The 269,981-nt window shown below is 59.5% G+C and overlaps 13 protein-coding genes and 1 long non-coding RNA gene across 60 annotated transcripts in view; 6 read left to right on the forward strand and 8 right to left on the reverse strand.

The window, feature by feature from the left end:
- Positions 1–6,790: 6,790 nt before the first annotated feature.
- Positions 6,791–63,651, forward strand: SYT7 (synaptotagmin 7). 5 transcript variants are annotated; one of them, XM_036295780.1, is made up of 13 exons: positions 6,791–7,137; positions 30,664–30,767; positions 34,371–34,450; positions 37,278–37,409; positions 38,279–38,503; positions 42,134–42,502; positions 46,148–46,270; positions 50,716–50,851; positions 55,289–55,559; positions 58,421–58,590; positions 58,715–58,829; positions 59,315–59,514; positions 60,416–63,651. In XM_036295780.1, exons 1-13 carry the CDS (start codon positions 7,107–7,109, stop codon positions 60,518–60,520), a joined length of 2,061 nt encoding a protein of 686 aa, XP_036151673.1. In that variant the 5' UTR covers positions 6,791–7,106; the 3' UTR covers positions 60,521–63,651. The 5 variants fall into 5 exon arrangements, with proteins under 5 accessions (XP_036151673.1, XP_036151674.1, XP_036151675.1 ...); XM_036295781.1 differs by lacking the exon at positions 37,278–37,409; XM_036295782.1 differs by lacking the exon at positions 38,279–38,503 and having other exon boundaries at positions 6,793–7,137.
- A 3,415-nt stretch (positions 63,652–67,066) lies between these two features.
- Positions 67,067–69,571, reverse strand: LRRC10B (leucine rich repeat containing 10B). Its single transcript, XM_036295921.1, has one exon. The coding sequence runs from the start codon at positions 69,306–69,308 to the stop codon at positions 68,460–68,462; it is 849 nt and encodes a 282-aa protein (XP_036151814.1). The 5' UTR covers positions 69,309–69,571; the 3' UTR covers positions 67,067–68,459.
- Positions 69,572–69,680: 109 nt separating this feature from the next.
- Positions 69,681–78,195, forward strand: LOC118649117. 3 transcript variants are annotated; one of them, XR_004965554.1, is made up of 3 exons: positions 69,681–70,404; positions 76,813–77,066; positions 77,846–78,195. It is a non-coding gene; the product is annotated as an uncharacterized LOC118649117 (long non-coding RNA). The 3 variants fall into 3 exon arrangements; XR_004965556.1 differs by having other exon boundaries at positions 77,849–78,195; XR_004965555.1 differs by lacking the exon at positions 69,681–70,404 and adding an exon at positions 73,942–75,152.
- Positions 78,196–84,191: 5,996 nt separating this feature from the next.
- Positions 84,192–90,062, reverse strand: PPP1R32 (protein phosphatase 1 regulatory subunit 32). Its single transcript, XM_036295916.1, has 12 exons — positions 89,954–90,062; positions 89,456–89,573; positions 89,061–89,214; positions 88,024–88,149; positions 87,357–87,420; positions 86,847–86,959; positions 86,402–86,461; positions 86,210–86,296; positions 85,815–85,928; positions 85,640–85,734; positions 84,718–84,882; positions 84,192–84,261 (listed from the first exon to the last, which is right to left on the reverse strand). Exons 1-12 carry the CDS (start codon positions 90,060–90,062, stop codon positions 84,192–84,194), a joined length of 1,275 nt encoding a protein of 424 aa, XP_036151809.1.
- A 14,727-nt stretch (positions 90,063–104,789) lies between these two features.
- Positions 104,790–114,961, reverse strand: SDHAF2 (succinate dehydrogenase complex assembly factor 2). 3 transcript variants are annotated; one of them, XR_004965527.1, is made up of 5 exons: positions 114,840–114,961; positions 111,925–112,148; positions 111,714–111,823; positions 105,115–105,334; positions 104,790–105,063 (listed from the first exon to the last, which is right to left on the reverse strand). XR_004965527.1 is itself a non-coding variant. In XM_036295624.1 (4 exons), exons 1-4 carry the CDS (start codon positions 114,873–114,875, stop codon positions 105,198–105,200), a joined length of 507 nt encoding a protein of 168 aa, XP_036151517.1. In that variant the 5' UTR covers positions 114,876–114,961; the 3' UTR covers positions 104,790–105,197. The 3 variants fall into 3 exon arrangements, 2 of the variants coding, with proteins under 2 accessions (XP_036151517.1, XP_036151516.1); XM_036295624.1 differs by having other exon boundaries at positions 104,790–105,334; XM_036295623.1 differs by lacking the exons at positions 104,790–105,063; positions 105,115–105,334 and adding an exon at positions 109,160–110,583.
- A 30-nt stretch (positions 114,962–114,991) lies between these two features.
- CPSF7 (cleavage and polyadenylation specific factor 7) lies at positions 114,992–141,529 on the forward strand. Of its 5 annotated transcripts, XR_004965526.1 has the most exons (11): positions 114,992–115,081; positions 115,696–115,804; positions 123,374–123,592; positions 124,407–124,510; positions 124,904–125,076; positions 129,017–129,431; positions 129,913–130,031; positions 134,030–134,198; positions 134,839–135,006; positions 137,808–138,077; positions 139,505–141,529. XR_004965526.1 is itself a non-coding variant. In XM_036295619.1 (10 exons), exons 2-9 carry the CDS (start codon positions 115,751–115,753, stop codon positions 134,999–135,001), a joined length of 1,416 nt encoding a protein of 471 aa, XP_036151512.1. In that variant the 5' UTR covers positions 114,992–115,081; positions 115,696–115,750; the 3' UTR covers positions 135,002–135,006; positions 139,505–141,529. The 5 variants fall into 5 exon arrangements, 4 of the variants coding, with proteins under 4 accessions (XP_036151512.1, XP_036151514.1, XP_036151515.1 ...); XM_036295619.1 differs by lacking the exon at positions 137,808–138,077; XM_036295621.1 differs by lacking the exon at positions 137,808–138,077 and having other exon boundaries at positions 124,904–125,049.
- A 3,476-nt stretch (positions 141,530–145,005) lies between these two features.
- TMEM216 (transmembrane protein 216) lies at positions 145,006–149,393 on the reverse strand. Of its 3 annotated transcripts, none has more exons than XM_036295900.1 (5): positions 149,272–149,393; positions 148,679–148,780; positions 147,690–147,782; positions 145,825–146,026; positions 145,006–145,546 (listed from the first exon to the last, which is right to left on the reverse strand). In XM_036295900.1, the coding sequence occupies exons 3-5, from the start codon at positions 147,733–147,735 to the stop codon at positions 145,531–145,533; spliced, it is 264 nt and encodes an 87-aa protein (XP_036151793.1). In that variant the 5' UTR covers positions 147,736–147,782; positions 148,679–148,780; positions 149,272–149,393; the 3' UTR covers positions 145,006–145,530. The 3 variants fall into 3 exon arrangements, with proteins under 3 accessions (XP_036151793.1, XP_036151792.1, XP_036151794.1); XM_036295899.1 differs by having other exon boundaries at positions 149,285–149,381; XM_036295901.1 differs by having other exon boundaries at positions 149,268–149,341.
- A 1,220-nt stretch (positions 149,394–150,613) lies between these two features.
- Positions 150,614–170,034, forward strand: LOC118649042 (cytochrome b ascorbate-dependent protein 3). 14 transcript variants are annotated; one of them, XM_036295761.1, is made up of 8 exons: positions 161,731–161,874; positions 164,560–164,643; positions 165,127–165,185; positions 165,651–165,846; positions 166,821–167,029; positions 167,513–167,667; positions 168,096–168,252; positions 168,823–168,993. In XM_036295761.1, the coding sequence occupies exons 4-8, from the start codon at positions 165,663–165,665 to the stop codon at positions 168,844–168,846; spliced, it is 729 nt and encodes a 242-aa protein (XP_036151654.1). In that variant the 5' UTR covers positions 161,731–161,874; positions 164,560–164,643; positions 165,127–165,185; positions 165,651–165,662; the 3' UTR covers positions 168,847–168,993. The 14 variants fall into 14 exon arrangements, with proteins under 14 accessions (XP_036151657.1, XP_036151660.1, XP_036151654.1 ...); XM_036295764.1 differs by lacking the exons at positions 161,731–161,874; positions 165,127–165,185 and adding an exon at positions 150,614–150,631; XM_036295758.1 differs by lacking the exon at positions 165,127–165,185 and having other exon boundaries at positions 165,527–165,846.
- On the reverse strand, positions 155,628–161,641 carry TMEM138 (transmembrane protein 138). 3 transcript variants are annotated; one of them, XM_036295770.1, is made up of 6 exons: positions 160,834–161,641; positions 159,786–159,987; positions 158,665–158,906; positions 157,464–157,635; positions 156,398–156,473; positions 155,628–156,161 (listed from the first exon to the last, which is right to left on the reverse strand). In XM_036295770.1, exons 3-6 carry the CDS (start codon positions 158,790–158,792, stop codon positions 156,049–156,051), a joined length of 489 nt encoding a protein of 162 aa, XP_036151663.1. In that variant the 5' UTR covers positions 158,793–158,906; positions 159,786–159,987; positions 160,834–161,641; the 3' UTR covers positions 155,628–156,048. The 3 variants fall into 3 exon arrangements, with proteins under 3 accessions (XP_036151663.1, XP_036151662.1, XP_036151661.1); XM_036295769.1 differs by having other exon boundaries at positions 155,628–156,473; positions 161,019–161,641; XM_036295768.1 differs by having other exon boundaries at positions 155,628–156,473.
- Positions 170,035–171,046: 1,012 nt separating the features above from the next.
- Positions 171,047–182,128, reverse strand: TKFC (triokinase and FMN cyclase). Of its 6 annotated transcripts, XM_036295748.1 has the most exons (19): positions 181,821–181,959; positions 181,622–181,657; positions 180,558–180,676; positions 178,678–178,867; positions 177,669–177,779; positions 177,395–177,576; positions 176,200–176,278; positions 175,862–175,954; positions 175,266–175,300; positions 175,105–175,189; positions 174,919–175,008; positions 173,806–173,922; positions 173,345–173,482; positions 173,073–173,210; positions 172,445–172,551; positions 172,247–172,350; positions 172,089–172,122; positions 171,900–171,989; positions 171,047–171,549 (listed from the first exon to the last, which is right to left on the reverse strand). In XM_036295748.1, the coding sequence occupies exons 3-19, from the start codon at positions 180,558–180,560 to the stop codon at positions 171,385–171,387; spliced, it is 1,761 nt and encodes a 586-aa protein (XP_036151641.1). In that variant the 5' UTR covers positions 180,561–180,676; positions 181,622–181,657; positions 181,821–181,959; the 3' UTR covers positions 171,047–171,384. The 6 variants fall into 6 exon arrangements, with proteins under 6 accessions (XP_036151641.1, XP_036151640.1, XP_036151643.1 ...); XM_036295747.1 differs by lacking the exons at positions 181,622–181,657; positions 181,821–181,959 and adding an exon at positions 182,049–182,128; XM_036295750.1 differs by lacking the exons at positions 181,622–181,657; positions 181,821–181,959 and adding an exon at positions 181,970–182,014.
- Positions 182,129–182,217: 89 nt separating this feature from the next.
- Positions 182,218–209,971, forward strand: DDB1 (damage specific DNA binding protein 1). 2 transcript variants are annotated; one of them, XM_036295743.1, is made up of 27 exons: positions 182,218–182,429; positions 183,586–183,734; positions 184,756–184,872; positions 185,231–185,452; positions 187,911–188,025; positions 191,322–191,419; positions 192,372–192,530; positions 193,132–193,215; positions 193,734–193,850; positions 194,404–194,506; positions 198,139–198,214; positions 198,301–198,409; positions 199,532–199,710; positions 199,791–199,954; positions 200,030–200,137; positions 200,265–200,472; positions 201,450–201,545; positions 201,639–201,750; positions 202,595–202,718; positions 203,011–203,175; positions 203,821–203,915; positions 206,568–206,738; positions 207,056–207,165; positions 207,375–207,544; positions 207,693–207,795; positions 208,630–208,753; positions 209,254–209,971. In XM_036295743.1, exons 1-27 carry the CDS (start codon positions 182,369–182,371, stop codon positions 209,335–209,337), a joined length of 3,423 nt encoding a protein of 1,140 aa, XP_036151636.1. In that variant the 5' UTR covers positions 182,218–182,368; the 3' UTR covers positions 209,338–209,971. The 2 variants fall into 2 exon arrangements, with proteins under 2 accessions (XP_036151636.1, XP_036151638.1); XM_036295745.1 differs by having other exon boundaries at positions 183,586–183,686.
- Positions 209,972–213,333: 3,362 nt separating this feature from the next.
- On the forward strand, positions 213,334–242,058 carry VWCE (von Willebrand factor C and EGF domains). 11 transcript variants are annotated; one of them, XM_036295850.1, is made up of 20 exons: positions 213,376–213,768; positions 215,889–215,983; positions 216,088–216,177; positions 216,512–216,640; positions 218,628–218,744; positions 221,071–221,187; positions 222,010–222,138; positions 222,854–223,302; positions 223,373–223,466; positions 225,900–225,982; positions 229,382–229,466; positions 230,855–230,940; positions 232,513–232,630; positions 233,699–233,784; positions 235,234–235,330; positions 236,324–236,406; positions 237,384–237,474; positions 237,547–237,629; positions 237,929–238,019; positions 241,222–242,058. In XM_036295850.1, the coding sequence occupies exons 1-20, from the start codon at positions 213,659–213,661 to the stop codon at positions 241,743–241,745; spliced, it is 2,757 nt and encodes a 918-aa protein (XP_036151743.1). In that variant the 5' UTR covers positions 213,376–213,658; the 3' UTR covers positions 241,746–242,058. The 11 variants fall into 11 exon arrangements, 8 of the variants coding, with proteins under 8 accessions (XP_036151746.1, XP_036151747.1, XP_036151743.1 ...); XM_036295848.1 differs by having other exon boundaries at positions 233,699–233,764; positions 236,324–236,492; XM_036295852.1 differs by having other exon boundaries at positions 233,699–233,764; positions 235,238–235,330.
- Positions 242,059–246,247: 4,189 nt separating this feature from the next.
- Positions 246,248–254,355, reverse strand: LOC118649080 (pepsin A). Its single transcript, XM_036295865.1, has 9 exons — positions 254,303–254,355; positions 253,013–253,169; positions 251,105–251,222; positions 250,504–250,622; positions 249,567–249,766; positions 248,688–248,804; positions 247,461–247,605; positions 247,257–247,355; positions 246,248–246,412 (listed from the first exon to the last, which is right to left on the reverse strand). The coding sequence occupies exons 1-9, from the start codon at positions 254,353–254,355 to the stop codon at positions 246,263–246,265; spliced, it is 1,158 nt and encodes a 385-aa protein (XP_036151758.1). The 3' UTR covers positions 246,248–246,262.
- An 11,778-nt stretch (positions 254,356–266,133) lies between these two features.
- Positions 266,134–269,981, reverse strand: part of LOC118649058 (pepsin A-5-like) — an 8,126-nt gene continuing 4,278 nt past the window's right edge. The window contains exons 6-9 of one of the 2 annotated variants that reach the window (XM_036295811.1): positions 268,933–269,049; positions 267,810–267,954; positions 267,624–267,722; positions 266,134–266,687 (exon numbers count right to left, since the gene is read on the reverse strand). In XM_036295811.1, coding sequence (XP_036151704.1) covers positions 266,538–266,687; positions 267,624–267,722; positions 267,810–267,954; positions 268,933–269,049 — 511 coding nt within the window. In that variant the 3' untranslated portion in view covers positions 266,134–266,537. Of the gene's footprint in view, positions 266,688–267,600; positions 267,723–267,809; positions 267,955–268,932; positions 269,050–269,981 lie in introns of both variants that reach the window. The other variant, XM_036295812.1, reaches the window with a different exon arrangement.

Consider the following 269,981-nt stretch of genomic DNA (forward strand, 5'->3'; position numbering starts at 1 on the left):
CGGGGAACACGGCTGAACTTCTTCTGCGGCGGCTGCCACTATTAGCGAGATAATGCGTGTTGTGCGCTTGGCACTTGGGCCTGGCCAGCCCTCAGAGCTCCATAAAGGGTGGCTGCTGCCATTACGGTTATTACAGGGGCCGGTTGGATGCTGGCGCCGGGTCTGGCTGGGCCAAGAGTCCAACAGCCCCAGAGCCCTGAGCGAGGGGGGCTGGTGACCTAAACTCCCCCTGCCCCCCAAGTGCCAGGGCCCCTCCTGTGGTTCTCTGAGCGCAGAGCCAGGCGCGTGGAACTGGCAGTCACAGCTCTCTCAGTGCCGATAGCCCTCCACCTGCTGAGAAAGGGACCCCCCTGCGGTCTTCTACCCCAGCCAGGGAGCAGGGATGGGGCCTCGGTCCCAGCGTTGGGGCTCCTTTCAGGGTGGGTCCTCCCCATAGCCGGAGGCACCAGTACCTGCTTCTGCGTGGCGGGCGCGGAGGTGGACCAATCCTCTTTCCACACCGAATTCACCAGCTCCCGTGGGCACGGTCTCCCAGACGCCCCCTCTGTGCACCCGCATTCCCGCCCCGGCCCGACCCCACTGGAGACTGTGCTCTGGGTGGGTAGGTCCAAGTTGGCAAGAAGGAGGCTCTGGGGACCCGTCATGGGGCTGTGGGGCCCTGAGCCCAATGCCTTACCCCATCCCTGACCCCCGACCCCCCTGGACTGTGCAGCTGCGCCCCACCCCCCCAGGCCTTCTGCCAGCCCTTGGGGAGTGGCACCGGCCGTGATGGGGCTGGCAGAGTGGGTGAAGGTTGTGAGTTTAGGGGTGCTTCAACCACCGAGGCCTGCACCCGGGTCTGCTCTAAGCCTCTGTGTCCTCTCAGCCTCAGGCGAAGGGTCTCATTTGCTGGGCGCTGGATCGTGAATGGATCGTGGGCCACACACCCGTCTGTGCAGCCCCAGTTGGGCAGGAAGAAGAGGGGTGTCCCGCCAGAGTCAGGGGACACTTACTCAGACCCCATCCTGCCCAGACCAGGTGGGGGCGCCCTGGCGGGACTGGGCCTGACTGCAGCAGCCTCCACCAGCGGGCTCAGACCTGGGGTCCCGCCGCTGCAGGCGGAGCCTTCTAGCGCTAGGAGGCCCCACTAACTAGGCCACGGCTGGAGGCGGGCAGTGGCCGCTGGAGCTGGCTGTGTGGGGTCCGGGAAATGTGGCCGCAGGAGCCAGGGCTTTGAACAATGCACAGAAGGTTTCTGCGATATCAAAAGAGCTCCTCGTCGCTAATCCAGCAGGGAGAGGGGCTGCTGATGGAAGGGCTCGGCTTGGTTCCCATCAGCAGAGGATCAAAAAGCATTTGGTCAAAGAACCTTTAAATACCTTGAAAGGCAGGTGATGCCGGTTCAATGGGCTCCGAGGGGGACTGAGCTGGTCTGAGCTGCCAGCAAGCTGGTCCAACCACTGGGGGTGCTGGGGGAAGGGCCCTGGAGGCTGGAGGGAGGAATGTGGGGATAGACCACAAGCCCCCCTCCCTCCCACCCCCTTCCCCTGCCTCAGGGCAGGGGGGAAGCATCAAGGTGTGAAGGGTGAGGAGGGCAGAGAACTGGGCAGGACTAGGACAGGGGATTTTATCTGGAGCCTGTAAGACTCCCCGCCCAATTATGGCCAGAATGCTGTGTCTATATTTGGATATACATTTCTCTAGGGAGGAGAGGTCCACGGGGTTCATTAGATTCCCAAAGGGGTCCAAGGCCAAATCAAGATTAAACACCGAGCCCTCGCTGGTTTGGCTCAGTGGATAGAGCATCGCCTGCGGACTAAAGGGTCCCAGGTTCGATTCCAGTCAAAGCAACATGCCTGGGTTTCGGGCTCGATCCTTAGTGGGGGGTGTGCAGGAGGCAGCCGATCAATGATTCTCTCTCATCATTGATGTTTCTATCTCTCTCTCCCTCTCCCTTCCTGTCTGAAATCAATACAAATATTTTTTAAAAAGAAAAAACATTAAACACCGACATTCTTACGGTGCAGACTGGTCGTCTGAGGGACTGAGCCATTTGTCCCAGGTCACCCAGCTCGTAATTGACAAACCCAGGTGCTTCCACAGTGCACCCAGGGGTGTCTCAACAGAGGCCCGAGGCCAAGGTTCTGACTGAGGCAGGCGCTGGCCAGGAGAAGGGGGACCGGATTTTTATCTTTTGGGGTGCAAAGGGTGTGAGGGGCTGAGCCAAAGCACATAGGGGTGTCAGGGTGGCCATGCAGAGAGCCTCGGAGCCGGAATCTGGCTGGGGAGTTGTTACAGGGAGAAAGCTGGGGTGACTGGGGTTGGGGAAGGCGTTTTGGGAAGAGAATGCTTCTGGCCCTGCAACCCGACCTGAGGACGAGGAATAGGGACCCAGGGCTATGGAAGGTGAGCTTGGGCAGGTGCTCAGAGCCTGGGGTCCCCCCCTCCCCCACAAGGAGTCAGAAAAGACCCTCAGCCTTTGCCTAGCCTTCTCCCCAGTGTATTCTCACAGGCCTATGTGGTGCATTATTTAGCCCTATTTTATTTTTTTTAAAAAAATATATATATTTTTTTATTTCAGAAGGGAAGGGAGAAGGAGAGAGAGAGATAGAAACATCAGTGATGAGAGAGAATCATGGACCAGCTGCCTCCTGCACGCCCCACACTGGGAATCGAGCCTGCAACCCGGGCATGTGCCCTGACCAGAAATTGAACCGTGACCTCCTGGTTCATAGGTCAACGTTCAATCACTGAGCCATGCCAGCCGGGCTTTAGCCCTATTTTAGATGAGACAACAGAGGTCCAGAGACACCAAGGAACCAGTCAAGGCCAAACGGCCAGCTAGTGGCAGAGCAGGACCAGCGTTCAAGTCCAGCATTCCTTCCCGGATGCTGCGGGCCGGACCTGCGGCTTTAGCATCGGCCTCCACAGCAGGGCGGCGGAAGTGTGGCCTGTGCGGATGCTGGGTGGGCCTCGAGGTTCAGCGGCCACTGGATCTGCAGAGGAGGTGTCATTGGCGAGCAAGCATTGATCCGGTCGCCATTGTGACGAGGCGGGCACAGAGATGGTGGCAGCGGCTGCTAGGAGTTTGCGGTCACGTCCTCTCTGGGGAGGCGACGTCGGTGAATTAGATGCTTTTACCTTCTCCAGACTCTTGCCCTCTGCAGGGGAGGAAAGGGAAGACTGGGGGTGGGAAAGGTGGCAGAGCAGGTCCTCGCTCCCGGCCTGGCACATCCGCGGCCTCGGCTGGTCTCTGAGCCCGTCCCTCCCGGGTCAGGCAAATGCCCGGCCTGCGGCTCTTGCCACACGGATGGTGGCAAGGAGAGAGGTGTGCTTGCTCTGTCCCGTGAGCTGCACAAACAGCAGCACTTGTGTGAATAATTCAGCCGCGGCCGCGGGGGTGGGCCAGGGAGCCGTGGGACGGAGCCGGGCGGACAGCAGCATGGAGACCATGACAGGGAGAGGCCAGACGGGAGCCAGGAGCCCTGCCTCCCAGCCGTGGCCTAGCAACAGAGCAGGTGGCCTCAAGGGCCCTGGGAGGAGCGTGCGGGCCTGGCAGCTGCTCCTGGGGGACAGAGCGTCTCTCCTGAAGCCGACCCAGGACACCCGGGCCCTGATGGCAGCGCCAGATTGGAAACAGGCCTGAGGGGCCACAGGGCGCAGTGGCTGCCAGCACGGCCCAACCGGTCAGGGGACCTAGGGCATGAGGCCAGAGCATCACAGAGTGAGAGGGGGACAGGAGAGGGGAGGCCGAGCACCAAAGGCCCTGGCCCTCGCCTGCCAGGGACTGGGCCTGCGGGCAGGGCAGGGGTGAGTCACACCCTCTGGTCTCCCTTCTCGGGGGACCTGCTCACTCCGGCTCCAGCTTCGTCTCCTGCCTGTGCCCAGTCCTCCACGAGTGCTCAGAGGGCAGGCGCCCACGGCACCCGTTGGTGCTCCAGCAGGAGAGAGTCGCCTTCCAATGCAGCAGGACGGTTCAGAGGTTAGACATCTGGAAGAACTTCCTGGGCAGGCAAAACAGGGAAGCGGGGAGCATGTGGCGTCTCGCTTAAGGTGAAACAGCAACGATGGCATTCAACATCCGGCAATACGTTCTGTGCTCTGTGTCGCATTCCAGGTGCTTTAACTGTCACCTCGCTTCATCTTGGTCACAGTGGAAGGAAATGGTGCTGATATTATCCCCATTGTATGGATGAGAAAACAGAGGCCCAGAGGGGTCAAGTCACCCTCCCGGGGTCACACAGCTGTGAATGCCGGAACTGCACAAACCTGCATTCTTTCCTCTTTCCAATGACTGCCACCTCCAGACCAGCGGTTCTCAACCTGTGGGTCGCGGCCCCTTTGGGGGTCGAACGACCCTTTCACAGGGGTCGCTTAAGACCATCGGAAAACACATATATAATTACATATTGTTTACAGTAGCAAAATTACAGTATGAAGTAGCAACGAAAATAATTTTATAGTTGGGGGGTCACCACATCATGAGGAACTGTATGAAAGGGTCGTGGCATTAGGAAGGTTGAGAGCCGCTGCTCTAGACAAAGTGACCGAGGCCCCGAGAGAGGGTGTCTTCAAACTTTTCGGGTGTCCGTGAGACAGGCAGGCCGTGCCCCAGGGCCTCCGTTTCCACAGCACAGCCTCATGGGGTGTGTCTGGTATGTCTGATGGACACTCCAGCTCTGACGTTCCGGAACCACGGTTGTCTGGTGGCTGCTGGGGGTGAACGAGGTGGGGGGTTTACGTTTGTAAGGAACAGGCTGTAAGCTCTCCTATGGGAGCAGCCACGGGTCTCCTCCTGAGTCTCACCACCTCAACCGCGCTGTTGGCAAAGGCTGGGGGTCAGGACCGAGGGTTCTACTCCTGGCGCTCTTGCCCCTCCCTGGGCAGTCAGCTGGGGGGGGGGGGCTTTAGCTCTCTGGCTCAGTTCCTTCCCCTCTGCCACCTGCGGGGTGCCCTGGGTCACCTCTCAGAAGCCCACTCCCTCGCCACCTCTGAGAAACTCCGTGATGCTTACAGAGATCTGTTGAGCGGCAGCGGTGAATTCAGCTCCCCCCTCTCTGGACTCTCGGTTTGATGGGTGGGCAGGTTCCTGAACAGGGGACCTTTCTGTGTGGTGCCCATTGGTGGGGAGATGGTGGGGGGGAAGGGACGGGCGGCAGGGGAGTAAGTGGCACTATTTGCTCTTTGCCAGGACAATGAGCGGCAGCTGGGGGAGAGCCCGGCAACCAGCCTGAGCCCCGAGGCCCAGGCTGTTGGCTTGGCTTTCTGAGGTTTGCCAGAAAGGGGTTCGTGGACCGCTCCTGGATTCCTGGCTGCCTGTGGGTTTAGGAAATGAAATGGCCCTGAACCAGGGGGCGGGGGCTGAGATTTATGGCCACTGAGGAATTGTGGGCTAGAACCTACAAATGCCGGTCTTCCTTCCATGTTTAATTAGAACATTCCATCCAAGGAAACCTGTCTCTGCGGGAGCAATCTTCACAGAGGGGTGCTTGGGGGATTTCCTCGTCTGTTCCTCAGCCGGAAGAGCTGTGGGTGGAGGGGCGTGTGCGTGTGCGTGTGCGTGTGCGTGTGCGTGTGTGTGTGTGTGTGTGTGTGTGTTGGGGGAGACTTGAGACAAAGGTTTGTCCCTGCCTGCTGGGCCCTGGGAAGATGGAGGTGAGCTGGGTGTGGGCCGTGCAGTATAAAATCGGTTAAGTGGATTCTCAGGGTGGGAGTAGGACACCTTGGCTCCGGGAAGCCTGGCTGTCTGTGAACTGCATTCTCAGTGGAGGGGGAGCAGGCTGCTGCGGGGCCCAGGATTGCGCCTTCCTGCCGATCCCCTTCAATTGGGGGGGGGGGGGGGGCGCTGCTGTGCTGTGTGACACTTGCGTGTGTTTCTCCCGTGTGGAGGTGTGTTGTGTGGGGGGTGGTGTGGTGGTGAACAGGCGTGTGGGTGTGTGCAGGAGGTCTCCATACCTGAAAGCACCAATGGTTTGGCTCCAGGCCCTTCAAACGCTTGGGAGAAGGGCCCCCCTCTTCTCTGCCACAGAATCCAACACCAATTCTGCGGAGAAAGAGGAACTAGGGTTCCCCTGATTTGGACTGAGCTGAGCTGACAGAGGGGCAGAGCGGGCCAAGAGAGCCCCAGGGTTGGAAGGTCAAAAAGGGATTACTTTCCTACCCACGAAAGCAAGGTCAAGAAAAGGGGGTGGGGGAGTGGGGCGCCGTGCAGGAGAGGGAGGAGCACAGGCTGCAGGGTCTATTTCTAATTTTGCGGGACTGGGGTAAGCGGGGATGGTCATTGAGCTCAGTCCCCCACCAAGGGTGGCGATTCTAGACTTTTCCCTTCCATCTGTGTGCAAGCTTGGGGGACTAAGAGGAGCGGATCCAGGCTCAGCCCGGCAAAAAAAGAACTCCACTCCTGGTTTTCGCACACACCAGCCTGTCTTCCCGGGACCTGCTCCGTGTGGAGTCCCGAGCTGACGCCCTGGAGCCGCCACCAAGTGGAAAACCTGGACGGGATTTCAACGCTTCTTGGAGCGGAATCAAAGGGCACCTCGGAGCAGGCGGCCGGCACCGCGGCCCTGCGTTGCTTCGAAGCCGCTGCCCCCGGGACCGGGTCGCGCAGCGCGGCGGGACCCCAGGCTCCAGGCGCGCAGCCGGAGGGCGCGGCGTCCTCGCCGCGGGGCCGTGGGCGGGCGGGGCGCGGGGCGCGGCGGTGCCCTCGGGGCGGCGGCGCGGGCTGCAGTGCGGCGGGCGGCCGGCAGCGGGCAGCAGCGGGCACGGGCACGGGCGGCAGCGGGCGGGCGGCGCCGGCGGTGCCCCGGGCGCGCACTCACACACACACACACACACACACACCCGCACGCACACGCCTCGTACACACTCACACACGCTCCGGCACGCACACGCAGCGCGGGCCGGAGGGAGGAGGCTCGGCGGCGGCGGCGGCGGCGTGCTCGGCGGCGGCGGGAGGCTGGCGGGCGGCCCCCGCTCCCCGGCTCCGCGGCCCCGTGCAGCCCGCGCGGCCCCCGCCCTCGGACCCGCCCCCGGGGGTCGCCGGGCCCCATGCCCTGCAGCGGCGGCGGAGCAGCGCGCGGCCACGGGCGGCTGTGAGAAGCCCGGGGGCAGCCGGCGACGAGGGGACCATGTACCGGGACCCGGAGGCGGCCAGCCCAGGTAAGCGCGGCCCCGCGGGCGGGGTGCCCCGCACCGGCGGGCAGGACGGCGGCAGCGCGGGGCGCCGTCTCGGAGCCCAGCCCGGGCCGCCGGAGCCGCGCTGACTCCCCCAGGGTCATCCCAGCCGCGGGCCCGGGCGTGAGCGACCGTGGCTCGGACCCCGGACCCCCACCCCCTGGGGTCCGAGCCCTGCCCGGCGGGCTGCCCGGCGCCGGCTTCGCAGTGTCCCCACAAGGACCTCCCCCCGCGCCCCGCAGCCCAAGGACAGCGTGCGTGGCGGAGCGAGGCGCCGGCACCGGGAGCGGGCAGTGCCGCTGGCATCCCCGGGTCCCCAGCACCAGCGCCCCGAAGGGGAGGTGCCCGCGCCAGGGGACCCCAGGACCAGGATCCCGGGAAGCTTTTGACCAAGGCTGCGGGCGCTGGGGAGCGGTGCCATCGGCGGTGCCAACTGTGAATTGAGAGGGTGCCAGGGGGCGAGCGGGAATCTGGTGCAGCCGCAGGGGAGGGGGCTGGGGAGCCGCAGGAGCGAGGGGCGGGAGGCTGGAGCACCTGGAGAGAACGCGAGCAGAGATGGATGAGTGGGGGTGCCAGGGGGTGCTCTCCTGGGGCGGGGGACGCCGAGAACCCCAAACTCACTCCGGTCCTGTGGGGGAGGGCGGGGGAGGGGCCGCTCCTTTGCGATTCTCCGGAGCTGGAGCCTGGGGAGTGGCCTGGAGCCCACGTCTGCTCGGCATCCTGGCATCCTGGCATCCTGGCATCCTGGCAGCTAAGCCAGGAACCCTCCTTCCTTCCTTAGGCAATTGCCCTGCCGTTTCCTCCTTGGCTCCCGATGCCTCCTCGGGCAGTGCCCACCTGTAGGCAGGTCCCCTCCAGCTCCTGCCCAGGCTGGTCTCAGCTCCCTCCTGGGGTGCCCCACCCCAGGCCCGGCACTCCCAGCCTGAGGACTCGCTCTCAGAAAAGTCTCTGGGGTTACTGATGCCGGTGTCCCCGGGGGTGGGGGCCCTGGGGGCGGGAGCAGGTCTCAGACCCCTTCTGTGGAGGCTCAGGGCACCAGTGGGCCCCTGCTCTGCCTGCTCTTGCCCCGGCCCCACTTTGCAGGTTCCCTCGGGGCAGCCTCCTCCGTCTGCCCTTGCCTCCTGATGAGCCGGCTCTCGGCCCCATCGGCCCCATCGGGTCATTGCAGCTGCCTCCACGGGGAGACCTGGTGCCAGGCATCGCCTTCCCTCAGCGCTCAGGCTCCCTCCCCGGAACCTCATGCCCATCGGCGAATGCCCTCTAGGGGGTGGCTGAAGGCACCTTGCCTTTGAAGATGCCTCCCTTCATCTGGACCCAGGTTACCTGCCCTGGCACCTTCCTCCAGGAGGCTGCCAGCTGCCAGCACCTGGACCAAGGGCAGTGCATTCTGCTGCTGGGCTCACCCGCTCGGAAGCAACCAGCTCAGTGCAGAGACCAGCTCTGGGTGTGAGGATGGAAGGGGAGCGGCAGGAAGGACACCCCCGCCCCTGCCCAGCCCGGCTGGCAGCCCCTCTTCTGTTAGGTTAGTGGCCCGGGGCTGTTCCCTCGTCCTCTCTCCAACCCTCCTCTTCTGTCCCAGGCCTGGCACCATGACAACACCGCTCCCCATGCACCCCTGCCCTCTCCACGGATGCCAGCTTTCTGTGTTTGGCATCTTCTGGGTGAAGGGCCTGGAGCCCAGTGCTGGAGCCCCTAGACCACTCCCTCTCCCCCCAGGCAGTGGGCCTCCCTGTCTTGCCCACTCCCACTGCCACTGCGGGCCCACCGGTGCCATGGCAGGGGCAGCTCCGGAAGTGGCCGGGCCTGAGGTCTACTTCTCTCTGGTGTGGGCACTGGGCTGGGTGGGGTCAGTCTTAGGCTAGAGATGGCAGCCTCTGCTTTTGCTCCTGGTCCCCTGGGGGACTCTGAGGGACAGAGACCTCACTCTGACCTCTGTCCCAGCATCCCTGCCGACCGCCCATAACCTCACAGTTCCAGGCTAGACTCCCCCTCCCCCCTCCAGCTCACCCCAGGCCGCCCCAGACTCTGCTCCCCCAGCCGGGCCTATGTGTCCCCTATTTCCGGCCCCCCCACCTTTCCTTTGGATGGCACCAGGTGGGAGTGAGATATGCAAATTAATTCCTGTGGGATTCAGGCCAACCTCTCTGGGCCCCCAGGGCCCAGTACCTTTTATATCCTGAGCCCTTCTTCCCTCTCCCAGGAACACCTGTGGCCCAGTCCTTGAAAATGCATTAATCTCCTGTCCTGTCCTGCTCCCCTATGTCCCAAGCTGTCTCCAGAGGGTCCCTGTGGTACCGCCTTCCTCAGCCCACTCACTCAGCATGTCCCCGTAGGGCTCAGCCTACCACGAAGACCCTTACTTAGGGGACAGGGCAGGCGCAGCTCCCTTCCCACTCGGGGCCCTGGTCCCCCGGCAGTTCTCGCCCAGATCTCTCAAGGCTGGAGCAAGGGACTGTGGGGGAAAGCTGGAGCCCAGTGAAGAATGAAGGCTCCCATCAGCGTCTGTCCAAACTCTGCCCGACCTTGCCCGCTCTGCCTGCAGACTCACCTCTGCCGCCCCCTAGCCATGCAGCCCTCTCCCCGCTCCCTGTTCTCAGCTTTCTCCTGTGCGTCCCAGGCCGCCTGGCCTCCCTGTGTCCCTCCGATGCCTGTCCCCAGGCCGGGCAGGGCCTCCGCACGCCTGCAGGGGTCAGCGTTGCAGTGGGCAGGCAGGACGGCAGCAGGGAGGGAGGGAGGGAGAGGTGACCTTGCAGTGAGTGAGTGATCAGGGCCAGCGAGGGGAAGTCTGAGCGCCTGCAGCTGAGACCCGGTCCTGAGGGTGGCCTGCCCTGCCCGCCCGCTGCCAGCTTATCCCCGGGGGTAGCAGTGCCTGAGGTTCCATCTGCTCCACCTGTTAATGCTCTGCTCCCTACAGCAAGTCTGCCGGGCAGGCCCTTCCTGAGAAGTATGGGGGTCACACGGCATGGGCAGGGGGGGCCTTGGCACGGTGGGTCTCCTCTCTAGAAGCAGAAGGGTCCACGGGATTGCCCAGGCCCCTAGGCACGAGTTAGGGCAGTGGCTGCTGGGTGCTGTGTGGGGCAGGAATTGGGGGTATGGCTGGAAGAACAGATCAGGGTGTGCTGTGAGGGCCGTCAGGGTGAGGGGCCAGGGCTGGGATGTTGGATGGCCCAAGGAGGCCTGGCTCTGTCTAACCATTTCACTGGCAGACCCTCCCCCTACCTTCATCTACCCATCCATCCCCCCCAGCCCTCCCCTGCCCCACCGGCACAGGCCCAGACCTCCCTGGCCTGTATCTGGGCTTGGGTCAGAGTCTAGGACTGAAGTTCAAATGGCCTGCCAACAGGCCATGACCTAGAGGGGCCCCTGAGGCTGAGCAGGTCCGGAGCGCAGGGCAGGGCGGGAGGGGTGGCTTCTGTGGGACTCGGGTTAGGGTGGCCCGCGCGCCCGAGCGATCGCGTTTCCTGTGGAGACAGGACCCCTTGGTTCATGCTGTTCACAGCGTTGTGGGGACAGCTTGGCCGAGGGGCGGGGCGCTCAAGGCCTGTGGGGTGGTGGGAGGAAGACAGCCTCCACGCCCCCCGAGTTGGGGGAGAGGGCTAGAACAGGCTGGATTGGGGTGGGAGCTCACAGGCCAGCAGGTGACAGGTGAGGCAGCTGGAAGCATGGGGACAGGGAGGTGTCAGGTGAGCAAAGACAGGCCCTGAGCAGCTGGGACCTGGCTGACCCCAAACTCAGGCCCAAAGGTCCTGGGAGGCCAGCGTGCCCGTGAGGGCTGCCCCTCACCCTCCCGCCTGTGGCTGCAGGAGGTCTTTAGGGAAAGGCAGGGGAGTGGGTGGTTACCGCCTTTCTCCCCACGTCCTGCCCACCCCCGTTCTCTCAGGGGCTTTGAATCCTCATTGAATCTGATGGACCGTTTTCAATAACTGCTCCCCCCGGGGATGAGGCGGGAACAGCAGGGAGAAGGGTGGTGAGGGAGCCTGGTGGAGGTGGGCGGCCGGGGCTGGAGCAGGGCTGCACAGCCTTCTCAGGGCACCGAGGCCGCCCGGGGGGCACAGGGCGCGCTGCTGGGAGCCAGCCCCCTGCTCCATGGGCAGCGCCCCGCAGGTGGCACATGCAACTGGTGAGGTCAGCTCTCTGTTGGGGCAGTCGCTGGTCTGGCCAGGTGCCAGAGCCAGCCTGTGCCAGGCCCAGCCCGGGTGCCCGCCTGCCTTGCCAGGGAACCCCAGTCAATGGTGCCAGGCGGACTGTGCCAGTTCCATGGACATGGAAGTCGCTGACTTTCCAGGCAGCAGGGGCAGCCTGGCTGGGCCCTGTCCAACTTGTGTCTGGAGGGCAGGGCTTAGGTCTCACCCAACAGGATCCCCAGGGGTCAGAACAGAGCTGGCAGGCAGTGCGGGACCTGTGGAAGGGGCTGGATGGCGCCCAGCACTGGCTCCTGGAATTCTGGACCCAGTTGGTTGGAATGTGGGCTGGCATGTCGGGCCTTCTCCGGGGGGCTCTGCAGCTTCCACCTGGCAGGGCACGTGGGAAGGTGTCACCGGTGGGGCTGGGCTGGGAGCCCACTTGCATGGTGACTGTGTGGGGCCGCCAAGCAGTGGGAGGGAGGGCGGGGCCCGAAGGGAGAAGCAGCCTGCTCCGTGGGCACCTGCGTGCGGGCGGCAGCTGGACGGGCCACCGTAATAGCTGCGCTCATCTCCGTGCCTTGCCCGCTGTCAACAGCAGCTAATGAGTGTATTTGTCGCGAAGCTCGGGGAGGTGCACAGGGAGCTGTGACGGAAGGCATTGGGGGAGGGTGGCTCCCTGGCCCTGGGTCCCTGTCCCCAGCCAGGCGGGGCCTGTGCCGTCCAGGGGCCCTGCCTGTCCCCTGCCACGCCCTCCCACCTGCCGGCTTGGCTGCCTCTGAGGCCTCCATCTGCTGGGAGCAGGGCCTCGCCTGGCTGTGTGGCCTGCAGGCGTGTGGGTGTTGGAGCTTTGGTGTGACGGATACAGGTATTTTCATGACAGCGTGTGGGTCAGTCAGCATGTGTGTGTGTGTGTGTGTGTGTGTAAGACTGCACCCCCATCTTGGTGGCCCTGCTCCTTCAGTGCCCTTCGTGGAGTGCAGGAAGCTGGGGGCTCTCAGACTGGCTGGGGAGAAAAGGGGGTGACCCACTCTGCCCCGCAGAGGAGACGGGAGCGAGAGGTCTGAGCCGCAGCCCCAGCAGCTCCCATATATGCCACTTGCATCAGAAGAAGGGGAGAACTTGGGGCCCACAGAGCCCAGCCAGCCCTCTGGTTCTGGAGCCCCAGGATGAAAGAGGGGGGTGTCAAGGCGCCGGTCCTAGCAGGTGGGGGTCCCCCAACGCTGGAGGGTGCCGTGCGCGCCCTGCCCCCAGACAGTGTAGGGTGGCATGGGGTGTGGGAGGCCACGAGGGGTGCCTGCGTGAGGCCCTGCACGAGGGGAGCGGAAGAGAGCTGTGTGGCTAATATGTCCAATTAAATTACTTCAAACCCTGCCGCGGCAGCTGCTCCCGGCGGGGCCCTGGGTACAAATTGGATCCGGCTCATTACCACGGGGTAGAGTCAGCGGGACCAGAGAGTGGCCAGCTCCGCAGCATGCAGCACGCAGCACGCCCTCCCACTCCGCCCGTCCGGCCCGCTGTGGCTCCCCTCAGGCTCCCTGGGTCCACCGGGTCCTGATATTGGGGCTCCCTGCACACCTCTTTACTATCCTGGCCCCCAGAGCAGCTCAAGGGCTGCCCTGAGCCCTCACTTCCTTTCTCCAGGAAGGGGGACTTCAGGCTCGATAAGGGGTGCAGCTTAAGGAAACGCCCTCAGGACACTCAGCACCCCCGGTGCCCTCCCCTGGTAACAGTGCAGTAAAAGCAGCGCGTTTGCTCACTGAGCACTCGGCATGTGCTGGGCACTTGCGTACGTGCCAGGGCTGACGTGCTTAAGCTAGGTGTCTGCGGCCAGCAGCTGTCTGTCCGAATCCTGGCAGAGACACTGCTGCTGTGACCCTGAAGCAAGTGACTCTGCCACGCTGGCCTCAGTTTGCTCCTCTGCTAAATGGGTGTGATGATGCTTCTTACCTCCCAGGGGTTGGAGGATGGGAAACGTCTTCAGCAGAGAGCCCGGCACGTCGTAGACGCTCAGCCAACGGCAGCTGTTACCAGCATTATCCCGGATCAAGTGATTGATGTGTGGGCTGAGGGTTCCGGAAGCTCTGAGGAGGATGAGGCTGGCTTCGGCCCTGGTGGAGGAGGAGGAGGGGAGGGCTTCACCCAAGTAGTGTTAGTCAGTTGTCATCAGAACAGCTGGAGGCGGAACTTGCCCTTAAAAGCCTGTTTGAGGCCTGGCCGGTGGTGTTCAGTGGTTGGAGTGTCAGGCCGCATACCACGGGGTCTCAGCTTCGGTTCCAGGTCCTGGGCATGTGCCTGGGTTATGGGTTCAATGCCCAGCCCTGGTTGGGGCTCGTGCAGGAGGCAACCGATTGATGTGTCTCTCTCGCATCGATGTTTCTCTCCCTCCTCCCCCACTCCCTGCCTACCTTCCACTCTCTTGGAAGATCGTGGAAGAAATACCCTGAGGTGAGGATTAACAACAACAACAACAAAATCAGTTTGAGCCCTTGCCCGTATGGCTCAATTGGTTGGTTGCTGGTTCAATTCCCAGTCGGGCACATGCCCAGGTTGCAGGCTCGATCCCTGGGTGGCGTGTGCAGAAGGCAGCTGATTGATGTTTTGCTCTCATATTGATGTTTCTCTCTCTTTCTTCCTCTCTCTTCCTCTCTCTCTAAAATCAATTTAAAAATCTTAAAAAAAAAAAAAAAGTCAGTGTGAGATTCCAAACCCAAGTGTGACCAGACCCAAGTGTGAGCTTTGGGCCCAGGGCCTTGGGTCTTGAAGGAAGAGGAAGAGCTTGCCCTGTGAGCAAGCAGGGCTGAGGCATTGGGTGTGGAGGGGACCGCACGTGCAGAGGCCAGAGGTGGGACAGGTCTCGGCCAGCGGAGGCAGCAGCAAGCGAGTGAGTGAGTGAGCGTGGCTGGAAGGGAGGTCCGTGGGGTCGGGTGTAGGAGTGCAGGCTTGGGAAAGGTGGGTGGGTCAGGTTCTGAGGGGCCTGGCATTCTGAAACAGAAAAATTGGATTTTTGAAGGAGAGCCATGGAGAACCACGGGCGGCCTTAATGCCCGTCAGTGCAGAGGGCCTCTCCCCTGCGCAGGGCTGAGCCGGGCACCCACACCAGGTCTGCAGCAGCCACTGGCCTGGGCCCCTGCTCTTCCAAAGCTTGTGGTGGGTCAGGGGCAGTCAGGGGCCGGCCTGGGACCGATGGGCCTGGATGGACCCCCGGGGACCTCCTTCGGGAGCTGGGGGCCGGAGAAAGCCTTTCCGAGAGGGATGCAGAGCCGAATGGGCAGGCCCGGGGCCCGGGTCACGCTCCCGAGGTTGGATCTGCACCCCACCCCTCAGCCTGGGCGTCAGGACCGGGCCCTGGAGGAGCCACATAACTCCTACTCCAGCTGCCAGACCCCATGAGAGCCAACCTGTTTCCATGGCAACGAGGCGGCCACCCTCCTCTCTGTGCCCAGGTGCCCATTCCCCTCAGGGCCTGGGTCTGTCTTCTCACTCCCTTAGGGTCGCCCCTGGTAAACACTCACTCACACCAAGGCGCTGGCCGCACTCTCCGTGCTGGGATTGGGGTCCCTGTGCAGGAGTGTGTGTGTCCCGCAGCAGGGAGCAGGGAGGCGGGGATGGCCTCCAGGACGACCCTCCTTAGCTGGGGCTTTGCTCCCCTTGAGGGGAGAGGGTCAGGGAGCACCAGGGGGCCTGATGCCAGGGTGAACTAGAGGCCCCTTCCCAAGAAGGAGGAGTGGTTCGGGGGGTGCACAGGTCATGGGAAGTGGCAGGGAGAACCTCCTGGCAGTGCCTGCGGGGTCCCCAGACCACAGTGCTCCTCCCTGCAGCTCATCCTCACCGCCGTCCTGTGAGGGGGTGTCGCTGGCACTGTGTACAGAGGGGGACACTGAGGCAGAGAGGCGGGGTGTCTTACCAGGCCACTGAATAGCACACAGTGAGATTGTTTCCAGTAACCACTGGCCTGCGCGGCCTGGCGCCTCCCTTATCCCACTAGGACCCAAGCCAGCCCGTCTCTCGGCTCATCGCGGGGAGGGAGTGCTGGAAGGGGTAGTGGCTGCAAGCTGGACGCCGAGGGTGTTCCCAGCGCCTGCTTCAGTGCTCAGGGTGTCCCCTGAAGCCTGTGTCCCCAGGCCTCGGAGCGGGGGGCGCCTCCTTCCCACCCTGTCTCCACTCCCGCTCTCAGGCCCCGTGGAAGGATGCTCTGGCTCAGGGGAGGCACCCCTCACCCCTGCTTGGCACCTGCCAGCCCCGGAGGAGCCTGATGAATTGGCTGTGTGCCCCCCCAACCCCATTCCTCCTCTCCAGCCCCCGCCTCGCTGGGGAGGTGCGAAGGGAGCGATTTCACAGCCTGTCAGCTGAGGCCTAAAAATACCCAGAACTCCAAGATGCTTGGGCAGGGGGAGGAGAGAGCAGGGACCAGGGATGGGGTGGTGGGGGTGCAATGATAAGTTGGCCAGAGGAGCCCTGATGGCACCACAGCCTTCTTGGGAGGGATGGGCCGAGGTCCCCAGGTCCCCCGTCTGGCCCCAGAGCTGGCAGCGATAAAAGGGGGACCATCTCTAGGGTCCTGAGAACTCAGCTCTGGCATTCAGCCCTAAGGGAGGTTCAGTCTCAGACAGGTACCATGGCCTCCAGGGGCCCCCGAGCCTCCGGTCAGTGCCTCTCCCTCTCCACCCCTGGCCTGGCTGGCATCTTCGGGCCGTGGGAGCTGGGCGTGTGCCTGCTTCCTTCCTGGAGAAGGTGCCACTGCTGTGAGGGGCGAGGTGTGAGGAAGGCAGCGTGGATGGGGGAGCCGGCAGGTGCGCGATGTGACGTGTGAGTCACCAGGCGCTAGAGGGGGGCAGAAGAGAAGGGGTGTGGTAACCCACGTCACTGCCAGGTGGCTGTGTGCTGAGGCGTGGCCCGGCCCCCACGAGTCAGCCCGGGCCCAGAATGGGGGCCGTGCGTGCGGACCTGCCGGGCTGCCCTGTGCTTGGCGCCGGGGTGCCTGTGGGAATGTCTGAGCGAGCATGGCTATTCCAGGCAGCGACTGCCTGACAGCACGGGAGCAGGTGTGGAAGCAACAGATGCCACATCATGCAGACACATGACGGAGTGTGTGCTGCTCATGTGGAAGCCTGAAGGCAGGTGTGCCTGTGCAGAGGGGCACCAGGCGGGGCTGAGAGTCACTGGGGAGACAGGGGGAGTGACAGCCAGAGCGGGGGCTCTGGATCCGAAGGAGCGGGGCTCGGGCCTCAGCTCGGCCTCCTATTGGTTAGCCGTGTGACCCTGGGCAGGTCCGTTACCTTCCACTGACGCGTTTCCTGCCTGTGCACCTGCCTCCGAGGGCGGCTGGGAGGCTCGTATGTAAACTGCCTAGAACCGGGCCGGCATCAGCGTTAGCGCCACGTGCGTACTCGCTCCTAGTGTCTGGTCCTCCCCTTTGATGACATAGGTGCCAGCACCAAGTTCAGAGAGGGCAAGAGGCCTGCCCAAAGTCACACAGCAAGTGAGTGGCAGAGCCAGGACTAGACCCCCGACTCCAGCACCGTAAGACAGAGCTTGTTCAAGTCTGGGACCTCAGGATACTGCCCCCCTTCAGGCCACCGGAAGCCCCCACAACACAGGATTGTAACCCAATTGGCGTCCGGGGCCTAGATTCTGCCCAGGGCTGGGCTGGGACTTGGGAATTCAGGGGCCTGAGCATCATTCGATAATGCCAGGATGGAGGCATCCCTGGGGCAGTGGCCAGCCACCTGGCAGAACCGTGGCACTGTTAGCCTGTGGGTTTGGCCACGTATCCAACCCTCCTGAGTCTCGGTTGGCCCCTCTAATGGAATAAGAGTGGTCCATGCTTCATAGGGTTGTTGTGGGGGGTAAATTAGACCCCGCCTGTAGCATGTAAGTGGCTGGAGCACTGTACGTAGTAAATGCTCAGTAATGTCAGCTAACCGCCGTGGAGCCCTCCCGCTGTGCTCCCTCCGTGGCGACTTCCCCGCTTCCCCTCCGGCCCCTGCTGCCCTCGCCCCCTTCCGCCCGCCGCCCCAGGCCTAAACGGATCCGGGACTGACTGGCTGGCAACCAGGACCTGCCTTTGTCTCCCGTTACTGGTTCTGCCCAGGAGGGAACAGGACCCACCTTTGGGACTTAGCCCCTGAGCCCTCTGTATCTGCCTCATCACGTACTTGCTCCACGACCTTGGACAAGCACCTTTTCATCTCTGGGCCTTGATCCTCCCTCTGTGCAGTGGGAAGGCAGGACCACCCAGTCCTGGAGCCGCGTGGCCCAGGAGGGTCCCTGGCTCAGCCCCCGAGAGGGGGTGGCAGGTTGGCAGAAGGAAGTGGGCCGGCTGCCCTGGGTGAGTGGAGCATGCGGGCCCAAGCTGGCTGGTGGCCTGCCATATGCCTGCCGGTACCTGTGGGTGCGTAGGAGGCAGGCAGGCCCAACTGGCTGGGCCCTGACATTGGGGGAGGCTCAAGGACAATGACAGAGAGAGAGCCTTTCCTGGGGCCCTGGGAGCTGCCACTCCAGCCGTCCTCCCCGGCTCTCCTCCCCGGCTCTCCTCCCCGGCTCTCCAGGGCTTTCCTCCAGCAGTTCCTCCTTCCTCCCTGCCCTTCCTCTCTCCTTCCCCTTCCTGGAGTCCCCCCCGCCCCCCCCCCCCACCTCTCCCACTTCCCGCATCTTGACCATTTTCCAGGTGCTTCCTTCCTTCCTCTCCCTCTCCCAAGAGGGGAGAGCCCCCGCTTGGTCTCTCTGCTTCCTGAGGTCTCTCCTTTCTACAACATGACACGTTCCCCATTTCTCTGCATCTTCCTGGCTTCCCGGCTCCTGAGCCTAGGCCTCCCCTTGCCCTGCATGGCATGTCTAAGCTCCTTCCAGCTTCGTGTCCCCTGCCTCTCCCCCTTCAGAGTCCCTCCCTCCCTAGCAGCCCCTTCCCTTCTTCCAGTTCCTTGGCCCTCGCTCCCTATGCCGCCACCAGGCCCCCTCACCCACCCTCCAGAGTTTCCTGGCCTCCTTCAGTTTCGGTGGCTGTTGCTGCTACCCTGTACCTCAAGAACCGCCCCCACCCCTGTGAGTTGAGAAAAGGGGTCAGCCCAGGGCCCAGGGACTGGCAGCCTTGCCTCCTAATTAGCAGGAAGTAATTGCCTGGGAAAAAAAATTCATTTAGAATGAGAAATCGAGACTTCAAGTCAGAGCTGAGCCAACTGACAGCCCTAGGGAGCAGGAGGAGGGAGGTGGCCCAGGTCATGGCCTTAGGAAGCCCCTCAGGACATGAAGGCCCATTGGACCCCCGCCCGCTCCCTGGACCCCAGCCTCGGGGAGGAGGGCGGATAGCACTGGGCTGGGAGTCCCATCGGCTTCACTACTTACGGGACAAGCCACTCATTTCCTTGAGCCTTAGTTTTCTGTCCTATAAACTCAAGCGAGGCCCTCAAGCATCGTGAGGGGGGATTTGGACAGAGGCTATAAAAGCCCTTGGCAGGCCGTAAAGAGCTGCGGGACCGAGGCGTCCCTGTCTTCCCCCGCGTGGCTGTCCATCTCTGGGAGGTGAGGATGGTGAAGAGGTGGCCTTGGGAACCCCTAAGGGGCAGCGTGTCTTCCCAAACAGGTGGACCCAGCTGAGCAGCAAGATTCAAGGCAGACAGGTGTGGTGCCCGGGCCAGGCTCAACACGCACCAGCTGGGCCCCCCTGCGTGGTCCCCTCGCCTGTCTGAACCCTACTTCCATCATCTGTAGGATGCCGGTCATGGTGCTTCCTACCAGGGGGTGTAAGGCCGAATGCGGTCATGTGGGCTGAGCTCTTACCGCGGTGCTCGGCCTGGAGTGAGCGTGCGACACGCGGCAGGGGCTATAGCGTCCACTGTAATTAACGGCTATTGGCCCTGCTCCCTCCTGGCCCCACAGAAGCTGTGATTTCGAGTGTTGTCTTCAGGTGGCTATTGGTTTTGCCTTTTTTTTTTTTTTTTTTTTTTTTTTGAAGGAGAGGAATTTTCACACCCAGTGAGGCTAGTACGAGGCAGTCCTATATAAACACCAAGCAGATTTGCTTCTCAAAGAGCCCCCTCCTGTGGGGTCTGGAGGCAGGACTGGGTTGCAGCTGTGGCCTTCTCTCACCCCTGCTTTTTCCTAGGGAGGGGCTGTGGGCAAGTTTCTTATTTGGGTGGATGTGCGGGCCGGCGCCTCTGTCCTCGGGGAAGGAACATGACAGGCCTTTGTGTTCATCTTGGTAGGACTGGCCCTACAGTGGGAGGAAAGGTCGTATTTAAAGAGGTGTATCCCACGCACCTGGGAGGAGGGAGCAGAAAGTTTCTCCTGGTCCAGTTGTCTTCGCTGTGAACTGGGCAGCATCGCACCCCAAGGCCACCAGACACAGTCAGACAGCCAAGAGCACCGGTGCTGGCCAGCGCCGCAAGCTCCAAGCGGGAAGGGTGAGGGGGCGGTGGGGGCGGGACAGTCTGCCACTCCTTCCCCATTCGCCCAGCACCACCAACGAGGACCTCCTGTGCGCCTGCTCTGAGCGCAGTACCCGCGCCAGCCTCCAGGGGGCGGTGCCGCGGGCTCCCGTGAGGGAATGGGAAGTGGCATTGACAGTGGTGGGGAGGCTCTTTGTGTCTCAAGTTGGGCTGCTGACTGGGGACCTCACTGGGGAGAAGGGAGCTCCTAAGGTCCGTTGGTTGCTCGGCGGGGCTGCAGCTTAAGGCTGGACTGGGAGGAATTGACAGTGGAAGGTGGGGCCGCTGTGCTGCAGCCCCAAAAAGGGTTCCTGCGGGTTAGATCCTACTGGCCAGGGGCAATGCGAACGGTGGCCTGGAGGAGGGCTCAGTCCCAGGACCCTGTCCTGTTTCAGCACCAAGGACAGAGGCAGCGGGCTGGTGGCTGTGTCAGGACCACGGACAGATCTCAGGGCGCGTGCTCAGTGGCCCTGTCCTGATACTGGATTGATATCCCTGAATATGGTAGAATGGCGCCTTGTTAGGATCTAGGGAATCTCAGCTACCCTCTATTCTAACAAGGCGATTTAGGACCAGAGACGTGAGTTCGTTCTAAGGTCACACCGCCATCGTGACACAGTGAGTGGCCGGGCTGCACGCAGATCCCCAGCAGTCTCTTTCCACCACTCCCACAACTGAACGCCCACTCGTTCCGCCCCTCCTTCCTACACATCTCTAGGATCTGCCCCTAAGAGCGCTCACGCGGACACAGATGAAGTGTATCTCCACCCCTGGGTCATCAAAGCCCCAGGTCAAGAGGCTGGACCTCAGGGTGGACGATCCCTAGCCCCCGTGGCTTTCATGGCCGTGAGCCTCAGGCAGGAGGGTGTCGGGGAGCCCGTGACTTGGGGAGGTAAAATCGAGGCATCTGCATGAGGAGCTCTTAAGTGCTCCGAGAGCCTTGAATAAAATACTGCGTACCGTTCCCACCCCAGCTTCTTTGCAGCCGTGTATTATTCATAACAATACGATGCTGATTTAGGCCGAGGCACAACAATGTATTATTCATAGGAGTAGCGAGTGGTCAAGGCCTGTACTTAATCATCACATGCCCCTGGTCCTGCCCCGCGGCACGCTCCTGGCGGAGACGCCCTCCAGCGGAGCCCTTCCTCTCCCGGGCTCCCTGCTCAGAGCTGGCACCTGGCCTGTTCGTCCTGACTTCCGGACTCAGTAGGTCCCTCTCCCCTCTTTTTTTTTTAAAAAAATATTTTTATTTGATTTCAGAGAGGAAGGGAGAGGGAGAGAGAGATAGAAACATCGATGAGAGAGAATCATGGATCGGCTGCCCCCTACTGGAGACTGAGCCCACAACCCAGGCATGTGCCCTTGACCGGAATCGAACTTGGGACCCTTCCGTCCGCAGGCTAATGCTCTATCCACTGAGCCAAACCGGCTAGGGCTCCCTGTACCGCTCTTTTGAGGCTAGAGATTGAAGCCTTCCCTAAGCCTCGAACTGTGGGAGGTGGGAGTGGCTGTGATGTGGGAAGGGGTCACCAGGTAGAAGATACCCCCATCGCCTCCCTTAAATACGACAGTGGAGGTGAGACCCTCTGTAAACTCCGGGCACTTTGCAAACTGTTCTGCACGGAACAGATGTGAGGCATTGTTACCAAGGCCATGCTCTCTGCTGGGAGGGGGAGCAGAGGTAGAGAGGGGCAGGGGAGGCCCTTGCAGCTCGCCAGACCTCGCTCCCTGCTGAGGAGTCAGAGGGCTCGTGGATCCCGACATGTCCCCGTCCAGTTTCTTGCTGGAAAAGCTCCTGGCCCATCCGGATAATCCTTCATTCGCTGTTTACTCATTTAGCATCTCCTCTGAATTCTAAACCGTCTGCATCCAGCCGGCCTCGGCAGCCCCTGCCAGCCTTCTCTCCCTGGCTCGCTCACGCATTATCTGTTTTTATTACAGTCAAGGTTGAAGAGGCTTGCTCCTTCTGAGCCCCTATTTCCAGCTACTTTTAACTTTCCCAAACAATTCCCCGAGGGCCTCCTCGGTTTCCAGCCTCCTTCCCACCCTGGAGGGGCCGGAGGGGTTGTGGGTGGCGCCCGGCTTCTGAAGGACACTCAGAGAGCCTGTGGGGAGGGCATGGGAGTGGGGCCAAGGCCCAGCTTTCGGGGGAAATGGGTGCCTGGCTCGTTCCCTTCTTTTCCATTTTCCCTTCTGCCCGCCCATCTCATTTTCTTTTTTCCTGTAGCAAGACATGAGCTGCCCCCATTCCCAAGGTGGGTGGCCTTGAGCGGGGAGTTTCAGTGTGGAGAGAAGGCAGGGTACTCATCATGACAGGAGGCCTGGCGTTTTGCCTGGCTGTCTGGGTTCAGAGTTTAGCTCGTTGGTTTTCTGTTGCTATCTCTCAGCTAGGCCTTTTCTGGCTTTTTTTGTGTTGGTCGGTAGGAAGGAGGGAGGTGGGCTAGGCATCAAACATACCCTCCCCTTCTCATGCCCAGCTAGTCCTGGGCTGCAGGCTCTGCACCTGTAAATCACCTCCCACCTTTTTCCACTCCCAGCTGCTCACATGCACGGGAAGGGATGCTTCATATGGAGACCTGGGACTCCAGCTTTCACTGCTTTCCACCCGGACGCCATCCTGCAGCCACCAAAGGATGGGGGGAGGTGGGGTGCTGAAGCATAATACGTCCTGGTGCAGAATCAGGTGGGAGCAGGTGGGTCAGGAGGGGAACCCACTGGCAGATGTAGCCCCAATCACCTCCAACATCACTCTGCTTTCTCTCCGAGATAGTAGTTGCACCCCAGTCAGCACAGCAGAGACAGGGCCCTGGGCACCCCACCCTTCTCTCTGCTCACATTCTGGCCAGCCTCGGCCACTCAACCGCCAGACTGTCCTGAGACCTGTAGGCTGACTGAGGCCAAGGTCTGGTCTGGGGTAGGGAGGAAGGAGCCGGGAAAGGTGTGTGTGAGAGAGGGGGGGGACCTCTGAAATGCTTGGGGTAACTTGGGCATGGCTCTCTGGTCACATTTTTGGCTGCTCTTGATTCTGTGTTCACTTGATGTCTTTCTTCTCTTCCTGCTCCTTCGAATGACTTGTCTGGAGGCTCAGCTCCCCGTGGGTGGGACAGAGAGAGAGCTGCAGGGTTTGGGGTCTTACAGGCTCCGAGTCCAATCCTGGCCGTACCTCTCTTCGGCTGTGTGCTCTTGGGCAAATAGCCCTTCTGAGCCTCGGTTTGCTTCTTTGTCAAATGAGCATAAGTGTTTCCCTTCGGAGGGGTGCTGGGGGCTGTGAACGTGACTCAGTGTTGCGTGTACATTAGTCACTGTGAGTACAGCCTCTGGGAAGGAGAGCAAGGGCCTGGGATATGGGGATGCAGGAGAGGGGAGCCGTCTAGGTTGGGAGGGGGTGGCGGTGCGACAGCTTTGGCAAGGCTGGAGAGAGGGAGTGTGCGTGTCACCATCCGAGAGTACAAGAGCAAATTAACTCTGGGGGCAAGCGCCTATGTGCACAGGTTTCCAGCACATCCAGCAGCTTCCCTATATTGTGTCCTAGTCCTTGGGCTAGGGGAGACCCCAAGCAATGAGGAGACAGGACTTTGCCCTATTGGCCCTGCTTGGGGAACAAGACGATTCTCAAGAAGGGGGAGGGTGGACAGAGGGGCAGTTCATTCAAGTTTGGAGAGGAAAGGGACGGCTGTGAGTGCATGTCATCAGGGAGGGCTTCCTGGAAGAGGCGGGCTTCCCTGCGGCCTCGAATAATTTCAGGCTTTTGTTCAGCCCTTGTCTATCCAGCGTCTCCTGGTCTCCTGCGTACCAGACCTATGGCTACAGAGATGAGTGATCTGCGGTCTCAGCCCTCCCGGTGCTCCCAGTGGGGGAAAGACATAGAACTTGCTAATTATTAACTCAAAGAAGAATTGCCGTAGGTACAGGGGAAGCAGAAGGAAATGTGGGAGGGAACGGAAGCCATCTCTGTCTGGGGACCCTGAGGGTAGAGAAGAGAGGGAGGGGCATTCCAGCCTGAGAACAGTTTATGCAAAGCCTCAGGTGTGAGAGACCTTGGCCTTCCAGAAGGCAGGGGAAAGTGGGCTGTGGCTAGGTTGTGCCCTGCAGCGGTTTACAGAATCTCATCCCATCCTTCAGCTCAGAGGAGCCGCTGGGAAGGGACAGGCTCGGGCTGCCTTAATTCCCCGTGCTCACCTTCCTCTGTGGACTGGGAGGATCGTGGTACAAGGTCGTGGCGATCACACAAAACGGTGCGGCTACACTTCCTGGCACAAAAGGCATGCGCTCAATTAATGTGAACTGTTATGTGATCCTGACAGGACCCCAGCAGGGGAGGTCTGGGGTTATTATCATCATTTACAGGGAAAGCACTTGGGCCGAGCGTGGGCCCTTCCAGGGCCACTGGCCAGGGCCGGGGGTGGGACTTGAACCCAGGTTGTCTGCCTTCACAGCTGGTTTCCCTCCCACTGCTCTGCCTCAGAAGGACAGACAGAATCTGCATGGACAGATGCTGGCCATAGGGAGAAGATTCCAGGCTGAGGAAGTGCATGAATGCCAAGACCCCGTGGATGGCAGAGTGGCTCTGTCCTTGGTGCTGGGCGGACAGAGGGGAAGACTGTGGGTGAGGACCTCATCGCCCTCAGAGGTGGGCCGCCTCCTGGGGCGCCCAGGCCGGACCCCGCGAGCTCCTCGGGGAGTGGCCTGGTTAGCACAGGCTCTGGTTAGCTCTGCTCATGGCTGTGACCATGTGTGACCATGCATGGGGGTGTGTGAAGGTGAGCATGGGTGTTTGTGCAAGGAGTGAGTCTCCGTGGCTCGTGTGTGTATGTGTGTGTGAGCATGGGTATATGCAAGGAGTCTCCGTGGCTCATGTGTGTGTGCATGCATGCATGCATGCCCATGCATGTGTATGTGTGTATGAGCATGGATGTCTGTGCAAGGAGTCTCCGTGGTGCATGTATGTGTGTGTGTGGTGTGGTGTGTGTGTGTGTGTGCGTGAGAGAGAGAGCCACAGTGTCTGTCTGTGGCCTGTGTATGTGTGCCTGCTCCTCTGGCTCCCTTCCCACTCCCCCCGGGTAGCTGGTGAGCTTGCCCTCAGAAGTCCATTCCCTCGCCACAGCTCCCCGGGGCATCCCAGCAGCCAGCGGCCCTGTTTGATTCTGTTCATCCATAAATCATGGCTTGCTGAGGAGATGAAAAAAATTGGGAGCGGGGGCAGATCCCTGGCAAGGGATGGGGTCAGGTCTTCAGTGCACACCTGAAGCCCAGCCTGGCTTCCAGCGGTCACCCCACCCCCACTCCTCGCTGCCTCAGCCCTCCCCACTCCTTGCCCTACGCATTCAACTGATGCTGCTCTTGTTCAAGCCCTGGGCCCGTCCGTCATGAGTCAGGGGCTGGGCGGGGGCGGGGTGCATGGAATTGAGTAAGACGTGACCCCCCTGGCCTCTGCTGTCCTTTGGGGAAAACTAGATGTGTATCTAGCTCAGTATTTCACTCTCCGCTCATTGAGTGCCAACGCCGTGCCCAGATGTCTCCTGCGCGGAGATGTGGCGATGCTATGATAATAGCCAGCACTTACTGCCCACTTATTCTGCATCGGGCACTGTGCTAAGCACACTCTCTGTGCTCATTCCTTTAAACCCCACAATCGTCCTGTGAGGCCTGTACTATTACGAGCCCCCACTTGCAGATGGGGAGACCAGTGCACACACAGATCAGGTCACATGGCTTGGAAGAATAAGAGCGAGAATCTGAGCCCAGACAGCCTGGCTCCAGAGCCCTGGCACTTAATCACTGCACCCTAACAGCAGGCAGGCCCGTGTGCGGGGAGCCCCGAGGCAGAAGTTCATTCCCACTGAGGAGGTGACGGAGGGTCCTGCAGGAGGCGCTTCTCCTCTGGCCTAGAAAAATCAGGGATTGCCAGGCAAATGCCCTCGCCGGTTTGGCTCAATGGATAGAGCGTTGGCCTGTGGACTGAAGGGTCCCAGGTTCGATTCCAGTCAAGGGCACAGGCCCGGGTTGCGGGCTCATCCCCAGTGGGGGGCGTGCAGGAGGCAGCCGATCTATGATTCTCTCTCATCACTGATGTTTCTATCTCTCTCTCCCTCTCTCTCTTCCTCTCTGAAATCAATATATTTTTTTTAAAAAAAGAATTGTCAGGCAAAGATGGGCACGAGGGGAGAACGGAAGGGGTGTGTGTGTGTGTGTGTGTGTGTGTGTGTGTGTAAGAGAGGTTCTCAAACCCTGTCCCTGCAGCCCCTCCCGTCTCTGCTCTCCCGTCTTGTTCGGGTGACATGAGGTAACATACACAGGCATTGAACCTTCAACCAATGTTTACTTAGTGTCAGCCTGTCACCGAGGATCCTGGGACAGCAGAGCAGGACCCCTGCCTTCTCGGGCCTTGTAGTCTGGTACACAGCAGGTGCTTAACACATGGTAGCCTCTATTATCATCATTATTCCTAGTGGCCTGGGGCTCCTCCCCACCCGTCCTGGCAGCAAGCATTCATTGAGCAACGCCTCCGGGCTCAGCTCTGTCCTTGGTGCTGGGCGGACAGAGGGGAAGACTGTGGGTGAGGACCTCATCGCCCTCAGAGGTGGGCCGCCTCCTGGGACGCCCAGGCCGGACCCCGCGAGCTCCTCGGGGAGTGGCCTGGTTAGCACAGGCTCTGCCCACCGGACCTGGCAGGGCCTCCAGGTCTCCGTTAGACTGTCATGGATCCTGAGCTCTGACCGGCGGACACACCCACCACAGGCCTGGGCACAGGGGCAGCAGTGTGCCCGAGCTCGCCCCTCCCTCCCAGGACACCCCTGGGATGGGACCCAGGAGGCCTGGTCCTCTTCGCTCCTGCCTCCCCTGCCTCCCGGGTCTCCTGATGCCCTCGGTCTGCCCTTGTCTGTCCCCCCCGCCCCCCGGGACCCAGGACACATCCTCTGCCCAGGGATAGGTCGTGGGACTCAGCGCTGTCAGAAGGCTGGTGAGGGTGAGGGTGGCAATATTTTCTTTCCTCAAATGTGAATATGCTGACGCTAAGGGGACTTGAAACCATGCATGTCATCGGAGGGAGGTTTCGAAGGGCATGGGCGGCTTTGCCTGGGGACGACTGGAGGGGACATGCGAGCTGTCAGCAAGGATTTGGAGGCTGCGTGTGACAGAGGGAGCCGGCTTGCTCCCAGCAGTTTGGAGGGCAAGCCCAGGACCACGAGGGAAGGTTCTGGGGAGGCGGGTTCGGCTCAGCACAAGGCTCGGCCGCCCTCCCCAACGCCCGTCTCTGGAGGCCCGTCTCCTGCGAAGCTGCTTCCTGTCGCCGCCCCGCCTGGGGGGTGACCCCTCACTTCCGAGGTTCCTCCAGCCCCAGACGCTGCGACTCCAGGCCCTGGGGATGGTTCACTCTGGCTGGCAGGTGAGGACGTGCTTGTCCTCCCGATGGCAGCGCCATGCATTGGCCGAGGACGTCGTGTCACTTACTCACAGCATCGGTGCAATTTGCAATGGCAAGCGTTTCACCCCGGCCTCGCGGGCTGTGCAAGGGATGCTGGGAGCCTGGTGGGGAGAGGTCACTGCCTGGAAGACGATGGCATCTGCCATGCTGCGGGGGGGTCCCAGGGTCCCTGATCCCTGGGATGGGGCTCAACATTCCTCAGCAACATGCCCCTTTTGTCTGTTGTCTGCAACACCCCACGATGGGAAACAGAAGGAAATGGGCTGCATGGGTTGAAGAGGACTGTGGGGCCACAGCCTCATCTGCTCAGCTCCCCTCCCTGGCCCTTGAGGGATCCTGGGAGCCCCCGGTGTTCCTAAAAGCGCACAGAGCAGAGGCTAGGCTCCGAGCCAGGCTGCCGGGTTCAAACCCCGGCTCCCCCACCTGCTCTCTGAGTGACCTTGGACAAGGGGCTTGACCTCTGTGTGTCTCAGTTCCCCGATCTGTAAAACAGGGATAACCATAACGCCGACTGCCGTTGCCGTGAGCACTGAGTTGTTGCCTCACGTGGAACATCTAGGACACCTGCTCATCATCAGAGCGAGAAGGGTGCGCTCTTGCACAGATGAAAGCACTGACCTCCTTTGCTCTTGCTGTTCCCTCTGCCCAGAGTATGCTACCCTCACCTCAGCCCCACCCCCCAGACCACACCAAAGACCCTCTCCTCCGGGAAGCCTTCCCTGATAGCTCCCTCATCCGGCAGTCCATTCATCTGTGTGCTCCCAGAGCCCCCTGCTGATACCTGAGACAAAGCTAACACCAACAACCCTAGTGAGCAAACCGATCTATTGCGTGCTAACAGCCATCCCAGAGAGCGGATGGCATTTTTATCTTCTCTTCGGAATAAAGGAGAAAACGGAGACACAGCGGTTAAGGCACTTGTCCAAGGCCACACGGCTGCTAAGAAATAGAGGCTTGTCAACTCTAATTGGAAAATAAATTTAAAAGGATATGTATTTTTTTAATGAAATAATTATTTTTTAAATGAGGCAGGGGCTGTACTCACACGTGGGTCCTTTCCCGGGTGTGTTGGAGTCTGGAGCTCCAGGCTGGTGGCCTGCCGCTCACCGGTTCTGGGGCTCCTGACGCGCTAGGAAGTCATCGCCGGATCCTTGCCTGTGCCCTGTGCCCATGGTAGATGCTCAGTAGCGAGTAGTTGAAAGCTCAACCCGAAATGGAATTTATGTCATTGAGGAGGGAGTTTGACAAAGGAAGGTGTGGTGCCACCTGCTCTCCCCCTCCCCCAGGCCCTCCCCGTGGAGGGAGCTGGGCAAAGTGCAGGCCCTCTTCCCAGAAGGCACCTTGCCCATCGCCTCACCACAGCCCTGCCTCTCGGGGCCCAGGTGACGTGCCTGCGGAATTGTGGCCGTCACTCCCCCCCCCCCCCCCCCGCCACCCCGTCCTCCGTCGGAGACCTGAGGTTGAAGATGGAGGCCGTCCATTTGTCCATTTGGCCTGAGAACTTTGGCGAAGGTGCCCTCCTGCCCACGGAGGGAAGGGCACTGGTTCCTTGGAGTCTGGGTGGCCTGGGCCAGAGCTCCCGGGAGCTGTGGGCCCTGAGGGTGACAGTCGACTGGCTGCAGGGGCTTTTGAGGGCCGAGGCTCTGGACTTGGGACAAGAGGAAGTTTCGTTGGCCTGGCAGGTAGATAGATGGGGGACAGGTGAGGGCAGCCTTTCCCCACAGCTGGGAGGCTCCGGAAATGGGGAAGGGAGAGAGGAGGCTCAGGCAGGATTCCAGAGAGAGCAGGTAGCGAACCAAGTGCCCAGGGCCCTGCAGTGGTGATGGGGGGAGCCCCGAGGGCCCTGAGAGCTGGGGGTGACCTCTGGGCCCTCTCTCTGAGGCCCCACAGTAAAGCAAGAGGATGAGCCCAGTACCTAAAACCACAGGAACCAGGACCAGACAGACAGCTGTCACCCACTCTCAGTGACCAGCCCCTGGCACCGGAAGCCCCACGCAGGCTCCTCTGTAAACAACCCGCGTCTCCTTGACTTTCGGACGCATCCAGCGCTCGCAGCTTCACAGAGCACGTGTGATGGTGCCGTTCTCACCCGACTCCCTCACATGACCGTTTCCGGTCAGATTTCGCCTTCCTGGTGTCTGGTTTGGGCTCGTGTGTACAACCACCTGTGCGACGGCAGGGAGAAGGTTTATCTGCATTGCAGGGGAGCACACGGAGCGGGTCTGTGACTCGCCCTCAGCCACACGGCGAGCAGGAGACGCCATTTGCACAGAAACCTGGCGCTTTCCTCGCCGGGCAGGCCCACGAAGACTCCCACCCTGAGGTCCAGGACTGTGGAGAGCGGCTACAGCGTTTGGACAGGTTCAAGCCTGGGCCTAATGAGAGGGCACGATCCCCTCTCGTGGCAAAGCCACGTGCAGGTCCCAGCACAATTACAGCCAAAGGCTATGGCTGTGAGCTTGGCCTCATGGCCCGAACCTGTGGTCCCACGTGGCTGAGTGCTGTGGGCTGCGGGAGGGGCAGCAAGTAAACAAAGCTCGATCAGGTGCCTGTGATTGAGTGGATTCGAAACCCGCGAGAACGCTGCAAGCATCTTGACCCGCCCTTAGTGTGCCTCGTGGAATCTGCTATCAAATGAAGACTCGGTTTGCAGGCCGTGGCGCTGTCTCTCTAGTCAGAGGACAGCGTCTCACCCAGCCCCAGCTTTATTCTCTTGTCTGTCAGCGTCCCACCTAGCCCCAGCTTTATTCTCTCGTCTGTCTTTCCTAATCCTTCACGCGCCCCCACCCCTACCCCCCAGGTTCACCCGTGGCCGTGCTGGCGTGGCACACAGGACCTCTGAGCTCTTGGAATGGAAGCCACGGCGAGCGCTCGGGATCGGGAGATTGTCCATCACGGGCCCAGCGACTCGGGGAGGGAAGGGGAGGGCGGGTGTGCAGACTCCTTAGCAAAGCTGGGCTAAGGGGGCCAGGGCTGGTCAGAGGGTTCCAGAGATCTCGTTCTGGACTCTACATGTGGCTGTTGAGCCTCGGCCAGACACTTAAGAGTCTGTCCGTGCCCACAGGGCAGATGCCTCAGAGGGATTGTAGGAGCTGATGGCCCTTTGGGCGGATTTGGCTGGAGTGGAGCTCAGAGCTCAGAGCCTGGAGGGGGGCCTGGAGAAGCAGTGGCTGTCTTAGTGGGGTGTGGAGGCTGGGGGAACTGGGGGGGCTAGGGGCACGCTGGCTTCTCCCTTGGAGGGTGTCAAGTTTGGGGGATGGTACGGAGCCTGTGGGCTCACACAGGCCCGGGCAGGGAGAGAGCAGCAGAGGTGTCAGCCGGCACAGTTGCCTCGTTTTACAGATGAGGGAGAGGGGGAGCCCTCCAGGGTGGCCTCTCGGGCAGAGCTGTGGGCTCAGAGCTTGGGGCTCAGAGCTCCCAGGCTGGGGGTCAGCGGGAAGGACGGGCAGCGTGGTTGTTCTGAGGGCTCTGGGCTGAGGAGGGTGGCTGGCCCTGGCCAATGAGGGTCTGACCTGTGCACGTCCTCCCTCCCCAGGGGCGCCCACCCGCGACGTCCTGCTGGTCTCGGCCATCATCACCGTCAGCCTTAGCGTGACTATCCTTCTCTGCGGCCTCTGCCACTGGTGTCAGCGCAAACTGGTGAGGCTCCTGCACCCCGTCCCCCGCCCTTCGCCCCCCCACCCAACTGCAGGCTCGTGAAGGCTCTCCAAGGCCCACCTGTCCGCCGAGGCAGGCGCACCTGAGGCATTCACACCGCACGTGCGCACTGCGCTGGCCTGGGTGTGGGCCGCGTGGGTCCCTGTGGACACTCAGAGCCACACCCCTGAGGACATTCGTGGAGAGACGGGGGTCTCGCGGGCAATCTCACGCGCGCAACTCCGCGCACACGCGCCCGCCTCCCGCAGAAAGAGCCGCAGGCACACGCGCTCGGAGCAGGGGAGCCCCCTCCCCTCCGCCCGCCGCCCTCCCCCCTCCTCCGGGGCGGGGCCGGGCGTCCTGGCCAATGAGATGCGGCGCCAGCCTCGCCGCACCCCCGCGCCCGCACATTCATCCAGGCTCCCCGGGTTTGGACAAGCACAAGCGGCCCCTTTTCCTCGGTAGCGAGGCTGGGCAATCGGCGAGCGGATGGAGCATCAATAAGTAACGAGCCGGTCAGCGGGACATTCATCACCGAGGGCGCCCGGGGCGGGAGCGGCCCGCGGCCGGGAGGGCGGCTGCCCCAGGAGACCCTCAGCCCGCCCCTGTCCGGCCGCCCTCCCAGAAGTCGGTGGGGCTTGGAGGAGCTGCGGGGGGCGCCCCCGAGGGTGGGCCTGGAGGCGGCCCAGGTGTGGGACTTGCCCAGGGTTGGGTGCAGAAGGGTCCCCGCTCAGCCGCAGAGGCGGGAGGCTGTGGCCGTGGGCACGCGCCTATGAAAGAGAAGGCGCAGACGCCCCCAGGGGCCCCGCACGCTTCCTGCAGGAAACGCGTGCTCAGGAACTGGGACGTGCCTCTCCTTCCTGCCCACCCCCACCCCCGTGCGCGCGCGTGTCCGCGGGACAGCTGTTCCCCGCAGGTGGAGCCAGGCTGGCTGCCCCGCATTGTTCCTGGATCTCCTGTGGCTGCCGCATCTCAGAATTCCAGGGGCGGTGGAGGGTGGCCCCCGTGCCTCTTTGCGCGAGCTCCTCGAGGCTGTGGGCGAGGCTGAGCACTCACTGCAGCCTGCATGTCTTGTTGGGCTGTCTGTCCGTCCGTATTGGACGGCAGGTGAAGGTGTGTGAGCAGGTGCTGCTGGTGCCCTTGAGAGTGTGTGTGTGTGTGTGTGTGTGTGTGTGTGTGTGTGTGTGTAGTGAGAGCCTCACCCTGTCCCCACTCATCTGGGGGCAGGAGTTCAAGGACAACAGCTTTTGTAGCAGGTGGGCAGCTGAGAGATGCAGAGCCCATCCACCCCCACCCCCCATCCCCCACCCCCTGTCCAGCCTGAGGAACTTCCCCAGAGTCCAGTCCACACTGTCCTTTCTGACTTCTTTCTCCGAGCTGCCCAAGCCCTCAGCCTGCTACCACCCCTCCCCTGCCCTCCACCCCCGCCCCCCGGGGCTGCAGAGCCAGGGAGCCCCTTGCCCGGGCTGTCTCCAGCCCCATGCTTGCCCGCCTGTCCCCTCTGCAGCAGCGACATGGTGCCCTCACAGCCCAGATCCCATTTCCAAACATTAACAACTTCCTTAACCTCCAGCTGGCTTTTCCCAGCTCTGCTGCCGAGTCCTCCCTGCCCAGCAGGCTGGTGGCATGGGGTCTCTCCCTGCCTCATGCACCTCCCTGTCCCCCAAACCAAGTTCTGCCCCAATGCCTGTTCCCCTAGCTTCCCGGCTCCACTGCAGTGGCAGCTGCAGCCTGAGGGGCGGCTCTCTGAGCTGTGGAAGGAGGAGCGGCCCTGGGGACACCAGGGGCCAGCCCACCCGAGCCGTTCCCCGTGCCTGGCCTGGGGAAGGACCGCAACCGCCTCAGAAGAGGGTGCTTATGGGCAAGTTCCCTGCCAAGACTAGGAAGAGAGGAGGGGGAGAGGGCGGGGGTCCTCAACCAGGGCCTGGCATGGCCTGAAGTGCTGGAGAATAGTGGGGGCGGGGCTCCCGCCTGAGGGTCACCCCAAGAAGGGCCCTGGGCCACCATGGACCAGCTGGAACTAGGAGTTTCTTGGGGTCAGAGCTGGAGCTGAGAACCGGCAGCTTTTGTGGACCCAGAGGGCCCGGCAGCTCCGCTGGTAACTCTTCAGGTTCTGGCTCCAAGGCAACGGCCAGGATGGGGGGACCCCAGAGGGCGCTTCCAGTTGATGGTTTAGGGAACTGCTGGGTACCAGGTTCCACACCGAGTACGAGAGGCCGTACAGCCATCACTGGGGTGAACTGCCCAGGGCGGGAGCTGAAGTCGGGAGGAAAGTCACAGCTGTGCTGAGGGGCGGCAGCCCGGCTCTTCCCGTGACGTCATACCCACTCGGGAAGGAAGGGGAGGAGGCCCGAGAGGCACGGGACCTGATCAGGCTAACACAGGAGCATGAGGCCCTGGGACCAGGATCCCGGCCCCCCGGAGACTTAGGGGTGCTGAGGGGGGATGAGGCCCCCCCACTCCACACACCCCCTGAGGGGAGCTCCGCTGCCACTGTCCCTACGCAGGTGGCCCTGTGCCCAGGAAGGGGCTGCAGTTGGCAGGAGCGCCAGGGAGCACAGCTGTCACTTCTGTGTTGCTTTGGGGCAAGTGGAATAATTGACTATTGTGGCTGTGGTGTCGGTGCACACGACTGCACGTGGAGAAACGTGTGTGTGTGTGTGTGTGTGTCCACTGGGCAGGGGCAGGCAAGTGTCCGGTGGGAGAATGGTCTGTGAGGGCAGCTCCAGCCCTTCCATGGCCCCATCCCCCCGCCACCCACACCAGCCCCGGCCTGGCCTAGACCTGTGGCCCCGGGCGCACTGAGGACGCATGGTGGCAGCCAGGAATGCTAATGGTGCCAGGCTCCGCATGAACTAAATTTAGAAACCCAAACCAAGAAGGTGAATGGCGCTCACCTTCCGGGCAGCAGGCCCAGTTGCCGCTGCAGCCACGGCCCTCCTTCCAGCCAGGGATGGGGGGTGCCCCCCCATTCCATCCTGCCCCTCCCCGACTCAGGCTCGAGTGAGAGTCAGTGGGCTGCCTTCTTACGAGGGAGCATGTTCAGGCCCTGCCCCGCCTCCCATCCCCAGGCGCGAGGACCCCAGGGAGCCCCTAGATAGTGAGGGCCACAGCCTGGGCAGGACTGGGCACGGGCCTTCTCCCCACCCCCACGGCTCACGTCACTGGCTGCTGCCAACCTTGCCCTGCAGGATGCCGCCCCCACCATCTGGGGGCAGTGACGTGGCCGGTGTGACGTAGCCAGGGGGATGTGGCCCGAGAGCCATCTGTCTGTGGCAGAGGGAGCTGCGCTTCTGGGAGCCTGGCCAGAGCAACAGGACGGGAGAGGCCCCGGCCTTGGGCTCAGGGATGGGGTGCAGGTCAAGGGGGTGGGGCAGGTCTTGGGACCCATTGAGGCCCAGGAAGTGCCAGCCAAAGAGCAGGTACTGGTGAAGCTGGCACCCCACAGTTGTGACACCCTTGACCTCTGACCTTGTTGCCAAGGCTGGGCTCCAGTCTACCCCGCCACCCCAGGGGAGTACCCCGCTACCCCAGGGGGAGCCCGTTCTGTGGAGGCAGGGAGGGTGCAGCCCTGGGTCCCGGGAGTGACGGGTGCTGTCTCCGTAGGGCAAGCGCTACAAGAACTCCTTGGAGACGGTGGGCACGCCCGACTCGGGACGTGGGCGCAGTGAGAAGAAGGCCATCAAGTAGGTCCAGCCTTGGGGTTGGGGTGGGGGGTGCAGGCAGCCCAGGTGGGAGGAGCCCCTGACCCTCCCTACGTCTGCATCTGCCACACACATCCGTCCCCCTCAACCCTGTGCCGTGCTCCCCCCGCACACTCCCTGTGCCTCGGGGTGGCTCCAGGCCCCACCTTCTCTGCCGGTGCCCCCCAGACCCTCACCGTGTTCCAGGCCCCCAGCCCCATTTCTGGCTGCCCTCCTGGCACTGTGTCCTTCCTCAGCCTGGTTACTGGTTCCTCCATCCACCTTCACGTCGCACACACCACGCCCAACCCCGCCCAGCCCCCCACTCTTTTCTCGAACCCTGTCAGTGTTCTCAGGGTCACCTGGAGGGGTGCAGCCCAGCGCTGGGCTGCTCAGGGGACGCTGGTAACGGGGAAGCTCCCCTGCCCCATCCCCCCATTCCCAGCGAATGTCTTGCTGCCTCTGACCCCCCATTTTGCTCTAAGAGGCCTTTCAAGTAAGCAGGTCAGCCTTCCACTGTGGACCACCTGGGCCAGCCCACTGCGGAGGGCCCCTGGGGGACACCAGGAGATGCCCCTCTGCCCCACCTGGCCGGGGGCTCTGTGCCCTCTGGCCGATGGCCTGGTCCCTTCCTCGAGCCGAGGCTGTGGGGCCAAGGGCGCCGCCATCTCAGCCTGCCAGCTAAGGGGCAAGCTGCCCCCGGCCTGCCCTGCCCCCTCCCCTCCCCTTCAGCCCCTTCCCACTGTCTCATCCCCCCCCTTCCCTCCTCTGTCTTCCTCCTTTTCTCTCCTCCTCCCCTTCTTCCTCCCCCTGCTCCTCAGGGCTCCCCCTCTGCCCCTCCTGCCCCTCCTCTCTTTCATCTCTAGCTCTGACCCTGTGGGGCCTTCATAGAAGCTGAGGGGGCGTCTGTGGGGCGGGTTAGTGGAGAGTGGGCCCGGCCAGGTTGGGGGTGGGGAGGCGCGGGAAGCCTTTGAAGCTGGTTCGGTTGCACACTCTCCAGTCTTCAAAGCCGGAGCCCGCAGGTCTCAAGGGCGGTGCAGAGCTCGGCTCAGGGCTTCCTGAAGGCAGGGGGACAGTGTGGGGGGCGGGGGGGAGCACCGGGCCAGCCCCCCAGCTCAGCGCCTATGCCGCCTGCAGGCCGGCCCCTGAGTGTGCAGCCGTGTTCTGGGGGTGGGGGGGTAGGGGCGGGGAGGGCCTGTCTCTGCCAGGTGACCAATAACCTCCTGGACAGGGGGGTGCGGCAGGGCCCGAAGTCCTGGAACAGGCCGGAGGCAGAGGGGATTCCACACAAGGGGATGGGTGGGCAGCAGGTGGGCAGCTGGCCCTGCAGGCTCGGCCAGCACCTCTCAGGGCTCTGACAAAGCGAGGGCGACAGTGGGCTGTTCCCCTCCTGCAGCCCATGCCCCAGCCCCGCCTACTGCATTGTCAGACCCTCTGCCCAGGGGAAGGAAGCCACCCTTCCTTTCTAGGTGCCCTGGGTTCCTAGGCCTCCCCTCTGGCCAGGGCCCAGAGCCAGGGGAGTGGCAGGAAGCGGGACCCAGGGCTGCACAATCTGCCGTGGCCTGGGGCCTCCTTTAAGGGGGGGCGGGGGCTGGTCAGAAGTCCTGGGGCATCGTCCTTTAGCAGCGCTCCCCACACTGTTCCTCAGAGCACTCCTAACAGCTTGCCACAAATCAAGGGTTCCGTGACCGACCAAGTTTGGGGAACACTGTACACTATTATTGGCACCTTAAAGGCGCTGGGTTTTGGCTTCGACCCTGGTCGCAGGGTCCCGGTGAGACCTTTCCAAGGTGCTCTACAGACAGAGGCTGTCCACCAGGGAGGCCCAAGGGGGCGTGTGGTGGCCGCTCAGCTTCTCTCTGTCTGCTCTTTGTTGAGAACTGAGGTCAAGGTCAACTTGTCCTTGGCTCCTGGGGTTTCCGGGCCAAGCCTTCCGGTAGCTGAGGCTTCTGCCGCCGGCCTCCCACGGAAGGGCCCCCATTCTCTGTGCTTCCATAGGAGGCATCCCAGAGGGGGGGCGGGGGGGCGCCGACATAGGGAGACCCCGCAGCCACCTTGGAAAGGGGCCCGGCCACAGGGAGAGGCTGCCCATTGCCCCTTCACACAGGCCCAGTACAGAGGACCTGAAGGCCCCCGTCCCCTCAGCAAGGCCCGAGGCCTGGAGATGCTCCCCTGGGAAGGCTGAACCCCAGCGTTTGCCGTGGAGGGAGAGAGCAGAGGAGGCTGGGGGACCCCGGGCCAACGGGAGGGGGAGCTGAGCCGGCCCAGGAGTGCTCAGTGGAGGCAGGTGGAGAGGGGAGGATGTGGGGTTCCAGGACTGGGGCCTCCACACATCATGGGATAGCTGGCGGCTGAGCAGCCACAGCAGCAGTGACGGACAGGCGGGGAAACTGAGGCCAGAGAAGGTTGGCAGCAGGGTCTGATCTGCATTTCAGCTCTTTCCAGCCAGAAACCAGCACCCCCTCCGCCTCCCACTCCCCCTGCATCCCGCCCGGCCTTCTCCCCAGGCCCTCTCCCCTCTCCCCTGCTCTCTCACCATCTTTCTCTCTCCCACCAGCTCCCCAGGGTGCCAGGCTCCAGTCGCCCTCCTGCAGCGCCTCCTCTGCACCGCTCCTCCCGCCCGCCCGCGTGTGTGTGCCCCTGTGAGCGTGTGCGCGTGCACGTGTGCAGGGGCGCCGGCTGGGAGCCCGCCTGCCTCTCTTCCTCCCGCAGGAGCCGGCCCGGGCCCACCTGCCTCTGTGTGCCCAGACGGGCCCTCCGCCCCCAGGACTGGCGGTTCTTGTTTCTTCTTGTATCTCCCTGTTTTCTCCCCTCTCTCTCTGCCCCCCAGCGACCTAGACAGAGACTTTTGGAATAACAATGAGAGCACAGTGCAGCAGAAATGGAGCTCCTACCCTCCCAAGGAGTTTATTCTAAACATTTCACCCTACGCCCCTTATGGCGACCCACGACTGTCCCTCAAGTGAGTGACTTTACCTGGTTTGATCATATGTACCTGAGTCTCGAGTCTGCGCACGCCCTCCTCCCTCCGGTCCCTGCCCTTCACTCTCCTCCCCCACCCCCCTCCCCTGCAGCCCATGGGCAGGCTGGCCATGGAGACGAGCAACCCCTCCTGCCCCCCTCGCCTGCCCGCCCCTCACCTGTCCCCACCCCCAGGGCCGCCAGGCAGGAGAGCCCCCTCTGCAGCCAGCAGCCACGCGGCCCCCACGCTGGTCCCCGCGGCCCCGCCCCTCGCAGTCAGGATGGGGTTGCCCGTGTGGGTCCCTCCCCCCTGGTGTGGCTCTGCTTCCCTCCCCGCTGTGTGCTGCTGCCCTGGCTGCTGGTGGTGGTGGTCGGTGGTGGTCGTGGAGGTGGTGGCGGTGATGGTGGTGGTGGTGATGAACTCTGACTAACACGGCTTTCTCTCTCTCCCTGCCTGGGGGCCTCCTGGCCTGGACAGCCCGCTCTTCCTCCGTCGTTAACCCTCCGTTGTCCTGTGGGATAGAGTTGGAGGTGGCTGCCCTCCCCCACCCCCACCGCCCCTGCCCCAGGCGGTGGGGAGGGGCCCCCTCCACTGTCGTGGTGCGTTGCTCTCCAGCCCCCGCCCGCCGGCCCCTCTCTCCTCTCTGCAGGCTCCGCTGTTAACACACTCGCAGTGCTGATGTCTCTCTCTCTCTCTCTCTCTCTCTGTCTGTCTCTTGTCCGTCTGTCTCTCTCCTCTTCTCTCACTGTCTCTTTTTTCCTTTTATCTGTGATTGTTTTTCCTCCTCTTCTACCTCCCCACCCCCACGTGTGTCCTGCCCTCTCTCCCCCACCGCCACCCCTGGCGCCCCCTGGCCTGGCTGCCTCCAGTGGCACCCTCCTGTCCGGCGCCAAAGTGGCCGCCGCAGCGGGGCTGGCGGTGGAGCGGGAAGGCCGGCTGGGGGAGACGCCGGCGCTGGTGCCACCACCCGGAGAGGACGCCTTGAGCAGCGGCGGCACTGCCCCCAGCGAGCCGGGCAGCGGTGGCAAGGCGGGGAGAGGCCGCTGGCGGACGGTGCAGAGCCACCTGGCCGCAGGGAAGCTCAACCTGTCCAAGTGAGTGATGGCCCCGTGGCCGCCAGAGCCCAGTGCTCAGGCCGCCCCCGCCAGGGTGGACAGCGGGACCCCTAGCATGCCCGCTGCTGCCCCCAGAGGGGCCGTCCTCGGCCCCTGGCTCATCCCATCCCTTCACGAGCCACCCCCATCGTCCTTGCCATCAGCACAGCTAACAGCCATCCGTGTCGCCTCTCAGCCTCTGGCTGCTGCCCCCGTCAGTCTCTCCCTTTGCCCGTGACCAGGCCATTTCATTTTCTGCCCCCAGAGCAGCTCCATTTCAGTCCTCGGGTCACCCCAGCCTCTTTGATTGGCGGCCCCGTAGCAGCAGCCAGGTCACCCCTCCATGGGCGGCAGGCCCGTAGCTGTTCAGCCATCGGACCATCCCATCCTTGGGGAGCTGGCCGGCTCTCAGCCTGTGTTTATGCCACTCATCTGCCACTCACCGGGCCTTCCCTCTTACGGCCAGCAGATGGCTCTAGACCCAGAGGTTGAGCCCTGCCCATTCTGACCACCTGGTGACTCCATTGGCTTGTCTCAGTCTTGCTCACATCATCACACCGCCTGTTCGCAGGCCCCACAAGGCCATCCTCATCTCAGCCATCCCCACTGGCTGTCCCCGGCTTGGTCAGCGGGTTGGCAGCTGGCGGGATGCTGTGTTCTTGGAGGTTGGGTTGTCGAGCCCCAGCTGGCTCCTCTTTTCTGACGAGGGTGGTCCGACCTCATCAGACGGTCAGTCCCGGTCCTGGGCGATGGCTGTAGGGCTGGCCCTACTCTCAGCAGGTAGCACGCTCCCCGCTCCCCCACTAGGGGGCAGCCTTGTTCTCATCTTGGCTTTTAGACCCTCCTGTGGCCCCAGGCTCTCAGTCCCTGGAACCATCCTCACCCGCTGGGACATAGGTTCCAATCAGCTCCTTGAACTGCCTGGCTCCCGGCCGGCCGATGGGGCAGCCTCGCTCTCAGGAGGCCGGCAGCCCTGAGCCCTGCTCAGCTCCTGGGCCCTCCTGGTTCTCCCCCCAAAGCCTGTGATTCCTGCCGTTGGTGCACGGAGGCCCCCGGTGCTGAGAGCTCGTCTGCTTTCTGGCCTGAGGGGACGCTGGCCGAGGCCCCCTGACAGTCCGAGGGAGAGTCCGGAAGGAAGCCCCACCCTGCCCCCTCTGAAAGCAGGCCCAACGCGGCCCTCCCCAGGCTGCTCCGGCCACTGACCCCAGGCTGGCTGAGGCCTCCAGGCCACCTGCCGGCTCCGGGCTCCGGGCCCCGGGAACCGCTTTTCGTTTCCCGTGACTGAGGTTGTAGACGAGACTAGTTTGGGATATGATAGGAAACCAAAGTGAGGTCAGCAAGGAGGAGGCGGCGGCCACCCAGGGGCCGTCCCCCTGGCCCCCACCTCTGCCTGCCCCCGGGGAGCTGCGGGCCTACGTGGCCGCCAGGCCTGGGCCTGCCCCTGGAGGTGGCCCCAACTCCAGGCCGGAGCCTGGCAAGGCGGCTGCCCTCCCTAGGACCCCAGCGTTTTGCTTTTTGCTCTCTCTCTTTTTCTCTCCTCTCTCTCTCTTTCTCTCTCTTTCTCTCTCTTCCTCTCTCTTTCTCTTTCTTTCTCTCTCTTCCTCTCTCTCTCTCTCTCTCTCTCTCTCTCTCTCTCTCTCTCTTTCTCTCTCTCTCTCTCTCAGCCCACAGGGGCAGGCTAACTGTTGTCCTTTGGTTCCCAGGGAGGCTCAGGGCATGAGCAGAGCTGAGGTCTGACTGCAGTGGTGAAAGCGGCTCCAAGGGCCCCCGTCCCCCCGACCCCACCCCACCCCACCCCAGCAGCTCAGGGTGCATGGCTGCCTGTAAAGGGCCAGCTGAGGAGTAGTTGGCTTTACAGTCTCTCCCACAACCACTCAGCCCTGCCGTCGTGGCCCAAAGCAGCCAAAGGCCGATGTGCAGCAAACCTTGGAGATGAGCGCTCCCTGCTAGACATTCTCGCAATAGAGCGAATGTCGCAGTAAAGCGAGTCCCACGCCTTGTGCGGCAGCTCCCGGTGGGTACAGAAGCCACATTTGCACTCTGCCGCGTCTAAGTGTGCAATAGCATTACGTCTGCAAGGAGTGTCCAGGCCTTAATTGAGAAATACTTTGTTGCTTAACAAATGGCGCTGATAGACTGGCTCAATCCAGAGTTGTCACAAACCTGCCGTTTGTAAAAAAAAAAAAAAAACACAGTGTCTGCAAAGTACGCAAAGCAAAGCGCAGTAAAACCGAGAGGCTGTAAATTAATGACAGCGGCCGTTTCCAGTAAAACTTTGTTTACAGAAACCAGGGCCATGAGCCCATCTCTTGCCAACCGCTCTCCTAGCCCAGGGGTTGGGAGTCGGAGGGAAGGGGCAGAGGGGGAGGTTGAGGCCTCGGGCTCCGGCCCTGCCTGTCGGATGCGCTGGAATCTCCAGCAGGGGCACAGCAGCAGGGCGCCCGGGAGGCCAGGGCTCTCTCACGCCTTCTCCCTCCGTCTCCTGAGACCTGGGCAGCTACCGCTGGCCCGGGAGCGTGGCCTGGACCGCGCATCCCTGAGTCTGGCCTCAGCAGGTCCTCACGGCAACCCTGTGACAGAGGCAGCTCGGACTACTTCTCGCTCCCATTTTACAGATGGAGAAACTGCGAGGTGGACTCACCTTTCCAAAGTCCCAAAGTTCCGAAATGGCAGAGAGGGGGTTTGGACCCGGGTCTCTGACCTCACCCTGCCTCTGATCGGCCGTGTCCTGCCTCCGGTCTGTCCTTGTCCCCGCCACCCCCAGTCCCAGTGTTTTTCTGAGGTGCTGGTGGGCCCGTGCGGTGCCCTCTTTCAGATGCACACAGGACAGGGCAGCCATGCTGTTTTCCATCAGAAACATGCCAAGTGGCCAGACAGGTGGTTCCTGGGGCTCCCACCTCCTCTGCTCCTTTGCTGGGTCCCCTCCTCTGATGAGGAATCATTGCCCAGGAGACCAAGAGGGAACACTTGCCCTCAGAAACGGGAACCCAGGAAGGAGGGCGAAGATGGGCCACAGCCTGAACCCTGAGGTAGCCCTGGCCACGGCGCAGAGGTCTGGGGGCCCGTGGACACCCCTGCCTCCATGGACAAAGCACAGACTGGCCCTCCCCGGCCCTGCACCACCAGGCCAGCTCTGCACTGGCCTGGATTCCGCGTGTCTCCACGGCCAGGAGTGCTTAGGGCACAGGGCAGCATCTCCTGGGGTCCCCAGCGAGACGGCAGGAGTGGGCAGCAGGAGGTCCAGCCACCCCCTCCCGTCCCAACATGACAGGCAGCCACGGGGCCTTGGGGACCCGCCTTCACCACGCAGCAGCCTCTGACGCTTCCGTGGCCACGCAGACCAGCCAAGAGGTCTGCTCAGACAGGAGGTACCTGGGAACTAAGCTGAGCCAAGGCCAGGGGGCGGGCGGGGCGGGGCCCACGGGGCCCTCAGGGTGGGCTGGGTCGTGGCGGCCTCCTGGGGGAGGTGGTGGCGACAGCAGCGGCGAGGACTGCGATGGAGGCCTGGCGAGGTCCGGCAGCGCGCGCCCTGCACCCGGGCCTCCTGGCCCTGGCTCTGGGCTTCTTTCTTCTCCACGGTGATCCCTTCACCTGCTTCTCCTTTCTCTCCTCTCCTCCACCCACCCCAAGTTTCGAGGACTCCACCCTGTCCACGACCACTACCCTTGAGTCTATCCCCAGCTCCACGGGAGAGCCGAAATGCCAGCGACCCCGCACCCTGATGCGGCAGCAGAGCCTGCAGCAGCCGCTGAGCCAGCACCAACGGGGCCGGCAGCCCAGCCAGCCCACCACCAGCCAGAGCCTGGGCCAGCTGCAGGCCCACGCGGCCTCGGTGCCCGGCCCCACCCCCCGGGCCTCTGGCCGGGGCCAGGCGCGGCAGGGCGCCTCGGCCGGCTCCAAGTACCGGGCGGCCGCTGGCCGCAGCCGCTCCAACCCGGGCAGCTGGGACCACGTGGTGGGGCAGATTCGAACCCGAGGCTTGGACATGAAATCCTTTCTGTAAGTCCCCCCCCTGAGCCGGCGGCCCCCACTTCCCCACCCCAGCCTCTTCCCCCCACATCTCCAGGGCAGGTGCCAAGCAGGCTCGGACACCCCTCCAGTCTCCTGTAGCTCCTGCGCACGCCCGCAGCCCCCCATGGAAGGGTGCATAGCTGAGCCGCCCCTCTGAGGACCCTGGTGTCTCAGGGCTCAGAAGGTCCCCCCTAAAACTCAGTGGAGACACTAGAGAAGCTGCTGAGGTCCCCAGATCGGTCTCCTCCTCCAGGCTAGTCCTGGGGGCCGCTCGTGGCCTTCCTGCCAGACTCCCCCTCTCCTCCTCTGACCTCTTTCCTCCCTGCTCCCCAGCCTGGCCTCCTTCCACCCCTCGCCCAGGCCCTACCTCTTCCCCTACAGGTACTTCTCTGCCCTGTAACTCGACTCTGCTCCCCTTCCTTCCCGCACCTCCTCCCTCCCCTCGCTTCCCCTGTCCCTGCCTGGTCCTGTCCTCTGCCTCTGCGACCTTCCCGGCCACCTGCCCTCCAGCTCCCGCCCGCCCGGCTCCCACAGTAACCCCTCCCCTGAGGACAACGTGAGATGCTCCTCCCGAAGCTTTAGAGAATGTTGTTTCTGAAAGCAAAGCCTTGTCTCGCGTCACAGATCTGAGAAGTAACAACACACCATTTAACCTCAGCCGTCCCCCAGCCCCTGCCCCCTGCCCCACCCCACTGGTTGGGCCCCCGACCCAGGGCACCCTCTCCCCCATCCCTCTGGGCACCCGTCTCCCTCGGAGCCCAGGGCAGGTCTGGGCGTCCGTCCCTGCCATCGCCACCTCCGGGGCCTAACATCACCTTCCTTACAGGCTCTGGGGTATTCCCTCACCCGGTCTCTCCCGGGAGCACTTTTCCCCAGCAGGCGGCAGGCACACCGAGCCTGGGAGAAGAGGGGGAGGAGCAAGGGGCAGGCCCAGCTCCCCGGCACGTGGTGGGACCCCTGGGGCAGCCCCTCCAGCTGGACCCCGGCCCGGCCCGCATTTCCAGGGCAGACGGAGTGCTGCCTCTGGCAGAGACACCCACCAGGAGCAGCTGCGCCAGCCAGCTTCCCACTCTCCTGCCAGGGGCCCGGGCCCCACCTGGCGGAACATGCTACCTGGGACTCTACTTGGCAACGCCGGGCAGGGCATCTAATGGGGCTCCCCCCGACCCGGGGCCCTGGGACCCCGCTGGACTCCCGCATGAGAAGATGCCCAGCAGAACCTGCTGGTCTCCAGGTTACAGTTTGCATGGAGACAGGTGCTGGGGCGCCGGCGAGGATGCGGAGCGTCCAGGGAATCGGTTCTGCCGACGGGGAAGCACCGAGAGCCAGCCGGGCCTGCCGCTCTCCTCCTGACCGCGCGGTTCCACGCGCAGCCCCCGCCGAGGGCCGGCCAGCTGTGTGAGGGCCGTCATAGTGGTTCAGGCTTTGTGGACACATGGAGTCTTGATCACAGTTTTTAAAAAATACATCTTTATTGATTTCAGAGAGAAAGGGAGAGGGAGAGGGAGAGAGAAACATCAATGATGAGAGAGAATCACAGATCAGCCGCCTCCTGCAGGCCCTCGACCAGGGATCAAGCCCGCAACCCGGGCCTGTGCCCTGACCAGGAATCAAACCTTGACCTCCTGGTTCATAGGTAGACGCTCAACCACTGAACCACACCGGCCGGGCTTGATCGCGTTTTTAAATGTACAAACTGTTCGTGGCTTGTGGGCTCTAAAAACATAGGGCACCACTGTAGTTTCTCGACCCCTGACCCCTGCCTGATGGTTCAGTTTCCCGAGGCCTCTCATTCACCCAAACGCTGGTGGCCGGGGTAGAGGGTCAGGGTGAGGGCTAGCCAGGGCCACCCCCAAGACCCACCCCGCTCTCGGGGAGGGAGGCGTCCCTCCTGCTCCATGGATGTGGCCGCCCACCACCACCAGCTCCCCCCCCCCAACTTCCCCTTCCTGGCCCCCATGCTCGCCCTGGCAGCCTGGCCTGCAACCTGGAGAGAATGACAAATTGGGAATCTATGCAGAGAAGCCGTTTGGTGTTCAAGAGGAGCCGAAGGAGTATCTGAAAAATGCATTAACCAGGGAACAATGTGTTGTTTTCACTGGTTCGCCTTCCCCCCCAGCTCAGCCGGCTCTCAAACAGCCAAATGGAATTTTACCAACTCCAAGATAGTGCCGGTGGGCAGGGGCCGGAGGGAGTGAGGACTAGTCCTGTCCCCAAAGGCAGAGGCCAGTGTGAGTGTCAGCCGGGAATGACCGTACGCAGGACAAAGAGAAGGCCGTGGGACCACCTACCTCCCTCCCTCCCTAGGCTCCCACGTCCAAGACCTCTGCGCCCGCCCGCCCGCCCGGCCTCAGAGGCCTAGCGCACCCGCCACAGTTCCCTTGTTGGCAGACTCGCTGGGACGGAGCCATAGCCAGCTGCCTGTCACCCCCCTGCCCTACGGGGCCCAGCATTGGCCTCCCCCCGGAACATGGAACGCGCCGCCAGCTTACCGTCTTCCCCTGGACCTCCTGGAGATGTTTCTGTGCCCGCCCCATCTGCGCACCCCTCTCCTGCTGGAGGAGAGACCGGACGCTGGAGGAGCTCCACGCGGCACCCAGGAAACGCTGTGAACGCCGACGCTGCTGAGGTCCCTGAGAAATGCGGGCGGCCCTGCGGGTGCCCAGTGGTGCTCTGGGAATGCTCCCCACTCGGCACGGACCCCTTGGCCCCCGGCCCCACGCGGCCGCCCACAGCCACTCCAGGAGGTCCCCGCTGCCTCCTCGTCTGTTCTCGCTGCTCTGCCTGGACCATGCGGCCTCCTCCACACCGTGGTCTCCTCGCTGCTCGCACAGGCTCCCTGCCTGGACTTCTCCCGACTTGCCAGCTTCCTGCGCTGCCCAGACTCCGTCTTTGCTTTGTGGTGCCATCTGGACTGCTTCTCCACGGAACGGCTGGGCAGTCACCTCCGGGGACACAGAGGGCTCACGTGGCACATACACCGTTTGCCGGAGGGACTTCCATTTCCCTCTGATGGGCTGCGTGTCCAGGCCTCCGGGCAGGACGCCTCCGGGCATCACGCACGCCTGGCCGGCCAGGATCGGGAGATGTCTTCGTGCAGGGCTTCCATAGGCTCAGGGTGCGGGCCCACTGGGCTTGCACACTTTCTAAGAACCTCCCCGCTGGGAGCCACAGCTGCCTGCACAGGCCGGAGCAGGTGGCCGCAGAGCCCCTCCTCTCCTCCCAGGGCCCGATGTCAGAGCCAGAGCCCCTGGCCTCGGTTCAGCGGGCGGTGAATTAGCCTTGGACATGCTCCGCTCCCCTCAGCCTCCCCCAGGGTCCCCTCAAGAAGCCCCAGGCACATGCCCTTCCCCGTTCTTCTCCAGAGAATCTTGCTCTGGCCCCTGGTGAGCTGGGTCTCAGGCCACGGACACCTCCCCTCCATCCCGCCCCCTCCTCCCCCGCTCCACCCCCCTCTGCTCTGCAACTGTTGACAGTGCTGAAGTTTGGTTTCTCTCCTGCAGGGCCAGATTCTTACGCTTTTTTCTTCTCTCTTTTTGTCTCTGTCCCTGTCTCTCTCTCCTTCCCCTCCCTGCCCTGCCCCGCCCGCGGGGCCTCCTCCGTCCCCGGCTGGTGGGCTGCCCACCCGGGCAGGGAAGGCCGGATGGTGGTGCTATCCTTGGTCTTAGGGCTTTCGGAACAGGATGACTTTGCCAATATCCCTGACCTGCAAAACCCAGGAACCCAGCAGAACCAGAACGCTCAGGGGGACAAGAGGTACGAGCTCGGGCGGCGGCAGAGGAGGAGGCGGAGGCAGAGGGCTGCCTGCCTCGGCCACCCGGCCGCTGGACCCGCTGGACCTGGCGGCGGCGCCTTCAGCGGATGCTGGAGCCGGAGGCCTGCCTCCCCAGCCGGCGCCCTCACACGTGGCCACCCCGGGGGTGTCCCTGGGTCTGAGGCCAGTGCGGCCAGCCGTCCTGGGACCATTCTGGATCAAGCCTGCTCCCTGGGCATGCCCGCCCTCGCCCGGAGCAAGCCAGCCTTTCTGCCCATCCTCCCGCTTGCTCCCCGCTGCCCCTCATCTTTCATCTCCCCTGGCCCAGAAATCCCGTTTCCCCGGGGGTTGGTGGGCGGGGGGGATGTTAGGGAAGGGGCGCCGCCCGTTCTCCCTCATCCCCGCCACCTCAACCTCCCTTTTTCCTGGAGTGATGGTCCCCCCAACCCCCTGCTGCAGAGGTGTGGCCGGCTACTCTGCTGATGGGAGTCCCTGGTGGGGAGAGGCAGGGGCAGGGGAGAGGTCTGGTGACCAGAAAGGCAGCCCTTGAGCCTGAGATACCAAGAGGAGGGAATGGGAGGGGGGGGGCGAGAGCAGCTGCTGGCCCCCGGGACCCTGTGGGGACAGGGACAGGCCCTGTGGCCACAACACAGGCTGAGCCGAGAGCTGGCCATGTAACCGTCACCAGCTCCCAGGGAAGCACCTCGGTGGGGTGCTCTGGGCGGGAAGCGGGGTGTACAGAGAGGTCCAGGGCTCGGGCAGCATCACAGGGCAGGGCAGTCCTGCACCTGGTGGCTGCCTCCTGTCACCTGGCCTTGAGCTGGGCAGGCCACACACCTGTGTTCCTGGGAGAGGCGCATCCCTTCGGTCAGGCCCGCTGGTCAGGCTAAAGCCCTCACTCTGTCCAGCCCGGGGCATGTCTCCGCCCCTGGGCCCGTGTCCTTGTCCGTCAGATGAAGGACTGGACAGGGTGGCCCCTTCCAGCTCGGACATGCTGAGCTTAACGAGGGAGCCGGCCCTCGGCTGGGGCAGTGGGCAGACCCCGTCAGCGGGCAGGGACCCCCTGCTTGCTCCCTGAGGCCCTCTGGTACGGAAGGGACTGTCCCACGCTGCTCGGGGATGAGGGGAGGGCAGGCCGAGTTAGAGAGCTGGTTCGCTGCTCCTCCGGTGGCTTCTGGGGACCAGCCCTGTGTGCTGGTGGCCAGGCCACACCCAGGGCCATGGCTTATGTCTCCATGTCTGGCTCTGGTCTCACAGCTGTTCTACCGTAGCCTGTCCCTCTCGTGTCTTCCGGTCTGAGCCCACAGTGCATGTCTGTGGTGGGCAAAGCGACGTCCCCACAGAGGGGAGGGGAGAGCGGGGTCCGTTTTTTCACTCGGGGATGCAGGTGGTGTCACACCCGGAGCCCAAGGCCTGGGGACGGGAGCATCAGGTCCTGCCGCCTCCAACTCGCCCGGCGCCAGGGGTCCCGGCTTCCCAGGCTGGGCCGGGGGGAGGGCCATGCTGAGGGCGAGAGGCTACGGGAGAGGGGCTGGGCCCCCCAGAAGCCTGCTGAGCGCCTGGCCCGGCAAGGTGTGCTGCGTGAGGGAGCGATGCAGGCTGGAAACGAGATTTCGCATCCCCCGTGTCAATTCCCAGCTCCATTTCCACCCCTGGCCTATTTTTACCCCTTGCCCCTCAGGTCTCAGTCCATCTCTTCACACCCTGTCCCTTCTGATCATGACATCAGCCCTCCCCTGCCTTCCTGGGAAAGGTGGGGGTGGAGGTGGGGGCCAGGCCCTCGCCGAGACCCAGCCCGACTTTCCCGGTGGACCCATGCCAGTCCCGCCCAGCCACCCCACCCACCGCATCCGGGACACTCATGGCTCATGGCCTGGGGGGCGGGGGCGGGCAGGGCGCCCCGAATCCAGCACTTCCTTCCCAGCACTCCCCACCCAGCTTGGCATTGCTTCACCCGCGGGGCACCAGGCCCCTTAGGGCTCCGCCCTCTGGCCCCTGCTCCTTGGGCCTCCCAACGGAAGGCTTCGGTCAACTGTCCCTTCCTCTTCAGCTCCCGCCTCCAGGCCCAGCCCCCCCTTTCCCACCCAGTCTCGGGGTGAGGGGTGGGAGCCCCTTGGCTGCTGTTGGGGAGGACATTTGGGGAGGATGTTCAGCCCAGGGTCTGTGAGCACCAGTTCCGGGCAGAAAGGGGGAACAGCAAGAGAGATGGGGGTGCACCTAGCAAAGAACTCGAAGACGGGAGGGTTGGTCCCCGCCCCTGCTTCCAGGATTCTTGGGGCCTGGGAAGCCCCCATCCAGGCTCTCCCGGCCCCTGGGCCTCCAGGCCATGGCCCCCAAGAACCGCCGAACGCTCTTGGGCCCGGGAGGGCGGGGGGAGGCCCGGGCTCCCACGCCCTGCATTCCGTCTTCACCCATCGGCCCCGCACCCACCCCGCCTCATCCGCTCATCCATCCCTTCACCACCGCTTCTCGGGATCCAGATGGTTTCCACCATGGCCCCACCCCCGCCCGCGTGGGGCCCGGGCCAGGGCCTGACCACCCCATCGCTGTCCTTGCCCAAAGCCACCATGTCTCTCCTGTCACGGTGTGTCCCCCCGCCTCCTCTCTGCCTCTCCTCTCGGCCGCCTCGCTCCTCCTCGTCCCCCGTGCACCCTGCAGCCTTCACGCGTCTCCAACTAACCTTTCTTGGCCTCTCTCTCCTGCCTCCTTCCTCCCATCTGCTCCTCACAGGGATGCCCCGGGGCCGCGAGGGGCCCCTCCGCCTCCCCCGCCTCTCTGCGCACTTTCTCTGTCCCGTCACCTCCGACAGCTTCAGTGGCGCTGACCATCTCTTCCCAGGCGGCCCCAGTAACCGACTCTCATACCTCCAGCGTCAGCCTCCGCGCCCCTCCTCTCCTATTTCTAACCTGACTTTACCTCTCCAGCTGTTTCAGCCTCCTCTTCCTCCCGTGCCTGCCTGCGTGAGCACGTGTCCACCGTGTGTCCATGTGTGCATCCACGCATGTGTGTGTGTGCGCGCGCTGCTGTGGCCGCGCCTCTGGGAGGGGCGCCCTCGTGTCCCGGGTCGGGTGGGGTGTTGGGCGTGGTCCAGGGGAGGCCACGCCTCCACGGCAGGTGCCTTGTGCATCCGACTCCTCCCTGCCCCCTCCGCTGCCATGCGGCCCAGCTCCCCAGCACACCGCGGCAGCTGGGTCTCCCCACGTGTGTTTCCTCTCTGGGTCCCGGTATGCGCCTCCCTGTGTGTCATCGCGCTGCTCTGGTCGGCCTGCCTGTCGCCTGTGCCATTCCCTCCCTGGTCCCCTGGGCGTCTTCTGGGCTTACGTGTGTGTGTGTGTGTGTGTGTGTGTGTGTGTACACGTACGTGCACACCCTGCTCCCGGGCCCTGGTGCCCCTCCAGGACCTGCATACTCCGTGCATGCCTCTGTGCCTGTCGTGGCCAACTGTGTGCTGGTGGCTGGGCCACACCCAGGGCCGTGGCTTATGTCTCCACGTCTGGCTCTGGTCTCACAACTGTTCTACCGTAGCCTATCCCGAGCCCCACGCTGCCGTCTCCCCATCTCCATGCTGCTGCCCCCCTCCTCCTCGTGGGAGGCTCCAGCTGGTCCCTGGGGGCCTGTAGCCCCCCCCCCCCAGTCCAGAGCCCCCACTGGCCTCCCCCCCAGCTGCCGGCAGGAGAGCCTGGCTCTCTGGAAACAGCATGGAGGCAGGGTGCAGACAGGGCCTCTCGTGGGACGCTCAGATCCGGGGCTTCTTGGTGGTACCCCAACTTTCTCTGACGCTGGGGGAGCCTTCCCGAAGGTGCACTTGCCCTGTCCACTAGGCGGCTCTTTACATCTCAGTGGGTTTCAGTCCCACGGGTTTCCAGCTCTCAGCCATACTGGCCACTTCTCACACGCTCAGCGGCCACACAGGGACAGCGGGGACACGGAACACGGGTCGGCATAGACAGTTCCGCTGGGCAGAGCTGCGAGGACAGGGGGCCTGACCTCACCCGGTCGGTCTGGCGTCCGAAGGGCTCCTGTGTTCTCGCTGAGCCTGGGCCAACACAGGTGGGGCGTCCGGGGGAGAGGCACCCTGGGTGCTTGCAGAGGGTAATGATGCAGAGAGCGACGAACAGAGCGTTCACCACCCGAGCCCCCGCCCCCGCCCCCGCCCCCAGGCTCCCGCCCAGGCTGGGGCAGCAGGGAGGCGGCCCTGGGGAGGGAGGCAGGCTCAGAGGCCGCAGGCAGGCAGGATGGAGGTTGGGGGATTTCTGGGGAACAGGTACAGTCCAGGCAGCTCACACTGGGGCGGGCGGGGCGGGAGCAGGCCTCCCGTGGACAAGAACACACTTTCTGCTGGCCTGCAGGCGGCGCTGCCGGGGGCTGGGAGCGGGCCTGCGGCCCATGGTGCCCAGCCCCGCCCGCCCCCGCCAGGCTCGCTCACTCGGACCCCCCCGGCCCCCAGGTTGCCTGCAGGAGGGAAGGCGGTGAACACAACCCCAGTGCCCAGCCAGACGCCGCACGATGAGTCTGACCGCCGGACCGAGCCGCGCTCCTCCGTCTCGGACCTCGTCAACTCCCTCACCAGCGAGATGCTCATGGTGAGAGGGCGCGGACGGGCAGGGGAGGGGCGCGTGCGGAGGTGGGTGGCCGCGTGGGAGCTGTCCACGCAGGCAGGGGACCCAGCGTGGTCACCAGCTCTTTCATCACAGCGGCCTCTCGTGCCTCAGTTTCCCCATCTGTCAAGTGAGAATATGAAGGCCCCTCGTCCCCCCGTCTCTCTCTGGACTGAACAGGGGCCTAAGGAAAGCTACTCGTGTGGGAGGTTTTCAGGGCCCTGGAGGGAAGGCGAGTGGACAGAGGACGTGGGCAGAAGGTGCCCTTCCCCTGAGCGGCAGCCCAGTGAGCAGAGCGCCCTTCCCTCCCAGTGGAGCAGGTCTCAGATCCCCCTCCCCGGGATCTCCCAGCCCCACCGCTGCGGGGCCCACTGAGGTCCAGAGAGCCAGAGCCCAGGCACAGCCCTGGTCCTGATCCCTAGGAGGGGACAGCTGTGCTGGTTCTCCTGTCTGCACCCGCCCACCGGGGTCGCAGCCTGTGCTTCTGGGGTGCTGCTTTTTTTCACCAAGGCAGAGGCTGTGGCTTCACCTGGCACCCCCTGGTGGCAGCATCCGTGGGACACAGCTATTTGCCCCTCTGCTTTCCAAAGGCAGGAGTCAGTGGGAGCTGTGGCAGCTCAGATGCGCCAGGAAGGCTGGGGGAGGGGGGAGACCCAGGGCCAGTGGGGTTCCTACTGGACATGACCTGGGACACGTCACTTCCCCTCCTTGGACAAGGTCCCCCTCCACCTCCCCCATAGCGAGAAGGAAGGGGCTGGGTGGGCTCCCAGGCCCTGGCCAGTGCTGACATCGGGCAACTCAGAGTTCCCTGCCCACGGCCTTGGCACCAAAGCCCCCGCCCTCCCTGAGGGCCCCAGAGCCCCCAGAACCCTTTGCCATTTGGGGTTCTGGCCGGTTCTAACCATCCATCCCCACTGTAGCCCAGCCCAGGGATCTTGTTAAAATGCAGATTCCCCAGCCACCCTGGCCTGTGTGGCTCAGTGGATAGAGCATTGGCCTGCTCACTGAAAGGGTCGTGGGTTCAATTCCGGTCAAGGGCACATACCTGGGGTGCCGGTTCGATTCCCAGCCCCAATCGGGGCGCATGCAGGAGGCAACCAATTGATGTGTCTCCTCACATCAATGTTTCTCTCCCCCCCCCCGCCACCTCCCTCCCTGCCTTCCACTCTCTCTAAAAATGAATGGAAAAAAATACCTCTGGGTGAAGATTAACAACAAAAACGCAGGGTCCCAGTCGGCAGGCCTGCGGTGAGCCTACGCATCCACATTTCTCTGGGGTGCAGACTAGAGTGTCCGATCTCCCTGCTCTAGACCTGGTCTCCCTCGGGCCTCCTCACCTCCCCCTTTGCCCCGCCCTCCAGGCCCTTGTGAGCCTGGCTCTCCACTGCCCTGCTGCCCTCCCGACTCACGCGGATGGACAGGCCTTCCTCTGGACAGGCCTGCTCCCTGCACAGGCTCTTAATCGGCTCCAGCTTCCCGGTAGCCCGGTTCCCAGAAGGGACGGCCTTTCCCAGCCAGCCCACCGGCAATGCTGCTCCCAGGGAGGGCGCACGGCCCGGCAGAGGAAGGCAGTGCAGCCCTCTGCCCTCTCGCGGGCCCCGCGGACCCTCTGGGTGGCCGGCAGGCCTACTTGCCCAGCCCCAGGCCACAGGCAGGTTATTAGCGTCAGCCGTGCAGATGAAGGTGCGCAGGGCAGAAGTAAGCTGCTGTCTGAGCCCCCGGCCCAAGCTGTCTGAAACTGGGGGTCAGGAGAAGGCCTGGGCACCCACGGTTTGGCCAGCGGAAGAGTCGGAGAGGAGGCTGGGCCACACCCCCACCTGAGTCTCTCTGCCCCGGCACTGCCCACGTGCTGCTTTTAACAATTTATGGACTGATTGATTTGCGAGAGGAAGAGAGAGAGAGAGACATCGATTTGTGGTTCCACTCATGTATCCATTCATTGGTTGATTCTTTTAAGAAATATTTTCTTTTTATTGATTTCAGAGAGGAAGGGAGAGGGAGAGAAAGATGGAAACATCGATCATTGATTGGCTGCCTCCTGCACACCCCACACTGGGGATCGAGCCCGAAACCTGGATGCGTGCCCTGACCGGGAATCGAACCGTGACCTCCTGGTTCATAGGTTGATGCTCAGCCACTGAGCCACGGCGGCTGCGTGGTCGATTCTTATCTGTACCCTGACCAGGGATTGAACCCACAGTCTTGGGGTATCAGGACGATGCTCTAACCAGCTGAGCTACTCCGCCAGAGTCCAGATGCTTTCTGATGCTTCTGCTGGAGCAGGGGCTCCGGCAGCACCTCCCTGGGGGCGTGGTGGGGGTGGCCTGCTTGGTTGCCATGGAAACGGCTCCTGGAGCTGTCCCAGCTGGTTAATTAGGGCTCCAGGCTCTGGTTCTGAAAGGCTGGGAGCAAGCACACAGCACTGCCAGCATCCATGGTGACGCCCACTGGCCCCTCCCCCCAGGCCACCTTGTTTGGGAGCCAAGAGCCAAGTGACCAGAGGGGCCTCAGGTGGGCGGGGTCATCTGGACTCCAGTCACCTTGACTCCACCCCAACTTTTGGAGGAAGGGGAGGGGGCAAGAGGTCTTTGTAGGCCCCAGAGCAGCAGGGCCAGGGGCCAGACTGCAGAGCAGGACCATGGAGGGGACCTGAACCATTTAACCCTCCCAGGAACCCCGCGAGCTAGGTCTCACGGTCCCATTCTGCAGATGCCGAAACTGAGGTTCAAAGGGAGTGGGCTGGTGTGAGGAGAGGGGGGGAGAACCAGGGGAGGACCGCACCTGGGTAGGGAGCCGCACTCGCGGGGGCCTGGGCTGGGGCTGGCAGGGTCGCCTGGAGAGCCCTCCCGCTGGGAGGAAGAGCAGGGAGGCAGCTCCGCCCCGTCCAGCTCCAGGCGGGACCAGGGTGTGGTCGGCACCGACCCGGGTTTGAGCTTCCACTCACCACTCGGCGGCTCGAGGCCAGGTAGTGACCTGCCTGGGCCCCAGACCAAACTGGAACGCTGCCGCGCCGCCCCCTCCGGATGCTGCGGAGAGAATGAGGCCAGGCACCCGGCGCAGGGCCCGGCCAGGCGCGCGGCAGCTGCTATTTCCTGGGACTGGGATGCATCTCACCTGGGCCGGCCAGTCCTCTCTGGCTTGGGGGGAAGGCTCCGCCTTGCCCTAGGACAGGGACCTGCTTTGGTGGAAAGGGTGGGCCTCAGAGGCAGAGCGGGTTCGTGCTGCTGTGCGATCTTGGGCGTGTGACTTAACCTCTCTGAGCCGGTCTCCTCAGCTCGAGTGGTGATCACGGCCTGGCCCGCGTTGTCGGGAATCGGTAAGAAGGTGACGTAAGAGTCTCCTGTCATGGTAGGTGCACCCTCCCCGTATTCTTACCACCGATATTACTGAGGGTCTCAGAGCTTGGGGCCACCCTCCAGGAGGGAAGAGGGGCCGCAGAGAAGGCTCCGTGGGGCAAGTGGGGAGAGAAAACGGGGCTCGGCAGTTTCATCTGGGCTGCCCCTGGCTCATCCCTCACCCGAGGAGCTGTTTGTGCGGGAGGCCTGGGCTTGGGGAGCGGTCTGGGCTGGGACCCAGGAGGCCGGAGTGGGCAGTATTCTCAGACCTCCCCAGATATTCCCAATGAGCAGCCACAGCTGAGAAGACTTGGCTGGGAGGCCCTCCCCCCAGTCCCTTCCTATTTCGGTGTCGGCCTGGGAATGGGACCCCGCGCCGCCCTCCGTGCACCTGTCCGTCTGTCCGTTGCTGGGTCGGCCCAAGTGCCCCCCCCCGAGGGGTGGGGACTGAATCGGCGTAGTCTTCCCTCCCAGTGGCCCTCGCCTGGTGTGCGTACTGGCATCTGAGGCTCCTTTTAAACAACTCTGCTGCCCACCCCGGCCCCTGGGCCCCCCAACCCCGTCACATCAGGCTCCCCAAACTCACCTCTCCTTTTGTAAACCACACCATCCTCAGAACCCCAGTCACTGTCCAAGGAAAGGTCACAGGGGTGCACAGTCCCCTCCTCTGCTGGTGGTGGTTTCACAAAACACAAGAGCCCGCAGGGCTGTGGGGTGGGAAGCTGGCCGAGGGAGCTCAGGGCCCCAGGGGAGGCCGGGGCAGCCTGGGGTGGAGCAGGGAGGGCAGCGGACATCCAGGTGAGGCTGGGAAGTGGGGCGCGCACTGCCCTGGGGTTCAGGAGACGGGAGCCGAGCGGCTGCGCCCTCTCTCGCTCCCCCTGTGAGCCCGCGCAAGGCTCCCGCCCTGTCTGACTCTTCACCTGGGTGTGGAGGTGGGCGCCTCCCAAGCCCCATGGTGACCAGAGGGACAGAGCAGCTCCCAGCTCTGGCCCGGTTTGGGGCGCGAGAGGCCTCCTAACGGGGCTGGGCTGCAGTGGGGGCTCCGGGAAGCAGAACCCTCCCAACCCCGCCGGCCTCTCCCCGCCAGCTCTCCCCAGGCTCTGAGGAGGACGAGGCCCACGAGGGCTGCAGCCGAGAGAACCTGGGCCGCATCCAGTTCAGCGTCGGCTACAACTTCCAGGAGTCCACGCTCACCGTGAAGATCATGAAGGCCCAGGAGCTGCCGGCCAAGGACTTCAGCGGCACCAGCGACCCCTTCGTCAAGATCTACCTGCTGCCGGACAAGAAGCACAAGCTGGAGACCAAGGTGAAGAGGAAGAACCTGAACCCCCACTGGAACGAGACCTTCCTCTTTGAAGGTGAGGCTGGAGCCGCCCCCCCCCCCCCAGTCGCCCCACACCTGTACACACGTGGCCACGGGCACACATGCGCATGTTCGGATACGCACCCAGGAGCATGCTTGCACGCGCTTGCACATGTACCCGCAGCACGTGTCTTGCCCAGCTAACCGGCTGCATGTGCGTCTCGCTGGGATTAGGCTGTAGCGCCGAGTGGGGCCGGCCTCATGGCCAGAGGCTGAGGAGGAAAGCTGGGTCTTCCGCTCAAACACAGAACGCGCCGAGGAGGGCAGGCAGGAAGGGAAGCGCCCACAGGGTGCAGGGCTGGAGCGGCTGGCGCGGGCATAGTCTGGTGGTGAAGAGCACAGGTGATGGCCCCGGCTTCCTGGGTTTGAATCCCAGCTCTGCCACTTACTAGCTGTGTGACCTGGGCAAGTCCCTGAGCCTCTCTGTGCCTTGGTTTGCAATCAGGAAATCAGCAGATTGTAGAAGCATTTGGGGCGAATGCCCTTCCTGTCTCCTGCCGGCCCCTCTTTTGCTCTTATCCCGAGGATTCACAGTAACCAGGAAGCCGGTGTGGGATCAGGGCGTGATTCCTGCCCCAGGCCCTTTGGGTGCCCGGCTGACTGAGAGAAGCCATAGCCCTCTCCCCACAGCCCTGCTCAACCAGTGAGAACAAACCCGGGTTCCCTGGCTCTCAGAACCTCCCAAGTGCACCCCAGGGACTCTGCCACCTGGCGCCCCAGCCATCTGGCACCCCACTCTTCTGCGAGGTGGCAGCCAGCTCACCCCTAAGCAAGTCATTGATGGGGAGCGCACGGGTGCCCCTGTGTTTCAGCGTGGGGGTCAGTGTAGAGATGGTACAGCCAGCAAGAGGCTCAGCCATCTGGAGGTGTATGGAGCCAGTTAGTGGGGCGACGTTTATGGGCAGAGCCCCAATCCGCCGGTCCCTGCTGCAAATATTTATCGAGCATTAACTCTGAGCCAACATTTTCCTGTGTCGGGGCGAGAGGGGGGTGCAGAGCTGAACTGTGGCCCTCGAGGCACCCTGGTCTAATGGAGGACATAGGCATGTAATAACTAAGCTGTGCGCTGCTGACAGGAGCTGCAGGAACCCGGTATGAGCACCCCTTGGTGGTGGTGAAGGGCATTTCCCAGAAGAAAGGCCACTCGAGAGGGGTTGTGATGGGTGAATAGGAGTTTGCACACAGCGGCCTGCCTCCTGTGGTGTTGACGGGAGCTAACGCAGGTGCAAGGGCCTCTTGGAGCCTCCAACATTGCCAGATCCCTCGTCATGCGTTTCACCTGAGGAAATGCCCAGGTCACCTAGGCAAGGCCCCGAGGTGCCCGAGAGGAGCAGACAGGTACAGGCCCCTCAGCAGGAGGGGCCCTGGAGGCACGGAGAAGCCGGGGGTTCAGAACAGAGGGTTTCGTCCTCTGCTGCACCTGCTCCCTCTCGTCAGGGGCTTCTCTGTGCGTCTGGAGTCCGGGGCTGAAGGTGCCGGGGCCCTCCAGAGCCCTTCCTTCTCCATCGGTCCGGCGAAGCTGTTGTGTCCTCACTCCTTCCAGTTCATACCCTGGATCCAGATCCGATCCCCTCAGGCCTCCAGGCTGGTCTGCGCCCCCTGCACCTCGCAGGCCGGCCCCTCCTCCAGCGAAGCCTCCCAGTGACTCCAGCTTCAGGCCTGCCCCTGGCTCCCCAGCACCTTCTCCATCCATCCAGCTCCTCCCCCGCCCCCCTCGGGCCTCAGCTCCCACTGCACCCGGCACACTCCTGCTCCGCCGGGCCATTCCACCGGCACTTACGCACTTGTTCAGCGATTGATTCGCTTAACAAATATGTATCGAGTGCCCGCTACGTGCCAGAAACAGTCAGATGCTGGGCCCGGGGGCTGAGGACAGAGAGGCCTTCCTAGTGAGAGAGCCAGACTTGAGGACACAGACAGATCTCTATCGTGGCGAAAGGAAAGTGCTGGAGTGTAAACCGGGGACCCGACCCCATCGGGGATGTCAGGAAAGAAAGCAGGGGGCGTGGAGGGCCGCCAGGCAGGAGGGGGGATGGAGGCGGGCGGCATTGAGCGGAGAGTGGGCACGAGCCTGGAGGGAGAGGACAGCAGGCCAGGTGGCAGGAGGGTTTGGAGCCAGGGCAGGCGCGGCTTTCATTCTAAGTGCCCTGGGAGCCTCTGAGAGGCTTGAGGCAGAGTGTTATGATGCGGTTTCTATTTTTGAAAGCTCACTCTGGCCTCCCTGGAGAGCGGACTGCAGGGGCAAGCAGGCAGGGCAGGGCGGTGTGGAGGCTCTTGAGACTGTCCAGGCAAGAGGTGCCCGGGCTCAGATGAGAAGGAGGTACAGGGACTTGAATGGTCGCAGTGCTGCTCCGCATTAGCCGTGGGACAGGGGGCCAGTGATGGAAGCCATCTGAGCCTCAGTCTCCTCATCTGTAAGAAGGACAAGAGAGCATGGTTGGTGTGGCTCAGTGGTTGAGCCTCAACCCATGAACCAGGAGGTCACAGTTTGATTCCTGGTCAGGGCACGTGCCCAGGTTGTGGGCTTGATCCCCAGTGTGGGGCGTGCAAGAAGCAGCCGATCCATGATTCTCCCCCATCATTGATGTTTCTATCTCTCCCTCCCTCTCCCTTCCTCTCTGAAATCAATGAAAATATATTTTTAAAAAAAAGGCCGAGAGCATCTGCCTTGGAGAATTGTCACTGGGAACCGATGAGTAATGACAGTTCTCACTGTGGCTTCGGGAGGGTCGGATGCAGGTGTGGGGGGGCGGGGGCGCAGGTGGTCTGGGGCCAGAAGAGGCAGGACCCCTGCACAGGAGCCGCCCTGCCCACGCCCTCGGCCAGGCCCGGCCTCACTGCGCTGTCTGTCCCCAGGTTTCCCCTACGAGAAGGTGGTGCAGAGGGTCCTCTACCTCCAGGTCTTGGACTACGACCGCTTCAGCCGCAACGACCCCATTGGGGAGGTGTCCATCCCCCTCAACAAGGTGGACCTGACCCAGATGCAGACCTTCTGGAAGGATCTGAAGCCATGCAGCGATGGGAGTGTAAGGCCCGGCCCGGGGGGCGGGGGGGGGGGGGGCTAGTGGGTCAGGCGTGCTGTGGGAGGGGTGCCGATGGGCGGCCTTCCTGGGGCTGGCTCCCCGCCCGCTCACCCGCCCTGTCCCCCAGGGGAGCCGAGGGGAGCTGCTCCTGTCACTCTGCTACAACCCCTCTGCCAACTCCATCATCGTGAACATCATCAAAGCCCGGAACCTCAAAGCCATGGACATCGGGGGCACGTCAGGTGCGGGCCTCCTGTGGCGGGGGGCGGGGAGGGGGGAGGAGGGAGGGCCCGGGCAGCTCGGGGACACAGGGTCATGCTGGGTGTGGACGGCAGGGTCCACGCTGTTTCCATCACCCCCTCCCCCTCCCCCACCTCCAGTCCCCACTCCTCTGCCCTAGAGCCCTGGGCGCAGCAGCCTCCAGGGCAGGGGCCTCTCAGACTGTCCTTCCCAGGAGCATGAGGAAGGGACACTGCGGGGCCTGGCTCGGGCCCCAGCTCCGACTCTGCTCTCTGTGGCCTCAGGCGAGACCCAGCCTCTCCGGGCTCGGTTTCTGCCTCCCTGTGCGAGGGAGGGCGACGCGGAGGCCGAGTTCCCCCTTCCAGCTCCTCCGTCCCCTCTCGCTGGGGGCTTTCCTGACCCTCTGCCCCCGCTGCCGCCCCTGGGGGGAGACGGGCATCCTGGGAAGCCGCCTGCTGCCGGCTGACCCTGCCCCCCTGGTGCTCAGACCCCTACGTGAAGGTGTGGCTGATGTACAAGGACAAGCGGGTGGAAAAGAAGAAGACAGTGACGATGAAGAGGAACCTGAACCCCATCTTCAACGAGTCCTTCGCCTTCGATGTCCCCACGGAGAAGCTGAGGGAGACCACCATCGTCATCACGGTCATGGACAAGGACAGGCTCAGCCGCAACGACGTCATCGGCAAGGTAGGGGCGAGGTGGGCGGGGGTCTGTCCTCACAAGACGCAGGAGGGGAGGTGGGCGAGCACAGGGCTGGGCCCTAGGAGAGAGGGGGCCACATCGGGTCCGTCCCTGCCCCCTCCAGGCCTCTGAGGATGAGGGGGTTGGACGGGCTTCTCATGAGGCTCGGTCGCCAGGACAGCCAGCTGGAAAGGCAGGGGAGGAAGGCTTGCCCGGGACCCCAAAATGACCTTCAGGGAAAGGACCTCAGAGCAGCGTCCCCCAGGGTCCCATCTGCGGAGGGTGAGCCGCGTGGGGCACGTCCACCTCCCCTGCGTTAGCCGTGGGCAAGCCCCTGCCTCTCTGAGCTTCACTGCTCTCCCTTGCGAAAAACGGAGCGACTGCTCCGGACCTGCAGCACCCCCGGGGTGGTGTGAGGGTGCCTGAGGTCTGCCCACGTTCTCCTGGTGAAACGCGGCGGCTGCTCCTCACAGATGAGCCGGAAGGTCCCTGCCTGGCCTGGAGGTTTGCCAGGAGGTGCCTCTGTGGCATAACCCTTCCATTTTCCTACTTTGAAACAGCTGTACCTGTTCCGTTATGGTTTAGTGTTAGCCTGTGAGCCTGGGAGGCAGGCGGCCTGGGGCCAGGTCCCGGCCCTAACTCTGAACAGTCATGGCCTTTCCGAGCCGCGTTTCCTCCTCTTACAACGAGTATGAGGTCCCACTGTGCCCCAGGCCGGGCACCCAGGCTCCCAAAGGAAGTGGGCTGGCGGGGCAGGGAGGAGGGGCAGGGAAGAGGGGCCTGGTGCGGTAGCTGGTCCCCGCCCGAGGAGGCCCCTTGGTCCCCATGATCCTAGGCGGCAGGGACACCCCTCGTGGAGCAAGGACGGCGCCTGGGAGTGCGCCACTGACGCGTCCTCTCCCCGCAGATCTACCTGTCCTGGAAGAGCGGGCCCGGGGAGGTCAAGCACTGGAAGGACATGATCGCGCGGCCCCGGCAGCCTGTGGCCCAGTGGCACCAGCTGAAGGCCTGAGGCGGCCAGAGGAGGCCCAGGGGCCGGGGGACCGGGCCCCCATCATGCCCGCACCACTTTATGCACAACGCGCCCGGCCTGGCCCCCTGCCGCGGGTGAGGGGAGGACCCTGCCGGCTCGGCCAGGGAGGGGTCCCAGAGATCATTTGGGCCCCGTTTCTAGGAAGAACCAGCCCCCTCCTCCGCCAGGCCAGCTCTGGGGGAGGGGCTGTGGGAGCCATTTTCCTGCTTTGCCCCTTTACCTTCCTGACTTGCTGATACTAAAGAAGTGGGGGAGGTCACGAGAGCCAGATGGGCAGACGGGCAGATCCCTCCAGAGGCCCGCCAGGTGGGCACCGTCCCCCGTTTTCTTTGAGGCGGTGCCTGGAGTGGAGAGAGGCCCACGAGAGGGGAGGCCGAGGTGCTGGGCCCCGGCCTGGCCCGGGCAGTTTCAGGTGCCGGCTGGGCCCTGAATGCCAAGGACGGTACAGAGCCCTCGGGGGTGCTGGAGCCGCAGCCGTGTGTACTTGTGTTGTGTCCACCATGTGTGTGTATGTGTGTGCCCGCGCGTGCATGTGTGTGGGTGGGGGGCTCGCTCCCTGTCCCCCTGGGGCCAGCGGTGTGAAGACTGTGCAGAGAGGGCAGGGTTTCATGGAGTGAGGCGGGGCCGGAGGCCGGAGGGGACAGTGCACTGAGCCAGGGCAGGAGAGGAGAAGCGGGGAGGGGTGCGGAGGGGTGGGAAAGAGGGGCAGACGCAGCTGGGCTGAGAACTGGGCTGCCTCCAGCTGTACCCCCTTCCCCCCAACCCCAGGGCCTCCCTCTGCTCAGAGTTCTCCAGTAGCTCCTTCCCCGGTGACATCATTCATCCCTTGAGCATTGTTTCACACCTTTTAGGCGCCTACTGTATGCACCTCATCCCACCAGGACCCACCTGCGCCCTTCCTTCCAGAGACACCCTTGTTCATCCCAGATCGCACAGCCCAGCCCCGCTGGCAATATTCTACCCGAGTCCCACTTTCTTCCCCTTCATCTCGCTCTGTCCGTGCAGACCTGCCCCCCCCCCCCCCACACACACACACACTCACTCACTCATATATACACACACTCCTCCCCTCCATCCTCCTGCTTGCTCACCTTCCCTGTCACCTCTCTGCTCCTGCATCACCCATTCTTCTCCAGGAGTGTCTCCTCCCCTCACCCCTGCACCCCGTCCTCCGGGCAGCTCCTGCTCCCCTTCTCAGTTCAGGGCAGGGAAGCAGGGAAAGTTCCAGGGCCCGAGAGAGGAGGGACAGGTGAGGGGTGACTGGAGGAGGTGGGGAGGGAAGTGGGGAGTTCAGAGGTTTCTCCGCCTCCGCTGCTGCAGATTCCACCCCTTGGAGACAGCAGATTCCGGGTTCACCCCTGCTTAAGCCTGTGCATCCCCCTGCCCCCCCGCCCCCCCAACGGGACCTGGTATTGATACAGGACTGCTGGCCACAGCTTCCCAGCCCGGGGTCCGCGAGCCGGGACCTGGCATTCCCGGCACTCACCGCCAGGTGGCGCCAGGACACCGCAGCCGGTGACCGCGTTCTCGGACCAAGGCCTACCCCAGACGGGGGCGGCACCCCGGGAAAGGAGAGCCCCGGACAGGGTCCCCGTATAGGAGCGTGGCATCAGCATGGGCATTGGAAACCACCCTCCTGGCGTAGCCCGCCCCCGAGCGGGGCCGTCTGCTCCCTGCCGCGGCGGGCCGCATTCTCGCCCGGATCACATTTTGACATTGACGCACCCCTGCCCCTTGGACGGAGGGATGTCACCCGCAGTCGGTGACTCGTGCTGTGGAGTGGAAAGTGCTCGTGTCCACAACTGGTCGCCCGCATCCCTTGTAAACCCAAATGTCTCTCTAGTGTAGCTTTGCTTAAACTGGGGGTCCGCCCCGTCCTCGCCGAGCGGGCTGGGGACCAGCCCCCAGCGGGGACGGGAGGGCGGGGACTCCGGAGGCTGTGGGGGAGCGGAGAGAGGGTGCTGTCTCGACAGGTAGAGGGGTCCTGGGCCCCTGCACCCCGCGGGAGGCGAGCGGGTGAGCGAGCCGGGTCCCAGGCCCGAGGGGAGGGGGGGCGGGGGAGGAGTTGCACTAATTTGCAGAGTGGACGAGGCAAACGCAGCCTTCCCCCCCCCCCCAGGCCCACCCACTGGGTTCTCAGCCAATCACATGCAGAAAGCATCTCCGCGCGGTGTCGGTTCCCAGTCTGACTCGCCCAGGCACCCGCCTGGGGTTCCCCAATCCCCTGACGCGCAGCCGGGGCGCAGGAGAGGGGCGCGCGCGAGGAGGGCCAAGGACCTGGTGGGCTGTCGCGGGAAGGGGCGGGTGGTCTGGGGAATGGGGGAACTTGAGGACGGGGGTGGGCACCGGAGCCCTGCCGCCAACCCAGGACCTTGTTGGGCAAATCGCGCCCCCCTCCCGGGGCCTCAGTTTCCCCACCTGTCAAATGATGGTAACAATACTTCACCTACCTCACAGGGGAGGTTGTGAGGCCGCCGCCAGGGGGGGGGGGTCCCGGCGGGGGACTGGGAGGGGCCACCCGTGAGCAGAGAGTTACTGCAGCCGAAGCCGGCCCGCCTGCCCTCCCCCCAGCCTGTCTCCTCCGCTGCGTCCCAGGCCCCTTTCCGAGCGTCGTCCGTCTTCGTGGGCCCCTAGACTTAGTCGTTCTCTCGTCCAGGTTCCCTTCCTTGTGACCGTCTCCCCAGGGCGCCGCTGTACAAACCCCGCCGCCCAGGTCCTCGCGCCTGCCCACCGGTGCCAGACACCAGGAAAACAGCCACAAAAACGCCCAGGGGGCCCCGGACCCCCAACCCGGCTGGGGCCCAGGGGTGGGGGCTGGTAGCCGTTGTTTGTGTTGTGTTGGAGTCCTTGAGCGCAAGTGTTTTATAAAAAAATAAATAACCACAAAACAAAAACCCACTGTCACAAAAAAAAAAATGCAGTGAAGAGAGATGGAGAAAAACCGAAGGAAAACAAACAAAAAAAAAAGGAAAAAAGAACCATACAACAACTCTCCACCACACTCACCCTCTAAGCCAGCAAGACTTCCTCTTTGCAAAATCATATTTTTGTGGGAATGGGCCCTGCTTTTGTGGCGCGGCCCGTTCCGATTAATAAAGGATCGTGGAAAAGTAGGGCCTTGGCTGTTTCCTCGTGGGTCCCAGCCCTCCCTGCCTCCCAGGGGAAGAGGCAGTGGGGTGAGGGGTGGGGAGCCTGGGCCTTGGAGTCTCCCCTCATCTTGTCACCTTGGCGATGAGGCCCTTCCGCCAGGTCCTGGGATCTAGCACATCAGCCCTCCCTTCCTGAAGCCCCGCTTGTTAGGAGTGGAGTCACCGTGAGGTCTGAGGGGCCCCCTGTAGCTCCCCTAGTCCAACACCCCCTCCCCTGCCTCCCAGGGGGCCCTCACCACCCTCCAAGGCGGTCAGACAAACCGAAGAAGCCCCGACCTCCCCCATTGCCGCCCGCACTCCCACTCGCTGGGCCATGTGTCCAGGTCAGCGGCTCCTTCCCGCCATGTGTCCAGGTCAGCGGCTCCTTCCCGCCATGTGTCCAGGTTAGCGGCTCCTTCCCGCCATGTGTCCAGGTTAGCGGCTCCTTCCCGCCATGTGTCCAGGTTAGCGGCTCCTTCCCGCCATGTGTCCAGGTCAGCGGCTCCTTCCCGCCCGGGGAGCTCCTGCCCAGTGGCTGGGCCTGTGGCTTCTCGCCGCCCTTTCTGGTTTAATCCTTTCGGGTTAGAAAAGTCTCTCCAACCCAAAGAGCCCGTGGCCAGCCCAGCCCGAGGGAACGAGGGAACGGCCAGGGCCCTGAGCACTGTGGTGAGCCCTTTCCTTCCTGCCCTCGGGACCACAGAGGAGCGATGACCATCCGGCCGCCCCTCCCCAGGCCGCCAGGGACACAGCGCCTGTTGCTCTCAGGGCCCCTCAGGAGGACGGTGCTACCCCTGTTACGGGCACGAGGGAGTGAGGGCCCTCGGTTGTCATGTGTCCACCCCCAGAGGGAGGGGGGCCATCGCACCCCCTGCCCCCCGACCCCCGGCCAGCAGCTGCGTCCTGCCCACTGAGGTCCCCACGGGAAGCTGCGCGCCCTCTCCCTCCCCACCATGTCTGGCAGCCTGTGTAAACGCCAGTTAAAAGGTGGTGGTTTCTTTCTTCTTCTGATCTCTGCCCTGGAGATCGGAGGGGGCCCAAGGGTCAGGTAAGTAGCTCAGAGGCCCCTTCCCCGGATCTCTGTACGGGGAGATGGCCCCGGGAACCAGCCTACAGCAGGGACAGCTCGCCAGCCGAGGGACAGCCTCCCGCCATGGGCTCCGGGCCTCCTGCTGGACTTCCTGCCTCGTTCTGCCTCCACGTCGTCAGACCCCTTGTCATCCACACAGACGGGCCCTTCCCTCCCCGTGCCGGTCCACTGCCCCCTGGGGCTCTCTCCTGAGTCCCTCCTGGGCACGGCACGCCATCCTGGGCCGCCTCCGCTCTCCCAGCTCCCCACGGAGACACCCCGAAGGGCGATGCTTGACCACGCTGTGCCCCGGCCCTCGGCTCCTCTACCGTCTGCCTCCCTGGAAGGTGCCCCACGCCCTGTGTTCGTGTCCTGTGTGTACGTGTCTGTTGTGTCTCGTTTAGCTTGTGAGCCCCCTGGGCAGGGACCCCTGTCTGAATCCGTGTTCCGTGTGCACCCCTGGGTGCGCTAATAAACGTCCATCCAGGACCACATGCCACGTGTCTTGTGGAAGCGTTGGGACATGCTGAGCAGGCGCCTGGGAGGCCTGGGAGGCCAGGAGGTGGCTTCTGGGCAGGCCCGGTCCCAAGCACCCTGTTCTGCTTGCCCAAGCCCCTGGCGGGGGGCAGGAAGAGGGGGTTGCGTGACAAAGCCAGGAAAGGGTCCCCCCTCCCCCCTCTCTGCTGCTTTGGGGGGGGGGGCGCGGAGTCCAGGAGGGGAGACTGACAACTACCACTCATCCCACACCCAGACCTGACTGCCAGCCAAGGCCAGAGGGGACCTCCCGGCAGGACTGAGCTCTGGGTTAGGAGGCCCAGCTCCCATTTATGGGCAAGTCCCTCCCCCCTGGGCCGGCCTCTTGCATGGCCACAGCTCTGCTCTCGTCCCCACTGCCTGCCCTCCTGCTCTCAGGCCGACTCCCTTGGCCTCTGCCCTCATGCCTGGCACAACCACAACTCCTCCAAGGCCCTCCTGACCCCCCCCTCCACCTCACCCGCCCCCTCCGGGGCCCAAACACTGCTGACTGCCCCGCACAACTCCCGGAACTGCAGACACAGTGGTGTTACAAGTGGCCCCTCCAAAATCCGCCCCCTCCTCCCGCTCCCCGGAGGGAGGCACAGGCAGCTAGGTGTGGGGGAGGGGCCCCTAGGACTCCTAGCACAGTGCTCTCTTCATCACCGAGGGGAGCTAGCTGTCCTGCCCCGCTGTCCTGGCAACAGCCCCTCCCCACCCGGGTCCCCCTGGAGCAGTGGAGCAGCAAAGCCAGGGGCCCGCCCAGGGTGGCCCAGGGGACTCATCCCGGGCCTTTGCCCGACCTGGAGCTCTCGAGTGAGTGCAGCAGGGAAAGAGTTACAGGGAAACAGACCAGAGAGGAGAGGAAGAGGGAGAGGGAGAGGAAGAGGGAGAGGAAGAGGAAGGACACCGGGGCTCACAGTGCCAACAGTTACTCGTGGTGACGGTGGCTGCCCCTGTACCATGCTCCCCGACATCCAAGATTTACATAAAGGGAAGGTAGACGGACAGATTGCATGGTTCCTGAGCTGCAGTCGGATCTAAATAGCCCACCTCCTGTGTGCAAATGGAGAAACTGAGGCCCAGGTCGGGGCGCCATGACTTTCTCAAGGTCACTCAGTCAACAGAACTAGGACTGGAACCCAGCCTTCTAATGCCAGGACCAGGGCCATTCCCCCCGTGCCGTGACACGGGTCACGGGGTCAGAGGACATTCTTGCCGGCTGCCACCCCTACCCCACCTGTGGGACCTGAGGCCTCATGTCCTTCCTCTAAGTTCCCAGGCCCCGAGAAGGCCCACTGGCCTTGAAGGAGCCACACAGGGTGAGCGTGGGGACCTGAAGAGCTCTAGGAGGGACCACGTCTGCAGCAGCCCCGGACCCCTCTTCCTCCTCAAGCAGGAGGCAGCCCCCAAGCTCCTCCCACCCCCCACTTTCTGTTTGTCACCCTCACTGGCAAGCTGACTGCTCCAGACCCTCCCCAGCCTCCTCCCAACCTAGGCCCAGCCCAGTGGCCAGCAGAGCTGCTGGGCCAGGCCTGACCTTTGGGCCTGGTATGACATCAGCCCGGTCACCATGGTGATGGTGGCCTAGCAGCATCTCATGGGAGATGGGCCTCTAGGCTTGAAGCTTTACCACTTTCTTCCTTTCTTTAAAGTTTTAATTTTTTTTTCTGAACAGGGAGGGGAGAAAGTAAAACCATAACCGAATAAAAAGAAACCAAGAGGGAGAGACAGAGGAAGAGGGAGCTGGAAGGAGGTTAGAACAGAGTCTCAGAGGGGGCAGGAGCGGGGGGGCGGGGCGGGGGGGGGCGGTCAGTGCCGGTGAAGCAATGGGGAAAGGCCAGCCCAGCCTGAGGAAGAAACATCTCAGGTGTCCGGGAACCTGAGCGTTAACCTGGAGGAGACGGAGGAAGGCAGCATAGCTGGGGGCAGGGGGCAGAGTCAGACCCAGCGAGGCCGATGGGAGAGCCCTGAGCAGCCAAAGCCTTGGGCTCGTTCCCCGGACAGCAGACGGCAGCTGGCCGGGCGTCTCGCTGGAGCGGAGGCACAGGACAGGGCGGTGCCAGGGGGGAGCCAGGGCCCCGCAGCAGGGGACCCGGTGCCCCCAGGGCTTATTAAAAAAAACAGGCGCGGGGAGATGCACATTCTTTCTCCAAGAAATGTAATTTGCTTGCAGCCGGTTTTTTTCTTCTTCCTAAAGAAACCATGACCACGTGGGGCCCCAGGCCCTGACCGTGTCCCTGAGTGTCCCTGGCCCCGCCCGCCCCGCCCATGCCCATTATTGCTCGGATGGGAAGGATCTGGCCCCGGGAATGGCAGCGTGCGGGCCCCTCCTCACCCACTTGAGGCTGTCCCTGGTGACGGAGGAGAGGCACACAGTGCTCGTCCCATGCCCCGCGCCGTGCCAGCCACCCTGCCTGTGCCCATTTAAGGGAATGGAGAGTGCAGGCAGTGGGAAAGGCGCTAGGCCGCCTCCCCAGCCCCGCACCGCTCTCCTCAGTGCAGGAGGCCTCCAGGCAGAGTGGCTGCTTGTCAACCTTGACAGCTGGGAGGCTCAGGCGGGGGAGGGAGCAGCCAGATTCCAGGCACAAGCTGGGAGGAGAGAACTGGGTACAAGGCAGAGGTGCAGGCCCTGCCTCCTGAGCCCCGCTTCCCCATACAAACTGGGGGGGGAGGGGGGGCCTGGGGAGGGAGGTATGTCCAATGCGCCCCGGTGGAGGGGCGAGGGCAGCTGCGGTGTGTGGGCCCCAATCCCAGTTTCCCGCTTCTGTCCTGGGCACCGGCCCCTGCAGGCCTCTGCCCCGGCCAGGCCCACCTCACCGCAGTGTCCCCTCCAGAGGCGGGGGCTCCTGCACCAGAAAGGCGGCCTAGGAGGGCCAAACTCCAGGAGGGGGGAGGGCGGTGGCCCCTGGGCACCCGGCCCAGCCACGTGCTGGTTCCACCGACAGCAGTGGCCCCTTTCCAGGAGGAAGCTGGCCTCTCTACTGTGCTGTCAGTGCCGCTCTCAGGGGCCGGACACAGGCACAGGGGGCTGGCTGGAGCCCGTGCCTCCGGGTCTGAGGACCGCCCAGGACTGTCTGAAGGTGGCCCCCAGGCCTGCCGGTTCCCCGCCACTCCCCCAAAGCGGCCCCTGCTCTGCCCACCGCTCCCACGGAGCTTCCCAGAGCCCCTCCTCCCAGAGCGGCTGAAGTCCATCACCCAGAGTACAGGCTCAGGTGCCCAGTCCTGGAGCCGCGTCCAGGGCCCGGGAGCCCCCGCCCCCCATGAGCAGGTCTTCTTCCTCGTCATCCTCGAAGGCCCGCGCCGGGCGCCGGGGCGGCCGCCGGGGGACGGGCTCGTCGCGCTCGGCCATGCGCTCCACGGCGCCCTCGCCCACGAGGAAGACGGTGTCGGCGACGCGTGGCGGCCCGGTGACCGGGTTGTGGTCGTAGGAGAAGACGCGCAGGGAGCGCAGCGGGCGCAGGTCCGGGAAGCCGCCCAGGCGGTTGCGGTCCAGGTCGAGGATGTGCAGGCGGCCCATGCGCAGCAGCGGGGGCGGGAACTCCTCGAAGCGGTTGCCGTAGAGCCAGAGGCCACGCAGGCCCGTCATGCGCGGCAGGTCGGCGGGCAGCGCGCGCAGCCGGTTGTCGCCCATCTGCAGCGACTGGAGCGCCCCCAGGCGCAGCAGCGGCCGCGGGAAGCGCCGCAGGTAGTTGCCCTCGATCCAGAGGCAGCGCAGGCTCTGCAGCTGGGCGAAGTCGCCGGGCAGCGCCAGCAGCCGGTTGCCGCCCAGGTAGAGGCGCGCGAGGCGCGGCAGGCGGCACAGGCCGTCGGGCAGGCGCTCCAGCTTGTTGAAGTCGAGCGCCAGGATGCGCAGCTCGCGCAGCTCCTCGATCTCCTCCGGCAGCTCGCGCAGCCCCGTGCCGCTCACGTACAGCTTCTCCAGGCGGCTCAGCGTGCACACGGCGCTGGGCAGCCGCCGCAGCCGCCGCCCGCTCAGCTCCAGCTGCTGCTCGCCGTGGCGCAGCTGCTCCTCCGCGTCCGACGGCAGCTCGTCCAGGGTGGACTCGGCGATGCCCATGGTCACGGGCCCCGACCGGGGCCACTGCCGCCGCCGCCGCCGCCGCCGCCCGGCATCGCTCCGCCCTGGTCGCCCCCTGGTCTCCCCGACGGGGCCGAGGCCGCCTCGGCTCCGGGGGCCCCCCGCCCCGGCCTGCCCCTGCGCCGGGAGGGGGGCCGTGCGCGGCCGAAAGGAGGCACCCGCTTGGAGCCCAGCCGCGGGGCGCTGCGCTCGGAGGCTCGCCCTCTGGCCTCCCCGGCTCCCGACGCCGGCGGACTGGCTCGGGTTAGCTCTGACTCGCAGCTAAGCGACCCGTCGCCCTGGCAACCCCCGACGCGGCTGCCAATGAGGCAGAGGGAGGGCGGGGCGGGGCGGGGCCAAGAGCTACGGGTGCCGGGGTCCGGGCGCCGGCCAGCGCGGGCCGCGGGAACCCCAGGTCGGCGCCTCCCGAGCCCGGCTTTACGCGGGCGCAGACCCGCCCGCCGACGCTCTCCCGTCGCCGCGAGCCGTTCGGTTGGCGGTCATTTGCGCCCAGATCGGCAAGTCCGGGAAGAAGGGACCGAAGGCCAGGAAACGCCGGCGCGCACACCCGGACCCTGGGCACGTGGCTCTGGAGAAGGGACTGAGGACTGCGGTCGCCGCCGGCCCCTTCGGTGCCGCCGCACGCGACTAGCTTCCCCGCGAGGGTCGCTTCAGGACAGTGACGCGGGACAGAGCGACCGTCTGGCCCTTCTCAGGGTGGGTCACACCGGAGGACTTTCGGGGACTCGGAGCCTGGCTCCGCCCGGTCCGCGCCCGGGACAGCCGCCTCGCCCCGCAGGCTCCTCCGCGGTGCGCTCGCACGCTGTCTCCTGCCACGTCCCCCTGCGGTGCTCAGCGTGTGCGTGGACGGAGGATGGGCCCCCAGCGCCTCTGAGCGCCACCCGCCAGGACCACTTTCACTCCGGGACCTGCCTGGTGCGCATGCTCCCACCACAGCCTGGCCGCCTTCCCCAGCCTCTCCCGCCCCTTCGGAGCCCTCCTGCCAGAGCTCCGGGCAGGAAGGCGCGCTCCCCTGGGTTGGGAACCTGCGTGTGCCCAGCACTCCTGGCACGGAACCCTGGCGACGTGCTGTGGGGTAGGTACCCTCTTTACCCCAATCTTAAAGATGACGGAAGAGGCTCTGAGAGGCTTGATGAGCTGAGTGACTTGCCCAAGGTCACCCCACCGGCTGGGGAGTGGCTGGGGGTTGAGACTAGGTGGTGTGTGGCTCTGCGGCCTGTACTCCTGGCCGTGGACCAATAAGTGGAACACTAACTGCGCCTCCCACAGCGGAGCCTCCCACCTGGTGCCAAAGGCCTCGTTCATCCCACACGAGTGATGAGGAAAGTGCCCCCAGGGATCAGGCATGGGCCTCCCCTGTCCTCAGTGTGACCTTGAGACTGGCTGAAGGCGCACACCTCCGAGCAGCACCCTGCCCTTTGACCCGCCCCCACTCCATCCCCACTGCAGGCCCAGACAGAGGGGCTCCAGGGCAGAGGGCAGAGGGCAGTGGCACGGGTGGTCAGGACAAGAGCCACGCTCCCTGCCACATGAGCTCCGCAGGCAGGCAGGGAGTGTGTGTCCCCTGCTGGCGCGGGGCCTGGCTCATTGTAGGTATTCAGTAACATGTTTTGCATACAGTGACATGCATGGATCACATACGTGTACAGGTTTTTCTTAAATATATTTTTATTGATTTCAGAGAGGAAGGGAGAGGGAGACAGAAACATCCGTGATGAGAGAGAATCATTAATCGGCTGCCTCCTGCACGCCCCCTACCATGGGGATTGAGCCCACAACCTAGGCACATGCCCTTGATCGGGATCGAACCTGGGAGACTTCAGGCCGCAGGCTCTACCCACTGAGCCAAACCGGCCAGCGATACAGCTTGAGCTTTGACACATGTGAACACCCGTGTAGTATGGCCGCCACTCAGAGTCCCCTGGTGCCTCTTACTGTCAACTCCCACCTCCCAGGGGCAGCCATGATCCTGACCTCTATCATCACGGGTCAGTGAGGCCTGTTCTTGGGTTTCATGTAAATGAAATTATTCAGTGTGTACTCCTTCTGCTCCTGACTTCTTTTGCTCAGATACCCCACGTAGGTGTGGGATAAATAGCAGTGGGAACAGGCTAGGGGTGTCAGGGTGACAGGGGACACAGAGGCAGATATTGCCGGGGCCAGGAACCAGCCAGGGACCCCTGTCTAGGGATGGAAACAGATGAGATGCTGACAGGACCTCGGAAGGAGGGAGGGGCGCCAGGCAGAGGATAAGCGCAGCCCAGACACCAGAGCTGGGGTATGGGAGGGTCTGAGCCTTAGCCAGAGGGGCTTCTCACTCCTTCCAGACCTCGCCCCATTCAACACTCGCCCTTCTGCTTTGGGAGAACTTCCCAGAAGAAGCAAGCAGAGGAAAACCCAGCCAGGCTGATGGATAGGGCTGAGCGCCTCCCCCACCCCCACCCCACCCCCTGCTGCCCCTCAAACAGATTCCCCCTGAGGGAACATCCGCTGTGGAGGAGGAAGCCCAGCCAGCCCCCCTCGCCACATGCTCGGAGCTGGCACTCCGCGGGCTCTGCCTGCGCGGGCAGGAGCCACATGCCCTGCCCCTCCAGCACCCGCCTGGCCGAGCGTCCTGGCTTCCAGGGCACGGGACCGGCCCTCTCCTTTCTCCCAGTCTTTGTCTTGCTTGTTCGATGCTGTACCTTCGCCTCCCACCAGGCCCTCCTCGGCGGGTACAGGTAAAATGTGCTGGCACTCCGGCCCACGCAGGCTGGCAGCGGGCAATCTCGCTGATGAATCACGCTGGCACTGCGGGCGCCCAGTTCTTGTTGAGGCGTCACTAATGGATTAGCTCCATCCCCAGCACGGGGCCTCTCAGCCTTTTCCCACTCCCCAGGACGCAAGAAACTGAGGCCCGGGGAGGGGGCAGGGGAGGGGGGGGCCCCCACAGCTATAGGAGTGGGCCCAGACTCTGCCAGCCTCTGCCCATTCCCCCGCGGCACCTTCCCGGAGCCCAGGTCCCTCGGGTCCCCAGAAACCGCCTGGCCGTCCGGATCAGAAGCCGTAACGCCCTGCCCACCTCCAAGCCTGTATTTTGTTCAAGAAATTTGACGCGCAGACAGGAACGAAGCTCTCGGTGACACACACCCTGCGCCTGTGTCCGGCGTTGACGACCGCACACATTTTGTCACACTCACTTTAAATCCACTTTCTTTTCTATGGGCAGGAAGGACACAGCACATGTAATATAGAAGCCCCCTTTGCCTTCCCTCCCGTGTCCCCACACGCCCCCACCCTCACCCGCGGACCCTGGCAAGGCTTCCTCTGGCTCCTACTCCCCTCTGTGGGGCCAGGACCGCTGTGGCTGCCGAGACCTGAGTGAGGTCATGGAATGTTAGCACCCGGGGCCTTAGCAGGCAGGGATGTGAGCCTGTTAGAGCCGGCCATGAAAGGTCAGGGAGGGAGGGGGCTCAGCTCCCAGGAGACCACAGGTTCTGCTGGATGTCTGCAGGAAGCTGGGGGCTTCATCCCCGGAAAACACAGGTGGCAGGAACCTCCCCCTCCCCATGATGTCACAGTTCCCACGGGTTCATGGTCTCCTGGGGACCTCGTCCCAGTCCTTCATTTGGCAAAAAAAAGGAACATGGCAATGCCCTTCATGCCATGCCCCCTCCTCCCTGCACCCCTGGACGCTAGGTGTCGCCTGCCTGCAGGTATTCATTCACCAAACAGCATGGCCCTGCGCGTGTGGCCACACAAGGGCGGTGACTGTGAACGTGGACATATTAATAGACCCGAAACCCTGCCTCTGCGGGACTCCCATTCCCGCGAGTGGAGATAATCAGCAAGAGGCATGTCCCGCTGTGTCAGGCATCGATCAGGCTGTGGGGGAAGGAGCGCAGGAGACAGAGACAGCCCTCAGGACAGGCTGGCATTTGAGCAAAGCTGGAGCGGGGAGAGGGAAAGGCCATGTAGACAGATGTCCGGGGCACGAGTTCCAGGACGGGGTGGCAGCGCCAAGACCCCGGGCAGGAGTGTGCCGGGAGCCCTGGAGCCGCAAGGAGCCCAGGCAGCAGGGAGATGGCAGGGAGAGGAAGTCTTGGGGGTGAGGGACTGCCGAGGCCTGCGGCCTTTGTGAAGGCTTTGGCTTTGACCTCTGGTGGGAGATCACTGGGGACTTTGAGCAGAGGAATGGCCTGATCTGACATACATCTTAACAGGACCCCTGTGGCTGCTGCTGAAGGAAGGGGTGTGTGTATGTGCATGCGTGTGTGTGCATGTGTGTGTGTGTTTTGGGGGTGTGGGGAAAGGCGTTTGTCCAACTCATACCCCTCCACACGGTAATCTGGGTCCTTTTCCGCACACTAAGGAGGTTCCATGTATGTGTGGGATAAAGGAACTTCGTTTCCTGACCACATTGGCCAAGCAGGTGCTTAAGTTCCCCTGCTCCACAGGTGAGAAAACCAATTCAATGAATTCAAGTAGCTCGCCCTAGCCGGTGGTGCTCAGTGGGTAGAGCGTTGGCCTGAAGACGGAAGGGTCCCAGGTTCGATTCCAGTCAAGGTCAGAGGCCTGGATTGCAGGCTCAACCCCCAGTAGGGGGCATGCAAGAGGCAGCTGATCAATGATTCTCATCATTGATCTCTCTCTTTCCTCTCTGAAATCAATAAAAAAATTATTTTTGAAAAAGAAGGTAAATAGCTTGATCAATGTCACACAGCTGGTAAGGGCAAGGCCAGGATCCAAACCCAATCCATCTTCTTGCAAAGCCCGGACTTCCAAGGCGTATTGCCTCGCTCAGCCGGGAGAAATTAAAGAAGGCACCCTGGATGCCCCAGTGCTCGCCCTCGTCATGCAAAGATTTCCAGAACTGCCCTGCTTGGACATTCTGACCCCAAGCCCAGGACGCAGCGTGTCTGCCCAACTGGGAGCATCCGAGAACCCACAGAGCCAGCCTCCGAACCCCAAAGCAGACGCAGGAAGGCAGAGCAGAGGGCCCAAGGCCAGCGTCTGCCTAGGGCTGTGATCTGGGCTCAGGGTCTGCCCATTAGCAAGTTGCAGGCACTGCCTGGGCCACCATTGGTCCAGAGCCCTTCGTACACAGCCAAGCTCACGAGGGTGGCTCAGCCACTGCCACCCTGCGCCCCAGGTCCCCGAGAAACTGGAGGCTACCAACACCCTGGGGATCACATTCCCCGAAACCAGAGCTCCTGAGAGCGGCCTGGCGGGTCTGCTGAAAGCTGAGAGTCCTCCCCAGCCCTCCAGGGACACAGAGCTGGAGCAGCAGAAGCCAGGAGTGACGCTGACTTGGGTCCGGACACGCCTCCCTGCGGGACATGCCTCCAGGCGGGACATGCCTCCATGCGACACGCCTCCATGCGGGACATGCCTCCATGCGGGACACGCCCCCATGCGGGGACAGAAACGTGACCATCCTAATGAGTTCTGAGAGGCCTCCATGTTCCAAAATGAGTTCTGACACGATGGCTCCTTCCTCTTGGAAGAAACCACAGTGGGCATAGCTGGCCGCTGCCCTTACACCTTCCTGGGCCTGTGGCCAAGTTCAAGCTGGATCTTCTGCTCCAAGACCACAGACCCAGGTCCTGCCATGACCGCCAAGGACTTGCCTGTCCTGGTCCCCCTCCCCGTGGCAGGGGAAGCCAGTGTCACTGTCTCTGTCTTCCTGGGCACTAGCAGGCTGGCGCGGTTGGACCCGGGACTGAGCACGGGCCGACAGATGTGGGCAGAAGTAGCTCATGCGGCGTTCATGCACAATCTCCCGCCTTTACTCTGTGGGGTCAAAGGTGAGCAGGCGCTGGATCCCTGAGTCACCACGTGGAGGTGAGCGATCTGACCCACATTAGACTGTGAAGCAAATGAGAAATAAATGCTAACATATTCAGCCATTTTTTAGAACTTAAATTCTTTATTGTGTTTTTTTGGGGAGGGTTGAATTTTACTTTTTAAAAAATATATTTTATTGATTTTTTACAGAGAGGAAGGGAGAGGGATAGTGAGAAACATAGACGAGAGAGAAACACCGATCAGCTGCCTCCTGCACACCCCCTACTGGGGATGTGCCCACAGCCAAGGTACATGCCCTTGACCGGAATCGAACCTGGGACCCTTGAGTCTGCAGGCTGATGCTCTATCCACTGAGCCAAACCAGTCAGGGTGTAAATTCTTTATTGTTTAAAGTATTACATGAGTCTCTTTTTCCCCCCATTGACCTCCCCCGGCCGCTCCCACCCCCAGCACATGCCCTCACCCCCTCCTGTCTGTGTCCATTGGTTATGCTCAGATGCATGCACACAAGTCCTTTGGTTGATCTCCCCCCCCCCCCACCTTCCCTCTGAGGTTGCACAGTCTGATCGATGCTTCTGTGTCTCTGGTTCTGTTTTTGTTCATCAGTTTATGTTGTTCGTTATATTCCACAAATGAGTGACATCATGTGATATTTATCTTTCTCTGACTGGCTTATTTCACTCAGCATAATGCTCTCCAGTTCCATCCAGGCTGTTGCAAATGGTAAGAACTCCTTCTTTTTTACCGCAGCGTGTATTCCATTGTGTAGATGTACCTCCGTTTTCTAATCCATTCATCTGCTGATGGGCACTTAGGCTGTTTCCAGATCTTAGCTATGGTGAATGTGCTGCTATGAACATCGGGGTGCATATATCCTTTCTAATTGGTGTTTCTGATTTCTTGGGATATAGTCCTAGAAGTGGGATCCCTGGGTCAAATGGGAGTTCCATTTTTAGTTTTTTGAGGAAACTCCGTATTGTTCTCCACGGTGGCTGCACTAATCTGCACTCCCACCAGCAGTGCACGAGGGTTCCTTTTTCTCCACATCCTCGCCAGCACTTGTTTGTTGGTTTGTTGATGAACATATTCAGCCATTTAGACTTAAGGATTGTTTGTCACAGAATCATCCCAGACTGACCAAGACATTTCCTCTCAATTTCTCAAATGCACCAGCTTCGTTCCACCCCAGGACCTTTGCACATGCTGGTCCCTCTCCTTCCTGCTGTGCTTGGCTCACATGGCTTATCCCTTACCGTTTCAGTTGAAACCTCCCTCTCTCAGAGAATCCTTCCGGATCTCTTCCAGCGCGCCAAACTCCCATGTTATACATTCTTGAATTCCCACATTTCTCCTTCAAAGTGCTTATTCCAATTACCTATATTAATAAAAGCGTGATATGCTAATTAGACTGGACATCCTTCCGGATGACCTTCTGGATGAAGCTGCAGGGGGGGAGGTGCCGAGGCAGAGGCAGCCGCCACAGCGGCGGGGGCCAAGCCCCTTGGACGAATTTCGTAATCAACTAACTAACTAAGTTCATATTATTTGAAGTCATTTTCCTCTGTACTAAGATACAAGCTCCGTGAGGGGAGGGACGGTGTTCAGTGATGCTCCATGAACCCGGCCCGGTGCCTGCCGCCTGGCACCCCCTTAGCCAGCATGTGCTGGAGGAGTGAGCACAGCCTCTGTCCCGCAGGTTCTCCGGGCGTCTGGTCCACCTGAGCTGCTCCCGCACCCTCCCCGGACCTCCGTTCTCACATCGAAAGAGTGAATCCGAAGCGGGACTAGGATGAGGTGAGCAGGGCCCTTGCCCCGGGCACAGAATTTAAGGGGCGGCAAAAAAACAACACGGCATCTCAGCAATCAAGATAAAGAATCGTTTCATGTCATAAAGATGGGTCAGCACCGGTGCTGTGAGGGGCCGTATTGGAGTCCGCGGCAAAAGGAGAGGTCAGTAGTACTAATTCTGTCTGCATTTCAAGTGTTTATGCTTTGGCCCGGCCGGCGTGGCTCAGGGGTTGAGCGTCGACCTAGGAACCAGGAGGTCAGGGTTCGATTCCAGGTCAGGGCACAGGCCCGGGTTGTGGGCTCCATCCCCAGGGTGGGGGGGGGCGGGGGGGGGGCCGTGCAGGAGGCAGCCGACCAATGATTCTCTCTCATCATGGATGCTTCTTTCTCTCTCTCTCGGGGCCTGGGTGTCGCCACTGTGAGATGTGAACGGATGCTCCACGCTCCACAGTGCCCTGGTCCCCGCGGGCCTCCCCTCTTCCTGTGCCCCGCTCTCCGAGGGAAGCTCGGAACAAAGTGAGATCCGTGGCTTTGAGTGGCACACGCGGCTTTGAAGCCCGAGCTGAGACTATAGCTTTGCAAGAGCCGAGTTTTGAGAGAGGCGCCCTTTGTGTAGGTCCAAAAGCCTGGCTTTGAACTTGGAGAGCAGGGAGCTGACGCCGCACGGCCGGGTGGGGGGAAGCAGGCGTCACAGAAGCCACAATCCCAGGCGAAAGGCGATGAAGGCTCCTGGGCAGGTGGGAGGGAAGGGGCCGAGCCGCCTCCCTGAAGGTGGATGCCGCTGCAAAGGAGGCCCCGGCCCTGCCTGCTTGGGCTGAGCCTGAGGGGGCATGAGAAAGTCCCAGGTAGATCTGGGGGACCCCAGGGCGAGGAGACCTGCACTCACGCGCGCGCACACACGCACACACACACACACACGCATACTCACCCCTTTTCTTCAGCAGAAGAAAGCGAAGCCCCTGCTCATCACGGGCTGCATGATGCTGGCTCTCCAGGAAGCTTCCAGGCCTCACTTCTCACACCGCACCCGACCCCACCCCGCCCCGGGTTCCGTGATGTGATGGAAAGGCCCGCGCTGGGAGCAGAGGCCTGAGTGCGCACGAAGCGGGGGGCTTGGGGCGTTCGCTCCGTCTCTGCTCAGCTGGACCTGGTTCTCACCAAGTTCCTTCCAGCGTGAAGTTTTACGGCTCCAAGACCCTCCTGGCGGCGCCCTGTCTGTAGCAGCATCTGGAAAAGCAAGAAGACTCGGCGGCGGCAGCCCTGGAAGACCCCAGCAGACCCTCCTCCAAGCCTAACAGAGAACGGGGGGGGGGGGGGGGGGATGCGGGTTCCTGGCCGTCCTTGCGTATTTGGCTGTTCGGGGACCATCTCTGTGGGAAGGGGTGGCCCTCCAGATGGCCAGAGAGGAAAGCGGGGATCAGATTTCGAGTTTCGGGCCCTCCATCTGTGCGTGCAGCCTACCCACCCTCCTGCCGCCTTCCCACCGGGGCCTCCACCACCCCGGCCTCCAGTTCCCACGGACAAATGCCTTTTCCCAGCTGGCCAGCTGTCAAGCCCATGAGCCGGTGGCTCTGCATGTCACCATGTGACCCCGGCCAGATGGTGCCTGTCAGCTTCCGCTGCCACGGTGCCATGACGAGGGCAGCCTCACGCGTGTCCGTGTGCGTCAGAAATGGGGTCCAATCACGTGGCGCCCAGCGTCTGTCCCGATCCTGCTGTCCCGTCAGCCCTCGGGGCTCCACACCCCCACAGCCTGCCGTCAGCGCAGCACCCACCTGTGTCCCCAAACTTCCCCCAGAGGGAGGCCCTCTGTGTTCTCACTGAAAAGACGAGGCCCACGGAAAACTCCCAGCCCCGCAGGCTGTGGGGGCTTAATAAAGGCTAATCATCGTCTTTGTGCCGCAGACTGATTTCCAGAATATCCTGAGGCGGGGGGAGGGGGGGCGGGGGCAGGCAGCCTTGGCAGCAGCTACAATTGGCACAATTGGCACCAGCTGGAAGGAGTGACTCGCCTGGTTTGCAGGTGAAGGGAGGGGCAGGCAGCATCCAGGAGGCCCAGCAGAGGTGCCCTCAGGGGGGGCAGCCTAGGCCTCTGGGGTCACCCCCATGCTCTCCCAGACAGGAGGGGGCCTGCTCCCCAAGAAGGTGCTGAGGGTCCTGTCCAGGGCCAAGCAGGAGGCGGCAAAGGCCAGACCCTGCAATGCACTGGCAGGGTAGCCTTTCTCAAGTCCCCACCCCACCCAGGCCTGCTTCCTCCGCTCCAGCGTCAAGGCAGCTCCTGTTTGCGAGCTCAGCACCTTATACGTCGGCTCGTGTGGCCCAGCAGGTGGGCACTGCTGTTTGGTCAGTTCAGACGCCCAGCGGCCTCCATAGCTGGTGACCAGACGCCCAGGCGGCCTCCACAGCTGCGGCGGAAGCAGCTGCAGGGTGAAGAGCTGGGATTCGAACCCAGGACGTCTGACTCCAGAGCCCGGGCCCGGCCAGCTCCAGCCCACAGCCTGGGCTCCGAGGGAGGAAACGGACCAGAGGCTCACGTCTCTGCGGGGCAGGGGGACAGGTGCCCCCAAGGGAAGCCGCACTGTCAGCGCCCAGGCTCACCCGGCAGCACAGGGTGGGCGGGACGTGGCGAAGGCCTGTCCCTTCAACTGTCCCAGTGACCTGAGCACCACAGGGGGAGGCGCTCACCCGCCTGCTGGCGACACCGAGGAGGGCTCAGCACTGACCCAGGCCCAGCTCCGGCCCGCGGGGCTCAGGGGTGAGAGGTGAGGCCCTCGGGCCGCTATGGGGAAGCTTGGCTGGGGCTGGTCAGCTGCTGGGCACCGTGTGAGGGGAGGTCCCCTCCAGCCCTCCAGCAGGCCCCGCCCGCGACCCTCACCGGCTGTGACTTGGGGAGTCACTGCACCTCTCCATGCCCATGCTCCTCTGGGAGATGGGACAGCCAGGCCCTGCACCCAGCGGAGGCGCCAGAACCACCAAGGCTTAGCATTGGCCCCTCCTAGATCCCCTTCCTGCCACCCCACGCCCTGGCCACCTTATCCTCACACGGCTTCTGGGCTGGGGCCCGGGACCCAAGCAGAGAGACCAGGACCCAGGCAGGGGATCCGGACCCAAGCAGGGGGGCCAGGACCCAAACAGGGGACCCAGGACCCAAGCAGGGGGCCCAGGACCCAAACAGAGAGACGAGGACCAAAGCAGGGGGCCCAGGACCCAAGCAGAGAGACCAGGACCAAAGCAGGAGGCCCAGGACCCAAACAGGGACCCAGGACCAAAGCAGGGGCCCAGGACCCAAGCAGGGGCCCAGGACCCAAGCAGGGACCCAGGACCAAAGCAGGGGGCCAGGACCAAAGCAGGGGCCCAGGACCCAAACAAGGGACCCAGGACCCAAACAAGGGACTCAGGACCCAAACAGGAGGCCCAGGACCAAAGCAGAGAGACCAGGACCAAAGCAGGAGGCCCAGGACCCAAGCAGAGAGACCAGGACCAAAGCAGGAGGCCCAGGACCCAAACAGGGGGCCCAGGACTCAAACAGGGACCCAGGACCCAAGCAGGGGGCCCAGGACCCAAGCAGGGGGCCCAGGACCCAAACAGGGACCCAGGACCCAAACAAGGGACTCAGGACCCAAACAGGAGGCCCAGGACCAAAGCAGGGGGCCCAGGATGAGCTGCCTGGAGAGAGGCTGCAGGGGAGGAGGCAGGGCTCATGGATCACAGGGGCTGCTCAGCCCCCGCCCTTGGTGGGGTCCACACCTCCAGCCCAGGAAACCCGAAGCAGCCCCAGCTCCCATGGCCTGGAAACTGGGTGCAGGACCATGGGGGTGGGGGGCAGAGAGAGAGTGTATCAGGCTCCAGTGTCCTCGACACCCTATCTCCTCCTGGGCCAGAGAGGAGGGTGAGCAGGGAACACGAGCTGTAAGGAGACACCGATGGGGGAATGAGAAATGGATGCAGCAGATGTCTGTCCCGCTGATTTTGTGTGTCTATGTCGGTGTCTGTGTCTATGCGTGTTGATGTGCATGTGTCTGTGTCTGTTGATGTGTATGTGTCTGTCTATGCGTGTTGATGTGTATGTGTCTGTGTCTACGTGTGTGTATGTGTATGTGTCTATGTGTGTTGATGTGTATGTGTCTGTGTCTATGTATGTGTGTGTGTGTCTATGCATGTTGATGTGTATGTGTCTGTCTATGCGTGTTGATGTGTATGTGTCTGTGTCTATGCGTGTTGATGTGTATGTGTCTGTGTCTATGTGTGTTGATGTGCATGTGTCTTTCTATGCATGTTGATGTGTATGTGTCTGTGTCTATGTGTGTTGATGTGCCTGTGTGTGTCTGTGTCTGTGTGTTGATGTGTCTGTGTCTATGCGTGTTGATGTGTCTGTGTCTATGTGTGTTGATGTGCTTGTGTGTGCCTGTGTCTATGTGTGTTGATGTGTCTGTGTCTATGCGTGTTGATGTGTCTATGTATGCCTGTGTCTGTGTGTTGATATATCTGTGTCTATGCGTGTTGATGTGCTTGTGTGTGTCTGTGTCTATGCATGTTGATGTGCCTGTGTGTGTCTGTGCCTATGCGTGTTGATGTGCCTGTGTGTGTATGTGTCTGCATGCAGAAGCACCTCAGGTGCTCATGTGATGACCCGTGGTCATGTACATGCTTGTTTTGTGTTTCCATGTTTCTGTGTGTTGTTGTTAGTGAGTCTAGGCCAGTGGTCGGCAAACTCATTAGTCAACAGAGCCAAATATCAACAGGACGACGATTGAAATTTCTTTTGAGAACCAAATTTTTTAAACTTAAACTATATGGGTAGGTACATTGTTATTAACATAATTAGGGGACTCCTAAGCCGGCCTTTGCTAAAAACGTCCTCCATCTGATGGAGGTACGTTCACTGAGGTCGACCCCTTCCAACTCTCCCATCCACACCCGTCTTGTATACTTGTTTCGTCTGTCTCCTTTCCGAAAACCGACTTCTGCGCATGGCCACGAAGTTTCAATCGCACCGTATGTGCGCACCCGCACATGGTATTTTGTGGAAGAGCCACACTCAAGGGGCCAAAGAGCCACATGTAGCTTGCGAGCCACGGTTTGCCTACCACTGGTCTAGGCACACTTCTCTGCTGGGATTTTTGTATCCGTCTGTGTTTGCATGTGCATCTCCAGGGGTCTGTGTGTGTTTTGGGGTGAGTGTGACTGTGGGTGGTGGGTTGGCTGACCTCCCCTCTCCCCCCTCACGGTGGCCAGGCCTGGGTTGGGATCAGCCCAGGTGGCAAATCTTTTTTTTTTTTAATATATTTTATTGATTTTTCACAGAGAGGAAGGGAGAGGGATAGAGAGTTAGAAACATCGATGAGAGAGAAACATGGATCAGCTGCCTCCTGGACACTCCCCACTGGGGATGTGCCCCCAACCAAGGTACATGCCCTTGACTGGAATCGAACCTGGGACCCTTGAGTCCGCAGGCCAATGTTTCATCCACTGAGCCAAACCAGTCAGGGCAGGTGGCAAATCTCTAGTTTGGTGACTCACCCCCAATGTTGGGGGCCATGGACCAGCCACTGTGCGTGGGGCTTTCGCAGGGCCTGAGTCTGGCTGGGCCTGTAGCTGGGAGACTGTGTCCCCTCTTCCCTCCCCCACATGCCACAGGGAGCCCCAGCCAGGCCACGACAGCTCCCATGCTGCTGCGGAAGACCCCGGGGATGCCAGGAAGACCTGCGGGGACCCCGGGTCAGCAGAGCTGCTCCCCAGACACCCCCACAGGGCTGGAAGAGGGGAGCAGCAGCTGGACCACTGAGTCCGCCCTCTGCACGCGGGGCCGGCCTGCCAGGTGCAGGGGACGCCCTCAGCCTAGGCTGGGCTGTGCTGCCTTCCTGCTGTGTGACCTGGAGCAGCTCATGCCCCCCTGGGCCCGGCTCCTCGTTTATAAAATAAGGCGCAGGTGCCAGCAGGGCCCAGCCACAGCTGTAGAGCTGGCGTCACACACGCGACCTGGAGAGGCGGGTGCTGAGTGGCAGCCCAGATCTGCCTCACGGGCATGGGTCCTGGTGCCAAACAGCCGCCGGGGTGCGCCTGCTCCCATTCCCACAAAGGGCGGCCCAGGGACCAGCCCTTCCCGCAGCCCCAAACTCCCCTGCTGGCGTCCACGTGCCCCTCCTTATGCGCCTGTGCCACGCCAGCACGGCCAAGGGCAACCCTGAGAGGGGGCGGTGAAGGATGGAGAAAAGGCAGAGAAGAGAAGAAAGCTGGGGCGCGGTGGGACGCCGCCCTCTCTGGTGGAGAGACAGCACCACGGACTATGAGCCGTGTCTCTATTTTATAGCAGATGCCATGAGGCAAAGTCAGGGCGTGGCCAAGATGGTTACAACGTTCTCGTGGGTGTCCATCCTACTCAACTACATGCACCTGAACTCTACCAAGCCCACATCACTCAGGCACGTGGGGCCGCGTGTTCGGACCACAGGTTCAAGCTCACAGCTGCAGCTGTTGGCTGTCACTGTGATGGGAAGGCCCTGCCCTCCAAGCTGGGACCTGCACGTGGCCATGAGAGGACTGTGCCCTCTCATCAGCCCGAGGCTTGAACCTGCCCAGACACTGCAGCCGCTCTCCACATGCGCCCTCCTCCCTCTGTCTCTGGAGAGACCTTGGGGGCTCCTCCTGCCCCCACCCCGTCCTCCCCGCTCCTTCCATCCCTCCAGTGTGGGCCCCAGAAGAGCCCAGAAGCCCGCCCGCCCCACGCGATAGACCAGGTATCGAGGCCTCTCAGCCACCCAGCTCTGCCTCCCCTCCCGCCCACCTGCCCGAGCACTTAGCACAGCCCAGGAGACCCCCTGACGGGAGAGGAAACCGAGTCTCAAGAGTGAAGTGCTTCGTCCTCAGGGTCACGGTGAGTCCAGCTGGACCTCCCTGACCCTCACCTGGCCCTCGCCCCCACCTGGCACCCGGCCCACCCTCCCTTTCCCAGCCCTCCCCCCGCCCCCCTGACAGTGACGGACACGACTCTGCTTTGCTGCTTTTTATTTCATTAGGAAAGTAACTGGGGGGCGGGGGTCCCAGGGGCTCTGGGGTGGGGACAGGGACAGCAGCCGGCTCCTGCCCCATTGGCTCGGCGAACCTGTGGTGTGGGGAACGGAGACGAGGCCTGAGGGGCTCTGGGTGGTTCTGGGCACTCGCCCACACCCTGCTCTGTGGCTGGGGCCCCCAGGCAGGGCTTCCCGACCCAGGGCTTGGCCCTGAACAGCAACCCCCACATGGGGAGCAGCTGCAGGAGGGTCCCCCAACCCTTACCCAGGCCTCGGCTCAGTGGGGTGTGTTGAAGCGGCCGCAGTGCGGTGGGGGGCGGTAGAAGGGGTCCGTGGAGATCAGGGTTCTGCAGGGAGGAAGGGGACCAGAGGGGGGGTGGGCAGCGAGCCGGCCCTTGCTTCCGCCTGCGCCTCCCGAGGGGCCAGCGCTCAGCCTGAGCAGCCAGGCCACAGGCGGCCTTGCTGCCAGCTCGGACGTTGTTGGTACAAATGCCACTTGTGAGGAACTGGGCCGAAAGGTGTCAGAGTGAGGCTTAACCACAGTCCATTCAGTTGTGTGTCCCCTCCTGCCTCCCTCCCTGCCCCCCCCCCCACACACACACACAGCCGGAAGGGAGCAGGGGCAGGACTGATGGCCTCTGGTCCCTGGGGAGGGAGGGAGCGTGTGGGCAGGAGAAGCGATGAGCGAGCCAGAGGGAGGAAAGGAGGAAATGGGCCTCTCAGAAGACGGACAGATGGACGGAGAGAGGAGAGGCCGGGGAGAGGCCCTGCCGGAGCGGAGGGAGGGAGGGAGGGCCTGCTACCTTCCCACGTGGGGGTGCAGGTGCCTCAGGCTCTCCGTGGGCGTGGGGATGGCCTCCATGCGGGTGACCGGCTGGTTGAGGGCATAGCCTCCGGGTTTCTGCGGCTGGAGGCCCCCTCGAGTCCAGCCTTCCCGGTCTAGGCCCTTCGGGATGTTCTCGAAGTACCTGTGGCACAGGAGGGGCTGTGACGGCAGCCTCTCTGCCCACCTCTGCAGCCCCCACCTCTGCAGCCCCCCACCTCTGCAGCCCCCGCCCCCACCTCTGCAGCCCCCCACCCCCACCTCTGCAGCCCCCCGCCCCCACCTCTGCAGCCCCCCTCACCCACCTCTGCAGCCCCCCCACTTCACCTCTGCAGCCCCCCACCTCTGCAGCCCCCCACTCACCTCTGCAGCCCCCCACCTCTGCAGCCCCCCTCACCCACCTCTGCAGCCCCCACTCACCTCTGCAGCCTCTCCACCCACCTCTGCACCCCCCACCTCTGCAGTCTCCCACCTCTGCACCCCCCCACCTCTGCAGTCCCCCACCTCTACAGCCCCCCACTTCTGCAGCCCCCCACCTCTGCAGTCCCCCACCTCTGCAGCCCCCCACTCACCTCTGCAGCCCCCCACCTCTGCAGCCCCCCTCACCCACCTCTGCAGCTCCCACTCACCTCTGCAGCCTCTCCACCCACCTCTGCACCCCCCACCTCTGCAGTCCCCCACCTCTGCACCCCCCACCTCTGCAGTCCCCCACCTCTACAGCCCCCCACCTCTGCAGCGCCCCCCTCCCCCCGCCCAGCCCTCTCCAACAGGAGTCCTGGCTCCCACAGCCCATGGCTGCCCCGGTGTTGAGCCTCCTCCCAGGCTGAGCTCATCCCTGGGCCCGGCCTGGCCCCTGTCTGAAGGCGGCTTCACAGCCCAGGCCTGGGCAGGGAGGGGCTCACCCCTGGCTGTAGGAGGTCAGGTAGGGATTGTCCACGCCAGGCTCGTAGGGGCTCCGGACGTAGCTGGCGTTGTTCAGGCTGTACCCTGTGGGCTCCTGCCGAAAAGGGCGGGAGGGGCTGTCAGGTCAGGAGCGGGGAGGGCCTGGCGGCGGGGGTGGGGGACCCCAGGCCTCACCTTGTTCCCCACCGTCTCCCGGCCCAGCAGGGAGACATTTGTCTGTTGCACCCGCTGCGGGTGCTGGAATTGCCAGTGGGTCAAGCTGCTGCGCTCCGGGCTGGGAGGGGGCGCCTGCGGGGACAGAGCACAGCCCGGCGGAGGCAGCCAGGATGGAGGGAGGCCAGGCAGAGGCCGGCAGCCGCAACCTGCCCCGGACCCACCACCGTCCGTCCCCTCCAGCCACACTGTTCCGTTTCCAACACACCCTCCCTTCCCAGCGCCTAGGCCTTCACCCTCCCCAGGGGCTCAAATACCCTGATTCTCCCCACCCCTCAGGGCCAGCCCAGGCCCAGAACCCGCCCCCCCCCCCCCCCCCCCCCCCCCGCCTTCTCCCAGGGAGCCCGGCCGCTTACCCTGGAGCCCAGAATCCTCTCATTCACTCGGCTGAAGCCAGTCTCCCACTCGGAGCCCCTGGTCACCTGGGGCAGAAGCTCGTCCCCCTGAGGCACAGAGCGGCGCTGGAGGCAGGAGCAGGCCTCCGCCCTGTCCTAACTGCCCCCAGACCCCCAGCCGTGGGGACAGGCGTCCCTCCCCGCCCCGCTCACATGAAGGTGGGTCATGGGGAGGAAGTCCGCCTTGCTGGTGCTCCGGCCGGGAAGGAGGGCCTGGAAAGAGGCCGGCGGAGCAGCGTCAGTGAGCCCGCCAGCGGCGCGGCCCCTGCAGGGCTCAGCGCGAATGGGGGTGACTGGGGTCCCAGGGAAGGGACGGGCGTGGGAGGGTGAGGCGGCCGTGGCGCTGAGTGGCACCAGGGGGCAGGGGCCTGTCCGGTGCTGAGTGACCTCGGTTGGCCCCGCGGCTTCTCCTCTTTAGACCTCAGTCTTCCCGTCCATAAAGTGGGGGGATTAGGCCGAAGGAGTAGTTTTTACAGATGCTCTTTCAGCTTGCGTTTGAACAGGAGGTTCTGCAGCTCACATGTAAACAAAGCTAGGGATTCCCAGGCCGGAAGGCTTCCGTCCCCCTGCGACTCCAGGGGGGCCCAGCCCCACTTACCGGGTCCCCAGGGAGCGCCTGGGAGGGCGCCTGGAAGGCGATGGGGTTCTTGGTGGACCCCTCGGTGAAGCCGCTCTCCTCCTTGGCCCCGATGGATTTCTTCTGCAGGAGATCTGCAAAAGGCCGCCCTGTGCTCCCGGCCACCTGCCCCACCCACGGGGCCTCCAGGGGCTCAGAGGCCGGGCGGGTAGGGACCGAGCTGAACCCCCAGGATCCGGGGCGCCAGGAGGAAACCAGAATCCAGGGCCCACAGGCCAGGGGTGGCTGGGGTGCTCGACCAGCCCTGCAAGGTGACAGCTGTCCTTTGGGGTTTGGCGAGCCTAAGGCACTGAGGTCACCCCGGGGAGACGGTTCCCCCAACTGCCTGAATGTCCTTCTACCCCTGCTCCCCGCCCCCGCGCCTTCCTGGTGCTGTGCCCGCTCCCGTCCCCCAGGGGCGCTCCTGGGCCTGTCTGGGGTCGGGGGAGGGAGGCGCAGTGGAAGGAGGTCTGAGCTCAGACAAGTGCCCACCTGGCTGGGTTGAGGGCTCCTTGAGATACTTGGAATTATACTCGGAAGCCATGAAGCGCGGGCCCTGGAACAGAGGGTGGGCGTGGGGACACAGGTGGCCGGGCCCAGGGGGCGGCTGGGGGCGGGGTAGCTCTGGGAACCTGCTCCGAGCAGACCTGTGTGCTGTGTCCTGAGCAGTGAGGGCCAGTCCGACACCGGGACGCGAGTTCCTCTCCGACCAGGCCTCCCAGTGCCAGAATTCACGAGAGCACAGTTCCCCGGCGACCACGAAAACTACCGCCCACCCCACACGGGACTCCTAGCGATGAGCAGCGGGGCCCGGGGCCCCCAGGAGGGGCCCAGACCGGAAGGGGCCCGAAGAGAGGAGAGAGACCGAAGGAAGAGAATGGGAGTCCACTTCACAATTCAGGGCCCGGACCCAAGGCGTCTGGGTGAGGCGGGGAGCAGGGGGCCGGTGTTAAACCCCAAGACTTGCAGAAGGACCGCTTGGATGCCTTCTTGGGAATCGAGTCCTTGGCTCGCCCATTTCTGTTTTTGTTGTTGCTTTTTGGTGCCCCGAGCCCGCATGTCGTGGGCTCCTTGGGGGAGTCAGTGCAGAGGGAGGAGGAGGAGGAGGCGGGTCGGCCCCCTGCCCAGCCCGCAGCCCGCCTTGGGGTCACCCACTCACGTGTCGGGCATTCTCCCACTCCACGGAGCCCTTGTTCTGCTGCTGGAGCAGGGGCACGTGCTTGGGCTCCAGCCCGGTGATGGCCTGTGGCCCGTAGTCCTGGGTGTCAAAATGCACCTTCCTGACCTGGGGGGGGGGGGGGGGGAGAAGAGGGAGCAACCAATCGCCCGCCTGGTGAGGGGTGGCAGTCACTTCCTGACCCCGATTCTGCCCTGGATTCCCAGGGTCTCCGCAGCAGCCTCTGGGGTCCCTGTACAATGAGGGCGGGTCCTACCCCTCTGCTCAGAGCCCTGCAGCACTCGCCCCCCTGGGAGTAGAAGCCCACGTCCAGACAGCAGCCCACAAGGCCCTCGGCCCCCCTACTCCTCTCCAGTCCCTGCCTCCTTGCTGTCCCTCCTCACCCCAGACACCCCCACCCGGGCCCCAGGGCCTTTGCACTTGCTGTCCGCAGGGCTGGGACGCGCCTGCCTCACATTGCTGCGGTTGAGCGGAACACTCACCTCCCTCACGTCTTTGTCTAACGTCTCCATAGCAACCTTCTCTGACCTGATTTGCAGGTGCAGCCCCTTCACTTCTGCTGCACCCCCTGCCTCGTCCCTGTTGTACTTTCCCCAGCACTGATCACCTTCAGCCACGGCAGAGGTGGCCAGGACATGGGTGGAACGGATACAGGAGTGGGTGGGTGGGTACCCAGAGGTGATGGTGATGATAGGAATGGTGGCCACCACAAAGACAGGAAGGAAGACGGGGGTGATGATGGCACATGTGGAAGTGACAGCGATGGTGAGAATGGTGGTGTGTGGGCCTGGAGACGGGGAAGGGATGCTGGAGATTCTGGGGATGGGGTTGGGCGTGGGGCTGGAGAAGGGCGTGGGGATGAAAGTGGAGCCACAATGGCTCCCTCGTACCCAGACATCTCAGCCTGGACCAGTGCCTAGCAGGGCAGCCCTGCCTGCTGGAGGAATCCCACTCTCTCGGGCCCAGCCCCCCTTCCACCCCATCTCAGCCCCCGCCCCCGGCCCTGGCCCAGCACTGACCTCCTTGGAGGTGGGTGCCGTGCTGGCCTTCTCCCGAGAGTAGCCAGAGCTGGTCTGGTACAAGCTACCGGGCAGCGGGCACTTGCCATCAGGCATCTCCAGGGGGCGGTAACTCTGGCTGGTGACTGTCTGGAAGCTGTCCCGGACTTGTTCCCTGAGGGCAGCAGGAGCTATCACCCCGGGGCCTGGGGTGCTTCTCTCCAGCAGCTCTCCGCCCCCCTCCAGCCCCCAGGATGCCTCGGAAGTCCTTTGGGCCCCGAGTCCTTAGGGGCCAGGCCCTGAGCCCCCCAGAGCCCCAGGCCGGGGCAGGCAAGGCTCAGAGTCCCCGTGCGTGGGTGTCCATGAGAGTGAGGCCCAGCAGGGCAGGGGCTGCGAAAGGGGTGTACAGACCATACCCCATGGCTGGATTGTCGGGAGCATGGAGGCCGGCTTGGTATGAGACCGCAGGCCGGTAATTCGATTTGTAGCCGGTGCCTTTATGACTGCCCATGCGGGGCTTGAACTCCTCCCGGCCTGCGGGGGGTGGGGGAGGGGGCAGGGAGGCAGGACCCAGGTCAGCAGGGGGCGAGCGCAGAGGGCGGGCCTTCCCAGGCAGGGCCAGCTCCCCCCAGAGCTCAGGGGCCCCGCGATGGAGAAGGCACAGAGCCAGGGGCAGGAACCTGTGCGATAGGAAAAGCCTGGCCCTCTGGGACTCTGGCTGAGGCCCAGGTCAGTGGGGCAGCGTCACAGGGGGGGTCCTGGGCAGGGGCTACGGGGCGGGCCTGCGGACAGCACATGTGTGAACACGGTCCCTGCGGGGCTCGGGGGGCTGCCGTCACTCTGTGTGACAGGCCGGGGGGCTGCTTCTCTCCCGCAGAGGCCTCCCCCATCCCCCTGCACAAAGGCGCCCTCACCGTAGGCTGTGCAGTAGGTGGTGGCGTAGAATTTCATGGGGTCCGCGCAGCCCCCTGAACTCGTCTTCACGTAAGGGGAGGCAACCCCCAGGGGGATTTTCCCCGTCATCGTGCTGTGGGGCAGGGCCCCCGGGGGCCTAGGAAGGAAACACACAGAGCCTGGGGGTCCAGCAGACCAAGGGCCCCAGTTCCGGCCATGGAGACCACAGAGGAGGTGGTGGAACCCCACCCGGCTGGCCCCTCCCCAGGCCTGCCTGTGTCCACCACCCACACCTCGCACTGAAGGAAGGACTCGTCATTGTCAGCATGTGTCTTGGATACTGGGTCTCGGTTCACTGCCCCACACCTTGGTGTGAACTCCCATTTTACAGCCGGGAAAACTGAGGTTTCAAGTGGAAGGATTAGCTCAGCGTCCATGGTAGAGCTAGGACCTGGGCACAGGGCACCTGACTCCTGCGCATCCTGATCCTAACCCAGTGATGGCGAACCTATGACACGCGTGTCAGAGGTGACACGTGAACTCATTTTTTTGGTTGATTTTTCTTTGTTAAATGGCATTTAAATATATAAAATAAATATCAAAAACAGAAGTCTTTGTTTTACGATGGTTGCAAATATTGAAAAATTTCTGTATGTGACACGGCACCAGAGTTCAGTTAGGGTTTTTCAAAACGCTGACACGCCGAGCTCAGAAGGTTCGCCGTCACTGTTCTAACCCCACACACCACCCTCTGGGGACCGACGGCCCGCCCTGGCCGGTGGGAACTCCCAGCTACTCCAGCTGGACGCCCACTCCCAGCCCGGGCCTCGTCTCTCCCTCCACTCCTGGGGCCTCGCCCACCTCCCACCAGAAGTTGGCTCTGCCCGACCGCAGCTGCCCCACCCTCACCTGCCCGCCGCAATGGCTCTGAGGTCTGCGAGAGGCGACAGGAGGCAGGAGCTGCTCCAGAGAATCCTGGGCCCTCAGGGAGGTGGCCAGGCCAGGAGTCACAGTGGCTGCCTAGCAACCGGCGCCTAGCAACAGCGTCCCACGCCTCTGAAGCCCTTCTAAGGCCAGGGCCCTGTGAGGGGCTGACCTGGCCGGAGCGGGCAGGTGCCAGGCGTTGTCCAGGCCAGAGCCTGCCTCCGCGGCCTCCCCCATCGCCAGCCTCCCTCCGCCAGGGCCCAGCAGAGCTGTTCTCTGAGTGACGCGAAATAAAAGATAATCCAGAGCAATCACTTCCATTTATTGAGTGCCCGCTTCTCAGCAGACACTTGCCGTCCGTTATCTACAGTAGCTCTTCCAGGTCGCTATTATTATTGCTCTTGTCCCATGGGGACGATGAGGTTAGGCAAGCAAGGCGGCTGGAGAGCTGGCAATCAGAAAACAGGCTGATACGCAGATGTGGGTGGGTCCGGGCTCCACTCTCAGCCTCTGGGTTAATGAACGCTTGCAGTGTTCTGCCAGCGCCAAGTCCGTGCCCAGCTCCTCGGCGCACATGAATCATTATCCCCAAGAAACCGCAGCCCTCGCGGGTGTGGTTCAAGCCGGATCTGTCGCCTTTGATGAGGTTCTGATCCCCTCCCGCCCCCACTTCCTCCTCCTCCCCGAGGGCTGTGGCTGCCTGCGCACAGGGCTGCTGGCGGGCGGGCGGGCGGGCGCGCGGACTCAGCACCCGAATGATTACTGAGGCTCAGCTTTCCTTTTCTTTTTGTAAATATATTTTTATGGATTTCAGAGAGGCAGGGGGGAGACAGACAGAAACATCAATGATGAGAGAGAATCATCCATCGGCTGCCTCCTGCTGGGGATCGAGCCCTCAGCCCGGGCCTGTGCCCTGACCGGGAATCGAACCCTGATCTCCTGGTTCACACACAGGTCGACGCTCAATCCGGCCGGGCGCAGTGTTTCAAGCTGCTCTTCTCAGCCTTATTTTGCAGATGGAGAAGTGAGGCCTAAGGACACAGTGCCCGGCCTCGCAGCGGGCGGAGGCAGAGCCAAGTCCGAGGCCCCTGCCCCGCTGGGAGGGCCCACTTGCGGCCCGCCCCCCCTCCCTCCTCCCCCACCCGGCATTGGCCGCTTTAGGGCTTGTAAATGCTTAACACTGGCTCTCTGGGGAGGTGGGGTGGGAGTCCTGATCTGTAGCATTTGCCAATTTCCGGGGCATAAGGACTCCTGTCTGACTGCTTTCAACCTCCAAGGCCATGGCGCTGGGCTGGGAGCCGGGAGGACAGGCTCAGGAGCCCACGGTTACAGTGTGCCCAGCCGTGGCCGGGAGTCGTCTCAAGGTCAGTAGTTACATCAGCAGGCGCTGACTTTGAAGTACTTATTACCTTCATTTTAAAATGTATTGATTTCAGAGAGGAAGGGAGAGGGAGAGAGAGAAACCTCAGTGATGAGAGAGAATCATGGATCGGCTGCCTCCTGCATGTTTCCTACTGGGGATCGAGCCCACAACCCCGGCATGTGCCCCTGACCAGAATCCGCAGGCCGACGTTCTAGCCACTGAGCCAACTGGCCCGGGCCCCCTCCATTGTTCGCGTGGTCAGGTTTTCCTTGTTAACAGTGGCTGAGTTCCACAGTCAGCTTGTAAATTCCCTGGAGGTTTCACCTGCTCTCATGCTGGGTGTGAGCACCCCTGCCCTCAGGAGAGGGTGAGGTGTGAATGCAGGGGAGCGGGGGCAGGGAGGGGCTGCCCCTGCTGCACTCACTCGGGCGACTGGGCCTGCCAGGGAGGGTGCCAGTGTCTACATATGACCCCACAGAGGGACCCTGAACTCAGTGGGGCCCAGGGCCCCGGGAGGTGTGGCAGGCAGAAGCGAAGGCACACAGCCCTGCCCTCCAGCGAGGAGCTCCCAGCCCAATGGCCGAGGTTTACATATGCCCCGCCCATGAAACACAAGAGAAGGCGCCATGGCGGGGGTGTCCCCCGGGGGGAAGGGAAGGAATGGGTTCCTCAAAGTGTCTGTAGAGACGTGATGATCACAAGCAAGAACTCAGACTCTGAAGCCAGCTGGCCTGAGCCCTGCCCGCCCGCCCCCCTTATAGCTGTCAGACTCGGTGCCTGCTCTGCGTGCCTCAGTTTCCCCCTCTGGAAAGTGGGGGCACTGTTGGTAGCTACCCATGGGGTTGTGGTACGCCTAAAGCACTTGGCCCAGTGTCTGGCACACTTAGGTGGTAGGTGCCATCTTAGAGTGAGGAAGAGGCCTTGGCAAAGGTTGGGGCCTAAAAGTTACAAGCAGGCATTCCACCCGGCCCTGCCCTCGGCGAGCCAGGGCCTCAGACCCAGGAGTGTGATGGAGCCGAAGGAAGCCCAACGCAAGAGCCTGAGAGGCTGAGCTCAGGGGCCGCTTGCCGCTCCTCAGCTGGTGGCTCCCCCGTCGCCTCCCTGACCCTGGGTCGGGCCCTGGAAGGGAGGAACATGGCACCCACCCGCAGGGCTGGGGTGGATCTGAAATGCCCTCGGCAGGAGGCCTGCACCCGGCGGAGATGGGGGGCGGCCTCCATGTGGAAGGCCCGCAGGACAAAGGTGGGCAGTGCCCGGCCTGCGTGGAGCAGGGGCGACTGTCCCCCGAGGCTGGGCACCGAGGGGCGAGGGCTCAGCTGGGGAAGGCAGCCTGCAGGGGCCTGTGCCCAGGGTGCCTTTTAGCAGGGGGGTGAAGCGTTTGAAATGCTCCCCTAGCGCCTGGAGGGAAGCTCTGAGCCTCTGGGGACCACCTGGGCGGGCGCCCAGAAAGACTTGGGCAGGAATTCCCCAGGCGGAGGCCCTCCCGGCCCCAACGCCCATCAGGGCCGGCAGCTGTGGTTCTCTGCTGTGTGGCGACACCCAGCGGCCATAAGCCGGAACTGCAGGAGAGGCGCTGCCTTCCTGCGGCTGGGGATGCAGGAGGAGGGAGCCGGGCGACTACATTGCCCCAGGCGCGAATGGGTGGAGGCCGCTTTGGCTCTGGGGTTGCGCCAGGCCTGCTGGGCGCGGGGCAGATCCTCTGGGAAGTGCTGAGCCTGTGGTCCTGCGCTCCACGCCACGTGGCTCCGAAGGGACAGGCTGCCCTGGCTAGATGGGTGACCTGGTCCAGGCCTGCGCAGTAAGATTGAGAAGGCAGCGCTTCCGGGGCTGAACATGGGGTTCAAGTATCTCTTTGCGTCCCTGCTTTCAGTTCTTTGGGGTGTGTGTCCAGAAGAGGCGTTGCTGGGTCCTATGATACGGTTCAAGTCCCTGTGCTGGAGGCCTGCGGCCAGGCCCAAAGGGTGCTGTTTCCTGGGCCCTGAGACAAGGGGTGGTGGGGAGGGGGGAGGGGGAGGGGGAGGGGGAGGGGTACAGGATCAGGTGTGGCCTCAGGGAAGGCCTGGGCTGAGCCCCCTTAGCCTTTAGCCGGGAGAGGCAGAGGAAGAGGCAGAGGTGCTGATGTCTAGGGTGAGCCCAGGTCACATCCCTGCTCCTTCCTGAGCCTCTTCTAAAACGTGGGTTTGAGGTCTGGCTCTGCGACAAACAGGGCTGTGTGACGTTCCTTTAGTAACCGCCCCTCTCTGGTCCTGCTGCCTGTGAAAAGCAGGGGCTGGTCCGGAACAGGAGGTCCGGCTGATGTGTTTGTAGTGGGAGATGTGTTGCTTGTTTGGGCTCAAGCCTTGGATCTCTCTCTTCAAATGGATATTGAAATGATGGCTGTCCCTCACCTACTCCTCCCCCCACCTCATCTGTGAGGCAGCAGGACCCCCAGCCCACCCTCTTTCCGGCCCCTTCCCCTCTGCCTTGTTACAGGGGAGGGTGGCCTGGCCCTCCGGGGCCTCTGGACCCGCACGGGCAGTCTCTCCCAGCCAGACCCTCAGGCGTGTCCACAGAGGCCACGGGGTCCGTGAAACAGCTCACCAAGCCCCTCATTCTGCCAACAGGAACACTGCTTCTGAGCCCAGATTCTTCTGAGGCCACCTGCAGACCTCCCCCAGAGCAGGTGCCCCCACTGTGCGACCACCTGGATCCCAGCGGCCCTGAGGTGCCCCAGTGGTGGAGCAATTTGAAGTTGGGACATGCAGTACCAGGGCACTGCCAAGTGGCAGGGGTGTGGTTATTATGGGTGTAAAGATTGGGTCCAGCCCGGCTGGCGTGGCTCAATGGTTGAGCATCAGCCTATGAACCAGGAGGTCATGGTTTGATTCCCGGTCAAGGGCACATGCCCGGGTTGCAGGCTCGATCCCCAGTGGGGGGCCTGCAGCAGGCAGCAATCCATGATTCTCTCTCATCATTGATGTTTCTATCTCTCTCTCCCTCTCCCTTCCTCTCTGAAATCAGTGAAAATAAAAAGACTGGGCCCAGGGAGGAGCCTGCAGACGGGCCAGATGCCTTCGGCTCCACTGCGGGTTTTCCCATTTCCAGCTTCTCCTCTGCAGGATGACTTGGGCTGGTGGGAAGGTCCGCTGCCTTAGGGAGGCGGGAGAGCTGCAGGGCTGGGCTCTCCCCCCTCCCCCCCGCCCCTCCCTCCCCCCGTAAAAATTGCTCTGGAGGCCCTGCTCACTGCACATCACCTGCAGGAACGGAAGTAGCCCCAGTCTCTAAGGGCCCAAGTCCCATCTCTCTGTCTTTCCTAAAAGGAACCGCCGGCCCTGGCAGCTGAGCGTGCTCTCCCCTCCACCCACCGCCCACCGGGCTGGCGTCACTGCTTCCCCTGCGTTTCCCCCCCTTGGCAGGCAGGCGGGCGGCATTTCCTGGAAGAACGTGTGTTTATGTGATGGCTGTCCTGCCTCTGCCTGTTCTGTTCTTTCACTGTCTCCTCTGGGGGAACTGGTTGATCTTGCACGAGGTTTAAAAATTCATGACTCCTGGGGAAGATGAAACAAGATGAAGCAGAAGATAAGAACCTAATCCTGGCCTCCACCGGGATGGAGATATTCTGGGCAGTGATTGGGATGGGGGGGGGGGGATCAGGAGGGTGGGTTCTGGACGCACAGAGATCTGGGGTCGAATCTGCAGCCTCCGTGCGGTCGGGCTGTCTGGCTTCCTCCACTTCCCACGGCCGTTTCCTTACCTGTACCTCGAGGTCACAGTAGCACTCACACACTGAGGCTGTGGATTCGGGAAAAAGATGGATATTTAAGTGCTTAGCACACAGCCTGGCCTCGAGAAGGCACTCCTCAGTGTTTATGGTTATTTTCCATTTCCCTGACTCCCCTGCAGTTTGATAAGGGCCATGCAGCCAGTTCTGGCCCCCAGCACTGTGGGAGGGATTGAGGGGTGCCGCTCCCAGTCTGAGGTCACTAGGAGTGGCCATGAGTTTTCCACTCTCTGTGGGTGGGGACCCTGTGCTGGGATGGAAGAACCGAGCGAGAGACGGACGCAGCCTGGAGCCCTGCGTCACCGCATGGAGGCCCTTCGGGGAGGCGGTAGCGCCTCGCTGCTTCACGCCCCCTAGGCCTGGGTTCTTGTTTCTTTCTGCAGCCTGAGCGGAGAACTGGGGGTGGGAGGACTTCTTGGGAAAGAGGTTTGGGTTGATTCTGTGTTCGTCAGGGTTCTCCAGAGAAACAGGACCACTCGGATGTTTACACAGGGAGAGATAGAAATAGATTTATTGTAAGAAACTAGCTCATGCGATGATGGAGGCGGGCAACTCCCAAGATCTGCAGGGTGAGTCAGCAGGCCGGAGGCCCCAGAGAGCCGGTGGTTGGGTTCCCGTCTGCGTGTGAGGGCCTGAGAACCAGGAGGCCGGGGGCGGGGGGGGGGGGTTCCCCGCTGAAGATAAACAGGCTTAAGGCCCAGGAAGAGCCACTGTTGCTATTTGAATCCAGAGGCAGGCGATGAGCTGACGTCCCCTTTGGAAGCCAGGCGGGCAGGAAGGACGCTCTCCGATGCTGGGGAGGACCGGTCTTCCAGGCCCTCAGCTGATGGGAGGCGGCCCACCCACTTCAGGGAGGGCAATCTGCTTTGCGCAGTCTATTGAACTCACTGCTAATCTCGCCCAGAAAATGCCCTCACAGAGACATGTGGAGGGCGATGGACCCCATATCTGAGTGCTCTGTGGCTCAGTCAGGGTGACACATGAAATCAAGCATCACATTGCATCGTAGGGGAAGCAGATGGATGAGGGACCTGCCGACACGTTAAGAGGATGGTAGTGGCAAGGAAGCCGGGGCCTGGTCGTTAAGTAGCCTGTCGCTGAACTACAGATGTAAAACCCAAAACCGCAAAATTCCCAGAAGAAAACACGGGGAAGACGTGCCTTCACGTGGATCTTGGCAATGATTTTGTGAATATGACCCCCAAAAAGCACAAGCAACAGAGGCAAATGCCATGCAAGGGGACGACCTCAGACGCACAGCTTCTGCCCAGCAAAGGAAACACCCAACAGAACGGGAAGGTGACCTATGAACGGAGGAGGGAAAGGTTTGCGAATTGCGTATCGGAGGAGGGGTTAACATCTGAAGTGAATAAGGAACTCGTACAACTCCCTAGCCAAAGGCAAATCGCCCAGCTTAAAAACGGGCAAAGGACATTCATAGACAGTTTCCCAAAGAATATATACAAACTAGAAGCTCAGTGCGCAAAATCGCGCGGCCTCACCACGCTCACAGCCCCGCCCTCCCGCACCAGTCTTTGGTCGTTATGGCGTTAAGGCCACTGGGTTTTTATAATATATTTTATTTTATTTTATTTATTTATTTATTAAATATATTTCATTGATTTTTTATTTTTTAAAAAAATATATTTTATTGATTTTTTTTACAGAGAGGAAGGGAGAGGGATAGAGAGTTAGAAACATTGATGGGAGAGAAACATCGATCAGCTGCCTCCTGCACACCTCCTACTGGGGATGTGCCCACAACCAAGGTACATGCCCTTGACTGGAATTGAACCTGGGACCTTTCAGTCCGCAGGCCGACACTCTATCCACTGAGCCAAACCAGTTAGGGCGGTTTTTATAATATAGATGGCCAACGGGCACATGAAAAGGTGCTCCACGCCTCTGATCATCAGGGAAATGCAAACAAAACCACCATGAGATATCCCCTCTCACTGTCAGCACGTCTGTTATCAAAAGACACGCGCTCAGGGCTGGCAGGGTGTGGAGAAAGGAACCCTCGTGACTATGGGCGGAGTACCGAGGCCCCTCAACATGTCTGAACGGCCCAGCCAGCGTGGCTCCGTGGCTGAGCATCGACCTGTGAACCAGGAGGTCACGATTAGATTCCCAGTCAGGCCTGATACATTGAACTTCAAAGACACTGCTGGGAGAATGAATTCGCAAGCCACAGGCCGGGGGAAAATATTTGCAAACGTTTCTCTGGCCACCGACTGGTATGCAGGATAAATAAAGTACATGTACAATTCAATAATAAGATGACAGCAACCAAATTTTAAAATGGATAGAAGGCCCTGGCCGGTTTGGCTCAGTGGATAGAGCGTCGGCCTGCAGACTCAAGGGTCCCGGGTTGTGGGCTCGGTCCTTAGTAGGGGGCGTGCAGGAGGCAGCCAATCAATGATTTCCTCTCATCATTGTTTCTCTCTCGCTCTTCCTTTCCCTTCCTCTCTGAAATCAATAAAAAAATAAATAAATAAAATGGATAAAAGACTTAAACAGACACTGCGCAAAAGAAGATATATGAGTGGCCAGTACGCATGTGAAAAAAGTACTTAACATCATTAATCGTCAGGGAAATGCAAGTTAAAACCACAGCAAGGCGCTGGTCCCTGCCCACCAGACAGGCTGACGTTGAAAGACAGACAACACCAAGTGCTGACCAGGTCCAGGGGCGACTGGCTCTCCCAGGCGCGGGCGGTGGGATGTAAAATAGCGCCTCTGCTGTGGGAAAAGTCTGGCAGTTGCTTTTTGTTTGTTTGTTAATCCTCGTCCAAGGATATTTTTCCATTGAGTTTTAGAGAAAGTGGAAAAGAGGGAAAGAGAGACAGAAACATCCATGTGAGACCAGGACCTGCAACCAAGGTACCTGCCCTTGACTGGAATCGAACCCGGGACCCTTCAGTCCCACAGGCTCTATCCAGTGGCAGTTGCTTTTAAACTAGACATATGCCTACCTACGACCCAGCAGTTCTATGTCTGGATACTGACCGAGAGAAAGAAAAGCATTTGTCCACACAAAAAGACCTGTTTGTGGAATCTTCATTCATAACAGCCCAGTGCGGGAAAGGGCGAGGCAGCCGTGGTAGGAGAACGGCCGGACTGAACGCGGTAGAGTCAGACGATGGAATGAACGGTAAACGCCGACGGTGCGCTGACACAGAGGAACCTCAGAAGCATGTTGCTGAGCGGAAGCAGGCGCACACGGAACAGCAGCGAGTCCAGCTACATGCAGTCCGCGAGCAGGCTCTTCCGTGGCGGGGAGTCAGAGCTAGGGTGGCCGGGGGGCGCTGGGGGGCTGATGGGATGGAGCGCGAGGGACCTTTCTAGGGCGACGGTGATTTCCGTATCTTGATAGGAGTTTGGTTGTTAAAAGTGTGCTTTTTTATAAATTCAGCAAATGGGAACTTACAATTTGTGCATTTTAGCCCTGGCCCGTGTTTCTCGGTGGTTAGAGTGTCGTCCTTCCCACCAAAGGGTTGCAGGTTCAATTTTTGATCAAGGGCACATACCTGGGTTGCGGGTCAATCCCAGCCCCGGTCAGGGCATGTACAGAAGGCAACCCATCAATGCGTCTCCCTCACATCAATGTTTCTCTCCCCCGCCCCCTCTCTAAAATTTAATGGAAAACATTTTGAGAATGAACAACAACAAAAAGATTTGTGCATTTTATTGCATGTATATTTTATAGCAAGAGACAAAAAGCTTTAAATAAATATCAAAGTCTAGTTAACAATTTGCATTCTGAAGTATTTAGGGGAAATGTTCTGATGTAATTTTCTCTGAAATACATAAAAAAGTAGGTGTTTTTATGGGTGGAGAGGGATGGAAAGACAGACAGATGTATGATCGATCAAACAGCATTGAAAAGTTAGAGGCGGGCACTGTCCGGTGAGGCTCAGTTGGTTGGGCATCCGTGCACTGAAAGGCTGCTGGTTCGATTCCCAGTCAGGGCACATGCCGGGGTTTCGGACTGGATCCCCAGCAGGGGGTGCACAGGAGGCAGCCGATCAGTGATTCTTAATCATTGATGTTTCTATCGCTCTCTCCCCCTGGAAATGGAACCGTTATGTCAATAGCGGTCACTTGCCCAAATTAAAAAGGTAACTATAAGAACAAATGCATAAAATGTTGCCAAGTTTTCCCAGCATTTTGTTATTGAAAATTTCAAACAATGTTGAGTTTTGCAGCAAACACCCATACATCCAGCACTTCCATTCTGCCATTGACTTTTTTTTTTTAATGTATATTTTTATTGATCTTAACGTTGTCCTTTGCGTTTTAGAACGGCTCCCGCGATGGGTAGTGACGTAGCGTGCTGCCCTGGCCCTTTTTCAAACTTGATTCTTAGGGAGAGAGGAACATTGATTGTGGTTCCACTTATTTATGCCTTCATTGGTTGGTTCTTTTTTTAAAATATATTTTATTGATCTCAGAGAGGAAAGGGGAGGGAAAGACACATAGAAACATCAATGATGAGACAGAATCATCCATCGGCTGCCTCCTGCACGCCCTCCACTGGGCATCGAGCCTGTAACCCAGGCATGTGCCCTGGCCGGGCATCAAACTGTGAGCTCCTGGTTCATAGGTCGACGCTCAGGCACTGAGCCACGCCGTCCAGGCCACTGGCTGATGCTTGCGTGTGCCCTGACGGGGTGGAACCTGCACCCTTGGTGTATGGGGACGATGCCCCAGCTGCGGAGTCACCTGGCTCTCGCAGACACTTGTTTCTTAAAGCCGGAAGGGCACTGCTTTCCCCCACCCCCACCCCCCATGTCACCGTACCTGCCTGGGGAAGAGGCTACCCGTGCAGAGGGCTCCTGGGAAACGGAGGTGTCCCAGGGCCGCGTAACTAGAAGCTGATCAGCACCAACTTGACAGCCACCGATGGCAGGTCCGCCGTCCCCAGGCACGACGGGTTGGACGCATGGGGGGCTGTCAGCTCAGCCCCGAGACCTGCTGCCATGTAAGGCCGCCCCGGCTCTGTGCCCTGGCACCTTCCTGCCCAGCCACCACGGAGCAGATGGGCTGAAGGGTAAACGTGAGGCTCTCAGCTCTCCCGGAGGAATCTTTCCCTGCTGATATATATTTTAAAATATGTTTTGATTGATTTCAGAGAGGAAGGGAGAGGGAGAGAGAGATGGAAACATCAATGACGAGAGAGAATCATCGATCGGTTGCCTTCTGCACGTCCCCTATTGGGGATCGAGCCTGCAACCCGGGCATGTGCCCTTGACCGGAATCGAACCCGGGACCCTTCAGTCCACAGGGCGACGCTCTATCCACTGAACCACACCAGCCAGGGCTCCCTGGTGATATTTCGAAGAGGAGCCAGGTTTGTGCCGGTGCCGCCCGTCCGGAGGCGAAGACACAGACCAGATGACCGCCAGGCAGTGCCCGGAGCCAGCCAGAGCGGCCTCCACGTGGCCGGGACGGACACGCTCCGCGCAAGGCGCACAGCTCAGGCAACCGTGCTTGGCTTGTGGATTTTGACGACTTCAAATGCCTCGGTGAGAAAACGATGGGAAAGGACAGACTTTACTGACCCAGTTTGACGCGCCTGGAGATGGGACTCGCGAGGCCACTTCAGATGGGCCGGGGCAGGGCCAGACGCTCGGGGGCCTGGCGCGGGCGGGAATGAGGTCAGCGAGTGGTGATGTGTCAAACGGAGAGGAATGAGCGTAGCTTCTGTTCGGCAGGGCCCTGGGGGGCTGCCGGCCCTGGCGGCGTGCTTATTAATTGTTGTGTTATTTTTGCTGCACTGTGGCCGGCCTCGTTTTCCTTCATGCCTAATAAAGGGAAAACTGTTTACATAGCACCCCTGTGCCTGACACTGAGCAGCTGAGGCTCGCAAGGCCTGCCCTCGTGGAGATGACACAAGCCAGCAGCCGGGGAGGAACACAGCTCCGTCCGCAGCGCCAGGCCCAGGTGGCAGTGGCGGCGGCTGGGTGGTGTGTCACGTGAGACAAAACCAGGACAAGGAGAGGTCAGGCCCCCGGGAACAGCTCCAAGTGCAGAGTTGGCTACGGGGGTTGATGGCGTCAGCGCCAGGGTAGACGGGCCAGCCGCTGCCCGTTCTCGAGGCTTCCGCAGCCCAGATCTCTGTCCATAAACCGCCTGCGCAACCTTCTCCCCACGTCAACGGGGCTGAGACGATGGCCAGGGGCTGCGGTGAGTTCCAGGGCGACATCCGTCTTCGCGTCTGCCCTGCTCTGCCTTCTCTCACGCCCGCTCCCTGCGTAGGTGAGTGCTACGGATTTTTCCATCGAAGGTCTCGTGACCACGGTCTGTTTTCTCTCCAGCCTCCGCTGGCTCTATCACAGGCTCGGCTCTCCAGCTGCGGATGAGACGGCCCTGCTCAGAGCTCTGGTGACCTTCCCGGCGCGCCAGGCGGGTAGGACACAGGTGACCCTGCCACCTACCGAGGGCTTGCTGTGTGCTGCATCCCTCTCGCCTGATGGTCACCGCTGGTGAAGATAGGGAGCGTCACCGTCCCATTTGACAGGGGGGGAAACCGAGGCTCAGGCCAACCTGTTCATCCAGCCAGGAAGCGGCGGAGGCAGGACGTGAACTTGTCACCAGTGCCGCTCTGCTTCCTCCCGCCACCCGGGTGACGGTGACGGAGTGCCCCCGGGAAAGGTCCCGGCCGCGTCCTGCCCCCTCCCCCTGTGACATACAGGTCACGCCTCAGTTCCTTTGCTACAGTTTGTCAAAGTGCAGCTTTCTGTGGCCACCGGCGAGGCAGCGTGTCCCGGGAGCAGGCGCAGCAGCCTGGGAGTCTGTCTGTCTGTTGTTAATCCTCACCCGAGGACATTTCTCCTTTGGTTTTAGAGAGAGTGGGAGAGAGAGGAACATCGATGTGAGAGAAACACAGCCAGCGGTTGCCTCCTGCACGCGCCGCAACCAGGGCCCGGGCTGGGGATGTGACTGCAAGCAAGGTACGTGCCCTGGACCAGAACTGAACCCGGACCCTCAGTCTGCAGGTCAACGCTCTACCCACGGAACCACGTTGGTCAGGCAAGACGCTGGCTTTTTCACTGAATAGCTCCTTGACCCTGAACAGACTCCTCTCTCTGAGGCCCCTTCTGTACAAGACGCGCAAGCCACTGGCCTGGAGGAGCGACATCACGTAGGTACAGGCTGGTTGGCCTTCTCCTGAGCCAGGGCGCTGAGGCTCCGGGGGACCCGCAGCCCAACAGTGCTGGGAACGCGTGCCTCCTCCCACCCACACCTCGTCCCTCCTCCCACCCACAGCTCGTCCCTCCTCCCACCCACAGCTCGTCCCTCCTCCCACCCACACCTCGTCCCTCCTCCCACCCACACCTCGTCCCTCCTCCCACCCACACCTCGTGCTTCCTCCCACCCACAGCTCATGCCTCCTCCCACCCACACCTCGTCCCTCCTCCCACCCACACCTCGTCCCTCCTCCCACCCACAGCTCGTCCCTCCTCCCACCCACAGCTCATCCCTCCTCCCACCCACAGCTCATGCCTCCTCCCACCCACAGCTCATGCCTCCTCCCACCCACAGCTCGTGCCTCCTCCCACCCACAGCTCATGCCTCCTCCCACCCACAGCTCATGCCTCCTCCCACCCACAGCTCGTGCCTCCTCCCACCCACAGCTCGTCCCTCCTCCCACCCACACCTCGTGCCTCCTCCCACCCACAGCTCATGCCTCCTCCCACCCACAGCTCGTGCCTCCTCCCACCCACGCCTCGTCCCTCCTCCCACCCACAGCTCGTGCCTCCTCCCACCCACACCTCGTCCCTCCTCCCACCCACAGCTCGTGCCTCCTCCCACCCACAGCTTGTCTCTCCTCCCACCCACAGCTCGTGATCACCAGCCATCTGCTTATCAGCTCTGCCGCCTTCCTAACACCAGCGTTACCGGGCAGGCCAGGGCTGCGAGATCACCATCCCACAAGGATCGCAGCTCCAAGGGCACAAGCCCCCCTCAGGCCGCCCCTAGCAACTAAACACTGCCAACTCACTCATTCTTAAGACACTGTTTATGTTACTCTGTCACCTGCAATAATTGTGAAGACTGCAGAAATAGAGAAAAGTTGGCTGTGGTGTTACACAGAAATGAAAGCTATGACTGTGTCCTTGTAAAATTTTATAAACCTGCCTGTGGCTCATATGAAGTAACTGTGCAAGGACTGGGAATTTTGATTTTCCGCCTTAAAACATTCTCTAATATTCGGTTATTGTTGTTTACAAAGTGACATTTTAGAGAAAGGAAACCTGAGGAGGAAGTTGGCTGTTACGCAGCACACACACCCACTCCCCCCGCTGTGCCTTCCAGACTCCCTGGGCAGGAGGCCCCGCTGGGCTGGAGGGGAGGGCCGCCCCCGGGCTCAGGGAGCTGTCCCCCACGCTGCCACCGCCCCTGCCAGCACCTCTGCCGCGAGCGCTGAGCGGGCACATCTGCTTCCCTACACTGCCCTCCTGTGGCAGAGGCCGGCCAGAGCCCAGGCAGGCCTGCTGCCAGCAGCACTTTGACAAACCCCTTTTTTAAAAAAAATATTTTTATTGATTTCAGAGAGGAAGGGAAAGGGAGAGAGAGAGATTGAAACATCAATAATTGGGGATTGAGCCGGCCACCTGGGCATGCGCCCTTGACCAGAAGTGAACCCGGGACCCTTCCGTCCACAGGCCGACACGCTATCCACTGAGCCAAACCAGCTAGGGCTTTTTTTTCTTTAAAAAAATATATTTAATTAATTAGCTAATTTCCAAACCAGTTATTGGGCATATGTAATTTTTAAGTAGAAGGAGTAATCACAAAACGATTAATATTGTTTTTCTTTAATCACTGTTTTCTGTAGGTGAAATGGACACACATTTATGTAATAACGCAAAATCTGCTTCTTTTTAAACACCTGACTTCAGAAACGCCAGTGAAAGTCAGCTCAGCATTGGTGGCTGCAGGCGAGTCGCCGTTTTAAAGGCAATTCCGTGTGTGTCACGCTTCTAAACCGCGCGAGGCCGAGGGCCGGACAAGCAGTGCCAGCGTGAGCCCTGCGCCTGCCACGGCCTGGAGAGGTGCCTCCCCTGGAGAGGTGCCTCCCCTGGAGAGGTGCCTCCCCTGGAGAGGTGCCTCCCCTGGAGAGGTGCCTCCCCGCGGGGCGGGGCGGGGCGGGGCGGTGGGCTGAGGGGAAGGGAGGGGGGCCGTGGGCGAGCTCCGCGCAGGCCGGGCCTCAGCGCCCACCGGGCTTTTCGAACAGGTACTCGAGGTCCGGGGCGCGCAGCCGCTGCTCCTTGTTTTTGTTTTTCGCGAAGTCCCTCAGCAGCGCCAGGATTTCATTTTCAAATATTTCTGGCGCCGGTTTTGCTTCTGCAAGAGAACAGCGGGCAGAGCGACCCGTGTCAGTCAGTCAGCAGTTAGCGAAGGATCTGGGGGGGGGAGTGGGGGGCGCAGCCGGCAGCGCGGACGGACGCACAGACCGCCCCGAGCGCAGGCATGGCCGCGGGCGCCGGCGACCAGCTTGACCGGGTGGCCGCGGGCGCCGGCGACCAGCTTGACCGGGTGGCCGCGGGCGCCGGCGACCAGCTTGACCGGGTGGCCGCGGGCGCCGGCGACCAGCTTGACCGGGTGGCCGCGGGCGCCGCAGCTTGACCGGGTGGCCGCGGGCGCCGGCGACCAGCTTGACCGGGGCCGCTGCTCGGCGGGCGACCTGCCTCCGCGGCTGCTCCTGGGCGCCGACGGCAGAGCCGGTGCAGCGGACACCGCACGGCCGCGAGGCTGAAACCTTTACCGTCTGGTCTTTTATAAACAAGGTTCCCGCCTGCACCCGGCCTGTCCCAGCTCCACGGCCCGCTCTGCCCTGCATTTGGTATTTCCGTTGTTCTCGGTGACTGTGTTTTCCTTTCTAGTCTGTAAACTTCCTGAGGCATCGGTCCTTGGTTGTAGGTGACAGAAAGTAGTAACTCAAGTCACTGAAGCAAAAAGGGATTCGGGGGAAGGCGAGTGGAGGCCCGCAAAGCGGACATGAACCGGAAGCAGATCGGAAGGGACGAAGGCATGGAAAGCAGAGATGAGGAGGCCAGCCTCAGTCTAGGGGGGCGGTTGGCAGGGCGCGGCTCACCTCCAACCTTTCTTTCCGCCCCGAGACCCTCAAGATTCAAACAAGCAAAGCCTCCCCCCCCCACCCCCCCCACCCCGGAAGCTGCGGTAATGTGTGCGGGAATCACCCTCCCTCCAAGGCTAACACGCGCCAGGAGGGCGTTCCTCAACACCAAGTCTGGTCCCCTCAGCACAGGGCCCAGCACCCGGGGTTTCTGTAATGATCACAGTAAGATCGAGGGGCTCGGGCCCCCTAGCGTGTGACGGTGGGAAAGAGCACGGCTCCCCTCCCAACAGGAAGCCAGGTGGACTGGACTCCCGAGGACTCATGAGGCCATCGGCGCTGAGGTCACAGACCCCGAGCAGAATGAAACCTATGGGGCGCCCCCAGGAGACGGGGACCTGAGCACGTGCTGGCCTGCGCAGAGCACAGAAGAGGCACCGGGCAGGACACAGACAGGGCGAAGCCTCGGCTGAATGTCAATGAGCCGCTAAAAGCCGCTGTGCACTCGCCATGGACGCAGGGGAGTCCCACCCACGGACGCGGGGGAATCCCGCCCACTGACAGGTTCTCTCACCCGAGGATGCTCCTGACAAGCCTGGGTCAGGACGGGAGGCTGGAGAGAAAGCCTCCCTCAAGGACGCAGGCCCAGGGGAGGGGTGCAGACCCCACGGCGAAGAAAGCATGAAGCCCGGCCCAGGCCTGCCCTCCGCAGAACAAAAGCCCCCGGGAGCAGGTGAGCAAACCCTGTCTCCCCCGGGCACACGAGGACCCATCTGGGCTGATGGGAGGGTAAAGGAAAAGCAAGTCCTCCCCTGGGGGATGAGCAGGTGGGTCGCTGAGAAGGCCCGCCCCTCAGACCCAGGGCCACAGGGACTGAGCTGGGCGGGGCTCACAGAGACACCCCCCCCCCCCCCCCCCACTAACAAGCACCAAGTAGAGAGCAGCGGGCTCTACAACGGGGGAGGGAAAAGCAGGGAGAGAGGCTCCCTCTGAGGCACAGACATGCAAGGGAGGCTGGAAGCGGAGGGTGAAAGCAGCACTGCAGAAACGCCTCGGAAGTTCCGTCCCTCCCTAGCACATGGTCACAGTAGGGCTGGTGGTGCACCGGGGGGAGCCAGAGCAGCAATACGTCCAAAGTGAGCTTCACTCCTCACCCGACTGACCCCCACGCTAACAGCCGGACACACACAGGCCACTTCTAGGCATAAATACTACCTACCTCAGTCTTCCTGGTCTTAGTCACGATGTCTAACATTCAACACACAATGAGGAGATACACACACACACACACAGTCAAGGGACAAAGCAATCCACAGAAACAGACCAAGGGATGACCCAGATGTTAGACTCTTAGGGAATTTTTTTTTTTTTAATAGATTTTATTGATTTTTTACAGAGAGGAAGGGAGAGAGAGATAGAGAGTTAGAAACATCAATGGAAGGGAAACATCGATCAGCCGCCTCCTGCACATCTCCTACTGGGGATGTGCCCGCACCCAGGTACATGCCCTTGACCGGAATCGAACCTGGGACCTTTCAGTCCACAGGCCGACGCTCTATCCATTGAGCCAAACTGGTTTCGGCGACTCTTAGGGAATTTAAAGCAACTATGACTAACATGTTAAAGGCCCTAGTGCAGCGGTTCTCAACCTGTGGGTCGCGACCCCTTTGGTGGTCAAGCGACCCTTTCACAGGGGTCGCCTAAGACCATCCTGCATATCAGATACATTACGATTCATAACAGTAGCACCATTACAGTTCTGAAGTAGCAACGAAAATAATTTTATGGTTGGGTCACAACATGAGGAACTGTATTTAAAGGGCCAGAAAGTTGAGAACCACTGCCCCAGTGGAAAAAGGAGACACAAATGGATGAACCGGTGAGGAACTCCAGCATAGGTGGAAACTGTAAAAGTGAAAGGGGAAGGTTAAAAATAAAAGCAAGCAGCCCTGGCCGGTATGGCTCAGCTGGAGGGTCGTCCCATGCACTGAGGGGTCACTGGTCAAGGCACGTGCACGGGCTGCGGGTTCGGTCCCCGATCAGGGTGCTGGGGTGCGTGTGAGAGGCAACCGATGTTTATCTCTCACGTCGATGTTTCTCTCTCTCCCTCTACCTTCCTCTCTCTCTGAAATCAATGAAAACATATTTAATAAATAAATAAAAATAAGCAAATAAGCAGAATGACCTCAACAGGTCCATCCTGAGATTTGACATAGTGAACTGAGGATAGGTCCACAGATATTATCCAACACAAATTACCCAAACTGATGGATAAAAAAAAAAAAAGAGTAAGAGACACAGAACAATCCTAAAACTAAGAAATAATATTCAACAGTCTAACCTAAGTGTAATTGGACCCAACGTGCCCAGAGAACCCAAAGCAGGATAAATACCAAACACAAGCATCTAGCATATAACATTCAAACTGCTAGAAGCCAAAGATAAAATGCTGGAAACATTCAGAAAGAAAAGATACATTATATACAAAGGAACAAAGACACAGCAGACGCCATGCCAAAAACCAGGCAGACCAGAAAATGGCACATGGTAACACTAAGGGAATTTAAAGCTGGTGGTACAAGGTAACCAAAGCAACAACCACCCAAATCCAGCTCAACTGAACAGACTGACTCAGTTCTCAAGCCTAGCAAAAAGTGTGCCCCTATAATGTGCGGAAAAATTGTGAACCTATAATTCTATATCCAGTGAAAATATCTTTCAAAAATGCCAAAAGCAGCAGACCTACACTACAAGAAATATTAAAGGAAATTCTTCAGGAATATGATACCAGATGGAAACATGGATCTACATAAAGAAATGAAGAACTCAGAGATGATTAAAATAAGGTAATATAAAATACTAGAGGCCCGGTGCACAACATTTGTGTACTGGGTGGGGTCCCTCAGCCCGGCTTGTGCCCTCTTGCAGTCTGGGATCGGAGCAGGCCTAAGCTGGCAGGTGGACATCCCCCGAGGGGTCCTTAGCTGCCGGGGTTCTTGTTCCGGCATTAAGAAGGGGTTCAGCAATCTGGAGAAGGGCTATGTGTAACTTAATAAAGAGTCCAGAGAGGAAACATCATTTTGAAAGGCATTTGGGGGGTCAGAGGAGCTTAGCTAAAGAAACTAAGATCTCCTCATCTCAGGACCCCTTGCTTTTTATTAACACAATTTGTCCTAAGGTGACACGGAGATGTACACATCAAAGGGTCAGGTTTCGTATACAGAGGCCATTGTCAGATTATCAGGTTTTGGAGAAACTGCCTTCGGCTGTTCAGGTGTTTGGCCAGTAGGAGGCAATAACATGTAGATTAAGATGCCCTTAGCTGTCTGGCAGCAAGCAATTATCCTTTTCAGGTTTGGGGAAATGCCCTTCAGCCACTCGATTCAGCCCTGCTACCTGGAATTGGCTTCCGGAACTTAGCACTGCCGCGGAGGTGGGAGAGGCTCCCGCCACTGCTGTCAGCCCGGCTTCTGGCTGAGCGGCACTCCACCTGTGGGAGCACACTGACCACCAGGGAGCAGCTCCTGCATTAAGCGTCTGCCCCCTGGTGGTCAGTGCACGTCATAGCAACTGGTCATTCTGCCATTCAGTCGATTCGCTTATTAGCCTCTTATGATATAGGATAATGTAATTATATATTATATAAATGTTACATATTACATTATCCATGTATTTACATATAAGATACTATGTTATAACTTTTATATATATATATATATATATATATATGCTATCCTTTTCCTTATTTTAAATTGCTCTGTAGATAATTGTCTGAAGTAAAACAACAGAAATGTAGTGTAGGCTTACAGCATAAGTAAAAATAGAAGGTATGACAACAATAGCACAAAAGATGGGAGGGAGGAATTGGAGTGTGCTACTGTAAAGTTCTTACATTATACATGAAGTACTATAATATTACTTGAAGGTAGACTGTGATTAATTAAAGATGTAGACTGCCAGCCCTGGGGCAATCACTAAAAAAATTATAAAGAGAGGTATAAATAATAAAGCAAAAGTGGAGTAAAATTTAAAATACTCATTTAAAAAACCCCATGGAAATAGAGGGGAAAAGGAACAAACAACAGATGGAAGAAATAGAAAACAAAATGATGGTAAATTTTAATGCAATCACACTGATAATTAATTATATGTAAATGACCAAAACATACCAATGAACAGACAGAGATGATAAGATTGGACAAAAAAATAAAGATTAAGTATGCTGTCTGCAAGAGGCTCAACTTAAAGTAAAAGAACGGCGCACAGGCTTATGAAATCCCCGCCTGTGAGCATGACCAGTCATGTCGCTGCGGCACAGCTGGCCTTGGGACAGGGAACTTTTCCAAGTGGTTTTGACCTCATCACATGAGCTCTATTAAAAGCAGGGTTTCCTCCAGGAGGTGACAGAAGGGGAAACAGGGTAGCTTTGAAGCCTGAGAGGGATTCCTTGTGAGGGAGGCTCCACTGCTGAGCTGGAGGGGCCACAGGGCACAGATCTGAGAGTGGCTTCCAGGAGCTGAAAGAGATCAACAACTCACAAGACCACTGGGACGTCAGTCCTACAACCTGAATGAGTTTCCAGACTGTGAGATCTGGGCACAGCTCTGAGCTAACAGACAGGGGTTGTTTGAAGTCACTAAGTTTGTGGGAGTGGTGGGGTGGAGGGTGTCAATGAGGGGGGGAGGGGACATCTGTAATACTTTGAACAATAAAGATAAATTTTCAAAAATAAAGTCACTAAGTTTGTGTTAATTTACTACATAACAACAGAAATATAGATGGAAAAACATACCATGCAAACACTCATCAAAAGCACGTGGAGTGACTAAATTACGATCAGATACTTTGGAACAAGGAACACTATCAGCAATAAAGACAGGCATTATCTACAATAATAAAAGCGTAATATGCTAATTAGACTGGACATCCTTCCAGACAACCTTCCTGACGAAGCCGGGGCTGCAAGGGAAGCCCAGGTCTCGGGTGCCAGAGGGAAGCCGGTGTCAGCAGCCAGGGGAAGGAAGACCTATTCTTGCATGAATTTTGTGCATCAGGTCTCTAGTATAATGATAAAGGGGTCAATTCATCAAGAAGATATAACAATCCTAATATGTCTCCACATAATAACAGAGCTTCAAAATATATGAAGAAAAACTGAGAGAACAGAAAGGAGTAATAAATCCACAATTACGGATGGCGATTATACGGCCCTCTCTTACTAACAGATAATCTGTCAGAGCAGAGGAGACATGGACCTGCAGAACGGCTCCTATTTTGTGACGCACATTGAGTGGGAACAAAAACACGGAAGACCCAGAGGGTGCGAGAACGGGTGAGGTGTCCGTTTCTGGCTCCACTCCAGTCCCAGCCGAGTCTTTCCTCAACCTGCCTCGGAGACCTGTACAGTCTCACTAAATTCCCTTTTTGCTTACGTTACACAGAACAGGTCTCTACTGTTTGCACACCAAAGAACCTTAACTAAGCAGACAAATGTTACACACTTTGGAAAAATGAACAGTGTCTGGTGAATGTCTATTTGCACGAATAAAGCGGGGGGGGGGGGGGGGAATTGCCTAGGATATAATCCCAGATTCAAATCAGCCCAAGTGATCCTATTTTTCACATTCCGCTTGCCTCCCCCCGTACCTGTAGCCCAGTGGTAAATATCCCAGTCATTACTGGGCTCATTAATCAGGCGATCATACAGGTTCAGCTGTTTCTCTGTCATTTGATGCAGATATTCTTTAGCAAAGAGGCTAAAAACGAGAGAGAGAAAGAGAGAGAGAGAGAGGAAGAAGTTAAAAGGCCGGTCCGGGCGTCTCCAGCCACAGGGCAATGGCCCCCAGCCCCGCCCCACCTGAGCAGGATGCAGTTCTCCAGCATGCCCCGCTTCCGGCTCTCATACAGCAGGCGGGCTCTTTTGGTCTCTATGGGCTCATCAGGTCGCTCCTGCCACGGAGGCAGAGGGATTTCAATCATATCCTTCTGGGAATCTGACGGGCTGTCACCTCTGTAGAAGCGGCTGGAGGACGTCACGCTGGGCAAAGGAGACACGAGGCGCTGCCTGGACAGAGCAAGCACCTGAAACAGACAGACCACAGACATCTTTTTAGCATCCGACCCCGTCACCCTCCACACGCACTGGGCGCCAAGCGCGTCGGATTTCAGCCAGTCCTCCAGAAGCTTCGCTGAGACTGGCCCCACGTTACAGCGTAGAGGCCCAGGCTCAGGGAGGCGAGAACACGAACCCAGGTCCCTCCGACAGTAACTGCAGTCAGACCCGAAAGCCAGCCTGACGGCCAACACGTTCTTGACCAGTGCCCTTCCAGAAGTTCTTCAGCAGAGTACGTGCTCCCCCGATGCAGTGTCTCTTGACCGTGTTAAAATCTGAGCATGCAGTGATGGCATGGACCCTAATCCTCCAAGGGCTCCCAATCTAGAGAAGGGCAAAGCCTCTGATGCCAGGAGAAGGTGTTCATGTCAGCAAGATGGCAGGACAGGTAGCCCCACACTCTCCTGCTCCCGGAAACCATCAACTCCGTAACACACGGACCGGTTCCCTTTAAGAGAAATCCCAAACCAGTGAAGAGGCTCCCAAACCCCGGGCAAGCAGAGCAGCTGCTTCAAAGCTGGAAGGAAAAGCCATGGCAGTCATTCATCTCAGTCCCGCCCCCTGGCCCAGCCTGGTCCGACTGAAGAAAACCCTCAGCTGCTGGCGTCTCCCCCAGGAGAGAAAGGGGAGCCCGAGACATACGCCCCGCATGCCGACCTCCCGGGGGGCCGCCAGATTGGCTAGTGTTTGTTCTCTCTGAATCGAAGTGCTCGCAGGAGATGGCACCAGGTTGGGTGCTGTCGAGAACAAAGGCAAGGGTTTGGACTGGCCCGCACTCCCCCACCATGGCCCCTGCCCCTGGCCCAGCATAGAATGAGCAGGAGAAAACCCCCAACTCCTGGCTTTTTAAATAGAAATGTGTTAAACTCCCCAACCAAAATACATAGAGTGGCCGAATGGACAAAACAATGAGATCCAACTGCCCTGGCCAGTGTGGCTCAGTTGGTTGGAGCATCGACCCGTTCATGGAAAGGCTGCAGGGTCAATCCCTGGTCACGGCTCGTATGAGAAGGCAACCAATCTATGTTTCTCTCGCCCATCGACGTATCTCTCTCTCTCCTTCCCCTCTCTCTCAAGTCGATAAGCATGTCCTTAGGTGAAGATTTAGAAAATAATAATAAGTAAGACCCAACTATATGCTGTTACAAGAGACTCATTTTAGATGTAAGAATACACGTGGGCTGAAGTGGAAGGATGAGGAAAACACAGTCCATGCAAAAGTGAGCAGAATGACCCTCCTCATCTCAGACAACACAGACTTTTAATAAAAAACTCTCAGGGGGAAAAAACCTGTCAGAAGATAAAGGAGGGCATTATCCTATATAATAAAAGCCCAATATGCTAAGTGTCTGGTTGTCCAGTCGGCTGTTCAACCAATCAAAGCGTAATATGCTAAGGCCGCTCAACTGCTCTCTATGATGTGCACTGACCACCAGGGGGCAGATGCTCCAACTAGCAGGTTAGCTTGCTGCTGGGATCCTGCGGATAGGGACTGAGCAAGACAGGCCAGACATGCCCTGGAGCCTCCCCAGGTCCCTCCCCACCAGGGGGCAGATGCAGGGAGCCAAGCAGTAAGGAGCAGTGAGCAGGTGGGCGGTAAGGAGCGAGGGGTCCCAGACTGTAAGAGGGTGCAGGCCAGGCTGAGGGGAACACCCCCCCCACACCACCCCTCCACACACACACACACACACACACACACACACACACACTCCAGTGCACAAATTTCATGCACCGGGCCTCTAGGGTAATGATAAAAAGGGCAATTCATCAGGAAGATATAACAATGATAAATACACATGCAATCAACACCAGAGCACCCAAATACATGAAGTAAACAGTGACCAAATGGAGAAATAGCAACACAATGATAGGAGATTTCAATACCTCACAGAGCATCCAGGCAGAAGATCAATTCGGAAACAGAGACCTTGAACAACACCACAGACCCAACTGACCAGACAGACATAGACAGAACATTCCACCCACCAGCCGCGAGCATATGCTCTGCTCAAGCACACTGGGCACTTGCCCCCGGGGAGAGCCCAGGTGAAGTTACAACACGGAGTCCAAGGAGCTGGAAATTATACGAGACCTTCTCTGACCACAATGGAAGGAAACTGGAACGTGCGTAAGTACGCGAAACCAACACTCTTAACCGATGGTTCAAATGAGTCAAAGAAGAGATCAGACGGGAAATCGGGAACTATCTTGAGACAAAAGACACCGCATACAAAATGCTATTGGGTGCAGCAAAAAGGAGCACTGACAGAGGTGGACAGGGGCAAACACCTACACGGAAAAGGACGAGAGGCCGTACGATGCGGCGTGCGACCGTGCCAGGTATCAGGAAAGACAAGAACAGAGATTGGGGCGCCCTGAGGACCTCGGGCCCCCCTCTCCCCGGGGGAACAGGTGAAAGCCGCACGGGGCCGGGCAGGAAGGCGGATCTAGCTCAGACACTACAGGACGGGCACCGCGGGCTCGGGAGGGGGCGGGGGCGACTGGAACCTCCTAACTTTGCGAGAAGGACCTCTCCTTGGCCTGCCCTCGCCCCGGCCGTCAGCAGCCGGACGCCGCTCGCGGGCTGAAGACGGAGGAGGAGGACGAGCTCAGCGCCCGCGGCGGCCCGCCTGGGGCCCCACAACCTCCACGCTCCTCACCCGCGTCAGAGCCGGCAACACAGCCGCCAGTGCCATTTTGCCCCGACCTGGACCGGAAGCCGGTCCCCCGGCCACTTCCGGGAACTCCCGGAGCCGGAAGACACTTCCCTGCGTATGACGGAAGTGGCCGTGCGTCTGACGCCCCTGGCGGAGGGGAGGGGGGAGGCGGGATCGGGGGGCCGTGAGCGGTTCGCGCGCTTCGGGCCTAGTCCGGACTCGCCGCCTCCGCCGCCATATTCCCGGTAACGGGGGCGCGCGGCCGGGGGCCGGCGGGGCCGGAAGAGGGCTCGGGGCCGGCGCCGAGGCGGGGAGGGGGTCGGTTGAGTTTGGGGCCGTGGGAGTCGGCGGAGGGAGGGAGGCGCGGGCCTTTGTGGGAGGGGGCTGCGGGGCCGGGGCTGCGGGAGGGAGCGGGGCGGGCCTAGCCGGGGGCGAGGACTGGGCCTGGGCGGGGAGCGGGGGCGGCGGGAGCTCCGAGAGCCGCGGGGGCTCGGACCGGGCCGCCCGGGGCCTAGGCAGGTGCGCCGGGCGGCGGCTGCGGGCTTGGCCTCGGGCGTTCTTCGCAGCGCCGCCCGCGGGCCCCCGGAGCGGAGGCCGGGACTGGCCCGGGGCGCCTCGGCCAGCTGCGGCGCGGCTCGGGCCGGGCCCGAGGGTGATGGGCAGCGAGCCCCGCGAGCCGGGGCGGCCTGGGAGAGCGAGGGGCGGCGCGAGGCCGGGGGCGGGGCGGGGCGCGGCGGGGGGGCCGCGCTCGGGTGCCCGGAGGCTGCGTCTCTGGAGACGGGAGGTTGGCAACCATCGCCCTCCGTCCACCCCGGGACCCGCATGCCCGCTAACCCTTGCCCCTTTCTGGATATCGCAGTGGCGTCTTCCTTACTTTGTCCGTGTCCCGGGCTCGCGATCTGCCTTCCGGAGCCATGTCCGAAGGAGTGGACCTGATTGACATCTACGCCGACGAGGAGTTCAATCAGGTGAGGGGTCGTGGGGAGCTTGGGGACTCCCCTGGGTCGGCCGGGAACCACCTCCGGCCACTTGCAGTGGCTCCAGGTTATGCCAGTCCTTGGGGGTTTGCCGCCTGCACACGCCTCCGCCTCTGCCTGTAGCGCCGACCTTCCAGTCTTCCGACCATCCGGTATGTTAGGTTCATCCTCAGGCTTAATTAGAAAGGCTTTGCTTTAAGAGCAAATAAAAGTCAGGTTTAATGGGGTGGTGTGTGCATCAGCCTGTGGAATGCGCTGCCCCAGGAGCCAGTCGGGTGTCTGTTGTCTCAAAGACGGACCACGCTTACAAACAGCGCCGCGCTCCTCAGCGATCGCAGGGCCGTGCTGCTGTCGGTTCCTTTGAGATGGTCTCCGGCTGCAGCAGGGAAACAGTGGCCAGTGCCCCTCTCCCATAAGGCAGCGCCAAGGCCCGGCGTAAAGATACTCTAGCATTCCGTTTCAGCTGCATTCGGCTTGTTTTCATCTGCAGCTAGCTTGGCTCCAGGCTTAGGGAGGCATTTTGGCGTCGTACGCTTTATTGGTGAATGGAATTGTTTGGGACCAGCAGCTAAAAAGCTAGTGTAGACCCACCTGCATACCGAAGTTGGATTTATTGGTGCTTTTATATGACCTCAAGGAACATTATACGATGACTTTCCTTGAAACGATAATCATATTTATAGTAATTGGATTCTGAGCTCTTGAGGTCACATCTCAAGAATGTTGCAAAGTCTCTATTTAAAACTTCGTGCCTTGCCTGGATTGTTTCAGCACCATTCTACTTGAGTAAGCTGGTTCTTGCCATTGGCATCGTTTTACGGGTGCACATTAGGGCTTGGAGAAAGGGTACAAGAACCAGCTAGAGAAGGAAAGTATGCTGCTTGGACTCTGGCTTGGATATGAGGCAACCGAAGAGGTTGAAATACATGCTGGGGTTTTTTCCACTTGGCATAAATTTACATTTAAAAGCCTTTTAAAAGTATTACGCCTTTTTAACATAGAGATTTTAAAACACAAAATATGGATGTAGTGACCTTGTACCCATTGTACAGGTTCACCAGTTATACCTTTTTTAAAACATGTTTTTTTATTGATTTTAGGGAGAAAGGAAGGGAGAGGGGAGAGAAACATCAATCAACTGCCTCCTGCAAAACACACATACACACACACACACACACACACACACACACACGCGTACATGTGTGTGCAATTGAACCCGCAACCGGATGTGCCCTCACCTGGAATTGAACCACTGACCTCTTGGTACATGGGCTGATGCTCAACCAACTGAGCCACACAAGCCAGGCACCAGTTATACTTTTTTTTTTAATATAATTTTATTGATTTCAGAGAGGGGGAGAGAGAGAAACATCAATGAAGAGAGAGAATCAATGATTGGCTGCCTCCTGCACACCCCCCATTGGAGGTCAAGCCTGCAACCTGGGGATTGTGCCACGACTGGGCATCAAACCATGACCTCCTGGTTCATAGGTCGAGGCTCAACCACTGAGCCACACCAGCCAGGCACTAGTTATACTTTTTAATAGTCGTTTTCTGGTGACTCCTCAGGTAAACTGGGTGCGTCTACATGTGGCTGTTGGTTGACTTAAGTACATGAAAAAAATGTTAATTTCAAACAAGTCAAATACTATGGATAAAAAGAAAGGTTTAGTGTAATAAGTAGGTTACAAACCACTGCTTTCCTGAGTTTTCCATGCTACTTTGAGTCAGACACTCATTACCTTTTAACAAGTTATGGTTTGTTTTTTAAATACTTGATAGAAAGAAAAGGAGACTCCCTGGGTGGGGTTGGCTCCCTTCTGTGGGTGGGTGACAGCGCTGCTTTGGGAAAGGCGCAGGAGGGAGTCCTTGACCGTAGGTCTAGCCACCGTTGGCCTAAGAAAGCGAAATTTCAGATTTCCTAAACAGTGTAAGTTGTAGGTCAGAGACACAGGCCTTGTGCAGAGGTCACTGCCTTGTCAGAGTAGAAGTCCTTGGCCTCAGCAATCTGGTTCCTCCGACCTCTTACTAAAAGGAGTTTTTTATGAGTCTGATAAGCCAAAGATGGTGTGTGGGATCTAGTAGACATTTATACCAAACAGACAATATTTGATGCGCAGCAAGTTGAAAGTGTAGATTTTTAATGTTTTGTGGGAGGAGTGCTTTTTACCCCCATCAGTGAGTTAATTTTTGGCAAAAATGGTTTTAGTGTTATTTGGAGGCTGCTAAAGCTCTGTCTGGCTGGAATTGTTAGAAGCAGGCTTAGGCTGAAGGCACTTAGGCGGATAGTGCTTTAGAGTGTTTTAAGAATGTTCTTGATTCGCCCCAAAGTGACCCATGCTCAAAAACTCCATCACATGTACTTGGTTCCCCAGGGAAGTGCATTTCCTACATGGGACCCTGCGGTGTTGGCCCTGATCTCTTACATGTGCTGCAAAAAGCCTCTTACGGCGGCTTTCCTCCTGCTTCACAGGGAGTCCTGAGACCCACAGCCCCTCTCTGGGCGGGGGAGGAGCTCTGGGCAGCCGCTAGAGCTGCGTCTCTCCTGAGTGTCTTGTCTCCGTTCCTCGTGCAGGACAGGCAGGCGCTGGGCACAGTCTGCCCAGTTCTCTTCTTCACTCCCATCAGCAAGTGTGTATTGAGCTGCTTCTATTCGCGAGGCCCTGAGCCGGGCCTAGTGAGGGCACGGAAGAAGCGTCTGCGTGCTCAAAAGGTGTTTGTGGTGGTTGAGGGGAACGGAGGGTGACGGGGAAGGAGGCTGTGAGGTGAGAGCTGTGGAGATGGTCATTATAAAACCTGAATTTGTAGCGTTGGTTACAATGAAAAGAAGCAATGCTATCAAGTAGGTCACTTTGAGAAAAATAAATCCTGGGCTTATTACTTCCCTTCCCTCAGATACCAAGGAAAGGGGCCGGAGGTGAGCATGCAGTTGCGGAATTATTACTTAAATTTAAAATTCCGCTAGTTCTCTTGTTAACCAAGAAGCTTTATGAGACAATCACAGTTCTGTGAGATAGTCATTCAGTATTAAATACTGCCTTTTTAAGTAAAAAAAAAAATTTTTTTTAAATATATTTTAATTGATTTCATAGAAGAAGGGAGAGGGAGAGAGAGATAGAAACATCAATGATGAGAGAGAATCATGGATTGGCTGTCTGCTGCATGCCCCACACTGGGGATTGAGCCCACAACCTGGGCCTGTGCCCTGACCAGGAATCAAACTATAACCTCCTGGTTTATAGCTCAGCCACTGAGCCACACTGGCCAGCCTTGTTTATCTTTTTTATTTTTAAGTAAAAATTTTATTGTTAATTTGTAGAATTAGGTTTTGCCTTAACCTAATGCATCACTGCATAAATCATCCACTTACTTGGTAACCAGAAAAACTTGAGGTCGTTATCGTTTTTTGTTTTACCAACCGAAGAAGTAAAATGAATTGATGTCACTAACAGATTTAAATCCAAATCCAAATTGATACCTTGTTTCTTCAGTAAAACTACTGCAGCACAGTCCTCAATAGGCCTTCCTGTGCATGGGAAGTTCCCATCACCGTCTTTGAACCGGAGCTCTGTGGCCCAGAGAAACCATGTCAGTCTTGGACAACTTTGACTTGTTGCAGCGTTTTGTGTTGCGTGCAGTGGTGAGGCACCCGTGCAGCAGGGCCTTCCGGGACTGATTCGCCGAGGCTTACAGTATGGCGACATCCTGAGCGACCCAAGTCTGCATGTTAGTTTGTCATCCCATTATCAGTGGCAATTTTTGTATTACAGCTTTTAGACACACATCTCGGAATCACAAGTACTACATGGAAGGAATTCCAACTTGAGTCCACTGACTATCCAAGATGGTGTGTTTTAAGTTGCATTTCAAAATCCTTGATTTTAAAAAAAGCCGCCTAGTAGGAGGTTGTGCTCTCCAAGGATGAGATCACGGGAGAGGATCGAGTGCTTTCTCTACCTTTAACCACAAGGGTAAATTACCGTAGGTGGCACATGAACAAATAAGTGACTTACATAAAGTTGGGATAATTTGAAACATAAGGTCTACGAAATATTTACACAAAATACTTGTCAGCGTAGCCCCAGCTTTGTCTGCTTTATTCAGTCTATTACCCACCTGCACTCGCAGTGTTAGCGTCTCTCTTTTCCACACACACCATTTTTATGCAAGATCCTTATTTACTGGTTTGCCTAGAACAGTCTTCCATCCTTGTCTGACTGATTCCTTTTCTTGCCTTTAAGCTGCCCCTAAAAAGTTTCTCTTGCCATTCTCTTTCTGACATTTTTACACGGTTTAAACTCCTCCGCTGTGGGGTTTCTTAGGACAGCGGTCGCCACCCGTGGTCCGTGAGGTCCGAAACGTTGGCGACCACTGCCCTAGAGTGTTTGTGATCTTCGAAGTCACCGACATGCCTCAGGAAGTGGGAGCCTTTCCCCTTCGCTAGCAAAACACTGTTATCTCGGTGTGCATGTTTCCATTGCACTTCAGATGAGCTGAGAAAATCAAAGATTGTTTCCAAAAGTGTGTGATGGTATGTAGGCCTGAGTGAATCTGTGCACGGCCAGTGTGGCTCAGGTTGAGTGTCAAGAGGTCACCGGTTGGATTCCTGGTCAGTGCCTGGGTTGTGGGCTCGATCCCTACTGGGGAGCATGCAGGAAGCAGCCAGTCGATGATTTTTCATTGATGTTTCTTTCTGTCTTTACTTCTCCCTTCCTCTCAACCTAAAGCAATAAAAACATATTTTTAAAAAATGATTTTTGTAGCCGAAACCAGTTTGGCTCAATGGATAGAGCGTCGGCCTGCGGACTGAGAGGTCCCAGGTTCGATTCCGGTCAAGGGCATGTACCTGGGTTGCGGGCACATCCCCAGTGGGAGATGTGCAGGAGGCAGCTGATAGATGTTTCTCTCTCATCGATGTTTCTAACTCTATCTCTCTCCCTTCCTCTCTGTAAAAAATCAATAAAATATATATATATAAAAAAAAAACGATTTTTGTAGTGAGTCTCACCTCTCTAGTCTCACTTCAGAATCAGCAGTTCTTGTGTTGATACTGAAGGGAGACAGTCATTAGAGCGTCCTGTCCTGAGTTCTTTAGACAGGAAATGACTCTTCAGGGAACTAGACAAGTTACCTAATGTAGGTTTTTCCTTTATTTCCTTTTTTAAAAGGCAGCAATGGCATGAATGAGCTGTGGCTTCCGTAAAACACTTCAAACTTCTGCCTCTGTCATTTTGGCAGCTAAATCTTTAACACTGTTTGAATGTTAGAGTGTTCGCTGGAAAATACTTCTGTGGTCCTTTAAGAAAAGATCTGAGATAATGACATTGCAAAATCTGAAACATTGAGATCCCTTGATAGTTCTTGTGGTTTTAGGGGTTTTGGTGTATAGTGTTAGTCAGCTTGGACTTCCATAGCAAAATAATAAAAGCAGGGTGCTGTGAACAACAGAGATTTATTTCTCACTGCTCTGGAGGCTAGAAGGCCAAAGTCAGGTGTGGGTTCTGGTGGGCCCTCTTCTGGGTTGTAGACGGCCGGTCTCTTACATTCTCACAGTACGAAGAGCAGGGTGAACAGTCTCTCACTGACTCTTACAGGGCCCTAGCCTCATCCATGAGGGCTTCGCCCTCAAGACCCCGTCTAACCCCAATTCCCCTCCCAAGGGCCCCCTCCTGATACCATCCCGCTGCGGAGTAGGGTTTCAGCATCTGCACGGGGGCGGGCACACAGACATTCGTCTAGACCAGTGCTCGGCACACTCAGTCAACAGAGCCAAATATCAACAGGACAACGATTGGAATTTCTTTTGAGAGCAAAATTTTTTAAACTTAAACTATATAGGTAGGTACATTGTTATTAACTTAATTAGGGTACGCCTAAGGCTTCGGAAGAGCCACACTCAAGGGGCCAAAGAGCCGAATTTGGCTCGCAAGCTGCAGTTTGCCGACCACAGGTCTATACCAGTGGTTCTCAACCTTGGCTGCACATTAGAATCACCTGGGAATCTTTTTAAAATCCTAATTTCGCTAGCACCGGTTTGGCTCAGTGGATGGAGCGTCGGCCTGCGGACTGAGGGGTCCCGGGTTCGATTCCGGTCAAGGGCATGTGCCTTGGTTGCGGGCACATCCCCAGTGGGGGGCGTGCAGGAGGCAGCTGATCGATGTTTCTCTCTCTCATCGATGTTTCTAACTCTCTGTCCCTGTCCCTTCCTCTCTGTGGAAAATCGATGGAATATATAAAAAAAAATAAAATAAAATAAAATAAAATCCTAATTTCTGGGCCTCATCCTCTGGAAATTCTGTTTCTTTGTTATGGGGAGGGGCCACAACATTAGTAACAAAGAAACAGAATTTCTGGAGGATGAGGCCAAGAAATCAGGAGTTTAAAAAGATTCCCAGGTGATTCTAATGTGCAGCCAAGGTTGAGAACCACTGGTCTATACAGTAACATGTCACACAGGCAGCAAGTTTTTTTTTTTTTTTTTTTTAATTATTTTATTGCTTAAAGTATTACAAAGAGTATTACATATGTCTCCCTTTTTTCCCCGTCCTTGACAATCCCCTGGCCTCCCCTACCCCCCAGTGTCTTATGTCCATTGATTATGCTTATATGCATGCATACAAGTCCTTCGGTTGAGCTCTTACCCTCCCCTCCTGCCCCCCAACCCTCCCGGCCTTCCCAAGGCAGCAAGTTTCTTACAGCAGCGGGCGTCACCTCTCGGACCTCACACACCGCTGTCTTCCAGAATAGACACTGATACCGTAAATGCTCACTGTGACGTAGCTCATGGGATGGATCCGTCTCTTTTCTGAGCCTGATATTTTAGAGCACTTAGCTTTGGATCATTAAACATCTCTGGTATTGCTCAAAGATATCCCTTCTATAGGTGTCCTGGTAATATATTGGATCTGCATGGCACTTGAGAAATAGAACTTAGTGAGGGAAAATTCCCCCAGAGTTATTACCTTCCTTTTTACTTTATTTTTTAATGTTTCTTTGATGGTTATTAGACAGATGGGGTTGTGTACTATGAGTTTTAGAGCTTCCCTAAATCATTTGTGTAAATTAAATAATTTAAACCAGTAATTTCCATTATTTTTTATGTTTTGGTTCCCATTTTAACATGCCTTTCCCTGCTTTCTATTTTTAAATAATATTCTCTATTTCCTATTAAATAGAATAATAAAGTTTGTGTAACTCTTGATTTTGAAAATGCACAAGATACTGAAATTTTCATTAGTGCGTCTTAGATGTGGTGTTTAGAAGCTAAGCTCATGGATATCAATAGTGTGTCCTTACATTCTTATTTAATCATCATGTACCTTTTAATTCTCACAGGCGCCTGTGGCTAGAAACCTTGCAGACAACTCACAGGGTCTTAGAAGAAAAGGCCACATGAGCTAATTGAGTGAAACAGTTTTAAATGAGGAAGTTCCCCAGAGTAGGACAAGGAGGCTCTGTCCGTTCTGGAGAGTGTGTGTGGGTTCCAGGTAAACTAGAGTGACTGGAACGGACACGACGAAAGGTTTGCAAACCCGCCTTTGCCGGCCCCTCGTCTCTTAGGACCCAGAGTTCAACAGTACAGATCAGCTCGATCTGTACGACGACGTGCTGGCAGCCGCCTCACAGCCCTCGGATGACAGAAGCAGCAGCACGGAGCCGCCTCCTCCTGTCCGCCAGGAGCCGCCTCCCAAGCCCAGTAACAAGACCCCTGCGATTCTGTACACCTACAGCGGCCTGCGCAACAGGCGGGCCGCTGTGTATGTGGGCAGCTTCTCCTGGGTGAGCTGGGTCACCTCAGAGCCGGCGCGGGCCGGGGGGAGCGCTGGGAGGTGATGGCATTTTCAGAGACCCATGTCGCACTGCTTTGTGCTCTGATGGGGTTGGATTTCTTTTTCCTGGGGTCAGGTTGGACTGATCTCTGAAAGAGAGCTATCCTGAGGACGTTCTGATGCCGAAGAACGCAATGATTAAGTGGGTAGTTGCTTTTTCTGCCATCTTGTTACCACCCCTGACCCTGGGGCTTTATGTCTAGCAGGGTCATCTGTGGGATGAGATTTCAGAGTGAATACCTTGAACTCTTGGTGGTCATTAGATGGTCCTGTGATAATGATGGGTGACAGGGATCAAAGGCCTTGATAGCTCTAGTGCACTCGGGGTAGGTGGTGATTGTTACTCTGCAAGTTACTGTGTGACATGTTTTTGGGCTGGTGGGGGGTGGCGGGGGCTGTTTCCAAATTTGGAAATGTATATGCTGGGGGGAGTTCCTGACCACGGTCAACGCTGCATATCAGATCTGTAATTAAAAGCTGCTAGTGTCAGCGTTTGAGCTGATGACCAGCCAGCCCAAATGGCAGTCAGAGTTAAACTAGGTCTGACTCTGACTCTGGCGGTGGGGACTGTGGCGGGCGGGTGTTTGGACTTCTGTGTGGGGAGGACAGTAAGCCAAGCCCGCACTAATTGAAGTACTGATGGGCTCTGGGGTTTCCTGGGGCGATCCTGGCTGTGAATAGGGTCCTAGGTTTGGGGGAAGGGTTGGGGGTGGGGGGCAGTGTAGCTCCTGACATTTCTTCCTTTTCCATTTTGCCGGCCCCAGTGGACCACAGACCAGCAGCTGATCCAGGTTATTCGCTCTATCGGAGTCTATGACGTGGTGGAGTTGAAATTTGCAGAGAATCGAGCAAATGGCCAGTCCAAAGGGTGAGGTCTGGGTTTGAGAAGCTCCTAGTTTGTAACCGTTGGGATAACAGGTCTGCGCTGTATCTTGGCCCTGGATTTTAACCCCTCCCACCCCTGGCCCAGTTCACTGCCTTGGTTTTGGCAAATTGCCTTAGAATGGGGACGTGGCTGCAGTATAGTAGAATATCTATCCATTGAGGGGCAAAGAAAGCTGACTTCTAATTTCAAGTAAGTAGGAAGATTATAGACTGAAACCTTTTTGTTGTTGTGTGTGTGTGTGTGTGTGTGTGTGTGTGTGTGTGTCCAGTAATAGCAAGATACCTTTTGCTTTGCCAGTTTTCACTAAAAGTGGAAGAAAATTTGTTCTTCTGTCGTCTAGTAGCTCTCACTCATTTTTAATGCTTCTTCCTCAAGGTATGCTGAGGTAGTGGTAGCCTCTGAAAACTCTGTCCACAAACTGTTAGAACTCCTGCCGGGAAAAGTTCTTAATGGAGAAAAAGTCGACGTGAGGCCAGCCACCAGGCAGAACCTGTCACAGTTTGAGGCACAGGCTCGGAAACGTGAGTGCGTCCGAGTCCCAAGAGGGGGTACGTGGAGACCATCTGTACAAATGGGGGAGGCTGTGGATTTGTTTTCTGTGGTGTAGGCTCAGCCTACAGTGTGAAGGAATTTGGGGGAGGGGAGGGGGTGGTTGTGGGTGGCAGCGTGGGCAATAGGTCGGCCCAAAATGAGGCCTGTGGTTATACTTTGGTTTTGCCACTAAGTCATGTGACTGGGCTTATTTCCCTTCTGAACTAGATACATGATGTTTAAAGTTCCTGTCAACTCTAAATTGTGTTTCTGTCTAAAAAACAATTCAGTGTATAGTGAGTGAATGGGCTTTATTTTAAGACATGCCTCTCTATAAATTATTAAGAAGGAGCCACCCTAATATAGAAGTAAGGTATGTAAAGATGGCTGTAATCTATATATATAAAAGCCTAAGCAACCAGCCAACTGTCCGACCAGTAGCTATGATGCACACTGACCACCAGGGGGCAGATGCTCAACACGGGAGCTGTCGAGCTGCGGTGACTTGGCAGCTGTGGTTCTCGAGTGACTCACCCAGAACCAGAGAGGAGGGACCCTGATTCTGGGGTGTGTCACCCGAGAACCGCCCTTTCGCAATCCGGGGCCCTTCAGGGAATGTTAGGGAGCCAGTTTCGGCCCCATCCCTGCAGGCCAGGCCGAGGGACCCCACTGGTGCATGAGTCCATGCACCTGGCCTCTAGCCCATTGGCTCCCCGCTTCAGGTCTGGCCCTTACAGAAACTTTTCAACTCAATTAGCTAAATGATGAGACGTGCAGGATCTACTGGCTGCAGCCCTGATGTCTGGCGCCCGCACCGGCCCATCCACTTAATACCGATTTCCAGTGGAGGTGGCGAATTTTCCCGCTACCACTCTCAGCTGGGATACTGGCCGTGGCTTCCCTCCTTCCGGGCAGACAGTAGCACCAGTGGCAACCTCCCGGGAGGGAAGGCAGCGAGGGTGCAGCTCAGGTGGAAAGAAGGAGGTTCCTCCCGTGGTCACAGGACTCTGCCTGGGGGAAGGGTCTGGCGGGAGCCTGACATTGGGCAGGGTCCTGCCCTAGGCCGACTAGATTCCAGGCTAAGTAAATCCTGTTTGCTAAATAATTGCATTTTGCAGCTAAATGCCCACAAGGCGTCAGTTACTGCCAAACTAGGGTAAAGTGAGATGAAAGAAGCAAGACAGCTATAGAGAGAAAGTGACATAATATTGGGAGAAGAGAGGAGGGAGCCTGATTCCGGGTGCCTCACCTGAGAACCCCCTCTCACAATCCGGGACCCTCTGGGGTTGTCGGAGAGCTGGTTTCGGCCTGATTCTCCCAGGCCAGGCTGAGGGACCCCACCAGTGCACGAATCTGTACACCGGGCCTCTAATATCATAAACCAAGATTGGAAGGATGCTCTGTAAGGAATTGACCTAAAGATGTGCTGGAGCGCATCTGTAGTAAAAGGCAGTTTGGCTCAGTGGATAGAGCGTCGGCCTGCGGACTGAAGGGTCCCGGGTTCGATTCTGGTTGAGGGCAGGTGCCCGGGTTGTGGGCTCGATCCCCGGAAGGGGGCATGCGGGAGGCAGCCTATCCATGATTCTCTCTCATTATTGATGTTTCTATCTCTCCCTCTCCCTTCCTCTCTGAAATCAATAAAAATATATTTAAAAAAAAAAAGAGAGAGAGATGTGCTGGGGAATGTGAATTTAACAGTGTTTCTCCAGCATTTTCCAGGGGTGCCCTTTCAATTGCCAGATATTAGTCTGCGTGGCGAGTATTTCTTATTAGAAAAGAAGGTTGCATCATAACCCCTTAGCGCCACGCTAGCGTCTCTGAAGTGCATCTTACTCCTTTTACTCGACTACTCACCAAGCCACCTTCTGATGCTGATTTGGTTTCCAGCTAGTTCTCCCTGGGAAGAGAACGCACTGACCAGCTGCTGCAAGTGTTCGGTCTGCTTGGCAGTTCTATTTCTCACTGTAAATTAATGAACTGGCCTTCTGGTCTATGAATCGGTCTCTGGTGAGTTTGGTTCATATGAGTCAGTCTCCTAGGGCTCGATCCCCCGGGTGATCTGTTAAAATGGAGTTTCTGGGACTGGGACACCTGAGGACCGGAGCTGGGATTGGCCTGACCTCACAAGGCGCAGCCCCCTGCAAGGCCCTGCCTGGGACACCACCTGCCTTGACTTTCCTTGCACCGGGGTGGGGGCGGGGGGGTTGGGGGCGGGGGGGTTGGGGTGGACAGCTCCTCTCAGATGGTGCCTGGCATTGATGGGGGTCCGCTGGGACCGGGTAGTGATTGGTGGAAGGTGGAACCCTGGCCGTTTCTCTCTTGCGTGGGAACAGCTGTTCCTTTACTAGATTGAGAGCTTAGCTGGATGTGGTCTGAGCTTCCATGGCTCTGCTGTAGAAGGCACACACTTCTTCCTGGACAACTTGTATTTTCAAGTCCCTTCTGATTTAGTCTTCCTATAAGACAACCTTCAGACTTTTCTAAGGTGCATCATTTTACAGCTGCGTCAGGGGTAACATTCCTACCTTCACGTGGCTGTTTATTCCTTGGTGTTACCTTTCTTTGCTGAAATGTTGATGGTGACTGAGTGGTGTTTTTCTGTGTCGTGGACTTGGCCTCTGTTAATTCGCTGTGCAGTTGGTGGACTTCCTTTGGTTAAAAATGGTTGTTACTCTTGGGATTTGTAGCCAAAGATACAAAACAACCTGTAGATGAGGGGACAGGAGATGGGAAGGGGCTGTCAGAGCTCACACTAAGACTTGTTCTTCCTTCAGTGGCAGAACGTGGGGAATAAGCAAGGGGTCCTGTGTTTGAGACATAGAAAGGCGGCGCTGTGACAGCGCTGCTGGGAGGCTGCAGTAGAGGAACCGCAGTGGTGCAGGGTGGTGGACCCCCCTTCTGCTGTAGCCAGAGCGGGGTTCCTAGCAGGTTCTAGCTTAAGGAGCACTCCTCTTTCCACATGTGCCTGCTGCCAGCGTCTTTCTGCCTCGGAGACTCCCACGCCGTGCGATCACGCTCTTCTGTGGGATTCCACGTTGGCCAGGCTTTCCGTGGACCACTACGCTGGGGTGAGGGGACAGATGTAACCGAGTGACCTGAAAGTGCCAGAGCCCTGCTTTCAGCTGCATGCGAACACGCTCTGAGCCCCTGTGCGTAGCACCACACGGCGTGCTCTGATGGTGTTCCCGGCACGCTGCCCTGTGGGGCGGAACATGGGCCATTGAAATGCAGGGGGAGTGCCCGCATTTGAGGCGCGTTTTATTCCGCGCTTTTGCCAGGAGCCTCTGTTCCCAGTTGTGTGCCATCTGCTCACTCTCCGGGCCGAGCTTTTCTTGGCTCGTCTCCCACTTCCTCTTACCCCCAGGTCTCCAGTCTTCTCTTCATTGTGCCTCTTATTCATCGCAGTGGCCGCTTTTGGTACCTGGATGAAGCGTCATCCGCCCCAGCCCTTCCTTCTCTCCCCACGTCCCCTGGTTAAAGCGCCTTGGCAAGGCGGACATTCCAGGCGCGCAGAGGATAGAGAAGGTTGGCTAGGACCAGTCCAGGGAGAGGGGCGCTGAATTCTTATCAGGGGACATGGAATTTCAAATCCGATTGAACCCTGCTGGACAGTAATGAACAAACTTCAACACTGTCATTTTCTCACGGGTGATTAGGCTCCTTCTGCACTGAAAAATATAAGACAAAGCTAAGGATAAGTAACGTGAAGCACTGATGGTTCTAGAGAAAGAATATTTTTGACACACAGAATTTAAGGTGGTATTGCCTTCTGGGTTTATAATTAAGTTGCCTCAGCCTTTTCTCTGATGCCAAAGAAAAGGCAGGAGATGACGCTACCTTCTTTTGCAGCCGCCTGCTACCTTCCTCAGTAGGTGTCCGATGACTTGCCGGAGGATGAACTGGTCCTGTGGGTATGTCTAAAGCCGGGGCAGTGACAATAGTTGTTTTGCTTCATAGGAATACCTCCACGGGCTCACTCCCGAGATTCGAGTGATTCTGCGGATGGACGGGCCACGCCCTCTGAGAACCTTGTGCCCTCATCTGCCCGTGTGGATAAGCCCCCCAGTGTGCTGCCCTACTTCAACCGCCCTCCGTCAGCCCTCCCCCTGATGGGTCTGCCCCCACCTCCAATTCCACCCCCACCACCTCTCTCCTCAAGCTTCGGGGTCCCTCCTCCTCCTCCTGGCATCCACTACCAGCATCTCATGCCCCCTCCTCCTCGATTACCTCCTCATCTGGCTGTACCTCCCCCTGGGGCCATCCCACCTGCCCTTCACCTCAACCCAGCCTTCTTCCCCCCACCAAATGCTACAGTGGGGCCTCCACCAGATACATACATGAAGGCCTCGGCCCCCTATAACCACCACGGCAGGTAAGAACTACCTTGTTCCTTTCACAGCTGAGCCAGGTGTAATAGGGTGGACAGTGAGGTGTTTTCCCTCCGAGGAGGAAGTGAGCACTGAATTCTGTGCTTGTGGGAAACTGTAGTCATAGTGTTGAGTCCTGGGAAATTCTTATCTATTAGATAATGTTTTTATTTGATGCTTTGTTTGCATCTTACTTCTTGACCCAAACCATGTCCTTTGTATCCCTTTTTAAGGGGCTTAATTAAAAAGAGTAACCTAGGTGGCTGTTAGGCTGTGAATGTCTAGCACTGTTGTTGGGTCATGCCAGAATTATCCAAGTCTAGGACGTAAATCCTGTCTTTGAGGAGAACATGAACACACAAACACTGACCAGGCAGAGACCATGTAAGAAATGACACAGGAGAGCATCGTTCAGAGCGTGGTATGACAGAGGGTGGTAAAGACGATCCGGGGTGTGGCAGTCAGGCTGGTATTGCTTCTGTGCAGCCGGGACTCGGGCCCTCCGCCCTCTACAGTGAGTGAAGCAGAATTTGAAGAGATCATGAAGCGAAACAGAGCAATTTCCAGCAGTGCCATTTCCAAAGCAGTAGCTGGAGCCAGTGCAGGTAACGAACTCTCCCCTTTGCTGCCTTCTCCTTGCCTTCTGTTTTCCCATGTCTCCAGGCCTAGTCATTTCCATTGGCAAGAAATTCAACCAGATAAAATTGGAGCACCGTTAGGTTCTCAACCGTTAGGTTCTCGGAAGGCACGGCTGGCCCGGCCGGTGTGGCTAAGTGGTCGAGCGTCGACCCAGGAGCCATGTCAGTATTGAGTGGGCATCGCCAGAAGCCGTGACTCCTGAGAACCTTTGGTTTCTAAAAGGAGATGACACAGGAAGTTTCAAGGTTCTGGTCCAAGTTTCACTTTATGACATTAGCCATATTCACGTGAATGTAAATGTAGACTATCCAATTTCCAAGTTAACCCTAAGTATTATCTATTTTCCATAATTTCTCAGCTTTGGCTGCAAAATTTAAATCCACAGAGTAGGTTAAAGACAGGAAGTATACATATTCTCTTTTTATTTTTCCCTCCAGAAAATCTTCATTGGCATCTGAATAAATCTTCTTAAATTAAAAGTAACCTGCTCAGTGCAACAAGTCAGATATACATAGGACTAGAATGAAAATAGTCATTGTTCTCCACCAGTTCCTTCATTCCAAGATGAACAAAAACCAGATCTGTCTCCCTCTATTTCTGTTCTCATTCCAGTCATTCAAACCACAACTATTTATTGGAAGCCTGTAAAATGGGCAGAAACGTCCTTCCCTGGCCGAGCTGGCCTCCTGGTGCCTGGACTCCTCCAGCTTTTGTTTTATTCTTCCTGCCTGTGCCGAGGAGCTGCCAGTCCTCGTTATCCCTGGACCTTGTCTGGTCTCCTGCGTTCCTTGCATTACCTTCTGTCCTTACTGCTCCTAACGTAGCTCAGAAAAGCTTTGTGGTCCTAGCTGGCTTGGCTCAGTGGATAGAGCATTGGCCTGCAGACTGAAAGGTCCCAGGTTCGATTCCGGTCAAGGGCACATGCCCAGGTTGCGGGCTTGATCCCCAGTAGGGGACGTGCAGGAGGCAGCCAATCAATGATTCTCTCTCATCATTGATGTTTCTATCTCTCTCTCGCTCGCTCTCCCTCTCTGAAATCAATTTTTAAAAATATTTTTAAAAAATAATTAAAAAGAAAACAACATTTGTGCAAGTCCCCACCCTGTGACCACTTTCCCTGCCAGGCATTGCTCAGATTTGGGGAGTGAAGGGACTAATTCTTGGTGGTAGCATAATTTAAATAAACAAAGAGGTAAAAATTTAAAATACGCATATGTGTATGTATGCATGCTATATACGTTTTAGATATACATTACATGTATGTATACATACGTCTGATGATAAATTTAAGACAGTTTAGTCAGATATGCAGTGTTAATAAAGTCCTCTGCATGGGCCCCCTTACAAGTCTGCCTTTTATAGTTTGTGTCTATCCTCCATATGTGTGTTTGTGCATATAACAACATATATGTAATTTTATTGTTTTTACAAAAATGAAATACTGTCTTGTAACTTCAAATTAATATATTCTGCACGTCTGTTACATCGTGTGAAATAATGGCATTTACTAAGCCCTTACCTTGTGCCTGGCACTGTACTAAGCGCTTTACATTGCTTCCTTTGTTCACATACAAGTTGACCTCATGCTTTTTAACAACCACGTAGTAGTCTGTGGAACCACTGATGGATAATTATGTAGCCAGACCCTGTTGAAGGAACTTCAGGTTGTTTCTAATTCTTTTTTTTTTTTTTAATTAAATCTTTATTGTTCAGATTATTACATTTGTTCCTCTTTTTTCCCCCCATAACTCCCCTCCTCCCAGTTCCCGCCCCACCCTCCGCCCTCACTCCCCACCCACTGTCCTCATCCATAGGTGCACGATTTTTGTCCAGTCTCTTCCCGCATCTCCCACACCCCTTTCCCCCCCAAGAATGGTCAGTCCATTCCCTTTCTATGTCCCTGATTCTATTATAATCACCAGTTCATTCTGTTCATCAGATTATTTATTCACTTGATTCTTAGATTCACTTGTTGATAGATGCATATTTGTTGTTCATAATTTGTATCTTTACCTTTTTCTTCCTCTTCCACTTCTTAAAGGATACCTTTCAGCATTTCATATAATCCTGGTTTGGTGGTGATGAACTCCTTTAGCTTTTCCTTATCTGTGAAGCTCTTTATCTGACCTTCAATTCTGAATGATAGCTTTGCTGGATAAAATAATCTTGGTTGTAGGTTCTTGGTATTCATCACTTTGAATATTTCTTGCCACTCCCTTCTGGCCTGCAAAGTTTCTGTTGAGAAATCAGCTGACAGTTGTATGGGTATTCCCTTGTAGGTAACTGAGTTTCTTTCTCTTGCTGTTTTTAAGATTCTCTCTTTATCTTTTGCTCTTGGCATTTTAATTATGATGTGTCTTAGTGTGGTCCTCTTTGGATTCCTTTTGTTTGGGGTTCTCCGCGCTTCTTGGACCTGTAAGTCCATTTCTTTCACCAGGTGGGGGAAGTTTTCTGTCATTATTTCTTCAAATAGGTTTTCAATATCTTGCTGTCTCATCTTCTGGCACTCCTATAATTCTGATGTTGGTACGCTTGAAGCTGTCCCAGAGGCTCCTTACACTATCCTCGCATTTTTGGATTCTTTTTTCATTTTGCTTTTCCGGTTGGGTGTTTTTTGCTTCCTCGCATTTCAAATCATTGACTTGATTCTTGCGCTCCTCTGGTCTGCTGTCGGGAGTCTGTATAATATTCGTTATTTCAGTCCGTGTATGCTTAATTTCTAGTTGGTTCCCCAATATAACATCGAGGGTCTCATTAGTTTTCTTGTAGATCTCATTAAGTTTATCAGCGGCTTCTAAACAGTTCTTGAGAGACCTTAAAAGTGTGGTTCTGAACTCTATATCTTCCATCGACAATTTTGTCCTGTTTCTTTGTCTCCGCATTTTGTTATGCTTCCTTGGTGCACCCCCTAGTGGTCTTTGTGCGCAGTCTTATAGTTAAACCTTGATTGTTGTAGCTAATACCAGGGAGGGTTTGACCTCCAGGCCAAGTGGCTATGAGAATCAGCTGTGTCTGCAGTGAGAGAACTTCTGTCCTCTAGGGAGGTGCTAATCTAGCCTTTGCCTGAGGCTATCCGGCAAATGCCTGTGTGCAGGGCTTGGGTGGGGCGGGTCGCACAGGATCAACAGGGTGGGCCGGAGAGAGCAGTTATGGCTGCTCTCAGTCCTGTTCCCAGGGGCTCTGCCTCTCTGAGTCCCAGCACCCGCTGCAAACCTCAGAGAGAAAGCTGCACTCGCTCTGACCGAAGCCAGACAGTCCCGCTTCTCCCGTTTGAGTCTGGGTCCCTAAAGACTCGCCTGTATCTGGAGCTCAGAGTCTGCGACTCCCTCCCGATTGAAAACGCCAACTGCGCCCTCCGCCGCCAGCCCGCTCCGTGCACTCCGAACCTCAGAATTTGACTTCAGCACTGTGCCTCCTCTGAGTGTCCGTATGCATTGCTCTTTCCTCCTAGTTGTAGGACTTCCACTCAGCCAGCGTTCCTGTGGTTCTGGGTGATGTCCGTTCCGTCTTTTAGTTTCACTTTTGAAGTAGTTGTTCAAGGCAGCAAACTCCGGCGTTAACCTATGCCGCCATCTTGGTTCTCCTGTTTCTAATTCTTTAACACAGCAAACAACACTGAAACAACCGTGATTAAACTTATCCACAGTTGTAAATAGAAGTAGAAAATTTTTAGAATTCCTGGGTCAAAGGTATGCACATTGTTTATTTCAATGGATGTTGTCAAACAGCCCTCAGACAGTGCTGCGCCAGTTTATACATCCACTAGCGGCCTCTGAGAACGTCTGTGACTGCAGACATTGGAACATAGGTACCATCTAGTTTACACCTCCACTCCCGCCTCTTCTGTTCACTGTGGGGCTGTGGGGCTGTGGGGCAGCTAGTGGCTCTTGTTTGTGTCCTGAGGTCTCCTTTGTCTAGTTTCCTGCCTCTGCTCACCCTTGGCCTTTCCCATCCTTCCCGTCAGGGGATTACAGTGACGCGATCGAGACGCTGCTCACGGCCATAGCTGTTATCAAACAGTCCCGGGTCGCCAATGACGAGCGTTGCCGTGTCCTCATCTCCTCCCTTAAGGACTGTCTTCATGGCATTGAAGCCAAGTCCTACAGCGTGGGTGCCAGCGGGAGCTCGTCCAGGTGAGTTGATGGCTGCTCCAGTGGCGGCCAGCCCTGAGCAGCACTCTTCAGGGATTGGCAGGGGGAGGGAAGGAGCCGGGGGGTCTGGCAAGGCCCTGGCTGAAGGAGCAGACCAAGCCCTCGTATTTCAAGGGGAAGAAATTACCCTCACATGTGCAATAATAACTGTTCGCATGTTAGCTGAGGCAGTGGGTTTATTTCGGGGAAAAGATAGACTGGAATAGCCCAGAACATGGGCGTTGGAGCCACCCATGCTTGGATTTGAATCCCAGTTCTGCGCCTAACTCTGTGTGTGACCTTGAGAATGGAATTACTCAACTTTCCAAGTCTCATTTTTCTCAAAAAAGGGGGCGGGGGCTATAGTAATACTAATCTTACAGACGTGTAAAGATCAGGTGAGACGATGCATGGACAGCTCTGAGCACTGTGCCTGATATATTAGTAAGATCTCAGCAGGTTTAACTGTTGTCATTTTCCCAAAGATGACTGGTCCTCAGAGGACCCACACTGTCAGACAGTGGGTCCGTGATAGAGCAGAAGGCAGGTGTAGACGAGGCAGGTGTAGACAAGGCCGGAGCACAGCACGTAGGGAAGCAGTGTGGTCGGCCCTCTGAGCGCGGCTCAAGGATCTTTCTAACAGGAAAAGGCATCGGTCCCGAGAGAGGTCACCTAGCCGGTCCCGGGAGAGCAGCAGGAGGCACCGGGACCTGCTCCACAACGAGGACCGGCATGACGACTATTTCCAAGAAAGGAACCGGGAGCACGAGAGGCACCGGGACAGAGAGCGGGACCGGCACCACTGAGAAAGGTGGGACGCAGCCCCGTTCTTGCCTGGCGGACGGTCCTTTATGAGAGAAAATTACTGACGGAAGGCTTTTCTCTTTTTGTGTGTTATTTTTATATTTATTGATTTGAGAGAGAGGAAGGGGGAGAGAGAAACGTCGTTTGTTGTTCCACTTATGCATTCGTTGATTGTTTCTTACGTGTGCCCTGACCGGGGCTTGAACCCACAGTTGTGGCCTGTGGGGATGATGCTCCAGTACCAGCCAGGGCTCTTTTAGAGCAAATAAAGGCAATGGGCGGGCTTTCGGTTTAGGAACTGAAAATCCAGGAGGGCAAATTTCCCGCTTGTTAGGAGTCTCACACTGAGATGGGCCTGAGATTAAGATATTTTTTGTTTGTTTCTTGGCTGCCTTGCCTGGTATCTGACGCAGCAGGCATAATGGCTAACTAAGAGCAGTGTCTGCGGGCAGTGCCAGAGTGACTCCCACTCCTCCGGCCGTATTGCTTTCTGTTCCACAATTTCTCACTTTTTGAATGGAGGTAAGAAAAGCAGTTGTCTCATTAGATTGCTGAGTGTTCAGTGAGGTGATCCATAGGCAGTTAGCACTCATATACCTGTTACATAGCAAGCTCTCAATAAATGATAGCCGTGTCATCAGCATTGCTATGCATTAACCCCACCAAACTTTCAGGTAGAAAATTGGGGAAGTTGACCAATACAGAAAAGTGAAACCATTGCCTGCTTATTTGTTTAACAGTGCAACATTAATGCTTTTAAAAATTGTCTACTAAAAAGATTTTGAAAATCAAGATACTTTTTTCAAAGAGAAGAAAGCTGACCTGAAGAAATTGTAATAGCTTTGGAGACTGTGGAGGATACTTCAATGGAAGGATATATTTGTTTAGGGAAAAAACGTATTTTTTTCTTTTTTTAAAGCAAAACAAAAGCAGGAGAGTTGGGGTGGGGGAACCACACGAACTCAGGTAATTGGAACATTGAGTTCGGCTTGGTTGGATCCAGAGCGAGGCATGTGGCATGACGGCTGCGAGTTTGACACGCTTGGTCTAAAGGCGAGGGTGGGGAGCATCCAGCCTGTAGGCCACACGGGCCTGCAAAACCATTTGGTCTGGTCCTGCCACAGCATTGCGGGGAGTTCATTACATGACCACATATCGCAGGCTAATGTTTAAAAACGTATTTTTACTGATTTCAGAGCAGAAGGGAGAGGGAGAGGGAGAGGGAGAGGGAGAGAGAGAGAGAGAGAGAGAGAGAGAGAGAGAGAGAGAGAAACATCAGTGATGAGAGAGAATCCTTGATCGGCTGCCTCCTGCACACCCCACACTGAGGATCGAGCCTGCAACCTGGGCATGTGCCCTTGACCAGAATCAAACCTGGGACCCTTCAGTCTGCAGGCTGATGTGCTATCCACTGAGCCAAACCGGCTAAGGCTGAACCTGAGATTTTAACTGTCATTTTGCTTCATTTCTTCCAGCTATAAAATAGGGCTGTTTTTCCCCAGTACGCAGATGATTCAGTTGGAATAACTGAAAAATCCTGTGACCCACTGGGTCCCAGAAAACAGGCATTGGGCTGGTGCAGGCATGTTTGACAAGATGAGGAAAGTGAACTCTGAGGAGGTTTCAATCCCCCAATTTCTCTTATGTTGGTTACTCCATCCAACCAATAATTTAATCCAAGAGAACGGAATCAGACACCCTAACAATGTCAGTTTCTCATGCTCATCCTAACGCAGTGGTTCTCAACCTTCTGGCCCTTTAAATACAGCTCCTCATGGTGTGACCCAACCATAAAATTATTTTCGTTGCTACTTCATAACTGTCATGTTGCTACTGTTATGAATCGTCATGTAAGTATCTGATATGCAGGATGGTCCTAGGCGACCCCTGTGAAAGGGTCGTTTGACCGCCAAAGAGGTCGTGACCCACAGGTTGAGAACCACTGTCCTAATGGCTCGTAATTCCCTCTGTAGTTACCAAGTTATGACTTAGGAGATTTCATGTTGGGCAGATGGTGCGTGGGCCTCATTTATCTCAAGAACTTTGCAAACTCTATGTAAATATTTTTTAGTTAGAAAATAATAGTGCCCAGCCAGTGTGGCTCAGTGGTTGAGCATTGTCCCATGAACCAGGAGGTTAGGGTTCAATTCCTGGTTAGGGTACATTTTCAGATTGTGGGTTCGAATCCCCAGTAGGGGTCATGCAGGAGACAGCCAATCAATGATTCTCTCTCATCGAAGTTTCTATTCCTCTCCCCCTCTCCAAGACAATTTTAAAAAAAGGTTTCAATCTCCCCTCTCTGAAGTCAATTTAAAAAAAAGTGCCTACTTTATAAATGGTAGCTATTCTTTTTTTTTTTTTTTTTTAAGAAAATAATAGTATTTATATTGTGCAAACGGGTGTTCTCTGAGCAAAAAGTGTGTTGTATCAAGCATCGGCAATAGGTCAGCAACCCTCTTCCTCAGTACAGGCGCTGCCTCTGGGCGTGGAGTCTGATTGCCCCACTGCAGGACTCTCGCTCTGTCTGCGTTCAAACATTATCACCAAAATGTAGCCGTACTCTCTTAAGAACTGGGCGCTGTGGTTTATTTCAGCTGATGCACTAGTTATCCTCTGCATCTTGTTCTGTAGGGACAGTTCCCAAAGCACATTTCTTTCAGGGTGTGTGTGTGTGTGGTTTGGAATTTTAGGGTATTCTTCTATCAGTGGTTTTTACTTTTGTGGTTCTCAGCTCTTGCCTCATTATTTTAGAACCTTCTCCTATTTGATGTTAATCATTCTCACCTCATTGCTATCCTCCTGGTTCAGTGGAAACTGGGCTTTCTGTTCAATTTTGATCCAGTGCAAATATTCAGAAGCCCGAATGGTGTGACATTGAGAAAGCATCGAAGGCTTCAGTTTTCCCCACAGAAAATGGGACAAAACCTGCCTGCGGAGGTGTTTGGAGAAGCCAGAGGAGAGAGGCCACACCTGATTCTGGGGCTGAAACTGCTGTTTCGGAGTAGAAGGATCACACAGCTTGGGGGTGTCTTGTTTTCTGTGTAGCTCCTTCAGCATACACAAGTGCATACATAAAGGGTGAGCGTTTGTGTATTAGTGAAATTCTAAGCCTGACTTTAATCCCCCCTTTTTCATTTAGCTATTGTTTCTATATTATACTAGAGGCCCGGTGCACGGAATTCATGCACTTGAGAGAGGGTGGTCCCCTCAGCCCGCCCTGCGCCCTCTAGCAGTCCAGGAGCCCTTGGGGGATGGCCAGGTGATGGCTTAGGTCTGCTTCCCTTGGGCCTAAGACAGCAGTTGGACATCCTTAGTGCTGCTGCAGAGGCAGGAGAGGCTCCCGCCACCAAGGCTGCACTCGCCAGCTGTGAGCCCGGCTTCCGGCTGAGCAGCGCTCCCCCTGCGTTGAGCATCTGCACCCTGATGGTCATTGCACATCATAGCGACCGGTGGTTCTGCCGTTCGGTCAATTAGCATATTAGCCTTTTATTGTATAGGATGATCAGGTTCACCAAGCTCCCCCTGCAAATTAGTATTGTGCCATGAGAACAAGGGCTGAGCGGACGAGGGGCCTTCAGTTAGGTGGAGATGTGACAAATGGCTGAAGAGTGTCTTACTGTTCGGCAGAGGTCCTTCACTGGGCTCTTACGCTTCTTGGATGGTGACTGCTGGTTATTGCCTTAACTTCTGTGCTCTTTGTGGCCTGGCCTGGCCAGGTCATTGCAGCTGGGGGTTACTGTGCTGCTTGGCCCCTCACCCACAGCTGTCATCTGGGGAAAGACTTAAACATTTCTTGAGTTTCAGTACAACTTACACCACCTCTGGCTATGTGTGTGTGTGTGTGTGTGTGTGAATGTGTGTGTGTAAGAGAATGCATGTGTGAGAATGTGTGTGCGTGTGTGTGTGAATGCGTGCGTACACACATACTCATAGAATCCTGATTGAACCAGGGCTGCTTCAAAAGAAGAAAAGCTTTGAGTTTCCTGTGTGAGTACATGCTCTCTGTTAGGCCTCTTAGAAGCTCGGAGGTTAGTGGGTTTGGTTATGTACACGGGTGGTGTCACCATGTGCCTCCCATTTCCATCCCCTCCCCTTAAGGTAAGCTGTGACTTGCCCAGAAGAGATTTCCTGAAACAGAATTTAAATTCACCATGTTCCCTTCTAACAGCTTTGCTTGAAATGTTGTAATTTCCACATTTTTCCAGCCAAAGTCTCTTTTTGAGACTTCATTTCATTGTCTTTGCCCACCCCCCACCTTACAGTAAGATGTCACTACTTTTTTCTCGTTACCCCGTAGCTTCTCCTCCAGCCAGTCCCTCACTATTCACAGTGCCAGACACCCCAGACAGTCCTTTCTTTCGCTTTCCCAGGCCTGCATTCTCTCTCTGTCTGCATCCCCTACTTCATATGCTGTAACTTCAGAAAATGCCCTGGGAAGTCACTGAAGCCCCCGTTCATCTGAAAGTCACTCTGACTTGTGTTCTCTTCTGATGTTCTTGTTGCAGGAGTCGGTCGGAAGCAAATGTTTTTTAATGGACTTGCATCTCCTCACCTCGATCAGGACTAAAGGACGGAGGCCGCTCCACCCCTTCCCTTCCCTCCAAGCCCCTCCCCTCCAGACACCCAGGGAATGCCCTCTGCCCACAGGATTGAAGACTGCGGCCCTCCCAGTCCCACACCTCCTGTTTGCTGGGGGAGAGAGCCTAAAGACTGCATGGTTGGGAGGGGAGGCAGACATGAAGAGGCAGGTCCAGGCCCTGGTCTCCGTAGAGAATGGTGCTTTGTTCAAGGAAACGTGAGTTTCTGATTCTCCAGGAGCAGTTGAGTGGTGAGGTCCATGGGAAGACTTCCTTCTCAAAGAAAAGGAGTCCTTCCAGTGGGATCTAGGAGAGCAGTGGGGGCGCCAGGGGGTGCCCAGGTCCTGCCCTCAGCACTAGGTTTGATGGGGCCAAGAGGGTCCAGACCCCTTGCTAACACCACTTTGTCTGACTCCTTTCCTGCCCAGCCCTTTGAGGAGGGACCATGAGAACAGAAATTCAGGAACAGCTTCTCTTACTCTTGCTTTTCCTTCTTATGATTGACGGTTTGTTTCCCTGGCCTCCCAGAGGTGGACGCCTTCCTGCTCCTGCTGCTCAGCTTCTCCGAGGACTTGCCCTCGGGTGTGGAGCAGGCCCAGGGGGCGCTGCCTGCTGGGGGCCTCCTGTGGAGCAGGCCCAGGAAGCGCTGTCCGCCGGGAGCCCTGCGGAGCCAGTGCCCGCCCTCTGCCTCCCGCTCTGCTTAGGGCTTGGTTGCCTCTTGCAGTAACCAGCTCTACCAGGTGTTCTGTTCCCCGGGCTTCACCATTTCGCACGGGAGCCCTTCCCCCGAGGGCAGCTTCCTTGTTTTAGAGGAAGGTATTGCCGCTGGGAGTGGGGGCAGCGGACCTCAGCAGCGCAGAGCCCTGGTGCAGTGCCAGGATGGGAGGAGGCCCGGCAGGCGGGGCACGGCCTGCTTCCATCGCCTTGCTTCTGTGTTCAGGTTTGATGTAAGCACGGGCTTGCACCCCCAGTACCAGTTTCACTTACTAGGGGGGAACCTGACACTAGCAGACAGGGAAAGTCACAAGTGGGGTGTCTTCCCACTGTTTGACTATTGACCTCCTATCTCCCCGTGCTCTGCCCGGAGGTACTTCCTGCCTCTGATGAGCAGGGAAGAAGTGGAGCCCGACTTGGAGCTCCGTGTTCTAAGGACCACCGTGGGGCCATTTTCCACACCGGCATGGAATTGGCGTATGGAATTGCTTTTCCCGTAACATCTACATGTGATGTTCTGATTGCTGAGGAGGCAGCAGCCACAGGGCCCTGCAGTGCCCAGGGGGCGGTGGGTGCTGTTTGCGCATCTAGAGGGCACGCAGCATCTAACGAGACGTGGCGTGTGAGGTGAGGCGTGGCGTGTGAGGCGTAGGGTCAGTGGAGACCCTGGTGGCTCAGGGAGAGACTGAGTTGAACTGAACCCTCCTCTCCCCTGCACGCTTCTGACCCAGCCCTCCAGTCCCTGAGGTCGGGGCCCCCGGCTGGAGAGGCACATTCCCTTGGGACAGGCTACAGGTTGTAGCTGCTTTCCCGTCCCAGGTCCCATCCCCACCGCTGCCTCAGAACATGGCGCCCTGCCTGCGGTCCGAGTGCGAGGTACTGGGCGTGTCCTCGAGAGCAGCTCCTGTGTCTACAGCGTAGAGACCCAGTAAGGGGACGGTGAGGAACGTATAGAGCGCAGGAAAGCCGTTTACCCGGGAGCTTTTTCTCCCCATTTTTGTTTTGTTTTTATTCAATGACACCATTTTTAGTTTTGTTTCCTGATAGCAAAAGGAAAAAAACCCAATCCTCAAAAAGGCCAAGGCCCCGTCCCCCTGTTGTCGGTGATCTGTTTGTCTTTCTGATAGGTTGAAAATTGTGTAATAAACTTGATGACGCTGTCAATCTTTTATACTGCATTGTATTTTTTTCCTTTTGTAACAAAGTATTTTTAATAAATGGGGTGTGAGCTATTCTGTGGATCTGCATTGAATAGATTTGTTGAGGTGTCGGGCATGGGCATGGGCTAATGTAGAGGCTGGAGTCGCCTGTGGTGCACCTAGGAGGCCTCTAGTGCAGACCTTCCTGAGCCACCGAAACAGTCTGTGAAAGACAGTCCAGGTCATCCTTCACCAAGATTCCTAAGATTTACTCCCAGAAGAAATGTCCTCCCTTGGACAGTTGTTCTGATGTCAAGTTCAGGAAGGAAAGTGTCCCCAGGAGTGGGAGGGTGATGGCTAGCGCCTCCTTCCATCCACTGATCTGACCATGGACAGTCAAGATGAAAGCCAGAGCAGCCCTGCCTTCCACACGGAGGTTTTAAGAACCAGAGAGAAATGTGAATGGACATGGATCGTGAGCTGAACTACGAAGTACAGGTTCGGAAGCAGAAGTGTGATCCTAGGGTTCCAGACAACTGGGCTGTCAAAAAGCCAGGCGAACCGCGGAGAGTTGTATGACCAAGATGAACCAGTGTATAGTGTGCTCTGGGACCAGTAAAGGCGAAATCTGTAAAAATAATTTTTTTAGAGATGTTTTTAAAATATATTTTTATTGATTTCAGAGAGGGAGGGAGAGATAGGAACATCAATGATGAGAATTACTGATCAGCGGCCTCCTGCACGCCCCACATGGGATCGAGCCCTCAACCCCGGCATGTGCCCTGACCAGAAATTGAACCGTGGCCTGGTTCATAGGTTGACGCTCAACTGCTGAGCCACCACAGCTGGGCAAAACGAGGCATCTTTACGCAGAAGGGAAATTTGCTAGCAGGTCTGAAACTTGGGAAGAAAGTAGTTGGGGCTGCCTTGGTTCCAACCTGTCCCTGTCCCGCGCCCATCCACACCCAGTCTAGGAACCCACTTATGCCCAGGTGGTGTGTATATAAACTCGTGTGATGCCTGCTGCTGGAGAGAATGGTCTTCGTGTCACCCAGGAAGTGCTGTGGTGGTGTAGAGGGACTGTCTTACCCTGGCTGGCTGGCTCAGGGAGAGCCTTGTCCTGTCCACCAAAGAGGTTGTGGGTCCACTTCCCAGTCAGCACATACGAGAGGAAACTGTTTTCACCTCAATGTTTCTCTCCCCCTCTCTCTAAAATCAGTAAAACAGACCTTCTGCTGAGGATTTTTTAAAATGGTACTGAGCCCTAGCTGGTTTGGCTCCAGTGGATAGAGCGTCGGCCTGTGGGTCCCGGGTTCGATTCCGATCAAGGGCGTATACCTTAGTTGCAGGCTCCTCCCCAGCCCAGGCCCTGGTTGGGGCGTGTGCAGGAGGCAACCAATCAATGTGTTTCTCTCATCGATGTTTGTATCTTTCCCTCTTCCCCTCTCAGAATCAATGGAAAACATCCTCAGGTGAGGATTAACGGGGGCCTGACCTTTGGGATACCTCTAGGTCAGTGGTTCTCAACCTTGGCTGCACATTAGAATCACCTGGGAATCTTTTTAAAATCCTGATTTCTGGGCCTCATCCTCCGGAAATTCTGTGTCTTTGTTAACCAATGTTGTGGCCCCTCCCCATAACAAAGAAACAGAATTCCCGGAGGATGAGGCCCAGAAACCAGGAGTTTAAAAAGATTCCCAGGTGATTCTAATGTGCAGCCAAGGTCGAGAACCACCGCTCTAGGTTCAAATTCCAACTCTTACTTAACCTCAATGCCTTGGGACACGTGTTAACACCTGACTTGATTGCCTTCGGCCTCGGGGTCGCTGCGTGGACTAAACAGCCTGCCAGGCACTGGATGAACACTCGTTCCCTCAAGCTGCTGCCGTGGAGCGGAAATCTGAAGCTGTGTCCTCAGTGCTTCCTGTGCGGCCGGACCTCCGCCCCTAGAGACGGCCACCGGTCACCACCTGACCGTCTAGACGTGCGTGTGGGTATCCCAGCAGCCTCTGCAGCTCCGCGGTCCTCGCCACTGTCTCGGGATGCCGGCGCCCACGGCGGCCAGCAGCGCAGCCTCTGACCAGTTCACCGGAAAGGCTGGCTGCGCGCATCCTCGGCTGCCTGTCTGATGCTCGGCTCCGGTGTGACTGTCCACAGGTGGCTCCGACACGCCTGGGAAGAACAAGCACTCACGGAGCCACCCCCGGGAACCACGGGGCGCTAGGCTTCCAGGCAGCCACGGGGTGAGGGGGGCCTCCTGGTTCTAATCCTGCCGTTTCCGGCCAGCGCGCTCACCCTCAGGTGGTACCTGCTGAGCGATGAGTCACTGAATTCAGCCTCAAACTCGTGACACGGATTCTAGTTTCCAGCTGTTTGTAACCAGTTGCACGATGCTTGGCGATGTTGCTTCCTCATCTCTATGCCTGCAAAGTGGCAGATTAGGTTGAAAATTGATCTCTAAGTCCCTTTGAATTATCAGCTACCTCTACACTTCCCCTGAGCCTTCCATTCCTTTGTGCTGCTGGGAGGGTGACCTTAACCACGGACCCTCTACATCAGCGGTTCTCAACCTGTGGGTCGCGACCCCTTTGGCGGTCGAACGACCCTTTCACAGGGGTCGCCTAAGACCATCCTGCATATCAGATATTTACATGACGATTCCTAACAGTAGCAACATTACAGTTATGAAGTAGCAATGAAAATAATTTTATGGTTGGGTCACAACATGAGGAGCTGTATTTAAAGGGCCAGAGGTTGAGAACCATTGCTCTACATGAACAGAGAGTTCTCCAGTTTAAAGCCAGCGTTTTCTTCAAAGCAGGGCTAGAGAAAGCAGCGTGAGAAGCAACAGGACATCAGGACGTTAGTGGGGTTTGTGATTGAAGTGTCAGGAATGTCCCTACTGGGTTTTCTGATTCTGTTCCAGGGCTGATGAGACCTGCCCACTGGTGTCTGGACGGACCCCAGCGCAGTGAGGCGGCCAGGGCACAGAAGGGATAGAAAACAGGAAAAGCTTCGGTGGGTCGGACAGTGGGACCTGCACAGGATGAGAAGGGGCCTGATCACGGGAGGTAAGCAGAGGGGACCATCATGGGTTGCTTATAGGCCTGTTAGGTTTACTCTGAGTAAGAGCAGCTACTCTAGGATTCGTCTCAAAAGGGCCCTTGACTCAAAGTAGTGGATTCTGCCATGGCTCCTGGCAACTTCTTGGGACTAAAAAACAAAATGGCCACTACCAAGCAGATGGGGAAGTTTTAAAGATGATTCAAGTATGTGCTCCTTTTGTGTTAATTTGAAATTTTAAAATATTGGTAAGTTTAGAATATGCTGCTTGCAATTACTCCCGCCTCCCCTGCAAAGGAGCTGCAATCCCTGTGAGGATGAGAGGCAGGCGCTGGCTCTGGGCGGGGGTGGGGGTGGGGGGGTGAGGGGGCTTTGCAGGGTGACAGGCCTGAGGGAGACATAGAAGCCGGCAGAGCCTCTGGGTCCCTGAGCTCAGCCTGGGAGCAGCCGCTGGGAGAGCCTGCCTTCTCCGAGAGAGGGTGAATTTCTAGGTCCCACAAGGAAAAGGCCGCACAACAGAAAATACACATTTATTATAAAACAATGTTTGCGTCATGATGGGATAGAAAAATAACACTGAGCTACTAAAAAGGGCTGGCGCTCAGGCCCTGCAGGATGGAGGCTGCGCCCCTTGGAGCTCCGTGCTGGTGCGGGACAGGCGGGCACGGCACACGGGGTAGGGAGTGGCTCAGGCCCTGCGGAAGCCAAGGAGCCCACATGGTCCACACGAGATGCTCTGGCCACGATGGTCAGCGAGGAGGACTGGCGGTCAACAGGAGCCGGGCCTGAGGATGGCCAGGACGGGGACCGCCGTGCCCCTCCCTGTGCTGGAGCGTAGACAAGTCTCTCCGGCTGATGGTCCTGTCTAGTCGGTGCCCAGTGGCCTTATGCTCGGTTTGTGGCCCAAATGTCTGTGCTGAGGAGAAGCTGCGACTCTGCCTCGGACCACGTGACCCGCCCTCTCTCGCTGGTGTGGCTGAAGTCCCAGAAGCGCGAGCGTCTCAGCCTCGGAGGGCTGCGGGCTGAAATGTTTGGACTTCAAATCCTGTCCACACTGATGACAGAGAGAAAGACACACAAGTGTTACAAGACCAGTGAGCAAGAGCAGGGGCCTGAACTGCTCCAGATGCCAAGCCTCCGGGCCCCAAAGAACCAGGAATTGCCTCGTATCTCTTCCCTAAGGGGTAACGTCTACCCTCCATGGGAAAGGCAGCCCACAGACACCCTTTGCCCCTTAAAAGTCTACTAGGCCCCTCCAGCTCCAGAAACCAGTGAATCCCTCCCCAGGGTGGCAGGGGAGCCCGGCCCTCGGGGGGACTGTCCCTCACGAACCTGGAGAAGGCGGCCAGCGTGAGCGCCTCCAGCAGCAGCTCAGAGCCACAGAAGAGGAGCAAGATGCCGTTCATGATGGCTTCCAGGCGGAGCACGTAGGTCTGCAGCAGCAGGTAATACGAGGCCATCAGGGCAGATGGGAAGGTCAAGGCCACACTAATGGCGAGGGGCATCTTTCGCTGGCAGAGGTTTCCCTTCGAACCTGTCAGACACAGCAGGGGTCACCTCCAAGCAGCCCTTCCCTCGCTCGGAGGAAAGGCGGGCGGGCCGCGGCGGACTGGCGAGGCAGAGGAAGCGGTCCTGCGTGGGGACGTGCGGCTTTATAAAGCGGTAAAAGCGGAGGCGTGGAGTCATTCACCCCAAAGGGCCTGCTGCCAGGCTGGCTCCCGTTCACGGGGCGCTGGATCTTTATTGGGGGGAAATTTCTTTTAATTATAAAAATAACATAATCATTGAAAACTTTTCAACTAATACACAGAAAATAATTTTGGAAAATACAGAAAGACCCAAGCTCACTCCCTGGAGAGAGCTATGATTAGATGCACACTGTTTCAGATTTGTGTATGGTCTGTACTCATGTTATTATGATAAAAACAATCATTCTCTAAGACTGTTTTGCAACTTACTGTTCCCCATTTAATAAGCTAGACTTCTCTCCACACATGTTACCTTATTCTTTTTTTAATGGTTCTAATGGTTTCATTGAACTAATTCTGTGATTTATTAAGTTGATCCTGTGTTGCTAGATGTTTAGGTTGTCTCTAGCTTTGATGTCACACAATCTGTGGCAACAAACACTCTGACAGATCGTTTGCATATTTGCGGATGTGTTTGTTTTTTCAACCAGTTTTAGAGGTGAAACTGTTAGGTCTAAGAATACAGATTTTACAAGGTGAAACTATTAGCAAGAAGGATACACTAATTTATATTCCCAGAGAGTCTGAGGACATAGGTACCCGTGAGAGTGTGGGACTACAGGCCCCGTTCCGCATGCCTGTTCTCACACTGGGTGTGGGAGCCTTTCTCACCTGATGGGTGAAAATACTCTCGTTTCAACTTCTATTTACTAGTGAGTGTGGCATTTTGCCATGTTTGCTGGTTCTCTGTGATTACCCTTGTGAACTGCCTATTGGTTTCCTTTTCCAGTTCCTAAAATTCGGTTGCCTTTGCCCTGGCAGGTGCGGCCCAGTTGGTCAGAGCGTCGTCGCACACACCGAAAGGCGGCAGGTTCAGTTCTGGTCGGGGCGTGTGCCGGAGGCAACCAGACGCTTTCTCTCTCTCTCTCCCTTCCTCTCTCTAAAACCAATTTTAAAAATCAGGTTGTGTTTCCTTAGTGGTTGATGTGCGCCTGCACCTTTATCCTTTGTCAATGTATTGCAAGCATTTTTTTTTCTCTTTTGAGTTATAACACGTTTTCAAAGATGAGATATTCTAACTCGTAGGAGATTGGCTCTGTATTCCTGGGGATATAAAGCTTGTCCGAAGGAAAGTCGTGTTCAGAGAAGCGGAGGGGAACTGAGCGCTGATCTGTACTGGCACGCACTGTCCCGAACATGGCGTTACAGCCCAATCTATTCCCCAGGCACCGGCAAGAGGAACCAGGCACTTTATGGTAGTTAGGCAACTGGGAGGGGATTCTCTCATATCTCCTGCGACTGCCCACGTCTAGCCCTACAGAGCAACAGACAGGCAAGTCTTGACCCAAAACATAAATAAAGCAGTTTGAAACTTCAGAAAGGGAGGAACGCGATATGCCGCCAGATCCGATCTCTGGTGAGCCCAGGCTTGTGCTTTTCCTTGTTAATCAAGTTACAGATACCAGCTCATCTCCTAAGGAACAGGGACGCCCTCTGGACAGCACTCACCAAAAAACAGCCGAATCACTTCAATTCCGAGGGAGAGGAGCAGCATCGCCACGTCCAGCACCAGATTGGCTGTTGGATACGGTAGCAGGAGACCTGCCAATACAAAGGCCGGAGTTTGCCAACAACACGACAGCCCCCACAGGAACTCCCGCGCTTGGGATTAAAGAGGACAAGAGTCTTATCAGCTTTCCACGAGCTGGTCGGGGAGATGTGGGCAGGATTTAACCTGACGCAGGATCAGTTAACTCACAGGGCAACGTGTCTGTTAGGGGCAAGCTTCTGGTGGAGTTTTTGTTGTTTTTTTAAATATATTTTTTATTGATTTCAGAGAGGAAGGGAGAGGGAGAGAGAGAATCATGGATCGGCTGCCTCCTGCACACCCCCTACTGGGGATCGAGTCTGCAACCTGGGCATGTGCCCTTGACCAGAATCGAACCCAGGAACCTGCAGTTCGAAGGCCAACGCTCTATCCACTGAGCCAAACCGGCTAGGGCTTATGACGGAGTTTTACTTCCAACTCCAAAAGCCTATGGGACTCCACTCTCCAACATGATCAGATGGACATGGTACACCGGCTGCTGAGTCGTTCTGAGAGTCACCCAGGGGCTTAAACTGAAAGTGGAGGTCACAAAGAGAGGTGGGGGTCGGAATGGAGGTGCCCACATTCCCCAAACTCAAGAAATTATTTTTTCAAAGTATTTTATTGATTGAGAGATATCAATTTGTCGTTCCATTTATTTATGCATTCATTGGCTGATACTTTTATGTGCCCTTGACAGGGGACGGAACTGGCAACCCTGCGGTGTGGGGACGATGCTCTAACCAACTGGCCTACCTGGCCAGGGCCCCAAACTCAAGAAATTGGCTGACAGGCTCCCTAGGAATGGCGCTCCAGGAAGCTATGCCCTGCCTTTCTGGGAGGAGGAGCAGACAAGGGGCTGAAGTCGGGAAGGGATTTGGCGACAAGGGCAGTCAAGCCCATGCCTTACCTTTATACAGAAATATGAAGAGTTCCAGCAGGAAGTAGGTGGCATAATACCAGCCGTTGAGAAAGAAGAGGATTTCCAGGGGCGTGGAGGACAGCCGTTCACCTGCAGCGACGGGCAGAGGGGAGGGTGAGCGGGAGGCAGCTGACCTCTTAGACTGGTGTGTGTCCAACTTGGGAAAACACGAGGTCGCAGCCGGTGGGAAGGGCCGCTTGGGACCCTCCGGCGGCTGGCAATGGGGGGCTGGGGGTGTCGGCATAGGACGCGGAGGGGACTCCCTTCAATCCCTTCTTTCCTCGGAGTCAAACTGGACCCTCGGCTTCGGGGGTGGAAGTCACGGCCCCTCGGAGGCCTAACCCCGTCACGCTCTGGGGGGGAGAGTGGGCGCAGGCGCAGCACTGTCTGCTTCGGGGTCCCTCAGCGCGCTTATCCCACAGCCTAGGACGGGGCGGCCTCTGAGAGCCCCTCCCCCGAGACCTTCGGCATTCAGGACGGGGGGCTGCGAAGCCCGCTTCGGACAGGGCGGGGCGGTCCCTAACGCCGAGGCTGGAGGGAGGCCAGGGAGAGGGGGCTGGGGGGCAGAGCCACTCACACACCTCCGGAGCTCACCTCGCGCCGCCATCCTCGGTCCCCATGGAAACTGCATACGCGGCCGCCGCCGCTCCGGAGCAGCGAGGCGCTACCGGAAGTAGGGACTGAGCGGCCCCCACTTCCGGCCCCTCTGCCCGCCGGCGCGCTCTATGGTCAGCGGGCCCGGAGGTCTGTGCTGGTGGCGTGTGTGCGGGGAGTAGGGGGCTGGGGACTTGGGCTCACCGAGACTTGAGGAACCGCGGTCGTCACGGAGCGGTCGGCTGGACCCGGGCAGGGCAGCTCTCGGGCTCCGGCCCCCCACCCTCCCAGTTACAAGGCATTGGCTGAAGTGGTCAGTTGTGCCCGCCGGTGTGGCTCAGTGGTTGAGCGTGGGCCTGTGAACCAGGAGGTCACGGTTGGATTCCTGGTCTGGGCACATGCCCGGGTGGCGGGCTCGATCCCCAGCAGGGGGCCTGCAGGAGGCAGCAGGTCCATGATTCTCTGTCATCGATGTTTCGCTCTCCCTCTCCCTTCCTCTTCAGCGGTTCTCAACCTGTGGGTCGCAACCCCTTTGGGGGTTGAACGGCCCTTTCACCGGGGTTGTCTAAGACCATCGGAAAACACATATATAGTTACATATTGTTTTGTGATTAATCACTGTGCTTTAATTATGTTCAATTTGTAACAATGAAATTGGGGGTCACCACAACATGAGGAACTACTAAGGGGTCGCGACATTAGGAAGGTTGAGAACCATTGTGACTTAGATCAATAAAAAATATATATTTTGCTCTAGCTGGTGTGGCTCAGTGGATAGAGCGTCGGCCTTCGGACTGAAGGGACCCCGGTTCAATTCCTAGTCAGGGCACAATGCCTGGGCCCCACCCAGTGTGGGGCGTGCAGGAGGCAGCCGATCACTGATTCTTACCATTGATGCTTCTATCTCTCTGTCCCTCTCCCTTCCTCTCTGAAATCAATAAAAATATATTTAAAAATATGTATATTTGAAGTGGTCAGTTGTGGCCATGTGACCACAGGACCCTCGCCCCACGATTCCCTTTTCCGTCTGAACAGGAGGAGCGGTGTGCCTGACGGCGCTCTGCAAGCCGGGGTGCGGTTAGGGGTCGTTTGTCTAGCGGGCAGCCTGGGCGGGGGGGCGGGTTGTGCGTGGAATGTACCAGGTGATTAGAAGGCACCGACATGGACCAGAACCCGAGGCTCCTTTCAAGGAGCACAAATCGGAGCACGTGATCAGCACGTGACCCACAGGGAGCTCGCGGGGGGGGGGGGGGGCGGTGCGGGGGTCGCTGAGAGGACGGAGGACTCGCGGGAGTGGCGAGAGGTTCCCAAGAGGCGCCTGCAAACGGGGTTTTGAAGCCTCAGCAGGTGAGCAGTCAGGTGCTCCCGCCGCGGGGAGCAGGAAGGAGAGGGTGTCGAGGGGCTCGAGCTGTCTTTGCTGTCAGCGTGCTGGGTCGGTCCGGTAGGGGAGGAAGCCGATGGCGCTCAAACCGGGTCATCTGAGTCGCCAGACTAAGGACAGCGCGGTGACCAGCTGGCCGCCGTGGAAGGGACGGGGCAGAGCGATCCCGCCCCCGGAGAGCAGTGGGCAGGTGTCCCGCTTGGGGAGAGGGTGAGAATGCCCCGGTAGGACGGTCCTGTCTTGAAAGGTGGAATATTCACCTCGAGGGAAGCTCGAAGGTGTGTGGGTGCCCACGGGAGCTGGGCAGGCGAAACCAGACTCTGTTGTCTACGTTTTGCCTCTTGGCTCCACATTCACCTTCAGCTCCCGCGCTGCGATGCTGGCCTGGCCTTGGCACCTCCCCCCTGTCCGCGAGGGCACTGGCCGGACTGGAGGAGGGAAGGGCTCCTCTTCCCCTCGGAAGCCCTGGTTGCTTCTGGCTCGCGCGCCAATAAGTACCAGCCTCGCAGGTGCCGGGCCCACTGGCCACCAGGTGGCGCCCTGCTCCAGCTGCACCTGGAGCAGGTTCTCCCAACCCGCTGAGGCCGGCCAGGTCCTCCTGTCCACGATGCTGCCTAGGCCAGGCCTTGCACGCGGGCAACGCAGCTCCCTACCTCTGCGCACCTGGCCCTCAGCCTTGTTTACTGATGCCCTGGACCGTTTTCCCAAAGCCCCCTGGCGTGGGCTGTACCCACAGCGGTGCCCAGCTCCCTCCCTCAGCTCATCCACTCTGGCTCTTCTCCCCAGAGGGTCGGTCCGCATTACCTGCCACGCCCCGTGCGGGCATCACACACTGCAGGCCTCCTGCACACAGAGCTGCCAGCCTTGGCGCACCTGCCCACCAGCCGTGGCTCACCTGTGCCAGGAGGGTTGTTCACAGGCCTCTGGTTTTCAGTTAATTTGTTGTTAATTTTTATCACCTCTGTATGTGCTGTGTGGTTTTTCTCTTGCCACTTTCAAGATTTGCTCTTCATCTTTAGCTTTCAATAATTTGACTGTGATGTATGTAGGTGTGGCCTTGTTTTTTATTTTATTTTTATATATATTTTAGATTTCAGAGAGGAAGGGAGAGGGAGAGAAACATCAGTGATGAGAGAAAATCATTGATCAGCTGCCTCCTGCACGCCCCCTACTGGGGATCGAGCCCACAACCCCCGCATGTGCCCTTGACGGGGATCGAACCTGGGACCCTTCATTCCACAGGCTGAGGCTCTATCCACTGAGCCAAACTGGCTAGGGCAGTGTGGCTCTTTTTTATAAATATATATATTGGTTTGAGAAAGAGAGAAGAAGCATCGTTTGTTGTTGAGTTATTATGCATTCCTATATGTGCCCTGACCTGAGATCAAACCCATAACCTTGGCGTATTGGAACAAAGTTCTACCCGACTGACCTACCTGGCCAGGGCCGCCTTTCTTTCTTTCTTTTTTGTGTGTGGAGTATCTTTAAGAAATCTTTCTCTGCCCAGCCAGTGTGGCTCAGTGATTGAGTGTGGACCTATGAACCAGGAAGTCACGGTTCAATTTCCGGTCAGGGCACATGCCTGGGTTTTGGGTTCAGTCCCCAGTAGAAGGTGTGCAGATGGCAGCCAATCAACGATTCTCATCATTGATGTTTCTCTCTCTCCCTAGCCCTTCCTCTCTCTGAAATCAATAAAAAAATATAATCAATAATGTAGCCCTATCGCTGGACGTGCTAGTGCCTTTCTGATGCCCAGGCATTGTGCAGGAGAAAGCAGAGTGCCTCTAGGTGTTTTTCTTCCCTTCTTTCCTCTGCTAGGCAGGCAGAACGGGGGCTGTTCACCTGAGTCCACTCGGGGCCTGAGGGTTGAGGCTGCACCGTGACTTTGATGAGCTCCAGTTCCTAGTGAGCAGCCCTCCTGAGCTCTCGCCTGAAAGCCCTGTGTCCCCGCCCCCCCCCCCCCCCCCCCCCCCCCGCAGCGGCCCCGGGTTCTAATCACCAGCGTGATAGGCCTGCCGACACTTCCGTTCTGCTTTACAGAGATTTGAGGCTGGGCTTTTTATAGCCTCTGTCCCTACCCAGCTCCAGAATTCGGTAAACATCTCGAGGAGAAGTCATGTGACGTGCTTCCCGCTCCTCCGCGTCCCCTCTCGTGTCCCTCCAGCAGTGAGACCACGAAGCTCAGCTGACTTCCCTGGTCCCTGGCGCAGCCCTCCGTGGGGGCCATGCCTGCCTCTAGCTCAAGCCCGGAACCAGCAGGTGCCCCGGGGCCAAGCCTGCTGGTGGTCGGCACTGGGCTGGGCCTCTCCTCCTTTAGGGCTTAGGCCCCAGCCTGCCTCACTGAGCAGTCCCCTGAGGCCTCTTAAAGAGACGGCATTTGTATCTGATCTGCTTTTTCTACTTCCCCATCCCCGTCCCATCAGCCGGCAGCAACTCCACCCGACTACAAGCCTCTCGAACTTTTAAAGTGTTTACTTTCTTTCTCGGAGCTTTGAAAGCTGACTGTTCCTAAGGAATCAATTTACATCGTATCTTAAAAACATACTCCTACTGCTAAACAACAGAACCCCAAACCATGTTACGCCACAGCCCCGGTGACCGTGACCGTGCTGTGGGGAGAACACATGTGCGTACAGCCTCCCTCGGTTCTGCCGAGCGCTGGTTCCAGGACCCCACCCCCGGCAAACGCCAATCCCAGGGATGCTCATCCCCTTCTATACGACGGCATAGTGTTTGCACGGAGCCTACACACTCCTGTGGCTGTGCCATTGCTGGATTGCTCACAGTGCCTCAGCGATGCGAATGCGATGTGCACAGTTGTTACCCTGTATTGTTTAGGGAACAAGAACAAGAAAAAAGCCTGTACCTGTTCAATGCGGTCAGGCACGACAGGCCTAACGGCGTAACACCCTCAGCGACAACTATCGTGTTCCCCACCCCCACCCCCAGTATTTTTCATCTGCAGTTGGTTCGAACTATGGATGCGGAACCCATGAATATGGAGGACTGACTGTAGTTGAGGATTTGAAATACATGAGTGGGGTAGGATTATGGCAATTTATTTTGTAAAATGTTTCTGAAATACTACAGAGTCTATGAGAAGGACATAAATAAATGTCGGTTGTCAAGGGGGGAGGGGCAGAGATGCAGGCGTGGGAAGATTAGCTGCGTAACTCGTTTCACACGTGAACTGTGTGCATGTGGGCCCCCCGGTTCCCCTCTGTCCCTCGGCAGTGAGGCCATGAGCTCAGCTGGCCGTGTCCTGGCTGCCGCCCTGCCCTCTGCCTGGGCAGTGAAGGGAAGTGCACGTCTCAGAGACTCAGGGCCACAAAGGGCCGTGAGTGTTTTGAGGAAACAGGCATTGGGTTGCACTCGCTGGCTTCCACCGGAAGAGAACAATCCTTTCAGGATATTAATGAGCAAAGGGATTATACTTCTGCAAGATCCTTTATGAAAAGATCAGCTATTAATTATTTTTTGTATCGAAGGGATAGTAGGTGTAGATGGCGGCTTTGTTAGGAGTTTTTAGATCACTTTTTCTGACTATAGGATATGGATCTTAGATGATGTGTTTGGGCATTGTACCTTTTTAAAAAATCTTTTGCTTTGAGAGAGGAAAGGAGAGGGAGAGAAATATGGGTCGGCTGCCTCCTGCACGCCCCCTTCTGGGATGGACGAGTGCCCTGACCGGGAGTCCAGCGGGTGGCCTCTGGTGCAGGGGACAACACTCAACCACTGAGCCACACCGGCCGGCTGCACCTTTTCTTTTTAGATGTTAGTGTTGACAGCACAGCAGGTTATTGCCGGTCTCTCCTCACAGCGTCATTCTAGGCTTCCACACGGGCGTCAGCACACGATGGCCGGGCAAATCCAGCCTGAGTACCCGGGCTGGGATCAGCTGGCTTTGCATCCTCAAGCTAAGAATAGAACGACCTTTTTACATCGTTGAAAAAAATTTTATGACACATGCAAATATGAAATTCAAATTTCACGTCCTAAAATAGTGTCGCCGGAGCACAGCTGTGTGCATTCGTTCCTGCGTCAGCTGTGGCTGCTCTCCTGCATAATGTCGAGTCGCTGCAGCAGACCCCATGGCCCTCAAACTGAAAATATTTACTCCCTGGCCCCTCACCAAAGGACCTTGTGCTGGTGCCTACGGATAACAAGTCTCACGGAGCCCCTTCCTGGGGGGTGGCCTGACGAACGGCCCTGCCTGCAGCCAAGCCTTTTGCCAGGAGACTTGAGTGCTGCTTTCCCTCTGACCCTGGCACAGTCACAGGACCTGCTTTGACCAACGGCAGTCAAAGAGACACAACACAAGCAGAGGCTTGACATGGCCTTGCTCACGGGGGCTTGTTCGCCTGCTCCTCGGCCACTGTCACGTGAAGAGACTCAGCTAGTCATGTGAACCTGAGTGAACAGCCCCGTCATCCCGGCGGAGGCAGCCCGGGTTAGCCAAGAGCCACGGGGCCGGGGCCATCACGCTGCCTGGCTGACCCACAGCTGACCAGACTCACGAGCGCGCCCAGCAGAAACGCCCGACTCGGCCAGGCCGCCTGAACCCGCCTCAAGAGCCGCGTGACCATTTGTGGCTGTCTGTGCTGAATCCGGTGGCGGCTCCTCACACGCTGTTCTGGCAACAGACAACTGAGACCCTGGGCACACGGATTTAAAAACTGTCTTTTGCCAACACAGGCTAAGGAACATGTCTGCTCTGCTGAGGGCAGTTCAGGGACCTGACGGGGCAGAGTCTGAAGGAAGCACAGAAGTCTGGGCTCCAGGGGTGGGGCGGGGCGGGGCATTATTTTGAATTCCTCCAAAAATATCGTGTATGCATAACGGGACTCGATAAACTGTATTATGTGTGTATGCTCTGTGGCCCGAGCTGCCCACGGGGCGAGGCTGGGACTTGGCATGCCTCCTACCAGGAAGGGGAGCGACCTAGACCGACGGACACCACCATTTCTGGAAAAACTTCCATTTATTCCCTATTTATAAAACGTAAGAAACAGAAAGGGCTTTGGGCATAGAATCTCAATGTCCCAGGCATGGCCAGTCAGCAGCACAGAAACACCCCTCTTTGTGTCGCCTGGTCCTTAGTATGTGGAGCAGAGCGCAGATGCGGGGAGTTCCCACGGATAAAGCTGAGGGCCCTGTGAGCAGAGGGGGGAGGAGCGGGCAGAGCCGAGAGGGGCCGGGGGGCTATGCATGGCCTGGAGTCTGCACCGGAACCTGAGTTTACAAGAGGGAGGATCTTGCTTCTCGGCTGCTGGACACAACTGGCCTGAGCCTGTCGGTTGTGTCCCAGGCCCGGGGCCATCGTCCCCCTCGCAGATCCACATGTGGCCCCTGCTAGGCAGGAGGCACCCATCAGTGTGACGCGTCACCTTCGGACTTGTGTGAACTCCTTGCGCAGCCACACGGAGTCCTGGTAGAAGCGAGGGTCGCCCAGTCTCACGGCCGTGCGTTTGTAGAAGTAACAGTACAACACCGCCGCTGGGGGCGAGAGGAGGAGGCCGGGCCCCTGAGGACTTGCTTCAGCGAGAACGGAGCCCCAGGAGGCTGCAGCCTCCTCCTGACGCCCAGGGACTCTCCGCAGCACGGGCAGCGGCCCCGTTGTTGGTGTGGCTGTCCCCCGCCCCCCACCAGCTGTGGGGGCTCACAAGCCAGGGCCCAGGCCCTCACCGCCAGAGCCGCGGGGGACCGCGGGGGCCTGAGGCCGCCGCCCTTACCTAGCCTCTGGGACACAAACAGCGTTTGAAGCCCCTCTGTCCACACAAAGCGGTTGGAGTCTTTCCAGCGTAAGTTCTGCAGGAGACAGGGGGGCAGGAAGGTCAATGGCCAGGAGCGGCCCTAAGGCCTCCAACTGGGTGAGCTGCCCAGCGGCCGCTGGTTTAAAGTCAGGCTGATCTCACCCTCTTTCCACAGCCCCCAGTGGGGGTCCTCAGAGGTGCCTCAAGCGCCCTTTTTTGCTGTGAAGCAAATCTCCTTTGAACGCTGAGGGGGGAGGTGTGAACTACGCTGGTTATCCTTCGCCCCACAGCCCCGGCCCGGAGAAAGGCCACACTAGCAGCCTCGGGGCACTGCGTCCTTGAAGAGCTCCGGCTCAGGCTGCCAGATGAGGGCTTGGGCACCGTGGCGTAACCACGGGCTTCCCAGGACACGGCCAGGACCCAGAGCAGGGACCAGCTTCTCTAGGAAGCGCCTGCGGCCTGGCACAGCCGGCTCCCCCCACCCTCCCCCCAGAAGGTGGCTTCAGTGCCGAGGTGACCAGACGCCCGGAGGCTGTAATGCGCCCTCAGAAGGCGACTTGAGAAACCCCGGGACACCCGAGGGAGGAAGCCCGTGAGGCGGAAGGAACCGGGAACCACGAACACTGCGTCGGCTCTGCGCCCATCGAGCGCCGAGGAGGCACCTGGCGTCGGCTCTCCGGGGGCGACGGTGGCGCGGGGCCGAGGCACAGACGGGCAAGCAGCACTCTGGCGTGGCTCTTTCCCGTGAGACACCGGGGCCTATAAATTCCCTGGGTCAACACCCACCCAAACAGATGAGATTCAACTTCCCGTTTTGGACCCAGGAGACCTGTTTGGGGCGAAGGTGAACTGAATGTTCCAGAAGCTGGTCTCCAACACGGAAGGTCGGGCAAAAGTGCCTCAGAGACTCACATACCCTAGTCCCGGCCACACTCCCTTCCCCTTTCTGCTCCAGGGTCCGGGCGATGTGCGAGAATGATGCCGCCCCCGAGGAAAGCTATTCCTGGCCCTTTAAGGATTCAGAGGTTCGCAGCTCCCCGCTCACCATGACCCAGACGTGGAGGGCGATGCTGAGGGCGAAGTACACGGCCGCCAGGACGATGGTCCCCTTGAACTTGTGGAACAGAAGGCTGACCAGGCCGGCCTGGAAGACGAACGTGTTGAAGAACATGAGGAAGATGACGATGATGTTGAAGAGGATCGCGATGTCCTGGATGCTGCAGGCAAATGCAACAAAGCACAGCCACGGGGCGGCCGTGAGGGACGCGCTGCGCTGGGTCCCAAGGGGCACCCAGACGCTGTCCTCCCCTGTGACCCCGTCCTCCGAAGCCCCCCGAGGGAGCATGCGCTCTGGCCCCAAATGAGATGAAGCTAAGGCTCCCACTGGCCGCGCAGCTAGTTGCAGCCACAGACAAGGCGTCCTGCTGACACGCTTCCCTCCAGGAGCCTCTGGGCGCTGTGGGCAGCTAGTCCCTCCTTCTGTCCAGAGCCGCCATGCCGGGCACACAGCCTGTCCTAGCAGACGCTCCCATCCAGACGGCAAAGCGCCTGCTGATCTTTGCACGGCTGTGCCTCAGGGCCGCCCAAGTCTCAGTTCAGGTGTCCCTCTTCACAAAGACTTCCCTCCGCGCCATTAGCCAAAGGGGCCCTTCCCTCCCGCCCCTCCCCAGCTACTGCATGTCCTGCAGGACACATCACTAGTTGAAATGACCCTTTTAAAATATGTACATTCCCTCTCCACCAGAAGGGAACTCCACGGGAGCAGGAGGTGGGGGTGGCCACTGTGACGAGCGCGCCGTCTGCAGGCCAGGGCACTGCTGCATGGAGGGCGGTCACGCCTAGGACTGCACTTTCCCCCGGAACGGCCTCGTGGAGTCTCCACATGTCATTGTGAAGGGAAATGCCGACGGCGTCCATCGGCTTCCATCGGCTTCCATCGTGCGAGAGTCACGTATTTTATGAATACAATTGCCCTTTAGCCTGCCATCTTGCCATCCTCCTCATGGCCACAGGAGGCAGTATTTCTGCTCACAGATGCAGAAAGTGACAGGGTGAGCAGTCGGACCGTGTCTATGTGAACTGCTCCCGTGTCCCAGGCCCTTGTCAGAGGGAGAGAAGCAGGACTGTGGCGTCTCCCTGGTCCTCGTACTTCCTTCCTCAGATTCCCTATTAGTCACTCTTAAGGCCTGACTGTGCCGGCCTCACGCTGCGTGTGGCTGGCTGTCAGTCCCACCCCCTGAACTCACATGAACAGCACCAGCTGGATGACGGGCACCGCGCGGAGCAGCTCCGAGAAGGAGTTGACAAAGAGGTCATAGGTCAGCAGCAGGAGCTGCAGGCAGAGCACCAGGCTGTAGCCGCTGGCCTGCAGCATCTTCCTCTGCTCTCGGCCGCCGAGGGCGCATTCCACGTCCCCCAGGAAGCACCCGACTCGCCCGGCGCCCAGGGAGAAGAAGCAGAGCTGTTTCTTTTACTCTAAGACAAGAGCCTGTTGGGGCAAAAAAAAAAAAGTGGTTAAAAGTTCATGAATACAATGACTATTTCCCGAGGACCTAAAGGGTGTCCCAAAATTCACGCGAGAAGTAATTTTGATAGAAAACACAGGTTTATAATTAAAAATTGTAAACTTTTGATGGATTCATACAGTATACAGGATAGGGTTATGTATGGAATAGCATTTCGGGTAAATGGCCTCCACGGCTTTGCTGGCACATACGCACTCTTTTGTTACTGCCTGAGCAGCCGCATTTTCGAAGAAGAAGAATGGTCTGATGATGCCTCCAGCCCAAAATTCACACCAAACAGTGACACGTTGTGGATGCATTTGTTTCTCAACAATCACTCGTGGATTTTCTGAGCCCCAAATGCGACAATTTTGTCGATTAACCAAGCCATCAAGATAAAAATGAGCCTCATCGAAATTCAGCCACATTTATGCAAAATGGTCATGGAAAATTTCAACAAAAGTGTGCGTATGTGCCAGCAAAGCCGTGGAGGGCATTTACCCGATATGCTATTCCATACATAACCCTATACTGTATACTTTATGAAGCAATAAAAAATTTACAATTTTTAATTATAAACCTGTGTTTTCTATCAACATTACTTCTTGCGTGAATTTTGGGACACCCTGTATTATGGGCCAGGCACCACGCTAGGTGCTTGGATACAGCAGTGAACAAAACCACCCCCACCAACAAACCCCGGGGAGGCACTCCCTCCGGGCACCTCACCCTACCCTTCCCCCGTGCTCCATGCTGGGAACCTGGACACTCAGAACTCTTTCAACCACTTTGAGGCCAAAGGGCTCCAGGAGCACACGAGTGTCTGGTCGCGTAATAATACCGATTCTAATACTGATACTTACTGCGGCTGCAATCCTTTACATGTGTGCTGGGACCAGTCTAAGCACTCCTATTGTTTAAATCTCACGAAGTAGAAGATACTCCCCATTTTACAGATGGGACAACTGAGGTCCAGAGAGATGAACTAATCTGTCCAAGGTCACACTGCTAGAAAGCGGCAGAGCTGGGATTCGGATCCAGGCAGTCTGGTCTGGGTGCTCTCACCTATTGCACAAAGCGGTGTCTTACATTACTGACAGGCCGAAATGGAACCAGGCGGGAACACGTTGGCACAGGAGAAGTGGGAAGTGGCGCAGGCAGAAAAAGCGGAGGGGAGACGGTGCTCTCCCGCAGAACTGCGTGTAAGCTTATGGGAGCAACACAGTGGGCACCAGGGAATGGAAGCTGGGCCTTTATTCCCATACTAGAGGCCCAGTGCACGAAATGCGGGGGTCCCTCAGCCCAGCCTGTGCCCTCTTGTAGTCCGGGAGCCCTCAGGGGATGTCCGCACTGCGCTCACCAGCCATGTGCCCGGCTCAGGGCTTCTGGCTGAGCGGTGCTCCCCCTGTGGGAGGACGCTGACGACCAGAGGGCAGCTCCTGTGCTGAGCGTCTGCCCCCTGGTGGTCAGTGCATGTCACAGCAACCGGCTGTTCTGCTGTCCGGTTGATTTGCTTAGTAGCCTTTTATTATATAGGAGGATATGACAAGACCCAGAAGTTGCTCTGGGGGTGTCCGTGACCACTCTATCTGGATTAAATTTATGGACAAATTTCAAAATGCTTTGAGGTGGCCCGGCCACAGTGGCTCAGTGGTTAAGCTTCGACCTATGAACCAGGAGGTCATGGCTTGATTCCTGGTCAGGGCACAGGCCCGGGTTGCGGGCTGGATCTCCAGTGTGGGGCGGGCAGGAGGCAGCCGATTGGTTATTGAGTCATCACTGATGTTTCTCTCTCTCCCTCCCTGAAATCAATAAAAATATACTTTTTTAAAGTGTTTTGAGGTGTTAGAGATTGAGATTGAATTAACATCTGTAAAATGCTTTACAATGTACAACTCTTTCCAGACTTACTTTGTTTCATCCCACACCGCCTGCGCAGCAGCCGTTAGCGGGCGTGTACCCGCATCTCAGAGGCTGAGGGGTCAGGAGCCGCGCCCAGCTCGCCTGCTGAAGGCCCGCCTGCTGCGGGCAGGAACGTGGTTTCTCTGCGCCCAGCTTCCTCCTTCATCAGATACTGGTAGTTATCGCGTACTCACCAGCACCGAGGCAGCTCCCTCTACCCCTGCAGCTCCTCTGAAGGCGGGAAAGCACGATCCCCGTCCTGCAGGTCAGAGTTCAGGACACCGGCCAGCGGGCCGGGGAGTGGAGCCGGGATGCCGCCGCCCGCCGCTCCCTTTGCCCCGGGGCACGCCCCCTCGCCTCCCCGAAGCCGCTTTAACAACGGGGCTGCCTTGGCAAGAAGCCAAAACCCAAACAACAACAAGGCGCCGGCTTCCGGACACTTTCTCTGCTAGTCCTCAAGCAGCGCACCTCCCGCCCCAACGTCGGTTGTCATGGAGACACCGTCCTGGCTTCCGGAAACCGGTTCAAATTCCGGAAGTGGAGGCGGAGGTTTCCTCGGCCCGCTCTGTGGACGGCCGGGTGGCCATGTTGGGGGCCCCCCTTTCCTGGGCCCGCCCCTCCGCGTGGCCTTGCTGAGCGCCAGCCCCTGGCGGGGGTTTCGCTGGGCCCGAACATTTCGGGGAGTGAAGGGCGGGGAGTGAGGGGCAGGGCGGGCCCGCGACGGCGTTGCCGGCCCCGGGGTCCCCGGGCTTGGGGATGGGGGTGGGGCGCCCGCGGCGGAGGCGGCGGGGGAATCAGCTGCTTGGCGCGCGAGGAGAGGGCGACTCCGGACTTCATTTCCCAGGCGGCCCCGCGCGCGACCGGAAGTGCCCTGATCCTTTAAATGGTCGACGCGGTTTTGCCAGGCTATCCAGGGCCGTGGTGCCCGGTGCGTGCGGGTCTCGCTGCTGTTCTGTCTCAGTTCACCTGGGACCCTCGAGAACGGCCGCTGGGTGGCCGAGGCGGGCCTCGGAGACCCCAGACTCCGCTGCGTCCCACCGTGGTTCGGGGGTGAGAGCCCGGGCTGGGAGTTCCGGGACCTGGGTTCGAGCGCTGCCTTTGCTGCTGCCCAGCGTCGCACTGTCGCGGGCCTCGCCCGGCCTCAGTTTCCTCCTTTTGGGGGGGACACCGTCCTCCGGGCCTTCCTCCCACCGGCGGCGGCTGTGCCGACACGAATCTCTCCGGAAGGCGCGTCGGCAGTGGAGCCCGGCGCCTTGGTTTTCGCCCGCGCTTGGCCGGGGCCGCCTCCGTCCGGGAGGGGAGTCGGGGTGGCCCCCGCGGCCCCGGGACGGCCCTCGGACCCCGGAGCCAGCCCCCCGCCCCGTCCGAGGGCGGGTCCGCAGTCACTGTGCTAAGGGGGGCTTTGCTGGTCCGCCTCGGGGCTGGAACTTGGGGTCTCCCGCTCCAGTGCGGGGAGCGACCAGGGTTCCTGCGCCAGCCCAGCTGCTCTCCTGGGCCGAGTCCCATTTCTTCTCTGGAGCCAGCGTTTTTTATTATTATTTTTATTTTTTGAGAGGACGTTCATTAAAGCTGGGGTCCGTGGAACACGGACGGAGGGGCTGAGGATGGACGCAGCGCAGGAGAGAGCCGAGGCCGAGGCGGCTGCTTTGGCTCCGGAAGGGCGGAGGAGAGGGGCCTCCTGCTTGCAGGTCTTGTGGGGACCCTTAGGGTGTAGAGAGCGAACGTACACGGGGAAAGAAGGGGTGCGCGGGCTCGAGCGTTCAGGACTTGAGCTTCCGGATTCCTAGAGCCCCCTCCACCTGGGAAGGGAGAGCAACAACACGACTGTCCTCATCCATTTGCGTTGCAAGTTGTAAAGGTGACATTGTACGCGTTTGACATGGAGCCTTTTCCCGTCTAAGCGCTGCCTGGGCCAGGCAGGCGTCTCTCCCTCGGCTGCCCTCGCTTGTGGCGCTTCGGCTGTTGCATTTCTTACAAAGGCAAGGCCCTCCACCTGCAAAAAGGTTCCGCCGGCTTTATTGCGACACTGGCCTTGCTGTGGTGTCCTGGAACCAAACCCACCGGGTCCCCTGGCTGCGCCCCAGGTCTCCCGGCCGGTACCGATCCTGCCGGCCGAGCTGTGTGCAGCCTGGGAGACGCCTGGGAGACGGAGAACCCTCCTGCCGAGGCCCCAGGAGAGGTTTAGGTTGGCGAGCAGACCCCTTAAGTCAGGGCGGCAGGCCTCACCACAGGCCACAGCGGGCCCCCCTGAAGGGCCTGCGCATTCTTAAGTGGCTGAAGAGAAGTGAAAAGGGTAAAATGTGAAGATGGTAAGAAATTAGTCTCCGTGTCCGTCAGTAACGCTTCTTTGGAACACAGCCATGGCCCTTTGTGAAGGCGTCGCCTGTGACGGCCCGCACTGCGTCGGGTGTGATAGCCCGGACGCCTGCCGAGACTGAAATGTCTACCATCCTCCCTTCACAGAGGAGGTCTCGGCCGGCCCTGAGAATGGGCCCCCGGGAAGCGAGGGCGGAACAGGAGGCCACGCCTGGGTGAGCACCTCCTGGACCAGCACCGCCTGCCCTCGGAGTGCATGAGGGGGTGTTCTCAGCGTCTGATTGCCGCGTCCCCGCGTCCTTCCCTGTCCTCTGTGTGGCTGTATCTCAGGCAGAGGGAGGGCTCGTCTGTGCCCTGTGCCCTGTGCCCGGTTCCACGCCTGCCCCAGCGCAGTAACAGGACCTCTGCCAGGGCGAGGGTCCAGTCCCTTTTGGATGATATTCTTTTCTCCTTTAACAAAGGAAAATGCTGAAAGTAGATGTTTGATGGGTGGAGCCCACTGACCAAGAGCTCCTTCTTGCTGACTTTACCCTTCCTGGGGGGCGGGGAGGGGTGGGGGTGACTGAGCCTCTGGTGGCCTGAGGCTAAGGGACAGCTCTGAGCTCCGGGTTGAGGAGGGAGGAAGCTGATGGCTTGATTGTGGCCTTCGGGCCTCGTGGAAGCTGGCTTCTTTCCCCAGACCTCAGTGACCTTCATCCGAGGTGATTGCAGCTTGGATCGCCGCCTGAGAGCTCAGTGTCTGCTTCTGGTTAGGTGGACACCTGGCTGGAGAGAGCTGGCCTGGCCCAGAGTCAGGGCCACTGAGAGGCCTGGGCAGGCACGAGGGCCATGAGCCTGCGGTTTTTATTTTTGTTGTTTACATATTTTTATTGATTTCAGAGAGGAAGGGGGAGAGAGAGAGAGACATCAATGGTGAGAGAGAATCATTGATCGTCTGCTTCCTGCACACCTCCTACTAGGGATCGAGCCCACAACCTGGGCATGTGCCCTTGACCGGAATCGAACCCGGGACCCTTCAGTCCGCAGGCCGGTGCTCTATCCACTGAGCCAAACCGGCTAGGGCCGAGCTTCAGGTTTTTGCTGGTGGGTTTTTCTTAGCGACGACACGAAGAAAAGTGTAATACTTGACTTTCACTGTGTCCTTACACACATTTTCTCACTCCCTCCGACAACTGTGGTCAAGGAAAAAACATGGGCCCTGAAGGCAAACCGGTCGGGTTTGACACTTCCTGCTCAGTGACTGGGTCTTAGTGCCAGCGACTTCTCCTGAGCCCCCGCTTCCTCATCTGTAAAACGGGAGGTACCTCCTCGCAGGCTGGCTAAGCGGAGTCCCCGGCACCGCGTGCGTAAGGGTCCAGTGTGGGTCTGCTCGTAGCCGCCTCACTGAGTTATGTCCTCACCGCTGTGCCCCTCTTCCAGCTGAGAAGACTGAGTGCTGCGTGCCTGCTCAAGCGCCTTGCCCGCCTCGCCAGGCCGCCGCTCTGCAGCCTGCCCGGGTCTAAGGTAAGGAGGAAAGGGCTCTCTCCTCGTGAGTTTTGCCTCCTTTAGGGCCCCTCTTCCCTCTGTGAGCTGGTTCAGTGCCACGTTTTGGTGAGCCCGTGGGATGTGTGACTGCCTGGAGAATGGGCCCGTGCTCCCTGCCCGTTAGCTGAAGGCAGTGGCACTGCCCGCTACGCCCCACGCCCACCTGCCTGACTTGTAAGGGCAGCTGGGGGCCTCGCGCCCTCCAGGCCTGGCACCAGAGCTGCTTTCTGAGTTACCAGTTCGGGTGGAAATACAGCAGGTCCTTGAATAATGTCGTTCCATTTAACATGGATGAGGCGCTGTGGGGACTTCACTGTTTAGAACAGGGGGGCTGGGGTGAAACGCTTCATCTGCAGCTCACCACAGTTCCCACCGACCGTGTCAGGGGAGGACACACTGTAAACTCCTGCTTTCTAGAGCATGAGTTCTCGCTTCCTCTTTTCTCCCCTGGACTTTCCCCAGAGGAAGAGAAAGCGGAAGGCTCAGGCCTGGGGATTAGCCGAGACCGCGCCCAGTTCAAGGTGTGGAGTGTGGGGATCGGGAGGGAAGGGAAGGCCCGGCCCACAGGGCTCACCCTCGGGAGAGCTGTTCTGTAGAGCGGGGCCCAGCGCCGTCCTCCGGCGGCTGAGGGAGCGTCGGCTCCTGTCGGAAGTGCGGCCGGCCGTGGTGTGGTCCAGCCGGAGTTTGATTCCTGCCCCTTCTTGCCGTGAGGAGGTGGCTCTTTATCTCCGGGTCCTGTGGGCCCAGAGCCCTGGCACCGGCCACAGCAGAGGAGACGCCACTCGGGGCCAGCCCCAGGCCTGCGGGGCGCCCTGTGTGCTGCCAGGTCTGGGGTGGGGCCTCAGTCACGGTCCCTACCCAGGGGTCCGGCCTCACGGGGTGGTGCCCAGGGGAACTGAAAAGTGTCCACCCTCCGGACCGAGAGCACAGTCGTCGCTGGTGTGGGTGCACTGAGCGGAGGGACACGTGGCTGCTGCTGCTTCTAGGAGCCTGACGGAATGGCCGAGGGACGCTTTTACCTGTTGGTCCTGGCGCTGTCCGCCCTGGGCTCCGTGTGTGTCCTCTTCACCGTCTATTGGATGTGGAGCTGGCACGGTGGCTTTGCCTGGGATGGCAGCATCCTCACGTTCAACTGCCACCCGGTGCTCATGGTGGCCGGCATGGTGGTGGTCTACAGCGCTGGTGAGTGAGGTCAGCGTGGGAGACGTGCCGGGACCCGCCTGTCACTGTTGGGCTCAGGGCTGTGGATGTCGGGCGGTTGGTCTGCCTTTGGGCCCAGGTGTCAGTCGGAGGAAGAAGCAGTGAGAATGGGGCATGTGGAAAGGGCAGCTTCCCAGGTATTTTCTAGAAAAGGGGCCAGGGAGTAGCATCAGGCTTTGCAGGCCGCGTGATGGGTGTTGCAGCCACTCAGCTCTGCTCTGTGCTCTGAGAGTGGCCGTGGAGGACAGAAACACGTGCATGGCTGTTCCAGGAAGCTTCCTTCACAGAGATGGGCGGGCGGGGCTGGGCCTGGGAGCTGCAGTTGGCCGTCCGGCTCTGGGAGCAGGAGGTGGACGCCTCTCTTGGCCTAGAGGGCCCTGCATAAGGGGTCTGCTTACTCCTGCCGGACTCATCTTGGCCCGGAGCATCCAGAGCTGGGCTTGGGGCCCAGGAGGGCCTCCTTCCCCCACTTGTAAACGGGGATGGGGGGACACTGTGAGAGCAGCTTACCCCTGTGCTTCAGGTCATCACCCCATTTTGCTTTTACAAGAAGCTTGTGAGGCGGGCTCTATTGCTATCCCTCCTCCAGATGAGGACGCTGAGATTAGAAAGAGGATCCAGGTGGCTAGGAGGCAGAGCCAGGATCTGGACCTGGGTCACCTAACCGGCAAACCGGCCTCCAGACCACCTTGGGTATCGCAGTGACGGAAGGGCAGGTCCAGGAAACCTGTTCCTCCCTTTTTATCCCTGTCCCTTCTCTCCTGCCTTCACGGCTGGCTGGTGTCGCGGAAACAATGCAAGGATAGAAGACGCCGATGCGTGTCCTGGCATTTCCTGATCTGTCCTGGCATTTCCTCCCTCCCTCGTCGGAGGCTGTGTGGGGACATGTGGGTAATCCCCTGACGTGGGGCGAGCAGAGGGGAGGAGGCTGAGCCCTGGACTGCTCTCTCCGGTAGCGTCGCTGGTGTACCGCCTGCCCCAGTCCTGGGTGGGGCCCAAGCTGCCCTGGAAAATCGCCCACGCGTCCCTGCACCTGCTGGCCTTCGTCCTGACCGTGCTGGGGCTGGTGGCCGTCTTCAGATACCACAACAACAAGCACATCGCCAACCTCTACTCCCTGCACAGCTGGTTGGGCATCACCACCGTGTTCTTCTTCGCCTGCCAGGTGGGTGCTCTGCCCTCCTTAGGGTTCCCACCGCCGGATCAGCCATGGGCTCTGCTTGGGGCTTCACTTGCATCAGCCCCGAAGGACAGGTGCGGGCCCTGGTCTCGCTGGTTGCGTGGAGGCGGCCTTTGCAGGCACACCCTGTAGGTGGGCATTTGAAAGGGCCATGGAGACTGTGGCTCCGGCACTCACTCTGCGCCCATCACCCTGCTGGCCTGCGCTTCCAGAGCGCCGTGAGCCGGGGGTGATGAGCCAGGACGCAAGGAAGCGGAGGCCGGCAAGGATGACTGCAGGAGAGGGGCTTGTAGCTGCGCAGTCATGAAAGGTTCTTGTTTGTGTAGGAGAAACAGGTCACAGCGGGGACGCGGTGGTGCTGGGGCAATTCCTGGCGGGAGGTTTGATGGGAGCGGAGGGAGAAGGTCCCCTGGCCCGTCGGCGGCGACTGTGGTCACGGCGGCTCAGCGCCTCCTCCCTGCGTCACAGTGGCTCCTGGGCTTCACCGTCTTCCTGCTGCCCTGGGCGTCCCTGTGGCTGCGCAGCCTCCTCAAGCCCATCCACGTCTTCTTCGGAGCCTCCATCCTCGCTCTGGCCATGGCGTCCGTCATTTCCGGCATCAATGAGAAGCTCTTCTTCAGCCTGTGAGTGGGTGGGCCGTCTGCGTGGAGGGGAAAGGGCAGGGCCTTCAGATGGCTCTGGTCACAGCCCTGCCGAGAGGGGCCTGGGGGCTGGGCGTCCTGGTCTGGAAGGCAGCGGCCTTTCTTGGTGAGCTTGGCAAATCGGTCCGTCGGGATGTGGCCAGCATCACCCAGACTCAGCACCTGCTGCGCCGAACTCTTCTAGCGTGCCCTCGGGCTGCCCTACGACATGGCCACTGTCGGGGCCACTTACAAATGAGCTCCTCTCGGGGAGGGGCGCCCTGCAGGTGTCTGTGGGGCTGGGGCTCAGCAGCACGTCAGCACTGCGGGTCCCGTCCCGGGAGCTCGCCACCCTCTGTGCGTGGCCCTGGGTCTCGCGCCAGGCGAGGACCGGGGAAGTCTCTCGGGCCCACGTTTCTGGTCACCCACAGGAAGAACGCCACCAGGCCCTACTCCAGCCTGCCCGGCGAGGCGGTCTTTGCCAACAGCACCGGCATGCTGGTGGTGGCCTTCGGGCTGCTGGTGCTCTACGTCCTGCAGGCCTCATCCTGGAAACGCCCGGAAGTGGGGATCACGACCGAAGGACAGGTGCGGGCCCTGGTCTCCCCGGCCAGGCTCGGGGAGGGCTGGGTCTAGAATGGTCACCAGGAGAGGCGTGGGCCTTACCAGGAAGACTAACCTAGGAACATGGTGGGGGACTGGGCAGCTGGAAGGTGGGGCACTGGTGTCAGGCCAGCCCGTCCCCGCCATCGGAGCAGATGCAGCTGCCCAGGCTCCGGGGCTCCCAGGCGAGGACGGGGGTTACTCCCTTCCCCAGATTCTTGTGGCTTCCGGAGGGAAAGTGTGGCCTTACCCTCCCCAGGGGAGCCTTGGGCGTGAAGAGGGGTGTCGTCACCTCTGCGTTCCCAGCTCGAGGCTGGTCTCGCAGGTGCTTGTGGACGAGCTGAGTACTTGGAGCAGGTTCTGCCTGTTGGCACTCGGCATCTGAGGGGTGGTGTGAGGGGGTGTCAGGCTGAGGGGCTCGGGCTTCCCTGAAAGATGTGACTTGGGGACTGAAGGTTGGGGTCTGTGTGACCAGCTCAGACCTGGTGTGATGCCTGCAGGTCAGGGGCCATTTTGACGTTAGGCCTCTAACCCTGTGCGCCTGCTGTCTTCCAGCCCCTGTTGCGTGAAAGGGAGTGAAGCGAGAAGGGACGCAGGAGCGGTCGGGGTGCGTCTGGACTCCCTCAGCACCTCTGCTCTACCTGGGGCTCCCGGCGGTTTGCCGAGCCCCCACCTCGCCCGCCCCGTGGGCTGCTCTCTCCGCCACGTGCTGCCTACGCGTCTCTCGGTGCTCTGACTTCTGCTCTCCTTCCTGGCATCGACTTGTGAGGTCCTCCCTGTACACAGGCCCTTCCTGCCCTGGCGGCGCGCGCACTCCTGCTCCCTGGCTCAAGTCCAGCCGAGCTGGTTCCCTAGACACCTCGGGAGGTGGTGGCAAGTCCCAGCAGCTCCGATGGCCCGACTCCAGCGCAGTCTAATGCGAAGTTGGCTCTCCCTGGGACGTGCACGCCATTTAGGCACCCGCCATGGCTGGACCCTGGACTTGAGGCTGGGAGGGAGGGGATGACAGGGCAGCTCTGCAGGGAAACTGAGGCTGCCTGCTCTTCGCCGTTCTGTTCATGTCTCAAGTCCACTGTGACCGTTGGCGCCATCGCTTCTTGTTGCTGCTACAGCCCGGACCTGGATCCGGCCTGTCCCCGCCAGGCAGCCAAGGAGCCTGGAACCTGCTGTCCCCAGCTGTCCCAGCGGGGAGGGCTGGCAGGGGTGCCTTACTCCTTCGCCAGGTTAGGGCTCCCCTGCCTGTCCCCAGCCACACGACACGACCAGCGCTGGGTGCTTTGTCCCAGCAGAGCCGAGGACCACGGCCACCTTCGCAGGTTTTTGCTGAGCACGAGCGCCTCACTGCTCCCACAGCGGCTGCTCGCAGGCCCAAGCCCACCTCCTGCAGAGTGCAGTGGGAGCGGAGCTTTTCCAGAGAAGTGGGGGAGGGCCTGGCTCGTCTCCTACGTGTTGGGGCTTTGGCTTTTCCTGCCTCCACATGAGTCCTGCTGGGTCCCGGGGCCACAGTGCTGTGCGTAGAAGGTGAGCAGCTGACGCCCGGGTCTGAGTGTGTTTCCTCTCTGGCCCATGGCGATGAGGCGACTGGCCCCCCGACCCACAGGCCAGATGCCAGCAGGACTCCGCCTGAACCTCTGGTGGCCGAAGGCTCCAAAGCCACCTCGATGGCTGCCAGGCAGCTGGGTCACATGACCCCTCCTTACCACATAGGTAGGCATTTCACCTGTTTGTAAAGCCTGATTCTCATTAAATATGTTTTTAAGAACCAAAGCCTCTTCTACTGAAATGAGATTGTGGTTAAGGGAGCTCTGGGCGGTGAGGAAAAGCCCAGGACAGTTCTGACCCTGAGGCCTTAAGAGGACTGTCGCCCGGAGCCGCTGCTCCTGCTGTGGCCCCAGCACTTCCTGGTGTGTACTCCCACACCTGCCCGAGGTCACCCAACAGGAAGTGGCAGCGCTGGGACCCACTGGCAGGTGTCTGATGCCAGCCTCCTCCCCAGCTGCTGGGTGTGTCCGTCTGCGCACACTGATAACTGCCTCGCGGTCCGGGACCGTGGGGCGGCTGGTGCACAGGAGCCCTGGGCTGAGTGGGTGATGGGCCCCCCATGTGACCAGCTGCAGTGTAGGTGGTGGCGCAGGCCCTGGAAGTGGGGAGCAGACACCAGTGAGAGGAGTGACCCGCAGTGAGTGGCCCCCGGACTGTGCTGAGGCTTCACATCGATTCGCTGGATCCTTTCCTATTGTCCCCACAGGCGGGCGCCATTCAATTTCCCAGATTCCACGGGGCTAAATGACAGGCCTGAGCTTCTGGAGCTAGTTTGAAGCAGAACAGGGACTCAGCCGTGTCCATGTGAGGGCACACCAGGCCCTGGGACCGGCCCTGCACGGAGCACGGGTCGGTGTGCGCTGCCCTGCCCATCACGCACGGGGCCCGGCAGTGCTGCCGGGATTGCTCTAGAGCAGGGCTGGCCTGGGCGCGGTTCCTGTGCCACCACCCAGCTTACACTATGGCGGCTTCTTTTCCTCTTGGGGTCCCATGTGCCCACTGGCTTCCTGAAGGATCAGTGGGTTCTGTTGGTTTAGTGCTGAGAAAAGCACACCCTTGGGTGTGGCGTGTGTATCGGGTGGACAGGACTGGGGTCCCGGTGGAGCCAGCCCAGCCGTGCAGGCCTGGCCTTGGGGTCTCGGTGGAAGGAGGGCTCATCTTGCCAGGGGCTGAGCGCTGCCCAGGGCAGCAGAGGACGGCTCCTCACGCCTGGAGACAGGGCCTCGGAGGCGGCAGCTCTGGCTCCGATGCGGTTTATTAGCTGCTTTTAACAGTGGCACCGGTTCAGGTGCAGGTGTTTCCCGGGAGTCTTGACACCACGTCAGCAATGCCAGTTACGGCTGTGCCGCCCCAGGGAAATGCCTCGCTGCTGAGACCGAGCAGGCTGAGCCCGGGGCCCACCTTCCCTGAGTAGGCAGTGACCCCTCTGGGCCTGCAGTCTACACTGCAGTCGCTCTGGAGGCTGGCAGGGGTTGCTGCTGAACGTAGAGGATGGGTGTGCGAGGCGAGGGAGGTGACAGGTGGACGGCAAGGGAAGTGACAGTGGCAGCCTCTGCACAGTAGTGAGAGTGGCACTCACAAACTCTCCAGGTTCTGCAAGACCTCCAGGATGGCCCGGAGAATGGCCGCGGCGGCCACTGCCCCGGGGTCTGGCTGGTCGAGCTTCATAGAGCTGATGTAACTGGCTCTCCCAGCTCCAGCTGTCATGTCCTTGGTGGCCTGGGCTGCAGCTTCTGCGCTCTGAGGGGGACGGAGAGGAGCAGGGTAAGGACAAGCCTCCGGCCTCCTCCTGCCCTGGAAGCAAGGCCTGGGCTTGGGGGAGGCCCTGGACCCTCCTGTCCCAGCTCTGCCAGCGCCCTCTGTTCTGTCCCCAGGGCAGAGCGGCCACGCCCACCTGTCTGTAGTAAGGCCCGTGGCCCCATTTCCTGAGGACCTGCTGGGTCCCAGTTACCAGGCTGGGCTCTGTTCACCTTCAGCCTTGCACACCCTCCGGACAGGCACTCGTCTCCATTCTCAGGAGAGGGAGCGAGCATAGGATGGGTATTCACTGGCTCCCAGCATGCCCCTGTTGGCTGGGCCCCTCCACTCACCTCCACTGCCTTGGTCAGGATGTGGAACAGATTAGCGTTTGGGTGCCTCAAGGCTTGGAGCTCCTGTCCTGCTGCCCAGAGAGAATCCAGCTGGACAAGATGAGGGAGGGGGGTGAGCACAGGCCCTGGCACTGAGGGTGGCCTTCAGGGCTCTGCAATCAGAGGGGGAAGGGCTGAGCGCATACACACCATAGTCCTGTCTCCTGGGGCAGCCTTCCCATACCTGCAGGGGAGAGAACAAGCGGTCACTGGAGGGGGTGCTGGGGGTGGGGCAGGGCCTGGCTGGGAGCAGGTGACAATCAACCCCCCACCAGCCCCCCCTGGGCTAAGGCACAGGCTGCACTCACTTCTTCATGGCCTCCAGGCCGGCATCCATGGCAGCAGACCAGGCTGGGAGGTCAGTGCTGGTCTTGAGGGGCTGGGCCGCTGCGGTCAGGAACAGGCCATAGAGCTGGGAGGACCAGAATTTTTACACTCAGGCCCGGCCTGGGCCGCAGCCAGCCCAGGGCCGTTGTCACCCTCGCCCCGGGGACTGCAGCACTCACTGCCCCGGACGAGCCTCCCATCTTCTCCAGCAGCAGGAGGGACAATTCGGAGAGCATCTTGGCAGGACTGGCAGGGGGTGGACCCTCCCTCAGCTGCTCCTGGATGGCTGCAGGCGGAGAGGGGTGGTCAGAGGCCCCCGCAGCAGGCAGAGGGTGAGGAACGGTGGCAGGCCTCCCCCCAGGCCTCGCTTCCCGGCTTCATGCTCCTCCTCGGCCGCCACGCTGTCCTGGGTCTGGTACTGGGCATCAGCCACGCGGGCCGCGCTTTCCATCTGCTTTGCTCACTGCTGTATCCAGAGTCGCCCGGCCCACGAGAGGCACTAACTAGTTTTCCTGACTGACGTGGGACAATGAAGACGGGTGCACTCGCCCGGGTACTACAGAGCGGGTTCCCTCGGAACCTAGTCCCTCCCTGTGAAAGAGACACCTTGCTCTGCAGTGACAACTCCCCATGTCTGCAGTGGCGCAGGCCTGTTCTCTATGAAAATGGTGGATGGGGTGCGAGGCTTTGTGCAGGACTGTGCTTGGCAAAAGGAAAGCTGGCAGCCCATGCAAGTACTCCGAAATTGTTCTGGCTCATGAAATGCCAACATCTCAGACATGTGACAGCGAGGGCCCTGGCACCCACCTCGGGCAGCGCGGCTGTGGGTGGTCCCACAGTCCCCGTCGCCAGACACACGGTCCAGGGCGTTCAGGTACTCCTCCAGGTCCAGGAGGGTCGTGCACACCCGCTCCAGCACGAGCGCCATCCGCTTCGAGAGCAAGCCTGCGGGGAGGACAGCGGGAGGAGGAGCACCTGGCCCTCGCACAGCTGAGCTTGATGGGGTGTGAGATACGGGCGTTAGGGCCCCTGCACACCCCTCACCCTTCGGGACTCAGGCCCATGTCCAGGTCACCTACCCCAACAGCAGGGCCCGGTACCTTCTGTAGTGAAGTCAGGGGCCTCTGAGGGCCGGGAGGGGGCTGCCCGAGTCCGCTTCCGCCCCGTCACGAAGACCTTGGGCGTGTTCGGCCAGGCCGACGCAGTCGTCTCAGCATCTAGCGGCAGCAGGACGACTCTTAGACATGGGGTGGCTGGCCAGGGGTCAGGTGGGAACGGGATTCCCCCTGGCCAGTTCCCTCCGTCTCAAAAAGCAAGTACTGAGTACCCACTGTATACAAGGGAAGAGGGGCTGTCCCTGGGGAGAAGCCTAACACCAACTCCTCCAGTCATGCGAGAGCTGGAGACGTCAAAAGGGACCTTCCCCGGGGGCCTGATGGTCATGGTCAATGAGGAGACCTCTGGTGGGCTCTCCCCAAGGCCCCTGGCTCCTTCCAGCTACAAGGACCCTGGCTTGGATGACCCAGGCTCAAGGTCTCACCTATCAGTTTCAGCAGGGGCTCATCCACCAGCAGAAGGGTGAGGGAGAGGCCCGGCATCTCCAGCGATGACATGAAGGTGCCCACCAGGGCACGGGCAACCTTCACCCCGCGGCCCTCTGCAACAGCAAAGCACGGACGTCCATGAGGGAAGGCGAGAAGGGCGGTACTTCCCCCGGAACAGAGAAACAGTAAGAGAAGATCAAGGGCTTTGGAAGCGGGGCCCGAGGCCAGCAGGGAGATGGCCATCTGCTCAGGGCCTCCCTCCAACGCCGAGTCACCCGTTCCCTGGCCGTGTCCCCTCTACAGGCAGGTGGGTCACTGCAGGTCTCACTTGCTGCGCTCTCACAGGTGCCAGGCACTGTGCTGAGGGCATTAGGTATGTTTAGTCTCATTTAATCTTCACAACGACCTAGGAGGCAGGCACTGTTACTTTCACCCTCCCTACGACCGGGACAGGCTCAATACTCGCAATTAGGTGGCAGAGCGAAGACCTAACTCAGGCTCGTCTGACTGCACAGCCCAAGCTCTGGGCTACCACAAGACCCTACCTCAGCTGCTTTTCTTTTCTTACTTTTTTAGGTTTTTTTTTTTTTTTTTTTTTTTAAATATTTTATTGACTTTTTACAGAGAGGAAGTGAGAGGGATAGAGAGTTAGAAACATCGATGAGAGAGAAACATCAATCAGCCGCCTCCTGCACACCCCCCACTGGAGATGTGCCTGCAACCAAGGTACATGCCCTTGACCGGAATCGAACCTGGGACCTTTCAGTCCGCAGGCCGACGCTCTATCCACTGAGCCAAACCGATTAGGGCTCTTACTTTTTTAAAATAAATTTTTTATTGGCTTTTCAGAGAGGAAGGGAAAGGGAGAGAGAGAAATATTGATGTGACAACGAGACATTGATCGGATGCCTCCTACACACCCCCTACTGGGGAATCAAGCCTGCAACCCAGGCATGCGTCTGACTGGGAATTGAACCAGCAACCTTTCAGTGCATGGGACTAGGCCCAACCCACTGAGCCACACCAGCCAGACTCAGCTGCTTTCCGTATGTGCAGTTCCACAGGCTGGAGGGAGCTCTGGGTGCTAGCAGGCCCTTCCGGGGGCTCACCCAGAGTGCGGACGGCTGCGTCGGCCACGATGCCCAGCTCCAGGACCGAGAGGCCGCCCAGGTTGTTCACCATCAGCACCACCGAGGAGCCTGTGGGCAACACGACGCCGGTGAGACTCTCTGGGCCCCTCACCCGGGGTGGGGTGGGTGGGGGTGCTGGGAGACAAAGGTGTAACAGCCCCTCACCACTCTGCACAGACACATGCGACACGCTGGAGGAGTTGGTCATGTGGTCGAGCATGAGTGTCACGATCTGGTCGGCGGTGGCCATCTGTCAGAGGGACCCAGGAGTGAGCTGTGTCCGAGGCCTGGGCCTTAGACCAGCGTGGGCCAGGGAGTCTGCCTACCTTGATCCGGCGCACGCCGGCTTCCCCGTGGATGCCTGTGGATAGAGCAGTCACTGCTGAGGCGCTCAGGCCTGGGATCGGCTCATCGTATTTTTATCGACTTACTCAGGGCTGGGCTAGGTGCTGTGTAGGTGGGGGGCGGGGTAGAAGCGGGCAGCATAATGAAAACGACAGTTTCTGCCCTCCAGGAGCTGTGGCTGTGGTGGAGAGAGCCATGACCTGAACTTGTAATAGTGAAGTAGCTTTAGCGAGAGGCAGCCAAGCGAGGAGACATGAGGCCTCTGCCCATCACTTTGGAAGCACCAGGGGGAGAGAGAGCTTGCAGCTGCGCTGGCCTCGAAACGGCCCTTGAAAGGAGGCTGCATGTGGCAGGCGACCCTGAGTGATGCGAGCCACGGCAGGGAGGTGGGCCGCGCATGGACGGAGCCTCACGTGGCGGTAGAATCGGGCAGGTGGAGCCCGAAGAGCTTTAAAAACACCCAGCACCTATGTGACAGCGGCAGATAAGCTGAAAGGACGGGCAGATGGCTCCCAGCGCAGATGTGGGTATAACCCTGGTCGCAGGCACAGCTAGGACAGGGGTGGCCAAAACTTACCCAGGCCCAGCTCTACCTCATCAGCTGCAAGATTAAAGGTGGGTTTGGAGGAACCAGGGACACTGCAGAAGGACAAGCTCACTCCCAGGGTACCTGTGAGAGATGAGGTATGAACGGGATGACGGCTCTGCTCTGGCATCAGTCAGGGCAGCAGGCAGTAGGCGGGGCAGCCTCTTCGTCTCAGATGAAAGAGAAACCTGGCTCTGGGACCCAAGGCTACTGGTGCCCTTGGCTCCCCTAGGAGACCCCTCAGCCCGGGGGAACATGCTGGGAACGCTCCCAGTCCCAAGGCAGCCCCTCCTCCCTCCCCGCTTCCCGCCCCCTGGGCTGGCACTCACCCATGGCCTTGGCAACCACGCTCACCCGCTCTGTGATCTCCTTCAGCCCCGCCCCGGCCTCAGCCAGGGCACCCGCCACCTGTATCCACAAGAAAGAAGCCCCAAAGGGACCAGAGTCACTAGCACGTGGGGGCGGAAGACGGCCTGAGTGTCTGGCTGGCAGGGACTCTCTGGGCACTGCCACACCAGCCTGGCCCACGGCGTTCGGGGCAGAACGGTGGATCCTTGCGTTCACAATGAACCTGCCAGGAATCTTTAACCATCAGTCTGTTGGAGCCAGAAAGAACTTTACAAATGGAGAAATGGGCCCAGCGAGGGAAGATGACTTGTCTAATGTCACACAGCTGGCTGATGGCCAGTGTCCTGATTCCTAGTCTGGAGTTCTTCCTCCAGGGCATGCACACTGTGGCTCACTTTACCCACTCACCCACATATTCATCCATCTACCCACCCACCCACCCGCTTTTTGCCAAGCATCTAGTCTGTGCTGAAATGAAAAAGTGACTGGTTACAACCTTTCCTTGGAGGAACCAACGTGGGGAGGGTCTGGGGAAGCAGAACCGCTGAGGGAACATCAGTGAGGAGGTGAGCGCAGTGGGCGAGCGCGTGGTGGGGAGACGGAGCACTGAGAGGCTCCACCAGCTGAGTGTCCGGGAGGGAAGCCTCCCCGACGGGAGACACCAGAGCTGGACCTCAACAGGATTATCCAGGCCAACGCGCGTTAGAGGGAGAAAGGGCTCTGAAGGCCATCGGTACCGCATCAGGACAGACCCAGGGGGGCCGCAGCCGGTGGTACAGGGAAATGGTATTCATGGAGCATAAGAGGAGGGTGGGGATGATGGGAAATGAACTTGGAAAGCTCAGGGAGGAAGGCACACGTGTGGTGGGCGCCAGACCACGGAGCCTGGGCTGACGCTAGGAACCCCGATGGCCGTCAGCAGGCGAGCAGCCTCATCAGACACGCGGCTTCCAGAGGCACCTCTGGGGAGTGTGGGAACAGACTGGAAGGGGAGGCAAGAGGCCAGCAGAGCAGGCTCTGCGGAGGATGGGCGTGGCAGAGACACCAGGGGCTGGTGTGGGCAGGAGAGGGAAGGGCCTGGGAGCATGCTCACATGCTGGGCTGAGGCGCAGGGAGCACTGGGGAAGGAATGGCCCCCTAGGGGGTGGGGTGACGCCGGCTGGAGGGGAACCTCACCTTGTGGATGAGCACCGTGCCGCAGAGCCCCCGCCTGCCCGCCTTCCTCACGGTCGTGAAAGCACAGTCATCCCCAATGACCACCATCTCCACGGGGATGCCCTCAGCCCGGGCCTGCTCCCGGGCCAGGCCAAAGTTCAGCCGGTCCCCAGTGTAGTTCTTCACGATGAGGAGGATTCCCGCTGGAGGAGCAGCAGCGGGGCCCATCGGTGCTTGCCCTCACCCCCTCCCACCCTCCCCGCCTGGCAGCAGCCCCTCCTGCACCCCAGCGTACCTGTGCCCACCTGGGCCACTGTCCTGATGGCTGCCAGGATGCTGCCCACTGCCGGGGCGGTGAACACAGCTCCCGCGATGACCCCCGTCAGCATCCCCTTCCCTATGAAACCTGGCGATGGGTGGGGGAGGGTGCTGGGTCGCCCATGGCTGTCGTAGGGCCTCCCCTGCCCGAGTGTCACGGGCAGGTGGCCCCCTGCGTGCCTGATGCTAGACAAGCACCCGGCTGCTCCGCAGGTCCTCACTCAGTTCTCTCCCTGGACAGGCCTTCCCTGACCCGCAGCTGAGCGCTGCCACCCCAGCCCATGGCTCGCTGCTCCTTCCCCTGCTCTCGCCTTCAGGCCGCACGTACACACTCTGGAACGATCTCTTCACTTCTGTGTTTACCTGGCTACTGTCTGTCTCCCCAGAGGAGAACAGAGTTCCATGAGGGGAGCCCCTTGTCTGTCTGGTTCACTGTTGCATCCCTAGTGCCCAGGACAGTCCGGGCACCCAGTCACTGCCCTGGGTGCTCGGGATTGTTTGCTGAATGGAGGGGACTTGCCGGAGGGAGACAGCAAAGGCACAGAGGCTCCAACGCCTGGGTGCTGCCCCCGGGAGCTCTCAGGGAGAGCACACGCCTGGCACTGGACAAAAACAATCCAGGGCTGTTCGTGTTTTTGTGAAAATGCAGGGTGGGAATTCAGAAGAGGGATGTTGCTCTAGGCTGCAAGAGTCAGGAGGGCTTCATGGAGGAGGTGGCAGGTGAGCTGGCAGCCAGGAGGTTTCACAGACACACTGACTCTCAGAGTTGGAAGGGGCTGAAAGGTCAGTTGGCCCAGCCTGTTACTTTTATAAGCTATAGAGACTGAGGCCCAGAGAGAGGCCATAACGACCCAAATCACAGCCTGAGGGAGGGGAAAGCGGGAACCAGGACCCAGTTCTGGACTCTGGGCTGCGTTTTGAACCTCCTACCAGCACTGGCATCTCCTCGGAGCCCCCACCCCCCGCCTCTGGCCCAGGGCACTCACCGGCATGGGCAGGCTCGTGGCCGGAGCCCCCACCCGACAGCAATGCCACCTGGCCCTTGAGGCTGTCCAGGTCAGAGCGGAGGACCACGCGGTAGCCCTGCAGGAGCTGCAAGTTGGGGTTGCAGGCCACCAGGCCAGCCAGGGCATCGTCGGCACAGCCTGCCACCGAGTTCATCAGCTTCTTGGAGGCCTATGGGGGAGGAGCGAGGAGGAGTTTCAGGCCACCAGTGCCGTTTCTATGGCCACGATCCCTCTTCCTCGCCCACTTAGGAATGCCAGGGGCACACAGAACCCTGCCTCATTTTATCAGGTGGCTATTTCCGTGAGTTCTCTTGTTCATTTGTCCTTTGGAAACGTTTTGGATTAAGGCTTAAATTTATCCTGAAGAATGGCTTCCATGCAAAGAAACGGGGGCTGCAGTCCTGGAGGGCCAGGGCGGGCGGCCGAGTTCCCGGGGCAGGGCGAAGGCACCGGCAGCTGGGAGCAAATCCCAGGCCTGCCTCCCTGGGCTGAGGACTCGGGGAAGGCACCTCACTGTTCTGAGCTCCGTCTTCCTCTGCACAACGGGGACATCCCAGGCGGAAGCCTGTCATACAGTGAAAGCTGGCTACAAGGGCGCTACTTCCTTCCTCAGAAAGCTGTCTGCCCACCCAGGCCGCCCCTGCTTTTGTCCCAAAGAGAGTGAGACTAGGGCCCAAAGGGACCCAGAGGGCCGGGGCGGGGCAGCCTGCACTTCCGGAGGCTCCTCCCTCAAGCCTGTGAGCAGCGGGCTCCTTGGTGTAAACTTTGACCTTGCCTGGGTCTGGCAGGGGCCAGGGCCAAGCCATCTGCTCCGGGGACAGACACAGGTCAGTGCGGAGAGAGCAGGATAATGAGACCCACTCCGGGCCCTGCCTGGGAGTCAGGCGCTTCAGGGTGCTTTTGAGCCTGTCTCGCTCATGTTCCCACCAACCCTGCGGAGGAAGGGTTAGCTCGGTGGGGAAACCGAGGCACAGCTAAGTGACTTCGCCCAAGATCACACAGCCAGCAAACGCCTGCCTGGCTCCCACACAGGTTCCGCTTTGCTGCTCCACGCTGCTTCCCCCGGGGGCTGAAGCGAGGCTGTGAGTGGCAGAGCTGTGGTTGGTCTCGGCTCCAAGCCCAGCCTCCAGCGCCACCACCCACCAAGAAGGCGACCCCTCGCCATCGCTGACAACCATTCCCACCCCTGAGTCAGAGGAGGGCAGGGACCAGGGCCATCCTGGTTCCCTTGGCCTGCGGGCGCTGTGCTCGGCCCCAGGACTCGTCTGATGAACACCTCAGGGCCACTGCAGGGAGGGCTTAACTGCCCCGTACTGCCAGGAGACGGAGGTTCAGAGAGAGCGCGTCTTCTGTAAAAGGCCACACAGCTGGTCAGTGGCAGCTGGATCTGGACTAGGTCTGTGCAGGCCTGCTTTGGTGCACATCTGCTCCAGAGTGGAGAGGGAGCAATGCTTAGCAGTGCTGCACGTCCCCAAGTGAAGACCCCCCATGGGACCAGCCCGCACAAGCCCACGTCCTTCCTCGTGGTCCCTCTGTCGCTGGTACAGTGTCTATTCCAGTGCAGGTAACTGTGACTGTTCCAAAGACATGCCCAGACCAGGGGGCAGATGGGCCCGGGAGGGACTCAGAGGCTGCAGCCCTGGGCCTGCCGGGACTAGCTAGGAAATGGAGGGAAGCAGGGACCAGGCCCCGAGAGGGACCCTGTCTTAACCTCTTTGAACTTTAGGAGGCAGCAGCATCTCTTGGTCAGAGTGTAAGGAGCTCCAGCGTGCCCAGGGCTGGCATGCTCCCCCACCGCCCCCCCGCCATGCCCCGAGCCCACAGTGTCCTTTCCCAGTCCTGGCCCCCCTGCGACTCACCATGGTGGGGAGGTGCTGAAGCCAGCAGGCTGAGTTGGTGCCTTGGCACTGAGCTGTCGGAGACGGGCGATCTTGTGGGTGCTGCCTGGGCCGCAGCACGGTGCAGGTGGCGGCAGCACCTGCAGGAGAGTGAGAATGTGGGTCGCTGGAGGTGCTCGCAGCTACTGGCACATCATGCTTCCAGGCCCTCGTAATTAGGGAGCTGCCCCAGACTTTGATCCAAGTCTGAACTCCAGAACGTGCGCTGGGGATGGAGTGGAGCGTGGGGCTGGCCAAGGTTCACCTGACGTGGCTGCCAGAAGGCAGATCTGCCCACAGTGGGCACGGAGAGCACCCCCCTTCCCACCCAAGGGTGCGATGAACCGGAGTAACACCCTCTCCCACATAAGCATCGTGTGCAGTGGACACACTCACAAAGATCTTCATGCACTTGCCCTTGTTGCTGTTGGTATCAAACCAAGAGGAAGGCAGCTGAGCTGGGAGCACATTTTAGTGCCAGGACACTGACTCCGAAGCTCTAGGGACTTGTTCAAGGTCATGCTAAGAGCCAGGACTTAAACCCACGTCTAGTCTTTCTACAAGGCCTGCGCTCTTCCCGCTGATAACTCAACGCCTGCAAAGTCATGCAGCGTCCCTGGTGTGGGGAACCACCCCTGGGGCCCCTGGGCATGTTTTAGCTCCCCTCAGTCCCGCCTGGTTCAGAGGTGTCTTGGGGTCACTCAGGGTCTTGGGCGCAGGGAATGAGTCTGCAATGGGAAGGGGCCACACCAGGTTCTGCGCCTAGTTCTGCCTCTGACTTACTGGGGCATCTTAGGTAAACCAACGGCCCGGGGCCTCAGCGATCCTCAGATGAGGATCTGTAAAATGGGGCCATAAGGTCTGTGGCATTCTGTTGGCGCTCCAGACCACGTGGTCCCCCATTCCTGTCCCCCGCCCCAACCACGTGATCTGGTGAGGCCTATTACGTTGCAGAGCTAAGGACTGCCTTTCTGGGTCATTAAGGTTCTCCCGGGAAATTCTGGTTTTGCATGGTTAGAAATTGCACAGAAATTAGGTGCACTAACCGTGCTGGGCCAGCGGCCTGGCGGGCCCTTCAAAGTCTGAAGAATAAAACAAAAGTTCAAAGGGGAGAGGTGAGCCTCCTGGTACCACCCCTCCCCCAAGTGAGGCAGGGGTGAGAGGCCATTCTGGAGTCAGGGGAGGGTCATTCTGGGGTCAGCTGGGTTGGGGAGCTGGGCGGGCCGAGGGGAGGGAGGTACGGACCTTGGTCCTAGCCTGGGAGCTGCACACACTGCGGTCACCCCCTCCCCTCCCCAGGCCCCTGCGGCTCTTCCGGTTCCAAAGGAATGGCAGCCCGAGGGCTGGGAGCCGCGGAGTCGGGGCCGGGGCCGGGGCGGGGGGAGGGCGCGCACCGGGGGGAGGCGGCGAGCGGCGGGTCAGCTCTGCGGGCGTCGGCGCTACTCCCCCAGCCCCTCTCTCCCCGGCACCCACCCGCCGGCACCACGGCTTCCCGGACCCACAACGGGCGCCCTCATCCGGGTACTCGGAGCGCCGGCGGTCCGCGGGGGGGCGGGGCCTCCGGGGCGGGGCCTCCCCTGATTGGCCGCCCGGGGCGCCGCGAGTCCTCCAGGAGGCCAGGTGAAGCCGTCCCGTGATGCCCCGCGCCCCGGCCGCTCTGGGCTGCAACGTGTCTGCGGGGCGGAGGCAGCGGCCGTGGAGCTCGCCGCGCGGGTCGGGCCCCCTGTGTCTCCGCCGGCGTCCGTCTCTCTCTCGTCGCGCTCGCGTCTCGACAGGCCGCCCCAGCCCTCGACATGTCGTACAATTACGTGGTCACGGCGCAGAAGCCCACCGCCGTGAACGGCTGCGTGACCGGTGAGGCTGCCAGGGCCGGAGACCCCGGCGAGGGCGGGATCCGGGGGCCCCCGCGGCCTAGGGACGCCCGCGACTCTTGGGGCGGCCGGGCGGGACCCGGCCCGGGGGATGGGGGGCGTCGGCGGCCGAGGAACCTCCTAGCCCCCGACTCCAAAGAAGCTGTGTCCGCATGCGCCTTTTGGGGGCTCCAGGGCTGCTTTCGGGGGTCCCCTTTCGTCCTGGGAGGTCATCTGACCTCGAGGACCCGGGCGGGCCCAGGAGGACAGAGAGCGAAGTGTGAGTCGGTCGTGCGGTGCTGCTGGGGCCCCGAGATGGGCCTCGTGTGGTCGGGGGAAGGGGCCGTGGCGGTGGCGATGGGGGTAGAACTGGCCTTGGGGAGAGCCTGGGGCGGGGGGGGGCGGGGAGCGGGGAGGGGTGTGGGGAGCGCTCGCCCGCGCCCCCGCCCCGAGCTGGACGGGATGAGTCCTCCTGGCCCGGGGCTGTTGTTGACTCGCTGCTGGAAGGGCGGGGAGCGGGGCCCGACCCGCGCTGGGTCTGCCTCGTTGATTGAGAACACGGGTGTCCAGGACCCGGGAATAATCAGTCCTCTTGAACCCGGTTTTCAGCAAAATGAGGACCTCAGACTTCCAGCAAATGCTCCTTATGATTCCAAAACAAACAGCTGTCAGAGAGCTGGCAGCGTCAGAGTGTGGGTGAGGGTGCTGGCTGGTCCACGGCCGGGCGGGCAGGGGGTGCGGACAGACGGTGTTTGGGTGCAGAGCTCCCAGAATGCCTCTGACCCGGCCTGCTTGTCCGGGAAAGATTTTGTGGACGTTTAGGTAAGGACCTAAGGGAAACGGACAGTCTTGGCCCAGCAGCCCTCGGTTAGAGGATAGGCGGCCCTAGCAAAAGGAAAAGGGAAGTGGGGGGCGCAGAGCCCTGGGAGGGGGTTCACAGTCATTGTCATGCTGCCCTGAGCCCTGTCCAGGTTTCCTGGTCTGATTTTCTTAGTCTGATCAGAGAAGCAGCTTTCGTGACGGCCTGAGCGAGACTCTCTGAGGTGCGGGGTTGGGTGAGATGGGAGTGAGAGGCTGGAGGGAGCTGGGGAGATCTATGAATTAAGTGGGAATTCCGAAGCTGTGGCTCTAGCAGTGAGAGGATCTGTCTGTTCCTTCAGGACACTTCACGTCAGCGGAAGACTTGAACCTGCTGATTGCCAAGAATACGCGATTGGAGATCTATGTGGTCACCGCGGAGGGGCTCCGGCCGGTTAAGGAGGTGGGCATGTACGGGAAGGTCGCCGTCATGGAGCTCTTCAGGCCCAAGGTGCGTGCTCTGGGCTGGGCCCAGCAGCGAAGAGGGCCTCAGGTTGTGCTACGTCGGTGCTTGGGATGGGTGGGGAAAGGCTTAGGAGAGCACCGACTCCTCTGGAATGGCAGGCGTTAATTTATATTCTTGAACAAGCTTCCTAGAACCGGGAGAAGTTGACAAGGGAAAAAATGAGCAAGTGGACCTCTGTGAGAGGGGGAAATGGCAGCCGTTGGAAATGTCGGTCACCACGCTGTGGGTCGCCATGGTGACTCCGGGCATCGGCTCCGGAGCAGGGCAGCCCTGGCTTCAGTCCTTATTAATTCTAACTTTGGGTGTCACTTCACCTTCCAGAGTCTTATTTTCTGTTTGCAAAATGGGGATAAAAGTATCCAATCCCCTGGTTTAGTGTGAAGATTAAATGATTTAATAACACGGGGCCTGGCCCATAGCAAGCATTCATTGTTATGTTAATAGTTATCACATTGTTATTATAATTCAAGTGTTTTTACTTAATGAGGCACCATATTACTTGATTGTACCTTAATGAACCTAACAAGAAAGCAGTGGGTTCAGAACCTTAATTACAGCCTCTTTGATGAAAACACTCACAGTGTGGGGGTCTGTGCTAATAATAAGTAAGACTGTAGACCCATTTTAGCTTCATTGTTATTCACGTGTTTTCCTTCTTTCTCCAAATACTTGGAGAAGATTAGAGAAGTCATTGCATTCATCTTCAGAACTGAAAGGGATGATTTCGATTAGCTCGATACGGAAATAGATGAAGACACGGAATGTAGAGCAGAGAGGTGTGGATTCACGACAGTGAGGATTGGGTGATTACCAGCTCCAGTTCTGGGCTTTCGCACGCCCTTCGAGTGTGCGCGCGTAGGTTTGTTACATACTCACTGTAGATTTTCTCTTCAGGGAGAAAAAAGTGCGTAAGTAAGTTAGCATGCTTAAAGAATGATGCTTACAGGCTGGCCAGGAATGTCTGTTTTAAAAGACCCTCTTTTGATAGCATAGTTTTGGCTTCCAGGGGGAGAGCAAGGACCTGCTGTTTATCCTGACAGCTAAGTACAACGCCTGCATCCTGGAGTACAAGCAAAGCGGTGAGAGCATCGACATCATCACACGCGCCCATGGCAACGTCCAGGTGAGGGGCTGCCTCTGGCTGAGGCAAGCGGGGGTGGGGAGGCCAGGGTTTGATGGAGAAGATGGAAGTGCTGGGGGCAGCTCTCTCCGTGACCAGAGAAACAAGGAGAAAGCACGCAGGGTTTGGGCTTTTAAAAAGGGCTTGTCTAGTTTACTCAGGGTCCAGGGGACAGGGTAAATGAAAGAATCCACTGAGTTCCGTGTTTTACAGAAAGACAGGCACTGGCACTGGGTTTCCTGCCTGTCACGCAGATGCCCCCAGTTCGACCGCCTCTCCTAACCCGTCCTGGGGGAGCGGTGCCGGGCCCTCTGTGGCTGTGGGTGTGGAGTCTCTTCTCTGACCCAGTGTTACTTCCCAGGACCGAATCGGCCGGCCCTCGGAGACCGGCATCATCGGCATCATTGACCCTGAGTGCCGGATGATTGGCCTGCGGCTCTACGACGGCCTTTTCAAGGTTATTCCACTGGACCGGGACAACAAGGAGCTCAAGGCCTTTAACATCCGCCTGGAGGAACTGCATGTCATCGACGTCAAGTTCCTCTATGGCTGCCAAGCACCTACCATCTGTTTTGTCTACCAGGTGCTGGATCGGGCGGAGAGGGGAGAAGCTGTGTGGTGGGCCTAGTAGGAGGTCATTTTCGCTGCGTGAACTGCCTGGCTTTCGTAGGAGGGTCGGCAGGAGTACTTACTGTATTTGCTCTGAAATGCTCGGGACGATGTGGGTCAGGCTGGGTTTGCGACTTGAGTGCAGTGGTACTGACTGTGGAGGAAGCGAGCTCTCTGAGGCTTGCAGCAGGTTTTAATCCTTGGAGATTTTGTAGGGTGACCCAGTTTCTACTTGATCTTGGCCTCTTACTGGCGTGCTAGGGGGTTATTAAAACAGAAAGGGCCCCGCCGGTTGCCTCGTTACAGTGTCGTCCCAATGTGCCAAGGCTGCGGGTTTGTTCCCGGCCAGAGCACAGACGGATCAACCAGCGAACGTGTTAATAAGTGGAGCAGCACGGCCATGCGCTTCCCTCTTCCTTCCTCTCTCAAAAAAAACCAATTGAAAGAACTCAAGAGAAACGGTCTGAGAGTTGCCTTCCCACGCAGAGAGGAAACGTCTTGGGGATGCTTCATGTATGTCTTCTAAGAAGAGGTTGCATTTTATTCCTCACTCACTTTCTGGGGACTTGCTGGCTCTTGACTTCTATTTTAGTCTGTGCTCAAAACTTCAGCAGAGCTGCTGGTGGGCAGCTGTTCTCTGGGCAGATCTGTTGCGGGGGCAGGTGGCAGAGCACTGGATTAACATGCCTGTCTCGGTAAAATCTCAGCCTTTTCGCAGAGGGCCACACGCAGGAGGTCATCTTACTCGCATGGCAGAGTAAGTGCTGGAAGGAAGCGCCCAAGTCCGGGTGTTGTGTGGACGTGAGAGCACGGATGGCTGTGTGAATTGTTGGACGTGCGCGGGCGTGCACTATTTGTAGGCTTCTTGGTGCCACTGGGAGAGTTCTGGTTCTGAGGCTGGTTGGAATAAGGGTCATTGGAATAAGGTCGAAGCCATTTCGGAAATTTTGTCTGCTCTTTTTTACAGTGCGTTAACTGTCAGAGCTGAAATAAAAACCTAGAATTTCTCTCCCTTCTTCAGTTTTGTAACTATCAGGCCCTTAAAATGGTGATGTTGGTTAGTCTGCCTCTGCATGTTCCCGCCGCGGGCGCCAGTGTGAACGAGCTGTCCTCTGTGCGTGTCTCCAGAGGCAGACCCAGGCTAAACTTTCTGTGAAGTTGGGTCTTACTTTAATCACTGATGGGAAAATGTTTCCATCAACTAAAAATGACTTTACCTCCTATTTTTGTGTCAAAAGTTCCTCTTGACAACATATACTTCCTAGCGGCTGATGCAAGAAATCCGTGCAAGGGGCTGAGCCCTTGCAGCCCTGGCTTCGTGCAAGAGCAGGCCTGCCTTCCCCCGGCTGTCGGCACCGCTTCCCTCTGGCACCCGGGTCCCAGGCTTCCCTCCTCTGGCCGCCAGCAGGCACCCGGGACCCTGACTGGCTTCCCTCTGGCCTGGGCTTCATCAGGAAGGACGTTCGGAAGATGTCCGGTCTAATTAGCATATTACCCTTTTATTATTATAGATAGGAAAGTGTTTCAGGAACTGTCACAGTGGTTAAGGCGTGGTCCCTGCCCTGAAAAACATTGAATTCCTTTCATAACTTGTAAACCCTGGTCTGGCCTTTGTTGAGGCCATCCTTCCCCCAAACCCAGCTCCTATCTCGCAAAGATGCCCGATCGCTCCAGGACAAAGTGAGTCATGATTCAGAAAAAGGAGGGAGCTGGTGTTGACAGGGGCAGGCCTGGAGGTTTTGACTAACTTGAGAGGAGCAATGTGCTCTCTCTCCCTACCATCCCTGCATCAGAATGCTTTTAAGAATTTAGCATGAAAATTTTTAAAATTTATATGTATTTAGCTTCTCAATAGGGTTATTTTTTCTCTTGAGCTATTTTGTAATTTCCTCGAGGCTAAGGAATGAATGTAGAACACACATATACACATACATATACATACACACACACCCCTGTGTATTTACTTTGTATGTTATAATGGTTAGTACAGTGTGACAACTTTATTTTTTTTTATTGTTGTTAATCCTCATCTGAGGATATTTTTTCCATTGATTTTTAGAGGGAGTGGCAGGGAGGTGGGCAGGGAGAGGGAGAGAGGGATTAGGAAACATGGATGTAAGAGAGACACAGTGATTGGTGGCCTCCAGGGATGGAACTTGCAACCCAGGTAAGTGTCCTTGACCGGGAACTGAGTGACCCTGTGACTCTTCGGAGCGCAGGATGGCGCTCTGACCGCGGAGCACACTGGCTCGGGCTCATGTTTTCTCATTTGTAAACGTTCATTGGTGGTTGCTGTCGGTATTGTAGGCCTCAGTGGCAGGCTGCCCAGCCAGGCTGGGAAGCTGTCATGGGAAGTCAGATGCTGGGTGGCGCTCACCTGTCCCTCCTGAGCCGTCTCCTTTCCTCAGGCTAATGATTCCATTCCCCCCCAGGACCCTCAGGGGCGGCACGTGAAAACCTACGAGGTGTCTCTGCGGGAGAAGGAGTTCAATAAGGGCCCTTGGAAACAGGAGAACGTAGAGGCGGAAGCTTCCATGGTGATTGCAGGTTGGTCGGGTTTCAGGGTCTGGGCCGGTTCCCATTGATCCTTCCTCACCTGCCCGCCCGTCCCGCAGCGCTCAGAGCGGGAAGCGTGTCGTCCCGCAGCGCTCGGAGCGGGAAGCGTGTCTGTCCCGCAGCGCTCGGAGCGGGAAGCGTGTGCGTCCCGCAGCGCTCGGAGCGGGAAGCGTGTCTGTCCCGCAGCACTCGGAGCGGAAAGCATGTCTGTCCCGCAGCGCTCGGAGCGGGAAGCGTGTCTGTCCCGCAGCGCTCGGAGCGGGAAGCATGTCTGTCCCGCAGGGCTCGGAGCGGGAAGCATGTCTGTCCCGCAGGGCTCGGAGCGGGAAGCATGTCCGTCCCGCAGCGCTCGGAGCGGGAAGCGTGTGCGTCCCGCAGCGCTCGGAGCGGGAATCGTGTGCGTCCCGCAGCGCTCGGAGCGGGACGCATGTCGTCCCGCAGCGCTCGGAGCGGGAAGCGTGTCTGTCCCGCAGCGCTCGGAGCGGGAAGCGTGTGCGTCCCGCAGCGCTCGGAGCGGGAAGCGTGTGCGTCCCGCAGCGCTCGGAGCGGGAAGCGTGTGCGTCCCGCAGCGCTCGGAGCGGGAAGCGTGTCTGTCCCTCAGCGCTCGGAGCGGGAAGCGTGTGCGTCCCGCAGCGCTCGGAGCGGGAAGCGTGTCGTCCCGCAGCGCTCGGAGCGGGAAGCGTGTCTGTCCCGCAGCGCTCGGAGCGGGAAGCGTGTCTGTCCCGCAGCGCTCGGAGCGGGAAGCGTGTCTGTCCCGCAGCGCTCGGAGCGGGAAGCGTGTCTGTCCCGCAGCGCTCGGAGCGGGAAGCGTGTGCGTCCCGCAGCGCTCGGAGCGGGAAGCGTGTGCGTCCCGCAGCGCTCGGAGCGGGAAGCATGTCGTCCCGCAGCGCTCGGAGCGGGAAGCGTGTCTGTCCCGCAGCGCTCGGAGCGGGAAGCGTGTGCGTCCCGCAGCGCTCGGAGCGGGAAGCGTGTCTGTCCCGCAGCGCTCGGAGCGGGAAGCGTGTGCGTCCCGCAGCGCTCGGAGCGGGAAGCGTGTGCGTCCCGCAGCGCTCGGAGCGGGAAGCGTGTCTGTCCCGCAGCGCTCGGAGCGGGAAGCGTGTGCGTCCCGCAGCGCTCGGAGCGGGAAGCGTGTCTGTCCCGCAGCGCTCGGAGCGGGAAAGCGCTCGAGCGGGAAGCGTGTCGTCCCGCAGCGCTCGGAGCGGGAAGCGTGTCTGTCCCGCAGCGCTCGGAGCGGGAAGCGTGTCTGTCCCGCAGCGCTCGGAGCGGGAAGCGTGTCTGTCCCGCAGCGCTCGGAGCGGGAAGCGTGTCGTTCCCGCAGCGCTCGGAGCGGGAAGCGTGTCTGTCCCGCAGCGCTCGGAGCGGGAAGCGTGTCTGTCCCGCAGCGCTCGGAGCGGGAAGCGTGTCTGTCCCGCAGCGCTCGGAGCGGGAAGCGTGTCGTCCCGCAGCGCTCGGAGCGGGAAGCGTGTATGTCCCGCAGCGCGCGGAGCGGGAAGCGTGTCTGTCCCGCAGCGCTCGGAGCGGGAAGCGTGTCTGTCCCGCAGCGCTCGGAGCGGGAAGCGTGTCTGTCCCGCAGCGCTCGGAGCGGGAAGCGTGTCTGTCCCGCAGCGCTCGGAGCGGGAAGCGTGTGCGTCCCGCAGCGCTCGGAGCGGGAAGCGTGTCGTCCCGCAGCGCTCGGAGCGGGAAGCGTGTCTGTCCCGCAGCGCTCGGAGCGGGAAGCGTGTCTGTCCCGCAGCGCTCGGAGCGGGAAGCGTGTCTGTCCCGCAGCGCTCGGAGCGGGAAGCGTGTGCGTCCCGCAGCGCTCGGAGCGGGAAGCGTGTCTGTCCCGCAGCGCTCGGAGCGGGAAGCGTGTCTGTCCCGCAGCGCTCGGAGCGGGAAGCGTGTCTGTCCCGCAGCGCTCGGAGCGGGAAGCGTGTCTGTCCCGCAGCGCTCGGAGCGGGAAGCGTGTCTGTCCCGCAGCGCTCGGAGCGGGAAGCGTGTCTGTCCCGCAGCGCTCGGAGCGGGAAGCGTGTCTGTCCCGCAGCGCTCGGAGCGGGAAGCGTGTCTGTCCCGCAGCGCTCGGAGCGGGAAGCGTGTCTGTCCCGCAGCGCTCGGAGCGGGAAGCGTGTCTGTCCCGCAGCGCTCGGAGCGGGAAGCGTGTCTGTCCCGCAGCGCTCGGAGCGGGAAGCGTGTGCGTCCCGCAGCGCTCGGAGCGGGAAGCGTGTGCGTCCCGCAGCGCTCGGAGCGGGAAGCGTGTGCGTCCCGCAGCGCTCGGAGCGGGAAGTGTGTCTGTCCCGCAGCGCTCGGAGCGGGAAGCGTGTGCGTCCCGCAGCGCTCGGAGCGGGAAGCGTGTGCGTCCCGCAGCGCTCGGAGCGGGAAGCGTGTCGTCCCGCAGCGCTCGGAGCGGGAAGCGTGTCTGTCCCGCAGCGCTCGGAGCGGGAAGCGTGTCGTCCCGCAGCGCTCGGAGCGGGAAGCGTGTCTGTCCCGCAGCGCTCGGAGCGGGAAGCGTGTCTGTCCCGCAGCGCTCGGAGCGGGAAGCGTGTCTGTCCCGCAGCGCTCGGAGCGGGAAGCGTGTCTGTCCCGCAGCGCTCGGAGCGGGAAGCGTGTCTGTCCCGCAGCGCTCGGAGCGGGAAGCGTGTCTGTCCCGCAGCGCTCGGAGCGGGAAGCGTGTCTGTCCCGCAGCGCTCGGAGCGGGAAGCGTGTCGTCCCGCAGCGCTCGGAGCGGGAAGCGTGTCGTCCCGCAGCATGTGCCGCCTCTGAAGGCGCGCTCCTTTGCCTTCTCCATTTCCGTCTTTGGGATTGTCTTGTTTTTCACTTCCCCCCAACATAGAATTTTCTTTTATTTACTATAAAACACTGACATTGATTTGTAGAGTGGCAGATGGTAGTCCCGTTATTTTATTTTGAGCATAACATTTAAAAGCGGACAGGGACCAGTAGAGTTTATCTAATCTGACTCCTTCGCTTCAGAGGAGGAAGCGGGCCCGAGGGGCTTGCCCACGCCCGTGCCTCCTGACAAAGCCTGGGCTGCATCCTAGACCTGCACCGCCTGGTCTGGCCCTCGCCCCGCATAAAGCCGTGTGTCTCCGCTGCTAGAGAACCTACACTCCTCAGTCAGATTGGCTCCTAAATGCTGGCTCTGGTCATGGGGAAAGCTCAGCTCAGGAACACGGAGGAAAGGGAAAGCTCTTAGTTAGGATCTTTAAAGTAACGGTCGTCTCCGTTCGCCTCGTGTAACTGGGTGAGTGCCCTGCTGTGTCAGGCTGGCGGGTCCCCCGTGCAGAGCCCTCTAACGCGCCCCTCTCCTGCAGTCCCGGAGCCCTTTGGCGGGGCCATCATCATCGGGCAGGAGTCCATCACCTACCACAACGGGGACAAGTACCTGGCGATCGCTCCTCCCATCATCAAGGTGAGCGGCTTTCCTTTTCCCCTCCTGTCCCCCCTCTTTTCCTCCCGTTCTTACCCTGCTCCTCTCTTTCTCCCCACTTGTCAGAAGGAGGGTCAAGGTGTCTGCCGTCTGTGCACGGAGTGTATAAGATAGTGTGTTGGTCATTGGGATACAGAGAGGTTTGCCTGTTTGTGTTTAAAAAGAGCTTGCTCACTACGAGGGAGAAATAATAAAAGAGGTTTACCCTTTCCGTTGATTGGCTGGGGTAACTTTAGGAAGGGAAACATTTTGCAAATTTAAGTATTTGCAGGGTTCACGTCATGTAAAGTACTGTAGTGATAAATGATACAGACTTTTTTAATCCTCAATTTTTTTTAATTTTTTTTTTTTTTAGAGCAAGAGAAAGTGGGAGAGAGGGAGAGAGAGAAACTTTGATATGAGAGAGACACATCGATTGATTGCCTCCCGCACATCCCGACCAGGAATTGAACCTGCGGCCTTCTGGTGTGCGGACCGATGCTCTCACCACTGAGTCACACCCGCCAGGGCATATTACCTAGACGTTTAAAAATTAGTCATAAAAATTCCAAACCTTAAAACTTCAGGTCATAAAAATGAAGCCTTGAGAATAAATAACAATCTATAGTAACATTAGTGTTAGGAGGTGATTAGTGGTAGTGAGGGTAAATGAACAAAATCTCTGGTAGCATTTATAGTCCCGTGAGTAATTACAGCTGTTTGCTAGTCTTTCTAGTCCCAGTTCCCCGGAGAATAACACGTGACTAAACCTTTCGGGTGTATGGGACTCCTCAGAAAATTGTCCTCAGAATGAACCGCCTCTGACTTCACCAGCACACGTGATGCTGGCCGAGGGGCTGGGTGCTCGCGCAGGGGCTGGGGTGGGAAGGGGAGTGGTTTGCGCTCTGGTTGTGGAAGATGCTTCATCGCTAACGACTGTCCTCCCTCTCGGCAGCAAAGCACGATTGTGTGTCACAACCGCGTGGACCCCAATGGCTCCCGTTACCTGCTGGGGGACATGGAGGGCCGGCTCTTCATGCTGCTTTTGGAGAAGGAGGAGCAGATGGATGGCACGGTCACCCTCAAGGATCTCCGCGTGGAGCTCCTGGGAGAGGTGGGGCTTGCTCCTCCTCTGCTGCATTCTCCTGGGGGCCCACTGACCCCACGAGTGTGGCCCCCACTGTGACTGGGGGTCCCATTACCCAGCAACACATGGTCAGTCCTGCTGTGGAAGTTTGTGTTTGAATGCGTTAGATGGTGGAGAAACTCATAGGCAGCCAGGCGCTACCTCAAGCGTAAAAAGAAAGGAAACTAAAAGCAGCGAAAAGAATGAACAGTTAACCTAATATGCTTACATATTAGTAATGTAATGTACTTACATTCTGGGAGGAGGCTCCCAGGGCATGTTAAGGACTAGGCAGTGAATTTTAGAGGTTTCCACTAGTTTTGAGGTGATTAAAGTTGGGATTAAAGCTGTCATTTGGAGCAGGTGCCTTCGAGATGAAGTGTAGATTCCTTAGACTGTAGGGAAGTGATTAATGGAAAGTCAGAGACGTCAGAGATCAGGGCCATTTGTGTGGTGTGGCCTGAGGTTTGAAGGGGAGGGTGGTTGTGGGCACCATGGCTGCAGGTGTGCTCTCAGCACAGCCTTGACGGGGAGGACGGGTCCGGGTCGCACAGGAGTCCTGATGCCTCCCTGGGTTGGCTTTGCCTAGACCTCCATTGCTGAGTGCTTGACATACCTGGACAACGGCGTTGTGTTTGTCGGGTCGCGCCTTGGTGACTCCCAGCTTGTGAAGGTGAGAAGACGTTTTCTTCTCTCTCGCTTCTTTCCCGCGGCCTCACTGCTGCTTCGTCAGGATTCTGTGTTCAGTGCCTCGGGATTCCCTCCGTTCACCCCTGTCTGGGCCTGTACGGCTCAGCTTCCTACTGGATGGGTTGCACGCCCTACCTTGATGAGCTCTCGTCCTCACGGTTCGTGCAGCCTGTGTGCGGGGCCGGGTGCTGGGTGCCGTGGGTGATGATGAGCAAGACCCAGCTCCGTGTGCAGAAGGTCGTGGTCTAACGGGCTGCCTCCCCTTTAGAATGTGAACATTTTGGACCTTCTCTGCAGAAAAATGCGTGCAAACATTTTCCCTAATTTCCAAGCTGCTTCATTAGAAATCCCTGCCTGGCTAGGGCCGCCTGTAGGAGACGTTCCTTCGTCAGCAGTCCCCTTCGCAGCCTCCTCCGGGCACAGGGAGGGTGTTCGGGTGAAGACCCTTTCTTCCGGGTCCGCTAGGCGTGCTGCAGGACTGACTTTGTTCTTCCTTCTTAGCTCAATGTGGACAGCAATGAGCAAGGCTCCTATGTGGTCGCCATGGAAACCTTCACCAACCTGGGGCCCATTGTGGACATGTGCGTGGTGGACCTGGAGCGGCAGGGGCAGGGCCAGGTAAGGTCCTGGGTGGGCAGTTGGTGTGCCCACTCAGACTGTGCCCTCCTGGGCTCGCCTATGGGCCCGCGCCCTGAAGATAGCGTGTAAGAGCCTCACCATTTGCCCAGGGCCTATCTTGGTCTGCCAGACACTTGCTGTACGTCGTACCCGCACGAGCACCGGAGAGATAGGGGTTCTTGGCCCTTTCAGAAGGGCTGAGAGAGATTAGGAAACTCGTCCAAGGTCCCACAGCTAGTAAACGGCAGGTGTGTCTGATTCCAGGTCCTGGGATCTTCCCAGTAAACAGGGCCCCGGGGTGGGGTGGGGTGGGGGGGGAGGGAGCTTGCGGGTAAGTAGCAGGAGCCTTTGCTGTTTGGACTAGGATGTCCTGTCTGTCAGGACGTTGGGGAGACTGGAGGTGAACCTCTGCTAAGTCTGCAGCCTCACACCCAGCTCCACAGGCAGGTCCTTGGGTCCAGGTGCAGCTGATGCACTTGCTGGGCCTCAGCATGAAGGCCGGGCGCAGGGTGGCGGGGGTGTGTGTGTTTAGAAACCTTGTCTCTCTCTGCAGCTGGTCACTTGCTCGGGGGCTTTCAAGGAAGGCTCCTTGCGGATCATCCGGAATGGGATTGGAATCCACGAGCACGCCAGCATCGACTTACCCGGCATCAAAGGTAGCCTTTTGGTGGATGTAGGGTGCAGATCTTACTTGAATGACCTTGGCCTTTGTCCTTGTTACGTGTTGGGAAGGCACTTGGGTGAGAGCTAGAGGAAAGCAGATCAAATAAAGAGGAAAGAATAAAGAAGGTCACGGGTGCAGTGGCCTGGTAGACGCTGAAACATACCTAAAAGCTTAAAAAAGAACGCTATTGCCCTGACCGGTTTGGCTCAGTGGATGGAGCATCGGTCTGCGGACTGAGGGGTCCCGGGTTCGATTCCGGTCAAGGGCATGTACCTTGGTTGCGGGCACATCCCCAGTGGGGCGTGTGCAGGAGGCAGCTGATTGATGTTTCTCTCTCATCAATGTTTCTAACTCTCTATCCCTCTCCCTTCCTCTCTGTAAAAGATCAATAAAATATATTTATTAAGGAAAAAAAAAACCGCTATTGACCAACATTGGATAGTGAAGTGGAAGATTGGGGAGGAAAAGACTACAGGGTAATTTCATGTTGTGTGTAGGGAGCTGACAGCCGCCAGGGGAAGTGGGGACTGAGGAGATCATAGAAAGGGAGAGTAACTTCTAGGACAAAAGGCAGATCTTCACTTCCAGGAGAATTGATATAATAAAAAAGATCAAAGAAAGGCTACACAATGAAAGGCTTGCAATATATAAGCAGTAAACATAACTTAAAGTGATACGACAGAGCTGACACCATACATAGGTACCAGTATGTATATATCAGGTACCTGTTACCCTATTAGTAAATGTACATGGACTAAACTCACCTATTACAAGAAAGAGATGATTGTATTGAATCAGAAGGGAAAACCAGTTTAAAGTTGTAAATATGAGCTACAACTAAAGTAAAGTAATTCAGAATATAAAGAAACAGGATGGGGACGGAAAAGAAATAGAGGTTTATGAATTAGAGAGGAAGAGGTCATATAACTGCAAAACCCAAGAGAATCAACTGAAAAATTGTAGGCAATAAGGATTCATTAGGGTGGCTGGTTATAAAATTAACGTACTGAAATCAATAACTTCCGTTTAAAAACACAATTAATCTTTGCTGATTTGGCTCAGTGCATAGAGCATCAGCCTGCAGACTGCAGGGTCCCAGGTTCGATTCCAGTCGAGGGCACATGCCTGGGTTGTGGGCTTGAGCCCCATTAGTGGGTGTGCAGGAGGCAGCCGATCAATGATTCTTGCATCACTGATGTTTCTATCTTATCTTATCCCTCTCCCTTCCTCTCTGTAATCAGCAACAACTATATGTATATGTATATGTATATGTATATGTATATGTATATGTGTATATACACACACACATGTGTATGTGTATATATGTGTACACACACATATGTAATAAAAGGTTGTTACTGTTTGAAAAAAGTAAGAACACAATTAGAAGGTAAAATAGAGGGAAAGAGGCAATTTGCAGTAGCAGCAAAAAAGGTAAAATACCAGTGAATAAGTTTAACAAAAAATGTGCAAAATCTATACATAAAACTTTAAAGTACTCTTGAAGGCTAGCTTGTTCCAATGAAAAAGATACAGCCAGGTCTTACAAATCGTTAGACAGCTGTTCTCTCTCCAGCTTTTTATACGTAATGTACCAATAACATCAGTAGGTTTTTCCTTGATGACAAGTCAAAGTCCAAATAGAGCAAGAAACTGGAAAAGCCAGGAAAACTTAAGATCAGTGATGCAGGACTAGCCTTATCAGGTGTTAAAACATATTATTAAGCCCTGGCTGGTGTGGTTCAATGGTTGGAGCACCAGCCTGCATACCGAAGGGTCTTGGGTTCGATTCTGGATCAAGTGCACGTACTTTGGTTGCAGGTTCTATCCCTGGCCCAGTCAATCAATACATCTCTCTCATGTCAATGTTTCTCTCTCCTCCTCTCTGTCCCTCTTACTTCCCCCGTTCCTGTCTCCCTCCCTCACTCTAAAAAAACAGTGGAAAAATATCCTCAGGTGAGGATTAACCAAAAAAAAAAGTAAAAACTAAACAAAACATACTATTAAACTTAAGAAACTAAAAGTGTGGTTTAGTGCAAAATAGGTAGGGTCCCATGAGCAGACTCAAGTCCAGAAATAACAGTACATGAGGGAATTAGTGTATGATAGTGGCGGTATCTCAGTTCACTGAGACGAAGGTGACCCTTTTTAATAAGTGATACTGGGGTAACAGTCATTGGGAAAAGATAAGGTGGAACCCATAATCTAAACGGAGCAAAGACTTCATGTAAAAAAATGAAGCCATACAAAAGCTAAACGCAGAAGTTGGTGAATTCCTTCTAATTTTGGAGTGGGAAGGTCTTTTAAACTATGACTCAAAGTACAGGAGCTAAAAAGAAAGATTGATAAATTCAATAAGAAAAATAAAACACTACTACATGATGAAGACAAAACACTGTAAAGTTAGAAGAAATGGCAGACTGGTTAAAAACATGTTATTTTCTAACCAAAGACCCAGTCCCCCCTAATTTATAAAAAAAAATACTTCTAGAAAGAGCACCAGATTTCCTGTCCTCGATTTGGCAAAAGACATGAATGGACAGTAACAGGCCTCACTTTGTATTAAAAGAGATGCAAATCAAAACAAAATAGGGATATCATTCTTCGCCAGATGACCAAAACCCAAAAGTTTGGCCACGCCTTCTGTTGGTGAGGCTGTGAGGAGCCGTGTGCTCATGAGCAGTGCTCCCCAGCAGCAGCCGCAGTGAGTGCGTCTCCTGCAGCCCCCGTGCTGGGCGTCTGCCCACAGGCCTTCATCTGTAGCAAAAACGGCGTCAGGTTATTCTCCGTGGCATGTGTGTCAGCAAAGTCCACTGAAAAAGTGTCCAGCGATGGGCTTCCTCGCGCCCTGGCACAGCCTCATCGTTCAGTACCGCGCACACGCCAAAGAAGGGCCTGGCCTGCTCTGCTCTGGTGCGGGCTGGGCATATTCGAGAAAGCAGGACGCACAGCGGCGTGCACTAGGCCGTTTTACTTGTATTTGCTTGTAAGACAGTGTTTACCTGTTTCCTTAAGTTATCAAAGTGGAATCATTAACCAATGTTACCTCAATAAATTTAATTAAATAAATTGGAAGGACAAACTAGAAACTATTCTTTTTAAAAGTATGTATTTTTATTGATTTCAGAGAGGAAGGGAGAGAGAGAGAGAGAAACGTCAGTGATGAGAATCACTGACCAGCTGCTTCCTGTTCTCACCACACTGGGGACTCAGCCCACGCCCCGGGCACGTGCCCCGCCTGGGAATTGAACCGTGACCTGGTTCATAGGTCACCATCCACCACTGAGCTACACTGGTCAGGCCTGAAGCTATTCTTGATGACTTATTTGAAGGATGGATTGGAGGGAGGGTTAAAGGAGTGAGACTTCTGTTACATTTTTTAAAAATAAATTCAATTTTGAATCATGCAAATGTATTATCTGAAATCAAGTTAGAAACTTTAATGTGGCAGGCTCAACACTGTTTTGGAGTGTCTGACTTCTTCAGAGTTAATACCAGGGGAGAACAGTGTGTGTTTCAACTCCCGACTGATTCCAGATTCTCCTCTCTCCCCATGGGGACAGCTGCCCCTTCCTCACAGTGTCGGTCTGTGCTGTGCATCTTAACCCTTGACCTTTGTTCCAGGCCTGTGGCCCCTGCGGTCTGATCCTACCCGGGAGACTGATGACACTTTGGTCCTCTCTTTTGTGGGCCAGACAAGGTAAGATGAGCCTGCGCCGGCTCCAGGCGCTCCTGAGAAGGCGGCGGGGGGGCTGGTCCGGCTCACTGAGGCTCCTTCCCCTGCAGGGTCCTCATGCTGAACGGAGAGGAGGTGGAGGAGACAGAGCTGACGGGGTTTGTGGATGAGCAGCAGACCTTCTTCTGCGGCAATGTGGCTCATCAGCAGCTTATTCAGGTAATGACAGAAGCGGCGGGCCCTATGTCCTTGAATTTGACTTCAAGTGCAGTACAGAGCAGTCCATGCTTGTGGCTCTAAAAATGTTAAAGGACTAGAAAAAAATTAAATTACTTGATAACCCAATACTCAGAGATAACAATTTAACAACTCTTCACTTTGGAGTTGTTGCTTTTAATTTTGTTTCCTCTGCAAATGTGTGTATATTGTTTATTCACATTATCTTTTATAGACTGGGATTTTAATATGTATATTTTGAGGGCTACTGTCTTAATACTTATTATACCCTGTCTTCTGAGACACACATTTTCCTCATATTATTAATACACTAGAGGCCCAGTGCACGAAATTCATGCACGGGTAGGGTTCCTAGGCCTGGCGGCAATCAGGGCCAATCTGTGGGGTGACTGGCAGGGTGATTGGGGAGCCCTGCTCGCACCTGCCTTGGCCTGGTGCTGCATGCTTGCCGGCCCTGCCCCTCACTGCCACCGCCACTGGTCACCATCTGTGGGGTGACTGGTGGGGCAGTCGGGCCCCCCGCTTGCACCTGCCTTGGCCTGGTGCCACCCACTTGCTGGTCACCCTTCCGGTCGCCCCACAGACGGCAACTGCGGGGTGATCAGGGGCCTCGCTCACACTTGCCTTAGCCTGGTGCCACCCATTCACCTCCACCATCCCACTGCGGTCCTGCCCTTCAGAGCTGCCAGCGCTGCGTAGCTGACACGCACCATGTTCCATGCTGCCCCCCGGTGGTCAGCGCTCGTCAGACTCCCACCCATGGGGACAATTTGCAGATTAGCCTTTTATTATATAGGGTACTTATAGGGAAAATAGAGAAAAGCACAAAGAAGAAAAACAATTAGTTATAGTGCTACCATCCATACATGGTTATTGGCTGCACTTTCCACGTATTAGTTACTAGAATCAGCTCTTCTAACTGTCCCTGCTGTGTGGGTCAGAGAGCCTTTGGGCACTTGTTATCCCGAGAGCCTGATTGCTGAGCCCCGCCCCCTCGCCCCCCGCAATCTTTTTATGTTTGAAGTGACCCGGACGCTCTTTGATTTCACCCCACCTCGCCTTTTGAGCTGCCAGCCCCCGGAGACATCGCTTTTCTTCCTCTAGATCACTTCTGCCTCCGTGAGGCTGGTGTCCCAGGACCCCAAAGCTCTAGTCAGCGAGTGGAAGGAGCCGCAGGGCAAGAACATCAGCGTGGCCTCCTGCAACAGCAGCCAGGTGGTGGTCGCCGTGGGCCGGGCGCTCTACTACCTGCAGATCCACCCGCAGGAGCTCCGGCAGATCAGGTGCGCTCTCCGGCGGCCCTTCCCTCCCTGTTCTCCTTTCTTCCTGGCTGCTTCCCTCTGCCATCTGCCTCTTTGTTCAGCCACACAGAGATGGAACACGAAGTGGCCTGCTTGGACATCACCCCCTTAGGGGACAGCAATGGGCTGTCCCCTCTTTGTGCCATTGGCCTCTGGACAGACATCTCGGCCCGGATCCTGAAGCTGCCCTCTTTTGAGCTGCTGCACAAAGAGATGCTGGGTGGAGGTACGGACCTTCTAAGGACCTGGGTTGGGACTGGGCAGATCGGGAACGATACCTGAACGTCCCCCTTCCGCACAGAGATCATTCCCCGCTCCATCCTGATGACCACCTTCGAGAGCAGCCACTACCTCCTCTGTGCCTTGGGAGACGGGGCGCTGTTCTACTTCGGGCTCAACATCGAGACAGGTGAGAGCAGCGCTTTGCCAGTGAGGCTGGACTTGCTGCCTCGTAGCCTGAAGGTGCTGCTTGTGGACCTGCCCAGCCCAGCTGTCGCCCTGTCCCTTTCCTCCCTTCTCCGGTGGCGTCTCTGTAGGCCTGCTGAGCGACCGCAAGAAGGTGACCCTGGGCACCCAGCCCACGGTGCTGAGGACTTTCCGGTCTCTTTCTACCACCAACGTCTTCGCCTGCTCGGACCGCCCCACTGTCATCTACAGCAGCAACCACAAGCTGGTCTTCTCTAATGTCAACCTCAAGGAGGTGAACTACATGTGTCCCCTCAACTCCGATGGCTATCCTGACAGGTGAGCCTGTTCCTTCAGCAGGAGCTGGGATTGAGGATCATGGTTTGTCCTCAAACCCCTCCCCTGCTCCCTTCCCCAGCGTCGGTCCGGACAGAGCGGAATGGGAAGGGCAGAGCAGAGGCGCTCCAGTCTGGCTGCCCACAGAGATGCCTGGGAGCTTTTAAAGTACAGGTGTTTTTGATGCCTTCTCAGATTCTGATTCAGCACATCTGAGGTTGGACCTCAGAATCTTTATTCTCAGGAAACCTCAGGTGCTTCAGATGACTAACCTGCAGCTTCATTTTTTCTTTTATTTTTTATTGTTTTAATCCGCAGCTTTAGAGAGCATGTGTAGTTCCCTGGAGCGGAGCTCACAGCGTGGCCCCACCAGCGCCCCGGCACTGCCTGGGAACGCGTGGGAAATGCTAGGGCTTCTTGGGGGAGCAATCTGGTTTCGCAAGCCCTTCGGCAGAGTTGCTGTTGAAATCTCTGTTGTAGATTCTAGTGCTGTAAGCATGGAATTGAAAGCTTATAAACCTCAGCCTAGGGCAGTAATGGCGAACCTTTTGAGCTCCGTGTGTCAGCATTTTGAAAAACCCTAACTTAACTGGTGCCATGTCACATATAGACATTTTTCGATATTTGCAACCATAGTAAAACAAAGACTTATATTTTTGATATTTATTTTATATATTTAAATGCCATCTAACAAAGAAAAATCAACCAAAACAATGAGTTCGCGTGTCACCTCTGACACGCGTGTTCTAGGTTCACCATCACTGGCCTAGGCCTGCCCAGACCGATTAGGGGGAACCTCCTGGGAGGACCAGGCATCTGGATTGTGACGTCGCCCCCGGCGCCCTGAGCCTGAGCCTCAGAGCTGAGAGCCGCTGCCCCGGAGGACGCGGGTGCGGCTCTGCCCGGCTTCCTCCCTGTGGAGTCCCTCCTGGCACCCTGTCCTCCTCGAGTCTCCTCACTAACCCAGACCCTCTCTCCAGCCTGGCACTGGCCAACAACAGCACCCTCACCATCGGCACCATCGATGAGATCCAGAAGCTGCACATCCGCACGGTGCCGCTCTACGAGTCTCCCCGGTGAGGCGCGGCGGGCGGGCGGGCGGAGGGAGGGCGGCCGGGAGTGGGTGGAGGCTCCGGCTCTGACGGCCCTGCTCTGCGCTTGCTCTGCAGGAAGATCTGCTACCAGGAGGTGTCCCAGTGTTTTGGGGTCCTCTCCAGCCGCATCGAGGTTCAGGACTCGAGTGGGGGCACAACTGCTCTGAGGCCGAGTGCCAGCACCCAGGTGAGGGCGGGGACAGACGGCCTTACTCACTGCTCCGCTGCCCGTGGGGAGCAGCCATGAGCAGCTGGTGGCACAGCTGGGTCCCAGTAAAACTTTACATATAAAACAGGCAGGAGCTGGGCTGGGCCCCCTCCCTGGAGGGGTGAGAATTCGGGGTACAGGTGGCTGTCAGTGGCTTTGCTGCTCGGTAGCTTTGCAGGATGAGTAATGCTTCTCTCATCGTTGGGGACTTTGTAGGGTGTGCGTAGTGGGGGACAGCGTAGCACGATAGCTGAGAGCATGGGGCTGGAGTCTGACGGAGCTAGCTTCGAGCTGCAGTGCTAGCTGCTGACCTCATTGTTTCTCACCTGTGCGTGCCGGCGATAGGACGTTCCCGAGCTGCACTTGGTGGGGAGGTTGGCTGACCGTCTCAGTCCAGGGGCTCTCTGCCTTTCCTGCTCCCAGACACCTATGATAGGGCTTCTTCCCGAATCCAATAGAAGGTCTCCGTTTCCTTTTGTTGGAAGTGTCCCCTGCCGTTCCCATTGGGGGAGGTGGAGTCTCCCTTTCTTAGGTGCCCTGGGTCCTCCTCGGCTGTGCCTGATGGATGTGGATCACTGTCCTGTGATCTCTCCTGGCCCTCAGCTTCCTGTGCTGTCAGGACCGCTGTCAATTCCAGAGGGAATTCAGATCCCTGTCCTCGTCCCCATGTCCTCCGAAGCCCCCGGCTCCTCAGGTTCCACTCGAGCCGCCAACCTCCAGAGCTCTCCCCGCTCAGACCCAGTCTGTTCCCGGTCCCGCCGGCCCACGGCCTGACGCCCCCAGCACGGCCCGCTCCGGGTGCTGAGTGCGCCTCTGTCCCCAGGCCCTGTCCAGCAGCGTCAGCTCCAGCAAGCTGTTCTCCAGCAGCACAGCCCCGCACGAGACCTCCTTCGGCGAAGAGGTGGAGGTGCACAACCTCCTCATCATCGACCAGCACACCTTCGAAGGTGCACACGAGCTCTGTCGTTTTGTACCTCCTTCTCCCTAAACTCGGCGGCCTGGGTCCTGGTGCATTTCGGGATTTGGTGGACGCTGTGCTCGGCCGTCCTCAGAGGAGAAGGCAGGAGGGGCGGGCCTCAGGCCAGTGCCGGCTGGCAAGGGAGTCTGTGGAGACAGGAGCAGCAGGGGCGCGGGCACTGGCACCACGGGGCTCTGCCCGGAGCCGTGCTGCGGGCCTCAGAAGTGCAGGGTTGCACGCGCGTGGGACCATTGCCGTCACCCTCTCCCCTCTCCTTCCAGTGCTCCATGCCCACCAGTTTCTGCAGAACGAGTATGCCCTCAGCCTGGTCTCCTGCAAGTTGGGCAAAGACCCCAACACCTACTTCATTGTGGGCACCGCCATGGTGTACCCGGAAGAGGCGGAGCCCAAGCAGGGTCGGATTGTGGTGTTTCAGTATTCAGATGGTAAGTGGGGTCTGCAGCCTCGGAGGCTCGGAGAGGAAGCAGACTGTCCAGGTTTCAGAGCCTCAGCTAAGCAAGCGGCAGGAGAGTGGTGCTCATCGTTGCGCCATGAGCCACTCTCTCCCGTCCTCTCAGGCTGTCGCCTGAATGTGTTCTGGAGCAGATGGGCGGCGGCACATACACTCGCACGTGCGGCTTCCTCTTCTGCTCCTGGAAAGGCAGGAGGGGAGAGGTGGTGCGGGGGAGGAGCATCTAGTGGCTCGAGTAAGAGATGAATCCTGGTTTCTCAGCCATGTAGGACTTCTTTCCCGCTTCAGGGCGTCGTGTTCATTCCTGTATCTTCAGGCCCCCCCCCCCCCCCCATAAGGTCCTAAAGACTAGCTTTCAGCCCAGAAACCTTGGGACAGGTGGACGCAATGGAATTAGTCTCCCTCCTGAGAGAGCTGTGCACCAGGCGGGCAGCTCAGGATGCTGTCTGGAGTCACTGCACATGCCTTGAGGCTCATCCTTCCGTGGCGGCTCCCCTCAGTCTGCACTGGCTGTGTTCCTGCTGTCAGAGGCCTTAGAGCCAGAGGGGGCATCAGAGTTTCCTCTGGTTAGTTAGTGTGGGCTCAAGAGGAGGCTCAAGAGTATCTCTTCCTCCCCCAGGAAAACTGCAGACTGTGGCTGAGAAGGAAGTGAAAGGGGCCGTGTACTCCATGGTGGAATTTAACGGGAAGCTGTTGGCCAGCATCAATAGCACGGTGAGGCCCAGCCACTCGGGGCTGTCCTCTCCCGGCTGCACACATTGTCCACAGGCTGTCTCCCCGCTTTCCTCGGGGGGTGTGTCCAGTGCTAACGATAAAGCAGTGAGGGGGTGGGGGAGAGCTGGGGGTCTGGGAGGCGTGGTTCTGTGAACCGCAGGAGCATCAGCTCCTCAGTGCAGGGGGGTTTGAGCCGGTGAGTGGCACTGCTCAGAGGGTCCTGTGCAGAGCCGCTGTCCTCCTGGTGGGGTGCGCCGCTTCCCGGTCGGGGGTGTGCTCACCAGCCGAGGGCTCTCTGACCCTGCAGGTCAGGAGTTTTTGTGGAGACTTCATCCTGTGGGCACGATGGGCATAACTTGGTCTCCAGCCCCTTCCTCCCCAGAGGAGGGTGGGACTGCAAGTTCCAAGCTTCTAGTCTTCCGAGAGACCACCCCATCCTGACACTACCCAGGAGTCCCCAGGAGTGGCCTTACTAGAACAAGACTCCTCACCCAGGAAATTCTGAGGGGCTTGGGGGCTCCGGGGAAGGTGCATCTGACACCCTATCGCTTAGGAATCGGGGCAGGGACTGAATCTGTGTCTTCTGTGCTGTGGCGGCACCAGAGGTTCGGTGTCTGCTGTCATCTGAGCGAGGATGTCAGTAGGAGCTGGATGAGGGCGGGGAGCCAGGAGAGAGGTGGGCTGGCGATGGCAGCGGGTCTGGATGGAATCAGTGAAACCAGGAGGGGCTGGTAAATGGCACGTGCTGCCCGCGCGCGTCAGGGAACCTCGGGGTTGGAACTGGCCGTTGGCTTTGGGGTCGGGGGCTACTTTGGGTGAGAGGTGGGAGGAGGGGAACCTGAGGAAGAGGGTTCCGCAGGGGCGAGGAGTATTGGAAACCCCTCAAGGCGTCTGGTGGGAAAGGGGGAAAGAGCAAAGGGAAGGACGGGACCGCAGGACACTCCGATCCAGCGAGGGAGCACTGCGCGCTTGTCTGCCGGGGGGACGCCGAGAGCTGCTGGCGGTGGCTCTGGGCAGCTGGGGAAAGGCGACCTGCGCACAGGGCACTCTCGAGTTATTTTTAACAGCAGGCTCTAAGGGGGATCAGACAAGGTCAGAGGTCAAGTTATTGGAAAGATATTTGTGTGGATGCTAGAGGACCAAGAACTACAGGGCTGTTGTATGCGAGAGAGCAAGGGGGTGGGGTGGAGGTGGGAGTGGTCTGGTGCCTGTAGGGGGAGGTGGTAGGAGTCTGGAAGGGCAGGCGAGGTGCTTGGAGGGACAATGGGAGGAAGGACAGCCAGTTGAGAGGGCCCAGGGCTCTAGGAAAAGGTCTACGGGTTTCCTTTAGAGCAACAAGGGACTGGCCAGAGAGCAGGGCGCGCCGGCCTAGTGACAGCGGCTCCAGGGGGAGCGGGACTGCGCTGGGGCCCTGGGGTTGGGTGAGGAGCTGGGAGTTGTTGTTGAGTCCGTTGCCGTCTCAAATGCCACAGGAGCCACGTGTGTAATTGTAAACTTCCTGGAAGCCACGCGAATAAAAGCAAAAAGCAGCAGGTGAAGTTAATTTTAGTAACGCATTTTATTAACTCAATGGATTCAAAGTATTACTTAACATGGGACAATATAAAGATTATTAGGTATTTTCCTTTTTTCATACTAAGGCTTCCGAGTCTGGTGTGTTTTACAATGACAGCCATCTCATCTGGGCCTAGCCGCATGCCAGCTGTTGTGTCGTCGTGTGTGGCTCGAGGCCACCGTATTGAACAGCGAGGTCTAGAACCCGGGCTGAGGGGATCTTGGGTTTTTGGTGGTGTCTGGCCGTCTCCGTGGCAGGTAGAGAGGGAGGGGCGTGTCGCGCTCTTGCCCCTTCTGGACGCCACTGTGGCGGTGTGGAGCCCAGCAAGGCCTCCCCTTGGCCCTGCTGATGGAGGGCGGCAGCCACTGTAGTTATGAATGACTCCTGGAGGCCAGCCCTCTGGAGCGAGGGTTCTTTGGCCACATCTCAAGAAACCATGGCTCGTACATCCTGTCCTTCCTGTGCAGAGGCCGGAGGTGGGGCCACGGGACCTGGAACCGCCTGCCAGGCGGCTTCTCCCGGGAGCTGAGTGTGGCTCAGCCTGGGTTCTGCCAGGTGTCTGTTCGCCGATGATAAAGCATCTCATTCTCTTGGAGATGTGGCTGTCACGGCAGCAGCACTGAGTGGAGGAGAAGGAAACGCCGACTCGGGACTGCGGAGCCTTTGTTACGCGAGGCGGTTCACTTTGCCATTCATTTCCCTCTCGTTGGGCTCACGTCACCGGTTCCAGGAAGGTTTGGAACAGGCGGATTCTTGGGAGGCTACCTTGTTCTTTCTGATGGCAAAGTTGGAGATGGAGCTTCTTTCTAGAACATTCTGCAAGTCTGCCACCAAACTCAGTCACAGGAACCGTCTTTTGTCGTCTTCATGTGCTGGCATTACTGCTGACTCAGCGTTAGTCTGTCTGCTCCTTTTCTATGTAAAGGGAAACGTGGCGTCAGTTTGAGGGGCTCGCTGCTGTCGTCGCTCATGAGCATAGATGCTGGCGTGTTTACGCGTCCTCCTCAGGCCGCTTCATGGCCACGCGCCCTGGCGCCGGGCTGAGGGAGGGCGAGGACAGGGCGGGACGGTCCTGTGAGCGGGCGGTGCCCCCCCAGGTGCGGCTGTATGAGTGGACGGCGGAGAAGGAGCTGCGCACGGAGTGCAACCACTACAACAACATCATGGCGCTCTACCTGAAGACCAAGGGCGACTTCATCCTGGTGGGCGACCTCATGCGCTCCGTGCTGCTGCTGGCCTACAAGCCCATGGAGGGCAACTTCGAGGAGGTACGGGGTGCGGGCCTCACTCAGCGGGGCCCTGCCCGGGGGTCTCTGGCGCAGGGCAGGCAGCCGGGGGACAGGAACGTTTCCCTGGAGGGCACGTCCTGCGGCCCCATCCCGAGCCGTGAGCATCTCCGCTTCTGGGTAATCGCAGCCAGTGGGCTGCGTCGGCAGAGACGGGGAGAGCCTCCAGAGTGGCCGTTGCTAGGCCCGGGCAGGGCCTCCTCAGGCCAGACTCTGGGTTTCTGGCTAAAAGACGGCGGGCCCAGCGCAGGCTCCACGCACGCTGCTGACTTCTCGCGTTTGCACCCGCTCGTGTTCAGATTGCTCGGGACTTTAACCCCAACTGGATGAGCGCCGTGGAAATCTTGGATGATGACAATTTCCTGGGGGCCGAGAACGCCTTTAACCTGTTCGTGTGTCAGAAGGACAGGTGGGTGACCGCCGTGGGGATGGGGGCTGGGCCCGGCCTGTGGTGGGGAGGACATGGGGCCCCTCAGGCGCGGGCTCCTCCAGAGTCCAGGCTCTTCCTGAGAGAACAAGGCCACAGGCAGCCTCTCGGGCCCAGCCCTGTGCTGCGGGCTGTGGGGCCCCGGGAAGCACAGGGGCTGCGGGTGGTGAGTTTGTTGCGCTGCCTTTCAGCGCTGCCACCACCGATGAGGAGCGGCAGCACCTCCAGGAGGTCGGGCTCTTCCACCTGGGCGAGTTCGTCAACGTCTTCTGCCACGGCTCCCTGGTCATGCAGAACCTCGGCGAGACGTCCACGCCCACGCAGGGCTCCGTGCTCTTCGGCACCGTCAACGGCATGATTGGTAAGCGCACCTGCCGGGGCTCCCACCCAGCGCAGTCGCCGCGCAGAGGGAAGAGCATGGAGCGGGCATGGGCGGCGGAGGCCGCAGCGGGCGGGCTGCCCTCACTGCCCACGCGGCTCTGCAGCTCAGGGCGCCCTTTGCTCTGCAGGGCTGGTGACCTCCCTGTCCGAGAGCTGGTACAACCTCCTGCTGGACATGCAGAACCGGCTCAATAAAGTCATCAAAAGCGTGGGCAAGATTGAGCACTCTTTATATCCTTCCTGGGGAGCCTGCTGAGCAGCCCGCCCCGCCCAGGGAGAGCAGCCTGACCCAGCTGCCCTGGACACTGCTGTCCGAGAACCCGAACGGCTGTGGGACCAGCCCTTTTAGCTCACAGGAAATCCAAGCACACAGGAGGGAGAATAGTATAAATAACCCAGCGTCACCTGGTTCACCTTGGAAACCTACATTTATGTCCCTGAAACGTGTCTGCCTCTGGCCCTGCTGGCATTGCATGTCAAACAGTCATTTTCTATGACAACATAGAAACCTCCTTTCAGAGATTTTGTTGGGGGCAGTGGTGTCTGAGGACCCTTGCTGGAGAGGCTGCAGGCGCTGGGAAAAGCAAAGAAGCGGGGTGAGGTGGGGGTGGGGGCTCCTGCTGAGTCTGTGGCATTTGTCGTGCTGTGACGAGGCCGTGTGGCCTGGCTGTAGCAGGGGAGGGGCTGAGGTGTAGGCTGGGGCATGCCTTGTCTCCGGGAGCCTAGTGGGTTGAGCTGTGCAGACGTGGCTGGGCCTGGAGGGGGGTTCTCCAGGCGCGCACACCCAGCCCACCGGCTGCAGCGCTGCGAGCACCGCCCCTCCAGGCTCTGACTGAAGCCTGGGCTGTACTTTTGAAAACATGGTTTGAAGATCGCCCTGTTGAGAGCCGGTGGAGCAGGTGATGCTTTTCCGGGTCTTTCATCCCAAGATGGTCCAGGAAGCAGTGAGGCTCCCAGGCGGGTCTGTTCCTCTTCGCGTCCCGATGGTCAGCTTGTGGCCTGAGCAGAGGGCGTGACTGAGGTCAGGGCATTTCCACGGAATGCACATTCCTTAACTCCCTCCACCTGGAGGTCCTTTCACACGGAGCGGAAGACGGAACCGGCCACCGGCTTCATCGACGGGGACTTGATTGAGAGTTTCCTGGACATCAGCCGGCCCAAGATGCAGGAGGTGGTGGCAAACCTTCAGGTGAGCTGCGCGGTGTCCCGCCCTGGCCGTCACACAGTCCGCTGCAGGGCATGCTGGGACCGCTGAACTCTGGCGCCTCCCTCCTCACTTCCCAGAGACCCGTGGCCCCTTGTATGTATTCATTCTCCTGCCCGGGGAGTGGAGTCTGAGGACAGGAGATGTAGCTGAGCTCGCCTCCTGGGTCCCCACCAGGCGCTTTAGCAACGAGGGCACCTTGGGGCACATTGGGATTCTGGCAGACCCAGAATGCCACCGGGAAGAGAGGTGCCCCCAGTGCTGCAGTTGGGGTATTGCTCCCTGGAGATGGTGCCTCCGGGGACCATCCTGGAAGTGCAGAATGTCCCCCAGGCGGCAGCTCCGAGCCAGGCTCATGGTCAGTAGACCTGCTGGGCTGTACCCCAAGGGAGAGGTGTGGGCCTCTGAGGGCTCCCTGGCAGGCATGCCCTTCCCCAGGGGGAGAGCCCCTCGCGGCCCGCACACCTTCCTCCTCCCTCCCGCAGTATGATGACGGCAGCGGGATGAAGCGAGAGGCCACGGCGGACGACCTGATCAAGGTGGTGGAGGAGCTGACGCGGATCCATTAGCCAAGGGCAGGGCTCCCGCTCGCAGACCCTCTGGGAAGGCTTTGCCCTCCTGTCTCCCCTCCCCCGCCGCTGTCTTCTTGGCCACGGAAGCCTTTCCCTAAGCCGCTGTCCCAGAAGCCACAGTCACCTGTGTGGACGTGGGGGTTTCTTAGAACGAAACCTGCTCCCGGACACCTGGGAGTGGCCGAAGGTGAAGACCTTCCTCCCTGGGTTTTTAACGTCACACCTGCTTCCAGCCCCACGGCGGCCACCAGGCCTTGGTGGTAAGGCCGCCCTTCCAGGGAGGGTGCGGCTCCGTGGCCGAAGGGAAGCTGTGTGTCACGCTCATGCGCTGTCCTCTGCTATCTCTATGTAGGTTGGGGTGTGGGGGGCCGTGGGACAGGGAGGAGGGCGGGAGGGTTCATTGTCTTTGAAGTGAGGGCTTCCTTTTACTTCCGTCTGTTGCCTCTGAGAGCTTTGGTCTGGAGACCTGACCACCAGGCCCGGGGCTGCCTGCGTGTAGAATCGGAGATGGTGGTTGGTCCCCAAACCATGGCCTTTCTGTGTGTGGGGAGCTGACTGCCTTCTTCAGCGAGGAGGTGGGTGGGCGTGATTGGTGGTTAGTTTACCAAATAAAGTAGAGTCTAAGAGGAAAGATCCATGTGTTTTTGCTTTTCTTCCTGCTGCCCGCCAGTCCAGTATCCTGGTCACACTGTGCCCAGTTTCCCCACGTTCATTCCCCACCTGGATGGCAGCTGCTGCAGTCACTTGCTGTTGCTGCCGGACAAGTCCTCTTCAGCTCTCAAGTAGCAAGGCGACGTCTGCACCTCCTTAGCCACGTGAGCTCTAAGGTGATGGCGTCAGGTTTTTGATTCCCTGGTCTGGTTACCTGTGACCGATGACCATTTGCGTCCCAGCTGCCTGTTAGTCACCTGCTGGGCCTGGGGGGTGCTTAGGCTGCCTTTCCTGATACCGTTTTACAGCCAGATGCAGTTCCCACGACCAGCCCCCTGACACTGCTCCGAGGCCACGGGCCAGTAGCTCCTCACGCACCTCTCAGCCTCCTGTGGGCATGTGCCCTTTGGGTTCTAGTTGTATGTCCTTTGGTTTAAAAATACAAGTGTAGGGCATACTTGGGGTTCACCTTTCGTCCAGCAAACAGTCTGTCTTTAGCTCAGTGGGTCAGTGTCTGGTCCCACATTCCCCCAGCGATCCAGTGGGAATAAAGGCGGCTCTGTCCCCACGTGGAGTCGGTTGGTCCCAGGCGAACTGGCCGGCTCCTCTAAGACCATCCTTTGAGACAGTTTCAGGAAAGTTGTGGTTTTGAGAGGCTCTGGCGGGAAAGGAAAAGGCCAGGAAGCACCTCTGCCTGGGGGTCTCGGAGTGAGCTCCTCCGCAGGGCGCTCCTGCTCCCCCGGCTCCCTGGGGGGTGGGTGTGAGCACACAAGGTCTTAAGGGGAAAAAATAATGAGCATCTCTCAAAACCACAGTTTGAACTTGAAACTCAGCACTGTGCCTTGAATCCTTCAAGGCCGGGTTTGCATTGCGAAGGCCTGCCCGTGCCAGGGAACTGCTCCGCTGAGGCAGGCACGCAGCAGCCTCCAGGGGTGGAAAGGTCACCTTGGGTGGGCGGTGGACTCCAAGGTGCCCCGGCCAGGAAGGCACGATGCAGTGATGACCTCGGGCGCTTCTGACAGGTGGGCCTGCAGCCAAGAGGCCCAATCAGTGAGAGAGGCTACAGCCAGGCTGCGGCCTGGACGGTGGGAGCTGCAGAGCCTCACAGTCTCCTACAATCTTGGGTTTATTCACTCAGGATTGGATCCCATAATTTTTTCGAAACGACCACACTTTCCACACTTTCCCATCCGCCTTCACACCACTCATCGCGGCGCCAGGGGTGAAGGTTGCCCGTGGAGCTCTGCTACGCCTCCCATGTAGGCGCTGATGCAAGGGCCGAGCTCCGACGGACCTTTGGGAGAATAATAGAAACACTGGCTCATCACATGACCGTTTGGAAGGGTCACAAGCCAGAGGTCTTTCTGCGCCAACAACACTGGATCCTCCACCTAAGATGCAGGTCCCTTTTGTTACTCAGAAGCCGTAAGCCACAGACTAGGGGAGGAGATACTGAAGAACTGACTAAGGGATATGACCAACTAGTCCGTGAGGAGGACCGATGCCGAGACTCTCAGGGTTCAAACTTTTGAGCCTCGGGTCAAACAACCCAAAGGACAAGAAAAGGAAAAGAGACAAGTAAATTGAAGAAGCAGACTTGATAAGCAGAGCAAGATGGATGCCATAAGGTCCGAGGAGCCAGGAACGTGAGAAATGCCAGGGTAGAAAGTGGTCCCTTTTGTAATACTCCAGTAGGAATTTGCAACACCTCCAAGACCCCGACTCCTGCGGGTGGACGTGGACGAGGCTTTTCTTTAACACAAGGCTGCACCGCAGCTGTTCTCTGACCATCGTGGGGCAGACCCTCAGTGAAGGGCAGACGCGGGGGCGGGGCTACATGGAGCACTGCAGCTCAGGTGTGCTGGAGTGTGGGCGGAGCAGGCACAGGTAGCTTCTGGGCCAGGGTGGAGCACTTGCTTGGCATCCATGGTGGTCTCGGTGGGCCCAAGTGAGAGAAGAGCTTTCTGTGTCTGTCCCAGCGCTAGATCTGTGGCTCCGTGGTCATGGAAGGTGGACACTGAAGCACTTGGTAAGGAAGGGGGAGGAATGCAGTGTGAATGGTGGAGGGAGGAAGTGCACCTGCAGATGTTTGAGGCACAAATGAAAGATGCCCTAGGGGTCTGAATGGACATAAATATGGAAGCTACATTCAACTCAGGTTGCAGAATATTCTCGCAACCTATTTCTGAGAATTTGTAGCTTAGCTCAGAAGATGGATCAAAACTAACAAAGTGAGAAAACCAGCCTAAATGTAAACATCTGCAAAAATTGGACCACACAGGTTCAGGTAGGGAGGTCGGCTTAGCAGCTTGTATTTAATAACATACAAACACGACAACAAAAACACCGAGGTTTTCCTTTGTTTTGAACCCTCAGCATCATGGGGGTTGCCCCAAAGCCAAGTGGTATTAGGATGTGTTAGGAAAAGTGTCCGGGCACTCGCTGGCGTGGCTCAGTGGACAGAGCATCGGCCTGTGGACCGAAGGGTCCCAGGTTTGATTCCGGTCAAGGCCACATGCCCCGGTTGTGGGCTCAATCCCCAGTGTGGGGTGTGCAGGAGGCAGCTGATCAATGATTCTCTTTCATCACTGACGTTTCTATCTCTCCCTCTCCCTTCCTCTCGGAAATCAAAAATATAAAAAAATAAAGGCATCCAAAAGGAAAACTGCAAGCATCCAGGCTGCTGTTGGCATAGCGCGTTCATCTGTGGCCACCGATGTTAAGGGCCTCCGGGACAGGCCCGGGTAGCCAGTGGGCGGCAGCTGTGAGGCAGGACCACAGGAACAGGTCACTTGGGTGGGAAGTAAGAGCACTTCCCGACAGAGCAGTGACTCAAGCTGGAGTGGCCCCCCTTCCACAGGTAGCGAGTTCCTCATCCCTGCCTTCGGGAGATGCTGGTGCAAAGCCCGGCTCACGGGGCTGGGTGGCTGGGTAAGATCCCCCGGGAGAAGGCAGGATGTTCGCTTCCTCCGCGAGATGACCCTGGCCACCGCCACCTGCTCACCACTCCCTGCCCACGGCGCTGACTGGCCGGGGCAGCTGCAGAAGGGGGCGAAGAGTGGGCCACGGGTTCAAGACCGGCTAGTGTCCACTGGCCCGCTCACTCAGGATCAGGGCGGAGACCTGCAGGCCGGCTGGGGCTGGCTTGGAACTGCCCCGCAGTGAAAGGGCCCAGCACCTGGACACAGGCATCTCGGCTCCACCAAGACCAGCAGCGTCTGGGGGCGCAGCCTCCAGCGCCAGCCTGGATGCAAGTCTCTTCCCTCCGCGGGCCTCCGTCTGCCGCCCACGGCCCTTCTCAGGAAGCCGAATCCCAAGCCCAGGCAGGGCCAGTGGGCCGAGGGCAAACCCCGCCCCCAGGGGTCCCCGATCTTTGACCCCATCCGGGACTCTGCGCCTCCCCAGGAGGCCACGGGCGGGCGGGCGGCGCTGCCTTTTGTGTGCTCCGCTCCGAGGTGCCAGAGACCCCCCAGCCGCGCGCGCGGGATCCCCTCGCGGCCCCCGGCCCCTCCTCTGGGCGTCCCCGGCCCCCCTGCTCGGCTCCGCGTGCCAGCTCGGGGCGCGCTGGTTCGCTCCCCGCGGCGCCAGGAGGAGGGGCGAGGCCGGGAGCCCCCTCCCTCGCGCGGCGCCGGAGCCAGCCAGCCGGGGGGACGCGCCGCCGCCCGTCATGTGGGCCGGACTGCTCCTAGCGGCTGCCGGCGTCGCGCTCCTGCTGCCCGGGGCCCCGGCCCGCGGCTACACCGGGAGGAAGCCGTCCGGGCACCTCGGGACGGAGAGGTGAGCGCCCGCGCCCCGCCGTGGCCCCGCCGCGGCGGCGCTCCCGGCACAGAGGAGCGGAGGGGCGCCCGGAGCCGCCGGCACCCGCGAACCGGGGCTCCCCTCTGGGGTTCTGTCCGCGCGGGCGCAGTCCGTGGGGGCCGGACAAAGAGACTGCACTGTGCCTCGCGCGCATCTGTGCCTGCGTCCGGGCCGTCCGGGCTGCGACTGGAGGGGACGGAGGTCCCGGCGCCGGGGGAGCCCACCTGAGGTCGCCCTGCAGCGCAGACCTGGGCGAGGGAGGCGGACATGCCGCCTGGTCTGCAGATCCGCTGGCTTCGCCGGAGAACGTGCCGGTGCTCCTGCCCGGGCGGGGCCTGGCTCCCGGCGCCGGCCGTCGGGGGAGGGGGCTGTTCCTGGCGCCGGCTCTGCGCGCGCCGCGGACCTTGGACCCGCGGGGTCTCTTGGGGTCACGTTTCGGTTTCCGCCGTGTGCGCGCGCGGGCGGGGGTGGGGTGTTTGTCCCTTTGCTCTGCCCGGACAGACGCCGCCGCCCCCTCGGTCCGCTCCTGGCGGACGCCAGGCTCCCGCGGGTCCGAGCACGTGTGCGCGCGATGCCGCCGCGGGAACCGGCTGGAGGCGCAGCCTGGCCCCGGGCCGCTGGCTGCGGGGGTGGGGGCGCCGGGACGGCCCTGCGGGGGCGCAGCTCGGGGCTCACACGTGTGTGCCCCGCCGCCGCCTTGTGCTCAGGTTCCGGGCTCCGCGTTCGGGAGCCTTCCTGCCACCTGTGCCCCCGCCGCGCCCCGGCCCCCCGGGGGGTTCTAACTTCTGCCGCGGGAGGGGGGTGGCTCCCCTTTCCTTTCGGAGCGGGACTGAGGAGCAGGGGCGCAGCGCCTCCTTCCCGGTGCTGACGTCATCTCTCGGGCAACAGCGTGGCTGCGGCCTCCCTGTCGGCCCCCCTCCCCAGGGCCCCCCTTTTCTGTGATGACCTCAGAGAGCAGCAGGCTTCAGAGAACTCGGTGCCGGGCCGTGTCCCGCAGACATGTCTGTACGCCGTGCGCGGAGCTCCCGCTCAGACGGCTTGTCTTGTCGCAGTTGGCCGGGGTGGTCTCCCCCGAGCGGGGCTGGTCTGTCCTACGCACCATGTCCTCAGCCCCGTGGCTGTGCCAGGGCCCTCGTGGGCGGGCGCTCCCACAGGCCTGGCCCGCAGACCGTGCCCATCAGCCTCCAGGCAGGTGGAGCGCAGGTGGGAGGGCCTCTGGGTCCTGTGCTGCTGCGTGGGCTTCCCGGTGAGGCCAGGCCGGCACAGAACCAGCTGTAGGCGTGTCTGCGTCCCTCCAGGCCTGTGTCCCAGGCTCCCTCCGACCCCAGCATCCTGCACGGGCATGGCCGTCCCTGCGCCTCTTCCCCAGCTCAGCCTCCAGGAACTCCCTGACCCGCTCGGAGCTCCATGCCAGGCCTGTGGGCAGAGTGTCACAGCGCGTTGGTTACCACCTGGCTGCTTGTCTGCCCAGCGCCCCGCCGGCGGGGAACTGGCTTGTTGGAGGCTGTACTGCGGGGCCTCATCCGGCAGCTGGCACAGCGGGCGGGCTCTTCTTCGCCCCTTAGGCACCCCCACCCTCACCCCCGAGGTGCCACCTGGGGAATGACGTGTGTCCAGCTGCCCTCCCCCTTCTGCGTTTTGCTGGCTTCTCTTCTCAGCCTTTCCCTCAGCAGCCATTTAATGAGCACCTAAATGCTAAAAACCAGACTGGTGTTTCTGGTTTCTTGGCATATAGTCCTGGAAGTGGGGTCACTGGGTCACATGGGAGTTCCATTTTTAGTTTTTAGAGGAAACTCCATACTGCTCTCCACAGTGGCTGCACCAGCCTGCACTCCCACCAGCGGTGCACGAGGGTTCCTTTTTCTCCGCATCCTCGCCAGCACTTGTTTGTTGATTTGTTGGTGACCGCCCTTCTGACAGGGGTGAGACGGTACCGCATTGCTGTTTTATCCGGGTCCTTTTTCTTTGGAAACTTCCCCTCGCCTCTCCTGCGGGTCCTGAGTGCTGCTTGTTGACTGACTGATCGACCGACCGGCTTGAGACGCTCACTCCTCTGTAGACGTATCAGAACATGGAATGTGCTCTCTCCTCTCTTGCAGACGCCGGCTGGGCCCCCACGTCTGCCTCTCGGGGTTCGGGAGTGGCTGCTGCCCAGGCTGGGCGCCCTCCATGGGCAGTGGGCACTGCACCCTTCGTAAGTGCCTGTCCCCGAGCCCCAGACACCCTCCCCAGCGGGCGCTCACTCCCTGAGCTGGGGCAGACAGGGCACCCTCCCCTCACCTGCATTTCTCCCCCCAGCCCTCTGCTCCTTTGGCTGCGGGCGTGGCATCTGCATCGCTCCCAACGTCTGCTCCTGCCAGGATGGCGAGCAAGGGGCCACCTGCCCAGGTACCTGGGGGCGGGCGATGGCTCCTGGGGAAAACTCTGTGAACACGGAGATTATGTGCCAGGCCCTGGGTGCCCTCGAGTATCGTCTCCAGACAACCCTGGTAGGCAGACACTCTCCTGCCCATTTTATGGATGAGGGACGGAGGCACAGAAGTCAGTGGCTCCCCCGGGGGTGCCATGGCTAGTAAGTGGCAGAGCTGGGTTTAATCTCAGGCCTGTTTGCCTCCAGGGGCACCTTCCCAGCAGAATTCAGGCAGGAGGAGCCCTGGCCGGCTGGGCGGGGGCGGCCGGGCCTGGGCATGGCGCGTGCTCACCTGTGTGCCACCTGTTTCAGAAGCCCACGGGCCCTGCGGGGAGTACGGCTGTGACCTTGCCTGTAACCATGGTGGCTGCCAGGAGGTGGCCCGGGTGTGCCCTGTGGGCTTCTCGATGACGGAGACAGCTGTTGGCATCAGGTGCACCGGTAAGAGGCCTGGGAGGGGGGGGCGGGGGGGGGGAATCGTGCTCCGCCCTCGCCTGCCAGGATGTCTCCAGAGAGATGCCAGCGCAGGGCTGGGCAGGAGCCCGGCAGTGTGAGAGCGGCAGGGAGGATGGAGCCAGAGGCGTGGGGCCCTCCTGCTCTCCCGCAGACATGTGCAGAGCGCCTCTCCTGGGCCAGGCGCAGAGCGGGGGCAGTGACCGCGGGTACACACATGCTAACGGGCCGCAACCCGCCCGGGGCAAGCTGGGCCTGCAGGAGGGTTCACCGAGGAGGGCTGCTGTGGGGAAGTGACTTTGAAAGATGAGAAAAGCGAAACTCCAGGGTTACTTTGTAAAAGCGCGGTTTGCTTGTGATTTTGGAAAGTTCCTGCAGCCGCGGCGGCCAGCCACTGGCATCTTTCCGGAGACGCGAACCCGCTTTGGGGGTTTGATTTTGTCAGAATCACGTCCCCCCCCCCCTCAGTGCAGACGTTAAAGGGAGCGCCCCTGGGAACGTTGGGGCGTGAAGGAGGGGCAGTGGGTGAAAGCCCAGCGCTCCGAGCTGCTGCCCAGCCGTATTGGCTACAAAAGGGAGCTGTCTTTCCTGCCCTTTTCCGTGGGTGCATACGTGTTTGCACGTGTGTACCTGTGTGTGTATGTGTGTGAGGCATGCATAGCTGTGTGTTTTATAAGGTTGACATCACTCCTTCTCTACAGTTTTTGTCTGAGTTTCCTCACTAGATTGGAAGCACGGAATAGTCCTCACAGCATAATTTCTAACAGCTGCACACGCGGCTGTGTAGTGTAAGCCCCCAGCCCTGTCACCCCTCATTAGCTTGTCTGCCACGCGTCCCGCTGTAAATAATGCCGCGACAGAGGCTCCTGTGGCCTCTGGTCACCCCCAGAACCGCCGGGCTGGGCGCCTCACGCTCTGGCTGCCGGCGCTCCTTGCACCGCCCCTCGGGATGGCTGAAGTCATGCCTCTTCCCTGATGCCTTTTGTGGGGAGAACTTTGCGCACCCACTTCTGGTCGCAGAGCAAACTGGGCCGAGGAGAAGCCAGAGGACATGTCACAGCGGGCGTGGGGGGGGGGGGGGACACACTGGCCTCAGCCACCAGGGATCCCAGGGGCTGGGGTCAGTCAGGGCGGGCTTCCTGGTGGCCGTGGTCCCGAAGGGCCCGGGTATGGAGAATGGAGGGCACGTGGGCTCAGGGCAGAGGCTCCAGTGCAGGCCCTGCAGAGCGTGTGGTTCTTGGAGGGGGGAGGGGGGCTGTGAAGCAGGGGTGGGAGGTCTGCCCCCCAGCGCCCCTCACCCCTCAAGCCTGCACCTCCCTGGAGCACTGCTTGGACCCAGGCACCTGCCCTGGGCAGAAGCTTTGAGACTCCTGGGTGCTGCCCAGCCGAGCCTTAACCAGCTCCCTAGCCCTGCCTCCCCCACCTCCCACTGCCCCGGCAGGAACCCCTGCTCCTGCCAGGCTGGGCCCAGGTCTCCCCTGTGCTTCCCAGACTCCCCCCTGCTGGCCCCTCCCCCCTCCCCCTGGTCCTCTTCCCATCTCTCCGCTGTGACGGGCTGGGCCTGGGCGTTCCCTGTGGGCACATCTCGCCGGCCACGTGCGGCCTCGAGGGCGTGTGCGCGGCTCCTGCCTTATCAGACGGGAACCATCTGGGGAGCCAGCGCCGTGTCTCAGTGCCACGTGTGTCCTCAGTGTCCCCTGCAGGCCTCCTGCCACGCCCTCTGCCCCGTGGGGCTGCCCCGGGCGGGTACGGCTCCGTCCGGCCCTCCTCTTGGTCATCAGTCTGCGTGGGTCAGAGAGGAGGCCTGGCCCTCAGCTCTTCTCTCTCGGGCCTCCCTGTGGCGACTCCCCTGCGCCTGGCCTTTCTCCCGGGCGGGGTGGGGCAGGCGGGGGTGGGCGCGGGGTCCGTGCGGGTATTCTCCTGCACCCCACCGCGTGCACCGTGGGCCACGCACGGCTGTCTCCTCTCTCCCCAGACATCGACGAGTGTCTAAGCTCCTCTTGCGAGGGCCGCTGTGTGAACACGGAGGGCGGTTTCGTGTGTGAGTGCGGGCCGGGCATGCAGCTGTCCGCCGACCGTCACAGCTGCCAAGGTGAGCGGCTCGGAAGGCAGGAGGCTGCTGAGGGGGCCGGCGTTGACCCGGTGGCCCTGCAGGCCGCCGGGGCCCGGCTCTGGAGACAGGGCCAGGAAGAGGCATCCGGCCTCCAGCGGCCCAGCCTGGTGGGGAGCAAAGCTGCGAGGCTGGGACGGGGGCAGGTGCGGGGGACCCCCGGGAGAGGAGGCGCCTCCCTCCTAGGTGAGCAGGATGAGAGCGATCTTAGGGTGACTTGCACTCACAGAAGTGGGCGAGGAAGCACTGAGGTGAGGCGGCCACACAGTCCCCCGGGCCCTGCAGTGTGAGTCTCTGCTGTTTGCTGTTGTCATCAGCTGTAAACAAGGTTTAAAGGCCGCCAGCTCCGGCCCTCTTCCCTCCTGCACTCTGCTCGCCCCAGAGAGTGACCGGGGCCTTAGCTCAGGTGCTGTAACCAACCCCACGGACGGACGGACGGACGGACGGGGCGGCTGGAACAACACAAGTTTAGCCTTCCGGTTCTGGAGGTGGAAGTCGAGGCCCAGGTGCCAGGCCACTCCATTCCTGGTGAGGGCTCGCAGATGGCAGAGAGAGGGAGCTTGGCTCCAGGGTTGAAGGTCAGGGCAAGCCCAGGGGCAGGGCAAGGTCGGCAGTCTGGACCTCCAGGTCCCCGAGCCTGATGTCTGTTCTTCTAAGGGCACCGATCCCATCCTGAGGGCCTCATCCTCCAGACCTCATTGAAACCGAATTCCCAAAGGCCCCTCCTGACATCATCACTTCGGAGTTTATGGCTTTACCGTGTGAATTTGGGGGACACGATTCATCCGTAGCACCTGGTTATCAATCTGCCTGCCTCTCCCCAGCACATGTACACACACACACACACACACACACACACAATTACAGAGATGTAATAAGAGATGAACAGCGCACTGTCCTGAACGATTGTGTCTGGGCACCTTGCTAAGCACTGTGGATGCGTTTTCTCGTTTCATCCTCCAAATTATCCTATGAAGTTTATTTCCATTGTCCTGATAGGAACACTGAGCCCTACAGACATGAAATAACTTGTCCGAGATCATGTCGGAGCTGGAATTTGAACCCAGTCATTCCGCTGCTTGCTTTCCCCTCCAACAATCTGCCTTGGAGATCTCTCCCGTCAGGGCCAACAGCCCTGCTTTGCTCTTTGAACTGCGGCCTGGTGCCCCGCAGTGCAAACATCCCGCGGCTCCTAACCCTTCTCTTACGGATCAACATGTAGGGTTTCGCCTTTGCAAATACCGGCACGGGGAAGCTTTGACAGAGGAGGTGCTATAGCAGCTGGGTTTTGAGGTATGAGTAGGAGTTTTCCAGCAGACGAGACAGAAAGGCAGTCCAAGCGGACAAGAGGACATGGGCAAAGGGGAGGCCCACAAGAGTGGGGTGCACTTGGAAGAGGGCAAGAATTTAAGCCAGAGCAAAGGCGAGGGGCAGGGGAGGCCGGGGAAGGGGCAGCCCAGGGCTTGTGAACTCTGGTGCTGCATTGGTGCTTGCGGGAGCCAAGGAGGGAGAGGGGCCTGGTCAGAGGTGCCCTTTGGGAGGCCTGGGGGAGCGCAGGGAGAGGCAGGGAGGTGCGTGAGGCTGTTGTTCTCCAGACTCTAGCCCAGTGGTCCCCAGCCTTTTTCTGGCCGCGCTCCACCTAAGCGTCTCTAAAATCCTAATGCCTCCCCGCCCCCCGAGACGTATAATTCTCATTATTCAAAAAGCGAACCCCTATTCACGTGGAGGAAGCCCAAAAGGCCACAAACTTGGTCTAAACCAGCTTCCAAAGAACATGGCGTCCACGAAGGAGAAAAATAAAAGAACGGAAGGATAATTGAAGTTCTGAGGAAGAAATCACTAAGAAATTGTTAAAAAAATAATAATATGAAGTGATATGAAAAAATAGCAAAGTTTCAAAATATATAATAGAGAACTGAAATGCATAAATGTGTCACGATACATATTTATATACTAACTACTACATATGAGGCCCCTAGAACCGTAAATGCAAAAAAATTCACTGTGAATAACTCATTCTCGAATTGCCCCCCTTAAAAATCACATCGCCCCCCGTGGGCGTGTGCCCCGTGCTGGGAGCCGCTGCTCTAGACGAAGGTGGTGGGGGCCAGGATGTGGGTGGGGGTGGAGGGAAGGCTGATCCGGGGGCTGAGGGGTGGATACCCTGATGTGGGCAGAGAGAAAGGGGGTGTTAAGGGGATCCCCCCGCGGCTCTGAGCGGGGCAGGAGATGGCGATGTGGGACACGAGGGACCGCATGGCTCCAAAACTCTGCGGGGAAAGCGCTCCAGCCTCGTCCGTCCCTCCAGACACGGACGAATGCCTGGGGACGCCCTGCCAGCAGCGATGCAGGAACAGCATCGGCAGCTACACGTGCTCCTGCCGGCCCGGCTTCCATCTCCACGGCAACCGGCACTCCTGTGTAGGTGAGGCCGGGCACCCTGTTGTCTCCACTCGTAGGCTGCCAATCAGGAGGATGGACAGAGCAGGGACAGGGATGGACAGGGAGAGGCCGGCCGGCAGGCAGTCGGCACCTCCTGGTCCCCCAGCCTGTCAGCCCGAGACCCTCCGCCCAGGCCGGCCTTCGGGGCGCGCCGGGCTGCTCGTGGAAGACCCCCCTTGGGCTTTTCCTGGCCGAGTGCCAGTCCATCCTGTTGTTGCCCTCCTCCCAGAGACACCCCAGGGTTCCTCTCTTCCCCCCTTTTCTTGGCCGCCTGTGCTCCCCTTGGGAAATGACGCATGTTCTGCCTTAGCGCCTCTGGTTTCGAAGGAGACCCTGTCTTCTCTGCCATTAGCAGGAGTTTCCAGTGTGTGTGGCTGGAGCAGGGCTCGCGGGCGGAGCTGGGGTCCCTGGGGCGGAAACAGGACCGTGTTCCAGCCGAACTCGGTGTGTGTCCTGAGGCCCGGGCAGGGCACTGAGACTCTTCTTGGAAGGGGCCACCCCACCGACCCCCGCGGGTGGGATGGTGCAAGGTGTGGATTGCGGTTCCCAGCGGGCTCCTCCCGTCCGGCCAGCACTGGATCACTGCTGCCCGCTGCTGGGGATGAGGCCCTGGCGCACCCATTAGACGCCCACTGGATGCATGACCCCGCGAGGGCCCCAGCATAGACTTCAGCCCCGCTGCCGGGCCTCTGAGTCACCCCCACCCCCCGGGCAGGGAGACTGCGGCCTTTGGGGCTAAGGGATGATGGGAGAAAGGCCTGGTAGCCCTGACGAGGCAGCCGTGGGCAGCGAGGCTCTCCTGCAGATGTCAACGAATGTCGGAGGCCGCAGGAGCGGCGGGTCTGCCACCACGCCTGCCACAACACCGTGGGCAGCTTCCTGTGCACGTGCCGGCCCGGCTTCAGGCTGCGGGCTGACCGGGTGTCCTGTGAAGGTGAGTGACCAGTCCCGCCTCCCGGCTCTGGACCCCCTTCCCCACCCCACCCTCAGCCACACCAGGCCCCGCCCCACAGCACCAGGCTCCGCCCCCTGCACCAGGCTCCGCCCTCCCAGCACCAAGCCCCGGCCCTCCCAACACCAGGCTCCGCCCCCAGCACCAGGCCCCGCCCCCAGAGCCTGACCCTCTTCCTTCTCCACCCACTTGATTTTTGACTCATTTTCCTTACAACACTTCACTTTCTTCCTCCGCTGCTTCCTCCCTTTCCACCTCATTGTTCCCTCGCCCTTCTGTCCCCGGAAACGGCAACAGAAAAAGAAAAGAGCGTGTGACGCAGCAGCCCCGTAACTTGGGCCCCAGGGACACTGGGCAGTGGTGTCAGATCGATCGGCCACACTGCCGGCCGGCGCCTGCCGGGAAGTGTAGGTTCCATGTCGTATAACCACCGAAGGTGCTCCCTCTAGTCCGTGGCGAGTCCTCCGGGGCCTGGGCCCCACCCCAGGGGGCACACCTGGGCGCGGGCGGGCACACGGCCCCTGTAGCTGCCTGCGCTCTGGCTCCTCCCCATCCGCCTCCCGGGGTGACCGCGCCGCAGCCCCAGCACTTTAGAGCCGCAGGGCTGGCGTGGGACCCGTCACGTTGGAGAACCGGGCCCAGAGGCGTGGTGACTGCGGTGGCGCTGAGTCCAGCCCCTCGGTCCCACCTCCCTCAGGACGGCCCTGTGCTTCCGTTCCAGCGTTCCCGACGGCCGTGCTGGCCCCATCCGCCATCCTGCAGCCCCCGCCCAACATGCTGCTGCTGCCCGAGGCCGGCCGGCCGGCCCTCTCCCCGGGACACCCCCCTCCTGGGGCTCCCGGGCCCCCAGCGGGAGTCCGGACCACCTGCCCGCCCGCTCACACCTCCTCACTACCAGCAGCCTCCCCTTCCGTCCTGGCGAGGCTGCTGTCCACCCCGATGGCCACCCCAGTGCCTAGCGTCCCCCTGTTGGGGACCCTCAGACCTTCCACACAACCGCAGGAGAAGGGGGTTACCCCTTCCTTGCCCAGGAGCCCCACGGCCCCACAGCCCACACTGGGGCCCTCTGCCTGCTGGCACCTGGGAGCCATGCACGAGTCGGGGAGCCACTGGACAGAGCCCGGGTGTTCCCAGTGCTGGTGCGAGGTGGGTGAGAGTCCTCGGGCTGCCCCGGTTGGGTGCAGGGTCTTGTGGTGACCGGAGCTCCCGCTTCCAGGATGGGCAGGTGACTTGTGAGGAGGCGACGTGTGAAGCTGCTTGTTCCCACCCGATCCCCTCCGGAGACGGGGGGTGCTGTCCGTCCTGTACAGGTGGGAGCTGGTCCAGGGAGGCTGTGGGTTCCCGGTGTGGTCGCGCCTCTTCTCTCCCCCAGCCCTTCTGCAGCTGATAGGCTGCTCTCAGACCTTAGGATCACCTGAAGAGGGTCCCCTGGGCCACACCCCAGAGCTTCCCATTGAGCATGTGTGGGGCCAGGAATCAGCATTCCTACCAAGTTCCCAGGTGATGCTGCTGGTCCAGGCACCACAGTCAGAACCGCTGGTCTAGGCTGTGATATCCCTCAAGGGGGACTTTTCATCTTCTGGGATCCCTCTGAGCTTCATCCCTCCATTCATCCATTCATCCATCCATCCATCCATTCATCCAGCCATCCAGCCATCCATTCATTCATCTGTCCATCATCCATCCATCCATTCATCCAGCCATCTAGCCAGCCATTCATTCATCTATCCATCATCCATCCATCCATCCATTATCCATCATCCATCCATCCATTCATCCATCATCCATCCATTCATCCATCCATCTAGCCAGCCATTCATTCATCTATCCATCATCCATTCATCCATCCATCCATTATCCATCATCCATCCATCCATTCATTCATCATCCATCCATCCATCCATCCATTCATGCACCCATTCATGCATCCATCCATCCATCCATCCATTCATCTATCCAGCCATTCATCCAGCCATCTAGCCAGCCATTCATTCATCTATCCATCATCCATTCATCCATCTATCCATACATTCCTTCCATCCATCCATTCATACACCCATCCACCCATTCATCCATCCATTCATCCATCCATTCATCCGTCCATCCATTCAGCCAACCATCTAGCCATTCATTCATTCATCTATCCATCATCCATCTATCCATCCATCCATCCATCCATTCATCCATCCATCCATTCAGCCATCCAGCTAGCCAGCCATTCATTCATCTATCCATCATCCATCCATCCATTCATTCATCCATCATCCATCCATTCATACATCATCCATCCAGCCATTCATTCATCCATCATCCATCCATTCATCCATCCATCCATTCATCCATCCATTCATCCATCCATCCATCATCCATCCATCCATTCATCCGTCATCCATTCATCCATCCATCCCTGCATGCATTCATCCATCCATTCATTTATCCATCCATACATCCATTCATCCATCTATCCATCCATTCATCCATCTATCCATCCATTCATCCATCCATCCATCCATTCATCCATCTATTCATCCATCCATCCATCCATGCATGCATTCATCCATCCATCAATCCATCCATTCATCCATCATCCATCATCCATCCATCCATCCATCCATCCATTCATTCATCCATCCATCCATCCATTATCCATCATCCATCCATCCATCCATCCATCCATTCATTCATCCATCCATCCATTCATCCATTATCCATCATCCATCCATTCATCCATCCATCCATCCATTCATCCATCCATCCATCCATCCATCCATTCATTCATCTATCGCTCCATCCATTCATCCATTATCCATCCATCCATTCATCCATCCATTCATCCATCCATTTATTCATCTATCCATTCATTCCTTCATTCATCCATCCATTCATTCCATGAGTCTCTCCACATGAAAGCTGCAGTCCCTTTCCCTCTCCCCATCCTGTAGCCAGAGGAGTAGCCCTTTGCAAATTGCACCCCTTCCGGTTTCCTCCTACCATCTGCTTACAGTCTTCCCTTTGCGTCCCATTGCTATAGGATAAAGACCCCAATCTTAACAGGCCCTTCGACAGAGCTCCTCAAAACTCGCCGTGCACTCGCACCCTGGGGGTCTTGTCAGAAAGCAGGTTCTGTTGGGTGGAGCTGGGGGGCCCGAGTGCGCATTTGTGCGGTGATAGGGTGCCGTGGCCGCTGCACTTGGCAGTGAAAACGTCTCCCTGCGGATTAGGGTACCAAGGCCCCTGCTGGCTTCTGGGTGATAGTCGTGACCTTTTCCCAGGTCCCTACGTTGTACCCAGCCGTAGCATGAAGTGCTGGGTACTTTACGTCTGAGCTTGTGGACCCTCCCAAGACCCCTGCAGGGCACGTGCTGGCGTTTCCATTTCACAGGAGGCCCAGAGAGGGTGAGGGCCATGACCAAGACCACTCGGGGACCTGAGCGGGCAGGGCTGCCTTTCCGACAGGATGGGAGTAAAGGTCATGCTCTCAGCGCAGTTTTAGTTTTGTCAGACATGCATGGAACCCTCTCTGCCCCTCCCAGGGGCATTCTATGGGGTGTCTCCCTGTAGCTCTTCAGGGTGCTTAGCCCACCCAGTGCCGGGGACCTGGATCCGCCCCTCCCGGGCCTCCCCACTCCGGGGCCTCCTGCCCTGAGAGAACGTGCCAGACCAGGTGCGAGCTGCCTGGAATGGCGGTGACACCACCTCTGCTTTGAGGAGGTCTGACGCCTCTCGCCTGTCTGTCCCCACAGGCTGTTTCCACGGTGGCGTCATCAGAGCCGAGGGGGCCGTGTTTTCCCCTCCCGCGGAGAACTGCACCGTCTGCGTCTGCCTGGTGAGTGTGCGTCCGTCTGCCTGGTGAGTGTGCATCCGTCTGCCTGGTGAGTGTGCGTCTGCCTGGTGAGTGTGGGTCTGCCTGGTGAGTGTGCCTCTGCCTGGTGAGTGTGCGTCTGCCTGGTGAGTGTGCCTCTGCCTGGTGAGTGTGCGTCTGCCTGGTGAGTGGGTCTGCCTGATGAGTGTGCGTCTGCCTGGTGAGTGTGCGTCTGCCTGGTGAGTGGGTCTGCCTGGTGAGTGTGCGTCTGCCTGGTGAGTGTGCGTCTGCCTGGTGAGTGTGCGTCTGCCTGGTGAGTGTGCCTCTGCCTGGTGAGTGTGCGGCTGCCTGGTGAGTGTGCGTCTGCCTGGTGAGTGGGTCTGCCTGGTCAGTGTGCGTCTGCCTGGTGAGTGTGCGTCTGCCTGGTGAGTGTGCCTCTGCCTGGTGAGTGTGCGTCTGCCTGGTGAGTGTGCCTCTGCCTGGTGAGTGTGCCTCTGCCTGGTGAGTGTGCGTCTGCCTGGTGAGTGGGTCTGCCTGGTGAGTGTGCCTCTGCCTGGTGAGTGGGTCTGCCTGGTGAGTGTGCCTCTGCCTGGTGAGTGTGCGTCTGCCTGGTGAGTGGGTCTGCCTGGTGAGTGTGCGTCTGCCTGGTGAGTGGGTCTGCCTGGTGAGTGTGCCTCTGCCTGGTGAGTGTGCGTCCGTCTGCCTGGTGAGTGTGTGTCTGCCTGGTGAGTGTGCATCCGTCTACCTGGTGAGTGTGCATCCGTCTGCCTGGTGAGTGTGCATCCGTCTGCCTGGTGAGTGTGCGTCTGCCTGGTGAGTGTGCGTCTGCCTGGTGAGTGTGGGTCTGCCTGGTGAGTGTGCCTCTGCCTGGTGAGTGTGTCTGCCTGGTGAGTGTGCGTCTGCCTGGTGAGTGGGTCTGCCTGGTGAGTGTGCCTCTGCCTGGTGAGTGTGTGTCTGCCTGGTGAGTGTGCCTCTGCCTGGTGAGTGTGCCTCTGCCTGGTGAGTGTGCGTCCGTCTACCTGGTGAGTGTGCCTCTGCCTGGTGAGTGTGCGTCCGTCTGCCTGGTGAGTGTGTGTCTGCCTGGTGAGTGTGCATCCGTCTACCTGGTGAGTGTGCATCCGTCTGCCTGGTGAGTGTGCATCCGTCTGCCTGGTGAGTGTGCGTCTGCCTGGTGAGTGTGCGTCTGCCTGGTGAGTGTGGGTCTGCCTGGTGAGTGTGCCTCTGCCTGGTGAGTGTGCGTCTGCCTGGTGAGTGTGCGTCTGCCTGGTGAGTGTGTGTCTGCCTGGTGAGTGGGTCTGCCTGGTGAGTGTGCGTCTGCCTGGTGAGTGTGCGTCTGCCTGGTGAGTGTGGGTCTGCCTGGTGAGTGTGCGTCTGCCTGGTGAGTGGGTCTGCCTGGTGAGTGTGCCTCTGCCTGGTGAGTGTGTGTCTGCCTGGTGAGTGTGCATCCGTCTACCTGGTGAGTGTGCCTCTGCCCGGTGAGTGTGCGTCCGTCTGCCTGGTGAGTGTGTGTCTGCCTGGTGAGTGTGCATCCGTCTGCCTGGTGAGTGTGCGTCTGCCTGGTGAGTGTGCGTCTGCCTGGTGAGTGGGTCTGCCTGGTGAGTGTGCCTCTGCCTGGTGAGTGTGTGTCTGCCTGGTGAGTGTGCATCCGTCTTCCTGGTGAGTGTGCCTCTGCCCGGTGAGTGTGCGTCCGTCTGCCTGGTGAGTGTGAGTCTGCCTGGTGAGTGTGCATCCGTCTGCCTGGTGAGTGTGCGTCTGCCTGGTGAGTGTGCGTCTGCCTGGTGAGTGTGCATCCGTCTGCCTGGTGAGTGCGTCTGCCTGGTGAGTGTGCCTCTGCCTGATGAGTGTGCGTCTGTCTGCCTGGTGAGTGTGCGTCTGCCTGGTGAGCTCACAAGATCCGGAGCCTCGGAGCCTCTGGGCTGTTGCTTAATGTCGGGGGCTTGGAGGCGGGGAAGAGGGTGTTGGAGGTGAGCTCGGACGGAGGGAGAGTTGGAGGGAGCGTTCCCAGGCTGGGGATTTTGGTCGGAAGCCGTGGAATTGGAAAGCCTGGCGGACCTGTGAGGCTTGTAGGTCCGTGGAACCAGTGAGGCTCTGCTGAGCAGAGAAGAGCCGACTGGCAACCAGGGTCCATCTGTCCAGCGAGGGGAGGGCCGAGGGCCAGGGAGGCTGTTCTCCCCTGGCAACGCGTTTGCCAGTCCAGTGAAGGCAGCCTCGTTCCAGACTCAGCAGGGAGAGCACGATGCTTTCGGCCAAGTCACGCCTCCAGAAATACTTAGTAAGCACCTACTGTGTGCCAGATGCGGTCACAGGGGGTTGATTCTGAGCGCCCAGTGTGCACCAGGCACGGGTTTAGTGCTTTCACCTTGTTCTCACCTGAGCCTCCCGGCAGCTCTTCAAGGTCAGCTTGACTGTCCCTATTCTACAGACGGGAAGACAGGCTGGGAGGGAGCAGAGCTGGGATTTGAGCCAACCAACCCTCACTGCCACTCTCACCATCTTTATTTCTATTTATTTATTTTAAAGCATATTTTTATAGATTTCAGAGAGAGAGAGAGCGAGAAATATCAGGGATGAAAGAGAATCATTGATTGGCAGCCTCCTGCACGCCCCACACCGGGGATCGAGCCCAGCAACCGGGCCTGCGCCCTGACCGGGAGTCAGACTGTGACCTCCTGGTTCATAGGTCGATGCTCAGCCACTGAGCCACGCCGGCCGGGCATTTTTCCCCCTCTGACCGTCGTTAAAGGCAGCCCCTGGCCTGGCAGTGATGACGAAGCTGCGGTGCCCATGGGGTGCAGGGGCACGCAGACACGGCTGCACCCGTCGTGGAGCCCTTTCTGTGCCACGTGTGCAGTGGCAAGCGCTGTTGGGGTGACTCCTCTCACCCAGTCCTCAGCTCCCCGACAGCCGGGCGACCGAGGCTCGGAGTGCGATGGACGGGTCGGGTCGGATGTGAGTGGAGGAGCTGGCCCTGGGGCTTGGGTCTCCGGCTCTGCCGGGGGCTTTTTGGGTTGAACTTCAAGTGTTTAAGACACGGTTTTAAGTTTGACCCTTTGAGTCGCTAATGTGGGCGTTGGGAGGTGTCCTGGGGGAGGGCCTTCTCCGCGTGCTGCCCGGGACGCTGTGGGAGGCTGGGGAGGCGCGTTTCCACCGCAGGCAGCACCGCCTGCCCTCCCTCCGGCCTCGCCTCGGAGAGGGAGATGCTCTCACCACCCCAAATACACGCCAGACCCTGGTCCCTCAGGCTCCCCTTGCTGGGACCACGCGGCATTTGAAGGTCTGGGAAGGCCGTTAGGGGCTCCTGCGTTGGACAGGAAGCCTGGGTGTGTGACCGGTGGGGACTGGCTGGTCCCTGATGGGCCTGCGGGGCCCCAGAGCCTGGCTTGCCTCCCCCCGCCCCCCACCCACCGCCTCTCACCTCCTCAGGCTGGAAATGTGTCCTGCATCTCCCCCGAGTGTCCTCCCGGCCCCTGTGACTCCCCAGAGTCGGACTGCTGCACCTGTGCTCCAGGTGAGGGACGGGGTGGGGTGGGTGGGAGCATGTAGCTTTTTAGGGTGTTCTGGGGAGGGGCGAGGTGAGTGGAAGAGAGAGGAAGGCTTGATTTCCGCTTAGACACGCAGATCAAGGGAAGCATTTCAAGCTGCCCATTTTAGTGGAGCTCCTGCTGTGTGCTCCGTGGTTGGGAAGCTAGGCTGAGCCCGGAGGCACCTCCGACACAGGCAGGAAGCGGGTGGCGCCCACTCTGGCTTTGCTGTCTTGCGACGGAGAGGGGCCTCGACTTCCCCACTGCTGAGCTGGTCCTTTCTTAAAAGTTTGCTTCTGTTTCCCGGGATGACCTCATCGCCGTCCCTGACATTCCCTGCTGCTCAGTGCCGTCGCCGTGCGGGCACTTGCCAGACCTTGATCTCACTGCTCCGTGGGGCACTGCCCTGAGGGAGCCACATTCGTAGCTCCATTTCACAGATGGGGAAACTGAGGCTCAGAGAGCTCAAGGCACTGCCCGGAGGCACACCAGTGAGTGCAGGCGCGAGCTGAACTCAAGCCTACCCATTTCAGAGTCGGCATCCTCTTAAAGTACTTGTTCTTAACCTTTAAATGTTAGATGTTACTTCTAACTGAAACGTTCTTTTGAATAGGCGATGTACTCTTAGGAGGTAGGAACTGTTAGCAACCCCACTGAACGGACGGGAAAACGGAGGCTCGGCGAGCTTGCGTGTCGTGTCCAAAGCCACTCCCTGTGGGTCGTGTGGGTGGGATTTGAACCCAGAGCAGCCTGACTAGCGCAGCTGGGCCTGGGCGGGTTGGAGGCTGCTGCTGCCTGTGGGGGGTCTTCAGGTGAGAGGCTCTCCCCGAGTCCTCCCCGCGCCCCCGGAGGGCGAGGTGCCCAGAGCTGTCTCCGTGTCTGGCCAGTCTCTTCCATTTCTTCTTTTCTCTTCCTCTTGCGTTCTGGGCTTCCCTGGCCCTTTTGGTTAAGGACGTTTTTACTCGTGGTTCATTCTGTTATTGTTTAAGTATTAGCATATTTTTCATATCTATCTATCTATCTATCTACCTATCTATCTATCTATCTTGATTTCAGAGAGGAAGGGAGAGGAAGAGATAGGAACATCAGTGATGAGAATCACTGATCGGCTGCCTCCTGCAACCCCCACTGGGGATTGAGCCTACAACCCAGGCATGTGCCCTGACTGGGAATTGAGCCCTGAGCTCTTGGTTCATAGGTCCAACGCTCAACCGCTGAGCCAGAGGGGAGAAGTGGGTGGGGTTCTTGGGCGTGGGCTGTGCTGTGGCGTGTTGTGCGAGGGTCAGCTTCCTTGGCCCCCACCCACTGCTCCCCCTTTTTCCTCAGCTGCCCCCACCCAGAGGCCTTGAGCTGCTTCTCCCCTTCCTCTCCGCAGGGAGGTGCTACTTCCACGGCCGGTGGTATGTAGACGGGGCCGTGTTCAGTGGGGATGGCGACGAGTGTACCACCTGTGTCTGCCAGGTAGGGGCTGACGTGGTGGGTGACGGGGAGGAGCCTCGGCCAGGAGGAGAGATGCTAGCACGCAGAGAAAGGGAGACTGAGGCAGCGGGGGCTAAGGGATCTCCGCTCACCAAGGCCTTCCGCAGGCTCCTTGAAGCTCGTCCTCCGGCAGGGCTATTTGTAGGGCACCTGCTGTGTGCCTGGAGCAATGCTGAGCGCTGGGACACAGCCGGGCACAGGCAGCCCCAGTCCCCTCTGTCGGGGGGCCCACAGCCTAGGTGGAGGGTGGGCAGGTGACCAGAGCTGCAGGCTCCAGGAAGCCTTCTTGGAGGGGGGATGCTAAGGCGAGACTGAGGGGTGACTCGCACCAATCAGGCGAGAGCACGGCCTCTACACCCTGGCTGGTCAGGCGGGAGAGGAGGCTGCCGGCGGGAGGAGGCTGCAGGAGAGAGGAGGCTGCAGGAGAGGAGGCTGCAGGAGAGAGGAGGCTGCAGGCGGGAGGAGGCTGCAGGCGGGAGGAGGCTGCAGGCGGGAGGAGGCTGCAGGAGAGAGGAGGCTGCAGGCGGGAGGAGGCTGCAGGAGAGAGGAGGCTGCAGGCGGGAGGAGGCTGCAGGAGAGAGGAGGCTGCAGGAGAGAGGAGGCTGCAGGAGGGAGAAGGCTGCAGGAGAGAGGAGGCTGCAGGCGGCAGGAGGCTGCAGGCGGGAGGAGGCTGCCGGCGGGAGGAGGCTGCAGGCGGGAGGAGGCTGCAGGAGAGAGGAGGCTGCAGGCGGGAGGAGGCTGCAGGAGACGAGGCTGCAGGTGGGAGGAGGCTGCAGGAGAGAGGAGGCTGCAGGTGGGATTGTGTTGGGCTGGGTGGGCCTGGGTCAGGATTGTAGGTGATATTCTGAGGGAGTTCCGAGGAGGAGAACAGGTGAGGGGAGGAGGACGGGCAGGGAGGGAGCCAAGTGCAGGCGGGCCGGGCTGGTGCCCTAGGGCCGGAGTGCATTCCCTGCAGCGATGGGCGTGTCAGAGGCCAGGAGCAGCAGTGGTTGTGTATTCTCCCTGGCTCCCCAGGGAGTCGGGGGCAAAGGAGCCATTGGCACCTGGAAGGCCTGGTGCCCATTGGCGAAGGGCAATGCCCAGGGGAAGGAGCCTGGCAGGGCGGGGGCGGGGGGGTGGTGGTTTGACAGCCTCGGCCTCCTGAGAGGCTCTGCCAGCCGGGCTAGGGCTTGGGGCTTGGGGGCGCTGCTGGCGGTTTAAGTGGTGGCGCAAGCGCATCAGGTTGGTGCGTTGCAGAGCGAGAGCAGGAGGGAAAGTTGTCTGGCTGCAGAGCGAGAGCAGGAGGCAGGGAGCCTGAGGGACGCGGCTTTGCGGAGCGAGGGGAAGCGCTGCGGCCCCGCGGGCAGGGGACCCTCCAGACGAGCAGCTGGCACATCCCCAGGACCAGCCAGCCTCCGCCCAGGTCCCCCAGCCCCCAAGGACTCGCCCTGCCTCCCTCTTGCTCCCTGGAGATTTCTGTCGCTTTTAGGAGGGGAGGGCAGCCCCCTCTTCAGCCCTCCCCTGGCCCAGGGCGGGAGCTGCCCTCACTGCCCGTGCCCTCTGGCTTTCTCCCAGGATGGGGAAGTGGAATGTGCCTTCACACCGTGCCCAGAGCTGGACTGCCCCCGCGAGGCGTGGTGGCTGGGCCCTGGGCAGTGCTGCTTCACCTGCCGGGAGCCCGCGCCCAAGACAGGTGAGCGCCCAGCCGTGCGTCCCGGGGCTGCGCCCAGCACAGGCCTGGGGCTCAGAGTGCGCCTGAGTGTGTAAGTCTGTGTGCGTGTCTGTGTCTGTGTGTGAGTGGCATCTGCGTGGGTGTGTGTGTCTGTGTGAATGGCTTCTCCGTGTGGATGTGTGTTCACGGGTGCACATGTGAGCGTGTGTTTGTGTGAGTGGCATCTGCATGTGTGTGTGTGTCTGTGTGAATGGCTTCTCCGTGTGGATGTGTGTTCACGGGTGCACGTGTGTGTGTGTGTCTGTGTGAATGGCTTCTCCATGTGGATGTGTGTTCACGGGTGCACGCGTGTGTGTGTGTCTGTGTGAATGGCTTCTCCGTGTGGATGTGTGTTCACGGGTGCACATGTGAGCGTGTGTTTGTGTGAGTGGCATCTGCATGTGTGTGTGTGTCTGTGTGAATGGCTTCTCCGTGTGGATGTGTGTTCACAGGTGCACATGTGAGCGTGTCTGTCTGTGTGTGAGTGGCATCTGCATGTGTGTGTGTGTCTGTGTGAATGGCTTCTCCCTGTGGATGTGTGCTCACGGGTGCACATGTGTGTGTGTGTCTGTGTGAATGGCTTCTCCGTGTGGATGTGTGTTCACGGGTGCACATGTGAGCGTGTGTTTGTGTGAGTGGCATCTGCATGTGTGTGTGTGTCTGTGTGAATGGCTTCTCCGTGTGGATGTGTGTTCACAGGTGCACATGTGAGCGTGTCTGTCTGTGTGTGAGTGGCATCTGCACGTGTGTGTGTGTGTCTGTGTGAATGGCTTCTCCCTGTGGATGTGTGTTCACGGGTGCACGTGTGTGTGTGTGTGTGTGTGAATGGCTTCTCCGTGTGGATGTGTGTTCACGGGCACGTGTGAGCCTGTGTTGGTGTGACCGGGCCTGTGTGCACCGGGTGCCGGGCAGGGTGAGGGTCCCCCTCAGAGCTCCTGCACAGCGTGGACGAGTGGAGGCGTCTGTCCTCGCTGGGGGGGGGGGGGGGCTGCTGTAGGTTGTGCGGGCGCGGGACCCACTTGTCCTTCCTCCCGCACTGTCCCTGGCCAGGCTGCTCTCTCGACGACAACGGGGCCGAGTTTCCGGTGGGACAGATCTGGTCTCCTGGTGACCCCTGTGAGTTGTGCATCTGCCAGGTGAATGGCAACCTGCGCGCCTTCAGCTGCTTCCCCCCCGCTTCCCTGTACCCCGAGCAGACCCCCCTGACCTGGTCCTCATGTCCCAGGCTCCCCGCCCTCAGGCCCCTCAGCCTGTCCCCGCCCCGTCCAGCTCCATTCGACAGAAGGCGTCGCGCCCGGCATATGCTGTCCTCGGTAGGCTTCTCGGCACACGCGCTTGGCCGTCCGCCTTAGGGATGCCGCTGCGCCGGGGGTGGCGTCCTCCGGGCAGGGTCCCGGGCACAGGTGACGGAGGGCCCTGCGGCCAGGGGTGCCGGCCTCTCCTGTGAAAGCGCAGTGCTGTGGTCGCTGGTGTGAGTCGTGTGGCCGCATCGCCCGCCTCAGAAACGGACGAGGAGAAGGTGCTGGAGTTTAGGGCAGGTGGAGGGAAGGCAAACATTCCCTCCGAGAACCACGGTCGTGTTGGCGCCATTCCTCAGTGCGCCCTGCCTCCCTTTCTGCTGCGAGAGCTCAGCCTTAGCGCTTATGGCACAGCGGCCCCGGCACCCGCAGCCGTGGCGGCCCCGGGCCTGGTGGCCTAGAACCTCCTGCCGCCCTGACCTCCCGCTCAGAACCGGCGCTTCCTGCCGGCGATGGGGTGATGGGGTGATGGGGGTGCACCTGCCTGTGAGAAGCGCAGCCTTCGAGCTGTTTGCAAAAGCAACACATCTCCCACTACAACAGCGGTTCTCAACCTGTGGGTCGTGACCCCTTTGGGGGTCAAACGACCCTTTCACAGGGGTCGCCTCAGACCATCGGAAAACACATATATAATTATGTATTGTTTTTGTGATGAATCACTGTGCTTTAATTATGTTCAATTTGTAACAATGAAATTGGGGGTCGCCACAACATGAGGAGCTGTATTGAAGGGTGGCGGCGTGAGGAAGGTTGAGAACCGCTGCCTGAGACCGTTACAGACTCAGAAGCCTGCCACTGGAATTCGAGTTGGGGTGTGAGAAAGTCCCTGAGGTTCATGAGCATTCCGATCAGGGGGACAGAGCAAGCTGGCAGGGCGCTTTCTTCTGAAACAGACACCGCGGGTGGGGATATGGGGATATAAACGGGATTTTGTTACTCCGTCGGTGGGGGTGAGCCCGGGTCCCAGGGCAACGCCGAGGGCAGAATTTGGGGGGGTGATGGCGCGGCCTTGGCTGCTGCTGGAGCAGACAGGAAGCCGAGGGACCTGGCCCCTGCTCTGACCTCCCCTGTCCTTGGAGATGGGGCCTTCAGAAGCCCACACCCCTTCCCCAGTCGCTGGTCCTCTTTGGGGGAGACCTGCTGCGTCGGGGCGCCTTTGAGGACGAGCCTTGGCCAGTTTGCAGCCTCGCCCTCTTTTGGGGGGACCGGGAGGGCGAGTGGGCGTGGGGCGGAGACTGGCGTCGCAGGCGGGGTCTTGGTGAACGAGGCGGAGTCTCGTTCCCTCAGGCAGATGGTTCCGTGAGCTGCAAGCGGACAGACTGCGTGGACTCGTGCCCTCACCCCATCCGGATCCCGGGACAGTGCTGCCCGGACTGTTCGGCAGGTAATTCCCCGCGGGGGGCTCCCCGGCACCCCTCTCCGCCGTGCACTCGGCCCTCCCGGAGCCAGGCTCCTCCGCGTGAAGCACCACACAGCCATCCGGGCCATCCTCACAACTTCCCGTGGGCAACCCCATTTTACAGATGAGGAAACTGAGGCTCAGACGTAGAGAATTTGCTCGTGGCAGGCCCTGTCTGGGTGCGGGAGGCAGATAGGAAGACGTGCCAAACCAGCAGCCTCGCTGGGTGACAGAGGAGCCGTACCTGGGAACAGAGAACAGGGAGAGAGAGTGAAAGTGCCAGTTTATTCATAGAAGCTTCTCCCTTGTTTCAAAAGTAACATCTTACTGTAGGACATTTAGAGCACACAGAAAGCAGAAATAAAGAAATTAAGAAGGGCCCGTTGTCACTTCTAAATCTCATGGTTTTGCTTTCCCAGGCTCTTTTTGTGATATAATCTCTATATATCTATCTAACATCCATAATATACATCTCTACCTAATATGTACTAGGTATATGTTACTTATATTTTTCCCTTTAAAATACTTCCTTACTGTCTCATCACCTGCTTTTTACCTACTAGTGTGAGGTAAGCAGATCAGGGTTTCATGTACGTGGGCCTCCAGAGGCAGAAGGGGGCAGGTGCGAAGGAATGTTCTGGAAGGTGGGGCTTGGGTTCGGCCGAGTGGGAGCAGCAGAGGGCATGGCTGTGGTGCAGGCACCCAGTTGTCTCCTAGGCCTCTGTCCTACGCGCCAGGCGAGGGGGAGGGGAGGAAGTGCTTGACCCAGGGGCTGGGCTGGGGGACCGCCGCACGGGACGACACTCTGACCCCTCTGCCGGGCCCAGCGCCCAAACCCAGTCCGGACCTGTGCTGTCCCTTCCCCAGCGCCTGACCTTCACCCCCCAGATAAGCCTGGACCTTCGCCCTGGCAGGAGCGGGGTCACCGGCCACCCCGCCCCCAGCCGCCCAGGGCGCTCACGGCGTGCCTCTCCGCAGGCTGCACCTACACAGGCAGGACCTTCCACAACAACCAGACCTTCCCGTCCGTGCTGGACCCGTGCCTGAGCTGCATCTGCCTGGTACGGCCTGGCCTGTCCGCCGCGGAACTCCCCGGGCTGCCCCGCTCCTCACCCTGGAGGCAGAGGCCAGAGACCTCAGGAGCAAGGTCACTTCTGGGCCCTGGTGCCGGGGGCTCCCTCCAGCTGCCCAGCACGTCACCCGGGGCCAGGGGCCGGGTCCACCGCCCTGATGAAGGCCTCTGCGCTGGCGACCAGGGCGCAGGGATCTCCTGGAGGGGCCTGGGGTCTACAGCCCTTCTCTGTGCACACGCTCCGTTCTGCGCGTGCCATCCCTGCCCTCAGCCCGTGCCAGCCCTGCTCTCAGCCCCGTGCCACCCCTGCCCTCAGCCTGTGCCACCGCTGCCCTCAGCCCGTGCCACCCCTGCCCTCAGCCCGTGCAGGCAAGAGCTCAGTCCTCGGGAGAACCCTAGGGGGTGGGCACCACGCCGCTCCATCTGCGAGCGGAAGGGAAACCGAGGCACAGAGAGACGGGCATTTGCTCGGGCCCCACAGCTGGTGAGCTCAGTGCCAAGAGCCGAACCCCGCACTCTGCACCTGGGCTCGGAGCGCAGCGCACTTCGACCCAAACCGTCCTCCCCCGTCCGTCTGAAGGGCGTGCGGTGGCCAGGCGGCTGGTGCCTGGAGGACGGGATCCCCTGCTGTCAGGCCCAGCTTTGCGGGGGAAGGGGCGGGGTCTGTGGACAGGTCCCGGCCGTGTGCATCGGGGAGCTTCGGCTTCCGGTCCTCCCTCTGGGGCTCGGGAGCTCCCTTTCTTGGGCAGTTCACGGGTTTGCTCACCCGGCGGCAGATGCGCTCTGTGCACAGGGCCGGGCCGTGGCCTGTGGGGCTTGCGTTCCAGCGCGGAGACAGGCTCTGACCGAGTCACCCATCCCCCGCCCCCACCACGCCCTCTCCCCCGCCCCCGGTGGTTCTGGTGCCCTGTCCTCCCCGTGTCCCGCCAGCCCCCGGGTCGAAGGGCCTTGTTTTGTGTCCTGCAGCTGGGCTCCGTGGCCTGCTCGCCCGTGGACTGCCCCATCGCCTGCTCCTACCCTTTCCACCCCGACGGCCAGTGCTGCCCCGTGTGCCGAGGTGAGTGGCACCCGCCCCCACGCCCGCGGCCCGGGCGGGCCTGGCGCTCAGGGCCTCTCCTCTGCCCTGCAGACTGCAACTTCGAGGGGAGGAAGGTGGGGAACGGCCAGGTGTTCACCCTGGACGACGAGCCCTGTACCCAGTGCACGTGCCAGGTGAGCGGCCCCGCTGCCGGCCCTTGTCCCTCGCAAAGCTCGAGGCCCTTCACCGTGGGAGCCCGTCTTCCGCTCGGATCGCCTGCCTGATCTCCTTGGGAGGCGGCCTCCCTCTGCGGTCTCCCTTAGGTGTTTGGCTTCACCTGCCGCTCGGTGAGCGCTCGGGTGAGGGCCAGGCTCTGCAGCCTCGGCCTTCGGGTCTTGCCGTGGGTCCCACAGCTGGTGCAGCAGGCCTTTGGGGGGCTGCGCCGGGCGGGCGGGGTGCTGGGGCGCCCTCACCTGTGCCCTCTCTTCCCCAGCTGGGAGAGGTGAGCTGTGAGAAGGCGCCCTGCCGGCCGGCCTGCGGGGACTCCGCCACGCCCCCCGGGGACTGCTGCGCCTCCTGCCCAGGTACGCAGGCCTCGGGCCTGGGTTTCTCCACCGCCTTCCTCCTACAGACACAGAACCGTAAGCGCAGGGCGTGGGGCACAGGCTCAGAGGGGCGGGGCTCGCTCTAGCCACACGGCCAGCACTCGGTGAGCCCCGGCTGGGGACACGCTGTGTGGCAGGTTTGTTTGTTCGCGGTGCCCTTTCTTCCCCATGGTCTCCTTCCTCCATCACTTCCTCCGCTTTCTTCCTTTTTGAGAAATTAGAGCTCGGGGGCCGCCCCCCCTTTGCGGGAGGCGCACTGCGAATATGCACTGAGGCCTCGATGTGCCAGGGGCCTCCGGGGCCTGCCTTCCTTCCCTTTTCCCAGCGGCTGAGACAGACGCCACCATCACCCCCATTTCCAAGGGGGGCGCCTGAGGCACAGCGCGGGGCAGTGAGCGCTGGAAGTCACAGCTGCCGCAGCAGAGCCGGGGTTTGGGCGTGGAGCCGGGGCTCTCAGCCCCCGCGCGCTCTCGACTCCTGAAAGCTGCTCTCCCCTGTGTGTCTTCCTCCGTGGTCCGTGCCCGCCCACGCGGGTCACTTTCTCAGGTGTAAACGGGAGACAGGCTGCCGCTGGGACACACAGCTGTGCAGGGCTCCTGGGGCCGTGGCTGGCCGTTTAAAAAGCTCCCCAATATTCTGGTCCCTTTTCGGCGGATGCTTCGGTGGCTTCTCCCTTTTTTAAAAAAAAAATACATTTTATTGATTTTTTTACAGAGAGGAAGGAAGAGGGATAGAGAGTTAGAAACATGGATCAGCAGCCTCCTGCACACTCCCCACTGGGGATGTGCCCGCAACCAAGGCACATGCCCTTGACAGGAATCGAACCTGGGACCCTTGAGTCCGCAGGCCGACACTCTATCCACTGAGCCAAACCAGTTACGGCGGCTTCTCCCTTTTTAATTCTATCCGTAATGTCCGTGCTGCGAAACTTCTTCGGTCAGACGACGGTTTTCTTAAGTTTTGTGAGTTGCTTTCGGACTCGTGGTGAGTAGGTGCAGTAAGGGGGTCTCAGGGCGTCAGGACGCTTTGGCACCCGGCACCGCGTGACCGTAGCGCCGTCACCAGATGGAGAGGGAGGAGCCTTCCCGTGGCGTGGGGTTCCCGGCGCCACCCACTCGCGACCCCGTGTGGATGGAATTTAACTCTTCCAAGTTCACCCGTCTATAAATATGGTTCTTTTACGTTTTTTAAACTTCCGGTGAGTTTTCCCACCGATTCGAGGCCTGCATCTTCTCGCGTGTAAAACGTCTTGCATAGCCGGTGGGCTGCTGAAGGGATGCTCTGTGTGCAGGCGGCTCTCGGGTCTGTGGACGCAGAGCCGCTGTCAGGACTTGGGGGCTGCAGGCGCCCTGAGCCCCGACAGCCAGGCCTTGGGAGCCCCTGAGAGCTTTATAGATTCTTCCTCAGTTTACCCACCACCCCCTCCTGTGCCAGCCGAGAGGTGTTATTCCCCGAGCTGTCCAGAAACTAGCCGTTAGCGGAGGTGCCCGGCAGGATACGGAGCGTTTCATCTGTAGTTCTCATTTGCATGCTCCCGGGAACGTTCGAGAGTGGCCGTTATTATCATCCCATTTTGCAGATGGGGAAATAGAGGCTCAGAGAAGTTCAGTATCTGTTTTTAAGCTGTACTGGTGTTGACTCCAGGCTAGGTCTCTTTTTTATTTTTTACTACGTTTTTATTGATTTTAGAGAGGAAGGGAGAGGGAGAGAGAGAGAGAAACACCAATGATGAGAGAGAATCATTGATCGGCTGCCTCTTGCACGCCCCCTACTGGGGATGGAGCCCGCAACCCAGGCCTGTGCCCTGACCGGGAATCAAACCGCGACCTCCCGGTTCCTAGGTCGATGCTCAACCACTGGCCACACCGGTCGGGCCAGGCCGGTCTCTCTGATCCCGTTGCCCTGCTCTTTCCCGCTCCGCCCTCCCGCCTCCGGAGGGGGAAATGAGGCCCAAAGGAGTGCGGTACAGCGGGCGCCTTCTCCGAAACACAGCCCCCGTTTCCTTCGCCACAGGCTCTTCCTAACTCCTTTGAAGGACAAACTGCTTTTTATTTAAATAGAACATGGATTTTTTTTATAACAAACAAACAAACAAAAAATAACGGCTGCCCTGGCTGGGTGCTCAGTGGTTAGAGCGCTGGCCCTCGGATTCGAAGGGTCGCAGGTTCAATTCCTGGTCAAGGGCACCTACCTCGGTTTGATCCCTGGCTCTGGTCAGGGCCCAGGAGGGAGGCAACCAATTGATGTGTCTCTCACATCGATTTCTGTCTCTCTTCCCCTCCCTCCCTTCCACGCTATAAAAATCAATGGGAAGAAGATCCTCCAGTGAGGATGAAAGTGAGGATTAAAACACACACGCACACACACACACACACGCACACACACACTGTGATTCCCATGCTGTCCGCATCACACACGCCAGCGGACCGTCCAGGGTGTGAGTGTGAGAGTGTGTGAGTGTCCTTGGGCGGCTGTGGGTGTCGCTGGTCCAGTGCGTTCGTGTGTGTGACAACAGCCATTGCCTCTGGGGTCTCTGGGACGTGCCTCTCTCCAGCCCTTCCTCTTCGTCTGCCCTCCGTCTCCACGTCTCTCTGGCTCTCTCCTACCCCTTCCTTCCTTTCCTTGCCCCGCCCCCACCCATGTATGAAACCCCCAGGATGTTCCGGGGTCGAGGCTGAGATGAAAAAAAAGCCACTTTACAATAGATTAATTTATAGAGCGGTTTCAGGTTCCCGGCAAAGCTGAGAGGAGGGACAGGGCGTTCTCATGGACCCTCCGCCTCCCGCGCAGCCTGCCCAGCGCCAGCCCACCCGCAGCAGATGGCACATTGGTTAGCGGGGGACCCTATGTGGACACAGGCTCACAGCTCACCACCCACAGTGCGGAGTTCCCAGTGGGGTTTAGGCCGAGACGTCCCGGCCCCGTGTCGGTGGGTCCTCAGAGCGGCCCTGTGTGCGCCGGTCATTATCACGCCCATTTCACAGATGGGGAAACAGAGGCCCGGGCAGTCGTGTGCCTCACACGACGTCACGGCCAGTGCGTGGCAGGGCCTCTGTGAACTGCCTCCCTCCGCGCGTGTCTGGTCTCCTCTCCCGACTGGTCCTCACTGGGGCTCGAGGCCTCAGACGAGGAGGGGGCAGCGCCCAGAGCTCCCACTGTGCCTGTTTGCCCCTCTCTCTAGATTCCCCGGAGGACGGGCGGGGGCTGCCCCCTCCTGCAGACGCGGCCCTGAGCCCCCGCAGAGCCCCCCAGGACCCCGCCACCTGCAGCTCCTGCCCGGGGCCCCCGGCAGCCCAGCCTCAGCGGCCCGCGCCCCACTTCCTCCAGCTCCTCTTGAGGACCAACGTGTCCAACCGGCAGACTTTACCCAGGAGCCATTCGGGGGCGCAGGCCTCCCCCTTGCCCCCCGCGGGGCCCTCACCGGGGCCTCCCGTCCCCCCAGGAGCCTCCTCTCTACCTCCCGCCTCTCCCGGGGCTCCTGCTACTCCAGAGCCTTCAGCCACGGCCTCTGCTCTGCCCCCCGCCGTCCTGCCGGAGGCTCCAGCCCTCTCCACGGCAGACCCGAGCTCCCCAGAGGCCCCCGCCACCCTCCATGGACTCGCCCCCGCTGCCTCCGGACTTTCTGCTGCCCGTGTGGCGACCACCAGCCCTGGCACTCCCCAGCCCCCACCCAGGACCGCGAGTGAAGAGGAGTCCGCGGGGTAAGGGGCCTCCATGCAGCGCTACCCCGGGAGACGCACCAAGGGAGCCGCTGGGGCCAGCGAGGGCCACTCCCCAGGGGCTTCTGGCCGTGGGACACGCTCGGGGCTGACAGCCTCGTGCCCCCCCCCCCCCTCCCCGCCTCCCGGGAGCGTTTGGGAAGCTGAGAACCAGCCTGTCCCGGCAGCGCCCTCCCCGAGGCCCCTCGTGTCTTTGGGGGAAGGCTGGGCTCCCCGCTCTGCAGGAGGCAGGTCAGCAGGCCCAGGTGCCCCTGGGATTGTCACGCGTGTGGCTGTCCCCCGAGGTTTCCTGATTAAAGGCTGCCTCAGTCTCCCTGGCTGCCTGCTCATTCTCTTCTCGCCTTCAGAAAAGTGGGGAGACCTCTCCCCACGCCCACGGGTGGGAGGTGGTGCCCCTCCAACCCCCAGCTGGGGAGAAAAGCCTGCCCGAACTGGGGCTGGGGGTCTGTGTAAGGCCCGCTGGCCTCTGTCGCCGGGCAGGCGGGAGCCCCCTGCAGGGAGGAGGGGAGGCGGGTGGGAGGGCTTTGCGGTGGACGGGGGCCTGGGAGCAAGTGGCAGCAGGCACCCGTGGGGGCGGGAGAGGGCGACATCCCCGCCCCGGCCAGCCCCTCGGACCCTGAGGCTGCGTGGCCGTGCGGCGCTGCCCTGAGTAGGCCCAGGGGACGGCTGCGTGTCCCCGTGTGGCCCAGTCATCCGATCGGGCTGCCCCAGGAAGCGGCGAGAGCCTGGGCCGGGCGGCTCCCTGCAGCCAGGCGATTCCCGATGAGGCTGGTGGCCCAGAGCTGCAGCCAGCAGCCCCCCAGCAGCTGGGGCACTAACCCGCTGCCCGTCCTGGTCCCGGGGGCGGCCGCTGCAGCCTCGTTTCCATGACGGGCGGGAAGAGGGCAGTGCTGCCATTAAGGGGCTCGGCGGAGGCAGGCGAGGCCGGCTGACGTCACTGCCGAGCTCCCGCTGAAGCCACGAGGCTGCAGGACAAACCGCAGACGGTGCGGAGGGCGTTCTGCCCGTTAGACACGGGTGGTGCTTCAGGGTGCGGTCTGGGCGCCCTGACCGGGGTGTGCCCTGCTCAGCCGCCATCAGCTGAGGGACTCAGGGCCTCAGTGGGGACTTCTCCGACGGGCCAGCGGCAACATGGCGGTGGCTCAACGCGCCGTTTTCTCATCGCTGTGCCAGTTCAATCGAGGGTGCATTCATGTTCTAACACTAGTCTCCGCCCTCCCCCCACCCCCAATAGAACTCCAGTAAATGACGTTCATTTCCCATGTTAGAAAAATGTGTGGGAGCCCTGGCCGGTGTGGCTCAGCGGATAGAGCATTGGCCTGCGGACTGAAGGGTCCCGGGTTCGATTTGATCAAGGGCACATACCCGGGTTGTGGGCTTGATTCCCAGGGCGGGGTGTGCAGGAGGCAGCTGGTCAATGCTTCTCTCTCATCACTGATGTTTCTATCTCTCCCTCTCCCTTCCTCTCTCTGAAATCAATTCAAATATATTTTTAAAAAGTTATTAAAAAAAAGTGCGGGAGAGGAAGACAGGAGGGCAGCTGTAAACATTCCCCAGGTTGGCCCAAGTGTAAAGCATGCTGACCTGACCCTCCCTCGCCCCCCAGTTCACCGCCGGGACCGCAGCGGCCCAGATGGTCAGGAGAGCAGCCGGGCGCACTCGCAGCAGCCACGTGCGGGAGCTGCGTCCGGGAGGGTCTGGGCTCCGGGGGTCAGTGGAGGGGCCCGGTGAGAGGCGGACAAGAGGGGATGGAAAGGACAGAGGGAGCTGAGCATAGACCCCTGGCTCGACCCTCGGGGAACGAGCGTGAAGCGTGGAGAAGAGGCCGGAGACTGGAGAAAGCAACGTGAACTCGTCGTGTCCCGTGCAGCGATGTGGGGGGTGTCGGACCAGAGACGTCAGCACAGCCTCTTCCCGTCCAAAGGGTCTGCTTAACGGGAGCCTTTTCAGGTTCCGCCTGGATCCAGGAATCCCAGGGGGACGGACGGAAGCGGGGCTGGGAGGAGAGGGGCTGCCGCTGGCGGAGGAGGACGGGCACGGAGGAGGCGTGTGGCCCGGAGCAGGACGGGAAGGGTCCGGGGAGACCTGCCTGCGCCCCCGGGGCCTAGCCCACGGCCTGCCTCCTAGCGGGCGCTCGGGAAATGCCAGAGACGCCAACCGCCAGGGAAATTCCTCCCAGAAATCTGAGAGGCGCACCTGTTGGTCTCATGACCAAATATGACCGGGACGGAATGCCAGTGGGGGTGGGCTGACCCCCCTCTTGTAGGCCTGGCCGCAGCGGGGTCAGATCCACTCTGTCGTTCTGTCCAAATTGTTTCCTCCTGAAAAGTCATCTCAGATTCATCACTCAGTCGACATCTACTGTGTGCCGGGCCCTGGGCTCCAGCAGTTACGCGATCAGTGCCGGCGCTGGCGGGTGTGAAGCAGCCACCCCTATGAGTGGAACGGTCGTGCCCAGAGCTGCACAGGAGGCGGCCGGGCTCCGTGGGAGGGTGGTCGGGGAGGTGACGGTTAAGCTGAGACCTGCGGGACGCTAGGTGTTAGCAGGCCAGGAAAAGAGGAGCAGCAGCCCAGGCCAAGGGATCAGTGTGTGCAGAGGCCGGGGGGGCGAGGGCGGGGGGAGAAGTGTGCGTGTTTGTGGAGCTGGGAGCTCAGGCAAGGGGGGTTGCGGTGAGGGGGGACGGTGGTAGGGACCAGAGCACGCAAGGCCTGGAGGCCACGCCCGAGCTTTATGGTCCTATCCCAGAGGCATTGCAAGGCATTCACGAAAGGTGCTTTTTTTTTCTTTATTGATTAAGGTATTACATGTGTGCCCTTATCGCCCCATTGCCCCCACTCCCACTCATGCCCTCACCCCCTGGTGTCCGTGTCCATTGGTTAGGCCTATATGCCTGCATACAAGTCCTTTGGCTGATCTCTCCTGCTTACCCCCACCCTCCCCTACCTTCCCTCTGAGGTTTGATGGTCACGAAAGGGTTTAAGCAAGGAAGGGAGGTGGTCAAATTTATGTTTCAAAAAAGATCGCTCCGCTGTCCCTCCCTCGAGTCCAGCCTCTGATACTTGTGTGAGTGGCAGAGGACACATCGTGGGAGACGCGACAAGAGAGCACCTCGAGCTCTGCTGCTCTGGTCACCCCAACGTCGCCCCTCTCAGCAGGGCGGCCCAGCGCCAGCCTGCAGGCCAGTGTCCGGCGAACAGTCTGGAATCAGCCGTCAGCAGCGGCAGGAGCCAGGGGGCGGTTTTCCGACGTGTGTGCGGAGGAGCGCGAGGACCAGAGTCGGTTTACTGGCAGAAGAGGAACTGTGGTCAAGCTGAGCTGAGTTGAAGTGAAACATCGCTTTGCCGCAGGACTTATCAGAGCCTTGATTGGGGATGTGCCTCGTGAACCTCGGAGAAGGGCCCAGAATGAGCATGTCCCGTACTCACTCTAGAAACTTCGGTTTTCACTGAGCACGCTGCTGCCAAACCCGCTCTGAGAAACCCTGCTGTCTCCTGCTTGCATTTCTAGGCTCCTGGGCCAGTGAGCATGCTCTGTGCCTTCCTGGAAACCTCTTTGGAGGGAGCAGGGAGACCATCGTCCTTCCCGATGGCAGAGTGCAGAGGGCTCCTTGGGATAGTCCGGATCGACTAGCTGAGCAGGAGCAGCCTGGCAGATTGGGGGGGGGGTCAGCCTGTCCCCCCCGCACCCCCAGCTATGTCTTGCAGGCAAGACCACCTGCCTGGCCTGCTTAGGATTGTCACCGTGCGTGGCCACCTGTCCTCGGTCCCTCTTTTTTCCTCTTTGTCTTATTGGCTTTGGGAGAAATGGGAAGTCAGTTCCCTTAACCCCCTGTTCTATGGGGAGGCAGTGGCTTGGCATTTCTGGTCCCCAAGGCTTAGCTTTTATTTTAATTTTTATTTTTTAATCCTCAGCCGAGGATAGGTTCCCATTGATGTCAGAGAGAGTGGCAGGGAGAGGGAGAGACACAGAGAGAAACATGGGTGTGAGAGAGACATCGAGTGGTTGCTTCTTGCACGCACCCTGACCAGGGCCGGGCGCCTGCAGCCAAGATCCGTGCCCTTGACCCGAATCGAACGCGGGACCCTTCGGTCCAAATCCGCGGGCGGACACTCTATCTGCACCGGCCAGGGCTTACTTCCTTGTCTCTTTAAATGGAGGCGGCAGCCACTCCCACGTCTTCACGCGATGCTCCCAGCAGCGCCTGCCGGGCCCCATTTGTCTTCCCGGCTCCACCTGGTGCGTGAGCGGCCGCCTCGCTGTGTCCACTGCCGTCCCAGTGCACGTGGCCATCTCCGACCCCTGCCCTGTGCCCTGACCCCTGACCCCAGTGGCGCGAGGAGCAGTACCAACGAAGAGAAGCGACTCCACGACACGTTTCCAGGAGGTTAGGTTTTATTCTACATTATCGGGGTGACCCCCCGGGGAGACCCTGGGGAGAAGGCTGTTCCCTTGGAGCCGGCACGGACCCGGCCGGGGCTCCGGGAAGCGGCCGAAGACGGGGCTCAGGCCACGGGAGCCAGGCCCACGCGGTTGTTGCCCCGGTCGAAGACGGCGAAGTACTGGCGGATGAACACGTCGCCCAGGATCCAGAGCTCCCCGGCGGCCGTGGGGATGTCCATGCCCTGGAAGCCGCTGCTGCAGCCCTCCTGGCTCTGGAGGGAGGAGAACAAGACGAGTGGGGACGGACTCATGGGAGGCGCGGGGGCCGAGCCCAGGGCCGCGGCCGCTGCGGGAAGCGGGGAGCTCCGGGCTGAGCGCGGCCGGCGCCTGCGGCCCGGGGTCTGCCGTGTGCTGCTCCCTGCACGTCGGTTCCGGGAACACAGACCCTGCCGTCAGCATCGGAGCTGAGGCGGAGGGAGGCTGCCAGGAAGGTTCGGGAAGCGCTGGTGGCACAGCCTCTTCTCATCACCGGCTCCCGCGGGGCAACCAGCCAGGCCAGCTGCCAGCCCCGGGTTCACCTGGCGCCGGGCGCCCGGGCGCAGTGAGGACACCTGGGCACTTGGAGAAAGCCCGCCGCCCCGCCTGCTGGTGAGGCGGACACCTCCCCTCTGGGCCGCCAGCCCCCTCCCGGCACCGCAGGACAAGGTGAGCGTCCTCCTGTGGCTCGCTGGGGGGTGTTAGTTGGTAGAGACGGTGGAGTGTCCTCGCCCGGACCCCACGCAGGTCGGGGAATTATCTGCTCAGCCCTGGACGGCTGTCAGGTGTCAACCCCCCAGGCTCCCCTAAACCACACTCGGGTCCACGGGCTGTGAGAGACCCAGGGCCCAGCCGGAAACCCTTGCCCGCTACCATCCGGCCTCGCTTCTCCTCTTGGGGGAAGGCTGTATCCAAATTCTCATTCGCACATTTATTGTTAGGGTGCTCTCGCCTCTCTCTCTCTCTCTCTCTCTCTCTCTCTCTCTCTCTCTCTCTGGCGGTCCAGAGCTATGGGGCCGGTGGCAGGCACTCCCCCTGCACGGAGTGGGGGATGGGCCACGTCCTGTGCCGGGCCCTTACCTGCAGGATGTAGGCGCTGGGCGGCAGGGGGTACTGGACGCCGTTGATGGTGAAGACGATGCTGGGCAGGCTGTTGATGGCTGAGCAGCTGACCACCATCTGGGGCAGAGAGAGCGAGGGTCAGAAGGGCCGCATCCCTTGTGTGGCAGACCCCCCCCCCCCCCCCGTTTGTACCAGGGCAGTCAGGGGGGGGGGGGCGCTTACCTGGCCGTAGGAGTCCTGGGTGGCGCCAATGGAGCTCTGGATGTTGGCGATGGCATTGGTGGGGCCAGACAGCAGAGAGGTGCCCGTGTCGACGATGGCCTGGCAGCCCCCGCTGCAGGCGATGGCCTTTCCGTTCATGGTGATGCTGAGGGCGACAGGCAGCAAGGGGTCTCCTTAGCCCCCAGGGAGCACCTCTCCCCAAGGAGGAGCCAGGTGCCTCCAGAGGCTCCCCCATCCCCATCCATCAGCAGGACGTGGATGTCGGCGTCTCAGTCACGCACGCGCTCATGTATGCGTTCCTGCACCCAGTGACTCTGCACCCAGCGGCCGAGCCTGCCCTGCCGGGCACGGGGGTGCAGAGCCTAACCAGGGTCTGGCTGCCGGGAGCTCAGTCCAGCCGGAAAGATAAGTGATGGTGGAGGAGGGGCGGGAGGAGGAGGGAACAGAAACAGCGTGGCGTGAGGGGTGGTGGAGCCGCCAGGGGAGGTGCTGGGGGAGCAGACACCCAGAGGTGGCCCAGGAGGTGACGAGCTGAGGAGGGCGCCCCAGGCAGAGGGCAGGCAGGCGGGCGGGGAGGGGCGGAGACCAGAGGAGCGGGCGCGCGGGTGTGGGAGGGACAGATGGGCGGAGGTGGCGGCCGGCGCATCCCGGTTTATTTCCCAGGACTGTCCTGGTTCGAGCACTGAAAGTTCTCGCATCCCGGGCACCCGCTCAGGCCTGGGCAAACCTGGTGACTGGTTGCCCCAGCAGGCCAGCGGGGCAAGGACAGCTGGGGAGTGAGGCTGCCTGGGGCCGGGGCAGGCCCTGAAGGACAAGGTGGGCGGAGTGGCCTGAAACTCCTCCGTCATGTGCCCTGTCTCGAGGCTAGAGGACATCTTCCCAGAACGGGAAGCGTGTGCTGGCTCCCAGGCCCCTAAACGCTGGGGGGTGTGCACCGCCAGGCCCCCAGGCTCCCGGGTGCTGGTAGATTGTCCTGCCTCTGTGACCAGGAGGTGAGGGGCTGCCCCATCTGGCAGTGTTTGGGGGTCTCGGGCAGCTCCCCTCCTGCAGGGAGATGCCTTTCTCGGGGTCTCTCTGGCTCGGCCACCTTCCCCTTCCCCCTCCTGGGGGACGTCTCCCTGTGCTGGCCCTTCCAGTGGCATTCTGGGAAGCTTAGCGACGGTGAGCCTATAGAGCAATGGGCCCTGGGGCCCCTGCCGGGAGGGGGCCGGGCCACGGTGCGCTCACCTGTCCACGGTGATCTGCCAGTACGTCTCCGAGGAGAGAGGCACCCAGTTCAGGGTCCCGGTGTAGTAGGAAGAGTCGATGCCCCCAAACATCACCACGCTGCCGCTCTGGTCGTTGCTATGCAATGTCGGGGGGGGAAAGACAGGAATTCATTCTTTCCGTCGTCCCCTCATTCAGCGGGACATACACTCTACATCTTCCAAGAGCTGCCCTTCTCCTTTGAGGGTTTCTTTGAGTCCTCGTTACACGAAGGACCGTGCCGTGGCCACTGGGATTATTACTGTTTCCACTTTGCAGAGAGGCACAGAGCACAGAGAGGTAGAGCGACTGGCCCAAGGCCACACAGCCAGGGAGCGCCAGAACCAAGATCAGCACCCAGCTCTTTCTGGCTCCAGGGTGAAAGGAATCCGTGATGGTGTTTGCTCTGAGGGACTCATCCTCAGCCGTGGGCAGGCCCCCGGCCCACCCCCGGGGACACATGCCAGTTTCTGGAGCTGTTTCTGATTGTCATGACTGGGTGGGGAGAGGGTTGTCCCTGGTGTCTGGAGGTAGAGGCCAGGGAGGCCGCTAAACACCCTACAAGGCACAGCACAGCCCCCGACGGCAAGGGATGATCTGGTCCGAAATGTCCATAGTGCCGGCCGGCGTGGCTCAGGGGTGGAGCATCGACACAGGAACCAGGAGGTCACCGTTCCATTCCCGGTCGGGGCACAGGGACCTGGGCCATTCTCTACAGATATACCTCTCAGGCCCAGACACTGGTCTTGCCAACCCCGCGCCTGCTAAGACCCTGTCTACCCCCCTACCCCCAGTCCCCCCCCGCCCCCCCAGCCTGGACAGCCCTGCTGGGCCGGGCCCTGGCCTCCCTGCCCTACTCACGGGCTCAGGTAGACGGAGAAGAGGTCCTGGGAAACCAGCCCCTGGTTCCACATGTTGTCAAAGACGGGCGTGGCCCCCGAGGAGGCGATGCTGGGGTAGGCCAGGCCCAGGATGCCGTCGAAGGGCGCGTAGTACAGGAAGGAGCCGGGCTCCGTCTGGCTCAGGCCAAAGATCTGGTTGGTGTCGGCGATGCCTGCAACCTGAGGGGGAGACCAGGTGTTCCCCATCGGCGCCAGCGCTGGGCCGGGCGCCTCCCGGCTCCTTCCGTGCGGGACTCAGCTTGGGGCGTCGGCCAGCCGGAGGGATAGGAGCGGGGCTGGGGGGACAGGAGCGGGGCTAGGGGGACAGGAGCGGACTGTCCCCGATGCTTGTGATTCCTCTGGAGGTGACCGTGCGGCCGACCCCATGTGGCCACTGCTGCGGGTCGGAGTGGGAATTTGCTGGGAACGGGGTGGCCGTGTGCTTGTGTGTCTGACGTGTGGATCAGAGCAGACCCCAGGAGGTCAGAGCCCTTGCCCCCTGCTGCGTCCAGAAGGGGGAGCTGGGGGAGCTTTTGGACTGGGGGTGGCTGCAATGGGGGAAGGGGGTGCTAAGAGGGAACGGAGCTATTTTTCACCTCCTCCCCCGCCTCCCCTGTAGCCCTCAGCCTGAATGGGGCGGAGGTTGGCTTATGGCTCCCAGCACCACCCCCTCACCCACTCCCAGCACCACCCCCTCACCCACTCCTAGCACCACCCCCTCACCACTCCTGCCCCATCTAGAAGGGTCTGGCATCTCCGCCACGTCCTCCTCCCCACCTGCTACCCCCCCTTCGATTCTGTGATCACGAGACCCATGTTGCTGAAGTGAGCTGGCTCCGGGTGCTGGTCCGGGGGCCCCCAGGTCCCTGGGAGCTGGCCCCATGGCCAAGCAGGGGAAGGGGCCAGCAGACGCTCACCTGGACCGTGTCGTACCCGAGGACGCCGGTCATGCTGCCGGTGCCGTAAGCCACGGACAGTTTCTGGTTGGTGCCCCGGTAGGTGGAGGACTTCCGAGGGTCGAAGCGGTTGTGGTTGGCTGCGAGGGCAAGAAGGGACATTGCCGACCCCCGAAAGCTGACCGAGAGGCAGGGCCGGGCCCGTCTTCCCGGGGCGGGTGCCCGGGTGCTGGGAGGGGACTTGGGAGGAGAAGGGTGACTTCACCCGAGATTCTGGAGCCCAGGCGTTTCCAGGTCCTGGTCCTGGCTGGTTCGACCCGTTGGGACCCTCTCCCTGATGGGAGGTCCCCAGCTGACCCCATGGTGCCCCCCGGACGCCCCAGCCGAACACGAGGGGCGCAGGCCCATGGCTGCCCACTTCTCTCTGCCACTGGCCTGAACGCCTTGGGTGCAGGGATCCTGTGTGAGTCACCCCTTAGCCCCCAGAGCACCGAAGCTCAGTGCTTGGCACAGAGTAGATGCTCAGCAAATTCCAGCGTCTGGGGATGGGACCCGACTGCAGCCCCCGAGTGTCCCGGGCCCCCCGCCCGTCGGGGCTGGACCCAGGCAGGCAGGCACTCACAGCAGGCAGGGCTGGAGCAGTAGACGGAGGGCACCCACAGGTTGGAGGAGCCGGTGTCAAAGATGACGGTGAACTCCTGAGGGGGCGTTCCAATGCCGATGGTGCCGAAGTACTCCAACTGCGGGGTTTGGGGGGCAGCACAGCTCACAGACCCGGGCTCCCCACTCTGGCCTCCCCGGGGGCTGTCTCCGGGTCGGCTCCTCAGCCCACCCCCCACCTTCCCCTTCACTGTTCTCCTTGCCTTTCTCTCCCTGCTCTATGCCTCTGTCCTACACGGCCCAGCGGGTCTCTCTGCCGCCTCCTTGAAGCCCTCCCGGATTGCTCCCCAGTTCCTCTCTGACTGTTTTCCTCCCAAGGTCCGTTGCCACCTAATGATAGCCTCGTCTTGTCTGTCTCGGCCTTGCCACCCTAGGGGACAGCGGGACCCTTACAGCACCCTGTGCTCATCCATTAACGTGTCCATTGGGAGACACACAGCCACTGACAGATGGAGCCCTTCGCCATACCTCCTTCCTATATCCAGAGTGGGCCTGCCAGGATTTTTATTCTTGGTTTCGGCCACGCTGGTCTTGCGTTCTTTGATGATGACAAGCTCATTCTCACCTCAGGGACACTGTGCTTGCGATTGCTTGTGCTTGGGAAACGTTTATTCTAGATCGCCCCTTAGCTGACTCCGCAGTCATTCAGAGATCTAGCCAGTGTCACCTCCACCAGGAGGCCCTCCCTGACCACGTGGCCCAAGTTTGCCTCCCTCATTCCTCTCTGTCCCCTCACTCATGCCCCCATTCATCTCTCTTTGTGCCCCTTGTCGTGCTCTGACGTTGTCTTCCACACGCATTACGGGTCTCTATCTGTCTTCTCCAGTGTAGCGGCTCCAGAACTTTGCTCACTCAGCTGTTTTCTCAGCTCCTTGCCTCGCCTCTGGCACATGGTAGGTGCCTCATAATATGTAAGCGATTAAACGGCTGACTCTCCCAGGGACCAGACCTGCGCTCAGTCCAAAACCTCACTGCACTAAGCAGCCCTCTGCTGGGAGGTGTGAGCTCTGCGGGAGGGAGCGGGGGCTCTCAGAGCCTGCGGCTGGCTTGCCCACGGTCACAGGGAGCACGTGAGCCCAGACGGCACCAGACAGCATCAGGCCAACAGGTTCCAGAGACCAAGCTCTCCAGACAGGCAGCACCGCTGGTACCCCTGGCCCGGCCATTGTCACGGGAGACACAGCATTTAACGAAGGGCAAGGCGGGGCCACCATGTCCCAGATAGAAGAGTCGGAGCAACCTTCCTGTGACCCCAGGCTGACACCCGTTAGGATGGTTCAGCCAATCAGGGTGCTGACGGTCATCAGAGACTCTATCAGGGACCCTCGGCCTCACTTTGCACGGCCCTCCCCAGCCCTCCCGCGCTCTCTGCTCCCTGCACGCTGCTCCCTGCTGCCACCGGCTCTGTCCCTCCCCGCTGTCCCCCGGCCCTGACACCAGCCCTCCTGCTCGCTCCCGTTCTCTGGGAGCCCTGTGCTTCCCTCACTGCTCCCGGGAGAAGTCCCACCTGCCGCCTGCCACCCTGACCCTGTGTGTCACCTTCATCGCAGCCCTCACCTGGCTGCACAGGGCTGGGGGGCCCACAGATCACTGCCGGTCTCTCCCTACCCGACTGTGGCCCCGTGGGGCAGGGCTGTGCCCGGTTGCTCCCTGCTGCTTCCTGGGCCCAGCACAGAGCCGCCCTGTGTGAACCGGCACTGCACGCGTGAGCGCAGGGAGGAGCGCGTTCTCTGTGCCCTCCCCAAGCCTCCACCATCTGGAGGTGGCCCCGGTGACGGGGAATCAGAGTCCCCGTCCATCTCCCGGACCCCGAGCCCCTCTCTCCCTCCTCCCGGCCGAGGCGGGGAGCCGCCGCCCGCCAGGCACTCACGTCCATGTAGTTCTCCAGGGGCTGGGTGGCCAGCATGTCGGCCGCCTCGGGGAAGTACTTGCTGGCGGGGTTGAGCCGGTGGGTCTTCAGGTAGTCTTTCAGGAGGCCATGCTCCCTCAGGTTCGTCCGCAGGGACTTCCTTCTGACGAGGGGGACCCTGTGGCGAGGTTTGCAAAAGGGTGGTTGGGGGAGGAAGCGTCATTAGGCAAGGAGTCTGCTGGGTGGAGGGGTGGGGGGGATGGCGGGGAGGGTGCTGTGGAAGCAGCAGGAGGAGAAAGCTGGCCCGAGGGAGGACGAAGGAAGGAAGTTGAGCCCGGCCGGTGCGGCTCAGTGGTTGAGCGTCGACCTAGGAACCAGGAGGTCAGGGTTCGATTCCCGGTCAGGGCACACGGCCTGATTGTGGGCTCAATCCCCAGTGGGGTCGCGCGGGAGGCAGCGATCCATGATTCTCTCTCATCATGGATGTTTCTCCCTCTCCCTCTCCCTTCCTCTCTGACATCAATACAAATATATTAAAAAAAAAAAAAAAAAAAAAAGGAACAAAGAAGTCAAGAGGGAAGGCGTTCTTATTTGGGCACAAAAATACAAAGAAGTTGGTGGTTGTCCCGAGTCCCCTGGCCCAGGGGTGGAGCTGGGACCACGCCCAGGCCGGCCCAGGCGGTCAGTGATGCCAGCTGCCCGGGTGGGTCTTAGGCGCAGTGCTCTGGGCTTGGGAGTGTTTCGAGGTCCCGTACAAAACCCCACCCTTAGCGCTTCACTCCTTTTCGACTAGAACTTCTCATTTACAAACAAGGAAGTGCTCTCGAGAGAGTTACGCTGGGCTCTCTGTCCTGGATATATATATATATACATATATACCCAAGGATATATTTCCCATTGCTTTATAGAGAGAGTGGAAGAGAGAGGGAAGGACAGAGAGAAACATCGACGTGAGAAAAACACATCAAACGACCCCGAGCCCCGACCAGGGCCCGGCCTGGGAAGGAGCCTGCCACCGAGGTCCGTGCCCTTGACCGAAACCGAACCCGGGACCCTTTGGTCCGCAGGCCGATGCTCTAACCATGGTGCCACACCAGCCAGGGCTGGGACTCTTGCGTTTAAATGAACAGAATGTTCTTTCCTCTGAACAGTGACCCACATCTGCAGCGCTGGCTCCCCAAAGGGCAGAGAGAGAGAGAACGGGCAGGAGAGGAGTGTGAGAAGGAGGAGAAACACCTGGGGGGAGAGGCCGGGGGGGACGGGCAGCCGAGGGGGAGCCCCGGAGCGCTCTGTGCCCGGCGCCCGACTCACTTGTAGATGCACTCGGAGAGCGCCACCAGCCCCAGCAGCAGCAGCCACTTCATGCTTCCTCCGGCTCCGGTCTCCGGTCTCCGAGAAGGGATGAGAGGCGGACGGGGCGATGTGCAGGGCAGGCCGCACGGCGCCTTATATACCGCCCCGGCGCGCGGGAACCAATCCTATCAGCCCTCAGAGATGACCCCTTATCCCAACCCAAACACCAAGTTTCCTGATAAGATTGTCCTCCCCCGAGCCAGGTCCTGAGAAAGTTCCAGGAACGTGCTTTGTACCCACATCCGTTGGCACCGCCTCCCCAGGCTGGGATGGACGGTGGGAGCCGGCGATGGGCGGGATGGAGGCTTAGTCCTTAAGTGATGGAATGCAAGAAACCTTGACAAGCTGAGTATTTTGTCAAAATTTGGCTCACGGGCCCTTGACGTTTCCCAGATGTCTGAGGAGCCCGGTGTCCCTGGTTTGTCCCCGTGGTGCCAACGGCTGGGGTTCTGGGGGAGCAGCTCCCCGCATAGGGATGGGCTGGTTCCTGTGGCTGAGACCCCGCAGCGTGGTCCCAGGCCAGTGGCTGGGGACTGGAGACCTTTCCCTACAGAAATGTCACTGCAGGAGTTGCTGAGTGTCTTGTTCTCACGCGGCTGGGCCGAGTCCCGCAGAGTGGCGTGTGCGGGGCAGAGGAAGAGGGGAGGGCGGAGCAGGTGGGGGACGTTGAGCTTGAGACAGGGCTGCGTGTCTCTGGAACCTGTGCCCCTCACTTCCCGCGCTCCTCCTCGTCCACGGCTCCTCTCCCGCCCTCTCAGGTTGCTCAAAGCCTCTACCTTTTTTTTTTTTTTTTCATTTTCAATGTATTTTTATTGACTTCAGAGAGGAAGGGAGAGGGAGAGAGAGAAACTTCAATGAAGAGAGAGAATCATGGATCGGCTGCCTCCTGCACACTGTGGATCGAGCTGGCAACCCAGGCATGTGCCCTGACCTCCTGGTTCCGAGGTCGATGCTCAACCACTGAGCCACGCCGGCCGGGCGAAGCCTACATCTTTGGGGTCCCAGTGGGCCTGGCTCTCTCTGTCCTCCGTGCTATGACCTGGCTGGAGCCGCTGCGGGGCGCCAAAGCCACCTGGGAAATGTGTACTTGTGTGTGACCGACTCCGAAAGTCATTTCTTCTTAAAAGACAGTCTCTTCTTAAAGGCGGATGCTTATTAGCCCGCTGGATTCTCTCTGGGGTTGTTCAGCGGACAAATTGGAGCCACAGCGTTGCCGTTGCCGGGAGTTGTGGGGCGGGGAGTGCGGGAGGGAGGTCACCAGGAGGCGGAGAGCGCTGTCCGAGGTCTTGTTCTGAAATCGGATTTCTTGGGCCCTGGGTTTTTCAGCGCCAGGGACCTAGGTTCTAGCCAAGCTCCAGATTCCCCCGGTGAGTGTGGAGGGGGGACCCGTGGAGGTTGGCACAAGCGCGTCTGTATGCAAAGCCACCTAAGACAGCTTCCTGCCCAGACGCGGGCCCCTGACCTGCGTTTTCCGCGTTCACGTCGCCGGCTGCTTCCTCTCCTCTTTCCTTCCCCTTGAGCCTTTCTCCTTTGACCTACTCTCACCTTCTCGCCGATTCAGCGCTTACCTGGAGGGCTGATGGCCCTACAGATCTCCCCAAGTCCCCGGAGCACTAGGCGGAAGCCTTGGGTCAAGGCTACCACTGGGAGGGAGGGAGGGAGGGGGCAGGAGGAGGGAGGACGGAGGGAGGGAGGGACCCGTCAGTCTGAGGGCGGATGCTCCAACCACTGAGCCACACGGGCTGGTGTTCAGTGCTTCTTGATTATGCGCCTGCTTCGTGCTGGGTAGGCGTGTTCTGGTCGCTGGGGCACATCCGTGAGCAAGATGGAAAGAGGCCAGGCCTTGCGGGAGTTCACGGCTGGCCCAGGAGACGACAGGAGGGGCCTCCTTCCTTTCCACCCGGATGGGCCTTGGGGTCCCACGAACGGGGAGCTCTTGGATCGCGAGGAGTTGTCTCCCCACATTAGAGATTTTAACACCTGGGGAGGCTGGCGTGCTTGGTGGCCCACAGTCCAGGCTGGTGGCAGGGCCCACGGGGGCCCCCAAGTGTCGTGGGGGGGTCATTTCCTTGTCACCCTTCCCCTTGGGCACGTGCGGGCCTGTGACGCGCTGCTGGCCAATAGGACAGGGCGCTCGGACGTGTGGTGACATCACACGAGCTGGCCACTGTCTTTGTGCAGGTGTCACCTGCCGGCTCCGATGCAGGTGAGCCTCCCGGGGCAAGGAGCAGAGCGGAACCTCCAGCCAACAGCCACCAGGGGAGCGAGCCCCCGCCTCCCGATGATCCGCAAGGAACGGATTCCCTCCGACCACCAGGTGAGCTCAGAGGAGACGCCAGCCCTGGCTGACCCCTCGATGCAGCGGCAGCCCATGGACTTGGACCCCCGGCCCGGGAACTGGGGGAGTGAAGGTGAGTGCGTTAACTCGCCAGATTTGTGGGCGTTCGTCACCGGCCATAGAAAGTGGACACAGGGTTGGGAACCCCTAGAAAGCCCCACAGGGTCCCCCCGGCGGCTTCGTCCGGGGCCACTTCAGTGCGGGGCAAGGGGGCTTTCCGGCGGTGGCGGCTTGGGCCACGGGTCCGCAAACCCCCGTGGATGCAACGAGGGCGCATTGTCGCGTTGCCGGGGCTCCGTGCGGTCCGAGCGCTTGGGGACACACGAGCTTTCAGACATGATTATCCCTGCATGTTCCCTGCAGGCAGCTCAGAGGGGGACGGGGCCGGCGCAGGGTCACGCAGCTGAGGGGTGACACGCGAGGCCCAGGACGGGCCGCAGGAGGCTCTGGTCTTGGGAGACTTGTCCTGGGCCGGGCTCTGTCCTGCCCCCTCGCGTCTGCCCCGCAGTGCAGGGGGGGGGGCACCCTGTGGTGGCCGCAGCCTCCTTCCCGGGGGAGCTGTGGGAGGAGCGTGGGAGCTGGGTCCGTGCTCGGGACGGGAGGGGCGGCTGCCAGCAGGGAAGCCGCTAATCTGCGCGTGCCAGACGCCGGCGGAGAGATTAGACAACAGCGTTGACTTTGCCATTAGCGCTGCCCGGCACTCGGCTCTGAGGGGCTCCGGGAGCCGCATCGGGGAGGGGGCAGCCCCGCCAAGGGCACAGGTGTTCAGGAACATTCTGTGGACACAGCGAATCAGGCAGTGGAACGCGATGTAAGGAGCCGATGGCGGCAGGACCGGCCGAGACTGAGCGCGATAGGTGTTATCGGGGTCTGATAGGCTTGCACGCGGGGCCCCGGGAATTTTCCATCAAGGCCTCTCCGGCCACCAAGTCTTCCTGGGACACGGAGCCCATGTCTGCTCTCAGCCCCAGGGACCGGCACTGGTTCTAAATATTAAACTTATAATAACAGCCGAAACCGGTTTGGCTCAGTGGATAGAGCGTCGGCCTGCGGACTGAAAGGTCCCAGGTTTGATTCCGGTCAAGGGCATGTACCTGGGTTGCGGGCACATCCGCAGTGGGGGGTGTGCAGGAGGCAGCTGGTCGATGTTTCTCTCTCATCGATGTTTCTAACTCTCTATCTCTCTCCTTTCCTCTCTGTAAAAACTCAATAAAATATATTAAAAAAAAAAAACTTATAATAACATTTGGCCCAAGTCTACAAATAATGCATGTCCGTTGCAGATTATTCACAGGCAAATAAAAGTTAAAAAAAGGCCCCGGCCCACTGCCCAGACCCCTCCCCCGTGAACGCTGTAAGTGACTGTGTTACGTACGTACAGCAAGGGGGCCAGGCAGGAGAGAACACATTGTTTTTGCAGATTACTGTCGAGAGGAGAAGTAAGTGCTCATGTATTTCCAAGGGATTTCTTATCCGTCTACATCAGCGGTTCCCAACCTGTGGGCCGCCACCCCTTTGGGGGTCGAACGACCCTTTCACAGGGGTCGCCTAAGACCGTCGGAAAAAACATCTATAATTACGTATTGTTTTTGTGATTAACCACTATGCTTTAATTATGTTCAATGTGTAACAATGAAAATACATCCTGCATATCAGACATTTACATGACGATTCATAACAGTAGCAACATGACAGTGATGAAGTAGCAACGAAAATAATTTAATGGTTGGGGGTCACCACAACATGAGGAACTGTATTAAAGGGTCGCGGCATTAGGAAGGTAGAGAACCACTGGTCTACATCTTTTTTAAAAAAATATATATTTTATTGAATTTTTACAGAGAGGAAGGGAGAGGGATAGAGAGTCAGAAACATCGATGAGAGAGAAACACCGATCAGCTGCCTCCTGCACACTCCCACTGGGGATGTGCCCGCAACCAAGGTACATGCCCTTGACTGGAATGGAACCTGAGACCCTTCAGTCCGCAGGCTGACGCTCCATCCACTGAGCCAAACCGGTCAGGGCTACATCATCATTTTTAAAATTTTTCCTTGAAATACAGTATGCACACGGAAAGATGGGTGTCATGGGGAACAGCTTGATGAACGTCACACAGGGAGCGTAGCCGTGTAACCACTACCACGTCAGGAAACAGCATAGCCCTGACTGGTGTGGCTCAGTGGGTAGAGCGTTGGCCTACGGACCCTTTGATCCAGGGTTGGATTCCAGTCAAGGGCACGTACCTCAGTTGCAGGCTCCCCCCCCCCCCCCGCCCCCCCGACCCGGGCCCTGGTTGCTGCGTGTGCAGGAAGCAGCCAATGGATGTGTCTCTCTCACATCGATGTTTCTCTCTGTCTTTCCCTCTCCAACTCTCTCTAAAAATCAATGGAAAATATCCTCGGGTGAGGATTTTTATAAAAAGGGAACATTACAAGGACCCCAAGCTCCCTTCCAGCCACAAACCCTCCCCGAAACCGAGCATAACCGTCACTCTCACTGCAGACAGCAGAGACGGAGGGGCCCGCGCTTGTACTTGAGGTGAGCGAGGCCGCGGAACAGGCCCGCGGCTGCGTCCGGCTTCGTGGCTCAGAATCGCGTGTGCGGGAGTCGCGTGGGGCTGCGTGTCGTCGCGGGCCGGCAGGTCTCACTGCTGCGTCTCGTTCCACTTGTACAGATGCCTCAGTGACCTCGTCTCTGGCCGGTGGGCATGTGAGCGGCTTCCCGTGGGGGCTCTTAGGACAGGGCCGCTCTGAGCCTTCTGGTCTGTACCCCTCCCCTCCCCGCATCCCGTGAACGTGCGCAGGCATTTCTGTTGGGCGCGGGCCCAGGAGAGGAACTGCGGGATCCTAGGGCAGACGTGTGTTTGGCGGCAGGAGAAACTGCTGCGTCCGGCTGGCATGGCCAGTGGTTGAGCGTCGACCTATGAACCAGGAGGTCACGGTTGGATTCCGGGTCAGGGCACATGCCCAGGTTGCGGGCTCGGTTCCCAGTGCGGGGTGTGCAGGAGGCAGCGATCCATGATTCTCTCTCGCCCTCGCCGGTGTGGCTCAGTGGATAGGGTGTCGGCCTGTGGACCAAAGGGTCCCAGGTTCATTCCAGCCAAGGGCACATGCCTGGGTTGGGGGCTCGGCCCAACGCGCAGGAGGCAGCCGATCAATGCTTCCCTCTCATCACTGATGTTTCTCTCTCTCCCTCTCCCTTCTTCTCTGAAATCAGTAAAAATATATTAAAAGAAAGAAAGAAAGTAATAAAGAAGAAAGAAAGAAGAAAGGAAGGAAGGAAGAGAGAGAGAGAGAGAGAGAGAGAGAGAGAGAGAGAGAGAGAGAGAGAAAGGAAGAAAGAAACAAAGAAACAAAGAAAGGAAGAAAGAAAGAGAAAGAAAGAAACCACTGGCCAGCTTCCCCGAGTGGTGGGCCAGGCTGCCCTCCCCGAAGCCACGGGGGAGTTCCGGTGGCTCCAGTGGTCCGTCAGCCACGTCAGCGCAGCCGGTCTGGCAGGGGGGGGGGGCGGGGGGGGTCTTCTCTCGCGGTTTCCCTTTGCGTCCGGGGAGGCAGGGCGCGGAGCAGCTCTCCCTGCGCACAGGCCTCGGACAGGCCTTCTTAGGAGCACCTGCTCGAGTCTCTCGCGCGTTTAACACGACGATCTAGTCTTCCGCGTCCATTCGTAGGCGTTTGCCTCAGACTTTAACTTCTAGGGGCCAGATGCCGTCGCATAAGCCGTGCCTGCACCGAGGCCGAGGCCATGACGGGAGAGCTGAGCTGCTCGGACGCGGGCACGGAGACCCGCCCCGAGACGTCCCGCGGCCCCGGGATCGATGGGAGGGACGCGCTTTGGAAAACCTGTGAAGCGGACGCTCTGCAGACCCTCCTGCTGGCGCCCGTTTCACGTGCAGCTCTGGCGTCGGGGTGCAGGGGCGAGAGCCCTGCTGCGGCTCCCGCTGGCTGTCCCCGCTCCGGTGACGACGACGGCCCGCAGGTGAGGGGCACGCGGTGCCAGGGACCCTCGGTCTCTCCTCCCGAGGCAGACGCAGGCTCTGTGGCACCATTTTACAGACGGCCCGCAGGTGAGGGGCACGCGGTGCCAGGGACCCTCCGTCTCTCCTCCCGAGGCAGACACAGGCTCGTGGCACCATTTTACAGACGGCCCGCAGGTGAGCCGAGGCTCAGAGCGGTGCTGCAGCCTGGGGCGCGGGGAGCGAGAGGCGCCCTTGACTCCTCTGCTCAGGGGGCCTGAGAGATTCTTGGGGGAAACGGGGGGGGGGGGGGGGGGGGGGCGGGGAAGAGGGGGGGCGGAGGGGGAGGTGGTCTGCTGAGTGAATTCCTGTGAGAGGCTTCGGGGCCCTTCCACTCCTTGGCCGGCAGGCGGGGCTGCTTGTGTGGATTACGACAGCGTGTTAGGCTGTGCACTTCTGCTTTAAGCGTGTTTTCACATGTTTGTTGTGGCGCCCTGAGCAGCGGGGTCCCTTCCTTCCAGCTCTGCTCCTCCAGACTCACTAAGGATAGTGGGTTCTAACTGGGCCTGGCCCCGACCTCGGGGGCGGCCAGGGGACATGGGCAAGGGAAGGCTTGTCCCAGCACAGCCCCTCTCCGGGGGCAGGCGGGACAAAGGCCCTCCCACCCGGACAGGCCACTGGGACAGGCCTCGGCCAGCGACATGAGGCCGGACAGTGGCTAACGTGTCCAGGCCAGTGTGCCGCGCGCGTCACGTCTCATTCCACAGCCCGTGACGTGGGCGCTCCTCCTGGTCATGCTCTACCGATGGGATGGAAGAGGGTCGGTACCGGCTCCAGGTTCCGCTGCAGGCAGGGGGCAGAGCTGGGGCTCGAAGCCCGGCTGCCTGGACCCCGAACCCACACTCGCCAGCACTGACTGCCGCTCAGAGTGTGGAAGACCCCCCCCATCTCAGAGCTGCCCCAGCCCCTCCCTGGGGCCCGTCAGGGGCAGGCGTTCTCTCCCGCAGGTGAAGTTGCTGGTTGTGGGTCAGGTGACGGCGGGCGGTGAGCTCCGCTGGCCGGGAGGCACGTGAGCGGAGTCGGGGGGCCACCGGGCACTGGTGCGGAGCAGGCCCCCATCCTCACGGGGGACGTGCACGGGGGAGGAGGAGTGATGAGTGAATGAACACGGTCTCTCTGGGGCAGCGGGAGCCCTCCTGCCTCCGGGCCTGGAGCGTGGGGAGTGGGAGCCATCTGGGACCCCGATGGTCCCACCTGTGGGGGCCTCACACGGGGAGGCCCTGGGCTGGGTGGTCCAAGCTGTTTGGAGAGTCGGGGAGCAGAGAGGTGGCGGCGGGGACTGGGGGCACGAGTGTGCTCGTGGGGAGTCCTGGAAGGGAGGGGCATGGCCCTGGGCCTCAGCCCCAGGCTCCCACCGCCAGGCCGGCCACACTCGGGGCCTCTGACGCCTGCTTTGGGGGAAGGAGGAAGTGGAAACCGGGACCTGGGCAGTGCAGGGCTCACTGGGAGCAGACGAGGAAAGGTTGGAAAGCTGGGGGTTGCCGGGGGGTGGGGTGTGGGGGGCGACTGGCAGAGGAGTGAGGTGGTAGCCGTTTTAACCGGGTTTGGAACATTCCCGGGAAGCGCCCCTCAGCCCCTGCAGCCCCCGCGCTCCTGAGTGGCTCCCCTGAGCTGACCCTGCCCCGGGGCCCAGCCAGCACCTGCTGCAGCTGGTGGCCTTGGGTGAACCCCTCTTGTGGACCAAAGAAGGTCAAGGCCCCGTTGATATGGGCCCGCCCGGCCCGGCTCCTTTGTCCCCGTATCTCTAATGCCACATCCCCCCTGGCAGGTGAGCACGCCTCCGCCTGGCCCGCTCTGCCCGCCTTCTCGGGTCCAATCTGATCTGACCTGTGCCCTGGCCTCCTGGGGGCCACCTGGGCCCGGCTGCTGCCCTGTGGCTGTGATGTCTGCTGACAGCGAGGGAGCTAGGCTGGGCGGGAGGGGGTTTAAAACGCGGTCCCGGGGCCTCCTGCTCTGATGGACAGAGCTGCTCTCACCGCCGCTGGGCGCCGGCCTTCCCTGCCCAGCGAGCCTGCGGCAACAGCAGCATCGGGGTCCTCATGCCCTGGCCTGGGTAGTGGGGGGGGGGGGGCGGGGGGGGCAAGGCCGTGAGCCCGAGTGGAAGCCTGTGCCACCTTCTCATGCCCTGCTCCCTGCCTTGCAGCACCCACTTTGGCTGGGTCCCTGAGTGCCCGACGAGCAGGGCACGGAAAGAGGCCGAGTGCTATGGGTCACTTAGAAAAAAGGGCTCTCGCCTCCAGGGGACACCTGGGAGGCCATCACGGAGGCGGCGGCATTCGAGCTGTTTTAATAATACTTAAATTGGAAGTTGCAGTCAGCCCAGGAGTGTGTCCCTCTTCCCCGGGGGAATCACATTCGCACAGGGATCGGAACATGGTGCAGAGGGGACGTTGGCAAGTGGCTGAGCACCCAAGCAGGCCCTCAGGGATGCGTGGGAAGGAGGCGGAGGCTTCTGAGCCTGGCTGGAGGCAACACCAGCCGTGCTCCCTGCCCGTCTCGGTGGTAAGGGGCTGCATTGTGCTCCCCAAATTCATGTGCAGGAGCCCTAACCCAGAGAACTCTGAATGCGATTGGACTTGGAGACGGGGTCCTTACTGTAAAGAGACTAAATGAGGTCACGAGGCTGGGCCCTCATCCACTGTGACTGATGTCCTTAGACCAGGGGGCGATTAGGACACAGGCACACAGAGGAGAGACCGGGGAAGGCCCGGGAGGAAGACAGCCGAACGCCAAGCGGCGAGGCTCAGGGAGCCGCCCTGCAGACGCCCACTCTCGGCTCTCCGGCCTCCAGAGCTGCGAGATAGTGGACTTCCGTGTGCCCATGCGCCCCTCGCCCGTCGCTGGCGTTTGTCTGGAGGCCGGGACACATGGCACAAGGGACGCAGCCGGCAGCGCCCTGGCTTCCTGCTTCGGCAGCACTGGGCTCGGTGTGGACCCAGGGCCTGCGTCTTCTTCACACTGAGCTCACGTGGCGTTCGGCCCCAAGCGCTCCCTGAGTGTCGCTGGGTTGCAGGCGCCAGTGCAGCCCCGGGGCCGGCCGCTCAGAGAACAAGACAGCAGACCCAGCGCTGTCTCCCTGGTGTCCACTCCGGGCAGGAGACAGACAGTCACAGGAGAGAGGGGCCACACAGTGGGCGCCGTGCGGTGCGGGGCAGCGAGAGCGAGGAGGGACAGGGAGCGCTGGGGGGCTGGCATTTCGGGGAGAGGACCAGAGGGCCCCCCGAGGGCCATTAGGGTGCAGGTCTGAAGGGGGATGGGAGATGTGTGTGCTCGCGGCCCACAGTTTGGGCTGCACTTCTGACCAGTTTATTCATTTATTTATTTTTTTGGTGACATTTTGCATCTTTCTACGAAATAGCACTGCACGGCAGGCAATCATTACTTCTTAATTTGGTTACCGCTTGCGTTCAGTGCTTCTGTGTGTCGGTTTCAGGCGTACACGGGCTGCCCTTTTCTTTATATGGTGCTGAACAAACTCAGAAAGAATCTGGTGGCCTTGTGGAACTACAGGATTACGATTTCCTTCAAGGTCGCAAACCTGGGACACAGCTAAGGCAAAAGCCCACAAGTGCTCCAAACAAGGAAGAAGAGTTAAAAGTGCTCCCAGTAGAAACCGCTTTCTTGAGAAGCGCCAGGGGCATGTTCTTAGCCCTGGGATTGGTCCAGGATCGGGACCCGTCGGACGCCAGGCAGCCAGGATGCCAGATGCCAGACGGTCCGGAATGGAAGGCGGGTGCCAGGAGGTCTGATCACCGCCGGTGACGATGGCAGGGGTCTGGGTGCCCGAGTCCGTCCAGGGGTGATCGGAGGGTCATCGGGCGGCCTGGTCTATCCAGGCGTGGACACAGGACTGGAAGGCCCAGGCTAGTTGGGACAGGAATGCAATCTTTCTCATGCCCCAACCTGTATAATGTTAGTAATTTTAGTAGCTTGGTGACAGCGACTCCATTTTATATAGTCCCTATCTTCACACTTTTCTTAATGGACATAGCCCACATTTATCACTTTTTTAAAAAATATATATTTTTTAAATTGATTTCAGGGAGGAAGGGAGAGGGAGAGAGAGATAGAAACATCAAACATGAGAGAGAATCATGCATCGGCTGCCTCCTGCACAATCTCTCCTGGGGATCAAGTCCGTAACCCGGGCATGTGTCCTTGACTGGAGTCGAACTTGGGACCCTTCAGTCTGCAAGCTGACTCTCCATCCACTGAGCCAAACCAGCAAGGGATGGTCACACTAAGAGTCAGAAATAGATTCCTTCCTGGTGATGATTTCCCTGATGTTAGAAACTAGGGTGGTCGCCAACTGTTACGAGTACAAATAGATTTCGTGGGAAAATATTTATAGCTCAATATATCGATCTCTATTTAGGTATGGAATCGCCATATTGTTTCCTACCGCGGCCGCACCACGGGACACTCACAAAACAGGACACGGGTTCCAGGTCTCACCAGCCCGGGCTGATGTGTGTGTTTTGCCAGTGGCCACCCTCCCAGGCGTGAAGGGAGAGCTCATGGTCGTTTTCATTTGCGTTTTCCTGGTGACTAATGAGGGAGGAGCTGATCTTGTCTCAGAATTACAGAATAGAAAACAGATGTCTGAGATGAGCTGACCTAAGGTCACAGGACTGGTCACAGGCCTGTATTTTTTGAGGCCCTACTGTGTGCCTGGTACGTACACGTCAGAGCTGGGACCTGAACCCGGACCGAGAGCCCCGGGCTGTGCCGGCCTGCCCTGCGCTGCCCTGTCTTCCAGGGGCTTCGCAAACCTGTAACCCTGCTGTTTCGGATTCTGCCCTTTTCTCCTAATGTCATGTTACATGACCTCTCAGCATCCAATGTTCCCAAACACGACTGTGAGGGGTGGCGGAGGCGGCGGGGCAGCCACAAATTCTTCTACCACCTACAGCAGCGGTCGCCAACCGGTGGTCCGCGGAGCGCAGCTGGTCCGTGAGGTCCGAAAGGTTGGCGACCGCTGTGTCCTACAGCATCTCTCACTTCTGGGGCCGCCTCTACCCAGCTGCAGCCAGCGGTTCTGGAGGAAACTGTCAATCACCATCCACAGCGCGGGGGCCGGGTGGCCAAGTGGAGCCCATCACAGTGCCCCATGCCCTGGCCACATGATTGGTCCAGGGCTGGACACTTGACGTGAGGTGGACCAATCAGACCCCTCCCTGATGCTCTGCTCATTTCCAAGCCTTAAGGATGTCAAGGGCCGGGGCAGGGGCGGCAGGGCCCTTCACCTGGAGGAGGCTGCCGAGAGAACGCTGGCAGGAGAAGAGCATCAGAGACGACGGAAGGGACAGAGGCCGGGGTGGGGGGGAGAGGGAGCTGGTGGGTGTGGATTTCTTGGGCGCAGCCCCCGAGCTCCGCGGACCTGCTGTGGTTCCGCATCCTGGGCCCGGCGTCCTTCCAGGGAGCGTCCTTTCCGACTGAGCCGGCTGGAGGTGGTTCCCGCCCTGGTGGTCCGGACTGGATCCCAGAACCCTGCCTGACTGACGCACTTCCCAGGCCCAGGCAGAGGCACCACTCGTTTTAGCGCCATTGAAATGAGACCGTTTATTAAAAATCAATATGTTAAAAAAAATCAATGTTTTTATGACTTTTTAGAGGGAGAGAGAGAAACATCGATGGACTGCCCATTGCATGCCCCCTCCTGGGGACCGAGCCTGCAACCCCCGGGGCATGTGCCCTGACCAGGAATCAAACCAGTGACCATTGAGAATAGGGGTCGGCAAAGCCCCAGACACAGCTGTAGCCGGGTCCCCTGGGCGGGGACGCAGGGAGTGTGTGCGAGTCCTGGGGCGGGCCCGGTGGCCTCCCGGAGCAGCGCCCTCGTCTACACCACCGCAGGGGCCAAGCCGATCCTGTTGTTGGCGCGATCGAAGACGGTGAAATAGAGTCGTAGGAACACATCCCCCAGGATCCAGAGGCTGGAGCTGCCTGAGGTGTCGATGTCCAAGTTGCTGAAGCAGATGTCGGTCCGCTCCTGGAGGGGAAGGACGTGTAGCCCTCAGCTGCGCCCTCACCGCCCGCCACCCCATGGCACACCGCCAGGGGCCTTCAGGGCTTAGAGCAGCGGTTCTCAACCTGTGGGTCGCGACCCCTTTGGCAGTCGAACGGCCCTTTCACAGGGGTCGCCTAAGACCATCCTGCATATCAGATATTTACCTGACGATTCATCACAGTATCAACATGACAGTTATGAAGGAGCAACGAAGATAATGTTATGGTTGGGTCACAACATGAGGAACTGTATTTAGGGGGCCAGAAGGTTGAGAACCACTGGCTGAGAGGCTTCCAGTTGCTCTCTCCGTGGCTGCCCCACGCCCTCTCGGCACGCCGTGGGCACCGGCGCTTCTGGAGCCCGGTCACTGCGCAGCTTTATTCATGTCAGCGTCTAACCGCCCTGGGTACCCCATTTCACAGTCAGGGAATTGGGGCCTAGGAGGGGGCGTTTGCACCCCGGGACTAGGGTGACCTTATGATTTATCACCCAAATCAGAACACTTCGAGATGGGAAGGGAATACAGCCCATGATTACGGGGGGCCACTGGGGCTGTCCCCAGCCAGCCCTAGGGTCCCTCCTCTTTGCCTGTCTCCGGGGTTACCGCCTACATTACAGCCCAGGGGTCAGAGCGCCCCGGTTGACCTGACGCTGCCTGAGGGCGAGGCCATTAGCGCCCCCTCCTGGAGCCGGCACGGAGCGGGCATGGTGGCCGCTCCGCATTTCCCTGAGGCTGATGGATGCCCCAGACACCCTACTGTCAAGAGGCTTGTGCTATGGGAGGCGCCCTCCCAGCCAGGGCTGCTGGGCAGCACCTGCAATGGCACGGCCTGGCCTCCAGGGGGCCTCTCTGAGCCACGGCCACACAGGTCCCTCCAGCCCCAGTTCTGAGAACCAGCCCCCAGGGCAGCCCCTCACCCTCCGGATGTAGGCGCTGGCTGGCACTGGGTATGTGACATTGTTTATGGTGAAGACGATGTCAGGCAGGCTCTGGACGTCATCGCAGCTGACGACGTACTGTGTGAGAGAGAGGGAGGGGGGGTTGGCCCCGGGGGTCCTTTGTGTGTGGGGAACCCAGGGTGACCCCGGGGCGTGACCCCTCACCTCGCCGGTGCTGGTGGTCCAGGTGTGGATGTTCTTCAGAATGTTGAGGACGGGGTCGAGTGGGCCAATCACCAGCGAGGTCCCGGTATCCACAATGGCCTGGCAGCCGCCGGGACAGGCCACGACTGTCCCGTTCATGGAGATGCTGAGGGACAAAGCAGGCGCCAGGGTCACCCGTGGCCTCTCCCCCGCGGCCCTCCCAGCTGCCTGCAGAACAGCCTGCAGCTCCTGCCGTCCTGTCTCCCTGTGTCGGCCACACCGACCTTCCTGGACGGACTTCCTCGCAGGTCTTGAATGCATTGTGCTCCCGGTGCCTCAGGGCCTTGGCACGTGCCATCACCCTTCCTGGACCCACCCTGTCCCCTTTGTCTGGCTGATTCCTCCTGTCCTCCAGGGTCCGGATCAGTCGCTACTTTTCCAGGGAAGTGTCCCCCAGAGGAGATCAGGCCCCTCTCCTCCCCAGACTGGACGGCAAACCCTCCTGGTGTCCAGCGCGCACGGGCTGGGGACTCCCGATGGCTGCGACACTGTCCCTCACGTGTGTCTGCCCTGCTCGTCGGGAGAGCAAGCTGTGCCCTGCGTGCCCCCTCCAGTGCCCGTGCCCAGCGCACAGCGCATGCTCCACTGTTTGCCGAGGGAATGGCAGGGCACGAGAAGGAATGAGGGTCAACTGGAGACACGGACCTGCTGTCCGGCCAGTGATGAAAGCCACACGGTAAAGACGGAGTTCCCGCGGAGCAGAGGCTCGGAGAGGAAGCAGGGAGTGTGTTGTTCCCCCCTGGCCTCGTGACCCCCCTACCCCCAGGCCCGTGGCCGGGGGATGCCTGGGCCGGCCCAGGGCGCGGGGCGTGGGCTCCGGAGCACAGTTTAGGCCTCTGTCTGACAGTATCACGGGGCCCCCTCAGTGATCGCCCCTAGCCTCAGCCACCCCAGTCCCCGTTCCTGGTGTCGGAGACGCAGGCCCAATCCCGGTTCTCTGGTCAGGACCCTGGTCAGGGCAGTTATGAACCCGTGGTGGGGTGCGTGCCTGTGTCTGTCTGAGTGTGTGCGTGTGCCCTGTGCCTGCAGGTGCGGCTGCCACTGGCGTGGCCCTCAGTGGGGGGGCGGGGGGAGGGGTGCTTACCTGTCCACAGTGATCTGCCAGAAGCCCTGCGTGCTCACCGGCACCCACTGGAGCTCGCCCCGGTAGTAGGAGTGATCCACGCCACCGAACATCACCACGCTGCCCTTCTCCTTGTTGCTGGGAGAGAGGGGGGGCGGGAGGAGAGGGGGCTCTTGTGAGGGGAGGACGGTGGGTGGCGCTTCTCCAGCTCAGTGACCGAGGCTGGCACTGGCCAGCGGCCACTTAGCCACACTGCGCAGGGCCCCGTGGAGCAGGCACTGCTGTGACGCCCACTGTTCAGAAGGGACCTGGGGCAGGGGCACTGAGCACGGCCCAAGGTCAGTCCCCTGGCTACTGAGGAGCACAGCCGAGCTGTGAACTTGAGATTCTGGCTGGGCTTGGGCTAGAATGTCAACATGTTGGGCTTTGCCGGCCACGCGATCTCTATCCCAAGTGCTCGATGCTGCCATTGTAGCGCAGAAGCAGCTGCAGACAGGATGTGACTTAAAGAGCAGGGCTGTGTTCCAATAAAACTTTATTTATAAAAGCAGGTGGCGGGCCACAGGTGGCCGAGGGCCACTAGTTGCTGACCTCTCGACTAGGCTGCCCCTCAGGAAAGAGGGGAGGCCCGGTCATCTACCATTTCTCAGGCGATGGAAGGCATCTGGGCAAAGGGCCTGCCCAGCCAGGCTGACCTGCTCAGGTGGGAGGAGGCTGACCTGCTCAGGGGGGAGGGGGCTGACCTGCTCAGGGGGGAGGAGGCTGACCTGCTCAGGTGGGAGGGGGCTGACCTGCTCAGGGAGGAGGGGGCTGACCTGCTCAGGGAGGAGGGGGCTGCCCTGCTCAGGTGGGAGGAGGCTGACCTGCTCAGATGGGAGGGGGCTGACCTGCTCAAGTGGGAGGAGGCTGACCTGCTCAGGTCGGAGGAGGCTGACCTGCTCAGGTCGGAGGAGGCTGACCTGCTCAGGGAGGAGGAGGCTGACCTGCTCAGGGAGGAGGGGGCTGACCTGCTCAGGGAGGAGGAGGTTGACCTGCTCAGGGGGGAAGGGGCTGACCTGCTCAGGGAGGAG

The sequence above is a fragment of the Myotis myotis genome, unplaced genomic scaffold, assembly GCF_014108235.1.
Source record: "Myotis myotis isolate mMyoMyo1 unplaced genomic scaffold, mMyoMyo1.p scaffold_m19_p_27, whole genome shotgun sequence".
NCBI lineage: Eukaryota > Metazoa > Chordata > Mammalia > Chiroptera > Vespertilionidae > Myotis > Myotis myotis.

Bases quoted from the DNA above. Each gene is read 5' to 3' on its own strand.
- SYT7 (XM_036295780.1), top strand. From the start codon at position 7,107: ATGTACCGGGACCCGGAGGCGGCCAGCCCAG. The intron at 46,271-50,715 runs GTACGAGCTCGG...CCCGGCCCCCAG, and splicing joins AACGCTCAGGGGGACAAGAG to GTTGCCTGCAGGAGGGAAGG. The intron at 59,515-60,415 runs GTAGGGGCGAGG...CTCTCCCCGCAG, and splicing joins GCAACGACGTCATCGGCAAG to ATCTACCTGTCCTGGAAGAG.
- LRRC10B (XM_036295921.1), bottom strand. From the start codon at position 69,308: ATGGGCATCGCCGAGTCCACCCTGGACGAGCTGCCGTCGGACGCGGAG.
- PPP1R32 (XM_036295916.1), bottom strand. From the start codon at position 90,062: ATGACGGGGAAAATCCCCCTGGGGGTTGCCTCCCCTTACGTGAAGACG. The intron at 89,574-89,953 runs GTGAGGGCGCCT...CACCCCCCGCAG, and splicing joins CACCTACTGCACAGCCTACG to GCCGGGAGGAGTTCAAGCCC. The intron at 84,262-84,717 runs GTAGCAGGCCCT...TCCTCCCTGCAG, and splicing joins CTGCACCCCCACGTGGGAAG to AACCCTGATCTCCACGGACC.
- SDHAF2 (XM_036295623.1), bottom strand. From the start codon at position 114,875: ATGGCACTGGCGGCTGTGTTGCCGGCTCTGACGCGG. The intron at 111,824-111,924 runs GTGGGGCGGGGC...TCTCGTTTTTAG, and splicing joins GAGAACTGCATCCTGCTCAG to CCTCTTTGCTAAAGAATATC. The intron at 110,584-111,713 runs GTACGGGGGGAG...GATCTCTTTCAG, and splicing joins TATTTACCACTGGGCTACAG to CTCCTGGAAGCCACTCTCAG.
- CPSF7 (XM_036295619.1), top strand. From the start codon at position 115,751: ATGTCCGAAGGAGTGGACCTGATTGACATCTACGCCGACGAGGAGTTC. The intron at 130,032-134,029 runs GTAACGAACTCT...CCTTCCCGTCAG, and splicing joins AGTAGCTGGAGCCAGTGCAG to GGGATTACAGTGACGCGATC. The intron at 134,199-134,838 runs GTGAGTTGATGG...TCTTTCTAACAG, and splicing joins GCCAGCGGGAGCTCGTCCAG to GAAAAGGCATCGGTCCCGAG.
- TMEM216 (XM_036295899.1), bottom strand. From the start codon at position 149,321: ATGCAGTTTCCATGGGGACCGAGGATGGCGGCGCGAG. The intron at 147,783-148,678 runs GTAAGGCATGGG...TTGTATTGGCAG, and splicing joins CTTCATATTTCTGTATAAAG to GTCTCCTGCTACCGTATCCA. The intron at 146,027-147,689 runs GTGAGTGCTGTC...TGTGTCTGACAG, and splicing joins AGTGATTCGGCTGTTTTTTG to GTTCGAAGGGAAACCTCTGC.
- TMEM138 (XM_036295769.1), bottom strand. From the start codon at position 158,792: ATGCTGCAGGCCAGCGGCTACAGCCTGGTGCTCTGCCTGCAGCTCCTG. The intron at 157,636-158,664 runs GTGAGTTCAGGG...ATTTGCCTGCAG, and splicing joins ATCCAGCTGGTGCTGTTCAT to CATCCAGGACATCGCGATCC. The intron at 156,474-157,463 runs GTGAGCGGGGAG...TGTCTCCTGCAG, and splicing joins CCCTCCACGTCTGGGTCATG to AACTTACGCTGGAAAGACTC.
- LOC118649042 (XM_036295753.1), top strand. From the start codon at position 164,952: ATGGATGAGGCGCTGTGGGGACTTCACTGTTTAGAACAGGGGGGCTGG. The intron at 165,847-166,820 runs GTGAGTGAGGTC...TCTCTCCGGTAG, and splicing joins GGTGGTGGTCTACAGCGCTG to CGTCGCTGGTGTACCGCCTG. The intron at 167,668-168,822 runs GTGAGTGGGTGG...GCTGTCTTCCAG, and splicing joins GAGAAGCTCTTCTTCAGCCT to CCCCTGTTGCGTGAAAGGGA.
- TKFC (XM_036295747.1), bottom strand. The intron at 175,955-176,199 runs GTGAGTGCCAGC...CATCTCTCACAG, and splicing joins CGTGGTTGCCAAGGCCATGG to GTACCCTGGGAGTGAGCTTG. The intron at 175,190-175,265 runs GTAGGCAGACTC...TCCCTCTGACAG, and splicing joins CCGGCGTGCGCCGGATCAAG to ATGGCCACCGCCGACCAGAT.
- DDB1 (XM_036295743.1), top strand. From the start codon at position 182,369: ATGTCGTACAATTACGTGGTCACGGCGCAGAAGCCCACCGCCGTGAAC. The intron at 184,873-185,230 runs GTGAGGGGCTGC...GTTACTTCCCAG, and splicing joins GCGCCCATGGCAACGTCCAG to GACCGAATCGGCCGGCCCTC. The intron at 188,026-191,321 runs GTTGGTCGGGTT...CCTCTCCTGCAG, and splicing joins AGCTTCCATGGTGATTGCAG to TCCCGGAGCCCTTTGGCGGG.
- VWCE (XM_036295848.1), top strand. From the start codon at position 213,659: ATGTGGGCCGGACTGCTCCTAGCGGCTGCCGGCGTCGCGCTCCTGCTG. The intron at 215,984-216,087 runs GTAAGTGCCTGT...TTCTCCCCCCAG, and splicing joins CAGTGGGCACTGCACCCTTC to CCCTCTGCTCCTTTGGCTGC. The intron at 225,983-229,381 runs GTGAGTGTGCGT...TCACCTCCTCAG, and splicing joins GCACCGTCTGCGTCTGCCTG to GCTGGAAATGTGTCCTGCAT.
- LOC118649080 (XM_036295865.1), bottom strand. From the start codon at position 254,355: ATGAAGTGGCTGCTGCTGCTGGGGCTGGTGGCGCTCTCCGAGTGCATC. The intron at 253,170-254,302 runs GTGAGTCGGGCG...ACCTCGCCACAG, and splicing joins CTCTCCGAGTGCATCTACAA to GGTCCCCCTCGTCAGAAGGA. The intron at 247,606-248,687 runs GTGAGCGCACCG...TGTCGCCCTCAG, and splicing joins TGGCAGATCACCGTGGACAG to CATCACCATGAACGGAAAGG.